Source organism: Cnephaeus nilssonii (assembly GCF_951640355.1).
Source record: "Cnephaeus nilssonii genome assembly, chromosome: 20".
NCBI classification, from domain to species: domain Eukaryota; kingdom Metazoa; phylum Chordata; class Mammalia; order Chiroptera; family Vespertilionidae; genus Cnephaeus; species Cnephaeus nilssonii.
The window spans coordinates 31073141-31360672 of record NC_137091.1 but is presented as its reverse complement, the minus strand read 5'-3'; the positions used below and the strand labels follow the sequence as shown (position 1 = coordinate 31360672).

General features: G+C 46.6%; 5 protein-coding genes and 1 pseudogene across 8 annotated transcripts; 3 read left to right on the top strand and 3 right to left on the bottom strand.

Moving 5' to 3' along the window:
• The first annotated feature begins 48352 nt into the window (after positions 1 to 48352).
• Positions 48353 to 118863, top strand: ZCCHC14 (zinc finger CCHC-type containing 14). Its single transcript, XM_079800275.1, has 13 exons — positions 48353 to 49605; positions 80991 to 81114; positions 91090 to 91163; positions 100935 to 101006; positions 103996 to 104105; positions 105430 to 105524; positions 105607 to 105661; positions 106944 to 107223; positions 108646 to 108737; positions 109082 to 109209; positions 110839 to 110979; positions 111062 to 112531; positions 113909 to 118863. Exons 1-13 carry the CDS (start codon positions 49033 to 49035, stop codon positions 113962 to 113964), a joined length of 3270 nt encoding a protein of 1089 aa, XP_079656401.1. The 5' UTR covers positions 48353 to 49032; the 3' UTR covers positions 113965 to 118863.
• LOC307092411 (transcription initiation factor TFIID subunit 9-like) lies at positions 75028 to 79777 on the bottom strand (annotated as a pseudogene). Its single transcript has 2 exons — positions 79691 to 79777; positions 75028 to 79505 (listed from the first exon to the last, which is right to left on the bottom strand). The product of its transcript is annotated as a transcription initiation factor TFIID subunit 9-like (transcript).
• A 143-nt stretch (positions 118864 to 119006) lies between the features above and the next one.
• MAP1LC3B (microtubule associated protein 1 light chain 3 beta) lies at positions 119007 to 131702 on the bottom strand. The gene is made up of 4 exons (XM_079800276.1): positions 131543 to 131702; positions 124709 to 124764; positions 122270 to 122376; positions 119007 to 120715 (listed from the first exon to the last, which is right to left on the bottom strand). Exons 1-4 carry the CDS (start codon positions 131580 to 131582, stop codon positions 120541 to 120543), a joined length of 378 nt encoding a protein of 125 aa, XP_079656402.1. The 5' UTR covers positions 131583 to 131702; the 3' UTR covers positions 119007 to 120540.
• Positions 131703 to 145226: 13524 nt separating this feature from the next.
• On the top strand, positions 145227 to 188125 carry FBXO31 (F-box protein 31). Of its 3 annotated transcripts, XM_079759930.1 has the most exons (10): positions 145227 to 145654; positions 162404 to 162475; positions 167018 to 167104; positions 172965 to 173041; positions 175082 to 175249; positions 175815 to 175889; positions 181230 to 181339; positions 181974 to 182127; positions 183541 to 183860; positions 186357 to 188125. In XM_079759930.1, the coding sequence occupies exons 1-10, from the start codon at positions 145306 to 145308 to the stop codon at positions 186577 to 186579; spliced, it is 1635 nt and encodes a 544-aa protein (XP_079616056.1). In that variant the 5' UTR covers positions 145227 to 145305; the 3' UTR covers positions 186580 to 188125. The 3 variants fall into 3 exon arrangements, with proteins under 3 accessions (XP_079616056.1, XP_079616058.1, XP_079616057.1); XM_079759931.1 differs by lacking the exon at positions 167018 to 167104 and having other exon boundaries at positions 145228 to 145654; XM_079759932.1 differs by lacking the exons at positions 162404 to 162475; positions 167018 to 167104.
• Positions 188126 to 195617: 7492 nt separating this feature from the next.
• Positions 195618 to 208736, top strand: LOC307092612 (uncharacterized protein C16orf95 homolog). The gene is made up of 7 exons (XM_079759935.1): positions 195618 to 195727; positions 196939 to 196990; positions 200677 to 200823; positions 201375 to 201512; positions 202363 to 202399; positions 206488 to 206698; positions 208666 to 208736. Exons 3-7 carry the CDS (start codon positions 200686 to 200688, stop codon positions 208682 to 208684), a joined length of 543 nt encoding a protein of 180 aa, XP_079616061.1. The 5' UTR covers positions 195618 to 195727; positions 196939 to 196990; positions 200677 to 200685; the 3' UTR covers positions 208685 to 208736.
• A 9905-nt stretch (positions 208737 to 218641) lies between these two features.
• On the bottom strand, positions 218642 to 235367 carry LOC307092482 (speedy protein E4-like; the record flags this gene model as incomplete). The annotated part of the gene is made up of 7 exons (XM_079759762.1): positions 218642 to 218779; positions 225946 to 226020; positions 226190 to 226361; positions 228024 to 228109; positions 228301 to 228359; positions 228991 to 229203; positions 235280 to 235367. The coding sequence occupies 7 exons, from the start codon at positions 235365 to 235367 to the stop codon at positions 218642 to 218644; spliced, it is 831 nt and encodes a 276-aa protein (XP_079615888.1).
• Positions 235368 to 287532: the final 52165 nt, after the last annotated feature.

The following is a 287532-nucleotide window of genomic DNA, read 5'->3' as shown; positions in this document are numbered from 1 at the left end:
GCCTGAAGCAGCGCAGGCTCCTCCACTCTGGGGTGCTTCTGCCGGGCTTGGGAACATCGTTCCGGATGATTTCATCAGAGGTTTGAACAATACCCAGTAGCCAGCCAGCAGCTAAACACCCAGGTGCTGCTGTTTTCTGCGACAGGAGCCAGCGCCCTGGAAGCACCCCTGAAAGCTGGGTGACTCCTGACTGCACTGAGTGTGAGCCGGGGCTCCCAGGGTGGAAATCCACTGTCTTCCAGGCCTCCCTGGCCCTTGCAAGCCCAATGCTCGCTCCACATCCCTGTTGCCACAGCAACAGCAGACACAATGGTTTCTGTGGAATTCGAGTCTATAAATAACTTCTAGATCAGTCTTTCCGGTGTGAACGGGGTGGGCTCGGCAGGGCGGTTTGTGGTGGCCGGTGCGCCAGGCCATTGTCCACAGGAAATAGCCGTGCTCGTGAAGCAAGGTCGGTCCGTGAGGCTGCCGAAGGCCTGCTCCGTCCAGCTGGGCAGGGGGCCCTGCCCCATCCCACCGCAGCTTCTGCTCCAGAGGACACATCTGGCACTGCTCCTTCTCTCTGTGCATCTCAGAGACCCAGGGGGAACGCGTTAAAAACCCCTCCTGGTGACGTGGGCACTGAAGAGCTCAGAGGAGCGGACTCGGAGCTGTTGCTGTGCTGGCAAGGGTGGTGTCTATTGCATGTCTCAGTCGGGCCGGGCGAGCTCTGGCAGCACAGGGGGACCAGGCTCCGAGGATCTGGATCTAGTCTCGCTGGCTCCCTCGGTGCAGGCAGCAGTTCTGACGATGCGCTAAAGATGCCCTTTCTAACCGGTCCTCTTATTTACTTGTTTGTTTTAATAACAGTGTTTCTAGCAAAAACTCACATGCCCAAACCAAGAGCTGAGGAGGTGGGTTTTGTCATTTGAAAATCAAGCCAATTGAACACCTTTGTTCTCTAATGAGTGAGTTCCCTGGGACTCCGGAAGGGCTCCTGGCCCATGGCAGGTGCATGGCGTTAGGAGCAGGGGGTTGCTCTGATGCATGGTGGGCAGGACTGTGAGTGGGGCAGCCCCTTTGGAATGGCAACAGTCAGCACTGAGACGCAAGTCCCTCTGTGCAGCAGTTCCACTTCTTAGGGTCCCCTCTGACCAGTACCTGGGCATGTGTGTGCCAATGCACTTTTCACAGGCGTGCAAAGAGCGATGCTCCACGCAGCTCTGTTTGCTAGAGCAAAGACCGAGAACAGCCTGATGGCCCTAGCTGGTTTGGCTCAGAAGGGTCCCAGGTTCGATTCTGGTCAAGGGCATGTACCTTGGTTGCGGGCACATCCCCCGTAGGGGGTGTGCAGGAGGCAACTGATCGATGTTTCTCTCCCATCGATGTTTCTAACTCTCTATCCCTCTCCCTTCCTCTCTATAAGAAATCAATAAAATAGCCCTAGCCAGTTTGGCTCAATGGATAGAGCATCGGCCTGTGGACTGAAGGGTCCTGGGTTCGATTCCGGTCAAGGGCACATGCCCAGGTTGTGGGCTCAAGGCAGCCAATCAATGATTCTCTCTCATCATTGATGTTTCAATCTCTCTCTCTCTCTCTCTCTCTCTCTCTCTCTCTCTCTCTCTCCCCCTTCCTCTCCCTGAAATCAATAAAAATATATATTTTAAAAAATCAATAAAATATATTAAAAAAGAAGAACAGCCTGATGTCTATGGGAGGGAGGAGTGGATAAACACAGCCGGGCACGCAGAGACCAACAACCAGCACATAGTCAGACAGACGAGGTGGATCGGTGTGAGATGATGCAGGGCTCTCCCTGAGATAAATTAAGGAAAAGGAGCAATGTGCATGAATGCTCCCACTTATGTAAGAAGAAATGTGTAATATATGACGAACACACATATATATGCATACATGTATGGGGATATATGTACATACACACATACGTATGTGGATAGGGGAGTATTTCTGAAAATACACATAGAAAACTGATGACTTTGCTTAGCTTTGAAAAAGACAGTCTGGCACCCCAAGATTTGGGGACTTACTTTTCATTGCATACTTTTCTGTAGCATTTGGGTTTCATTATTTGCATAAATTAATTTTTCAGTTAAAAATAGATTAATGGAAGCATGGAGAAAAGGAAGGGAGAAAGCGGAAAGGAGGCAAGAGGAAGGGAGGAAGCTGGGAAGGGAAGCAAAAATTTCATTTTTTCTAATTCTCACACCTCTAGAGCTTGCTTTCCAGCTATGTGGCTGGAAGGTCAGAGGTCACTGGCCCTGGTGTATTTTCCATCAGAGACCCAGCAAATGCAAACCAGGTATGGGAATGGTTTCCTCTGATACTGCACCAGCTCCAGGGCTGCTGGGAAATGTTTCCTGAGAGGCAAAGGGCAACATGTGAATCTGTTCCCCCAACTGAGAGGACGGCCGGGGCTTTGGGTTCTCCAAGAAGATGGACAAACCAAAGCAGCTCTCAGGGGGCAGCCGCATTTGCCCTCAGCCCAAATGCAGTCCGCCTCGCTGGCCAGTTGAGAAAAGGGAGGGGGAAATGAATGAAAAGGACTTGGAAAGTGTGTTTTTCCCATTTCTGAAATGAACACAGATCTCTCGTGCAACTGGGCCTCAGGAAGCCGTGTACGTGCCGACTGTGGCGGTGCTCATAGTGAAGAGGGGAGCCCTGGCCCCCGTGCTGAAGGTCAAAGGGCTTCGCTGGAGACCGAGAACGCAGAAACATCCCTCTTTAAACAAAAGTGTTGGCCCGTCTGTGACTTGAATCTCAAACTTTCAAAATGGTTTCACATCTCAAGGAAAGAAGATGGGACTGTTGTGGGGTGCCTGGTTCGTTTGGATGTTGGTGTGGTGACTGCAACCTCGAGAATATAAGACCTCGCTGTTCGTCAGCTATGGTTTCACTCAGATGGGTGGGAATGACCTTGCCGTGGCGGCTGTGTGGTCCGGGGGGTATAAGTGGGTAGTTTCTCACACGCCAGCACATCTTGAAAACGCAGATATTAGGCTTCTCCACCAGGGAGGCTGACTCAGTAACGCTGGGATGGGATTCAGGAAGCTGCATGAGTGACCGACCCCCAGGCCAGGACAGGAAGGCACGTGCACCCTGAGGCGTACACAAGACGATCCATTGGAACTGCAGGAAGAAACTATTATAATTTCAACTTCAATTAATCTCCTCCTCTTAAAGTTTCTCTTTTATGTTTGACAACGTGCAGAAAATGGTAGTAACAGACTAGGGATATATGCTTTATAATGAGATTAGTAACAATAGCTAGTCCTTATGCTGCTACACGGCACAGCCCTGCTCCACACATTTTACAGCTCTTCATTCATTTGCTCCTCACAGCTCTCTGAGATGTTATTATCCCTGTGATGGACTGAAGGGTGTTCGCCCACCAAATGCGTATGTTGAAGCCCTAACCCCCAATATGGCTGAATTTGCAGTAATGAAATAATAAAGAAAGAAATGAGGTCCTAGAGGATTATTGTCCCTACAGAGGAAACAAAAGACAGCTTGCTCTCTCTGCCCTCCACGTGAAGACAGAGAAGGAAATAAACTACAAGCCAGAAAGAGGGCTTTCCCCAGACACCCATCAGCCAGAAACTTGATCTTGGATTTAGGGCCTCCAGAACGGAGACAATCAATGTCGGTTGTTTAAACCACCCGGACTGTGCCAGTTTGTTATGGCAGCCATAGGAAACTAACACCCACATCCTGCAGGTGAGGAAACGGAGGTGTGGAGAGGTTAAGAAGTCTGGCCATGGCAGTGCAGCCAGGAGGTGGGGGCTGGTCATTTGGCCTGGAGCCCAGGCTTTAATTACATATACTGGGGCAGTTTTTTTTAAAAAAAGCTCATATTGGAACATGTTCAAAAAAGTTTGGAAACTATAGATTAAAAAGAAAGTATGAGAGTCTGTGGTAGACAGAATAACACCCCCAGAGATGTCCAGGGCCTGGTCCCTGGAACCTGTGACTACTTACCTTACCAAGTAATTTACCTCCCTGGGCAAAAGACACTTTGCAGACATGATCAGTTAAGGGTGTTGGGATTGAGGAAATTATCCTGGATTACCCAGCCATGCCCTAATGCAGCGATGGGCAACCTTTTGAGCTTGGTGTGTCAAACTTCGCCAAAAAAATGAGCATAACTCGGGTAGTGTGTCACTTGAGGAAAAAACATTATTTCGCAAATGTTTTATCCTCGGCATGCGGCCGCCTCAGCGGCCGCGTGTCATCAGAAATGGCTACGCGTCAGTGCTGACACGCGTGTCATAGGTTCGCCGTCACTGCCCTAATGCAATCCTAAATGTCCTGATAAGAGGGAGGCAGGCAGCCAGAGGAGTGGTGCTACACAGCTGGCTTTACAGTTGGATGAAGGGGCCACAAACCAAGGAATGTGGCGTCTCTAGAAACTGGAAAAGCTAGAGAATGAACTCACCTCTAGAACCTCCAGAAGAAACACAGTCCTGCAGGCTAATTTGGACTTCTGGCCTCCAGAACTTTAAGATAATACATGTAGGTTGTTTTAAGTACCTAAGTTGGTGGTAATGTGTTAAAACAGTAGGAAACTATCCAGAGGGGAAAAAACCTGAAGATTTGGGGGAATCGCCAAGGGGATGATAGGGTTGGGGAGAAAGTGATTCCCAATTTAGTGCTGAAATAAGCTGCCAGTGTACCTGCTCCTCTGCAATGTGACTTGGCAAATCTGCAGAGGGCTTTGGCCAATAGAACGAGGGGGAAGTGAAGATGTGTGACTTGTGACCTCAGTCTCAAGAGACATTGGGGTCCCACTCTCACTTCTCAGACCACTGTGAAGATGCCCAATGTGTCTATGGAGAATGAAGCCACTTGGAGCAGAGGAGAGCCATGGACGCTGTCCAACAGCCAGCACCGCCCACCAGGTATGTGGGAGGGCCGTCTTTAACCACAAGATGCCCAATGAACCACAAGATGACTACAGCCACGTGAGTGGCCCTGGGTGTGACAGCGGAAGTACGGCCAGCAGACCCGCCCAAACTGCCCTGCCTGAAGTAGCTCGAGGATGGTAGAACCAGGTCCCACCCCATCAGGAGTGAAGGTGGGGTGACACCTCACAGGTTATCCTCCGCCTCTTCTCCTCTCATTACTGTCCTCACCTCCTACCAGTTTCAATAAGAACAGTAGCAGTAAACTTTCATTCAACCTGTTAATCCTCATGACAGTCCTTTGAGGTAGTCATATAATCCCCATTTTACAGATGAGGAAATGGAGGCTGAGAAATTAATGGACCAAGATCACTCAGGAGATGAGTGAACTCGGACTCAGATTTATCCAACACTGGAGCCATTCTCATCATGGCTTTTGCTAACCTGCTCCCTTCACTCATTCACACAAGATAAGTTTACTGAGGTTTTTACTCCCAATGCTTGGAAGGGACCAGCTTGGAAAGATGAACAAAAGTGAGTCCCTTTGTGAGTAGCTATTCAAATACAGAATCACCACCATGATGGTTCCTGGGCTTTATGATCGTGTCAGTGATGAATTTGGGGTGAATGTGAGAGTGGCCATTTGTCCCAAGTATAAATTAGGATTGTGTTCAGCTGTAACAGAAGACCTACCCCCATGGCTTATCCAGCTAAGGGTTTAATTTCACATAAGAAGTCTGAAGAGTCCAGGGTTGTTCAGCAACTGCATGGCATTGTCTGTGCAGCTCTGCTGTGTGTCCTTCATGTGCGGCTCCCCCCTGCTGTGGGGTTTCTGACCACAGGGCAAGAAGGGCGTGGCTGCAGTTGAGCTGGTTTGGATCCAATGCTCACCCCTGGCCCAAGCCCTGCGGCTAGACTGATGGTGGTTACGGTTGGCCAAACCCAGGTCATGGCCTTCCCCTATGGGAAGGGGATTGGTTTGCTATCAAGCAAATGGGGAGGCTAGGAGTGGGGATAGAAAGAGTGGACCAGATTACCCAAAGTGGCTGCAACAATATCTCCCACCCCGCATGTTCCTCTTACAGTGGGACTTTACCACTTCTCCCAAAAGAAGTGAGATCTAGATTTCCTTCCCTTGAGTGGGAGTGGGCTTGTGACAAAGCTCAGAGTGACTCTATGTGATAACCGAGGCCAGGTCATAAAAGGTGATGTATCTTCCACCTCGTTCTGTTAGTATATTCACACTTGGCAGCCAGCCACCACGGAGAAGTAACATGTGGGTGTCTGAACTGAGGTCCGCCAGTCCTGAGAGTGAGAGAAACTTCAGCTGCGCCCAGCTCCCAGCACGAGTCACCCTTAGGCTCTGAGATGCCCCAGCTGAATCCACATAGACCAGAGATGAGCAGCCTGCCAACCCCTGCTCCAATCAGATTTGTCGCCATAATACTTTTTTTTCTTCTTGTAGCCACTAGGTTTGGGGTAGTTTGTTAGGTAGCAACAGATAGAACAAGAGGTGATGAGTGCAGGAGACAAGACAGGCATGATTCAATCCTATCCTTTCTTCTAGAAAGACGAGAGGGAGTCGGGCAAGAGAAACCTGGAAAAAGAAAGGTACAGAAATTCCTGACTTGCCAGCATCAGAGCAAGATCATTGGATCTGTGTGTCTATTTCTTTCAAACGTGAAAGCATCTAAGCTAGCTGGATTAAAAGAGACCCAGAGACAGTATTGCCAGGACAGAAAGAGAATGAAGCGATAAATTTATAAGGCTAATGCCGGAATAGCCTCGCTCCCCACCCTCCATGCCTCCTGTCCAACCAGGTGGAACTGCAGTTATGTCTAGCCTTAGACCCACCCACATTCTTGAACCAGTCCTAGCCTTGGGCAGAACCCCAGGATCAAGTGGCTCTGTGATAAGTTCTATCAGCAATTTTCAACCTTTTTCATCTCATGGCACACATAAACTAATTGCTGAAATTCTGTGGCACTCCAAAAAATATATTTTATTTTTTGCTAATCTGACAAAAAAAAAATAGGTATAATTTTGATTCATTCACACTGGATGGCTATCGTTGTGTTGGCTGTTGTCATTTTTTTTTTTAATTTAACAATCTAAGGGACAAGAGGTCAGTCCCACTTACTAGACAGACAGGTATTGCATGTTTTAAAAATTGTGGAACACTGGTTGAAAACTGCTGGGTTCTGTTCTTGCTGACAGTACCCTGTGCCTCTTGTCTAAGTCACGATCCTTGCTGCTTTGTTCATTCTCCTGGCTCTTAGATTTGCATTGTTAATTATGGACATGACCTTGTTAAAAACTTTTTTACCATGTCTGATTTTTTTCTATAGATGCAAGTTTTTAATGTAGTCACATCATCTGAGAATAATGATAATTTTGTTTCTTCCTTTCCAAACCTAACAACTTTTATTACTTTTCTTATTTCCCTAGTCTGGTAGCTCCCCCAGTACAATGTTGAACAGAAGCAAAGATAGAATTAACCTTGTCTTGTTCCTGATTTTAAAGACTGCTTTGAATATGCATCATTAAGAATGACGTTAACTGTAGCATTTTGACAGATATGCTTTATCATATTAAGAAAGTTTAATTTTGTTCTTAAGTTGTCAAGAAATTTTATTTAAAAGGAAGTTAATTTTAGCATTGTTCTTTTCTATATATAAAAAAGTTGAGTTTGCTACTATTGTGTGTAAAATGTTTGTGTCTATTTTCATGGGTGACTTTGACCTATAATTTTCCATTCTTATACTATTCTCTTCAGGTTTGATATCATGATAATACTGGCCGCATAAAACAAGTTTGGAAATATTTCTTCTTTTTGTATTCCTTGGAAGAGTTTATATAAGACTAGAATGATAGACTTTACATGTTTGGTAAAACTCATCTGGGTCTGGAATGCTCGTTGTAGGAAGATTTTAAACTACTGTTTAATGTCTTAATTGGTTATAGGACTATTCAGACTTTCTATTTCTTTTTGAGTCAGTTTTGTCAATTATGTTTTTTCTAATAATTTTTCCATTTTTCTGCCACTCTCTGAATTGGAAGAATCCTTGCCTTGCCACCCGTAGGGTGTATTCTTGCCTTCTAAATTTAAGCTGATCTCTCAGAATTTACCTTCTAATCTCTTTGGAACCCCAGTGTCCTCCCCTCTTTTTGTGTTGGCATCTGTCTCAAAATTATTTGGGCTGCAAGTAGTAGAACAGTTAACTAAAAATGGCTCAAACAACAAAGTAGTTTTACTAATGCAAGTGGGAAGTCCAGAGGCAGGCAGTTCCAGGGCTGATTCAGGGCACAGTGATACCACTGAGGACTCAAACTCTTTCGATGCCCCATCCTCAGCATGTTTCTCTGATTTGTAGGTCTATCGCCACATGGTTATATGATAGCTGTTGTATTTCCAGCAGACTTCCCCCAGGTCCTATTGCCAACAATCGGGCATTGAGAGACTGGAACAGTGAGGATGTGGAACTTCCAGGCTCTAGAGTGGGTGTCAGGCCCTGTAGCCAGGAGTGAGAGAGGCTGGTGGGCAGAAAACCACCTCTGCTCTAGCACATTTGGACTTAATCCTGGCCTTGTCTCATCAGACTCTCTCCTGATGTCTGTGTGCTGTTGCCACTCAGGCCAGCTTGATAGAAAGTACTAGAACCTGTGGTGTGCTGGTTAGTGTTTAACAACTGGCTGTCAGGGTAGGGAAGCCCTCATTGGAAGGTTTGCTGATTTTCAGGGTGCAAATGCTCCTACTGTGTTGATTTCAAGCTGCCAATGTGACACCACTGAATGCAGAGTTGGGAAGAGATGTGCACAGCTGGTCCTCAGGTGCACAGCCAGCTCCAGGGCGCCCCTCACTACAGCCCAGCTAGATCCTGTAAATTTGAGCAGAGTGGAGGGGGACGCCCTACTCTGGCCAGAGGGTAATAAATAAGGCATTAAAGGGGTTGGCTTGAGACAAATGTTGAATACCTACTGTGTGATAACCACATATGAGTACAGTCTTGATTCCTCATAATCGTCCATTTCCCTGATGAGGAAACTGAGATTCAGAGAGGTTAAGGCACACAGTGACGGATATGGAATCAGATCCAAACCCAGGCCCATCTTATTCATGTCCTTTCACCCAAGCAAGGGAGCAGATTCAGAACAGAGTCAGCTAGCTCTCAACCAACACCCACAACGTGCCCAGGGCTAGTGCCCTGAAAGTGGGGTATTATTCATAACAGCAAAAAGTGAGAAAAACAAATATCCATCAGTCGATGAATGGATAGACAAATGTGGTATCTCAAACAATAAAATATTATTCAGCCATAAAAGGGGATGAAGTCCTGACACATGCTACAATGTGGATGAAACTAAAAACAAAACAAAAACTACGCTGAGTAAAAGTAGTTAGTCACAAAGACCAGGCATTGTGTGTTTCCATTTACATGGAATGCCCAGAATGGGCAAACGTACAGGAACAGAAAGTGGTTGCCAGGAGCTGAAGGGAGGAGGGAATGAGGAGTGACCACTAACGGATATGGGGCTTCTTTCTGGGGTGATGAAAACTTTTTGGAATTAGATAGCAATGTTGGTTGCCCAACTGTGTGAATACCCTAAAAACCACGAATTGTAAAACAAATTAAAAATGTGGAAGATTAATTGAAAATGGATTTTCTTTGCCCCACCCTCCCCCAGGCTGTGGCTTTCTATAAACTTACTAGAGGCCCAGTGCATGAAAATCGTGCACGTTGAGGGGGGGGGGGTCCCTCAGCCCGGCCTGCACCCTCTCACAGTCCAGGAGCCCTTGGGGGATGTCCGACTGATGGCTTAGGGGTGCTCCCTGGAGGGAGCGGCCCTAAGCCATCAGTCGGACATCCTTAGCTCTGCTGGAGGTGGGAGAGGCTCCCGCCAACGCCACTGCGCTTGCCAGCCATGAGCCCAGCCTGCATTGAGCTCCTGTGCTGAGTGTCTGCCCTCTGGTGGTCAGTGCTCATTATAGCGACTGGTTGTTCTGCCTTTTGGTCGATTTGCATATTAGCCTTTTATTATATAGGATGATCACTGAGCAGGACTTTCCATGTCTCGCAGGTAGCTGTGCTAAGTTAGCATGTTATATGCATCTTTCTCACTAATTATTCTCAACCACCCTATAATTGGGTAATATTATTAACCTTGTTTACAGATGCGAAAACTGAGACTGAGAGAAATTCATCAGTTGGCTCAAAAGCACCCAGCCAGTTGGCGGCAGAGCCAGGACTTGGACCCAGGCCCATCTGACTGCAAAGCATGTGTTCTGAACACTCCGCTGTCAAAGTGAGGTCCCGATCATTGGCAGAGTCCTCTTTCCTCCTCCCAGGACTCCAGAGCTCAGGTGACTCAGCAGCTCACAAGGTTACTCAGCTTAGAAGCTTCTGTTTTCCAACCCCCACTGTTCCTCAGCAAGAAAGACTGAGTGCCGTCAGGGTCTCTATTGCCAAAAAGAAGCCCTATGCTAAGTTAACAGGGTCCCGTGGGTGTGTGTGCATCCTCCATCCCTACCCCAATGGTGGGTGTGTGACACAGGGTAGGGATGTAAGCACTTCCCATCTCTCAGCCTCATTTTGTTTAAAAAAATCAGTAGTCTTCGGCACGGGTGATGCTGCCTCTTAAAGGGTATTCTGGAAGTTTGCAGGGGTTCAATGACTGCAGCAGTTTCCCAAATGAAGAATTCCCTGAAGCCTTCCACTTTCCAATGTCCCACCAGACCTTCATGTGAATGAAAATCCTCCTATAATTTATGGGTCTAGACTCTAGCTCTGCCTTCTGTCTTTGCACAGCTGTACTATACATCAGATATTCTAGAAGTACAACTCCCACATGATCAAGGAGAGATCATCACGTCTTCTGTTTGGAACTTCATTAAGAATTATTGGCCCGGTGCACAAAATTTGTGCACATTAAAAAGGGAATTAATTAGAGGAAATATTTTAATATTGCTATTTGCCCTTTCTTTATAATAGAAGTGTTAGAGATGAAAGAAAATTAGTAAAATGTATATGAAAATCATCCCCCTGTCAGAGTCCAGGGCACGCCACGGGAACCAGAGTCAAGTCCCCGCCCACCCATGTGCGCCTGGAAATCACGTGAGACCCAGACCCAGCTGGCCCCAGCCCCATTGGGCTAGATCCAGACCCAGCCGGCCCCACCCCCATCAAGAATCACTGGGTGGGGGGCGCAGTCTCAGGATGCCTGGCCCGGCGCCAGGGTGGAGAGGCGTGGCCTGAGGTCCCCCGGCCTAGGCCAGGGGGCATGGCCTGAGGCTCCCCATCAAGCCCCACCAGGCAGGGGGCGCAGTCTCAAGTCCCCCGGCCTGGCGCCAGGGCGGGGTGCACAGCCTGAGGTCCCCCGGCCTCGGCCAGGGCAGGGGGTGTGCCTTGAGGTCCCCTGTCAAGCTTTGCGGGCAGGGGGTGTGGCCTAAGGTCCCCCATCAAGCCCTGTTGGGCAGGAGGCACGGCCTGAGGTCCCCTGTCAAGCCCTGCTGGGCGGGGGGGCGCAGCCTCAGGTCCCCCGGCCCGGCACTGGGGCGGGAGGTGTGGCCTGAGGTTCCCCATCAAGCCTTGCTGAGTTGGGAGGTGGGGGCTCAGCCTCAGGTCCCCTGGCCCAGCGCTGGGGTGGGATGTGCAGCCTGAGGTCCCCCATCAAGCACCGCGGGCAGGGGGCGCACCTTGAGGTCCCCCGTCAAGCCTCATGGGCAGGGGGTGCGGCCTGAGGTCCCCCGGCCTGGCGCCAGGGCAGGGGACATGGCCTGAGGTCCCCTGTCAAGCCTCACCAGGTGGGGGGGGGCCACAGCCTCAGGTCCCCTGCCCTGGCCCAGTGCCCCGCAGCCTTAGCTCCCTGCTGATTGCTTGTTAAGGCTCCTTATGGGAGCTCAGCCTCTGCTGTGGGAGCAGCCATCTTGTGTTACGGAATCCCTGCCCCTGCTGTGGGTGCAGCCATCTTGTTACGGTGTGATGGTCAATTTGCATATTCCCTCTTTATTAGATAGGATTGTTCACCATTTTGGGAAATCTCATCACCAGCAGTGGTGCCTTCGTGGTATTCAAGCCTCCATGTGCTATACATGTGTACCGTGATGCTCCCTCTGGGTACAAGCGTCTGACCACTTCATCATGTTATCTTGTTTGGTCAGACTCAAACATTTACTTTTTGAAATCCATATTGTTTTACTGTAAGTGATTTTTATTTTTTATGGTATAGTTAGGGCATTGTGATTGCTTTTTGCCATTGGTGTGTAGGTAGGATATGTTTGTTCTAAGTTTCATTTCAGAATATATAAAAAAAAAAAAGCATTACAGCCGAAACCGGTTTGGCTCAGTGGATAGAGCGTCGGCCTTCGGACTGAAAGGTCCCAGGTTTGATTCCGGTCAAGGGCATGTACATTGGTTGCGGGCACATCCCCGGTGGGGGGTGTGCAGGAGGCAGCTGGTCAATGTTTCTCTCTCATCGATGTTTCTAGCTCTCTATCCCTCTCCTTTCCTCTCTGTAAAAAATCAATAAAATATATTTTAAAAAAAAAGCATTACAAAATATTTCTCAATAGAAAAAAGAAGGTGTTAGGGCTAAAGGCTATGGAACCACTGAGCTACATGATTTCTTCAGATCCCTGACAGCTTTAAAATAATTAAACCTGACCTCAGAAAACTTTTTCCATAATTCTAATAAAATCAAGTGCACAACGCCTTTTAAATAATTCCCAAAGCAATGCTGCACCACTGGCCCATGTGCCGACTTCAAAGAAGTGACCCTATGGACTCTTAAGAAGCTTCCTTCTGTCCCTGGTAGAAAAACTACCTCGTGAAGTATTCCTGTAGGTGAAATCTCTATATTGCCTTTGAAAAAAACTTCTCCGTGTCTTTTGTCCATTTTCTAATTAAAAGATTTAAAAAATGGCCTGTTAAAAAAGAAAAACTACCTCTTTTGTAACACAACACACTTGACTTGTTTACTTCCTTTTCACCTCAAAAAAAGAGAACAGCCAATACCTCAAACTCAAAATCTTTTTTTATGCCATCTTTGTGCTTTGACAAGTTCGGTGCTTAACTAGAATGTCTTATTAAAGGAAAAAAACTGAAACACGAATAAATAGAGTCCCGGGGGTCTTTGGTAACAGATTTTGATGTGCTTCAGTGAGTCCATCCATGTGGCATTCCTTTCGATTAATTATTTCTCGCAGCTTATCTTCCCCTCATCTCCTCTCTGGTTTGTTATACTTTAACGCAGCCGCAGAAACTTTGGGTGCCGCCTTTCCCATCGCGTGGAATAGAACATGCACAGAGGTTGGTGTCAGGGATGCCAGTGAAGAACAGGCAGATGTGCCACAGAGTGAAAACAAACAAGAACGAGGAGGTGAGGAGCAGAATCAATCAAGGCCGGACAGGAAACAGACTGCAGTAAAGGATGCTTTGAATTGAATAGTGCCCTTCCCCCATGAATATTCACATCCAGCCAAACCTCAGTGTGACCTTACTAGGAAGCAGGGTCTTTGCAGGTGTATAGTGAGGCTATGTGGAGGTCACACAGGATTAGGGTGGGCCCTCTGCTTATGCACAGAGGACAAGACACGGGAGACACAGAGGGGAAGGCCAGGTGACAACAGAGGCAGACGTTGGAGTGATGGGTCTATGAACTTAAGACCACCAAAGACTGCCAAGAGCCAGCAGGAGCTGGAAGAGGCAAAAGGAATCCTCCCCTAGAGCCTTTGGAGCTGGGGTGGGGAACCTTCTTTCTGCCAAGGGACATTTGGATATTTATAACATCATTTGCAGGCCATACAAAATTATCAACTTAAAAACTAGCCTGCTACATTTGGTCAAACATTTAATTAACTCAGCCCTAATGCCTTGGGAGGGCCAGACCAAGTGATTTCTCGGGCCTTAAAGGGCCCTCGTGCCAGATGTTCCCCCATCCCTGCTTTAGAGGGAGCCTGCCCTTGCCAACACCTTGATTTCAGACTCATGGCCTCCGGGACTGGGAGAGAATAGATTTCTATTGTTTTAAGCTCCATAGTTTGTAGACATTGTTATGGCAGCCATAGGACATTCACACAGGGCTTAGGATGGAACACTGAGAAGGTAAATGTTATGTGCTGAATGCTTGTGTCCCCTCTTCCCCCTCACCCCCCCAAATTCACATGTTGAAACCCTGTGCTGATATCAGGAGGTGGAGCCTTGGGAGGTGATTAGAATTAGGTGAGGGCATAAGGTGGAGTCCCCATTAATGAGATCAGTGCCCTCTGAGGGTCAGGAGGGAGTTTTCTGCCTCACTCTGCTCTCCGCCAGGTGAGTCCACAACCCAGAAGTGGGTTCCCACCAGAATCTGACCATGCTGCACCCTGATTTTGGGCTTCCAGTTGCCAGAACTGTGAGAACTAAATTCCTGCTGTTTATAACCACCGCCCCCCGCCCCCCCCCCCCAATGGTATTTTGTTATAGTAGCTCAAGCCAACTAAGACAGTAAGTGAGCTGGTCCCCTTCCCTTCCCACCTAATCCCCATCCCCTCCATCCAGCCATCAATTGCCAAATTGATTTTACAAACCTGAGGGGTGTGTGGGAAGGAGGAAGCACCTGCCTGCCTCTTGCTGCTGACAGGCAGGGGGTTTATAAAGTCACTGAGCCTCAGGTATTGTCTTAGCCCCAGCTGAATGAACTACTTCCTTCTTGGGACTCTTGGTGGTAGCAGTAAATAATTACTGGTATTTATTGAGTTCTTACCGATATCCTAGAACTATTCAGGTGAATAGGATATAATCGTTCTATATTCTATTGGTAATTCTACTAACAGAATATGTATATTCCATATTTTATCTTCAAAACAATTGTATTTCATTGAATATTGGATACCATTGTAAGATATAAGATACACCATTATGTTATGTACTATTAAGAATGAAAAAAAAAAAACACCTGTCAATTCAACTTGTCAGTACTTGTAAACACATCTCAGTTTTAGAGATGTTAACATGTGAATCTTAGAATCAATGAAATACGGTATTATCATCACCCCTGTACTAGAGATAAGAAAATTGAGGCTAAGGTCACACAGCTATTAAATGGTAGAGCCAAGATTAAACCCCATGGAAGTTTGATTCTGGGGCTTGAACCCTTCTCTCTCTTTTTAAAAATTTTTATTGTTGAAATTATTACAGATGTCCTCTTTGTTTTTTTTTCCCCACTGACCCCCTCCACCTCCCACCCGCCCTCCCAGGCCTTCACCACATTATTGTCTGTGTCCATGGGATACGCATATATGCTTCCAAGTTCCCCAGTTAATCTCTCCACCCGCGCCCCCCCCCCCCCCCATCTCTGCCTTCCCTCTGAAATATGTCAGTCTGTACCATACTTCTATGTTGGGCCTGAGCTCTTCTTAATCAGTGTACGCACTGCCTCTCTCATTAGGGGATACTGCCACTCTAAAGCTTTGAGTGTTTTAGGCCAAGTCTGCTGGTTATCACCCAATATCCATTCACTCCTTCTCCCTTTAACATTACAACCCTTGTGTTTCTCAGCCTCCCTTGCAGCTAGATGTGGTCATGTGACTAAGTTCTGGCCAATGGAAAGTAAGCAGAAGAGATAAGTGAAAATTGTGGGCCTTGTAGAGAGGATGTCCTACATTTCCTATTTCCTATTTGTCCTGGCTGGAATGTAGACATTCTGGCAGAAACTGGAACAGCCATCTTAAGGTGGAGACCACATATTGGGATTGGCAGGACAACAAGAGAAATATAAGAGAACCTAGAGTTGCTGTGTTGGCCTGCATTGCTTAATATTGAGCAATTGGGAAAGAAAACAATAAAGCTCTCTCTTGTGTAAGCCACTGTTGTTTTGGTCTTTGTTATTGCAGCCAAAATATAATCTTAATTAATACACAGCATTCTGTGCCCTGAGGGCTCAGTCTCTCCCTCCAAGAGCTGCAAGCTCATTAAATGAAAATGCATATGAAATACCCAATGCAATGCTAAGCACAGTGCCGGCCCTAGGTAAATGTTAGCTCCTCATACAAATTCGAGTAACTCAGGCATTAGTTGCTTGCATATCTTTTTTTTTATAAAATATGTTTTTATTGATTTGAGAGAGGGGTGGGGGAGAAAGAGAGAGAGAGAGAGAGAAAGAAAGAAAGAGAGAGAAACATCAATGAAAGAGAGAAACATGGATCCCTGTCTCCCACACAATCCCCACGGGGATCAAGCCCACAACCCAAGCATGTGCTCCAACCAGGAATCAAACCAGTGACCTGTCTGTGCACAGGATGACACAAACCACCGAGCCACACTGGCCAGGGCAAACAGCCCATTTTTAAGGGCAAAAGATTTGAACAGACACTTCACAAAAGAAGATAAACAAATGGCCAATAAAGCACATGAAAAGATGCTCAACACTATTCATCATTGGGAAATGCAAATTAAAACCACAATGAGTCACCCCTTAACACCCATGGAAATGGCTGAACTTTAAAAGGATGCCAGCACCGACCTAAAGAGAAGATGAAACAAATGGGAACGTAAAATGAACGTGAAGCCATTTTGGAAATAGTTCGGCACTTTCTTATAAAGTTAACCACACACGGAAATCCATCCTTTCTATCATTTTAGACCAAGAGAAATAAAGCCTATGTCCACACAAAGACTTGTGTGCATGAGTGCTCAGAGCAGCTTTGTTCACAACAGCAGGTGTGTGTACGGAAATGGCTGTACACCTACACAATGGAATACCACCACTCAGCAAGACAGAGAATGAATACCCATACAGACAACCACCTGGCTTTCCCAACATTACGGCAGGGGAAAGGAGTCAGACACCAGGGCTCGCGGTATGATTTCATTTATGTGAAACTCTACAAAGGAGACACGGAAGCTAACAGGAGAAAGCAGGGCAGTGGCTGCCGAGGCCAGGTGGAGGGCTGGCCACAGGGAACCTCAGGGGTGACAGAAGGCTCTACACCTGGATTGTGGTGGTGTTTACCAGGATGGACACACCTGTCAAAACCCACCAAGCACACACTCCTCCTCCATGGGACCCGCCCCCGGGATCTGTGGAAACAGACTTCCTGCACCTCTCTGCCCCCTTTCTCAGCCTGCTGTGCTGGTGAGGTCCTGCCCCAGGCCACCCAGCTGGAGGGGGTGGGGGAGGTTTGCTCTCTCCCTTCCACCTCCATGCAGGGGTTCAGTGCGGTGGAACGGTGATGGGGTGGGGCCAGGGGCAGAGGAGGGAGGATTTCAGGGCGGGTACAAGAATCAGGTCACTCCGCTAAGGTGCAAAGGATGAAGGCAAGGGGCCGAGACACAGCCAAGGTCGCCAGGGCCGCTGCTGCAGCCCGGCTACTTGGAGGAAGGAATGGACAGGAAGTGCCACGATCAGGGCTCTGTAGGAGGAAGCTTTGAGAGAGCCGGGAGGCGAGGGAAGAGCCTGGAACTCCACTCCGATGCCCTGCTTCGCTAACGGGTAGAAAGGCTCATGGGTGGGGCACTCGAGCAGATATGATATGCTGGGTCACCGAAGGGTCACCTGAGACTCAGGTTCCAAAACTGCACACAGGGAATGGGCTGCTGATAGACACCAGAGATTCAGAAATCCCTAGAATACACACCCCAATGTTGAGCCCACAGATACAAGAACCCCTTACCTAGGCACCCACCAGCCCAGGCAACCTTCTGGGGACAGCGGAGTCCAGATACATCCCAACAGGTGAGGCATGAGGCCAGGATGGGCCAATGGAGAGCTAGGGGAGGAGTGTCCAGCCACCACGGAGGAACCCCAGCCCAGGTATCAGGAGGGCTCCCCGTCCTGGCTCTGAGGCCCACACATCCACCACAAGGAGAAGCACAGAGCTGGCCTCAGCCCGGGCTCCTTCAGGCAGCTTGCATCCCTACAGAAGCTCAGCCCCAAGCTGGGGCTCCCCTCGGTGTCCCTGAAGTGGGCAAGGTGGCAGAGCCAGGGGGGCCTCCGCACACTGCTCTCAGGGAAACCCTGAGCCTGCCAGGGGAGCACCTGGGCACAGAGAGAGAGAGACTAAGAGAGTATGGTCCCCACTGCCACTGCCACCCCCAAGTTAAAGGTCCAGGGGGAGGAGGCCGGCAGAGTTTCCCTAAACCTGGACCGACTCCACGCACACCTCCCTCTGCAGCATGGACATTAATCCTCGGTCACCTCCACCTCTGCTCCAGCACAGCAAGGGATGTACCACCCATGGGTACCCGGCCCAGGCCTGGAGCACCTCCTGCACAGCACGGGGCCAGGCACTTTCAACACACTAGTTAGTACTTCCCACCGTGACCCCATTCTATGCGGTGGAGCCCAGGATCCCCACACCAGAAGTGAGGTCACTCGGACCCCGGAAAGTTTAAGGAACTGCCCCAGAGGGGCTCCAGTTTCTCCTCTGGCCTAACTCCAAAGCCCACACGAAGCCTGGGCAAGTCACTTCCCTGTAGGCCTGATTTCCTGGGCGGAAAATGGAGATAATTCTAGTGCTGACCAGCAGGCTGCAAGAATGAAAACAACTCCACGTGTAGGTAAAACAGGAAAAGCCCTTCCGGTGGTCTTCGCGGGCTGTCACTTCTAGAAGCCATCCTTTACCCTTAGCAGCCTTACGCGGGCCTCATCGACCAGCACCCAAGTGGGACCTGGAGAGACCTCTGCCCTGGCCTCTGTGTGCTGCCCAGGTATGGGATTCCCTGAGGACATCCCCACCTGGGCCATGACTCTCCCTCTCAACTTGGTCTTTTCTTCCTCTTTTCCTCTTTCTCAGCTCAGCGGAGCCTCCCCTCAGGCGTCCTCTCTCCCGGGGTCTGGCCACCTCTCTCCCTAAGGCTGACCTCCTCTCTCCCAAGGGCCCAGCCTCTTCGCTCCTCGGGACCTGGCCTCCTCTCTCTGCTTGCATATCTTGACATTCTTCTTTCTCCAAATCCTACCCAGGTATGATAGGAAAAACATCATGAATCTCATTGTTTCTGGGTTCCTTTTCCCAACTCCCCATAGCCTATACCTTAACAAAGAAAACATTTTCTTGATAAGCAGAGCAATTCACAAATAAACTGTGGACTTGCCTTTTTATCCTAGAATGGTTCCTCCTTCGTGTAATAGACACATCCCCCTTTTCCTTACTGAGCCAACTCTGGACCTGCTCTGGCAAACGCCCTAGGTCCTGGCCAGGTTGACTGTCTTTGCTCCCACCCTTCACCAGGCCAGAGCATGACTCGGGATCCAGCCTAACCAGCCAGAATTCTCCATCCCTCTAGCCAAAAAGATTGGTTTAGAAATGAGACCTTGCCTAAGCTGAATCGATCTGCATCTTTCCTAAGAATCAATATACTGTTTCCAAGGACTTGTGTCCCAAAAGAGAACAAGCCCGGCAGAAGCTCTATGCCTTTTAAGACACTTGAAGGTTAAAACAATGTCATCACTTCCACCATTTCTATTGGTTGAGACAGTTACAAAGAACATTCAAGGTCAAAAGAAGCCTAGAGCCACCATCATTCTTATTTAGATGATTGAGGATATACAAAATAAGCCCAGATGGGTGTCTCAGTGGTTGAGCATTGGCCTATGAACCGGGAGGTCACGGTTCGATTCCCAGTCAGGGCACATACCAAGTTGCAGGCTCGATCCCCAGTGTGGGGTGTGCAGGAGGCTGTTGATCAATGATGCTCTCTCATCATTGATGTTTCTAACTCTCTCTCCCTCTCCCTTCCCCTCTGAAATCAATAAAAATATATATTTTTAAATAAGCCAACACAATGAGGAGAACAGAGCAAAGAGGAGAGACATTATTTGAGCGCCTAGGTCCAGTTGTACCTGATGCTAGATTCACCTACAGATTTTCCTTTTTAGTTAGTGAACCAATAAATATTATTTTAAATTGAGAGATTTGAGTTAAATTTCTGTCATTTGCAGCAAAAAGAGTCCTGAACAACAGACCACAAGCTCTCCAAGATGCTTGGCTGAGCCAGGACTCCAGCGGTTAGCAGCACAAAGCACTAGGTGTTGCTTTGAAATGACATGTTTTCCTCTGCTCCCGGCTAACCAGAATCCCTTGGCCAAAATCCTCAATGCGAATGTCACCCTCTCTAGAAGGCAAGAATTGATGACAGTCAGTGCTTTGTTTAGCTTGCTTTTAAGCAGCCAAAATGTTCACTTGTGCCATGAGTGCAATACAGGGTAGCATCTGGAAGCGCTATAAAAATTATGCCGATCAAGGTGATAGGCAGCTCAAGAGAGAGCAACCCTGAGGCCTGGAACATTCCTCCGGCTGGGTACTGGAGGGAGATGCCAGGCCTGGAGGGAGAATACCAGCCATCATAGCTGGTGTCTACTGTGTGCCAAACATCGGTGTTCGCACGCCTTACCCCTTCAAGGGAGGTCTTCTCTCCAGGTCACAAAGGAGGAAACAGAGACAGAGAGAAGCTGTGCAACGTGCTCAAGTCCACAACCAGGAAGTTGTGAAGCCAGACACGTGGCTTTCCGACTGCAGAGCCCAAATTCCTTCATGCCAAGCTGGTGGGGCTGGGAGGGACACAGGGAAGGGCGTTCCCAGTGCAGTGCGTGAGGGAGGGAGGGACAGGAGAGTTGTCTGGTGTGGCCAGAGCAAGGAGGGGAGGGACTTGTCACGGGAGCAGGCTCTGGAGCGGTGGGCTTGCTGGTGGTCAGGGAGGCAGAGCCTGGCATCCCCACCAGGGCCATTCTTCAGTGGCGTTGGTGTAAGTGGAGGCCCGGCTGCTCTGAGCACGGTTTCGGTTGCCGGTTAGTGGCTGCGGAACGGCTCTGCTTGCCAGCCTCTCTGGCTCTTGGCTGGGTAGACAGAAATGAGTCACACCCCGGTCCTGCCTGAGCCCCATTCTTCTGCCTGGGGCATAGGCTGAGCCAATCCTGTGTAAGCAATGTGTGGCCAGAGGGTTCAGGATCTGGGAGGGGAAAGGGCAGCACTTGAGATGATCCTCCTGGAAGGACCTCCTCTCCTGGCGGAGGACCCTGGAGGCTTTGGGTTTCTTTGAGGACCTGGGCCCGGCCCACAGCACCACGTCAGAGGTCTGAGATCCGGGGGCTGGCAGTGGCTCCAGTGAACACATGACCCTGGGCAAGTGCCCTCCCCCTCTGGCTTCCAGTTGCTCAATGTGTAAAATGGAGCAGATTAATCCCAGCCACATCCACCCTCCCCTGCACCCACTCCACAACCCCTCACCCCTGCCCCCACCCTCCACTGCTTGCTAATCCTCCCTCCCAGATCCTAGGAGGCTGTGATGCTCCGGTCTGTCCTGTAATCTGTTACCCATCTTTTTTTTTTTTTTTTTTTTTCCTATTCTGCAAACTAACACATCTCTTTCCAGTAGTCCCTCTCCTCCGGCTCCAAGATGGTCAGCAAAAGTCAATTTCCATTGTTTTCAACCCCAAAACCCTAGCGGCTGGGCTGGGCACCACACCCTGCCCATTCTAGCCCACCCTACACAGCTGCCAACCTTCCAAAGGGCACCTGTGTCCTGCCTCACAGAGCTGCCCAGTCTCCAGAGCCAGGCAGGAGAGGTCCAAGGATGGGGAGGAACTCAACCTGGAAAGTACGGCAGAGAAGCAACTTCATAGTCTGGGTGGGAGCTTTCCAGAAGCGGGGTGCGGCCTCAAATGTCAGAGCTGCTGGTTTAGGCGAGGCAGGATGTGATTAATGTCAGCTGTGGGTGTGACAGCCCACCAGCCTGAGGTCTCATTGTTACAGCAGCACAAACGCAGCTCCGCCACCCCCTGCCCACCCAGCCCGGCTCTGTGTTGAGTCTCCTCTCTTCCCTTCAAGTATACAAATCCACAGTGCCAGGCACTTAAAAATAGCATCCTGCCCAAAATGTAGGCATGAGACGCAACTCCGGAAAAGGAGAAAGCTCTCTTGCCTCGGAGCGCGTGTGCTCAGGAGTGGTCTGGGCCTGGTGCTGACAAGGGCCCTTCTCCAGCACCTTCTGTCTTGCCTGGGGAGGGGGAAGCCCTCATAGTAAGCACCCAGCCTAAACCTGGATTCCCCATTCCAAATGGCAGGTGCGCTGGGCATTTTCCTCTGCCCAGCCAAGGCTGCTCTGCACGACATCCGCTTCCTCGCCAATGGGAGCCCTGGCATGGGATGGCAGGGAGGAAGGAGAGAGTGGCCAAAGTACTTATCTCCTACCTTCCTCCCTACAAGGTCAGCACAGGCTAGCTGTGACCTTGACCTCTCCACCCAGCCTCCATCCTGCTTTGCCAGTGACTCACCTGATTATTCTTCCTGCCATATGTTTTCTTTTAAAACATTGTTGTTAATAATAGTGAAAAACCGGTAGGAGCTAAAATGTGCAAAAATAGTGGTCAGTGAAGGGACTTATAGAGAAGGCACCTAAGAATACTACACGTTCTTTTTAAGAAGCATCTTTCAGAATGAGATGCCACGTTTCTTTCAATCTGAGACATCATCATTCACTACGTGTATCGTGCATTTCATAACTCCCCTTTCCAGGGGAAAGAGAGAGAAGAAACGGCTGGCACGTTTCTTTTGACACTGATCCCGAAACACATGCTAATTTCAGAAACATCCAAGTGTGGGAAAATATGCAATATGGTAAAATGTAAGGATCTGGAGAAAATGTTCTCGATATGTTTTTAAGTTTTAAAAAACTGGGTTAAGAAACATCCTGCCTGGTATTCAGGAGAACTATTGTATATACATATGTGAGCTGTACTCATTCAGCCACGAGCCGAGTATGAAATCCACACACGTAGAAACACAGCGGGAAGGAAACCTAACCAGAGTCTGGCAGGATGGATCTCCAGGGCATGGGGTTATAAGTGCTTTTGGTTTCCTGTGTATTTTTCTGTAGTTTCTAATTTTCTGATTTCATAATCAGATGACTAAAATGACAATAGCTTCCACTCAGGCTCTTTCCACGGGTCAGCACTGACCGGTGCTGGATGCTGTATAATGATGACCCCATTTGGGTCGCAACTACCCTTGCTGTTTGTGGTACAAATGCTTATTATTGCCATTTTGCAGATTAAAAAACTGAGGCTCAGAAAGACTGCATAATTTTCCCAAGGTCACACAACTGTGAAGTGGCGGGGCCGAGATTCAAACCCTGGTCAATCTGATTCCAGAACAGAGGCCCTTCACATCATGTTATAGACCCATACTCACCCAGGGCTGCTTTATGCGCAAGGGCATCTGAGGACAATGCCACCTCTTCGCTGGCCAGGAAGGAGGCCGAGATGCTGATCACAGAGGGCCCCTCGCGTTGCTGCCTAAAGGCTGAGATCTGGAGTTGAGGATCCCAATCCCTTGGGTCCTGTGCCACCACTGTGTTTTGTGACATAAAATAACCACGATAGGGCTGAGAAAGCTGATCCTGCCAGGCCGGTTGACTCAGCCTTTCTCGAAGGCGTTGTGGGCTGAGGCAGGACAAAAAAAAAAAAAAAAGACTATTCCCGCAGCGCCATGCTTTGGCAAGACCTTGCACCCACTTTTGTGGTTTCTTCTTGTTCTGCTGAAAGGAGCTGTGCCACTTGCTCAAGAGAGAAACATTCCTAACATCATTTCTTCTCAGCGGGGCAACCGAGGGAGCCGTTGGGAGCCCTCCAAACAGGAGGGGGAGAGTGTGGTCATTTTCTGGAACTCAGCTGGGAATCTTTCCTCTAGGAGACCCCAAGAAACCGTTCCGACAAACAAAACGGCTGCTGGGGAAACTGGTAACCAGGAACCCAGAGAGGCCTGTGCAGTCCCCGGGAGGAGGATGGAGTCAGCAAATGCTGACATGGACTCTGTGTGTTCATGACAACCACCCAAGGTGAGGCAGGACTGGCCCACGGACTAGGAACCCTGAGGCTCAGAGAGATGAAGTGACAATCTCACAGCCGGAACAAAGACTGAGCTCAGAAGGATGCTTTCCCAATACTTTTCAATATAGAAAGACTCCTTTAAGAATATGGGGAAAGGGCGCTGGGTGGTGTTGCTCAATAGTTAGAGTTCGGGCCATGCACGGAAGGCTCCCAGGTTTGATTCCAGTCAAGGGCATGTACCTGGGTTGCTGGTTTCATCCCCAGCCAGGTTGGGGTGAGTGCAGGAGGCAACCAATCAATATCTCTTTTTCACATCAATGTTCCTCTCTCTCTCTCTCTCTCTCTCTCTCTCTCTCTCTCTCTCTCGCGCGCGCGCGCGCGCTCTCGCTCTCACTCTCGCTCTCTCTCTGGCTCCTTCCCCCTTTCTTCCTGCCTTTCACTCTCTCTAAAAAGCAATGGGGGGGGGAGGGGGAGGGATATCCCCCGGTGAGCATTGAAGAAAGAAAAAAAAAATATGGTGAAATGTACAAACCCTGTTGTGGTTTTGTTGTTGTTGTTGTTATTTTTTTTTTAAATGGGCATAGGCATTTACATGCAAATGTTGTGCATAAACTCAGTCAAGCTCTCCTTGAAGCCTTTGAGAAGAATCCCCATCAACTGTCCAAACACATTCACCTCCACCCTCCATCTCTGCAGCCAGGTACAGTTTCCAGGTGAAGGGGAAGGAGGGAAGTTGGTCTCCACTTCCTACCCTAGCCTTGAGGAGAGAATGACTCAGAACTGTTTCTTCTCAGTAGATGAATTGTGCACTTAGGACCAGAAATCTATGTGTGGCTGGGGAGCCAGAGCTGTCCCCACAACATTCTGGCTGTTAGAACCTCTTTCCCTTCCACCCAATCCTCACTCTGTTGAGAAGTTGGGATGATATGGAGAGGGGAAGGGACTCCTCTGTCCAATCGTAAAAAATTAAAACTCTCCCAAACACCTTTGCTATAGAATAGCTTCTCTGCACCAACAAAAAATGTCTAGAACTTTATGATTTGCTTATAGTCATCTCCCTAGGTAGTTCTTGATTACATAAAACAAAGCTAAAATGTTTTTATAAATCGTTTAATTTGGTTTTTGTTTTGACAGCTAGTAGACATTAATGATTTAGGGCAGCAGTCTCCCAAGGTTGTGTGTGTGTGTGTGTGTGTGTGTGTGTGTGTGTGTGTGTGTGTGTTTTATCATGAATCCTACCAGACAAAAACTTTCCAGCATCTACCCACAATGTATATTTTATTTTACTGTTTAATTTTTTATCCTTACCCAAGGATATATTTATTGATTTTAGAGAGAGAGAGAGAAACATCGATGTGAGAGAGAAACATGGATCAGTTGCTTCCTGTATGCACCCCGACTAGGGATTGAAACCGCAACATTTTTGGTGTATGGGAAGACACTCCCACCAACTGAGCCACCCAGCCAGGGCTATATGTGCATTTTAAAATTTATGAATTGTACACATGCATTACTCTTCTCATATTTTATGCACAATAAAAGCCCATATCAAAATAAAAATTTTAGAGTGCTGAGTAAAAGATTAAACAATGTTTTTTTTTAATCTCTTACTAATTGTGACAGCTTCCATCATTACTGATACCTCAAGGCAGAAAGAAGCTTTTGGGATGAGGATTTTTGTGAATGTTCATAGGTTGTTGAATACATGTTTTCAATAGACTTCTTGATCATTTGGAATTTGGGGCTGTGTTCCTTTGATGTCTGATTGGATGACTGCTTTTGTTTTCACCTTGAAATAAATCTGATATAGAGTCTGTGCCACAAATAAGGCAGTTGTCTCTGCAATTTTCTTGCTCTTTGCTTGTGCTTGATTTATTAGGATAGTATCTCCTTCAGTCCACAGTTTCTTTGCAGGAATCCTGTTAAGGCACATGTCTAATTTAGTTAGGACTCCATGAGATAGGCATATAACCTGCAAATCCATTTTCCTAAGCCAGTACTTCACAACCCTATGTACAATATCCTAAGAGCTAACAAACTGGCCAATGGGACTTTGTTATGAAAGTCTCCCTCTTCCCACAGGAGGTATGTTGGGAGATAGGTGAGGAGTGACCACATGCAGCATGACCAAGCCCAAGGGGCCATAGCTACTCCCCCTCAGTGTTACTTCAGTTTCCTTTTTGCCTTTCAGTCCTACAACATATGGTCAACCAACGCCCTGTAGGGAAGCCCTCCCTTATCCATAGGGGATATGTTCCAAAACACCCAATGGATGCCTGAAATTGCAGATACTCTGAACCCTATATGTACTATGTTTTTTTTCCTGCACATTGTATACCTTTTCACTAAAAGGAAGCACTTTATGGCTTCTCTCTGGCATATCTGAATTACTACCGTCACATCTCCTGCACTTTGGCGCCATTATTAAGGAAAATGAGGGTTACCTGAACACAAGCACTGCAATACCACAGCAGTCATTCTGATCATCGAGATGCCTACAAAGTGACTATAAGGCAGGGAGTGTCTACAGCATGGCAGCGCTGGACAAAGTAATGGGTTATGACCTGGGTTGGACAGCACAAGATTTCATCACGCTACTCAAAATGGCGCACAATTTAATTATTTATTTCTGGAATTTTCCATTTAGTATGTTTGGCCTGCAGCTGACTGTGGGCCACTGAAACTGCAAAAAGCAAAACCTCAGAAAAGGTTGATTACTGCATTAACTACTGTCTGCCAAACTAGCCAGTGGTCTATCCACCTGTCTGGGCTCTCAAGGACACAGAGAGCCAGTGTCAATCCAGAGCCAGTATTAGTAAAGCCACATCTCTCTCTCAGTCTTCAGAAATAATTTAGAATCCATCCTGGTCCTCCGCAGATTGTCCCACTCCCCAGGAGTATGATCGCTGACTGGAGCATCAAGCACATGGGACATTTGATGCACACTTCATCCCCTCCACCACAGGTTTGCTTTATACGTACTGTAGCAGGCCGAATACTAGCCCCGAAGTTACACATGTCCTAATCTCAGGACCCATGAATATGTCACCTTATAGGGCAAAGGGGCTTCGCAGCTATGATTAAGTTAAGGGTTTTGAGACGAGAGATTGTTTGGAAAGCCCAATGTCATCACAGGGTAGTTCTTCTTTTTTTTAAAAAAAAATATATATATTTTATTGATTTTTTACGGAGAAGAAGGGAGAGGGATAGAGAGTTAGAAACATCGATGAGAGAGAAACATCAATCAGCTGCCTCCCGCACACCCCCTACTGGGGATGTGCCTGCAACCAAAGTATGTGCCCTTGACTGGAATGGAACCTGGGACCCTTGAGTCTGCAGGCCGATGCTCTATCCACTGAGCCAAACCAGTCAGGGCCATCACAGGGTTCTTAATAAGAGGGAGGTAAAAAGGTCAGCAGAGAACGAGGGGACAGCATGATGGAGCAGAGGTTGGAGAGATGCGCTCTGAAAACGAAGGAAGAGGCCACCAGCCAAGGAATGCCAGCGGCTTCTAAAAGCATTCAGAGGCAAGGAAATGGATTCTCCTCTGGGGCCTCTCAAATAAATGCAGCCCTGCTGACACCTTGATTTCTCAACTTGAAAGATTCCTTTTGGACTTCCAACTTCCAGAACCATAAGATATTAAGTTTGTATTGTCTTAAGCTACTCAATTTGGGGTAATTGTTAGAGCAGCCATAGGAAGCTAATATACCCACCCATACAGAAATATAAGTCCATTCAATGTTTCTTTTCTAGTTTCCCTGGACAAAGCAAGGAAGCTCACAAGCCTTTGAAGCCTGCACTCACAGGAAAATTGAAGCTCTTGTTTCAGAGTATGCCAAGATATCCTGTGGCTATTAGGAGATCAATTCACTCCATTTGAATCTGCCTTGGCCCTATTCCAAGTGCTGTAACAAGTTGGCACCAGAGTTTATAAACTCAGCAGTTTCACTCGGGAGCCTTGACTGCTCATCCCAATGTTACTGGCCCAAGCCCAACCATATGACGTTCATGGCCACTGCTCTTGGGGGCCCAGCCACACATCAGACATTGGTGTTCATGGTCAGCAGCCTGTAAGGCACCACCTGTTACACAGATAAGAAAATCAAAGCTCAGAAAGAATAAGTGGCATACCCAAGGCCACACAGCCAGGAACTATACACTGAGTGGCCAGATTATTATGATCTCTGAACGCATAATAATCTGGCCACTCAGTGTGTGTGTGTGTGTGTGTGTGTGTGTGTGTGTGTGTGTATTAGAGGCCCAGTGTATGAATTCATGCATGGGTGGGGTCTGGCCAGCCTGGCCGGGGGGGGGGGCACATGGGTGGTTGGCCGGCCTGCCTGCTGGTCGAACTCCTGGTCGAGGGGACAATTTGCATATTAGCCTTTTATTATATAGGATATACACTGAGTGGCCAGATTATTATGCGTTCAGAGATCATAATAATCTGGCCACTCAGTATAGAATCCAGGTTTCCAAAGCTCTGGGTTTTCCCAGCTCTCGCTTGCTTCCAATGTCACTGACCATGAATGACCCAGACAGAACGAAGAGGGTGCCACACAATCAACTGGAGATGGGGTTATGACACGGCCTGTGTTGGTGCTAGTGATGTGCAGTGCTGTGTGAGTTCCAAATGAATGATGAGGATGAGGTTGCTGCTGGTTGGCCTAATCCACAGTTATCCATGACAATGGGTTAGTACTGAGTCCAGGGACGTTCCTTCCCTCATCCTAGTGTGGCAGCTCACTCTCAGAGAACTAGCCACGGAGCAAACGAGAAGGAAAAAAGTGTACCAGGAGGCTGCGAGTCTGCTCCCACATGTGGAGGTGATTAACCTGGCCAACTTGGCCTTCATACAATGTTGGAATGAGCCTGTGTGGTTATCTGAGGCTACATTATACCTGCCTCGCTGTAAAATTAATGATTACAGAGCACCTACATGATGATCAAAAGTTGATTCTAATGGAGTATGCTGGCCACAATGATCATGATAATTAAAGCGTAAAAACAACCTATAATGATGTAATTTAAGTCGCTTCTCATCCCATCTTACCACCTCATGTAAAGCAGCAGGGTGGTCTAGTGGAGAGACATTTGGGGTCAGACAAATCTGGGCTGGAAGCCTGGCACAACAGCATACCAGATATGACTTCCTGCAAGTTACATAACCTCTCAGAGCCTCAGTGTCCTCATTTGGAAACAGAACCCTAAATTTATTATGGTTTCCGCACTCTGCACAGCCATGGGCTTCAGAAGAGCTGGCTCCAGCCCCAGAAGGCATATCCAAGGGCCATCATGATGACTCTATTCCTCGTCTGTGGTTAGTTTAAGTATGAGCATGTGACACAATCTGGTCAATGAGCTGAGGGGTTTCGGGGAAAGATTTTGTTTTGTTTTGGTTTGGTTTTTCCCTTAAAATCGATACAGAAAGAGAGATAATATTTCTTCTTTTGTTGGGTGCTATATGTGATGCCTGGAACAGTGCAGGCACTTGTGAACATGAGAAGAGCCTGACTAAGGTCAAGGTTGACACACAAAGGAGGGAAGAAGGTATAGACAGAAAGCTTGGGTCCTCAACAGTGTCCTTAAGCCAATGCATTAAGTATCTCTGGGGCCTTAATACCTGAGGACTTCTTGACTATGAACTTCCTTTTTGTTTAATCCCCTTTGGGTTAGATTCTCTGGTGCACAGAGCCAAAAGCATCCTGCCTGATGCAAGGCTGTGTAAAGGATTAACTATACAAAGCACCTGTTGTCATGCTTGGCACCCAGTGGCTTTCTTTGCCGTTCAAGGTGATAACATGAGAAACAGAAATAGCAAATCATCGTGAGTCTAAGGGCTTTCTTCTCCTCAGCTAGAGATATAAACTCCCTGAGGGAGACAACGTCTTGGACCTCTTTGCCATACCCCAGTGCCTGCTTAATACATGCTCTGCTACTCACCCAGGGGTAAACAATGAGTTTTGCCAATTATATCAGGTAGTCATGGCCATAGTAACAGGTGAGAAAACATCGCAAAGCAGCAATCATTAATGTTGGTCAAAGGGTACAAACTTTCAACTGTAAGATGAACAAATTCAGGGGATCTAATTCCAGTATGGTGACTAGAGTTAGCAATACTGTATTGTAGACCTGACATGTGCTAAAGGAATATGAAAAAGAGTAACTGTGTGAGGTAATGAGAGTGTTAATTAGCTTGACTGTGATAATCACTTCACAATGTACCCACATATCAAATCCTGAGGTTATATGCCTTAAGTATATATACTTTTGTCAATTATACATCAATAAACTGGTGGGGGGCGGGGAGCAAAAATAAATAAATAAAATACTGACATATGCTACAACATGGATGAACCTTGAAAACATTATACTAAGTTAAAGAAGTCAGTGACAAAAGACCACACACTGTATGATTCAATTTATATGAAATGTCCAGAATAGGCAAATCCATAAAGATGAAAATAGGTAAGTGGTTGCCTAGGGCTGTGGTTGTTGGGGAGAAATGGGGAGTGATGGTGATGGGTATAGGGCTTCTTTTTTGGATGATGAAATGTTCTAAAATTTACTAAACACTATTGAATTGTATACTTTAAATGGGTAAACTATATGATATGTGAGTTATATATCAATAAAGCTGTTGTAAAAATGTGTATTTTAAAAAATGACAATAGTTTTCTTTTTTGTATTAGTGCAGTTTTGTTTTTGTTTTATTGTTAATTTTTCTGAGTCAAGTTGTGATCTTTCAATATGCAGATTCAAGAGGTTTTTTTCTCTTTTTTATTTTTCAATTAGTCAACATACAATATTATATTAGTTTCAGGAATACAATACAGTGATTAGACATTTATCTAATTTAAACTGTGACCACCCTGATAAGTCCAGTACCCACCTGGCACCATCCATAATTATTACAATACTAGAGGCCCAATGCATGAAATTCGTACAAGAGTAGTTTGTACAAGAGTAGGCCTTCCTTCCCTGGCTGCCGGCACCGGCTTCCCTCTGGCACCCGGGACCCATGCTTCCCCCTGGCCGCCAGCAGGCACCCAGGACCCGGGCTTCCCTCACAGCCCCAGCTTCGGCTGGAAGGACATCCGGTCTAATTAGCATATTACGATTTTATTTATTATACATTGTTGACTGTGTTTCCCATGCTGTATTTACATCCTTGTGACTATTTTGACCACCAATTTATACTTCTTAATCCCCTCACCTCTTTCACCTACCCCCAACCCTCCTCCCATCTAGCAACCCTCAGTTAATTTCCTGTATCTATGAGTCTGTATGTTTTGTTTGTTCATTTATTTTGTTCATTTATTTCACTTAGCATAATAGCCTCTGGGTCCATCCATGTTGTCCCAAATGGTTAGATTTCACTCTTTTTTATGGCTGAGTACTATTCTATTTTATACCTATGTCTTTTTCCAAGCATCTACTGATGGGCACTTAGGTTGCTTCCATATCTTGGCTATTGTAATACTGCACTGAACATAGGGATGCATCCATCTTTTTGAATTAGAGTTTTGGGTTTCTTTGGATAAATACCCAGAAGTGGATTTGCTAGGTCATAAGTTAGTTCCATTTCTAATTTTTTGAGAAAACTCCATACTCTTTTGCACAGTGGCTGCACCAATCTGCATTCCCAGCAACAGTGCACCAGGGTTCCCTTTTCTCCATATCCTCGCCAGCACTTGTTGTTTGTTAATTTATTGATGATAGCCATTCTCACAGGTGTGAGGTGATATCTTGTTGTGGTTGTTTTGTTTTGTTTTTAATCCTTACCAGAGGATATGTTTTTATTGATTTTTTCAGAGAGAGAGGAAGGGAGAGATAGATAGAAACATCTATGTGAGAGAGAAACATCGATCAGTTGCCTCCTGTATGCACTCTGACTGGGGATCAAACCCACAACTTAGATATATGTCCTGACTGGGAATCGAACCTGCAACCTTTTGGTGTACAGGACAACACTCCAACCAACTTAACCCCCCGTCCAGGGCTCGTTGTGGTTTTAGTGTGCATTTATCTGATGATAGTGACAGTGAGCATCTTTTCATCTATTGGCCATGTATACATCCTCTTGGAAGAAATGTCTGTTCAGGTCCTCTGACCATTTTTAATTGGTTTGTCTGGGTGTTAAATTATATGAGTTTTTGTAGAAACATTAGTTCTCAAACATTTGCAGGTAGGTTGAGGGTCAGCTGGACTCACCCATCTGGGGGTCTGATGGAGGCTGGCTGATCCAGGCTGGGCTCAACTGGGATGGCTCTTCTTCACTTGTCTCTCATTCTCATCTCAGGACCAGCGGGCTAGTCTGGGCATGCTTCTCAAAGGGCGATGGCAGAGGTGCAAGTGAGGAAGCCCAATCACCAAGCTTTTGGTCAGGTCCTGGCCACTTTCTTTCCTCATCTCCTTTGCCGCATGGGTGGCCAATGAGATTTAAGTAGAAATCAATGGAAGGGTGTTTGCTTTTTGTCTTATAAGAAATATCTACAGGTCATATAAGAAACATCTACAGGTTTCATCCCTTCCTCCCTTTTTCTTGTATTGAATACAGTATGTGATGCCTAGAGCTGTAGCAATATGGCAGCCATATTGCTACCATAAGGAAAGTCAAAAGAACCAAGGATGCTGTCCCTGACATCACTGAGCTTCACTAAGGGAGCAGCATGGGCACTGCTCATCTTTGGATTTCTTGTCATGTGAGAAAAATAAACCCCTATATGTTTAATGCCATTGTTTAGTGCAGCCAAAGATATTTCTCACTAAAATCCCATCGCAACTAAACAGAATAACCTAGTGTCAAATGACAAAGCTAAAACAATTAAGTAATAAGTTTGATGTCACTGATTCAAGGAAAAATAATCCATGAGTTGGGGGCAAACAGTGCCTCACCAGCAGTGGAACCCTCTTCCCACAGGCTTTTGAGAAAGAGCATGTTTTATAGAATGTTAGACGAGGCAACGCGGAAACAGGGCACGATTGGCCAGGAAGTCGAGGATTTGTTAAGAAGGCCAGCAGGTCCTACTTTCTAAGCTAAGCCAGCTAAAGCTGAGTTGGGGGACTGTGATTGGTATATACAGTATTAGGTTTCCTTGACATCTGTGTCCATAAGTGCAGGCTGACTTAGGTTTAGATTTGTGACATGCCCATGCCACGGTGGTGGACAGCCTCCAGTTTGTAGGTCCCAATACATGAATTCATTTTATCACTAGTATATATGCAAGTGGAACACAGGAGTGATGAGAAAGTCATATACTGTGTTTCAGTCCAACTTTCATTCATTCAACAAATCTATATTGATCACCTTACACATCCTAGTCGCCATGAGCAAACCTGGTCCGTGCCCTCTGAGAGCTGCTAGTTAGCAGGCCACATGGATAAAGTCATGTCTAATGATACAAGCATGCATGGATTGACAGTGAATAGAATGTGCTATTGCAAAAATGTTTTCATATTTATAATACAGAAAAAATAAGGTCAAACATAGAGATGATAAAAGAACCTGAAGATGTGTGAATCATCAATTTTCTGCCCCAGAAATCAGCTCCCAATGGCAGACTGACAAGTAGATTGACTGGGTGGTCCCTGACAGCCCTTTACCTCTGTGAACTTCAGTTCCTTCATCTGCTGAGTAAGAAATTAACTCATCTGACTGCTAAATTCTCTTCCAGCTCAAGTCTTTCTTATTCTGGCGTTAATGCTATGTTACAAGGAAATATTAACAAGATTTTGAAAAAAATTCTACTTTCCAAGCATTTGGGTAGAACCATAATTATACATAACACATAATAATTGATAGGAAAGATTTCCCACTAACTGGAGAAATTGACACAGTACCATAATCTTTACAGAAGGAAATATTTGTTTGGGAGATGCATTGCAAAAAACTTTGCTGAAGGAACAACCATAAGCAAACATTTGATAAGTGCCTACTGTGTATAAGGCACCCATATAGAGCTAAAAACTCAAAGTGACAAAAAAAAGTATCAAACCTGGTCCCTTCTTTTCAAGGAGCTTAGAATTTAGTTAAGTCAGCCCTGGCTGGTATGGCTCAGTTGATTGGAGCGCTGTCCTGTGCACCAGAGTGGTGGGTCCAATTCTGGGTCAGGACACATACCCAGGTTGCGGGTTCAATCCCTGCTGGGGTGCGTACAAGGAGGCAACAAATAGATGCTTCTCTCTCTCTCTCTCTCTCTTCCTCTCTCTCTAAAATCAATAAACATGTCCTTGGGTGAGGATTAAAATAAAAATAATTTAGTTAAGTCATTGGTATATGTGTATCAACAGGACTGACCTTCCACTGAGACATGCATCAAGGTCTTAAAGTGTTCAGCCAGGGATGATTCTGATCGTTCCGTACAGATGTCCTCGTGGAATGCTATTCCTGCGTAAAAGAAAGTAAGTCTCAGTGCCAAGCATCAGATATATGAAAGAATCACGTGCGACACATGAATCAGTGATTAAAAAATTGTCAGCCACAGAAACCACACTTCAAACAAAATCATAAGCCAAATACATATAAAAGCATACAAACATACATACTGGTATGTATATGTTAAAGCTTCTGTGGTTAACATGTGAGGGCAAAGGCCTCTATGAGGTCAGGAAACCCCCCAATGTGACAGGGTCGCATAGTGGAGAGGACACGGGTCTGTCCTTGCTGGCTTTCCACACAAGACAAGTGGCCTCTCTGAGCCTCAGTCTCGTCATCTGTAAAAGGAGAACTGAGTGAGACGCCACTGCCAAGTACCCAGACTTCAGTAGGTCTCAACAGGTGTTTTGAGCGCTTAACATCAGGGTCACCTGCACTGTGTTGAAGAAACTCGCTCTACAGTGACCCTTCTCACCCCTGAGTTGCAATCCCGACCCAGCCTCAATCTTCAGCCATTCTAGAGGGAGCAGGATTTTGGATCAGGAAATCGTTGTTCTAGTCCAAGCTCTGCAGTGTCTGCTCTCCTCTCCCCAGGCCTGACCACCGTTTTTGCCAGGTGAAGATAATGATCCATTGATTTCAAGGCATGCCACAAGGGTTAAATGAGACATGAAAGTGCTTTGTCCCTTGGCATTTCTGCCCTTCCTGCTGTCAGTGCCAAAACCCTTAGCTCAGACTTGGCAGGAGGCATGGTGAGCTGCCAGCCTCAAGGCCTAGCTCTGTCACTTACTAGCTGTCTGTTCTTTGGCAAGGGATTTACTGCTCTGTGCCCCATGCACAGAACCCACTTGATAAATGGCAGCAACTGTGATGACCTATTGCCATGATTGTTCTCTGATTCAGGAATGGCTTGAGCCGAGCTGGGGGTCAGGTGCGGAGGAGGATGGTGTCTGTGATATAGACACAAGCACACACACTAAGGAAAGGGGTACCCATTTGGTGTCAAGAGCTTGTCCAAAGTCCAGGCAAGATGAGACAGTTCAGACCCTGACCCTGACTGTTTTTAGTACTGAGCTTTTTGTAGGACCCCTACCTACTCTCCTGCCATCTTGTAAAGTAGATAGCTTGGGGGCACTGAGGGAAGGGGTGAGAGTCGGAATTAGAATCTGTTTATTCCTCCCTCCAGAGCTCCCACCTCACCCTCTCTGGTCCACCAGAGGGAAGAGGGGTCTGAATAGGCTCCTATGAGCAGAGCATGATATCAGCTAGGAAAGCGTTCAGCAGCAGGTAGAGAAAACCCACTAATTTGAACAAACATGAGTTTATTTTTCTCACGCCATAGTTTGGCTGAGCAGCTGAATGATGCCAGGCACAGAGTCTGGGCAAGTCTCCGTGCTCGCCACTGCAAGGTAATAAGACGGCAGCCACGGACCCCTAATGCTGGGGCCATGCCGTGTTCAAAGAGGCTCTGATGTGGAGGGAGCAGGTATGCCTGACACATTTCCCTCTGTTAGAGAAGCAGACATTTTCAGACACCCCTGGGCGTGTCAGACTTACTTGGGTCTTATTGACCAGAACTGGATTGCACGGTCACTCCTGAATGCAAGGGAAGTGGGCATGTAAAAATTTTGTTTTCCAACCTTTGTAGTCTGAGACAGTGAGAGAAAGTTGGGAATGGCTTTCGGGTAGTTCATCAGCAGTGTTGCACATTCCAGGCACTTGCCTCAAAGACTGGATCGGTGTCCTAAGTCTGCCCTATCAAAGCACTACAAACAGGGAATTAGAACAACAAAGATTTCTCACAGCTTTAGTGGCCAGAAGGCTGAAGTCAGGTGCTGGCAGGCTGCCTCTCTGAAGGCTCTAGGGGAGGATCCTTCCTGCCTTTCCAGCTTCCGGTGGCCCCAGGTGTCACTTGGCTTGTGGCTGCATCCCTCCAGTCTCTGTCTCCGTCCTCATAAGGCCTCCTTCCTGTGTCTCTTTTTAGGACACCAAGTCCTATGGGATTAGGCCCACCCTAATGACATTACATCAACCTGATTTTATCTGCAGAGATCCTCTTTCCAAATAAGGCCACATTCACAGGGAGCAGGAGTTAGGACTTCAACACATTTTTGGGGGGACACAACTCAGCCCACAACAGAGACATGGAAGGTAAAGGGCCATGTCTGTCCATGATCTTCCTCCATGATCAAACACCACCCCCCCCCCAGGCACCCACCCATTCTTGTGACCCTGGGTCACCCTTGCCTGAGTGGGGACTTTCCCATTCCCCTCCTTCCTCACACCCCCTCCTCGACACAAGAGTCCCAAATCATGCAAGTAATAAAATGGTTTTCAAACCCTACACTGACCTGCTCAGCACCAAACCCTCCTCCCACCTGAAACCTGGCCTGCGCCGTCCACGTGCTCCCTCGAGGCTCAGGGTTCCATGGGTTATCTTTCTAGGCAGTGGCTCAGCTCCTCACTGGGCCAGCACGGCGGTGGTTAGCCATCCCCTGATGATGCTTATACACAGCCAAAGCTGCAAGTCCCTTCCCTAGTCCTCAGCTTTGTGATGGTATGAGGACACTGCTCAGGATCCCTGCTCTGGGTCACGCTGCTTAACAACATGATATCAGGGAGGGGTGTGCAATAAGTGTTACACCTGAGGATCATAAGCCCAACTTCTAACATTTATTGAGTACCTGCCACAAGCCGGTTTTTCACACCGATCATCTTCGACATTATGAGGTAGAGCTACTGGGAGGTGGACAGTAACTTACTAGGTGTATCCAGGTCTGTGATGTATAAAAGCCGCTGTTTGCTTCTTTTTGGGGGGTGAGGGAATGCAATTTTCTGGGACATTACCCCAAATGGGGAATTGTGTTAAAAGACTTTACCAAATTACTTCTAGCCCTAGGAACTTATAAGACGCCAGGATAAAATGTGGTTAGATACAACTGGCTCCCTGGTCTCTATTACTAGTTAACCAGAAGAAGAAGGCACGTGTGTCTGATTCCCATCAACCTCTGAAGCCACTGATAACACCCCACACTGGTTAATTTTAATATCTTATGTCTTGCACAGGGAAGAGAAGTTCTTATAAACTGAATGGATGAATATATGGATGGAGGTGCAACAGAAGAAAGAAATTTCCTAATGCCAAATCTCCATTTCTTCCCCATCTAGTTTCTCCACCCCTAGAAATTCACCAAGAGCAGAGGTGTGTTAATTTCTCTGCCACATAACAAGCTAGCACAAACCTAGTGGCTTAAAACAACCCCCATGTATCATCTGACAATCTACAGGCCAGAAATCTGAACAGGCTTAGCTGGGTTCGCTGCTCAGGTCTCACAGGTGAAAACAACGGTGTCGCCCAGCTGGACTCTAGTCTCTCAGAGAATCTGCCTCCAGGCTCATTCAGGTTGTGGCAGAATCTACTTTTTTGAGGCTGTAGGTTTAAGGTTCATGCTGGCTGTAGGCCGGGGCCGCTCTCTGCTCCCACATTCCTTCTCACATGGCCCCGTCTGTCTTCAAAGCAGCAACGGCATGTCATGTCCTTCTGACCCTTACAGCGTCTCTGAGTTCCCTTCTGCCACTAGCCAGGGAAGGCATCACCTTCCGCCTTCCCGGTAGGAAATGGGCCCTCTTTTGGCACAGAGGAATTTGAAGGAACTCACGCCTTACAGTCACAGAAAATACATAACAGAGTCTGGCTTCCAACGGGAAACCCAAATATTCATACTGAACAAGCCTGTCTTCTGCAAGGCTGTGGGACAGGCCATCTATTAGTTCAGACTTAGAAGAGTCGACCACTGGATTTCCTCTTCCTTTTTTGTGGACATCTTAAGGTGACAAGCTGTCAATGCTTTTCAGAACCAATTCGCAGAATGAAGTTTCAGTTTCCCAACACAGCAGATTCTTCATCATTAAGCAGAGATGATTGTGACAGTAACATAAGATATCTACAAAGGGTCCCCAAACTCTCAGAGTGCAGGCCACAGGGGCTCCAGACAATTCTGCTTTCCCCTCACTCTACTGGGTCCATAGTGTCCCCCTGGAACCTATGAACGTGACCTGACTTGGAAACGGGATCTTTGCCGATGTAATCTGCAAAGTTAAATGAAAGCAAACCGAATTAGGGTGGGCTCTAAATCTAATGACTGATGTCCTTATGTGAAGAGGAAGTTTTGGGTACAGACACGCACAAAGAAGGCCACATGATGATGAAGGCACAGGTGGGAGTGACGGGGCTACGAAGCCATCACCACGAACTGGGAGAGAGGCTTGGGGCAGATTCTCCATCAGAGCTCTGAGACACCTTGATTTCAAATGTCTAGCCTCCAGAACTGAAAAAAATAAATTTCTGTTGTTTTAAGCCACCAAGTTTGCAGTACTTTGTTACAGCAGCCCTAGGAAACTAATATACCTACTAAATTTAACCTATGGTTGGCCACAGACCTCAATACTCCCTATTTTATTCTACCATCTAGTTTCACACATTTACTCTTTGCCTGGCTCTTTAAAGCATTTTATTTTGCAATCCCTGGTTTAATTAATACATTTGATAAAACGGTTTCAAAAGCAAATACCTCATACTCTACCTAAGAGTAAACTTCAAATGGATCAGGGGTCTAAATATGAAGAAATGAACCAATATACATAATAGACAAAAACATGGGTTAATGTATTTATAATATGGGTATAAGGAAAGGTTTCTAACCACAAACCAAAATCCAGATGCAATAAAATAAAATAAAAAGACATCAATACATTTAACTTTACATAGAAATAAAAACAACTTTTTCAAGGTTAAAAAAAAAACAAAACACCAAAAATGAAGTCAAAGGCAATGACAAACTGGGAGAGAACATTTTAAAATAAATCACAGATAAAGGGCTAATATCCCTAATATCTAAAGAACTCTAAAAAATTGACAGAAACTAAAAAAAAAAAAAAAGAGAGCTCTTACCCTTGCGACAGCATGGATGGACCTGGAGACTATTATGCTAAGTGAAATAAGCCAGTTAGAGAAAGACAAATATCACATGATCTCATATATGTGTGGAATTTAATGAACAAAATAAAATGACAAACAGAATAGGTCCAGGGGCATGGATGCATGGAACAGAATAACAGATTTCAGTGGGGACAATCTGTTACTGTCAACAAATAAAAAATTGACAGAAACAAAGATCTAAAACCTGATAGAAAAACGGGCAAGGAACATGGACATTTTTAAAAAGATATAAGAATGATATCCACACCTGGCTTTCAGACCCTGCTAGAGACTCTGGATTCCCTGTTATAATTTAATACATGTTTCTGCTCAAACTAGGCGAAGTGGATTATCCTGTTTGTAATTTATCAGCACAGGCCTTCTCCAGATATCCCACCTTGAAGCATGGAGGCTCTCCAGCATACAGTACATTAAAAAATGATTTACACCAGTCTCTGGAGACAGTTTTAAAGGAGGAGTTCACTAACGTATTTTCCAGCAATCACAGTTTAATTGCAATGAGAGTGCTGCCTTGTGGGGTGACTACTTTGAAGGAGAGTTACTATGTTAGGTGAGCTCCAGTATGTTTAAAAAGAAACCTTCCATATTTTGATATAGTCCCATTTGTTTATTTTTCTTTTGTTTCTCTTGCCCTAGAACAGTGATGGTGAACCTATGACACCCGTGTCAGCACTAACACTCGTAGCCATTTCTGATGACACGTGGCCGCATGCCGAGGATGAAACATTTGCTGCTCCTGAGGATGAAACATTTGCGACTAGAGTCTTGGAGTTAGTTTTTTCCTCAAAGTGACACACTACCCGAGTTATGTTCAGTTTTTTGGCGAAGTTTGACACACCAAGTTCAAAAGGTTGCCCATCACTGCCCTAGAAGATGTATAAGTGAAAATGCTCCTACATGAGATGTTTGAAATTTTACTGCCTATGTTTTCTAGGATATTTATGGTTTCATGACTTACATTTAAGTCTTTTATCCCTTTTGAGTTTATTCTTGTGTAAGGTGTAAGTTCATGGTCTAGTTTCATTTTTTGCATGTATCTGTCCAATTTTCCCAATACCATTTATTGAAGAGACTATCTTTACTCCATTGTATGCTCATGTCTCCTTTGTCAAATATTGAGTGTAATGGCTTGAGTTGATTCCTGGGTTCTCTGTTCTGTTCCATTGATCTATATGTCTGTTCTTGTGCCAGTACTAGGCTGTTTTGATTATAATGGCTTTGTAGTATAGTTTGATATCTGGTATTGTGATCCCTCTAATTTTGTTCTTCTTTCTCAAGATTGCTGAGGCTATATGGGCTCATTTTTTGGTTCCATATAAACTTTTGGAATATTTATTTGTTCTAGATCTGTGAAATATGCCATTAGTATTTTAATAAGCTAAAAAACTTCTGCACAGCAAAAGAAACCATCATCAAAATGGAAAGGGAACACACTGTATGGGAGAATATATTTGCCAATGATACATCTAATAAGGGGTTAATTTCTAAAAAAAAAATATATATATATATATATATATATATATATATATATATATATATATATATAACTTATATGCCTGGCAAGTGTGGTTCAGTAGTTAAGCATTGACCAATGAATCAAGAGATCACAGTTTGATTCCTGGTCAGGGCACATGCCTAGGTTACGGGCTTGATCCCCAGTGTGGGGCATGCAGGAGGCAGCCAATCAATGATTCTCTCTCATCATTGATGTTTTTATCTCTCTCTCCCTCTCTGAAATCAATAAAAATATATTTAAAAAAGAAAGAACTTATATAACTCAACAAAAGGAAGACAAACAATCCAATTTAAAAATGGGCAAAGGACCTGAATAGACACTTCTCGAAGGAGAACATATAGATGGCAAATAGACATATGAAAAAATGCTCCATGTCACTAATCAACAAAGAGATGCAAATTAAAACAACAATGAGGTGTCACTTCACACCTGCCAGCATGACTACCATCAATAAATCTACAAACAAGGGCTTGTGAGGGAATCCTGCTGGTGGGATGCAGACTGGTGCAGCCACTATGGGAAACAGTATGGAGCTTCCTCAAAAAATTAAAAATGGAACTGCCATTTGACCCAGTAATCCCACTTCTAGGAATATAGCCTAAGAATCCTGAAACACCAATCAGAAAGAATATGTGCACCCCTATGTTCATAGTAGCATTCTTTACAATAGCTAAGGTCTGGAAACATCCCAAGTGCCCATCAGCAGATGAGTAGATAAAAAAGCTGTGTTACATTTACACAATGGAACACCATATATATATATATATATATATATATATATATATATATATATGGCTAATATGCTAAGTGTCTGTCTGACCAGTCGCTATGATGCACACTGACCACCAGGGGACAAACACCCAACGCAGGAGCTGCTGTAACATGCACTGGCCATTTACAGAGAAATAGCACCATGGACCTGGAGCCTACAGAGCAATACTCAGCTTCCCCCAAGTGGGACACATGCCCCACCACCACCCCAGAGAAACACCCCAGCAAATCACAGCCAATGCTGCCGAGACCCCATGGAGCAAAATGCAGCCCACTGCCCAGCCCAGCCTGGAAACGGTCGCTGTGGGTGCCGGGTAATGATGTCACGTAGCAATGCCTGGCTTTCTCTCCCTAGCAACTAGCTTCCTTGCAGTTTCTTCAGCCCAGGAACACAACTTGCTTTATAGCCAGGTGGACACATTTTACACTGACAACAAATGTCTGTGAAGTGTTTTCCCGTGCCTCATCTCATTAGATCCTCACAGAAGTCCTGGAGTAGCCGGAAAATGGAGATTTAGAAAGCTTAGAAACTTGACCCAACTGAAAAGAAGTAAGAAATGGTGGACCTTGAAAATGACTTCAGGTTTTCTCACTGCGCAGAATATAGTCAAATGTTGCTGCAGTTAAATATTTTACCCTTTGTTCTCCCTGTGTGATCTACAATAATAATCTGCTTTGTGTTGATATTTACTGCTGAGTTGCTGACAATTACCTGAAAGAGAAGTTGGGGTGTTTCACTGGGCTGGAAAAAGTTTAGCTAAATCAGAAAGCAGGTCTAATTAAGCAAGTTTATTCTATATATATATATAAAAGGCTAAGTTGACTCGCACATGCACGATACATAAAAAGCTCTCACACATGTGTGTTTCCATCTGTTATTGTCAATCGTGAATTTGGTTGACACTTCTATTATAGAGAAAAGGCGAATAGTGATATTAAAATATTTCTTCCAATTAAATTCCTTTCATTGTGCATGAATTTGTGCACTGGGCAACTAGTGCAACTATAAAAAAGAAGGATCTCTTACCTTTTGTAACAGTATGATCGACCTGAAGATTAGTATGCTAAGCGAAATAAGCCAGTCAGAGAAAGAAAATTTCACACGATCTCACTTATATGTAGAATCTAATGAATAAAATAAACTGACAAACAAAATAGGTCCAGAGGTATGGATGCATGGAACAGAATTACAGATCTCAGAGAGGAGATGGGTAGGAGGGATGACAAGAGAACATATATGCATATAAGCCTAGCCCATGGACACAGACAATAGTGTGGTGAAGACCTGGGGTGGAGTAGGGGCTGGCTGGAGGGGGCCAAGGGTGAGGAGAAATGGGGGACATCTGTAATATTGTCAACAATTTTTAAAAATTTTTAAAAAGAAACCTTCCATATTTTGAGTTAAACCTTGTCACCCAAACAATATGTTGCCTGCCTTTGGAGTATGTTTTTCACACACACTTGAATCTGGGTGTGTCTTTTGTCTTGAGACTTCAAACCAAGCAGTGACAACTTGATTAGGCACTGGGAAGAGTCTAGTCCCTCCATCTCTGCTTGATGGTTCTCAGAAAGTCAGGCAGGATTCTACAGAAGTTGCATCTGGTTGAGCCTGGTACCAAGACTAGGTAAGCAGGACTGCCTTGTTGTTGAAACTCAATCAACAGAGCAGAGAAACAACCTGAGTGCCCAACAACAGGGGATTAGTTGAATAAATCATCATACATCCAAACAACAAGATTCTGGGCTGTCCTTGAAAACCGTGACCTATAAGAGTCCACAACATGAACAGACATCTGCGATAGGTAAAGTGGAAAAAAGCAGATCACAAAATGTAGAGTACAATACTATTTTTATGAAGTATACTATTTTTGTAAAACTAGGCGTGCATAAATATATATGAATACAAGAGTGTCTAGAAAGATGTAGTTCAAAATGTTAACATTGGTTATGACTGAGAAGTGAGATTATTTGTAACTGTTACGTTGTTTTTTAGTGAGATATAATCTCTTTACAAGGAGCATGTATTAGCTCATAATCAGAAAAACAACACATTAATACATATATGCTCCAATTTACTTGCTTTAAAATACTCCAGAAAGAAAATGTTATGCTAGCGTGGAGTGGGGAAGTAGATAAAATAGGAATGGCAAAATGTCATTTCTACTGAAGCTGGGCAATAGGGATATGGGGAATCACTACACTATTCCTTGACATTGGGTCTTTTTTAAAACTTCCAGAGTAAAAAAAAGTAAACAAATAAAACCCACAAAACTGAGAGTTAATTGTTGGCTTTCAGAGTGTTTCATTACTGTGATATAGGAAACACAGAAATGTGGAAAACAAATATCCAACAGAAATAGGCTGCAGAGCAATGAGAATCCACAGTGTGACTTCTTTTTTCCCCTTTTTTATTTTTCCCCATCACCATTTATCCCCCCATAACCTCTTCCACCTCCCCTCACCCCACTTCCCCTCACTATCACACACTGTTGTGTCTATGATTTTGTTGTTGTTGTTTTTTCTTGGAGCTCTTTAAGCTTCAGCTTCCCAATGTATCAATAAAATAGGGAGTATCCTGGCTGGCTGGTAGGCATGTAACACAAACTTGACTCTGATTATTACTGTGGTTGCTATTGGTTGACTAGAAGCCTGAAAGCATGACCTCTACTCCAATGGCAGTTTTCAAACTAGGGTCTGGGGATCACCAGGGTACTGACAAATGCAGAGCCCAAGGTCCCTCTCCCCAGTGTCTGACTCAGTCAGTATCTGGCGTCAGGCTTAGAAATCAACATGTTAAATAAGAGCCCAGCTAATTCCCACGGGGAAAGCATGGTATCTAGCCCAAGGCCAAAGGCACCCTGGGAAGCAGGTCTGCTTGGAGGAAAGTGTGTGGCTGTGCAGAAACAGGGCTGGGTGCAGTTTGAGACAACTGCCCATTTATGATTCCGGGTGGACTTTGTTAGCAGTCACAGCTAGGAAAACTGGCATATGACAGACACCTTTGGAGTCTTTGGTTTGCAGAACTAGTGAATAAATGACAGGTCAACTTGGTGCTTTCCTCTTGGAGGGCCAGAGTCTGGGCAATTGACTTGATAATATGAACTGTATGGCCCTGGGTCCATGACTGACTATTGAGCATCTGTGAAATGGGAACAATGATAGCATTTTCAGGACCAGTCACATGGGGTTATGACAGTCACAGGAGGCTCTCATAGTTGAGGCACTGGGCAAGGATCATGTCAGTATGTTGCTTTTTAAAAAAATCCTCACTCGAAGACATGTTTATTGATTTTTAGAAAAAGAGGAAGAGAGGGAGGGAGAGAGGGAGGGAGATAGATAGATGATAGATAGATAGATAGATAGATAGATGATAGATAGATAGATAGATAGATAGATGATAGATAGATAGATAGATAGATAGATAGATAGATAGATAGATAGATAGATATCAGTTACCTTCTGTTCACACCCATATCAGGGATCAAACCTGCAACCTAGGTATATGCCATGACTGGGAATGGAACCCCCAACCGTTTGGTGTGCAGGATGATGTTCAATCAACCGAGCCACCCGGCCAGGGCAGGACCCACTTCTTAAGGCTTTCACATTAGCGGTTTGGAGTCCCTTTGCTCTCTTAGTCACAGGAAAGCAGGGTCTAGGACAAAGGAAAAAGGAAACTCAGTAAATCCATCCCACTTGAGACCACACACATCCTGATGACCTACTCCCATGACAAAATCAGCAGCAGATCCAGGCAGGGAGCCTGGGCGTGCACCTCCAGCCCCAACTCTTTAATCTGTGTCTCCGTCATGTTTTCATGTTCCTGACCCCAGCCTGGCCTCCAGGCTCCTCTCCCCACTATAAATGAGAAAGGAAAAGTAAAAAGTAAAACTATATGGTGTGTGTGTGGAGGGGGGGTGAAGGGGAGGAGGGGCTGTACTTGGAATCCAGATGGCCAATCTGGTCTCAGCCCTGTCATCGCCTACTGTGGTAATTTAGTCAGTATCACTAACTCGGACTTAGGCGCGTCCTATCTCCACTGCAAAATCATTTGTTTGGGGAATGTGTGGTGAGCTCCAAGTCTCTTTCTCATAAATAATATTAATTTATACTCCATTCCAGTCCTATGGAAAATGCAAAAAGACAATACTGTCCCAACCTCAACTATGAGCTCCCCAACAGCAGGGCCCACTGCTCTATCAACCCCTGGCCCCGAGTTAAGCTCGAGGTAAGGCAAGTATGGCCTGAAGGGGGTGAACCTGCTGTCCACTCTGTATTGTGTGAGGACTCTTTCCTTTTCTGAACGCACAGCCCAGCTTTTAACTGTAGCTTCAGTTTCGCTCACAGGGAGGAATGGCCCACCCTCTGACCTGTCCTTTGCCCCTCCCCGCAACCTCCTCCCACAGCCCCACGGCCCCTCCACTATGTCAATGCAGAGGTGGAGAAATGTGGAAGCCAGGGGTCACCTTTTGCAGAAAATGGGAAAATGAGCAGCTCTAAATAGGCCAGAGATGGAGTCTGTTTTAGAGTAGGAATGCTTGCTCGGAGGGAGAGCAGGTACAGCATCAGGGCCGGGCCTGAGGGATTATGTTCCGAAGGACTGCCAGGTGGGTGTCCACCCCTTTCCCCTGGGAGACCCCTGGCTGCTTCCGGCGGGTAGGGAATAGTGTGCAGAAGAGACAGCTCCTGCACTCAGGGAGCCCAGTATGTCCACTTTGGGGTAGAGAGTTCAGGCTGCCAGTTCCTTAAAGTTGCGGGGGCTGGATCCCATTCCCCTTAGAGGCTCCCACACCCTTACTGGGGTCTCATCCTGTAGGCTAACAATTTATTATCCGTTGAGTTGCACTGAATTGAGCTGAACTGAAGTTGAGGGGGACATGATACAATGTGTCCCAAAACTGCCCTAACAAATAAGCACAAACTTGGTGGCTTAATGCAACCGAAATTTATCCCCTCTCAGTTCTGGAGTCCAGAAGTCCAAAGTCAAGGTGTGGACAGGGCCAGGTTCCTTCTGAAGGCTCTATAGAAGGATCCTTCCTGCCTCTTTTAGCTTCTGGTGGCTCCAGGCATCCCTGGTTCTAATCTCTGCTCCCATCGTCACCTGGCCTTTTCTCTGAGTCCCTGCTCGTTCTTTCCTGTCTCTTAGAAGGACACTCTCATTGGGTTTAGGGCCTACTCTAACCATGATCTCATCTTGATTCTTACCTGAATTAAAGACCGTATTTCCAAATAAGGTCACGTTCTGAGGTTCTGGGTGGATATGATCTTTTGGAAGGCACTATCCAACCCAGTACAGACATTAAGTAGCAAATAGCACAGCAAGAAGTGGTAAAAAAAGCTGTCAGGGGCTGGGGGACCTTGATCTAGTGACTTCTGTGGCTTAGTTGTCCTAGCTAGGGATGGCTTCCATTAGCATCTCTGAGCTCCACTCTCAGCTGGGAGGGTGGGGCTGGGCGGTACCTGACTCCCTTTGACATATGAGGAAACTGAGGCTCAGAGGGGTTGAGGGAACAGCCAAGGTCCCAGAGTGGGCTAGGGCTGGGACTGAAATCCAGGTTGGCTTGGCACCAGAGCTTGAGGATTTCACAGCCAAATTGGACTGCATTTGAGGAACCCCCAATGCTGATAAGATCCCATTCTGAGGAACTTCATTTACCAACAGAAGGCAAAGGTGTTAATGGTCTTGATTTTCATGTTCCCTCACTCCCTCATATCGTGGCTTTTGGAATGTGACTACTTCCATGGAATCACTCGAAAAGGTGAGGTAAAAGAGAACAAGGATTAATTCAATTATTTGTAGAAATTAGTTTGGACTGGGGAAATAAGGCCGGGAGACCCAGCTTGCCCCTGCTACCTACATGGATTTAATACCCTTGGGAAGCTATCCTGAATTCCTGCTCCTTCCTACACTGGCCAAGAACACCAGGGTGCCTCTGGGGAAATTTGTCCGAGGTGTGGAAAACAAATTTTCTTTTCCCCTCAACTATGGATCTGTAATGTCTGTTTTAAGCTCTCTAGGGCGGTGAGGGCACCACTTGGCTCATGGCTGCCCTGCTCAGGGCTTAGAACCTGGCATACACCAGGCCTCCATGAAGTTGCTTAGGGAAAAGACGCATCCTTGATCACAAGACATCAAAATAAGGGCTCTAGAGGTAGAGCACGGGAGGAATGAATTTCTTGTTCCTGGGTCTCAGTTATCTTGTTTGTAGCTGCTTGCAGTGGCAGAATTTAAAGGTGGTTGGGTGCCCCACCTTTCCCCAGCCTGTAATCAGGTGCCAATGCAAATGCAAATGCCAGGTGAGGGGGCGGTTCACCTGTTCCTCGACCCCTGGTGGGTGTATCTGCATCCTCCACGTTCCTGAGCGGAGGTAGTAACCCCCTGAAAGGAGGCTTCCTTAATGGAGAAAGCGGTTCCCATCACATCCCCAAGGTAGGCCAACAGCCTCAGAAATGAGGGCACCTGCCCTCTGTGAGCTCACAACCTGCTCACAAGCCGCCGGGGCGGTTATTATTACCCTCGTTTTCTGTGAAGGCGCCCAGGGCTCAGAGACCAAGCCACTGGCCCAAGGTCACACAGCTTAGCGGGCAGAGCAGGGACGGGGACTCGGGTCTCCGGAGCCCCGCTCCAGCAGCTTTTCGAAGACTCCCGCTATCTCCCTATTGTGACGCTCAGGAATAAAACAGGCCGGACGCCTGCCTAGCTTTTACCTAAAACAATGCTCCACGCAAATCTGTGGGAACAAAAGCAACCATAAATCCGCCCCGGATTTTCCACCGCTCCGGCCCGACGGGCCAATCGATTCCGCCGGCCGAGGAGGGGCGGAACGGGGCGGCTCTAACGAGATCGACAGCACCGGGGGGCGTGGTCGCGGGGGTGTGTGAATCTGGATTGGGGATCCGAAACAATCACGGGCTTAGAAGGGGCAGTTCGAGCCAATCAGCGGGGGGGAGGCGGGCCCTGCCGGCTTGGCTGTCGCGAGAGGCAACTACCCCGCCCACTTGAGCTCCGTCCCGGCGCCCGTCAGCTGCGAACACGGCCGCGCTCGTCTGGATCCGTCCGCGGCGCTCGGAGCCTGGGCGCGAGGCCGCACGAGTGCCGGCGCAGATCCCTCCGCCGTCCGCCTGCGCGCCGCGCCCCGCGTGTCCGTCCATCACCGCTTCCGAGGCGCCCGCCCGCCCTCCCGCGGCCTCCGTCCTAGTAACGGCCAGCCAGCACCAGCCCGGCGGCGGCGGCGGCGGAATGGCCTGGGCGGCTCCGTCGGGGGGCGGCCCGCAGTGACAGACCCTGCGGCGCGGGGAGAGATGGGGGCGGCCGCCTCCCGGGCGACGACGACGACGACGAGGAGCAGCCGCCGCCGCCGCCGCGCACCGGCCGCCGCTGGGGACGGGCGCGGGCCAAGAGCCCGCCCGTGAGCGGGGGGCCCGAGGCCGCTCGCCGCCCCCGGCCGCCCCGGCCGCCCCGGGCCCCCCAAGCGCCCCGCGCGTGCCCGCCCGCCGGCCCCTGGCGGGGGTCTCACCCGCGCCGCGCGCCCCCGGTCCGGCCTGCGGCGTCCACCCTCCTTCTCCCGGCCCCGCCGCGCCTCCCGCTCGCTCCCGCCGCGCCCCGCGCCCCCGGCCCCGGGCTTCGGCCTCCGGCCCCGGGCGGCGGCGCGGCACGGGCGGCAGCATGGTGGAGAAGCGCTGCCCGCTGCAGAGGGACGGCGTGTACCGTTGGTTCTCGGAGCTGCCGTCGCCGCAGCGCGTGGAGTTCCTGTGCGGCCTGCTGGACCTGTGCATCCCGCTCGAGTTGCGCTTCCTCGGCTCCTGCCTCGAGGACCTGGCGCGCAAGGACTACCACTCGCTGCGCGACTCCGAGATCAAGGCCAACAACCCTGCCGACCTGGGCAGCCTCACCAACCTGACAGACGAGGTGGTGCGCAGCAAGCTGCTGGTGTCGCTGGCGCTACTGGGCTCGGAGCAGCGCGAGGCGGCTGGCGTGCTCTACCGCACGCTCACGCACATCGACTCCATCATCCACAACTACGGGCTGCAGCTCAACGAGGGCCGTACGGGCGATGAGTTCCTGCTGCTCTTCACCATGGCCTCCAACCACCCGGCCTTCAGCTTTCACCAGAAGCAGGTGCTGCGCCAGGAGCTCACGCAGATTCAGAGCAGCCTGAGCAGCGGCGGCGGCGGCGGCGGCGGCAGCGGGGGCCACGGGGGCAAGAGCGCGCTGCCCACCTGCCCGTCCTGCCACAAGGTGCGTGCCCACGCGGGAGGCGGGCTCGGCGCCCTCACCCGCACCGCAAGCCTCCAACCCGCTCCCCAAAACGCCCACCACAAAGCCTCCACCCTGAACGGAAAACACTCGCTCCCGAAGCTTTCACTTGAGATCCCAAACCCCCACCTGAACCCTAAACTCATACCTGCACCCCCAAGCTTCCATCCTGGTTCCGCAGCCGCAAACCAAGCTTTCACTCCGCATTTGTATCCCAAGCCTCCACCCTGTACCCTATGCCCTCACTCCAAGCCCCTGCCGCCACTTCCGCCCGCAAATCCTGCACCCCAAGACCGGTCCAGCACCTCGCGCCCTTGAGGCTGTTGCATCCGTCTATCTCGCCCGGATTAGTCGGGGAAGTATGGGAGGATGCACTCAGGGCTCCCTTAGAGGAACAGATAGTCCCAGTCGAGTCGCCTTGGTTCTCCAAATCTGATGTTTATTCCTAGAAAAGGAAGCCTTATAAGATGGAGAAGGCTCTAGACCAGTGGTCGGCAAACTGCGGCTCGCCAGCCACATGCGGCTCTTTGGCCCCTTGAGTTTTTAGCAAAGGCCAGCTTAGGAGTACCCTAATTAAGTTAATAACATTATACTTACCTATATAGTTTAAGTTTAAAAAATTTGGCTCTCAACAGAAATTTCAATCGTTGTACTGTTGATATTTGGCTCTGTTGACTAATGAGTTTGCCGACCACTGCTCTAGACCCTTGCAGACATTCGCGGGTGTCAAGTGGCGCCCCAGGCCTGGTTGTGGGTTTCCCCTAAGTGGGCAGGTGTTGCCGCTGGAGCGGTCAGATGGGCGGGTGGGACCGCGGAGTGGGCACGCGTTTGTGAGCACATGTATACATGTATTAGTGTGCTTGTGGGTGTATGTATAGCACTGATGAATGTGTATGCTTATGAATATGTGTCGATATGTGTGTATGTATTTATGAATGCACGTGCATATCTGTGTTTATGCTTGGGTTTAACAGACAGTAGCATGTGAAACAGTTATTTCTCAATGTGAAACAAATCCCAGGCTGACTTGGAGCCCGAGCATGTTGAGGGTATCAGGCTCCTAAGGAATGTTAGGTTAAGTTAAAGATCTCTAGTCTCCAAATTAAACAGGAAGGGTATCATGGTCAACCACTTAGAAATGTGAACTTTTGTCTAAATGTTTCAAAACTATGTAACCAAAGTGTTTGGGGCTCAAACTTGTTTTTAACGGCCCCTTGGGACTCAATGCCAAAATTGTGCTCCGAGGGGGGCAAAAAAGGATTTTCTTTGACCAAGTGTGTTGTATTTAGATTACACACTGACTTTGGGAAGCAGGAGATTGCAGTCAAAGACCAGTAGTGCTGAATATCTTTCTTTGACAGTGCCTAAGCTCTTTTAAGTTAAATGTTTGATACTCTCTGGTTTGCTGCTGGTGGTTTTAAGTTCTCTTTCAAACCTGGATTGTGGCTTTTCTTCTTTAATGTCTTCCTGTAAGAAGTGGTTGTGGTCCCTGCATTGGTTTTAGTCTATGTCCTATCTTTTCTTGGTGACATTGATCTCCGAGACTGTGGTTTTCTTTTTAAGTGTGTGTTCAGATCCCACCCATATTGTGCACTGGACAGAAAAATGTGATTCCCCTACGACAAAGGGAAAGCTGTGTCCCAGGGAATGTGGTGGTCTGTAGGGAGTTCAGTAAGCTTTGGGGTGCCAGTGGACTATCCCCTATTCATGGGGTTTCAGTCCCCTAAGGCCAGCTTCATGTGCTGTTAGTCTTCAGGTTAAATGCCACACACTGATAATGTCTATGGCTGTGATTTCCAGTCTTGTTCAACTCTTGAAGGGTGTCTTTTGTGTGTGCAGATGCATCATCACTTTATTAAAAGCAGAAGATGGTGATCATTATTTTGGTGGGGAGTAAGCTAAAAGCTAGAACAAAAATATCACTTATAATACAGCCTTTCTGCCAAGCCAGAAATCTGTCAAGCCAGATGTGATGAAGGGGCTAATCTATCCCCCCACCCTTCCTACCCAAATGAGCATTGAATTGACCAACTATGTGACCTTGGCCAGAGTCCCCCCTCTTCCCGTGTTTCCCTATTGCAAGGCAAGGTACCTGCCTCATGGACTTGTTTGGAGGGTCATATGATGTCACATGTGAAGTGCCCAGCAGATGTGCAGTGAGGGCTTCCTTCTGCCTTCTCTGGCTTTTTATAGAGGAATGCTAACTTGAGCAAAGCACATTGTTATAGAGTAAAATGTTTGTCTCCCAGTGTTTTCAAATTTGATTTTTGAATAGTTACTTGGAGCTGAGTTTTTTGTTCACCCTTGGGAAATTGGAGAATTCTGCCTGACCCTTATGAATGAGGTTATAAGCCCTGGCCTGGTAGCTCAGTTGGCTAGAGTGTTGTCCCAATAAGCCAAGGTTTCGGGTTCAATCTCAGTCAGGGCATATAAGAATTAACCAATGAGTGCATAAATGAGTGGAACAACAAATGGATGTTTCTCTCTCTCTCAAAAAATCAATAAATAGAAATTTAAAAATAATAATAATCCTACCTAATAATTCCTACCTAATAATAGACAAATATGCAAATTGACCGCACCTTTGCTACGCCCAAGCCACGCCCACCAGCCAAAACCACACCCACCAGCCAATCAGGGTGAGTATGCAAATTACACAACCAATATCCCTTTGCACTTGCTTGCTTTTTTCTCGATTCCTTTATTCTAATGCTAACCATGTTGAGTCACACTCGACATCCGAGTGCAAAAGGATATGGCGGTTAATTTGCATACGCTGAGGGAGGGAGGAGTGAAGACTGAAGACAACTTAGAAGGAAGAGGGAGGAAAAGCAGAAAGCAAGGTGGCTGCCAGAGGGAAAGCCCGGGCGGGGCGGGGTGGGGCGGAGTGTGGAGGGCGGCAGCGGCGCGTGAGTGCAGGCGTTTCGGCCGCAACGGTGGCAGCAGCGGCCGCTTGCAGGATTCTTCCTGCAAATGGGCTACTAGTGAGGTTATAATGAGTAACCTTGGTGCCATTGCTTCCATATTTCCAAACAAATGGTATTTAGTTTTCTCTATATCCCCTATGCCACTCCTAAATTAATTTCAGTCACGTTCATTGAACTTTCTGTTCCTTTGCTGCTTTAAATTTAATGCCTGACATTGATAAACCCTTCTGTTGCTTGGAGTAGGCAACTCGTGAAATCTAGCCTTTAAGTATTTTGCTGCCTTTGTTTTTCTAAATCTAACATTTAGTGTAATCCTGGAAAAGCAGCCCCATTAAAGCTGTTTGTATTTCCTTTGTAAGCTGTTGTATTTTGTTTTAAACTCTGAGCCTAGAAACTTTGTGTTTCTCTTTTAGAGATAAAGATTTTGACTGCTTCATTCTTTATCCTAAAGATATACTTCTTTTAACTATATTTTCTGATATGTATAGGCATTATTTACATTTGCTTCTTCAAACCCTTACTATGTTATTTCAAAATTCTTACTGCTCAGAGGACTTAGAGAAGTGTAAGGAATGTAAAATAGACATTTCTACTTTCAGAAAGAGAAGAATTCATGGCGGTATTGCTAGTGGTTGATTGTAGTAACTTTTTTTTTTTTTTTTGATTGTAGTAACTTTACTGTACTCAGTAGCTGACAGGTGCTCTAGGTGTGCTGTTCCTTAAGGCATGATGGAAAATGGTGATGATGATTGGTTTGGACTTAACACTACCTCTGTCTTTCCATTTTATGTAAATATAAAGCCATGGTTTTAGAAAAAGTTTAGCTATCCTTTGCAGTCTTTTCTCTATGTAAATGATAATGTGCTGTGGTATATACTTATTTTTTAAAAAATAACAGCTTTATTGAGATTTAACCCATGTAACATAAAATTTACCCCTTTAGAGTGTACAGTTCATTGGTTTTCAGTACCTTTAGAAAATTGTGCCCTCCCACCTTTGTGTTTCAGAATTCTTGTGGTAGAGATCATACTGAAACTAACTGAGATTGATTTTTTTTTTTAAAGGAAAAATTGAAACAAAGATTTAAAAGTGCTTAGTGCAGGAGTGTGGTGGGTAGTAGTCTTCCTTTGGATTTCTTACCCTTTTCCCAGCCATCTAGTTTCATTCCCCTCTTTGTTGCTTGTAGAACCTTCTAGAGAGACTCTGTATTAACAAATAGATAACTGGTGTCTTACTCCCCACATGGTCTATGTCCCTTTTTCTTGGTAGTCTTTCCTGATGAGCATTCCCTATCAGTTCATAGCGCTTCTTCGTTGTAGTTTATGGCTGCCCTGTACAAACGTGCTATTTAATCAGTCCCTATTGATGGCCATTTTGTTCCTTCTTTACCATTACAGACAACTCCGTGTCTTTGACATATTATATAATGTGTCATCTACATACAACAAACAGCATGCATGGCTTTTACATTTCAGTAAGTGTATCTATAGAACAGAAACCTGGAAGTAGGATTGTTGCTGGGTGAAGTGGTCTGTACTGTAATTACTTTAGATATTGCTGAGATCATCCACCTTTTGGAATTCCTACAGCAATGTGAGTGCCTGTTCCTATACCTTCAACTAGTATGGAGAGTCAGTTAGCACCCCCTGATCCCTTCCCCAGATTTTTGCCATTTGGTTGGGTGAGAAGCATATCTCAGTGTAGTGTAATTTTATTTTATTTTTGGCAAGCTCTTCATATCCTCTGGCCATCTCTGTTGGATTGTTGATCTTTTCTTTATTGTTTTTTAGGAGTTCTTTAAGTTTCAAGGAAATTGTGCTTTTGTCTTTAGAAGTTGCAAATATTTGTTTTCCAGGTTTTTTTCCTTTTCATTTGGACTTTACCATGCAGTTTTAAAAATATATACATATATATTTATCAGCCTGTAATGGCTTCTGGGTTTTGTGTCATGAGAAATGCATTATACATTATGTATTGCACATACTATTATACATATGCATTATACATTATACAGACATTCCCTGTGATTTCTTCTGGTACAGAACTTGTGTGGTTTCTCATTTTACATTTAACAGATCCGTCTTAGAATTTATTATGGTGTAAGGTACAAAGCTAGATTTGTATTTCCAGATGACAACCCATTTGCCCTAGTGTCATTTGTTGAATAATCCATCTTTCCCCTCCAGATTTGAAATACCTTATATCATTTGCTGCATTTCTCATATATGTTTGGGATTGCTTCATATTTGGTTTCATTGATGTTTTTATCTGGATGACTAATTTGTCAGTTTCATTGGATACTTTTTAGTTATCTTTTTATCTCTTGTTTGTTCTGTGGATTCCCCACACCTAGGTGAAATTCCTAGGAGACAGTGTATTTTTAAAAACATATATGACTGCAGAGGTGCCTCCCCCAGATTCTGGCTTAACAGAGTCTGGGCATGGCCTGGGCAGCCCACTGAGAGCCTTCATTAGTCCTCTGGCACCACTGATCTTTCTCCTACTTCCGAGTATTTCTTCTGCTTTCATACCCTTTTGATGATGGTATTCCTCAGACTCCTCTCCTTCTTTTCCCTTCTCTTTTTACTTTATAATTCATGACATTTTTAGCTGTGATTTTGCCACTGTCACTGATAATCCAAAACCTGTATTCCAGCTTAGCATTTACAGGTAACTCAGTCTGTCCAAAGGTAAGTTTCTCTATCCCCAATCTGGACCACTCTACCCTTTCCCCTAACCTCCCCCCCAGCAAGAAACCTACGCCTTTCATAGATAGTTTGCCTGCCTTCTTATCCCTCCAATCAGCTTGTTTCCAAGTCCTAAACATCCTTCTAGATTTGTTTTCCATCAACACAGCCACAGCCCAGGTCACTGTTCTCCCGGTCCCTCTATCTGCCTGTCCTTCTCTCTCCTTCTCCTTCAACCTGTCCCCACCACACTTAGCATGATGGTCGCACATATGGCACACTTCTGTGTAGGTGGACTTAGATATTGGGCTATTTGCCAGGAAGCCAGGGAATAGATAAAATTAGTCTTCAGGGAACAAGCACAACCCTAGCCTCATGTAACTCCACTCTCCCCTGAGTCAAGAACGCATGCTGGAATGCAAGTGAGTGATGATCTCCTTTTAGAATTAAGCTGATGTCATTGTTTAAAGTCGACAAGAGAAAATTTTGTAGCTGCTCTTTCATTTTTTAATTAAACTATTCAGAAACGTTGGTACCTTAGCAATTTTTAAAAAATAACTGCACAGTCCTGGCTGGTATTATTCAGTAGTTAGAGTGCCGGCCCACGGACTGAAGGTTGGTGAGTTCCATTCCCAGTCAAGGGCATGTACCTTGTCTCTGGCACTTCGCTGTTTCTCTTTTCACTCTTGCTCCCCTCCTCCCTCCCTTCTGCTGTCTCTAGAAATCAGTGGAAAAAATATCCTCAGGTGAGGATTAAAAAGAAAGAAAGAACTGTGACATACCTAACTTCTGACCTTGACCTGGGTCTAGTCTATAGCACCTCATAATCTCCCTGATCTAGATAGATCTAGTCTACTATAACAACTAGTCTCCCTGGCCCCACTCTTATCCTCTAACAACAGTCCCACATTCTTACTGGAATGGCCTTGGTAAGGTGCCTGTAGGATTCTTATTCTCTGGTGTGCAATGCTTAGCAAGGTATTTAGTAGCCTTTGTGATCTATTCATTGCCTGTCTATACTCACCTCTTTCTATACTTGTAGTTCCTCATATTCTTTTCTTTTCTTTCTATACTTGTAGTTCCTCATATTCTTTTCTTTACTTTTCTTCTGAGCCTTAACAGATGCTGTTCTCTTAGATGGAACACCAGATAGATAGCTACCTGAGGCACCCCAGCCCCGACTTCTTGGCTCATATATACCAAGCCTTCTGTTGCCGCCTTCTGTCCTAGAACTTAGCATACTGTATTGTAATAGTTTTCTTTAAATTTTCATCACCAAACTTTGACTTACCAGAGGGCAGAGCTTGTCTTCTCTTTCAATTCCAGGGCTAGTGGTCCCTGCCACCCAATAGGGCTGTGTTCCGAGCATCTGTGAACACCTAATGGGAAGGAAGTGTTAGTTGTTTATTGAGAGGCCATCCTAGTGAAAACAATTTTTCCCCTAGTGCTTTTTCTTTTTTTGTTTTGTTAATCCTCACCAGAGGGTATTTTTTCCATTGATTTTTAGACAGAGTGGAAGGGAGGGGGAGAGGCAGAGAGAGAAACTTCGGTGTGAAAGAGACACAGAGATTGGTTGCCTCCTGCATGGGGATCGAGCCTGCAACGAAAGTACATGCCCCTGACCGTAATCGAACCTGGGACCCTTCAGTCCATGAACCTATGCTCCAACCACTGAGCATAACCGGCTGGGCCTTAGTGCCTTTTTCTATGGCCCTGTAGTAATACATATTATCAACTTGGGATGCTCCTTAATTGCCTTTATCCAATGGCCATTTCTCTGATGCATTTCATAGCTGTAGATTCTAGTGAATTTTTTGTTGTTAAACCTGAGGATATTTTTCCATTGACTTTTAGAGAGAGTGGAAGGGAGGGGGAGAGACAGAGAGAGAGAATCATCGATATGAGAGAGACACTTTTGACTGGTTGCCTCCCGTGCACACCTCAACCATGGCTGGCCTGCAACTGAGGAACGTGCCACCTTGACCGGAATCAAACCAGGAACCCTTCAGTCCAAGGGCTGAGGCTCTATCCACTGAGCCAAATCAGCTGCTAGGGCATTGTGAATTTTAACATGGTATTCTACTTTCTTATTTTTCGAAAGCTGGCATGCAAAAGAAATTCTCTGAACATGATCGTTTGGCTTTATGTTATCCCATGACAAAACCAAGTTTTATGGACAAGTACACAGAGAGCTGGAGAAGGGCGTATGGTCTTCTGATGCTATAGTAGACTGTCTCCCTTACTATCAATGTGGGTTAGGAGTAGTGGTTGTAGTTCTAAAAGTAAGACTGTTTTTAATCTATTCCTTTAATGTGTAAAATATAAATTTTGGTAAACCTAGATATTTTGGTTTGCTATAGAATGGCAATACACTGAACAACTGTTAATCATCCCAATTAAAGTTTAGTTTGTATTTTACAAACTGTGACATCAGATTAACTCTAAGAAGGGAGCATTATAGAGTTATCTCCTAATTATTTGGGACTTATACATAAAAGCTTCAATAGATTTATTAGGAAGAAATTATTATATTCTTGGGTTTCTTACTGATTCACAGTCAATCTAGTTAAAACAGTATACGTAGGAACTGCTGGGAATACTAAATTCTTGACTAGAAAAAATAACTTTGAAAAAGGAAGAAAATTAATCTATGGGGAAGAGAAACAATCCCCTTCTCTCTATTGGGCATTTTAATAATATGTAAAAGTTTGGGAATAATGCTAACTACCTAGCTATAATAAAGTTAATAAAATTGATGAGTTACTTTGAATGTACCCAGTATTGAAGTTGTATGAAAAGCACTGTGTGATGTGTGTACTCTACCTGGACACAATCAAATATCAGAATACTACTCCAAACTTACGCATTACCTGTGGAAGAATGGATTCTTGTGACTCCAGCTTTCTGATTATTTTCTTTTATGGGGACTGTTGCAAGATGTGGTGTTTCTGAGAACATTTACTTGTGGGGGATTTTTTTCTTTAAAGACTGGGTTTGAAGCTCATGAACCAGTGTACTATTAATATTTGTATTGGGGAGGCTAATTGAGCAATCAAAATGATTTTTTCTTTTAGAATAAATAATAGAGATAAAGTACAAAACAGGTAGTCAAAAAGAGGGAATGATGCCAATGATAGATAACATTTCAAATATTTACTATGTGCAAGGCACTGCTCTAAGTGCTTTGAATTTATTTATTCAATCCTCATAACAACTCAGTGAGTGAGGTTCTATTTTTGTCCCTGTCTTAGCAGTGACAGAACAGACACAGAGAGGTTAAGTAAGTAATTTGCCAAAGGTGACATTTATAAGTGGCTATTTTTATTATGTGAAGCCAAATTTACATTTAAAAATATTTTTTCTACGTCATCAAAAGTGAGAGGAGAAACCTTAAGAATATGAAATGAGAAGAAAAAGGGGGGCCGAAATTGTGTGTAACTTGTAGAAGTAGGAAGTGTGACGTCATTCACAGCTTTTGTTTGCACTGCCAGTGCCCAACTACCAATGGGCCTGCTGCTTATATCTTGTTTGAAATCTACTCTTTACAACATAAATTAATCTCCCTACCCCCCACCACCAATTGTTCATTTTTATTCGTTCAGTAACCTTTACTTGATAATCCTCAGTACGAAGCTCTATTTTTTAAAAATATATTTTATTGATTTTTTACAGAGAGGAAGGGAGAGGGATAGAGAGTTAGAAACATCGATGAGAGAGAAACATCAATCAGCTGCCTTCTGCACACCTCCTACTGGGGATGTGCCCGCAACCAAGGTACATGACCCGAATCGAACCTGGGACCCTTCAGTCTGCAGGCCGACGCTCTAACCACTGAGCCAAACCAGTTAGGGCTCTCTCTATTTTGTGAAATACATTTATTTTAAATATATCATCTGAGTTTCGGTAAATGCATAAACCTGCGTAACCAACTGCCCTCCCCTGCTGGCCTGATTGCCCACAACTTCCCTCCCCTGCTGGCCATCTTGTGCGAGGGTGTGATGGTCAATTGGCATATTACCTCTTTATTATATAGGACTAGAGGCCTGGTGCACGAAATTTGTGCATGGGGGGATCCCCTCAGCCCGGCCCTACCCCCTCTCCAATCCGGGACCCCTCAGGGGATGTCTGACTGCCAGTTCGGACATCCCTCTTGCAATACAGGACCACTGGCTCCTAACCGCTCGCCTGCCTGCTGGCCTGATTACCCCTGACCACCTCTGCCTGCCAGCCTGATCGCCCCCTAACTGCTCCCCCCTGCCGATTTGATTGCCCCCTAACTTCTCCCCCCTGCTGGCCTGATCGCCCCCTAACTGCCCTCCCTGCCAACCTGATTGTCCCTAACTGCCCTCCCCTGCTGGCCTGATTGCCCCTAATTGCCCTCTGCTGCTGGACTGATCACCTCTAACTGCTCTCCCCTTCCGGCCTGATCGGCCCTAACCACCTCTGCCTCGGCCCCCGCCACCATGGCTTTGTCTGGAAGGACGTCTGGCCTAATTAGCATATTACCCTTTTATTAGTATAGACTAGAGGCCCAGTGCATGACATTCGTGCACTGGGCGGGGGGTCCCTCAGCCTGGTCTGTACTTTCTCGCAGTCTGGGTCCCCTCGGGTGATGTCTGCCTGCCGGCTTAGGGACCTCCCAGTGCACGAATGTCGGGGAGCAGGCCTAAGCTGGCAGGCAGACATCCCCCGAGGGGTCTTTAGCGCTGCCGTGGAGGTGGGAGAGGCTCCCGCCATAGCCACTGCGCTCGCCAGGTGTGAGCTGGCTTCTATTTGCTACTTAGCACTGCCTCGGAGGTGGGAGAGGCTCCTGCCACCACTGCTGCACTCACCAGCCGTGAGCCCAGCTTCTGGCTGAGTGGTGCTCCCCCTGCGTTGAGCATCTGCCCTGTGGTGGTCAGTGCACATCATAGAGACTGGACATTCCATTGTTCGGTCGATTTGCATATTAGGGTTTTATTATATAGGATAGAGTAGAGGCCTGATGCATGAAATTCATGCAAGAGTAGGCCTTCATTCCCCCTGCTGCCAGCACCAGCTTCCCTCTGGTACCCGGGACCTGGACTTCCCTCCAGTCGCTGGCACTGGCTTCCCTCTGGCACCTGGGAACCGGGCTTCCCTTTGGCTGCCGGCAGGCACCCGGGACCCAGGCTTCCCTCCAGCTGTCCACAGGTACCCGGGACCCAGGCTTCCCTCACAGCCCTGGCTTCGTCTAGAAGGTCATCTGGAGGGACATCAGTCTAATTAGCATATTATGCTTTTATTATTATAGACAAGAGGCCTGGTGCACAAAATTCGTGCACGGAGGGGTCCCCTCAGCCCAGCCTGCACCCCTCCAATCCGGGACCCCTTGGGGGATGTCTGACTGCCGTTTAGGCCCGGGACCACTGGCTCCTAACTGCTCACCTGCCTGCCTGCCAGATTGCACCTAACTGTCCCCCCCCTGCTGGCCTGGTCACCCCCAACTGCCCCCCTTTGCAGGCATAGTCACCCCCAACTACCCCCTCCCCCCCGCTGGCCTGGTTGCCCCTCACTGCCCCCCTCTGCCGGCCTGGTCACCCCTCAGCCCCCCCCCCCCCCCACCGGTCTGGTCGTCCCCAACTGCCACCCCCCTGCTGGCCTGGTCGCCCCACACAGCCTGTTCGGTTGTCCGTTTGGTTGTTTTGGATGCGATGGTTGCTTAGCCTTTTATATATATACTAGTAGCCCATTTGCAAGAAGAATCCTGCAAGCGGCCGCTGCGGCCGCGTGCGCTGCCACTGCCGCCGCCGCTGTTGCGGCTGCAGCGCCTGCACCCGCGAGCTGCTGCCACCCGCCCCGCCCCGCCCGGGCTTTCCCTCTGGGCAGCCACCTTGCTTTCTGCTTTTCCTCCCTCTTCCTTCTAAGTTGTCTTCAGTCTTCACTCCTCCCTCCCTCAGCATATGCAAGTTAACCACCATCTTTGTTGGATAATTTGCATATTCGCCCTGATTGGCTGGTGGGCGTGGCTTTTGGCTGGTGGGCGTGGCTTGGGCGTAGTGAAGGTGCGGTCAATTTGCATATTACTAGTTTATTAGGTAGGATATAGATAGATGTTTTGCTTTTACCTCGTTAAAGGGTCTTTAGGATTCTGTGTTTTCAGTTTTTTTCTTTCAGCTGGAGTCCCAGAAGGAAAGAGATATTGGGACAGGAGAAACCATGGAGAAATTACTTCTTAAATTAGTTAAAGAAATTGTGACACTGTCTTCTGGCCATCATTTGTTTTTGCAGTTACACTGTATCCAAAATGCTGTTTTTCTCTGGTTGGTTTCAAGATTGTCTCTGTGTCTTGGTATTGGAGCAGCTTGACTATGATGTGTTCAAGTGGTGTGTGTATTTCCTTTGAATTTATTGTTCAACAAAATCATATAGGTCTCAGGTACACAGTTCCACAACAGACTACCCTTATATTGCACTGTATGCTCCCCACACCAAGTTGAGTCTCTTTCCATCATCATTTATTCCCCCTTTACCAAATGGGTTTATTTTTATTTTTATTTTTTTAATTTATCTTGTTCAATGTTCTCTAAACTTATTGGATTTGTTAAATTTGTCACTTTCCAAATTTGGGGAAATTTCATTCATAATTTCTCCAGACTCCAGCTGCAGGTATATTAAACCTTTTGATATTCCACAGGTCCTGGAAGCTTTGTTCATTTTTCCCCCTCAAATCTTTCTTTGTTTTTCAGATTGGATACTTCCTGTTGATCTGTATTGAAATTCATTGTCTTTTGTTAATTGCAAACTGTTCATCGAGTGGATTTTTTTAGTTCAGAAATAAAATTTTTCATTTTAGAATTTCCATTTTAAAAAATTGTATTATTTTAAGACTTTTTTAAAAGCAATTTTAGGTTTACACAAAGGTTAAACATTAAAATCACCCGAAGTCCACAATTTACATTAGAGTTTACTTTTAGTGTTGTACATTCTATGGGTTTAAACAAATGTGTAAGGACGTGTAGCCACCATTATAGTATCCTTCAGTGTATTTTCACTGTCCTTAAAACCCTCTGCGCTCTGCTTATTTACGCCCCCCTTCCCTCACCCCCTGATTTTTTTAGTGTCTCCATAGTCACTGTTCTTTTTAGTGTCTCCATAGTGTTGTCTTTTCCAGAATGTCACATAGCTAGAGTCATATAGTGTGTGTAGACTTTCACATCAGCTTCTTTAACCTGGTAGTATGCATTTAAGGTTCCTCCATATCTTTTCAAGGCTTGACACCTCATTTCTTTTTATCACTGATAATATTACATATCACTGGATGATGTGTGCACTCTGGATGTGCATAGTTCATTATCCATTCACCTACCGAAGGGCATCTTGGTTCTTTCCTGAATTTCCTTTTTAAAATCATTTCTGTTTCCCTCCTGCTGAGTGTCTTTCTGGTTTGTACATCGTGAGCATATTTTCCCTTCTTGAGCTTCCTTATGACAGCCACTTAATATTTGAGCTTCCTTGTACTAGCCACTTAATACTTCCTGTGATTCCTGCATGTGACTCATTTTGTGCTTGGTCTCCCCTTTTTTTTTTTTTTTTTTGTATGGGTCATGTTTTAATTTGTTTACATGTCTAGTAATTACGAATTACTTCTTGGATTTTGTGAATGAGACATTGTAGAAACTCTGGATTTTGTTATGTCCTCCCGAAGAGTATTGACGATGTTTTGTTTGTTTAGCTGGCAGTAAATATGGCTGGACTGCAACTGGGGGACACTCTTCCCTGTGTTGATCAGCAGCTGCAATCTCTGTTCAGTTGTTTGGTCTTAACTTGGCTTCTTGGAGCCTGCCCCAGGCAAGCCTGTTTCAGGGCTCTCAAAGATGTGGGCAGAATTTGTATGCAGAATTTGGTGTTCCCCTTCCCAGGTGCTCTCCTTTCTTGGATTTCTCCCTCATTTTCCAGCCACAGTAATCTACCAGAATTCTGTCTGATCTCTGGTTTTTCAAGTCAGTAAGATTGAGGTTCTGTCTGAGCTAGCTGTTCCTTTTTCTCATGGGACTGGGCCTGCAGAATATGAAACTCACCCAGTGCAAATCTCTTTTTCCAAGTGTAGACCTCCCTCTCATTTCTGCCTGCTTTTGGTTGTGTTCACTTTATTATTTTTTATACTTTGTCCAGAGATAACTACATGAAGGTTGGTCTGACTATTCAACCATTATTGAAAGTAGAATCACCTGCATTTTATATCATCCATGTGTTATATAAATATTGAACACGTGTTCTAGGAAGGATTAATTCTCTCAGGAGGTGTAGCTGTGAAGGAGGGTTTTACATAGACTGTTACATTTGTCATTTTAAAGATTAAGGTTCTGTGTAGAGGAGAAGAAATGAGCTGGCCTGGTGTCTTGAAATTAGAGGGTCGTTTGGAGAATGTGCGACATGATTTTAATGATCTGGAACTTCGTATGTGCTAAATAACTGAACAGAGAATCGGGTGTGTGGATGAACTTGCAGAAGTGTGAAAGGACAGGTTTGGGCTCTCTTTTACTTGTAATTGTGGAATTCATTTGAGCAAATACCACTTATCTGTTGAATGAAGTCTGGTTATATATGCTAAAGGAGGTAAATCTTACATTTCTTGACCTCAAAGTCTTTTTTTTCTGTTCATTCCAGTTGAGCCTTTTCTGGCCTGATCTTTCCCTGCATAGCTGGCCATAAAAGAGATTTGGTTTCTGACTCTGAGCAGCTTTGCCTTGCTTATAATAGGCATCCAGTCAAGACTCATTGAATGGAATTTGTGGCTCCTATAGAAATAAAACCCAAGGGCCTATTTTACTGATACTTTCTGAACCTTTGATGCTTCCCACACATTTCTAGTTTATTTCAGTGCCTGATCTTCCCCTGGTGGATCCCTGAATGTTCTGCAACTGAATTTATATCATGGCTAGTACCCCACAGGGATTAGGAAGCAACCATTTTAAAGTGCTAACTGCTTTGAATGGTTCATCTCAGGCAATTGAATATTATATTGGGAACTGAAATAGTCATTATAGCGTAGTTTACTTATTATGATTAGACATTGAGCCAGCTTCTCAAAGAAAATTCCAATATTTAAACATATTTCTGGCAGAAAAAGTAACCTACACAAATGCCTCATCTGCCTTCCTTTTGGATGTGACCTTCACAGGATAAAATTCTACTTGAGATTGTGTGGTGGAGGAGCAGCTGTAGCCTCTGCATCTGAACTTGTTTTCACTGTTAACAAATTAAAATTTAAAAAAAAATATTTTTATTCATTTCAGAGAGAAAGGGGGGGGAGAGAGAGAGAGAGAGGGAGGGGGAGAGAGAGAGAGAGAGAGAGAGGGGGGGGGGGAGAGAGAGAGAGAGAGAGAGAGAGAGAGAGAGAGAGAGAGAGAGAGAATGAATGAATGAGAATCATTGATCGGCTGCATGCTTCACTCTGGGGATCGAGCCTGCAACCTGGGCATGTGCCCTGACTAGGAAATGAACCGTGACCTCCTGGTTTATAGATCGATATTCAGCCAGAGAGCACGTGACCAGGCACTGTTAGTCATTTTTGATATTACATGGTCACGTAATTTAAGGTTTTCTTGAATGGGGACGGATTATCTTCCTGAATGTATTTTATATTCAAACACAATGTTGCCTTCAGAGTTTATTTAGGTTGGGCTGTTTGTCCCCACATGGCTGTGCCTTTTAAACTTCTTTTAAAAATCCTTTTGTATGTTCGCTGTTGTCACTTGTGGCTTCTTATTGCTAACACTAGAGGCCCGATGCACGAAATTCGTGCAAGGGTAGGCCTTCCTTGCCCTGGCTGCTGGCACTGGCTTCCCTCTGGTACCTGGGACCTGGGCTTCCCTCGCAGCCCTGGCTTTGTCCAGAAGGTCGTCCGGAAGGACATCCAGTCTAATTAGCATATTATGCTTTTATTATTATAGATTACTAGGGGCCCGGTGCACGAAGATTTGTGCACAGGGGGTGGGTCCCTCAGCCTGATCTGCACCCTCTCCAGTCTGGGAGCCCTCTCCGATCCAGGAGTTTGTGTCTGTCTTTGCAATCATAAGAGCGAATTGTCTGAGACCCCCAACCCAGTTTGGTTTGTTGCTCACAGAATAATAGAGTCTTTTTTTTTCTTTGCTTCATTGGTGGAGATTTCTTGGAAATTTTAGGATATCTTCCATTTAATTTTTCCTAGACACTCTGATTTTACTTATGTCTCTCACCTTTGCTTTCCCTCCATCCCCCACTGCAACAGTAACTTGCTCAAGGATACTTTGCTCTAGTGTCAAGGAGATCCATCTGCCACCAGAACTATGATTCCCAGCATTCCTGGTGCTCCCTGCACTGTTGGTTTTCCCTTCCTGCTCTGTCTCCGTCCCATGGCCTCCCGCTCTGCCAATTCCTCCAAGCTGCCAGCTCTCCCTCTCTGTTCTTTGTCTGGCAGCTTGGGGAGCCAAGTTCCACAAGCCGCTCCACTCTCCGGTGGCTCTTCCGCTCTGCTCTCTGCCTGGCGCCTGTGTATGCAAATTAACCCGCCATCTTTGTTGGGTTAATTTGCATACTCACTCCTGATTGGCTGGTGAGTGTAGCAGAGGTACGGCCAATTTACATGTTTCTCTTTTATTATATAGGATTGTACCTTTTTCCAGCAACCTTTATTTTTTTTAATTTAATAAATCTTTATTGTTCAGATTATTACAATTGTTCCTCTTTTTTCCCCCCATAGCTCCCCTCCACCCGGTTCCCACCCCACCCTCTGCCCTTACCCCCCCACCCCCACTGTCTTCATCCATAGGTGTATGATTTTTATCCAGTCTCTTCCCGCACCCCCCACATCCCTTTCCCCCTGAGAATTGTCAGTCCACTCCCTTTCTATGCTCCTGATTCTATTATATTCATCAGTTTATTCTGTTCATCAGATTTTTTTATTCACTTGATTTTTAGATTCACTTGTTGATAGATATGTATTTGTTGTTCATAATTTTTATCTTTACTTTCTTCTTCTTCTTCTTCTTCTTCTTAAAGAATACCTTTCAGCATTTCATATAATACTGGTTTGGTGGTGATGAACTCCTTTAGCTTTTTCTTATCTGTGAAGCTCTTTATTTGCCCTTCAATTCTGAATGATAGCTTTGCTGGGTAGACTAATCTTGGTTGTAGGTTCTTGGTATTCATCACTTTGAATGTTTCTTGCCACTCCCGTCTGGCCTGCATAGTTTCTGTTGAGAAATCAGCTGACAGTCGTATGGGTGCTCCCTTGTAGGTAACTAACTGTTTTTCTCTTGCTGCTTTTAATATTCTCTCTTTGTCTTTTACTCTTGACATTTTAATTATGATGTGTCTTGGTGTGGTCCTCTTTGGATTCCTTTTGTTTGGGGTTCTGTGCGCTTCCTGGACTTGTAAGTCTATTTCTTTCACCAGGTGGGGGAAGTTTTCGGTCATTATTTCTTCAAATAGGTTTTCAATATCTTGCTCTCCTTCTGGCACCCCCATAATTCTTATATTGGTACACTTGAAGTTGTCCCAGAGGCTCCTTACACTATCTTCATATTTTTGGATTCGTTTTGCTTTTTGCTTTTCCGGTTGAGTGTTTTTTGCTTCTTTGTATTTCAAATCTTTGACTTGATTCTTGCGATCCTCTAGTCTGCTGGTTAGATCACTGTATAATATTTTTTATTTCAGTCAGTGTATGCTTAATTTCTAGTTGGTCCTTTTTCATATCCTTGAGGGTCTTGCTAAATTTATCTGCTTTTTCTAGAAAATTCTTGAAAAACTTCATAACCGTGGTTTTGAATTCTAGATCCAGTCGTTTGCTTTCCTCCATTTCTTTCATTTGTGATCTGTTTCTTTGTCTCCGCATTTTGGCTGCTTCCCTGAGTTCATAGAGTGGCTTTGTGTGCTAGGTGTTTTATATGGCCCAGTGGCTCAGCCTCCCCAGTTATCTGAGGTGGACACTCTTGGTGCACCCCTTTGTGGGCTGTGTGCACAGTCTTGTTGTAGTTAAGTCTTGGTTGTTGTTGACATCACTGAGAGGAATTGACCTCCAGGCCAATTGGCTGTGAGGATCAGCTGTGTATACGCTGGGAGAACTTCTGTGCTGGAGACACCCTATGAGAGAAGACTTGCAAAAGCCTCTGTGCTCAGCTTGGATGGGGCGGAGTCTCAGGGCAGAGCAGACAGCATTGGCTTCCCGTCAGCCCTGCCCTAAGAGGCCCCTGGGTCTCAGTGTCCCTTGGTAATCGCTGCAAGCACCTCTGAGAGAAAGCTGCACTCGAGTTTTGCCCGCTGCCAGACAGTCCAGTTTCTCCCCGAATGAGTCTGGGTCCCCAGAGTCTCGCCCGGAACTGGAGTTCAGAGCAGTCGGGAGCTTTTGTCTCCCTCCCACTTGAGAAAGCCAGCTGCGTACTCAAGTTGCTTGCCCTTTCTGCGCACGCCTTGGTACCTCTGCCTTCTGCAGTTCCTCTGAGTCTCTGTGCTTTTCTCTTTCCTGACAGTCCAGTTTCACCCCGTATGAGTCTGGGTACCCAGAGTCTCGCATGGAACTGGAGGTCAGTGCAGTTGGGATCTTTGGTCTCCTTCCCACTTAAGAAAGCCAGCCACGCACTCAGTTGCCAGTCCTCTCCGCGCACGCATCTCAGTACCTCTGCCTCCTGCAGCTCCTCTGAGTCTCAGTGTGCTTTTCTCTTTCCTTCTAGTTGTAGAATTTCCACTCAGCCAGCCTTCTTGTGGTTCTGGATGATGTCCGTTTTGTCTTTTAGTTGTAGTTTTGAAATTGTTGTGCGAGGCAGCAGTTTAGGTGTTTACCTATGCTGCCATCTTGGTTTCTCCCTTTAATTTCTTTAGGTCCCTCTCCCCACACCTTAAATTTACTGCCTACTATTTGCTCTGCTCTAGGAGACTACACCTAAGCCTATTGGAATTATTTAAATAAAGCTCTGAATGAGGGGCTGGCTAGTGTGGCTGTTCAGACAAAAGCCTTTCTTGCTACATCCTGCTCCTCAGTTGTGTCATCAACCCAGATAACTGTGACTGATTATTGAGCACCTGCTATGTGACAGGCTCTGTAAACTTTCCAGGGACTAGACACTTGAATCCTGCAACAAATGTAGGAATTTGACTAAGATTCTGTTTTAACTCCATTTTATAGGTTTGCATGGCCTAGGAAGAATTGTCTTTAGTCAGCCCAGAGCTTTTGCCTCAAATCTATGTTGTTCTGTACTGCAGTTTCCTGAGCAGTAATTCTGGACCCTTCCAGAGCTGTTTGTACCAGGACACAATGCCCCTCCCCAGGTTTTGGTTTAATTGGCCTGCTTTGGGTTGTCCTGGAATATGAATTTCTAAAAGCTTCTCAGATGTGTATAATTAGGGTTGGGAATTTCTGGTAGAAGCTACGCTATTCTGCAGGCTGCTTGTGGAAGAACTTTGCTTTATAGTCACATTGCTGGAGCTCAGCTAATTAAGTCTTTCTTACCTTTTGCTGAGATTTCTGAGCAGTAATCTTTTTTCTATTTTCTTTTTTTGATGTGTAGAGTTCTAGGGTAAGAAATTTTAAAAGGAATGTTTTCACATGGAAAACGGATTTTGGTTAGCATTGGCTTTCACTTGGCCTAAGTCAGCAAATAGCTTTCACTATTAAACTATCTATTTTCTTGTTCTGCTTTTGAGAGACACATAATTACTATTTTAATAAAATGCTTACAAATCACTATTCTTTTTCATTTTATGTATTTTTTTCCCACTGAGTTAAAAGTATTTAACAGATGTTATTCTTTCTTGTGTAGAGACGGGTTACTTGGAAAACAAATTGAAAATAAATGACTGTCTGTAGACACTTTGTAGTTCATATTCTTGCATAAGGGTACCTGGCCCTGTTGCCCCCTTGGTACTCATAAGCTTTAGCCAGGAAGGTCTTTCTGCTCAGCTCTTTCCCCTTTCTGTTCCTGTGCCTGAATGGCCTTTCCTGCAGGTTACTTGGCGTGGCTGGCTCCTTTTCCAGTTAGAGTTCAACTCTATTATTGTTTCTGGGCCTCCAGAAATCATTGTTCCCCCCACCCCTTATTTTCTTTGAAATTATTTGTTCTCCCATGAGGCCAGCATCTTTCACGTCTTGTGGATGCTCCCCAACAGCTTCTTAACAGCACCCAGCTTGGTAGGGAGATGGTGGACAATTGTTGACATGGTGAGCAGTTTTTCTAAATTCTAATAGTGATGTTCCTACAGAAAAATTGGAAAACAAAGATTTTTAAATCCCCAATCATAATAAATACTATTAATATTATGGTGCATTTTCTTTTTTTTCCCAGTGCCTGTTTGTGTATATACACAATTGACATATTATAAATTCTACCTTGTTTCAAAACAGAGTCATAGAAACAGAGACCAAAGGGATGATTACCAGAGGGAACATGGTGGGCAGATGGGTGAAAAAAGTGAAAAGGAATATAGTCAATAATATTGTGTAAGTGATATGATTTGCATCTTTGACAGATGATTACTAGAATTAGTGAAGTGATCATATTGTAAAGTATAAAAATGTCAAACCATTATATTGTATACCTGAAATTAATATAATATTGTATACCAGCTGTGCTTAATTTTTTTAAGTAAATAAAAATAAATGACCCAGAAAAAAATTCTACCTTGTTTCACTTATCTAAGTGTGAGCATTCCCCATGTCTTATGTTTTCTGAAATTATTTTAAAAAGGCTGCATAATATTTATTCACATGGATGTAAATTTATTTAAGTATTAATCTTGCTGGGTATTTATGTTCATATTTACTTTTGCTCTTCTAAAGCTAAGAAGATTCTCCTTGCACACAAACCTTTGTATCACTGATTATATTCTTAGCATAATTGCCTCCCAGCAGAATTAGTGGATCCAAAGGTACAGATGTAATGAAAGTTTGTTACATGTGCTTACTTGCTGTCAAGACAGTTGCACTTGCTAGTTGAGAATGACATTGCTCCCCTCTTTAACATTTTATGAGCACTGACTTTTAAGACATTTTGTTTAACTGTAGTTCAAATAATCAAATCTTTAAGCTGTTGTATGCTAGTTTTAGAATAGGTGATTACTTGTCATGGTAATGTTTGTTTTGTTTTGTTTGTAGGTGTATGTTTTTTATTAGAGCAGAAGGGAGAGGGGAGGAGAGAGAGAAATATCGAGGTGGGAGCAAAACATCCATCTGTTGCCTTCTGCACACTCCATACCAGTGATGGAGCCCACAACTCAGGCATGTGCCCTGACTGGAAATCAAACTGGCAACCTTTCCATGCACAAGACAACACCTAACCAACTGAGCCACACCAGCCAGGGCATGATAGAGTCCATTTTTAAGTGGAGTGTCTATTTAGAAGAAAAGATACCCTCTTCCTCCAACCCAGATTACAGGGAAGGTGACATCCAAACAGATGTTTGTAGCACTCCTTGGATTGAATCTGCACCAACTCATAAACCTCTGTAGCTATATGGCTGCTCTTTACTGACCAGATAACCTTGGAGAAATTCTGGATGAGCGTCAGTCCTTATTGTTAAAGTGGAGGTAATGATTACTGTAGCCATCACATATATACACGTATGTGTAAGCATATTGGATAAATGGTATAAGAATGATACAAGTGTGTTTATAATCCTAGTATTTGTCATTATTTTATTCTCCATGGCCTCTTATAAAGTAAAGTGTTCACATCTTAGGCATTCAGTGTGTACCCTGCTTTTTAAATTTAACTCATATCTTAGCCTTTTCTTGTCACTGTCCCTTTTGTGTACAGCTGCCTAGTATTCCAAGCTGAGATGTGTAATTTTCTTTAACCAGTCTCATATTAATGGCACTTAATTGTTTCCAGTATTTTGCTAGTACATACATCTCTATAGTGGAAACCTTGTATAGATGTCTTTTGACTTATGTATGGGTGTATCTGAGGGTAGATTTTGGAACTTTTAACTTCCTGTGTGAGGGGAAGGCACACCATTGCCTTTTTGTAGGCATTCCCAAGAACCATTATCTTGTCAACAGATGAGCTGTCCTACTGCCTGCCTGTTGCATCCCCTTCGGTTTCTTTTATTATTACTGATCAATCATTTAATTTCAGTGCAGCTAAGACATTGAAACTTTGGGTTCTCAAGTGATTAAGCATTGCTCTACCAGGTTTTCCTTAAAACCTCTTCTACATCATTTATATGTTGAACATTTGAGTGCACACTGCATGCCTTGCCCTCTGCTGGGCATTGTGAGGGCACATATGTAAAGGGTAAATTTTGCAGTCCATCTTCAAGAACCTAATGGGTAAGGAAAACAAATCTGCATATACTTCCATTTAGAGTTACACATTGCATTTGTTTTAGAGGGATTGTATTGGGATGAGAAGGCAGCCTCCTTTTGACCTCCGATTTGGGCTGGCTTTAAGGTAGTTCTGGTTAGAAAGGAGGCTGCTTTTGCCTTAAAAATCCTAAAGTTTATAATAGAGAGAAGGAATTGGGTGAGGGTAGAGTTTTTCAACTTCAGCACTGTCGAGGTTTTGGTCAAGTAATTCTTTGTTTGGGGCCTGCCCAGTGTACTGTAGGATGTTTAGCAGCACCCATGACCTCCACCCACTAGATGCCAGTAGAGTCCTGCCCCTAGTTACAACAACCAAAAATGTCTCCAGACATGGCCATATCCACCATTAAGACTGAAGTCACAAGCACTGTTAATTTCTGCCTATTTCATAACAGCAGCAAATGCTGCATTTCCAGTTAGAAGCTAGCAGAATTACAACTGATCTTTACTGTGGCTTCTAGGAGTATTAGGATTAGTGGAAAACAAGACTATAAGTAAAATAAGGATAGAAATCTAGAGGAGTTCTAAAAATTAGATAAAGGGGTTCAAACTTGCAGTAGATGGTAGAAAACTACTTTTAGGCATAAAAAGGACACCGTTTCTCCCCCTCCCCCTTCCTCCCTCCCTGCCCCCAAACTCGAAAGTGACTGAGGATTTTCCTATCAGGGCTCTTTTTTTTTTTTTTTTTTTTAATCCTCACCCAAGGATATTTTTTTTTAATTGATTTTGTTTAGAGAGCGTGGAAGAGGGGAGAGTGAGAGAGAGAAACATTGATGTAAGAGACACATCAATTGTTTGCCTCCCGCATGTGCCCCAACCAGGCTCAGGGATTGGACCTGCAACCCAGGTATGTGCCTTTGACTGGGAATCAAACCCAAGACCCTTTGGTGCGCAGGCTGACATTCTGTCCACTGAGCCATGCTGGCTAGGGCCAGGGCTTGTATTTATAAGACAGTGCTTATGTTAATACTATTCAGGTAAAAAAAAAAAAAGTGAGGAGAGGGCACTGATGGTTGGATTGCTTTTTTTTTTTAAAATATATTTTATTGATTTTCCACAGAGAGGAAGGGAGAGGGATAGAGAGCTAGAAACATCGATGAGAGAGAACCATCGATCAGCTGCCTCCTGCACACCTCCCACTGGGGATGTGCCCGCAACCAAGGTACATGCCCTTGACCGGAATCGAACCTGGGACCCTTCAGTCCACAGGCTGACGCTCTATCCACCGAGCCAAACCGGTTAGGGCTGGATTGCTTTTTAATATGGTGGTCTTTTGGCACTTTGGTCCAGAAGGGAACACCTGTCATCCATCAGTGCCCTGATCTGAGGGCACCCTGGGAGATTAGCTTGTCTGCTAGCGCAGTGTCCACACTCATCGACAGCTTGCTGGCCAACTTTGCCATTGCCCTCACTCCCTCAGAGGCCCTGGGGAAGATCACAGCTTTACTTCCACTAGACTCTAACTGGAAATGTAGCATATGCTGCCATTAGGAAAACGGGAAGAAACCCACAGTGGTGTTAACAGTGCTTGTGACTTGCTACCAGGAGAAAGCAGATGTTTTCATATTGTAGTGGATGAGGCATCTTAAGATAGCCTCTATGTTCATCATACTTCAGATTACATGACATCTGCTTGCTAAGTGTGTTAAAGAAGTTTGTCTTTTTGCCCGGCCAGTGTGGCTCATTGGTTGAGTATCAACCTAGGAATCAGGAAGTCATAGTTCGATTCCAGGTCAGGGCACACGCTCGGTTGCAGGCTCGATCTCCAATAGGGGGCGTGCAGGAGGCAGCTGATCAATGATTCTCTCTCATTGATATTTCTATCTCTCCCTCTCCCTTCTTCTCTGAAATTAAAAAAATAAATTTTTAAAATTGTCTTTTAAGATCTTAACTGTTTTTAGTATAATTGGCTTTATTTGCAATCCTGTGTATTTTATGCACTTAATACATATTTCTGGGAAGGGTTAGTAGGCTTCATCAGACAGCTATAGGTTTTTTGTTTTGTTTTTCACAAGGTAAGTTAAAAACTCTTGCTCTGGTGCTTACTGCATTTTCAGAGCCATTTCAAATGCCTGTTAGTAGTGTGAAGTAAGACTTTTGGAGACACATGGTTCCAATCAGCTTATCTGTATTTTGGGTTCTTCAGTTCCACTACATGTTAGCATGTCCCATTTGGATGACTTTGAATGATCGTTAATAAAATAGATTTTTAATAATTAAAACTCTTCTAAAAATTGTGGTTCTGTTCCATAAATATATTTTTTAATATTTTTATTGATTTCAGGAAGGGAGAGGGAGAGAGAGATAGAAACATCAATGATGAGAGAGAATCATTGATCAGCTGCCTCCTGCATGCCCCCCACTGGGGAGCAAGCCCGCAACCTGGGCATGTGCCCTGACCAGAAATTGAACCATGACCTCCTGGATCCTAGTTTGATGCCCAACCACTGAGCCCCGGTTGGTCCATGAATATTAAAGTGAGTTTTAAACACAAAGCTTTAAAGTAGTGGTGTAGTGTTAGGTCTCTTTCATCAGATTCATGGACTGAGGAAAAACCCTTTAAAGAAAAGTATAAATATCTGAGGGAGAGAAGTAGCAAGAGTCATGCTGTTCAACATGTGTCCCTTCTCTAGGCTAATGGTTTATACAGTTTGTCATCTTTGTACCTTTCCCTTGGAAGGAGTCTTTGAGTTCCTCTGATCTAATTCTCTATACATCATTGGATTCCATTTTACATTCTGACTAAAAAGAGGTTGTGAAGCCCTGGCCAGGTAGCCCAGTTGGTTAGTTAGAGCATCGTCCCAATATGCCAAGGTTTCAGGTTCAGTCTGTGGTCAGGGTACATATAAGAATCAACCAATGAATGCATATGTAAGTAGAACAACAAATCAGTGTATGTATGTGTGTATGTATGCATCTATCTGCCTCCCTCTCAAGTCAAATTTAAAAAAAAAAAAAGTGGATGTTCTGATTATGGCAAGCTCCTTTATCTTGAAATACTCTTGCAACACTGACACCCCTTGGGAGCTGGTTAGAAGTACAGAATCTCATGCCCCACCCTAGACCTTCTGAATCAGAACCTGCATTTTAATAAGATCTGGAGGCATTTTGCACATTAAAGTTTGGAACCAGAGGCCTAGTCTCTATTTAAAGAGTTGTAACAATTAGAGCGGTGGTTCTCAACCTTTCTAATGCAGCAACCCTTTAATACAGTTCCTCATGTTGTGGTGACCCCCAACCATAAAATTATTTTCGTTGCTACTTCATAACTGTAATTTTGCTACTGTTATGAATTGTAAATATCTGTGTTTTCCGATGGTCGCGACCCACAGGTTGAGAACCGCTAGCAGGGTCGCCTAAGACCATCGGAAAACACAGATATTATCGTAATATTTTATTACGATTCATAACAGTAGCAAAATTACAGTTATGAAGTAGCAACGAAAATAATTTTATGGTTGGGGGTTGAGAACCACTGAATTCGAGGGTTAGCTGTCTCAGAACCAGGTGTGAGCTGTAAGTCCAGGTGGAGGGACTCTATAGCTCATTACTGTCTACCTAGGTATGTGGGGATGTCAGACCAAAATCACCTCCCTGGCAGAACTACATAATAGAGTGTGTACCTCGTGACTACTAGCACACTTCAGCGTCAGACTTCATTCATGGCCTAAGCTTTGTCAGTCCTTCATTACAGCGACTGCCTACCTTTCGGACCTCGTGGACCACCAGTGGTCCGAGGACCACCGGTTGGCAACTGCTGCTTTATTAGACCTGATGAGATACTCTGATGATTGTGTATTACTTTGAAATAGAGGTTTTGTGTTTTTTTATTAGGTTAACCCTGAATTTCATTAAAATTTAGTAGATATAGTCATATATTTTACAGGTGTGTATTAAGTGCCTATTTTGTGCCAGGGACTGTTTGAAGTACAGAGGATGCAGCAGTGAACAAGACAAGACAAAAAGTATCTGCCTTACTGAGCTTCAAGAAGTCCTGGCTAAGGTGACATTCAAGTATAGATGTGATGGCAATGAGGAGCCATTCCAGGCAGAGGGCACAGCCAGGGCGAAGGCCTCTAGGCAGAACCTGGCTGCTGAGTTTCCCCTTGGTGGCTACAGTGGATTGAGCAGAGGAGAGAAGTGGGAGATGTCAGACGACAGTAGCCCTCATAGCTCATAGGCTGGCTGTAAAGATGCAAAGAATGATTAGCTAGTGCAGGCATGCATACTGAGTGTTCATTTAGATATAAAGCAAGGGGCTTACATAAAAAAGGACTTTGAACTTACTGGAAAACATTCATCAAGGTTGAGTTGGGGCTCTGTCTTTGGAGAGCATTTTCTCATTACCTTCCTTGCAGTAGCAGAAAGCAACATTTGGAACTGATCTTCATTCTTATGCACATCAAGCTGATGACTGGAGCTCTGCTGTGAGGGTGAGTCAGAGAGCATCTGAGTTGAGCGTAGGTCACATGGGCAAATTAACTTAACCAAAAATAAACCCTAAAACAGCATTTCTGGGAAATGCAAGGGAAGACAGCTTTCAATGTAAACAAAGGAGCAAAGTAAAGATAAAGGCTGTGCGAAAAAGTGAACATTTGGAAAACTAAGAAGAAATGCTTTGGGGGGCGGGGAATACCAAGGAAAACAAATTTCCCTTTCCAGTAGTTATAATTTTAAAGAGTTTTCTTTCATGTATTTATATCATGAAATGCACACATTTTAAAATCTTAACTTTCCCTTTCTCTTTGTAGCATGGCAGTTGGACCTACACCCTTTAGCTTTTCCTATTAATCCACAGAAGGAGCTTCCTGTTCTCTCTGGGTTTCCCCTTGATGGTGCTGAGAATTGTCCAGATGATGGGTACAGTAAAAACTTGGACATGGGGCTATCAGTGATTCACACCTTGGCTGCAATTAGAATCACATGGGGAGTTTAATGCATAAAACAAAAGAAAACCACAACCAGTGTCCCGGCCCCACTTCAGAAATTCTGATTTAATTGGGGTGTGTGGGACTTGGTGTTGGTGTATGTTTTTCTAATGCCTCGGGGGTTCCTCAGGCAGCCAAAGTTGAAAACCAGCCTTTCAGTCCAGCTCTCCGTATTTCACAAGCTGTGTTCTGGCCACAACATTGAATGTAGAGCATCTCCCGCACTCACCTTTGCCTCCCTCACCCCTCCTCCCTGCAGGCTGAGAGTTGGGAGGCTGGTTTTCTCTTTGTGGCTATTGGGGATGTTTCAGGTTAGGCAAGGGGTGTGTGTATAGAATGTGGTTTGCAAGCTCAAGGCAGTAGAGGTTTGTCACTAATCCAGACAACTCAGCCTCTTCTTAGGAGTTAGAATTACTTACCAGGTTAGCTAAGAGAACAATGGGGTTCATATGAGTCAGGCCAAATAGGAAGGAATCTGCTGTGGTTATGTTTATTTTATACTAGAGGCCCGGTGCATGAAAATTCATGCACTAGAGCAGGGCGGGGAGGGGTCCCTCAGCCCGGCCTGCCCCCTCTCACAGTCCGGGAGCCCTCAGGTGGGAGGCGACCCGGCAATCAGGGGAAGGCGACGCCCCATCACATCTCTGCTACTGCCACTGCCAGCAGCGCAAGCCTTGGCCAGCCCTGGTTACCTGAGCCTCAGGAGGCCCTGGGCAGCTGAGCAGCTGCCATTCGAGGTTTCCCTGTGCCTCTGGCTGGCCCTGGGTGGCTGGGGAGCTGAGGGGACTGGGGACTCCAGAGGCAGACGCGCAGAGCGGCCTTGCCGCGCAACTGCTGCCCTGGCGGGTCTGAGGGGACTGGGCGCCGCCATCTTTGAGGGCGTGGAAGTCAATTAGCATATTCCCTCCTTATTGGCTGTGGGCGCCGCCCATCTTTGAGGGCAGGGCAGTCAGTTAGCATATTCCCTCCTTATTGGCTGGGGTGCCTCCATCTTTGTGATGGTGCGAGGGTCAATTAGCATATTCCCTCTTTATTAGATAGGACTAGTAGATATGAATGTCAGCCTCCTGAGTTGTTTCCCATAGTAATATTTACTATTGGAACTAAAAATCTTGCTTTTTGAGTAATTACTTGTACCTAATAGTACTATTAGCCTTTTGCACTCGGATGTCGAGTGTGACTCGACACGGTTAGCATCGGTAGCAGCTCTTTTTATACTCTTTGAATGTATCAATAATTTGAAATATAAAAAAATCCAAATAAGTTTGTATGAAAAGAAACTCCAGTTTTTTATTCTACTGCCGCACTTTGTAAAATCTGGGGTATTTAAAAAATTAAATCCCAAGTAGAATAAAGGAATCGAGAAAAAAGCAAGCGAGTGCAAAGGGTTAATAGGAAAGAAATTCATTTCTGGAGTATTCTGACCATTGGATGATAAAAGAAACTTTTCCAAACCTAAGGGAAACAGTTCAATTTAGTTAAGTTATCTAAGTGATTTAAAATTTTAACTGTCTTGATAACTAATATTATGGTAATATTATTTAAAAAATTGACTTTTGGTGGGACATATTGGACTGGTAGTGTCGTTTCCTTGAGTTATATTAATTTCCAGGTTACCAGACTTAGGATGAGTTCCTTTTTTTGTGCCATATCTCCTGTGAGGTCCAGGACCTGTCAGTCCTGTGCTGTGCGTGCACAGTGAGACTTGTCAGCACAAAGCAGGGACACCTTCCTGCTCCAGTGGCTTTGACAAAGGTGGGAATAGAGAGAGCTTGCTGTGGATATGGCATATGGTCTCATTGCAGTTCTATGAGTGATTGGCTGTTGCTCTGTATTTCATGTGGTGAATACTGGCTCAGCCCTGCAGGAGTTGTGGCCAAATCCGACCTCTCCTCCTAACTCTGCCTCTGCCTCAGTGCCCCCACTGCCAGAGCTTTATTGAGGTGATGAAGTTTATGCTTGCAATGCACTTACAGGTGCTTTTGATCAGTTCCCACCTATTAACCAAGTAATTAAGTAAACTAATGAGAACCAAGGCCCGGGAGCTCAAGGGATGGGGTAAGATGGGGTACATGTCTCATGTCAAACCTGTAGCAAAAGCAGGATCAAAAGTTATGCTCCTTTTCCCTTTATTATGTACGTAGTATAGTGTGTCTTAACTATACTACTGTGAGAAAAGTCATGCCTCTTTTGATAAACTTTAAAATCTTAACTTTCCTCTATAGTTTGACATATTTTTCAAATGAAAAACCATTATGATTTCTATTAAAGAAAATACATCTCAATTAAGAACCATCGTAACTATATTTATTCATTAAATACTAAGTCTTCTGAAACACAACTTGAAAACATCTGGCATGGCATGTTTAATCTCAGTACAGTGGATTCAAGATCAAGTATACATGTTACATGCATCAAGGCTATTAATTACAAATTATAGTCATTGTCATCATCATCTTCACGTGTGTTTTTTTCAATGCATTTGTTGATTCATTAGCAGTATTTTGTGATGACACCATGTTAGTGGTAATAATAATGTTTTGACCCAATTAATGATGGATTAATCAGAACATTCTGAACTGCTGATGTTACAGGAATTGATGCTTTTACAGCTGGGGACTGTGAAGTGGACATCTGTACTGTAAACCTTTGCCCTGTGAGGGACATTGGAGTCCCTACTTTAGTTGAAACTGACATGGTTTGTGTGGTTGGTGTGCCAAGTGTGGGAGTACTTGGTCTGCTAGTAACTGAACCAACACTTAATCGTGGAACTTATTCTTCCCACAGAAGTAGATGCCTTTTTTTGTAAAGATTTAAGTCTATAGTTTGGAGCAGTCAAGTAATATCTACCAGGTGGCAATCTAGGACCTGAATATGGCTTGATTAATGGAAGTGGTGTTATTTCTTTGCCTTGCAATCTATAATAATATATATAATAATAAAAGCGTAATATGCTAATTAGACCCGACAGCCGGATGACCTTCTGGGCGAAGCTGGGGCGGCGTGGGCCAAGGCCCTTGCACCAATTGTGTGCATCGGGCCTCTAGTATATAATAAAAAATCTCCTGGGGAAGGAGAGGTAAAAGACTGGTCAGCACAACACTGGATTGCCAATCGCACATCATCTGCATCAATAGTAGCTTTCTTAGCATGGCCTGAATAAATGTTTGCATCATCTAGAATTGTGGTCACATATCAGAAGGCAAACTACAACATCTGACTTAGAACTCTTGGCTCGTATTCTGTAATCCCCATATCCTTTAGGATTTGTGCCATCATCTGTGCATCTCCTGGCATGCTCTTGGGAGAAGCCATCTTGCCAGACTCCATGATATCTGGTGATCAGACTTCTCGAGCCAAATCACCCACATTAACATATTTCAGTCCCGATCTTGGTGCAAGCTCTTTGCCTAGTGTGGTTTTTCCAACCCCTGGTGTACCTTTGAGCAGGATGTTTGGAAGCAACGAGATGACCCTGGAAACCTCGGCTCGAGGGCCCTAAGCACAACCTATTGTTTGAAATTTTGATATACATTCAGTTGTGACTCTGAAGAAGTTAAAGCATCGGTCATTATTTTATTTCTAAATCCTACACATAAATATATTTTGGCTATAAAATTTTCAAATACAAAGTTGTTACTAAGGGGGGGAAAATAAAAGTTCCTGCATCATCCCCACCCCACCCAAGAAAGTCTCCTCTCCCTCCTCCCTCCTGCCTATCCTCAGGTCTCTACAGTTAAGGGTTTGCCATCTCCTTCCAGGACCCTTTCCATTCATTTACATACAAACACATTCCCTTTAAACCAAAGAAAAGGAGGAGGGTATGGAATGGTACTGTATGGCTTGTTTTTTAATCTTTCTGTTTGTTGACAAGCTTTCATGGTGGTTTTATGACTTATACCTAGTTCATCTGTAGATGCACTATCCTTGATTTAGTCAAGTCTCTTGGTAGCTATTTAAGATGTTTTCAGTTTTTCACTATTGCAAACGCTGCTGCATCAAGCATCTTACCCCCACACACATCTTTTTCACATGTAAGTACTTAGTTTGATGAATTCCTAAAAATGGACTTGTAATATAATTTCAGAATATGCTTTTGTAAAATGTACCCTCAACTAGATCCAGTTCTATTCCGCCTTAATTGCTGTTTTTAGAGCATTTTGTGATTTATTCAAGATGTGTAGGACAGTGTAAGTCTTGCTGTGTAATTATTTTTGAAGGCTCTGTCTCACATATAGACTTTAATTCATGACAGCTTGGCTGACATAGTTTTATCCAGTCCAGTGAACCATGGACACAAGACACAAATTCCCAGGTTTGCTTAAAGTTCTCTGGGCTGTATTTAAATTTCAGTGGTGATTGGGTGAATTTTTGACTTTCATAGGAAGCACTTATTGTTATACTTGTAATACCTGTTTTATAGAAAAATTTGAAACTACAATAAACATAAATGACTTTTAAATAACAATGAAAATCATTCCTATGAAAAATGGAAGAAAATAAGATAATTATATTTTTGTCCCTTTAGGTCACTCCAAGAACCGAAACCCCTGTCACCAGTGTCAGTAATAGTTTGGAGAATGCACTACGTACGTCAGCACATTCCACTGAGGAGTCGCTGCCCAAGAGGACTGTGGGAAAACACTCCAAAGGTGAGTCTGTCCATCTGCAGGGCTGAAGGGAAGGAGTTGTACTAGAGTGGAGAGGGGAATCTTGCGCTGATATTTGTAAATGCTTTTAGATCTTTTGTATACGCTAGTTGTAGTAAGTTGTATTCTTTTTCTACATTCTATAAGTAATATATGAATGTATCTTGGCTGTAAAAACCTCAAATGTTGATGTTTATTAAGGAGGGAAAAGTGAAAGTTGTTAATCCTCCTCCCACCAAAATAAGTAAATTCTAGAGCAGCAGTATCCTGAAGAACTTTCTACAATCATGGCACCTGCACTATTTCATTTGCCACCAGCCACGTGTGCCTTTTGAGCACTTTTGAAATGTGACTTATGCAACTGAGGACCTGAAATTTCATTTATTTTTCATTGCAATTGCAATTGCAGCAGCTCATTGTGGACCATAGCTACCATATTGGGCAGTGCAGCTCTGGACTAGATGGAGGGCACATTTTAGACGAAGCTGTGAGTTCCTTGGTTCTGGTGTGCCTGACTTTTGCAGCCAGCTTGGACAGTCAGAGTCAGTTGCTGTATAGTTAGTTGGTAAGCTGTGTGGAGGTGTGGGGGACTCCAGGAGTGTGAAGGTGATGTGTAGCACTAGATGGCTCTACAATGAACCCCAAGTCTGCAGAGTAGTCAGATGGGCCAGGATGACCCTGACTTGGATGGTCGTCATGAGGCCCCAAGCCATTTGCTCCCTCACTCAGCTGGCCTTTGTTCCTTCCCCCTTTTGTTTGTGTCTCTTCTAGAACTGAGCTGCACTAAGGTGGGAGCCATACCCTGCTTGTTTTGTGTTTTCCATTCTCTGTCTCCCTCCTGTCTCAGGCACAGTGCTTTGCACCTCACAGATGCTTAGTAAGCACTTCGTTTTTTTTAAATAAAGCTCCATTTTGATAAAATCATAGCAAACCACCCGTCTGTGACTTGGGTCATATGCTGGATATATCTGTGTTGTAATGTCTGCACCCATGTTTGTTTATATGTGACCATGACATGGTATTAAAACAGTTAATCCTTATAGCAGCCATGGGGCACAGTCAGCTTGTTTTATGTACTCCATTCCAGGGACCATCATTCTCAGGACGCAGCAGGGCCTCATCTGCAAGGATGGTGTCACTCAGTCATAGGCACTTTCTCCCCTAAAACTGCTCCTGTCCTTTTTCCTTCTGAGTGTCATCCAGGGAACAGTGCCTGGTGGGGTGTTGCTCCCTTTGTCTCCAGACAGTCCAGCACAGTAGAACTTGTGCCCTGTACCCTCCTAATCTGAAGGGCTGGCCTTTTCCTCACCACAGTGGTTTTTCCTCAAGACATAATTATCAAGAACCCCCTCACTCCTTTTTAAAAATATAATTGCAGAATATGTGGCTGTTAACTCTGTCACTCCTTTTGTCTGTGTTGGTGCCCAGAGAGCCAGCTTTAGCATCACTTGTGCCAGACATCAATTATCTACAGTATTCTCCATTCAGTGGTCATAGTTGGTAATAGTTTCTTCCATCCAGAAATTGTTAGGCAAGCTAACTTGGTTTTTTGTCACACTTTTTGTAATATTCTGTTCAGCCTAGGTTATTGCTCTTTTGGACGTCTAAAGTCACTCTGAGTATTATTATAATAAACTTTTCTCATTGTCTTTTCTGTAACCCACATGTGTTTTGGTTTTTCTCTGCTTATTTGGAAGTTTATCCTGATACAATTTCACTTATAAAATAAAGAATTCAGACTTTTCCATTTCTTTTGTATAAGAGTCAGGGAATAGCAGTAAGGACAGTCTGAAACCCTGACTGCTCTGGTCAGGTTGTGTTCCAAGCTTGTTACATAGACGAACCCACGTAATTTTCTGAAGAACTCTGTGGGGCTCAGTTATACCTATTTAATTCTAATATCAATCCCATGAAGAGATTATTGCCCCATTTTACAGATGGAAGAACTGAGTCACAGATAAGTAACATTCCCTGGGATTCCAACCCAGAGCTAATGCTCTTACCACTAATGTTAGACTGAAGAAAACAGAAAATGAAAATCAAGATGGCAGTGCTTAAAAAGGACACATTAAAAAATGAGTGTCAACCTTTTTCCTATACTGTTTAATGTGAACATTTTCAAGTGCTGGCATAGAGAAAATAGTATAGTGGTTGCCCACATCTGGCTTCAGCAACAGGTAATCAACTGTGTATTCCTTTGGGGCCTTGAGTTACTCAGGAATGTGCAGGACTGTTGTATACACTCTGGGAAAGCAAGTCTTCCCAAATCCAGTCACTTGTATTTGTTATTATTAAAATTTAGGGAGAGAGTTATAATGTACAAGGTGAGGTGGAAATTACTTTTAATAATATTCTAAGTGAAAGTTCTATAACGTTTTACTTTACTTGCCTGTCCCTTATCTGCCCATCTCTCTATCCATAAAAACATTACATTTTTTGATGCATTTCCAAGTAATGATTGGGGTAGTTCTCCTGATCTGCCATAGTTGTCATGTCTGATCATGTGTGCTGTACACTCACAGCCCACAGCTTAGTTCCTGGAAGTACAGTGGGTTCTTCATAATTCCTGAGCCCTGCATTCTAACTTTGAGCATCCTCCTCTCTGAAGTTGCTCTCATGGAAGGTCACAAATGACTCCTTGGGTGATAAGTCAGCTTCTATTTCACCTGGCATTTGTGACTACCCCACGCCAGACTTTATCCTCCCTTGTTTTCATTTTTTAAATGGTGGAACATCAGACATACACAAGCCTTGGTGTGGAACATTCCACTGGTCTCCGGACAATACGCTGGCTTGGTTTTTCCTTCCTTTCTTTTCACTTCTGTTTGCTTTACAATTCCTTCTTCTTCTGCCCCTTAAACATCAGTGCTCTCCTGGCTCTTTATTGGTCCCCCACTTAACACTGAGCAGTCTTCTCTGAGCCACTGTCAATCTGTTGATGACTTCAGATCTGGGAGTCCAGCTCTGACCATTCTCCTGGACCCCAAACCCCTGTGAACCCTCCAGTCATTGACTATTCCCACCTAGATGGTTCACTAGTACCTCAGTCAGTATGCCTAGAATGTAATCATGACTTCCATGCCACCCCCTAAAATGGGTTTCCAATATTTGTGATTGATAACCAATGTTCAGGTACTTGGGACAAAACCTAGAAGTCCATGACAGTCCTCTGTCCCTCTTAAGGGGTCTAGACCTTGCAGTCCTGGCATGTCTATCCCTGTAAGGCTGTTGTGGTTTCTTCTTACCATCACTGGGCCACCATCCTGGTTCAGGCCTCCGTCGGCTCTGCTGCATGTGGGTTCATCTCTCCAGCCCATTTTCTGAGCAGGGACCTGTCCAGCATGTTGGATCATGGTCCCCTGCTTAGGAAGCCTGGCAGCAGCACTGATGGCAGGCAGCAGCTAATGTCATACAACACTAACCCACCCTGTAGCTTGCGTGTGTTCACCTACTTGATACCACAGACCCTTGTAGTGGGAACCATTATTACTTTTGTTCACGATTAAATAACTGCCCACGGTCACTGAGCTGGAAAGTGTCATATTTCAGACTGAGCCTGTCTCACTGCAGAGCCCGTGGGTTTACCTTAATCTGCAGAGAGGCGTGAGTTTCTTTATGTGCCCCTTGTGGGGTTGGTGGGCTGGCCCTGTCTGTGCCCTTGCCTCCTTGTGACTGTCCTCCCCTCTCTGCTCTGGTCTCCTGTCATTCCTTTCTTTGTGTCCTGGCTCCCACTGTGACTAAACTTAATAAAACACAGTGCGCTGTCATACCTGGGCCTGGGCCACCGTGTTGCTCTGCCCAGATGGGCCCTTCTCTTTGAGGTCTCGCCCAGGTATTACCACTTTGAACTCTGTAGTTTTTCCATCACTGTGGCTGGTACTGTGCTGAATATATAGTAATGCTGAAGAAAGTGTTTGCCCTGAAACATAAATAAGTGAAATTCCTTGGACTCCAAAATGCAAGTGTCTTATCACTAACCACTCAAATGGAAAATGTGTGTTCATTTCCTGTTTTTGCTACTTTAGAAATATCTTTTATCAGCTTTGTGTTTTCTCAATTATGTGCTACTTTTGTTTCTATCTCAATTTCTGAAGAACTAACAAATCAAAGAAAAATATATGATAGAGTCCTTAAATATAGCATGATATGTGTCCTAAAAGGATGTAGAAAAAAAAGATCAGCTTAATCAGTGTAGTAGTGAATGTGTAACAACAGCTGAAAGAAGCAGTGCTTTTAAAATGTATTCCCATTAACACAGGCAAGTAAATGAAAGTGAGAAAGCAAGTTGATATTTTAGGAACATTATTCAGCTGGACCTTTAAGAATACAGTTTTTCAATTTTTAAATAAAAACTAGATTTCAGTAATAAATTTTAAAGCAGGAAGCATCCTAAATGTTACTCTGACTTAGTGTCTTTATTTCAAGTATGAAGACTTGAGTTTGCTTACATAGATCTTAGGAGAAGGAGTTGTTTGTGCTACAAAATTATTATTTTTTCATCTTTTCTCTCAGTCATAAATATTATCCTTTTTACTATGATTTATTTTAGTGTATTTTTGGTAATTTTTGAAGTGTTTTCTTGTTACTTGGCATATAGAATTAAACTGATAAAGACACCTTGAAATCAAATAAAAGACATATTTGGCAGAAAACTACCAACCACCCAATTTTTTCCAGAAGACTTTAGAAAGGGAAAACGTTTCAAAAGAGTAGCTTATTCTTAGAACATATTAAAGTCATTATCTATAGGTGTCTTATAAATACTGATGTAACAGTTGGCTCTTATAAATCATTTGAAGATGCTTGTTAGCGAATGTGGTCCTTAGGCCAGTGATGGGCAACCTTTTGAGCTTGGTGTGTCAAACTTCGCCAAAAAACTGAGCATAACTCGGGTAGTGTGTCACTTTGAGGAAAAAACATTATTTCACAAATGTTTCATCCTCAGGAGCAGCAAATGTTTCATCCTCGGCATGCGGCCCGCCTCAGCGGCCGCGTGTCATCAGAAATGGCTACACGTGTCAGTACTGACACGCGTGTCATAGGTTTGCCATCACTGCCTTAGGCTGTGGCAGTTTTATCCAGGGGGTCCCTGGGCTGAAATGAAGAGAACGTGTTACTGGTCCTGGGATTTGCTGGCTGTGTGGCCTCTCCATCAGTCATTGTCCTAAATCCGTGGTCGGCAAACTGCGGCTCGCGAGCCACATGCGGCTCTTTGGCCCCTTGAGTGTGGCTCTTCCACAAAATACCACGGCCTGGGTGAGTCTATTTTGAAGAAGTGGCGTTAGAAGAAGTGTAAGTTTAAAAAATTTGGCTCCCAAAAGAAATTTCAATCATTGTACTGTTGATATTTGGCTCTGTTGACTAATGAGTTTGCCGACCACTGTCCTAAATCATCTGTGACTCTTTGCCAGCCCCAGTGACTGCTCCTGCTTCAGGCCTTTCAGCTGCTTGCCTGGGCTTTTATTACATCACATTTGTATTTTCTACACAAAATTTCCTCCCTCTTGTTTCAGTTACATTAGTGTATTATTTTTTATTTTATTTAATTTTTAAAATACATTTTTATTGACTTCAGAGAGGAAGGGAGATGGAGAGAGAGAGAGAAACATCAGTGATGAGAGAGAATCATGGATCGGCTGCCTCTTGCACTGGGATGCCCCACACTGGGAATCAAGTCCACAACCCAGGCATGTGCACTGACCCGGAATTAACTATGACTACTGGTTCATAGGTCGACACTCAACCACTGAGCCACATCATCTGGGTTTAATTGATTTTAGAGATGGAGGAAAGGAGAGAGAGAGAAACATATCTGTCAGAGAGAAACATTAATCAGTTGCCTCCCATTACCTACCTGGACTGGGGACCAAATCTGAAACCTGCCCTGACCAGGAATCCAGCCAGTGACCTTTCAGTGCACAGGACGGTGCTCAACCAGCTGAGCCACACCATCCAGGGCTAGTGTATTGATTTTTAAAATTAGGTATTGAGCCCTGGCCAGGTAGCTTAGTTGTTGGTTCGAGTGTTGTCGTCCCTATGTGAGAAAGTTTCGGGTTCAGCCCTCCCTCAGGGCACATAGAAGAAACAACCAATGAATGCACAAATAGGTGGATCAACAAATTGATGTTTCTCTCTCTCAAATCAACTTAAAATTTTTTTAAGGAATTAAAATTAGGTATTGATTCAATTCTAAAAGTAGTTTAATGCATTTTACTAATACATTTTATTAGTAGTTATGTGATCTAATTTGTAAGTTTTGAGAATTTCTAGTGTGTATCTTGAATGAATAAAAGAAGAAAAGTTTGAACAAACAATTTTAAAAGGAAAAAGCACATTTTCTGTCTCATCTCAACATGGTCTAGCCCCGTGGTCGGCAAACTGCGGCTCGCGAGCCACATGCAGCTCTTTGGCCCCTTGAGTGTGGCTCTTCCACAAAATACCACGGCCTGGGCAAGTCTGTTTTGAAGAAGTGGCATTAGAATAAGTTTAAGTTTAAAAAATTTGGCTCTCCAAAGAAATTTCAATTGTTGTACTGTTGATATTTGGCTCCTTTGACTAATGAGTTTGCCGACCACTGGTCTAGCCTCATATCTCTTTGTCCCATTTCCATCTGTCCTACATAGACATACCTATACACAGTCTGGATCCCGGCCCCTTTTCTCCTGTCCCCAAGTGTTTCCCCAGATGGACGCTCCTATCCTTCCTAGTCTGCCTTTAGAGCACTGTTCCTGGCCATGACTGGCTCATCTCCGACCAAATAGAAGTGCGCCCTTTATGTCTTCGAGTCCTTCCAGTTTATGCAAATCCCGTCTTCACAGTCACCTTTCACTGTCTGTCCCTTCAGGTGATGGATTGATATCTAGCCCCTAAAATTTACATGTTTGCTTGTACTCTTCAGAAGGTAGTGGGACTTCTGTGACTGTTAGATGATTCAGTCTGCAGGACTGACCAGGAAGGTGAGAGAGAAAGGGGGAGGGGGGCCACTTCATCTTCCAGTAGACTTTAAGTGGATTGTAAATAGATATTTGTGTGCATATAGATATACTTTAAAATTATGAAACCACATTACAGAAATTTTGAGGAAAGGCTACTCATAATTTTACCAGCAAGTATAATTATTCCTGTTATCTTTTATATTACTTTTGATAATTTATTTTTAGTCGGTTTTACTTTTATATTATAAATAACTATAATCATGTTTTGCATATAATTTATATTTTTCGTTGTATTGTAAGCGTTTTGTCATGGTTTTGTTTTTGTAATCGTGGTCTTTAATATAGCTCCAAAATTGAAAGTGTACTTAAACATCTTTGAATCCTAATTAGGCATCCCATAACGCTGCCCTCCGCATTAACCATTGTCGCTGATGTCTGCTACCGAAAGTCATCCCACAGGTGCCCTCCTGCCTTTCCGTTCCACCAGGCTCCCCTTCTCCCGTTTGTAGAGCCTGTGTAATGGCAGGTGTTGTGTTCTGGGAGGGCAGTATGGAGAGAATGTCACTGTGAGTAAAGTGGCAGAACTTTTAAGCCATTTATTTGATCCAGAGCTTTCCCGGTGGCAAAAGCTGCTGCATATATGTAGGACTGGTGGCACTGACTTATAGAACTAAAACAAAGCACCATGTCGATTGGTCTGATGGTTTTGAAGAGTCTTCACAAACATTTCAGTCCTGGAGTTTCAAATGCTTTTTTTATTTGAAAACAGCTGAATAATACTCATCTGCTTTTCACATTTTCCTGTCCAGATATGAGTCACTTCCTGCTTTCAGACCAGATGAGGTTTTGTGTTTTTGTTTTTTGCTTCTTTCCATAAATTCTAATATTATTCAGTTCTGGGACACTTAGGTACACATAGATGTTCTGTGGCCAAGGAAAATGCTGACTAAATTTTTCTGTATTCATTGATTTTATATATCCTATTGTTTAAAAAAGTTGAAGATCTGGATTAGAATGATGTCATTGTGGGTAAGTTTTTTTTTAAAATAGTGGTTCTGAAAACATAACAGCTGTTTATTTGCTGACTATCTGACTGAGGAAGTTGTACAGGAACAGTGAGTAGTTTGAGTGCAAATAAGGAGCTGTACAACCTCTGAATGTAGTATTTTCTTTGTTTTGCCAGAATGGGAACACATACTCTTATTTTTTGGAGTAATTCCTTCCTATAAGGTGCTTATTTTAAATTTAAAACACTCTAAACCAAATGGGTTCTATTATCTTCCAAGATGGATATCAATCCTGATGCAGCTTTACAAAATTAGGGAGGCTTACAAGAGAATAACTTAGCAAGTGAAGGTCGTAATGTGCCAGTGAACAAGATAGGTGGGTTCTTGTAATCTGTGAGTACAAGAACCTATCTGTCTTGTTCACTGGTATATTACCAGCCCCTAGAATAGGACCTGGTCCACAGCAGGAACTTCATAACACGTGGGTAGAGCAGGGCTTGGCACATTTTTTTCTGCAAAGATACAGATAATAGTTTTGGCTTTCAGAGGCAACAGTAGTTCTGCTGTTGAGGGGTGGAAAGCAGCCATTGATGAGATGTAAGCAAACAGTGTGGCTCTGTGCCAATAGAACCATTTACACAAACCAGCAGAGGGCAGCCTGCGGTTTTCCAGCCCTTGGCTCAGGACGGTGCTGTCCAGTAGAATCTGTGATGACTGAATGTTCTCTGTCTGTGCTGTACGCTATGGTAGCCACCTAGCCACAGGTGGCTGTTGACACAATGTGGTCAGTGCAACTGAGGAATTAGACTTTAATTTTATTCTTGTGATTAATACAAATTTAAAAGGGTCATATGTGGTTAGTGGCTAAAGTATTGGGTGGTTCGGGGTTAGAACCTCCCCCAAAGCATATTGAACAAAGCAATTCGTTTTCTCTAGGATGTTAGGGGAAGAAAGAGTTCTGTGAGCAAAAAAACTGGGGAATTGTTAATAAAAAGATTTATTTGTTGTGGGACTTCTCAGAGCCTTTAATTTGCTAATGTACATGGACAATCTACAAGGAGTTTTGCAGATTTTTTTCTCCAAATTTTTTTACCATGAAGGTTTTCAGGGGTGGCTCTGAACATCTCTCAGGACTGGTGTTCCTTGGAGAAGACTTTGGGAAACATTGGTGTGGCAGACCAGGAGCGTGGGCATCTGTAGGAATTATAACAATTATGTTGTTGAGTATTGGACCGTTGGGTTGAAAGGTCTGTAGAAATCCTCATAGAGCCCTGCCATATGTCCTCCAGAAAGAGTAAAAGTAATGGAAGAAGGTGTTCTAATGTATCATTTTACTCTTGAGGATAAAAAAATGCACCCATGTGTGTGAAAAGGGTGGTATGAAGATGCTGGTGTCTTTAGAACTCTTTCTCTAATGGTAGTTTGTCTTTTTTTTTTTTTTTTGTCATTGTCTGTGCAGCCAGTCTATGACAATCCTCAATATTCTTTAGAGGCAGCATTAGGAATCTTCAATGTTTCTCCTATAACTGCTGCCCTTTTCACCTCCAGCCTTGCCCTGTCAGAAAAGGATGAGACAAGAAAATCCAATGAGAGGCTCTGGGGAGCTGTGTCTAAAACAGTAATAGTGGAAAACATTGAGCATTAGTTTTTCAGAAATTGGAACAGATCATAACTAATCTTCAGTTATAATTAGTTCATACTTATGTGCATTCAAATAAACTTATGTTCTCTTTTCAAGCACTGTTCTCTTCCTTTTCTATGATTTGTATTTATTTCTTTACCTGTTTTTCTTGCTTTACTTTTAAATTCACCTTCCATTCCTGAGTGTGACAGCTTTTTTGCTTCCTCTTAAGTTTCTCATTCCAGGTGAACACACCGCAGAAGAGACTGAGCAGCGTTGGGCATTGAAAGCCTTATTTTGAAAATTGCTAAAATATGAAATGCTAAAGTAATATGTACTTCAGGATTTTATTTCATTTTTATAATTTTGTTTGTTGTTTGTTGTTTTTGTGTGTGTTTTTTTTTTACTTTTACAGTGAGTGTTGAAAAGATAGACCTGAAGGGATTATCACACAAAAAAAATGAAAGAAATGTTGAATGTTCCTTTGAGGTAAGATGCTAAGTTTTTTTCCCCTTTTCTCCTCTAAGGGATAGGAGGGAACATTTACCATGAATTGATACTTTTATTTATCTAAATAAAAAATAGGCCATTTTGCAAAACACTGCTAGTGCTATGGGAGATAGGAAGCTGGGACTCGGCCTATGGGTGGGCCATCTCCAGGACTGGGCTTGGTGGGCTTCAGCCTAGGGGGCACTCACTCCCTGACCTCAGAGGCCTCCATGAGGGGGAGGGGCCAGGGCTCTAGAACAGCCTGGAGTTAACAGTTCAGTTCTATCCCTGTCAGCCACGTGACTGAGGACAATGCTGAACTTCTGTGCCCTAACACCTCCACTTGGTAAAGGAGGAGGAGTTTGAGGGAGAATGAAATGAGACAGCCCCTTCAAAGCACTCAGCACAAGATCTGGCTATAGTAAAAGTCTGCAAACAAAAGCTATTCTTCTCTACCCACTAGATAACAAGAGCTTCTTGGTCTATATGGTGAATGCTCTCTAGACTGACATGCTCAGCTGCTAGTAGTTGGTTACCTAAGTTGGCTTACGTGGAGAATTGTGAAAATTGAGACATACTATGTATTACGATTAGAGACCCTCCAAGGCAGTGCTAGACACTTCTTATGTTTTGTTGACCCAAACTGTTTTTTGGTCCCACTTAGCTATTGAAGAGGCTGGGTAATGAATTTGGGTGGCCATGTCCCTGAGGTTCTGTTACTTGCCCAGTATGTTGTATGAGGTTCTCCTTTGACCATGTGCCTGAATACTGAATGATAAGGAAAATCTGCTTCCTGTATTGTTGGAGAATGTTCTGAGGAATAAAAGCTTCTGTGTAGTATTTAGTATGTATATATTGTGTAGTTTACTAGTTTTTCAAAGAGTGTAGCTGCATGAAAATACTTTTTCCACTAAAAGGATAAAATTTCATTTGATTTGAGAGGTACTGCATTTGAGAGTCAGTTGTTAAGCTACTGATGTCTTTTCAAAATGTATGGAAAAAACGTGAGGTTTTGGAGATTGCTAAAGCTTGCGACTAGCACCCAAACTCAGGAGCCAGTAAACCTCGGAATCCCAGCGTCATTCAGGCCAGTAGGCATCAGGAGCCCAGCAAGTCCCCAGACCCTGGACACGCTGTCTCCTCCCTCTACTTGCTGCCTTTTGCCATCTAGTGTTTCCTGAGGGGCTGTTGGCAATCATTATTTGCCTCCACAGGGCCTACCCTTTTGGGAAGCTGCTGAGCATAGGGCAGATCTGGGATGGTTGGCCGCACTCACAGGCCATCTGATCATCTGGGCTTTGATTTGCCCCTGTCTTCAGTCCTGTTACTTGTGGCAGGGAATTGGGCTTGTGCAGTGTGAGATGCAGAAATCCTACACAACACAACTGCCTGCTGCTACTCACTGAAGAAATGAGCTTTGGCAGAATAGACACTTGGCCTCTCACGACTTCTCGGAGGAGGAGGGGATTATAAGCAGGAGAAGGAGGCAGTAGCAGACTGGCGGGGATGGGGACCCTTGTCTGAATCCTCCGAAAGCAAACTGCACAACTCCAAAAGGAGCCTGGAGCCATTGGCCTTCAGGCCAGTCACAGCTCCGAGCTTGCGGCACTAGACTAGGAACTATTGCTTGGAGTTGACACTGATGCTGTCACACAGCGTTAGATGTTTTCATCCCAACGGGTAAGCTGAAGTGTCTGAAAAGCTGACTTTTCCTCATGTGATAACTGGTAAAAGTATTCTTGTGTTTAGGAAAGTGAAAATCCTTCCAATAGTCCAACTAGCTATTCTTTTGAGGTAGGGACTTGTGCCCAAAAGAATTTACAGTCCAGAGTGCATTTGTTGGATGGTATTCAAGGTACAAAGGGAAGATATAATCAACATTTTTTAAAAAATTACTATCTTATTTACAAAACACGCCATTAATTTGTGCAGCTTAAATTGTGTGCCGGTGAGTTGTCCTCTACTCTTAAATAAGTGACTGCTTGTAGGATACAGATATGTATTATTCATGTGTAAGAAAAGTGCAGCCACTTTACGGTTTTGTTTCACTGTGGTCACTCTAGCTAGCTGTCATCAGATCCTATAGCTCTAGAGAGAGAGAGAACTGGTGGGCTGCAGGACGAGAAGACAACATATCTTTAAACTTTTTCCCATTTTAATGACCCCCACCAAAAAAAAAATTTAAGTCCCAATAGAATTTTTTCTGTTTTACAAATCAACAAGTTGATTCTAAAATTTATATGGGAAGAACTATAGAGTACTCAAAATGATTTGGAAAAGAAGAAAAAAGTTAGGAAACTCACAGTACCTTGTTTTAAGAGTTACTGTTACACCACAGGAATCCTGACACTGTGGCATTGCTGCAAGGGTAGAGGCATTGATCAGAACAGAACAGAGTTCAGAATTAGACTCAGATGGAAGTGGTCCATTGATTTTTGACAAAGATTCAAAGGGTGTTCAATGAAGAAAGGATTTTTTTCAACAAATGGTTCTGAAACAGATATTGAATACACACAAAATGAACCTTGATCAAATCTCACCTCTTATACATAAATTAACTTAAATTTTATTACAGGCCTAAATGTAGAACCTAAAATTACAAAAATCTGAGAAGAAAGCATAGGAGAAAGCTTTGTGACTTATATGAGGCAAAGGTTTTTTTTGGATACAATGTCAAAAATATCCATAAAAGACAAAATAAATATGTTAGACTTCATCAAAATTTAAAACTTGCTCTTCAAAAGGCACTGTTAAAAAAAATGAAAAGAGAAGGAAGGCACAGACTAGGAGAAAATAGATGCAAATTACATATCTGATAAATAATTTGTATTCAAAATACATAAAGAACTCTCAAGCTCAATAATAAGAAACCAGTCCAATAAAACATGAGCCAAAGATGTATGGATGGCAAAGAGCATACATGAACAGAAGTTCAGCATCATTAGTAGTTAGGAAAATACCAACTAAAACCACAGCAAGGTAGCCCGGGCAATGTGGCTCAGCAGTTGAATGATTGGGCGTGGACCCAGGAACCAAGAGGTTATCGGTTTGATTTCCAGTCAGGGCACTTGCCCTGGTTGTGGGCCGATCCCCAGTAGGGGGCGTGCAGGAAGCAGCTGATCAATGATGTTTCTCTCTCATGGATGTTTCTATCTCTCTATCCCTCTCCTTTCTTCTTTCTCTAAAAATCAATAAAAACATATTTTTTAAAAAAACACAGCAAGATACTAGTTGAGCATTAGAATGACTAAAAGTAAAAAGACTGACCATACCAAGTGCTGGCAGGTATGTGGAAGAACTGGAAGTCTGCTACACTGCAGATGGAAACGTAAAATGGTGTACTTTGGAAAATAATCTGGCCATTTTTTTAAAAGTTAAACATATTCCTAAAGTATGACCCATCGGTTCCACTCCTAAGTACCTATCCAAAGGAAATGAAAGCATATGTTCATGCAAAGATTTATATATGAATATTCATAGCAGCCTTATTTATAACACCCCACATATCCCTTCACAAGAGAATGGATAAACAAACTATTGTATCATATTCATACAGTGGAGCACTACTCAAAGTAAAAAGAGTAAACTTGATACACTTAGCAATATGGATGAAACTCAGTTATGCTGTGTGAAAGAAACCAGACCTCCCCCCAACCAAAATAAGAGTCCATTTACATAGCATTCTAGATAATGCAAACTACAGTGACAGAAAGCAGATCTGTGGCTTCCTAGGAAGGGACAGTAGGAAACTTTTGGGGGCGAAGGATATGTACATTATATTGATTGGAGCTTCAGATTGTGCCCTTTAAGTATGTGAAGTTCTGCTGTAGTCGGTTTGCTCATTATTTAGAGCATCAGCCCGAGAACTGAAGGGTTGTGAGTTTGATTCCAGTCAAGGGCACGTACCTCATTTGCAGGTTCTATCCCCAGCCCCTGTTGGGGCACGTGCAAGAGGCAACCAATCGATGTCTCTCTTTCACATCCATGTTTCTCTCTGTCTCTTCCCCTCCTGTCAACTCTCTTTGAAAAATCAATGGAACAAATATCCTCAGGTGAGGATTAACAAAAATAAAATATGATTATTAAAAAAATAAGAAAAATATGTGCAGTTCATTGTCTGTTTTATGTTAATAAAACTTAAAAAAAAATTCTAAAATTAAACCTTTTGTCCACAGAACCCTAACTAATGAAGATTAAATAGTCCTTTACATAGGTTATCCTTTGTATATGGAAATAAATAGCTATTATACTGTGACCAGAACAATTTTAAAAAATCTTATTAAGAGTGTCTGCCATACCTCGATGAGATTCGACAGTCTGTTGCTAACAGTATAGAAAGGCTCAATGAAATACTTTTTCCTGGAAGCCTTTAGTTATTCAGAAAGAAGTCCGTGATTCTCTGCCCCACCAATTTTCTCGGCCTTGTTTATCTCTAGTTTTGATTTTTATGTATCATTGTTTTCCAGGATACAAATTAAAGATTACTCTTTTATAGGAAAACATAACCCCAGATCAAGATGGTTTCAAGATACACAAATGTACTACAAACAGGAGTTTGAATTTCTTCTTTTCCATGTAGATGGATGGTTTTGTTTTTGCTGAAGTTGTAATTGCTGGTTACTGAGGAAACCAAATCAGTATACAGGAAGCAAGTGAGAATAAAATTAGTATTTATCTTTGTACATGTGAAATGTCCAAATTTTACCAGCTTTTTCAAATTCATTTTGAGAAATTAGAATAACTAAAACTAAAAAAATTTTTCTTTAGTTATTACACATGAAGGAAAGGGAGGAAAAAAACATCAAAAGACTACACAAACCCTTGAAACACCTATTAGATTGTAGAGCTTTATTAACTTAAAAAGAACTATAGAGCCCTGGCCCGTGTGGCTCAGTTGGTTGGGTGTCATCCTGTGCACCAGGAGGTTACCAGTTTGATTCTGGTCAAGGGCACGTGCCCAGGTTTCTGGTTCAATTCCCCGATAGAGGGCATGCAGGAGTCAGCAGATTGATGTTACGCCCTCACATAGATTATTCTCTCTTTCCCTCTCCCTTCCTCTCTAAAATCAATACACTATTCTTTTTTTTTTTAAGAACTAAAGAACTCTATGAATAAAAAATAAAACATGCCATTTTTCCTTAAGAGCCTAGACATTATATTTATTTTAGTACTGTATCTTTTCTTTAAAATTTAATTGTTTAAAAATAATCCTCACTCAAGAATTTTTTTTCCATTGATTTTTAGAGGGAGTGGAAGGGAAGAGGGAGAAACATCCATGTGAGAGTGACATATCGATTGGTTGCCTCCTGAACCCCAACTGGGGCTAGGGATCCAACCTGCAATAAGGAATCGAACCCACAACCCTCCAGTGTATAAGCCCATGCTCTAACCACTGAAACACCGGTCAGAGTAAAAATTTAATTTGTCATCTCAAAACAGTCTTAACTGCTCTGAATATTTTATCACTGTTAGCAAAGGATGAATCTTGTCAACTATTTTTTTTTTAATTTAGTTTTTGTTTTCATGATATATACACACACACATATATGCAGAGTTTAGAGACCAGTAATCCTTCATACATTGCCAGAAGTCGCAGGGAACGGTCTCTTCGTATGTCTCAGTGGTTGAATGGTAATTGGTGTGACTATGTGAAGGTTGTTGACTGGAGCCATATGGTAGTACTTTTCCATTCCTACATTGTGTTTTCCCTGGAGTTAAGTGTCTCCTTTTGCTTGTTATTTTGCTCAGGGACAAGTACTTACAAAAAGACTTCACCCCTAAGGTTTTCCCTGAGTGTCTAAAATTCCCCTTGTTGAGAAGTGTCCAGTGTCCCAGTTTCATCTTTGGAGCTGTGGTTATGCTCCGCCTGGACTCCAGGTCTTCAGCCCTGTACACAGCTCTCATCATGATCCCCCTTTCATCATTACCTAGGGGCTCTTCCTCCTCCCTGCTCCCCCTCCCCCGCCCCAGCTCTGGTTCCCTGCTCTTGAGTCTTAGGTCATCTTTTGTCTTAAGTTAGTGTTCCTTTAGTAGTTACTCTGCTTGCTTCTTAGAAAGGGTACCTGGGAGGTGCAGTTTATGAGACTTTTCATGTCTCTTTGGAAGTGCCTCTGAACAGTCACTCTGACATTGAGAATACCATTTTAAGTTGTATCTTTTTCCTCAGGACTTTGAAAGCACTGCTTATTGACTATCTTACGGGGTTGCTGTTGGGAATCAGGACTGTTTTGGTTCCTTGATCCTGCACTAGGACCTGTTTTACAGTCTCCAGCAGTTTTCAGGATTTTCTTAGTCCAAGTGTTTGTACATTTCTCAGATACTTGCTTGGGTGTAGGTCCATGGTCGTCATATGCTGAGGTTCAGTGTTCCTTTCGGTCTAAAAACATCCATCCATTTGGGGACCTGTTCTTGAATCATTCCTTTTGATTTCCTGTTGCATTTTTCTCTGTGTTCTTGTTTGGAATTCCTGTTATCTGTATGATGGGCCTCAAGACTGGTCCTTTGGTTCCACCCCCCTCTATTTTCTTTCCCATTTATTGTTTGTTTGTTTGTTTGTTTGTTTTATCTACTTTATGGAAGATTATCTCATCTTCCATCATTTCAGTTGAATTTTTCACTTTTGCTACTCTGTTTTTAATTTCAAAGAACACTTTTTCTGTGACTTTTTTTCATAGCATCTTGTCCTTGGCTATGCTTTCTTCTCTTAGTTCACTGAGAATATTAGTGATAGTTTTAACTTTTTATAAGTTTTCTTCTCCATGCATGGTCTGTGCTTTCTCCAAGCTGCCTCTTTCCATGTGACTGCTTTGCTCATCTTTGTGGTTGCTTTGGGACTTCTCAGAGAGCTGGGAATAGGTGTGGTGGCACTGAGTCTCCCGCTTACCTTACGGATGTGGATGAGCAGTGGGCAGGGGCCTCTGGCTTGGTGAGTTCCTGTGTGGGCAAAGAAAATGGAGTGTGATGCCATGTGGAAAAACACTACTATTGCGAACTGAGGTGAAAAGTGACTAAGCATTAGACTCTTGAGTGTGAAGAAATCCTAAGTACGTATCTATTTTGTGCATATTTTCCTTTTTGTGTATGCTTAAGATGTGTTAAATCTGTCTCAGTAAGGCTAAGTAGCTCTCTGAGTAAGTGGTAGGAAAATGTGCCATGATTTGATTGGTAACATGTTTTCTTGGTATGTAAAATAATGGGGCAGCTTACAATTGATGCCACCTTGTGTTTGACGGGGCATGCATCTCTCTAGCATGTGGCGTGATGTGAGGCTTTTCTCATATCCATGCCCCTCTGTGGCCTGTCCCTTCACCTTGTTCAGGGGAATGGGTAAGCGAGGGAGGCAGAGATAGAGGGTATGGGGGTGAAATAATTCTGCATCTGTGGCACACAGTGGTGCTGGGCTCAGCATGGAATTGAGTGCTTGTTTCTAGTCCTTCCTTCCTGTCTGCCCACAGTCGAAATTATCAGCTCCATTTGGAAGCAAAAGGAAAACATCAGGAATGGAGAACCTAGGATGGTTGTACCCAGTTAAAGTACATCCCATTGTTGAGGATACAAATTGTCTATTTGAACAGAAAATGGTCTGTCCATGCTACCCTTACTTTTTGGGTATTGAATTTCATGTTTTAGTTGGTAAGGACGTGTTCATGTGACATGAATGTGGAAGGAGAGAGAGAAAATATTCAAACTAGAAACAGATTGTTATCATAGTGTAAGAGTTATAAGGAAAAAAATTTCCACATCTTTTACTTTGAAAAACACAACATGTCAACAGTGCTTTGAGTAAAACATCTGATGACTAGACAGTTTTCACCTTTAATCATAGATGTTACTTGTGTTTTATGTGGGTAGCAGCTTCCTCCAACACCACTACCAAATTTCATTTTAATATTGTCATAAGATTTTTTTTTTAAATATATATTTTTATTGATTTTAGAGGGAGAGGAAGGGAGAGAGAAATAGAAACATCGATGAGAGAGAGACATCGACTGGCTGCCTTCCACACACCCGTTACTGGGGATTGAGCCCGAAACCCAGACATGTGCTCTGACTGGGAATCTAACCAGTGAACTCTTGATTCATGGGTCGACATTCAACCATTGAGAAACACTGGCCAGGCAAATTTGATTATTTTAGACACAAAAGGTTTAGATATTTTCATTTTAGTGTAGGCAGGTTTTAGATGGCAAGGCTGGTTTGTTCAAACCTTGCTGGTGAATTTCTGAAGATGTTGGAAATTCAAAGATAAAGAAGATGGTCCTTTTCCTCAGTTAGCTTGTATTTAATGGGAGCTTGATGAAACAGACGCCTTGGTAATTTTTGTGTGGTGTGGCAACTGCTGGAATGAAATGTGAATTTCAGCAGGCAAGAAGGGAGATGACAGTCCTTCCAGGCCAAAGGAGCCCCTCAGCATACATGATGAGAGCCGGGGGGGGGGGGGGGGGGAGAGAGAAGCAGAAGTGTTTGGTATTTCTGAGCTCTGTTTGCTCTAAATCAGTATAAATATAATACTTTATTTTGGGTAATAAAATACATTTGGGGCCCTGGCTTGTGTGGCTCAATTGATTGGGTGTCATTCCGTGCACTGAAAGGTCGCCAGTTCAATCCTCAGGCACATGACCGGGTTGTGGGCTTGATATCCCCGGCAGGGGGCAACCCATTGATGTTTTGCTCTTACATCTATGTGTCTCTCTTCGTTCCTCTCTCTCTAAAAATCAATAAAAATATTTTTTTAAGTAAGAAAAAATATATATTTGATCATTTTATTTCCTGACTTGAAATCCTCCAGTGGCTTCTGGGTTTTAGGGTAAAGTTTCCATTTCGTGGTTTAACCCTTCTTGCTCTGGCCCCTTCCTCCCTCTCATCTCACTCTGTCCCTTTGTCTGTCCCATTCCTTTAGCAGACTTCTTACTTTCCCATTCCAGTTCAGCTCATGCTTTTCTCATGCAGAGAAGCCTCTGGTGATGTCTGTAGGTGCCATTCCCCTCCCCTCCAGTTCACTTAGCACTGTGGGAGGAAACATTGTGGGACATGCTGAGAGAAAACAAACAGGAAAGACCCAGCCCTCTCCTCCAGGAGCTTCCAGCCCGTTTGGGGAGACTGACACTTGTGAAGTAATGAAATAAAACTGCCCATTGTCATACCTGCAGGCAAGGAAAAACACATGTATAGTCAGGTCTTTGGCATAACCGGCATTGTAGAACTTCCAGAAAGCCTTTCTCAGTTCTTCTACACTCCCCCACCATGGAAGATTTTTCTCTGCTGTTTAGTACTGATGCCCTGGCCTGCTGTCATGGATTTACTCCCATGGGGCCCTCAGTTCTGTGAGATTCCTGAGGGCAGGGGTGCATACAAGCACTTACTGTGTGGACGCCTGGGTTGATTTCTGGTAACTTTGTTGACCTGCCTCCAGAGTCATGTGCACTGACCTGAGAAGAGGAGGTCCACTTGAAGCTGATGTTTACTGGCATCAAGTCGTGATTATCTGTGACTTCCTAGAACTTTAAGGAGCAAACCTTAGACTCCATGCTTGAGTAATTTGGTGATATTTGAGCAATTGCACAAAACACAAAGTTAAGCTTTGGGCCTGGGTGAATGCTCTTTCTCCAACAAGTCAAGGGATGTGTAAATGCTCCGGCTCACACGGTGCACAATACACTAGGGCCTGTTGTGTTCCCCGCACCTGCGCCAGCAAAGATGTCTGGACAAACCTGCTGTGAATTGCGTATGTGGTGTCTGTTTTTAAGGTTTGTTCGTTTGTTTGTTTTTAAGGTCTTGTGGTCTGACTCTTCAGTAACATCAGTAACCAAATCTTCCTCTGAAGTGACTGAATTTATTTCAAAGGTAAGGTGATGAAGGGCTCTTCTACCAATGAGAAGGCTCCCGGCCCTGTGGTTGGTTGTACTGCAGAGTGATTTCCGTGGACGGCTTCCTTCAGCTAGCATAGTGAGTGCAGTGCCTGGAAGTCGTGCCTGTCCAGAGGCAGGCCAAGGGCTCTGTCTCACAGGTGACGGCAATAAGCATGTGGTCCTCGGTGCCGCAGTCTCTGCTCCTTCTAGTTGTTGAGAGTGAGTTGAGGCAGACGATGAAACTGCACAGATGACCAAGGGTGTTGGTTTGGTTGCTCTTCGTGGAGGCTGCGGGAGAGGCCTGCACAGGTCGCTCAGTGGTCAGGGGCTTCATCTAGTCCCACCTTTACCTGTTCTACACATTGGATGTTGCTATTTATTTTTAAATTGTTGCAATAAATATCATTTGAACAAAAGGTTCCACTACTAAATAAACACCTCTTTACATGTGTACATGCGTACCTACCTACCTACATACGCTACTCGTATCTGAAGTGTCTCCAAAGTCTGATATTTTCATTATAAAATCAAGGATATAATCCTATAGGAAAAAACACCGTTGGTGGATCCTACTTTAAAAGCTTGGACAGGAGGCTGTTTGATTCTTGCCTGTCCTTTTGGCCAGTCAAGCACAGAAGAACACCACAGTGCCATGCTCTCTAGCATTACTGCTCCTCCTGGAGTTCACTTTCCCTCTATAACATTCAGAACACTGCATTTCCTCTCCTTTGTGCCTAGCTCTCATTTGTTAAAAAAAAAAAGGGGGGGGGGGGCGCAAAACAAAACAGTTTCTCTGGGTTCCCTGATGCTGACTCTTCTTGCATTGGTCTTTTGTCTGGGTGTTTACAGTGGCTCATATTCTTGGATATATAGTTCGCTGTCTTTCATTAATTTTGGAAAAATCTTGTCCATTTCTCTTCTGCCCGCACACTTGTACTTCTCCTGGACTTCGTTACATTTACTTGGACCTTTGATGTTCAATGCAGCTCTGGGTTGCTTTTGTTTTTCTGAGTCTCTGCACTTTTTCAGTTTGGGTAATTTCTATTGCCCTCAGTCTTCCAGTTTATTGACGTTACTCCTCAGCTCTGCCCAGGCTGCTAACGAACCTGTTGGATTCTTCATCTCTGATATCATAGTTTACTTGTTTTTGTTTTATTTATTTCTATTTTGTTTTTTGCTTTTTGTCCCTAGCCTTTCCATTTGACATGTCTTTTAATCAACTTTCCATATCTCTGCTGAAATTTCCTAGTTATTCATGTTTTTAAAAATGTATATTTTATTGATTTCAGAGAGGAAAGAGAGGGAGAGAGGGAGAGAGAGAGACAGAAACATCAATGATGAGAGAGAACCATTGATTGGCTGCCACCTGCATGCCCCACAACGGGGATCGAGCCTGCAACCCGGTCATGTGCCCTTGACTGGGAATTGGACCGTGACCTCCTGATTCATAGTGAGCCATGCCAGCCGGGCTTTGCATGCACGTTTTTTCTAACTAAATGTTTTATTATGTTAATATAGTTATTTTAAACTCTCTGTCTGATAGTTCCAGCATTTGAGTTGGTTTTGAGTCTGGTTCTAATAATTATCTTGATAAGTTTTTATTCTCTCTTTTGGGAGGTGTGCCTTACAATTTTTGATTATTAGAAATCATATTTAGAAAATATAGAGACTGAGGGAAATAGTGTTATGCCTGGAAATGGGAGTGCTGCTGCTCTGTCAGGCCCTCAGTGGGGTCCTCGAGTTGATCCAGTCAGGTGTGGGTTTGGGTTTTGTTGTTACTGTGGTTATCTTCAGTGTACCACAGGCTTCAGGTTTCTCCAGCAAATGGCTGCTGGTAGGGAGCCCCAAGTGGGGCCTGGAGTGTGGAAGGTTCTTCTCTGTGGTCTTGCTTTCAGGAGTCTCATGTGGCTGTGGCACAGAGAGATCTCCCTACTGTTGACCCCTCAACCCCACCGCCACTCGTGAGACAGCTGTTACTTGCTGCCTGGTGATGGACTTGGGGGAGGTGGAGGAGGGTTCTCCCTCCTCCTGGCCCAGCCTTAGGCCCAGGCACAAGGCCTTTGGCAGGGGCTTTCTCAGCATCCCTGCCCCTTCATTCCCCAGCAGCAGCTTGACTTCCACTTGGTGGTGTTGCAGGATCCTTGACCCAGGTAGGCCCCTTCCTCCGGGCCAGAGGTGTTTTGCTTTGACCTTCCTCCAAGGCAGGGTATCTTTGCCAGTGGCCTGTGCCAGGAGGACTTCCTACCCTGCGCCCAGAGGCAGGAAAGTATTGCTTTTCATGAACCTGTTGAATTTGTTGCATTCTTCATCTTTTCATCATCCTCCCCAGAAACTTGGGGTCTTTGCTTGGACTCTGGGATCAGGAGCAGTCTTGTTCCTCCCCTAGCAGCTTAAGGGCTTTTGTCTTGGGTTGAAGGCTCCAGGGAAAGGCACAGGGTTTCCTCCCTGTTCTCCAGGGGGAGCCAACCCACATCTGTGTCACCTTATGGAGGCTCTCCAGTCTCCTGCCTATAGAAGAGAGCTTGGGAGTGAGGGCACACTCCCCTGTGTCTGGGCTCCTGGCTGATGGATGTCACACTCAGCCTGTAGGAATGTGTCCGTCTTGGCCAGTCTCTTCTACCTGCTTATATGGCAGCCACCTCCTCCTACTGCTCTGCCACAGCTGACAGTTCACGTGTCCCATCTCTCCTCGGAGGAATGGTTCCTCTTGAAAAGCAGTTCAGGTAGTGACCTTGCAATTCAGCTCTCTGCTGGGCTCAAGGGAAGGTACAATGTGCAGAATACCAAGCTTTTTCTTGATGTTATGGTGGGAGTGTGATGTTCTTTTGTGGTTTTCTACATCCCAAGTAGCTAACAGAAGAGTACTTTGTATCATACCAGCAGATATCACCATCTAATACCTACCCAAGTGTTTTCTTATATGGAAGAATTTTGGTTTTAAAATGAACTTTGACATACTTCCTAAGCTTTTTCATTTCTTTCAGTTATCTCAGCTATACCCTGAAGAAAATTTGGAGAAATTCATTCCTTGCTTAGCTGGCTCAGATTCGTTTTATGTAGAGCGAAACCACATGGATCTGGAAGCGGACCTGAGGTATGCTCTTCACCCCACCCCGGGGCCATAGGGAGCAGCCCTTCTGGTGGTGACTGCTCGCCCTCTGCAGTGTGGGCAGGCTGGGCAGTTCCAGACATGAGCTGCCTGTTCATCTGAGGAGCTCTTGAGGTTATACTAGTACATTACTCTGGATAGTTTTCTGGATAGTTTTATTTTATTTTATTTATATTTTATTGATTTTTACAGAGAGGAAGGGAGAGGGATAGAGAGTTAGAAACATCGATGGGATGAGAGAGAAACATTGATCAGCTGCCTCCTGCACACCCCCTACTGGGGATGTGCCCACAACCAAGGTACATGCCCTTGACTGGAATTGAATCTGGGACCTTCCAGTCAGCAGGCGGACACTCTATCCACTGAGCCAAACCAGTTAGGGCTACTCTGGATGGTTTTAATCTCTACTTTGTTTCTAGGGATATTCATCAGTTATGGGCAGTTCGAAGACTCTTAATAACTTAGTTGTGATTTTGAGAATATGAGCAAAGGAATTTCAAGTATATGCTACTTGCCTTGGCTGGGTGGCTCAGTTGGCTGGGTGGCATTGTCCTGACATGTCAAGGTTGCAGGTTCAATCCCCTAGTCAGGGCACATACCAGAAGCAACCAATGAATGCATAAATAAGTGAAACAAATTGATGTTCCTCTCCTTCCCTCCTTTCCTCTCCCTCCCTCCTCTCCTCTCTCTCTATAAAATCAATCAATAAATAAAAAATCAATGTACTAGTATATGCTCCCATTGGACTCTGGGATCAGGAGCAGTCTTGTTCCTCCCCTAGCAGCTTAAGGGCTTTTTAATGTAATTTTGACAGTCTGATAAAACTATATCTGATTACTGTTTCTGCTCTATAGTGGAAAGTTCAGACGGTTCCAGGGGCTAACAAAAGGTGTCTGGACCCTGGATCCTGGCCTAGCATTCTGGTTTTGGAACTGTGCAGGGAGGGGCAGGCCTGCTGCCTGGTCTCCAGAATGGGACCTGACATCTTAGCGCCTGAGACCTAGTTGCAGCTCAGTGGCTGTAAGTTCCCGGTGATTGTGATGCCACTGACTGCGGTCACGTTATAGCTCATCAGGCCCTGAAAGACTTGATCATACAGTGTAATAACATACAAGTAAAAAAAGGGGCATGGGGAAACTATGAATCATAATAAGGATTAAATTGAATTAAATCTAGATGATATAGATTAAGGCACTTCTGCTTCTTTTTTTCTCTAATATGTATTTCTCTTAATTGGGAATTGAAATTTCTCTCCCAGTCTGTGGTAATACCATTTTAATACTGATAAGCTCCTTGGTTTAATTTTTAGGTATTTGGCTTCATTACCTTCTCACGTACTGAAAAATGACCATGTTAAGAAATTTTTCAGCACTTCATCTCCCACGCAACAGCTTCAAAGTCCAAGTGAGTTTGTAAAATGTGATTAAATAAGAATAAGAATATTTTTATTGTCTGTAAATTTTATGATATTTATTTTAACTCACAGGTCCTGGCAACCTTTCCCTTTCTAAAGTTGGTACCATAATGGGCGTGTCTGGAAGGTGAGACTTCTACCATGTAACCAACACCTTTTTTTTTTTTATTGTTTTTATTGATTTTTAGAGAGAGGGAAGAAAGAAGGATAGAGATAGAAGCATCAATTAGAGAGAAACATCATTGATCCGCTGCCTCCTGCATGCCCCCTACTGGGGATCAAGCCCGGAACCTGGTCATGTTCCCTGACTGAGAATCAAACAGGTGACCTCTTGGTTCCTGGGTCAATGCTCAAATGCTGAGCCACTGGCTGGGCTAACCAACACCTTTTAAATCAGTGTTGTTACTTTTGGCTGTGTGTAAATAAGTCATTCTTAATCTTACTTTTAAATGTTGAGAGAAGAATTGTATAGAGATAATCCAATTTAAGATTTCTAAAAAAAAAGAGAGAGAGAGAGAGAGAGAGAGAGAGAGAGAGAGAGAGAGAGAGAGAGAAGTGTTCTCTAAGCAACTGGAATTGGAATTCCCAAGGACCCTGCTACAAGTGCCAGTTTCCAGGCCCTGCTCGTTCTAGGAAGCCAGAATTTCTGAGAACCCTCATTTATACAAGCTCCCAGCAGGTGGGTGGGCCTGATGCCAGAGTGCTGCTGTAGGGGTCCTCTGTTCTTGTGAGCCGGACAGCGATGGTAGGAGTGCTCAGGTGACAGAAAGGCCGTCTGCCTGTCTGACAGCTGATATTTTTAATGGGCTGATATCACAGAGCATGCGCGCACGCACACAGTTGTGTGAAGAACTAGGCAGTTAATGAGGTCTTGGAAAGCGCTGACTTTCTTATTTACTGCGTAGCACTCAGCCTGGTATGCAGTGAGCACATAGTCAATCCATGTGGGGGCAAGGACAGAAAGTTCCTTCCAGCTTCTAGGATTTATTATTTTTTTTTAAGGTTAATTTGAGTATTCAAGATTTAGGAGTCAGTTTTAATTTATGATTGTCAGTATCATCCTGTGATAAAAGTAACAAACTAGTCAAGTTGTGACACACGTATGAACATACACATACATATATGTGCACACATAGATACATACTCTTAAACATGTGCATACAAATGCATATGTACACATGCTCTTAAACATCATACAAATAGATACATATACATGCATGTAAACATACATGCCTACAGATGTCAGACTTCAGTGGGATGGAGTGATGGTGTGGAGAAGTGGCAGAAAGGGCTCTGAGGTGAGCAGTGGATGGGACTGCACATGCATCCAGGATGGAGAAGCTGGCTTGTGCATGCCTCTAACGGTAAGGCTGCGGTCTTCTGAAACCACGTGACCTCTGTCCTCACAGGCCTGTGTGTGGAGTAGCCGGCATCCCATCCTCTCAGAGTGGCGCCCAGCACCACATGCAGCACTCAGCTGGCGCGGCCGCCTTGCCCCACTGCTCCCACACAGGGGGCGGGGGCTCGGCGCTGGCCTACCGGACCCAGATGGACACCTCGCCTGCCATCTTAATGCCTTCCAGTCTGCAGACCCCTCAGACCCAGGAGCAAAATGGGATTTTAGATTGGCTGAGGAAACTGCGTTTGCACAAATACTATCCCGTCTTTAAACAGCTTACAATGGAGAAGGTATGTTGGCTACTAAGCAGGCGACGTAGAATTTGCTTGTTTTCCCAGGTAACCTTTCTTCTGACCTCATTCCTAGAGGAAGTCAGTTGGGTTTCTAAACTGTATGAGTTGTGGAAATCACAGTGCCTGGAATTTAATACCTACAGATGCATGCCCTAAGTCCTGCATGCTCCCAGGAGGGTAGCAGTGGATTAGAACTTGAAGGTTGCCTGCCGCTGAAGCAAAAGCTGGAACAGGATTGGTTGCAAACAACCAGTTTTTTTAGATAGTTTGGGGTCTTTACAAATTTGGTACTCTATGTGATGAGCAGGACATTGTGTCTCCATCAGTCCTGCAATCAGTAGAAATAGTGAATTTTGGTGCCCACATCCCCCAACTCCCATCTTGGATGTCGTTCCATATAGGCCTGTGCATGTGCTGATGCTCAGCTCAGGAAGGCCAGTTGTACAAGGGGCCCAAACACTTTGGTCCCAGTAAGTGGCTCTATGATGATCTGGCTTGATTTAGGGTCAAATAGCTAAAGGAATAGATGAATTTTAGGGCTTTCAAGCAGTGCTACATAGGAATTATTTTTTACAATAGAAAGTTCAGATGAGCATTATTTCACTCTTAAATTCTGAAATTTCTTAAGTCTTGGTATCAATGATAAAACTAAATTGGACCTATACGCGGTGTCTAAACTCTGAGCTCCCCCTGTTGGATAAAATGACTTGGTGGCTTTTATCTAGGTAAAATTTCATTTGTCCAAAAATCTGCACTTGAACTTAGAAATTCAACTTTTACTGCACAATAAAAAACAGATTTTAAGTATATTTGTAATAGTTTCAGTTTAGGATTCATAGATCTTAGGAACAATAGATTTTACTAACACTGGTCATGATCAGCTTTAGAAGTTTTAATGTATCAGTTAAAATGGCTACACTCACAAATCATGTCACGGACTGTCTTGAGAGCCAGAACATCATTTGCTTGGTGTAAGGCCGGGTTAGTTCTGATGGCCTCTGCTCTTCTGGATCACTTGCTGCCCAACAAAGTTGCTGTTGTCCCAGATATCAAGAAAAAGGAGCTGTTAAAAGAAACTGTCCTCCTGTCTGCAGGAGGATAAATGCTTGCGTTTGAGGAGTGTGTCCCAGCGAGGAAGGGGGCACTTACACAGATTGCATCTCTGTCATCACCTTCCTGCACAGCATGGGTCTTCACCAAGCCCTTGTGAGGTGCCTGGTGCCCTTATAGACGCAAAATGAGTGTCTTGTATTTTGAACTATGGATACCAAAACATTCAGCAAGTAAATGTTTTAGTTTTCCCAAGTCTTTTATTATCTACTCTTTGGTCTGTTTGCATGTCCTAGAAATGGAATTAAAGTTCTTTGTTTTCAGAATCCTAAGTCTCAGTAATTTTGTAATTTATTTCTTCTATGGAAGTTTCTGAGCCTTACCGAAGAAGATCTAAATAAATTTGAATCCCTTACCATGGGAGCAAAGAAAAAACTCAAGACTCAACTGGAGCTGGAGAAGTAAGTGTGACGTTGTGAAATGTCTGTTATTTTAGCTTCTGACCTGCTGAACAGATGCTAGGACTTAGAGCTTTGTTGCATATTAGTGATTGGATCACTTTTGACTGCTTAGCACATTTTAATGCTTTTAAAATTCTATGAATGTGGCCCTAGGAAAGGTTTGCTAGGAAAGGTCCTTCTAGTGAATCTGACTAGTTAGAATGTGATATTTTCCACCCTGGAGATTATTTTAATGAAAGTCACCTTTGTGTAGAATATATGCACTTATGCAGTTTGTGAAATATGAGAAGGTTTTTTAGCAGAATTTAAAACTTGCTTGTTTGTATGCTTTCTTATTATAACAGGGAGAAGTCAGAGAAACGGTGCCTGAACCCCTCAGCCCCAACCCCGGTCACCAGCAGTGGAGTGGCCCGTGTGCCCCCCACAAGCCACGTAGGGCCCGTGCAGAATGTCCGAAGCCCCCACGCTGCAGGTGGGTGAGAGCCGGATCAGCCTTGACACATGGAGTGCAGTCTGTTCCTTTTGATAATCGTTAGACCTCATAATACACCCTTCTGCCATGTATCTTTTAGTATTTACAATTACTACTCATTATTTTAGCTTTTGTAGTCTCTACCATAGGAAATTAGATGGGTCATTTTGCTTAGAAGCTGGATACTGGTGAGTTGCCTAAAGTTGTTTGGGCTAAAGAATTAGATCCAGAAACTACTACAGTGAGAAGGAAAGAGTAGGAATTATACAAAATAAATGAAAACCTCTCTCTTCCCCTAGGTCAGTGGTTGGCAAACTCATTAGTCAACAGAGCCAAATATCAATAGTACAACGATTGAAATTTCTTTTGAGGGCCAAATATTTTAAACTTAAACTTCTTCTAACGCCACTTCTTCAAAATAGACTCGCCCAGGCCGTGGTATTATGTGGAAGATCCACACTCAAGGGGCCAAAGAGCCGCATGTGGCTCGTGAGCTGCAGTTTGCCGACCACAGCCCTAGGTGGAGCACAGAGGTCATGTTTAAGTCATTGCCTCAGAGGTTCCCTTTGAAAGTCTCCTCCATGCGTAACCACCCCCTTTCTGCTCTGGGGACTTGACGTTTCAGTGATCTGGTTTTTTAGCCACTATTCCCCTCCTCCTCCTGCCTCTCCCTCTCCTCAGAAAAATGTTGAGGACCCCTGTATAAGTTGCTCTGTTGTTTTCTTTCTTTTTTCTTTTAATCCTCACCCGAGGACATGCTTTCATCAATTTTCACAGAGGGGGAGGGAGAGAGAGAGAAATATCAATTGCTTGCCTCCCAAATGTGCCTCGACTAGGAATTAAACCCAAAACCTGAGTATGTGCCCTGACTGGGAATCGAACCCGCAACCTTTCAGTGTACGGAACAACGCTCCAACCAACCAAGCCACACCAGCAGAAATATCAAGAGTTGTCTAATTGGCCGAAACCGGTTTGGCTCAGTGGATAGAGCATCAGCCTGTGGACTGAAGGGTCCCAGGTTCGATTCCGGTCAAGGGCATGTACCTTGGTTGCGGGCACATCCCCAGTAGGGGGTGTGCAAGAGGCGGCTGATTGATGTTTCTCTCTCATCGATGTTTCTAACTCTCTATCCCTCTCTCTTCCTCTCTGTAAAAAATCAATAAAATATATTTAAAAAAAAAAAGAAATATCAAGAGTAATAGTAAATGAGGAAGGGAAAAATGCAGTGTATCTTCTGAGTGGTTATTTAACTAAAACGGTCTGTCTCTCAACCTCATGAAACGGGGTGTTTGTGGATGACTCCTTTTGCAGCACCATGCTGGTTTGGGAACCCTTTGTTCTCATTCTCTGGTGTTTGAGTAGAGGGGGGCATTAGAGCATCTGGCTGAGAGCATCGCTGTGTTTGCATCTGCCACGTAACTCGCCGTGACCTTGGGCAGTTTGTTCTCTAAGAATGTCAGAGCCCTGTTGAATATGGAAATACCCGTACCTACCTTCTTGGGATTGATGTAAAGGAATCGGTGTGCGATAGGTTTGCACGGAGGTGGGTGAAGGCGGACCCCTGTTGGAGTTCTGAAATGCATGGATTTGGGTGCCACCTCTGGACTCTCACCTGTCCCTTCTCCACAGTGCTGCGGGTGGAAGTGGAGCAGCCCCCTCACCAGACGGCCCGGGAAGGCAGCTCCTCAGAGTGCTCCAGCTCCTCCCCCAGCCCGATGGGGGTGCAGGCCCGGGAAGAGAGCTCAGACAGCGCTGAGGAGAATGACAGGCGTAAGGATGCCCAGCATGGCTGGCGCGGTGCTGCCTCTGCCCTAGGCTGTGGGGCTGTGCTGACCTCTCTGTTTCCATCTAGGTGTGGAGATGCACATGGAGGGTTCTGATAAGGAGAAGCCTGTCATGCTACTGAATCATTTCACTTCGAGTTCTGCCAGACCCACGGCCCAGGTTCTCCCTGTGCAGAATGAGGCAGGCTCCAACCCTTCAGGCCACCACCCCCTGCCTCCACAGATGATGACTGCAGCCTCGCACATTGCACCCATCAGAATGCTGAATTCTGTGCACAAATCAGAGAGGGGAGGCACGGACATGAAGCTCCTCTCGTCTTCTATGCACTCACTGCTGTCTCTAGAAGAAAGGAATAAAGTCTCTGGACCAAGAAGTGGAATCAAAGTGGACAAGAGTTTTGGCAATGCCATGATGGATGTGTTGCCCACGTCTGCCCCCCATCAGCCCATGCAGGTCCTCTCTGGACTTGCCGAGAGCAGCTCCGGGTCACCCACTATCTCCTTTGGTCCCCGCACCAAAGTCGTCCATGCGTCTGCGCTGGACAGGGTGATGAAGCCGGCCCCGCAGCCGGCCCTGGTGGTGGAGACTAGCACTGCTGCCGTGGGAACATCCAGCACGGTCTTCCACGTGGCTCGGCCACCAATCAAACTGCTGGTGTCTTCATCTGTCCCTGCGGAGTCTGTCATTTCTGGGCAGACTTCCTGTTCTAATAACGTGCAGATCAGTGTGCCCCCTGCAATAATAAACCCCCGGACTGCTCTGTACACAGCCAACACCAAAGCTGCCTTCTCTGCAATGAGCAGTGTGCCTGTGGGCCCCCTGCAGGGCAGCTTCTGTGCGAACAGCAACACTGCCTCCTCCAGTAGCCACCCTTCCCCATCCTTCCCAAACATGGCCACTGTGCCCAGCTGCCCGGCCCCCAGCTCCAGCCCTGCGCTCTCCTCAGTCCCTGAAAGCAGTTTCTACAGCAGCAGCAGCAGCAGCAGTGGCAGCGGCTCCCCCGGGAACATTCCTGCCTCCGCTCAGAACCATCACCACCACCACCACCATCAGCAGCCGTCGGCGCCCCCGCAACCCTCACCTGGCCCGCCACCAGGCTGCGTCGTGTGCACATCCTGTGGATGCAGCGGGAGCTGCGGCTCTGGTGGCCTGACCGTCAGCTACGCCAACTATTTCCAGCACCCGTTCTCGGGGCCGTCTGTCTTCCCCTTCCCCTTCCTGCCCTTCAGCCCTGTGTGTGGCAGCGGCTACGTGGGCACCCAGCAGTACGGCAACAGCGCCTTCCCGGTTGTGCACTCACCATATGGCAGCAGTGTGCCTGCCGAGCCCGTGCTGGGCGGCCAGTCCACATTCACCGTCCCTCCCATGCAGAGCTTCATGGCAGGGGCAGCTGGTGTGTACCAGGCCCAGGGCTTGGTGGGCAGTAGCAATGGTTCCAGTCACAAAAAGAGCGGCAATCTCTCATGTTACAACTGTGGGGCCACCGGTCACCGCGCTCAGGACTGCAAGCAGCCGTCCATGGACTTCAATCGGCAAGGTAAAGGCGGGCCACGGCCGGTGAAGCTCCAGAGGCAGACCGGCTACACTGGCTAGCAGTGCAGCGCTGCCCAGAGAGGTGCAGGCGAAGGCTTACTGTTTATGAAAATAATAGTAAACTTGCTTCTTTTTAAAGCAAAAAGTAATTTTTAAATGCTCTTTGCAAAAGCATGAAATTCTTGGTAGGTTCTAAAGCCCCCAAAAGGTGGGTTATTTTGGTTCTAAGAGTGTCTTCATGATTTCATCATACTTCTTATTCTAGAGCATGTTGAGCTGGCAGTGGAGAGGGGCTCTGGCCTGATGGCTCCTTGGTTTCTTATTTCTTGCCATGTGACTGGGAAGCAAGTATCAGCAATTTAATGCCACTCCCAAGCTTTCGCTGAAAGCCTAGGGCATATAGCACAAGTTCAAACGCTGCGGGTGGACGTTGGTATCCCCACTTCTGCTCTCCCCACAGGGTGCCATGGCTATTGGTGTGTGTGTGTGTGTGTGTGTGTGTGTGTGTGTGTGTGTGATGTCATTCTCACTGCTCTACCATCTTCTGCCTTCCCCCCTTTCTCCCACTCACTCTCTTTTGTCTCCTTTAGTCAAATTCACACGTATGGTTGATGTATTTATTACAGTGGATTTGTTCTTGCTGTTGGTTTTGGAAAGATGATTAAACCGGGCATTGGGAAAATTGGTCCCAGCTCTGTGGCTATTCACTGTGCAGTCTTATAAAGTCACTTGATCTCTGTAGATGTGAAGGTTGCTCTAAACCTGTGATTTCCAGACCTGCCTGTGTATCTTAGTCACCTAGAGCAGCAGTCACCAACCTTTCGGACCTCACAGACCACCGGTTGGCGACTGCTGCTGCAAAGGTTTCCTTAAACCAGTGGTCACCAGCCTTTCGGTCCAGTGGGCGACTGCTGACCTAGAGAACTGTAAGACTAACAGCTCAGACTCAGTAGGTCTGGTGGCAGGTGGGGCAACTGGGCTATGGCAACCCCTGTTGATAGAGATTGTGCTGCATGTCCTGATGCCGCGAGCCCAGAGCACGGGGCCCTGTCCCCAGAGGACGCATGTCCCGAGAGGATGCATCCTGGATGGCCAACCAGCTATGTGCTGTTGGGAGTCCCAGAAAAAGCACTCCTAAAAAGAATCAAGGAATGGATTGGTAACTTCAGTCATTTCACCCCTTGTCTGATTTTTAGAAAACTAGTAAATTTGCATCAATTGTGGGGTGGGAGAGGGGGGTTGGCAGTGGTTAGAACAGGTGGTCTAGATTCCCAGCACCTGAATTTTGACCAGTGACTCTGGAAATAACTTTGGACAGATCAGCTGTTTGTAGTAATTCTACAGTGATTCAAATTTGATCTCTTTTTTTCCCTCTCTCTAGGTACTTTTAGGTTGAAATATGCCCCTCCAGCAGAAAGTCTGGACTCCACAGATTGATATTTTTCTCTGGCAACAGAACACTATTAAGCCATGGAGACATAAGGAAAATTAAATACAAAACTGAGAAGTCTAGTTGCTGTTGAGCTTAATATTTTTAATCCAAAGGTGCTTTACTTTATTAGACTGGATAGAAAACCTAGCATAGGAGTGCATCAAACTCAGTTTTATTGCCAAAATCCTAGATTGGAGCTTGATGTCAGGACTTGCCTAGTGGGTATCTCCACAGCAGGTGAAATTGGCCACCTCCACCCTTGATGGCAGTGCAGAGGCCTCCCGTCTCTGGAAGAGCATTGCTGTCATTGGTCCTTCTAGGCTCACACGTAATTCCAGGGCAGCTACGCGAGATCGGAATCGAGAACTGAAGGTTGGAGTTCTCCAAGTGGAGTTCCACCAGTCGGACTCTTGACACCCCTGGGTGAGGGAAAATGTCACCTTCGTTTTGTTTTGTTCCTAAAGTGGTTAGGCACTAATTTCTGGGCTTTTTAGGGATTGCACTACAGAAGAATGTAAACTGATGTCAATCTCTGCAGTTCTGGAGACAAACTCCCTGAGAGCAGTCAGTGCAAGATATTCAGAGAATCTGTCTTTAAAGAGTTGGCACCAGCAGGCTAGTCACTTTGTACACAACAGAGATCTTAGTATTTACTTCCCTCCGTAAAACACTTTGTAGCAGTTTCAGGTTTTTAATTTTTTCTGCAAATAAATTTAAACTACATTATTAAGTAGAAGTAGTTACTTGCAACAACTTAATTTCTAAGGGTCCAAGTCCCAGAAAATCCCTAGTTGTCAAAGCTTTGAGGCCTGTCATCTTCCACCACAAAGGAGCTCTTGCAGACACACGGTAACAGCACGGCCTTTGTGAGTTGGCTCTCACAGATGCTATCTATCCTTAGCAAAGTTTTCAAGTTTTTTAAAATCTTACCTAGCCTTCCCAAGGCTTACTGTTACAGATTCACACTTGAGATACACATTTCAACAATAATACAGTCCTGTAATTTATGAGCGAAAGAGTTGCAATTTTCTCCTGTTGACTTATTTTGTATTAGTTCTGTTGAAAACCTGGAAGGCTACAATAGAAAATGATAAGACTCTAAAAGAGACCACACCAACAGGACAGAGCTACAGGATCTGCAGAAGTCTAGTTTTTTTGAGGTGGGAAATAAAGTCCTCACCACACAGTTCTCAATTTCACCCTATTGCAATGAGAGCTTTCTGATCTGAAATTTAGGAACTTAAATCTTCAAGTCTAAAGGGAATTTTCTGCTCAAATATTATTTTAAATGCTAACGCCTTCGGTATTAAAATATTAATCGGGAAGGCTTTACCCAGGGATTTTTGCAGTTGAATATTTATTTAAAAAGAGAAAACATGATATTCAGAACATTCTTAAAATGGGACAATCAGCCTCAAACAAAATTGATGTAAATAAAAAGAATACTCTAGAATTTGAGGCATTGTGATGTGAGGTTTCAAATTTTGAGATCAGTTTCCTGGCTTCCTGGAAACTAAAGCAGAAAGTTGTTACTTTTTTTTTTTTTTAATGGAAGGCTTTTAGTAGAGTTTTTTAGAGTTTTATTTTAGTAGAGTTTTATTTCTATGCAATGCAGAATTGACAGACCTCTGTATTCTTATATCTCTTCCTGGTACACAGTATTATTACATACAGTTTTTAAGCAAAGCTGATGCTTACAACAGTTTTTTGGGGGAATGTTACATTGATCTCTTAAATTATAAACACTACAAAAATGTCAAAATAATGAGAACTGACACAACTTTGCCTTAAAGAATATTAGACTGGAACTTGTCATGTTATGTTAAAGGAAGACTTAGAGTGTTCATTGATGTTTACGATTTTAATATTTCTGAAGGCCATTACAGTGGCCTGGATATGTGCTGAAAGCCAAACTTTTAAATTTTTTGGTTTTTTAAACAAAGAAATATTTTAAATAAATCCTATTTCAACACAGTGAAATTGTGGAAAACTGACTCATAACAAAAGAAAAAAGTCATATTTAGGTTTCTTTGTTTTAATGGTCAGTATTGGAAATGAAAGTGTCTTTTGTCACCCTTATAACTATTTTGATAAATATTAGAGATTAGCATTAAATACAACAGAAAATTAAAACAAACTTTGAAGTATGACCTTCAAATTGAGCTAAATAAGTTCAGACATTGTGTGGCTGTGTTCCAGTCATCAAAGGTCTTAGAAAAATTCCCAGTTTCTTTGAAAGTATGTGTGTGGTGTGACATTTCCAATGAGGTCATTCCAAGTTGAGAATTGTAAAATGTAAATATGAGATACACAGGCCACAAAGCTGCTGATCCATCAGATCTCTTCCCAAGTGAATTGCATATTTGGCTTTGGGAATATTTGCTAGCAGCATTATCTCTGATGAGTTTCTCTCCGAAAGCAACCACAGTCAGTAGGCCTAAAAGAGCATTTTGCATTTCCTCAGAAGATGTCCTCACGTTAGAAACACAGATCAGACTGATCCTTTCAACTACTTAGTCGTTTTCCTGAAATCGTGGCTGTTTCCAAGTGCTGTGGCAACCAGGTAGGTGTGGCACCAGCCACTTTGCTTTATGTAGTCTGTCATATATTAAAGTTTCTAACCCCATTTTTATCTCCAAGAATGGGGAAAGTAGAATGTACAGATCAAAGTAGAATACAATGTTGGGATGAAACAACTATTTCATCTTTTTTTAAAAGCAAGACTGTCAATTTTCTACCTTATTTTCTAATTTTTGTTCCATGGTCATACTGAAAATAGGAAAATGTTTAAACATTAAAACTCCTAATTGTTAAAGAGCACTGAGGAAATGGGAGCTAGCACTTCTAATAAAAAACAAAGTTATTTTTTGAAAGCCGGTATATGATTGGATATTTAAAATAACCAGCATCATCTATATAATCTCCAAAAGATTACAGGAGTCAGCTTGTTGATATAGTAGTTCGTAGGTTGAGTATTTTAATTCACTATATTTAGAATTCTATAAGTCCTTTATCACAAGAAGTCAACATAGTTAGTTTACACTACACATTATGTATGGAGGCGCAGTAGCAGTGGTAGTAACTTTGCCTGACGTCACACAGCTGTAATGTGTTCCCTATCTGAGCACAGGCTGACTGAGGCTTGCACTCATTCACTCACTCCAGTGTCTCTAGTGAGCACTTGACAAGTGGGAATTGGGTTGCACCCTCCCCTCTTCACTCCCTATCATTTTGTCACTCCTACTTTCACGGTGGTTTATTTGATGCCTTGCTAGTTTGACTGATGGTGTTACCCATTGAAGAGTCTTAAAGGTTATAAGGGAAACCATGTCTCTGCTCAGCTTGACCCCCCCATCTCAGAGGATGGGCCTGTGGAACCTGATCCCATTGGCCATCCTTTCCAAAGTACAGATGACTCCCAAAGAATGAGTCAGGTGACATTTAAAGCCCTGGGTTCTGAAGAGGCTCAATTATTGACAAGTCCCAAGGTTATGAAAGAAAGTATCTCTAATCAACATTCACAAAACTAAATACTGTGCTGGTTGAGGCCAAAGGTCAATGTTACTACACTGTTAGTGGAGGGAGGGGCGTGCCGGTCGGGTATTGTAACAAGCCCCTCACATGGGTAAGTTTTTACATGCACAAAGACAAAGGCTTTGGTACTGAAACTGAAGACCTCGTATACTTAAGAATCTTCACAGCTTCTATTGAACATATTTTCTTTTTAGGAATGAAGGAAAAGTCTCCCATTTTTGAGCCATTCTTTTGTCAGTTCTACAAAATTGCATGTAACTTTATAAATATTTTTTAAAAATATAGTTTTGTAAATATTTAATATTCTGCTAATTTGATTTTGAATTGTAAATGTCAAGTATTGTTTTTGGGGTTTTTATGTTTTATTATACTTTGTTAAAAAGGAAAAATTGTACATTTTTAGAATGTTTTTATGAGTAAATTTAATGTACTGAAAATAAAAAAAAATGAAAATAAAAACTTTCATTTTATTGGGTCTTTGCCTCAAATATGAAGCACATATCTTTTCATATAATTCACAATTCTTGATCTCTAAACTAGGGAGTCAATCCTTTCTGCCTTCCCAGCTTTACAAAAGGAATACTGTCTTAAACCTGGTTTCTGTCAAGGTTCCCAGGTTTTTAACAAATGTCCTTGGTATGGACAGAAATGTGAATTCTTGATTGGGGTATAAGATGGTTTCATAACAATCAAGGTAAGTGTTAATAAACCTAAGCTTCTTTAAACATTCCCAAATGCATGGTGAATGTGCCCTTACCATCTTAAGCTCTGTCCTCTGGATTTGAGAGGTTGGCAGTGTGAGTATGCCTAGGACTGCATTTTTGTCATGAGCAGTGCCAAGCACTAGCGGGAGAATTCTGGTGCTTTTTCCCCATAAAGGTCCGTAAGGCCTCTTGGTTTTTCAGGCTACTGTTAGGTAAGTAAATGAGACACAGCTGGCAGCCCGATGCGGAGCACGTGCACATCTGCTGAACAAGAGACTCAGGGAAGCAGGGTGTTTCCTCAACCCGCTCCTGTTCCCTTCCACAGACACTGCAGTGCCTATTTGAACTTGAGTTGGGTCCAGGTCTAGTTTTCCAAATGAGTAACACTGGCCACTACTTGGCTGGCGTTTGCATTATATCTTTACCTGATGCAGCTCCCCAGTAAACTAAGGTACCATGAGTCATGCCATCTTGACTGCACATACATATACTCTATACCTTTGTGTTTTACTTTGTTCCTTCAGAGCAATGTTTTCAAGTGTGTATTCCCACAAAACACCTACGTCCCACATCCATCCTCCTCCTCCTTTGTGGCATACAAGTTCTCAGGATAGTTTTGTAAGGACAAGACCAAGTGGCAGAACCTTGACCACAGTGAAGATGCCCCTGACAGGAGACCTTCAGAGGTGTCACTCCACCCAACTGCTCCCCAGCCCAGCAAAACCAGCCTGATGCTTCTTGTTAGGAGGGATACTGTTCGGCTTTGGCTAGTACAGACAGTATACAGGACTGCAAGTCTCAAACACTGGTCCATTAAATTGAGCTTTAATGACAGTTTTTAGTTGTGCCTTTATTCACCTTAGTTCATTTTAAAATGTATTTGTTTTAAAGATCCTATAAATATAGAGTGACTCCCCATTAACGTGGGATAAGTCGTCCCTCTCAGCATGGTATTGTTTTTTAAAAAGCAGAATTTCTTATAGGAATCTTATTGATCACACAGTAGTTACAAGAATGTCAGATATAGTGACAAGCTAAACAAGACAGGCCAATTAAGAATGTACATAATGTAAAAATATACATATTAAAAGTTAGCCATGTAGACAGACGCATGCAGCGGTAGGAGTAAGTGATAGGAGTTTGGGGAGTGAGGGCCCATACACAGTAATATTGTCTAATCCCAACATTATAGTAAATTTCCACTAACTGATACAAGTATTCCATACATATCTAAATACACAAAGGCAAATCATGACCTGCTACATATAGTCTAAGTGGTCTGTGATCTTTTTGTGATATTTCCATGAAAATAGTAAATAATCATGCAGGTAGGAAGTATTGTTATTCTGGTTGGACGTGGGAAATGTTTAACTTTTGACATTAATATCTGTGAAGAGTATCTCCTTTTACTGCTTTCTTCACAACTGACATGCGCTTAGAGTGGGGGAATTTCAATGGTTGCTTGACCTAACTGATAACTGAAATACTCTTTTAAAATGTGGTAACTTTTTAACAACATATTTTAGTCACACACTTAACATAAAACATGAATCCTCTGCAGGATTCTGTAATTTCTACCACTATCCTAAAGAATGAAACTGATACAAGTGCTTGTTTATTTACCAAAGTAGGCACTATTTTGAGCTGTTTGATCAGAGAATATCCAAAACAGAAGAAAAGTCACTTTTTTCCTCTGCGCCTTTTGAGAAACTTGACCAAAATAAATTATTGAAGGTTTCCACTGAGCAGTGGTGTTATCATGTATGTTACTGTCTAGAGAACACACAAGAACTTCCTAACACTGCAAGAGCATTCGTTGCCTTGGGTATACTTGATAGGAATCAGGAATCTTTAACACCAGTTCACAGTTTTCTTATACACCTCCATTTAGCCTGCTTTTTGCAGACTATTATGGCAAATGTGTTTTGGGGGCTATGCTTGAGATTTCTCTAGTTGGATAGAAACCCTTCAATAAAAAGTTGGCAGGTTCTGACTTACTGTCTCTGAATGCTCAAAATGCAAGTTCCTATTGGGGAAAGAACATTAAAATAACTTGAAGATCTATTTTATTGGTAACTTAGAATGCAAAGTATTTTATTTTTAAACTTTAAAACAAGACAGCCTAGGTTAAATAATATAGTTTTCCAAAGCTGAATTTGCTCGCTTGGAGCTCAGTTTTTCTGCTTAAAGTACAAAAACAACTTTCTAAAACTCCTAGGCAAGACACTACTGTTTTGATGATCTGTGATTTAGATGAACTGATCCAATCTCAGTTGGTAACATCCCTTTTTCCCTCGTTGGTAAGGGTTTAAAAAATTCTAGAACAGATGTATTTTTCTAGTCTTACACTGACAGTTCCATTCCAAATGTCTCCTGAGAGGCGTATACCATATACAGGAATCCATCTTCATCCTTCTCACTTTCGTACACTTCCGATATCGGTGTGGACACACTCACCATGCTGTGCCCATTCACTAACAGGAAGAAGGCTTGATTAGCGTTGAGCTGTAAGCGCCTTCTATTGAAAGAAAATGTGAAAAAATATTGATATATCAATAAGTAGGGAACATATGTAAAAATATCACCCACTAATTGATTTTGAAAGTATAAAGATTTTGTAAATGCTGCTTCTGGCAAAATTAAGTGTATACCTTACCAATGATGACTAGTATTTCTTCTCACAAAGCACAAGACATTTTCTATGATTATATTCATGATCAATATTAGTGATAATCCTTAAGTTATTCTTACTACCTTGAGTTTTATTTTTATTTTTTTTATTTTTTAAATATATTTTATTGATTTTTTACAGAAAGGAAGGGAGAGGGATAGAGAGTTAGAAACATCGATGAGAGAGAAACATCGATCAGCTGCCTCCTGCACACCCCCTACTGGGGATGTGCCCGCAACCAAGGTACATGCCCTTGACCGGTATCGAACCTGGGACCCTTCAGTCCGCAGGCCGATGCCTATCCACTGAGCCAAACCGGTCAGGGCCTACCTTGAGTTTTAAACTATTATGCTGTCTGAAGAGTGTCATTAGTGTCTAAAATGTGAGAAAAATAGTTCAAAATATTTACAAACAAAGACCTAAGCTGGTACAATTTATTACCACTATACCAAATCTGAATTCTTTTACTAATTTTGCTACACAAAACTTGTAACTTTTCTGATTAAAGGACATCTACACTAGATGTTATGAAAGGATCAGAAGGGACATGAGATCTAGCAGATAAGAAATATAAAAAACTAAGAAATGAAACATCTTATTAAGCTTGCATAATTTTAATCAGAACTAAAGATTTATCTGTAAGTGTGATAAAGAATAAGAACTTAAGCCCAGCTGGTGTGGCTCAGTGTTTGAGCATCAACTCATGAACCAGGAGGTCAGAGTTCTATTCCCATCAGAACATGCCTAAGTTGTGCGCTCAGTCCCCAGCAGGGGATATGCAGGAGGAAGCCGGTCAATGATTCTCTCTCATCACTGATGTTTCTCTCTTCCCCTTTCCCTCTTTCAAATCAATAAAAACATATTTTTTAAAAAAAGAAGAAGAAGTTAAGCCCCGGCTGGTGTGGCTTGGTTGGAGTATCAGGATGGGACCTACACCAACAGGTGGTGGGTTCACCCTAGCTGGTTTGGCTCAGTGGATAGAGCGTCAGCCTGCAAACCAAAGGGTCCCGGTTCAATTCCAGTCAAGGGCATGTACCTTGGTTGCAGGCTCCTCCCTGGCCAGGGCCATGGTCAAGGCTTGTGCAGGAGGCAACCAATCGATGTGTTTCTCTCACATCGATGCTTCTCTGTCTTTCTCTCTTCCACTCTCCCTAAAAATCAATGGAAAAATATCCTCAGGTGAGGATTAACAACAACAAAAGAGGTGGTAGGTTTGATTCCCAATCGGGGCACATACCCAGATTTTGGGTTCAGTCCTAGTGGGGCACACTCGGGAGGCAACCAATCAATGTTTCTCTCACATTAATGTTTCTCTTTCTCTCTCTCCTTCCTTTCCCCCTCCTCTCTAAAATAAAAAATGAGAAGTTACCTAAAGAAATAAAAAACCAAAAAGGTGATTACCTAATTATCTTGATGAGTTCACTCATGTTGACATGATCAGGTACAAGAAACTTGGTTTTATCCAGGACAGGAAGCTGCTTCTCCCCCTTGTATCGTTCTATTATCACCTAGAAATGAAGCCAGAAATGTGATTTTAAAATAGTCACTAAGAGAGAAAAATAAAATACTTCCTATGTTGTAACTAGCACATTTGTTAGTTTCCTCATAGCTCTATATCTCTTACAAAATGGTACACAAGAGACAAAGTAGCTGCCTCCAGCGGGGTGAGCAGGGTGAAGGAAGAAACTGCTAAGTATTCTGTTATTTGGAACCATGAAAATATACTACCTAATCAGAAAAAGACCCTAAGTTTCAGAACAGAGAGACTGGTAGCAGCTTAAGTGTAAAGATATGAATCTGTACCAATTCTAATACCACCATTTCCTGTGGCATGGCAGGAACCTTAATAAAAGTATTAAGGTGGATTTTTTAAAAATTTACTTTTATTGATTTCAGAGAGGAAGGGAGAGGGAGAGAGAGAGAGAGAAACATCAGTGATGAAAGAATCACTGATTGGCTCCCTCCTGCATGCACCACACTGGGGCTCAAGCCTGCAATCTGGGCATGTGCCCTGACCAGGAATCGAACTGTAACTTCCTGGTTCACAGGTCAATGCTCAACCACAGAGTCACACCAGCTGGGCTAGACTAAGTTTTTCTTTATACTAGAGACATGTTTCTCTATTTGACATGAAAATAATCCTAAGTAAATATTTGATAAGTAGAGGTCAAATCTTCAATTTGTTACTTGAAGATTTCTTTAATTTTGATAAAATATCCTTGCTATTTCTTTAAGTATTAAAGTCAAGGATCTTGAAATACGCAGGAAACAAAAATGGTTTCACATTATAAACTGAAATAAATCCATTAGCTCCTTGCCATACTTCCTTTCTGTAGAGAAAAAAAAGTGAAGCTATCATCACCTTCCTCGTTAAAATGACGAGTTTATCTATGGCTATGTGTTCAGAGCATGATATCCACAAGGAAGAATCAGTGGATAGACTATACCTGCCTAGGTTTAAGTGGTAGCAGAAATCAGAGCCAATACAGAAATCATAGATTCTTGGCCCAGAAAGAAGCAGAAGTAAGGAATGAGAAGAAAAAATTCAAGATCTTAGAATCCTTTGTTAAAGGAACACACCGCAGTCTGGAAAATGCTAGATAACATGACTTTGGGTACCTTCTGCTTTCAGCTGCTGAGTCTGGTCTGCTTGGGGAGAAGCTGTTCTAGCTGCTTCTATTCACTACTTGGTGGTGATATCCATGAAAATTCAATCACCTAAAATGATTGTTTTACTTTTCAGTTCTTATTTCTTTAAACTTTTCCTTTAACTCTTCTAATTGGGGAGACCAGATGCATAACTCAGAATAAGGCATTTTACTAGATCTGAAAGTACCTTCTCAAAATTTCACTTAATGGTAAGGGCTATGGACAGGAGCACAGAAAAAAAGTCACCACTGGGGAATGAAGCCTGGAGGGCCAGGAAACTGCCTGTGCCGTGTCCATCCATCCACCATCATATTCTCAACGTGCGAGTGGCTGTGAGCCTGCTTCTCAAACTTGTGCAGTGTGTCACAAACACATACATGGAAGTACAAATATGTGATTTCTACAAAAAAACCTGAAACTATTAACAAAAAAGATGACTTTTAATGTACACAGATATTCACATTTCAAAAGGATTCTGTAGAACTAATTCTGGCAGACATTTGGGCTGGCTATTTGTTTCCAAGGGGTAGCACCTGTTAGTAAATAAACATAGCAGGTACTTAAAAGTAAAAAAACAAAACAACAACAAAAAAATAACACTTAAAATTAAGGTAATTCTCCAGAAGGCTCACCGCTAAGCCATATGTTAACCCCAAGTACAAGCACACATTATTGTGAAAGTTCCAGCCAGACCAACCAGAACATGTCTTTTACTATAGAATCCTACAGGTGTGAAACTGCTGAGCAGATCCATCTTATTATCTTTTCTTTACACTTTACAGCCCTCCACCCCCCCACCCCCCATGGATCTTTCATCTTCTTTTCCCTACTTTGGTATCAGATGACCAGCCAGAAAGCCAAACATGAAAGCTTCTATAGAATTTAGCAATGGAGTTTCTTTTTTTTTCTTTTTTAATCCTCACCCAAGGACATATTTTTTTTTTCCCCACTGAAGAGAAGAGGGAGGGAGAGGGAGAGGGGAAAAGAGAGATAGACAGACAGACATGGATTGGTTGCCTCCTGCACACGCCCCAAACAGGACCAGGGATTGAACTTGCAACTCAGGTACATGCCCTTAACTGGGAATCGAACCCGTGACCCTTTGGTGTGCGGGCTGACACTCTTAACACTGGCCAGGGCTGCATACATTATTAACCACTGAAACATACACAGGTATCTGAAACTACCTACCGGGATTTTGGTCGGATGCTGCTCTCTGATAAGCCGGACATCTTCTACTCTTTGTTCTGCAATGAAAAGAAATATAGGCATTATGAAGGACCCTAATGCAGCTTGTTTCCTGCATTTTTGCTGGTTGAGTTCTATATCTTAATTCAGCTATCTTTATCTGTGGCAGAGCAAAACAGTAGACGCATCTTTCTAGAATTGAAAGAAACCAAGCACTAACACTTCATATCTGGCAAAGGTTGGTATGTGAGGCCAAGGGCAATTATATGGAAACCAACATGCAATTAATTACATGATTCTATCAGGAGTTATAAGACCAGAGAGAGAAAAGAATGCCCTATTTGAGTTTAAATAGTTCTGTACAGTGCCCCAAATAAACACAAAGTCTACTGTTGAATACTTTTTTGAGAATATCTCTGTATTCTCCCCCTTAATATAAGCCCTTATTTATATTTTCAACTATTGTATTAGGCTGTCTGTGGAATATAGGGGGAAAAAACAAGCCAAGTCCAGTTCTCAATAAGGTGACAATATAATTGGAGGGACATGTCATGTATAAAGCAATACATGAACATATGATTAAGATGGCATTAATTAAAACCTAACAAAAATTAATAAAATCACCTTGATTTACTATGGTAGGATTCATTCTCATGGTATGTATTTGCAAATAAAAGATCAATGTAATGAACTTCCTGAGAAAGTGCTGATACTAGTAGCTCCAGAAAAAAAGATGCCATGACCTATATAAATACGAATTTATTTTAACATCACTGCCATTTTGGTTTGGATTTTTTTTAAAAATTAGTATTCTCCATAAAAACTATTGAATTCCCATATTCAAATATGAACGTAAGTTCTATTTCTATTTTCCCATCCAACATGTTTAAACCAGCTCTAAAGATAAACTACTAAATAAAAACATATTTGCCCCCAGCTGTGTGGCTCAGTGGTTGAGCATCGACCTATGAACCAGAAGGTCATGGTTCGATTCCCAGTCAGAGTTGCAGGCTCGATCCCCAGTGTGGGGCATGCAGGAGACAGCCGATCAATGATTCTCTCTCATTGTTGATGTTTCTATTTCTCTCTCCCTCTCCCTTCCTCTCTGAAATCAATAAAAACATATTTAAAAAAATAAAAACATATTTTCTATAGACAAAGACGACTGCAAACTCATTGATTCTTCCCAGTGCATATTCTTATTCAATACATGAGGTAAACATAAATTTAGCTATTATTAATAGTAAATTTAACCTATTGGTTTTCACCTGTGACACTGTGACTTATAACAAGAAATACCTATTTGGTCCTGGCACAGAGCTCCCAAAACCCTTACATTTTCCTATATGAGTGATAAAGATCTTTCCTTATTCATAATAAGCCCCTTTCAACCACACCTGATTTATGTTAATGAGGTGATTTTGAGAAAGCCTTTAAGGATGGGGGCTGGTTGCCAGGGGACCAACAAAGATTAGAGGGTTCAAACATTCAGCCTCACTCCCTGACCACCTGGAAAAGAGAGGAGGTCAGCTGGTCAGAAGCACAGGTAACAACCTGCACTTGCAATTAGTCGCTGAAGTGTTAGTGAGGGAGGGGCAGTCTTGCGGGACTGAGTCCTTAACTTGCTGGATCTGAGGCTATCACCAGGGAGATAGTGTTAGAATTGAGGTAAATTGTAGGACACCCAGCTGAACTGCTTGATGTGTGGGAAACCCACATGTCTGGTGTCAGAAGTGAAGTATTTAGTAGAATACCGAGAATAGAGGAGACATACAAGAGGAGGAGTTTTTTCTTTACATTATCCTTCTCATTGCTCTAAGACCTGTCCCTATGACTCTCCCATCCAAGAAAAGGTACTCTACCATCCAGACTTAGTATCAGCTCTCTTCACAACAAAAATCTCCATATTGTCAGGGTAAATTATTTCAGAGGCTAGAGGAAATCAGAATTTAATTCACTCTAGCAAGTGGATGATAACTAATATACACGGGAATGTGTTCCTTACTTAAAAACTTGTCCTAATGAATCTAAAAAGTAAATGAAAACACTTAGGCATAGCCCAGCTGGCGTGCTTGAGCATTGACCTATGAACCAGAAGGTCATGGTTCGATTCCCGCTCAGGGCATATGCCCAGGTCGTGGGCTTGATCCCCAGTGGGGAGGAGGAGGAGCATGCAGAAGACAGCCAGTCAACGATTCTCATAATTGATGTTTCTATCTCTCCTTCTCCCTCCCTCTCTGAAATCAATTAAAAAACAAACAAACATATTTGCCCTAGCTGGTTTGGCTCAGTGGATACAGCGTCAGCCTGTGGACTGAAAGGTCCCGGGTTCGATTCCAGTCAAGGGCACATGCCTGGGTTTCTGGCTCGATCCCCAGTAGGGGGCATGCAGGAGGCAGCCGATCAATGATTTTCTCTCGTCATTGATATTTCTATCTCTCTCTCCCTCCCTCTCTGAAATCAATAAAAATATATATTAAAAAACACACACATATTTAAGCAAGCAAACAAAAAACATTTAGGCATAAGGGAAAGATTTTTTTACACAAGGAAACTGATTTATTTTGGTAAATGAAGAAAGAAAATCAAAATAGGTTCTAAATGAGAGGCTTCTAAATCAGAAACTATAGTGTCAAAAGTTCTCGTTATTTTGATTTATCCCCAAAATATGGCCATAAAAGGAAGAGAAAAAGTGATTATTTTTATTAAAGACAAGTGGCTTCTTTCAGGTGAAAAGAGTAGCATAGGAATGTCTTTAGTGTCTTGGCCAGGTGCCTGAAGCAACTGAGTAAATATGGTATATGCTGATACCTCACTCTTACTGATTTTAGAAAGAGGAAGAGAGAGAAACATCGATGTGAAACACCCATCGGTGGCTTCCTGTACTCGGAATGAAGCCCACAACCTGGGCAAATGCCCTGACCAAGATTCAAACTAACGACCTTTTTAAACAGTTATCTTCAGAGGTGAATAGTACATTTGACAGGAGCATACCAACAACACAGATAAAAAATTCTTTTAACTCAATTATTTTCTCAGTGCTATAATCTGTTTATTTGTCAGACTGCCCCTGGCAGTCAGGGACCCAGCTCTCGTCATCTCTGTATTCTCCCAGGGCTCAAGCTTGTACACAGAAGATAGCTAACGAACAAATAAAAACTGTAAAATGGAAATACTGCTCCAAATGCACATCAAGATGCACTTCCCCAACCCTAAATGGCTTGGCTCAGTGGATAGAGCGTCGGCCTGTGGACTCAAGGGTCCCAGGTTCGATTCTGGTCAAGGGCATGTACCTTGGTTGCGGGCACACACACAGTAGGGAGTGTGCAGGAGGCAGCTGATCAATGTTTCTCTCTCATCGATGTTTCTAACTCTCTATCCCTCTCTCTTCCTCTCTATAAAAAAATCAATAAAATATATTAAAAATAAATATATGCACTTCCCCAGATTCCTTTCCCTCCTGTCTCTAAGAATCCTCACAAGCCTTACAAACAGATAAAAATGGAGGACAGGAGTCTAAGGCACCTTATTTTACCAACGTATCACTTGCAAAGTTGCTTTAAAATCCCCCAGAGCATTTAAAGTAAAACTTCAAAGTAAAACTTCACTTATATTTTCCAGGATTAATTTCACTGAGCAAAATGGAAGCATAATAAGTATTTTCCCAATCTGTTTATAAATCATAAACATAATATCCAATCCATCGTGGAGTGCTACCCAGGTTTTGGCATAAATCTCTCTCATCTACCTATTAAGAGTTGTTGAAGCTATTTTAGACCAACACACACTTCCCCTGAGACATGCAAACTGTTTCATTATTTTTTAATATTTATTTCTTTAAAAGAGTTTTTGCTCACTTTTAGAGAGAGAAGGGGGAGGGAGAGAGAAACATGGATGTCAAAGCAAAACATCCATTGGCTGCCTCTTGCACACCCCTTACCAGGGATTGAGCCACAACCTAGGCATGCGCCCTGACCTGGAATCCAAGTGGCAACCTTTCAGTGCACAAGACGACCCCCAACTGAGACAGACCAGCCAGGGCCAAACCCTTTGATTTTAATGGAGAAGCTTAAGACCTATGTTTATCATTGAATCTCAGCAGAACAGTGTCTGGGAAACAGTTCTGATATTAAATAAACTGGCCAACTCCAGAAGAAAATGGAGTGAAATGATTACAACATTTGAGAAGACTGAATCCAAAATTGTTTGGTCAAATAAAACTTTTCAAATTTATTATATTTTTCAAAACATCTGCAAGGATTCACTATGCATTTCGACTCAGAGTGTTGATCCACTTCACGTATTGGAAATGATGGCTACCTACCCAGAGGATGGAAGAAAATCATCTCGCAAGTTTACAAGGACAAGTCCAGACTCTGCCACTAGGTGGACCATGTTCTTCACCTCTCTGGGCCCCACCCAGTTTCTTTAGCTACAAAAGGGGTTGTTTGGGGTGGGCCCTAAGATCCATTCCAACCCTGCCAATCATAGTATAAGACATCAACAGAGCTATATTCAATTTTAAACTAACCTAAACTCACTCACTTGGAAAGAGATAAAACTGCTCAAGCTAACTAGGGTTGTTCTTAGATTCTACAGTATAGAGGTTCTCACCAAAGAATTAATTCCCCTCATTTACTGTGCTACAAATCTCTGAAAACTCAATTATCAGTGCTGTTATGAAAGTCAGGAGCAAAGAAAGGTAGTAGTCATTAAGAGATATTTGATACTTTTCTGCAAAATGACTATTAAAGAGATCTTAGAAAAGGGGGTGGGAAGGAAAGGTGAGGAAAGGAGAAAGCAGATACAATATACAGAGTGGGCAAAAGTAGGTTTACAGTTGTTCATATGAAAAATGGCATGCAGATTATGATTATTACAATAACTTTATTAATACAAAATAATGTAATGGCACAGTAAACCTACTTTTGCCCACCTTGTATGTAAGATACACTAATGGGGAGGGGGTGAGGGAAGCGGCATTCCTGCTTGTTTACTTCCGGAGTCACAGGTTCCAGGTGAAATCCTTCCAATAAATTAGAACTTAATTCTCCAGAATAACCTAAAAATCCTTTAAGCCGAGGAAAGTATAGTTTCAGTCATGAGAAAATGGGCATCTTTCCCACACAAATGTCCCCAGTTAACTTTCAAATGCCAGAGTCAGTGAGGATTGAAGCCAGATACTGCAAATCTGCTTTAAATGCCATTCTCAGGGTTGCAAAAAAGCTAAATAATAATGAGTTCACCAAGGTCTCTAAAGGGAAAATTTTTAATTAAAAAGGCACGTCTAAGTCTTCTGAACCAACAAACTACCTAAGGAATTGTTTGAAAAGATATGCTCAGCAGGCCAACATGCATTTCATTTACTGAAACTTCTCAGGCACAAGAAATCAAATACTTATCAATCCTGAGATCTAGAAAACCCTATCCAAGCTCAAATGAACGCTCACCTCTTTCTAGACTCCAGAAATCTAGATAAAGGTATCACTGCTTAAGACCGTCAAGATTACCGCGGGGGAGGGAAAAAAAAAAAAAAAAAAGATTACCGCGGGAAGGGACCTTCCCGGTGCAGTGGAAGGAGCCTGGTGCTCCCCTCCTCTACCTGTCCTCCCCGAGCTGCCATAAACAAGTCCTACAGACAGACATCCACGGAGGCCACGTTGTTACTGCAGAATTTTCTTGCTTACGAGCACTCATCACTTCCTTCTCATCATTGTTGTGCAGCAGTGATTATGATGGTGTTACTTTCAATTTCAACCAAACGCCAGAAAGCCTAAGTTGGGTTTCTAGTCGAAAGTGGGAGAGAACTGCTTTGATTTACTACCGGCATAAAAGCAAGAATGCACTGGCAAGCCAAGAGGCAAAGCCACCCACCCTAGCTCTACTGCCACCAGCAGATCGAGATGTCCCGCCCGGCACGTCCGGTCCACACTGGCCAGAGCGGGGGGGGGGGGGGGGGGTGCAGAAACCGCAGGTTCAGGGGCTCCCCAGCGTTCACCCCTTCTCTCCATTAAAGCACTGACGTTTCCAGTGCCCACCTGGGATCAGGACAACTTACCTGGAGATGATTCACTTGCATCCTAGAGCCACCACTTCAAAGGGCCTGTCGCAGCCCAGCGTCCGGGGGGCCTCCCCGCGAGTCCAACACGTCTCACAAGGGGATTTCGCTTTTTGGAGGGACAGTCACCCCGCACCCCCCCACCCCCCCTAGACCAGAGGGCTGACCAGGAGCCAAAGGTGATTCAGCACCTCCGCAAAAGGGCGCCCTCGCGGGGCCAGGTGTGAATGCCCCAGGCCCGGCTCGCACCCCACCCCCGCACCACCCCCTTTCCCGCAGCCCTCTCAGCCCTCCTCGCGGGCCCTTCCCGGAAACCTTCGGCCCGTCGGTCACCCGACTCCATCCTCAACCCCGCGGCCTCTCAGGCCCCGAGCCCTCAGCCCTCCCGGCCCGGCCCTTCGGCTCCTCAGCTCCCACCCTTCCCCTACTTCCGCGGCCCGACCCCCCGACTCCTCAGCCCCCGGGCCACCCGTACCTTAGCCCCGCGCGGCCCCTGAGCCTTCCACCCGGCCTGGCGTCTGGTCCCCGCCGCCTCGGCCCTCAGCCCTTCGGTACCAGGCCCTCCGTCAGCGCCCAGCCCCCCAGCCCGGCCCACCGCCTCGGCCTCTCAGCCCTCTCCGGTCCCCGTCCACCTCCGGGCCCCTAGCCGGGCCCGCCGCCTCGGCCCCTCAAGCCCTCTCCAGCCTCCGTCCACCTCCGGGCCCCCAGCCCGGCCCGCCGCCTCGGACCCTCTTTCTTCCCGGGCCGGGCCGCCCTCACCAGCCGGCCGGGGTACCCACCGAAGGTGCGGCGCTGCTTGAAGGTCTTCTCCGACGGCATGGCGCGCGAGGCTGGAGCAGGCGGCGAGGCAGAGGGTCCCGCGGCTTCAGGTGGCGGAGGTCCCGACAACGTCGACCGCGACTTCCCTTGTGTTTCTTCAGCCCGCAGCCGCGTCAAGTGACCGGCGCACCGCCCCAGGAGGCGGGGCCAAGGGTGGACTCCGCCGCCGCCATAGCGTGCGTGGCGGAAGCAGGGCCGCGCGTAGAGCCGGAGGCGGGGCGTGGGGTGCGCCCTGCGCATGCGCGCGGGAAGGACAGGCGCCCTAGTTGTCTGTACCGAGTGAGAGGATGCTTCCCTGGGTCGGGTGAGCGGGAGCCCGCGCTCCCCCTCGCCCCACGGAGACGCGTGGGTGTGCCTCTCGGGATCCCTGTCCTGTCGTGCTGCCCCGCGTGGCTCGCTGCTCCGAGTTCGCGTCCTAGTGTTGCCAGCGCTCCGTGCTGGTGGCTCTTCACGGCCCTGCCTGCTAATATAGTATTTTTGTGCTTCTGTCTCAGGGTACCACTGATCTAGGAACTGCTGGGTTTTGTGTGTATTCTTTGGCTTACCAGATAAAGCACATTCAGTTGTGTGTGTGTGTTTGAATTTTAAGAATCTCCACTAGTGACTTCTGTCACCTGTTGTCCGGGTTATTTCAGTATTTGTTTACTAGAAGCTAACTTTGGAATCTCTTATCTAGGCCAGCTTTTAAAATGCAAGTTATTGGAGGGTAACCCTTATTGAAAGGAAAAAACCCTTAGCTATGTTAGCAGATTAAATTAACTAATTTCAGCTGTTAAACCACTGACTGCTGGACAAGTCTTAAGTTTACCAACTTTGGGCCTTTTCATACAAAAAAAAGCTAGAAAATAGATTTAGAGCTGTTGGTGTAATGTCTTGTGCTTTGCTGAAGGTGTGTTTATTGAAAGTAAGAGTGTTGTGGTAGTGAAAGGTCTGTAGAAAAGTAAGGGAAAATCAAACCCCTTTCTACACAATAAAAAACAAGTGAGAGTGTTTAAAACGTGTTCATAAACGTCCAGCTAAGGCAGTGGTTCTCAACCTTTCTAATGCCGAGGGGTGATGGGGGTGGTGCCTTCCCCTGATCGGCCAGTTGCCCCCCCCCCCCCCCGCAAGAGGAGCGGGCCTAAGCCATCAGTAGGACATCCCCCTGAGGGCTCCTGGACTGTGAGAGGGGGGCAGGCTGGGCTGAGGGACCCCCCACCCCAGTGCATGAATTTTCATGCACCGGGCCTCTAGTAGGTTTATAAAGAGAAATGTTAAAAGAGAGTTATATAGATTACAGAGGCCAGTAAGCCTGGACAAGTGGAATAGGGAAACAGCAGTTAGCAACCACTGAGAAAATCTAGATGCCAAGTGGTCTACAGCCATCTAGTAAGTCCTATGAAGAGTAAATGGTTTGCACTGGAGGGTAAATAGCTTATATCACCCTACTTACAGAGACAGCAGAAATCCAATTAGTGCCATTTGCCGACCACACCCAAGGACAAATGAAGTTAAGAGAATAAATGTCATTTTGGTATATCAGCATAAAGCTGATGAATTCTACTAAGATACTCCTTTAATGCTCAGTCTATAAAACTCCTCAAAATGAAGGCCCAGCATGTGCTCTTCTGAATAATAAATTTAATTAAGTAAATAAATTTAAATGTCAAAAGTAAGCTAATACTGAGTTAGAATTTGGTTCTTTTCTACTTTGTTATAAATACAAGGACGTACTCATCTTCCAAATATGAGACATTTTAAAAACAATTTGGGCCCTAGCTGGTTTGGCTCAGTGGATAGAGCGTTGGCTTGCAGACTGAAAGGTCCAGGGATCAATCCCTGTCAAGGGCACATGCCCCGGTTTCAGACTCAATCCCTAGTAGGGGGCATGTAGAAGGCAGCCGATCAATGATTCTCATCATTGATGTTTCTATCTCTCCCTCTCCCTTCCTCTCTGAAATCAATAAAAATATATAATAAAGTAAAAATAATTTGGTAAATTATATATTTTCTCTCTACCTTATCCCTCATTATAATTTTATCAACCCAGACTTTGACTGGAATGCCATGTCTGAGAGAGACATGCCTGGACTCAATATTAGCAGAAAGCCTTACGGAAGGAAAATGACTTTGAAGCCAATAAGAGCCCCTTGGAGAAAAGCCTAGTACCTTGCTTGATCACATAGTTCATGGCAGTCTTTCCAGGTAAGGAATAAAGATAGAGATGGTAAGAAAGGAACCTCAAGACATCATTGGGGACCTCAAGAACTTGAGGAATTTACCCAAGTCTACAGGTACTGCAGGAAAACCTGGTGGCAACTAGGTGGCTCAACTTCTTTGACCTGAGGAGCTCATTAAAGTTCAATCATGAGATTCCAGCAAAGCAGATTTTAAAAGAGCCTATACAGTTAGTTGCTATTCTTATTGTGTTTATGTAAACAACCATGCCAAATTGAAACTAAACTTTAAAAAAAATATCTTTTCTTGATTTCAGAGAGGAAGGGAGAGTTAGAGAGAGATACAAAAATCAACAATAAGAGAGAATCATTGATCAGCTAACTCTTGCATGCCCCACATGGGATCAAGCCCGAAACCCAGGCATGTGCCCTGACCTGGAATCGAACTGTGACCTCCTGGTTCATAGATCAAGGCTCAACCACTGAGCCACACTGGCTGGGCCAAATTGAAACTAAACTTAATGCAGTAAATGAATTGGTCTTAATATGGCTCTTTAATGACAATGAGGGTGGTTTTAGGGGGAAATTTTTTGTTTCAATAGACTCTAATACACAGTTGTTAATATTAAAGTAATTCAGTTAATTGTCTTCAAATTTTTATTTTTCACCTATGAATTGAACTGGATCCTAAATTTATTTCGTTTTCTAAAATATTTACCTACAACTGTCCAAACTAATGTTTCATTTTATCCCATCCTTTGACTTGGAATCAGTGAGTACTAAAATGCTTTTCCTTCCACTGGACCATTTGTCATAATTCTTGTTGTTCTAGCGTTGCCCCAGTAAGACTAAGATTTATAACCCAGTTTGTCTCCACCAAGTTACAAACCCTACTCATATTCAGGGAATCAATCCCACCTCTAGACACCGTTGCCACCTCCTTCCATGTCCAGGCCTCATTGTCTCTCTGACAGAGAGCAAGGTTCTCTTGGCTCTGAAGAAAAATGTCACCCCCTTTCAGCAGCTACAGAAGAGACCCTGCACCCCTTTTCTCTGAGAGATTTCTGAAACAAGATCCTTGAATGGGGGAGGAGGGTGTTGTTGTAGGCAGTTAGACAGGCCTGAGTAGAGCAAGGACGATGGGCCAGGTACAGAAGGTCACTAGAATGGAAAGCCCGCGGTGCCTAGTAATGGACAATCCATTATAGGGTGACTTTTCATCCCCTAGCATATCATTGGTCATGCCATTTGGAGGCCCTGACCTTTCCTCCCTAGAGATAACATCTAGGCCTCAATTGTATTTCACCTCTAAGTCCAGATCAGCAATAAAACCAGCCATAGCTGATGTCTGGACCAGCTGCATTGAATACTGATGCCCTGGTGCCAGCCAATCAATCACTGGAGGCTACAACCCTAAAAGGACACTCTTGGAAAATTGCTGAATATTCTATTAAGATCCTTCCCTGGGACCTCCCCTAAATTCTCAACAGTAGAAGATTCTGAGAATCAAATCAATAATTTGGAATAGGAGGGAGCAAAAAAACACCTAATCAGAAAAAACAAAAAGAAAAAAGAATCCAAAAAATATGAAGATCGTGTAAGGAGCCTCTGGGACAACTTCAAGCATCCCAATATTTGCATTATGGGGGAGCCAGAAAGAAAAGAGAGAAAGATACTGAAAACCAATTTGAAAACAATAATGACAGAAACTTCCCCCACCTGGTGAAAGAAATAGACTTACAAGTCCAGGAAGTGCAGAGAGTTCTAAACAAGAGGAACCAAAAGAGGCCCACACCAAAACACACCATAATTAAAAATGCCCAGGGCTAAAGACAAAGAGAGAATCTTAAAAGGAGCAAGAGAAAAGCAGTTAGTTATCTACAAGGGAGTGACCATACAACTGTAAACTGATTTCTCAACAAACATTGCAGGCCAGAGGGAGTGGCAAGAAATATTCAAGGTGATGAATAGCAAGGTCCTACAACCAAGATTACTCTACCCAGCAAAGGTATCATTTAGAATTGAAGGTCAGATAAAGAGCTTCACAGACAATAAAAAGCTAAAGGAGTTGACCACCACCAAAACAGTATTACATGAAATGTTGAAGGGCATTCTTTAAGATGAGAAAGAAGGAACAGGAGGAGGAGGAGGAGAAAAAATATGAATATAAAATGGCAATAAATACATAAATCTATCAACAATTGAATCTAAAAATAAAAATAAATGAATAAGGAATCTAATGAACAAAATAAACTGATGAATAAAATAGAACCAGAGGCAATGGAAATATGGAACAATGACGAATCTCAGAGGGAAGGGAGTTGGAGGGGGTGCAGAAAGAGATTAACCAAAGGTCTGATATGCATTGCCTATGGACACAGACAATAGGGTGGTGAAGGCTGGAACTGGGTGGAGGGGGGCAGTAGGGGATAAAAGGGAGACATCTGCAATACTCTCAACAATAAAGGTTTTTAAAAATAAGAAATAAAATAAAATCCTTAGGATGGAGGAACCAGTGCACTCTCCCTCCCATGCCTTTCCCCTCTCTCTCCACCCAGGCACATTACCATTAGCTTCCTCACTCCCAAGCTCCAAGAACTCTTCATTTGCCTAACTTGTTTCCTAAGCTCATTTCTTCTAGGAATTACTTTTTCTAACTCTGTAATTTCCTCAATAAATGTTCTCTTACAGTTTTGCATCTTGCTCTGAATTCTTTCCTAGCCAGAACCCAATCACTGAGGATGCTGAACCTAGTTTTGGTCTGACCCCCTGGGTCAGACACCTGGTGCCATTCCTGCTGCCTACAACACATCTAGATGAGCAGCAATTGATTCTTTGGCTGTTTTTGCTCTTTAATATCTAATACTTTGAAAGATTACCATATTTCCTGGATTTTGGCCCTTTTATGTTTGTAGAAGCCTTCTTTTTAAAAATATATATATTTTATTGATTTTTTTATAGAGTGGAAGGGAGAGGGATAGAGAACTAGAAATATCAATGAGAGAGAAACATTGATCAGCTGCCTCCTGCACACCCCGCACTGGGGATGTGCACGCAACCAAGGTACATGCCCTTGACCAGAATCGAACCTGGGACCCTTGAGTCCACAGGCCAACCCTCTATCCACTGAGCCAAACCGGTTAGGGCTTTCTTTCTTTCTTTTTTTTAAAATTTTATTGTTTAAGGTATTACAAATAGTAGTACATCTCTCTCTCTCTCTCTTTTTTTTTTTCTCCACTGACCTCCCCCACCCTCCCCTACCTGCCGGCACTTGCCCTTGTCCCCCCACCCCCAGTGTCTTGAGTCTGTTGGTTGTGCTTATATGCATGCATACAAGTCCTTCGGTTGATCTCTTACCCCCGCCCCCCCACAACCTGCCCCTACCTTCCCACTATAGTTTGACAGTCGGTTAAATGCTTCTTTGCCTCTATTTTTGTTCAACACTTTGTAATATTCTTTATTATCCATAAATGAGTGAGATCATGTGGTATTTATCTTTCACTGACTGGCTTATTTCACTTAGCATAATGCTCTCCAGATCCTTCCATGCTGTTGCAAATGGTAAGAATTCCATCTTTTTTACAGCAGCATAGTATTCCATTGTATAGATGTACCACAGTTTTCTAATCCATTCATCTGCTGATGGGCATTTAGGCTGTTTCCAAATCTTAGCTATTGTAAATTGCACTGCTATGAACATAGGGGTGCATATATCCTTTCTGATTGGTGTTTCTGTTTTCTTGGGATATATTCCTAGAAGTGGTATTGCTGGGTCAAATGGCAGTTCCATTTTTAATTTTTTGAGGAAACGCCATACTATTTTCCACAGTGGCTGCACCAGTCTGCATTCCCACCAGCAGTGAAGAAGGGTTCCTTTTTCTCCACATCCTCTCCAGCACTTGTCATTTGTTGATTTGTTGATGATAGCCGTTCTGACAGGTGTGAGATGGTACCTCATTGTTGGTTTGATTTGCATCTCTCGGATGATTAGTGACTTTGAGCATGTCTTCATGTGTCTCTTGGCTTTCTGAATGTCCTCTTTCAAAAAGTGTCTATTTAGGTCTTTTGCCCATTTTTTGATTGGATTGTTTATCTTCCTTTAGTTAAGTTGTATGAGTTCCTTGTAAATGTTGGAGATTAAACCCTTATCGGTGATAACATTGGCAAATATGTTCTCCCATGCAGTGGGCTTTCTTGTTTTGTTGATGATTTCTTTTGCTCTGCAAAAGCTTTTTATTTTGATGTAGTCCCATTTGTTTATTTTCTCTTTACTTTCCATTGCCCTAGGAGCTGTATCGGTAAAGATATTGCTATGACAAATGTCTGCTATTTTGTTGCGTATGGCTTCTTCTAAGATTTTTATGGTTTCCCATCTTACGTTTAAGTCCTTTATCCATTTTGAGTTTATTTTTGTGTATGGTGTAAGTTGGTGGTCTAGTTTCATTTTTTTGCAAGTATCTGTCCAGTTTTCCCAACACCATTTATTGAAGAGACTGTCTTGTCTCCATTGTATGCTCTTGCCTCCTTTGTCAAATATTAATTGAGCATAAAGGCTTCTGTCGATTTCTGGGTTCTCTGTTCTGTTCCACTGGTCTATATGTCTGTTTTTGTGCCAGTACCAAGCAGTTTTGAGAATCGTGGTGTAAAAGCCTTTCTTATATGCCTGTTTGATAAAGTAATTGGAGTGTGCTAATATGCATTACTATACAATGTATAAAACATTCTAAGATATATTTCTCAAAGTGGTTTTAATACAGTTGGGATTTTTTTCTTAATAGAGAAGCAAGTATGTTAGAGTGCCCATGTAATTATTCCACACGACCAAAACAATGATGTTAGTTGTAGCTCTTTATTTTGCGAGTGTCTACAAAAGAACAGTGCATTTGTGCATGTGCCGCTTGCTGTCTCACGTTTTCTTTTTTCCTCTGTCTGTCACAGTTCTTTACCTTTAAAATCTGATAATATCTTACCTTATAATAGACAAATATGCAAATTGACCGTACCTTCGCTACGCCCAAGCCACGCCCATCAACCACGCCCACCAGGAAACCGTTGCAGGGACGTTGGGGTGTGGCGGAGCCCAAGGCCGGGAAAGCCTCGGGGCGGAGGCTTTCCCGGCCTTGAGCACCAGCGGGGAGCCTGCAAGGATCGCAGGAAACCACTGGGGGTCGGCTCCTGCGATCCTTAGCAGGGATGTTGGGTGCGGCCGAGCCCAAGGCCACTGCCCGCTTGGCCCCGACCCTGAAAAAGGCAGAAGGCGGTGGCCACAGCCAAGGCCTGGGTCCCCGGTGCCGGCAGAAAACTGGTGCAGGCAGCCAGGTGAATGAAGGTCTATTGCACGAATCTTCGTGCAAACGGGCTACTAGTACAGTTAATAAAGAACACTTGGACATTTTATCTGGTTTCCAAAATTCCAAAGATTTAAGCTCCCAGTGTATTATCTTGATTGTTTTTATTCTATGAAGATTGAAAAAAAAAATCCAGTAAGTGCTCATTATGTACCTACCTTCTGCCAAACACAAAATGATCAGTTTTGAAGTACGAAGGGATTTTTATGATACTTAGTATTGACTGGTGAGTGCTTTCTTGGCTTAGTGCGACTCTGTAAGAAATGGACTTCTCATTCTCTTGCTGGATAACTGTTCCAAATGCAAGAGGGGGAAATAAATTATCTGGCATATGGGAATGGGGGGAAGGGAAGGAGAGTTTCATATTTTCCTAGTCCCTTAAGCACCCATAAAGCATTACCAAATTACCGGGAGGCCTTGGTTCATTGTAATAGCCTCAAGGGCTGTGCTAGTGTTGGGACCGGATTACTCTTTGAGATTTTCAAGTACTGAAGTCCACATTTACAGTGGCTGTTAGAGTCCTATCCCTAACCTTGAGCTCCCACTTGAATCTAAAATCACATATCCTGCCTGGCCGGTGTGGCTCAGTAGTTGACTCTTGACTTATGAACTAGGAGGTCATGGTTGGATTCCGGTCAGGTCACATATCTGGGTTATGGGTTCAATCTGCAGGAGGGAGCATGCAGGATGCAGCCAATAGATGTTTCTCTCATCAATGATGTATCTTTCCTTCTCCCTTCCTTTCTGAAATTAACAAACATATATTAAAAAATAAAATAGAAAAAAAAACAAAATTTTAAAAAATAAATAATTAAAATAAAATAAAACCACATATCCCTACATATTTCTCAGGAAATCATCCAATACAGTTGGTGTGTAAAGGTTTCTCATAAGCATAATTTCCATTTTATTTTTATTTTTTAAAATATATTTTATTGATTTATTTTTTAACAGAGAGGAAGGGAGAGGCATAGAGAGTTAGAAACATCAATGAGAGAGAAACATCGATTCAGCTGCCTCCTGCACACCCCCTACTGGGTATGTGCCCACAACCAAGGTACATGCCCTTGACCGGAATCGAACCTGGGACCCTTCAGTCTGCAGGCTGACACTCTATCCACTGAGCCAAAAAACGGTTAGGGTATAATTTCCATTTTAGAGTTAGCATATTTGAATAAATAATTAATTAAACTTAAACTTACTTTAGGCCTAGCTGGTTTGGCTCAGTGGATAGAGCGTCAGCCTGAAGACTGAAGTTTCTTGGGTTCAATTCTGGTCAAGAGCACGTGTCAGGTTGCAGGCTCGATCCCCAGTAGGGGGCATGCAGGAGGCAGCTGATCAATGATTCTCTCTCATCATTGATGTTTCTATCTCTCCCTCTCTCTTCCCCTCTGAAATCAATTAAAAAAATATTTTTAAAAAGTATTACTTTAGGCCCTGGCCAGGTTAACTCAGTTGGTTAGAGCATCATCCCGATATGCCAAGGTTGCAGGTTCAATCTCTCATCAGGGCACATACAAGAAGCAATCAATTAGGGGTTGAGGTATGGTGGAGGGCATGGAGGGGATAAATGGTGATAGAAAAATTAAACTTAAAAAGGTGCAACAAATGAATGCATAAATAAGTGGAACAACAAATAAATGTTTCTTTCCCTCTATCTAAATTTTTAAAAAAGGTAACTTTGGAAAACAAGTGTGCTTGAGTGTATGTGAAAAATTTCATGTGCCTCAGATTACAGTTTAATAGAAGTTTGATGTAGTGAAAAATATTCAGATTATAGATATTGTTCATGAATTATTTTAAGGTAGCTAATATACACATAGTATGATTTATTTTTAGTTGAATAACATAAATATTACAGTTCCTTGAAACAATCCATATAAAGAGAAAAGCAAAAACAAATCTTAAATTTATTTAGTGTTTTCTCCAAGAATCTCCCGGTGCTTTTAAACTATCACATAATTATTGTAGAAAGCCAAGCAGTGTTAGTTTTAAATAACTCTCACCCTATTCCTTTTTCCATAACATTAAATGACCATAATCATGGGGGAAATAAGTTAACTGATAAACACTGAATGCCATCACAGCATTATTGATGTAACGCAGCTGTAAATCATGCTAGCTATTTCTAAGAATCTGTCCAATGGGGCGCGAAACATTAACCTGCTCTAGAACACTTTAGAGTTATTGTTGCCACACTCAATATGGAGGGCAAGTCACACTGCGAAGTAGTTCACCTCCTCAGGCCTGTCCCGCCTCTCCTCTTTCTGATTGGAAGACATATTCCACCCTGGAAGTCCTCTGGGACACTATTGGCCAGTTGTCCAATCTGTCCTGTGTCATCGCTTTGCTCTTTAGAACAAGTAAACAAACAAGTATTGCTCAAGAGGAGTGCTTGAGCTATTCTCAGAAAGAATTCAGGCAGGAAGATCTTGCAGTTGACACCCAATAGGTGCAGTCTGTGGGAGTGTCTTCGCTGGTTCCTGGGAGGTTTTGCGAAAGAGGCTCTGTATTAGAATGCTTCCTCTCCCTGCCAAGCTCTGCCTCCGGGGTTCAACTTTAGAAATCAACAAACTAGTGCATACAGGAAAGCCATGGCAAATCATTCAGAGAACCTAACATTATTTCTTAAATGAGTGGATAACAACGGATGGCACTGGGGAACATCCCAAAGGTTTGGCTGTGGTTGTTGTTGTTGTTTGCTTGTTTAATTCTAAATACATTTCAATGGATTGTTTTTCCGGCTTTTGCCCATACAGTATATGCGACTGTTAAGGGATGCAACTGTTCAGACTCTTGTTTTAAACCGTGGACCTCTTGTTTAGCCTATGAATGTTTTCCCGTCACCCTGACTGTGCTGGGCAATGGGTAAGATGACATTTTTCACATCTAACAGCATGCATCAAGTAAACATGGTTTACTACTTTCAGGGACTTTCAGGCAACCAACTGAAAAATGCCCTGCCCTGTATTCTACTTATTTCCTTAGATGTTATCAGTTCTCACTAACAAAGAGTTCATTGTTGTCATATTAAAACAAATGATCTCTTCTATCTAGGTTTTCCTTATTTTAGCATGCATGAACCCCCCCCCCCCCCTTAGTGTTCTTTGTAAAGGATACAAGTTCTGTATGGGGGATTGTAAAATTGTTCAAAGACATATAATGCTTTCAGCATTCAACATGTAAAAATTCTCTGCTATATTCAAAGTCTTTCCCTTCTGACTCCTTTACCCCAACATGGATTACCCAAGCTCTCACAGCTGTCTTTTTCTTTCTGTTCTGATGGTCTGCACCAGTTCAATCCTTCAACATCTTTGTGAATTATTATACACAGCCTTCCTGCTGTAAAGGATATATAGGCGTATCTTTTACTTGCATAATTCAAATTATGAACACAGAATAGTTTAACCATTCTATTAAAGATGAAAATTTGAGCAAATTAATTTGTACATTTTAATATACTCTTAGCTCCCCTAGAATAAAAATATATTTTATTAATAGGGCCTAGTAGGGGATAGATATATTCCTTTAAAACTGACTGAGATGTAACAGTGCCAAGGATCATGCTTTAGAATCTATGGATCCACACAGAACATAGCACATAGGCTAGTCAGGCATTCTGTAAATTTTTATTATATTATTTGGTACATTGCTGAGATATTTCCTAGCTTGGATGGTGATGGTGATGATGATAGCCCAACAGTCTTTTCTATGTCTGTTTGGTTCACATTCTACCCTGTTTAACCGTTTAGCCAGTTTGTTTGTTCTTTTTTTTTCATTCAACAAACATTTAGTCAGTAAACATTCATTGATTGCATGAAGGGTTAGTACATCTGTCATGTTGCGAGGGTTACATCTAGTAAAGCCAAAGTAAGCAAGTGTTTACAATAAAAACAATATGATGGTGCTGTAATAAAGGGATCATCCTTCCTAGAAGGGGGTACCATTAGAAGACAAGAAGGAAGGGGGTTGGATTTAATGGCACAGACTGGAGAGATTGGACTTCCTGGCAGAGGAGACAGCTTGAGCAAAGTGACAGAGATGTGACAAGACATGGTGAGTTTTGGCCAAGGAATCTGGTGGCACTGATTGAAAGATGTGTGTGGGGAATGAGGAGGCTAGGCTGGTAGGATAGGACCAGATAGTGAGCTATTTTGTGTGATGTAATAGGAGTCAATGGGCCCACTAAGTACTTTTAAATAGGTGAGTGATGGGATGAGTCTGCTTTTACTTATGTTACTGTTTGAAGGAAGCCAGTTCTGGCAACTACAGAGGATGGATGGAAAAACCTTCTAGATACAGGTAGGTAAATTTGGTGTTATTTTTCATATATATATATATATATATATATATATATATATATATATTGGATAATGTATATATTTTTTATTGATTTAGAAGGGAGAGAAAGAAACATCAATGATTAGAGAGAATCATCATTCGGCTGTCTCCTACTGGGGATTGAGCCCGAAACCCGGGCATATGCTCTGACTGGGAACTGAACCATGACCTCCTGGTTCATAGGTTGACACTCAACCACTGAGCCACACTGGCCGGCCAGGCATCAGTGGCATTCTTAAGACAGGGCTCAGGAGTGGAGCCTCAGGCCCACACCCAAGGCCACGTGTCTGGCCTGCGGAGTGAGGGGAGAGGACACAGGTCTCTGTGCAAAACTCTCTCCTCTATCACAGCTCGTGGGATCAAAACTAAGGTCACCGTCGTGGGGAATGGGACATCCTGTGCTGCTGATGAAAGGACGTAGCAGCTTATCAGTGTTATTTCTGACCAAGGTGTTGTTTTTCAGTTGTGTAGACCTGAGATGGTAAAAATTTGAACTAAGGCACTGCTATTTTTTGTCAAAAGATGCACTTCCCCATTTATGGGATTCTGTGGACGAGGGTAGACTGCCCTCTTTTCTGCTTAGAGATTTCCTTATGGAGGTGGTGGTGGATAGCCTGGAATTTGTGGAGGTTGGGCCCAGGGAAACTGGCAGATTAGTCTTTTCTATTAGATAAGCAAGACCCCACACCAGACCAGAAACACTGCGTTTGCCAGTGGATTCTTAGCTTCCATTTAGATTCTGGGCAACTCCTCCAGCACTTCAGGGCATTGAAGTAAGTCTTGATCAGAAAGGAGTTGTAGAGCTGCTATGATAGCATCCGTGCCCCTGGCTTTCCTCTCTGACGACAATAACAGTTTCTTGTTATGAGTTATTTAAGGTGAAGCTACTGTCAAGAGCTAGCTTTACAGAGTCTCTAGAACACACGTGCCCTGGAGCACAGTAAACAAGGTAACAAGATCACTGACAGATGACAAAGGATTTATCACCTAGCATGATTTCTCCCTTTCATTGTAATAAGGGCAGAAACGAGTGAATGTTAGTTTTTAGATAAAAGAGCTGGCAGGCACAATTTAGGGTTCTATTTGGCTTCTAGAGCTTTAACAGTTGGCATTGATTCCATCTGTCACTTAATCACGCCTTCTGTGAGCAGCAGTCCTGGGGGTCATTTGGAGCTTTCCTTGCGGTGGGAGGGGGTCCTGGGGGGGAAGGATTGTCCTTGGGGAATCCTGGGGGCCACTCCTTGGGGCTCTCCTCAGGGGGAGGTCCTAGCGGTTCTAGTGGGGGGTGCGTGGGGCCCTCAGAGAGGGTCCTGGAGGGATTCATGAGAGAGGGGGGGGGGTTCTTTGGGGGTTCTCTGGACCGTCCTGGGGAGGGTTTCCCGGAGGATCATCCGAGTCGTGGGCGGAGGGGGGGGGGATGTCCTCCGGGGGATCCTTAGGGTTCAGCCCTCAAACGCGGCAACACGCCCTTTTGCTGCCCACACTCACGTCTTTAGTCGGGAAGGGGCGGCCGTCGTGCGTTTGTGGGTGACCTTCTTTTCCCGTGCAAGCTCCGCGAGGGGAACAGGAGGCCCTCAGACCTCAGTTGAGTCGAGGCCAGAGCCGCCAAGGAAGGGGTCGCCGGCCTTCTCGGAGGGGGCCCGGCGGATCACCCACCCCAGCAGGCGGGGCTTCCCGGGGCGGGGCCTCTGCAGGTCCCCCGTGGGGGCGGGGCCGAGACGAGGCGGGGGCGTGGCTAGGTTTTCCGACTGGGGCGGGGGCTGGGCTCTGATGGGCGGGACTAGGCCTGGGGTCCTGGCTGCGCTCAGCCGCGGGGCGGGGCCGGCTGACAGCGGCGCAGGCGCAGGCCCGGCGGCGGCGGCCGTTACTCCGACAGGCATGGCGGTGTGTGCTCGGCTGTGTGGCGTGGGCCCTTCGCGGGGGTGCCGGCGTCGCCAGCAGCGCCGGGACCCGGCCGAGACGGCGGCGGCCGACAGCGAGCCGGACACGGACCTGGAAGAGGAGCGCATCGAGGCGGGCGCGGCGGAGCTGGGCAGTGAGTGGAGCGGCCGGAGCTCGAGCCCTTCGCCACCCCCGCGCTGCTCGCTGCTGGAGCTGCCTCCCGAGCTGCTGGTGGAGATCTTCGCCTCGCTACCCGGCACGGACCTGCCCAGCCTGGCCCAGGTCTGCACCAAGTTCTGTCGCATCCTGCACAACGACACCATCTGGAGACGGCGCTGCCGGGAGGGTGAGTGCACGCGGGGGTCCGGGCCTGGCGGGGGCTCGGGGCGGAGGTCAGGGCGTGGGGAAGGGTTCGGGGATTGGGAGGGTGCTCGGAGATCCGGGTGGCAGGTGTACAGGCCTGGAAGGGATCTGAGGTCCCCAAGGGCCCTGGATAGGGACCTGCCATAGTCGGGGGCCTCATGAGCAGGGTGGACTCGGGGGTCTCGGCTTCGCACGGGCCCTAGATGGAGACCTGCCACAGATCGGGGAGCACCAAGGGGCGGTTCTGGTTGTGTGTGTGTGTGTGGGGGGGGGGGGGGAGGGTGACGGGGGAAGGGTCCTGCCACAGATCCGGGGCGCGGGGGCGGGCGAGAAGCGTTCTCCGTGGGCACTGGGGTGCTCGGAGAGGGATGAGGGATCTCCCAGCTGCGGGAACTGGACGCCCCGGAGCCAAGGGAAGTGACGCGAGCTGGGGGTGAGCTGGGGGTCCCTGTAGGGGTCCCTGGAGGTTTAGGCCAGGTAGTAATGTGACATCTGCAGGCGCAACTCCTTGTCCCCAGCCCTTTGGGCGCGGGGTGGGGGTGAGAAGCAGAGGAGAGCGATCAAGGTGGGCTTGAGGAGGTGCGGAACAGAGCGGGTGTTTGGAGGTTCTTCTGAGAAAAGGACTGGTCTGTGGACAGGTGGGTGGAGCTGGATAGTGCTGGAGTGGTTGCTGTCTCCCTCAGGGATGCTGGTGGCTTCAGTGAGGGTAGCGAGTAGTTTTGTAACATATCCCAGGAGGAAGGTTTACTTAATCCAGAGTGCAAGGCCCTCTGCGTTTAAACCTTAACAAATCTTTGATGTTCAATAAGCTCTCATATATTGGTAAACAGGATAGGTAAGAAAAGATCTGAACAACGCAGAACAGCAAAAGAATGAAAGTAAGAATCATCAGGGAGCATTTGAGATCTTACTGCCTGGCATATGTCATCAGCTTGGCTCAAATAAACTTTTTTTTTTTTTTAAGGTAAGAATCATCAGAGCCCCTACAATAAAAAATAAACCCTTAAAATTTTGGAAAACATCTCTCCATATACACATGTAGAGTCATGTACATGTTTTTACTTAAATGAGATCATACTCTGTAAATTACCTTAGAGACAGTTTAGCATAAAAGAGCTTCATACTATTCCCCTGCATACATGTGCCACAGACTAACTAGTTCCTTACTGATAGACTTAAATTTGCAATGTTCCCTGGTCATAAACAGTGCTACCAGGATTGCCTGTGTGCATTTCTTGGATTTTATGAGACATACAAGCACCTTTTAGAACTTCGGAGGTTATCTTCTTAGTGTGTACTTCCCAAAGTGGGATTACAGGTAGTAGGTTAGCACATTGATAACACCTTAGCTACCCATTGCCCAGCTGTTGGAATTTGCACCCCCAAGAAGGCTACATGAGAAGGCTTCCTTTCTCACATCCTCCCCAGCAAGGGGACCAGCTAGTCGATGACTCTCTCCTGTAAACCTCAATGGCTAAGACTCCGGATTTGTAGTGATCAGGGCAGGCTCTGTGTATCTGCTGAGCGATCCTGGGCATGCTGCTTCACCTGCCCAAGTATTAGTGGGAAGTACTGTCCCGGAGGGTCATTTTGGGGGTTAAATAAGATGATACATATGAAGCCCTCACCCTCTAAATGGTGGGTGTTTAATTATGCTTCATGGCTATTTAAAAAAATATTTTTTTTTATTGATTTGGAGAGAGAGACAGAGAGAGAGAGAGAGAAATGAATCAGTGGCTTCCTATATGCACCCCGACTGGGATCATACCTGTAACCTGGATATGTGTCCAGATCGGAAATTGAACCCGAAACCTTTTGGTGTACAGGACTACGCTCCAACCAACTGAGCCACACTGGCGCTTTGTGCTGGTTCATTCTTTGAAGAGGCCATACTTAAAAAAAAAAAAATTTATTGATTTTTTTCAGCGAGGAAGGGAGGGGGATAAAGAATTAGAAACGTTGATGAGAGAGAAAAATCGGTCAGCTGCCTCCTGCACACCCCCTACTGGGGATGTGCCCACAACCAAGGTACATGCCCCTTGACCGGAATCAAACCTGGGACCCTTCAGTCTGCAGGCTGATGCTCTATCCACTGAGCCAAACTGGTTAAGGCAAGGCCACACTTTGGTTCCTTCACTTATTTTTTTTCATTATACCCAGTATGACAGTAAACAATCTCATATATGTTTCTTTGGACACAGATAAGTTTGAAAATTTTTCTAAAGAATATTAGTATATCCAGAAGCAATGTTGCCGGGCAGTGGGCTTTGAGATTTGCAGGTTTTGTTTTTTTAGATTCGAAGTTTTACTAGATACTGTCCAGTTATTTCCTGGAATGATTTTACCTATTTACACACTAGGAAAGTCACAAAATATAAAATACAAATGCCCAATATGCATTATCACAAAATAGCTGCCTTTTGCGGATCAGGTTATCTCATTTAACCCAATATCTGCTGGATTTTCTCTAATGTGAATGATTTGTCTTTAAAATGTGTGCCACGCTGGGTGAGAAGTAGCATCTCAGCTTAATTTGCATATGCCTGATAACTAGTAAGGATGCACATTTCAGAAATAAAGTTATTGGAAATTTGGATTTTTTTTACTTGCTTATCCTTAATCCTTGCCCTCTTTTTCTGTTGTTATTTTTCTTATTGACTTGTGGGTTTTATTAATTTAGTCTGGGTAGAGTTCTGTTTAATATATTACAGAACATTTTCTATGAAAATGGTTGATAGTTAGGTCTTTGGTTTCACTATTTCATTCTCATAGCTTTAATTTCCAGCTTATTTAGGTCAATAAATGGACAATCCTATAGGTGTCTCCAAGAGTTAGTATAATTGTGATTGGATTTATATGTAAGACTAGAGGCCTGGTGCATGAAATTCGTGCAGTGTGTGTGTGTGTGTGTGTGTGTGTGTGTGTGTGTAATCCCCTCAGCCCAGCCTGCACCCTCTCCAATCCAGGACCCCTTGGGGGATGTCCAACTGCTGGTTTAGGCCTGATCCCGGGGATTGGGCCTAAATCGACAGTCGGACATCCCTCTCACAATCCTGGACCGCTGGCTCCTAATCACTCACCTGCCTGCCTGCCTGCCTGGTTGCCCCTAACTGTCCCCACCCCCCCTGCCAGCCTGGTCACCCCCAACTGCCCCCCTCTGCTGGCCTGGTCACCACCAACTACCCCGGACTGCCAGCCTGGTCACCCCTAACTGCCCCCCCTTCCGGCCTGGTTGCCTCCAACTGCCCCCCCTGCTAGCCTGGTTGCCCCAACTGCCCAACCCTGCTGGCCTGGTCACCCCATGCAGGCTTCTGTTCAGTCGTTTGGTTGTCCCTCACTAACCCCCCTGCCGGCCTGGTCATAGGCAGCCATCTTGTGAGGGTGTGAGGGTCAGTTTGCATATTACCTCTTTAATAGTTGTGTACAAGACAAGTGTGGTCTTAACTCTCTGATCCCCACAACTTTATCTTTCCTGAACTAGACATTAGGTTATGGTGGGTGCTAAATAAGGCCAAAGTCCAGTCTATATGGGTAAAAACCAAAGCTGTCCCAGCATTGGTAAATAGAAGTCGGGATCTTAGACTGGTTGAGGAGGTGAATGGTCCTAGCCCATCAGGTTTCCTGATGGGATAATAATGGATCCAGTTTTTAGTGTCTTGGGAGAGTGAGTGAGACTAACTAATGAATTTGAATGTTTATGTGTTTGCTTTCTGTGTTTTGATAATTGGATTTTCCAGAACAGAAAACAAGCCACAAGAAAAACAGGATGCCATACTCCTGTGTTATTGCTTCAAAGATTTTTGGGCCATGATTAACTTTAAGGATGCCAACAAGGCATGTCTGTTTAATAGCTCTTTCTAAAATGATAGGATAATTTTGGGGCAGGAGAGAGCTACAGTAGAAACTTAAAATGAAGTAGCTTTTTATATTGTTTGGTAAGAAGTTCACAATTTCCAGTGCCCTGGTAGTAATATATTAGCAATAATAAATCAGTTATTTTTATAGAACTTTGGCCATTGTAGCCCCCTGCATGTCGGGCCGAGCTGTGGGAGTAAATATTTTCTAATGGTATTTCTCTGTGCAGATAAAAAGATTGCTATTGAGAAGCCAAATTGGTGCTCCTGATTTGGGGCAAGTATTTGACAAAACAGGTGCTATTTCCCTCCTTACAAGAAACCAAATCAAACTAGTCTTCCAGGCAGGGGCGGGTAGATGGAGGGTAAACACTTTTTGATGCATCATTTCTTTGGCTACAGGCCTACTGCATGTGGGGCTATAAATAAGTCATCATTTCTCAGAGTACCAGGGGTGCAAGCCAAGTACATTATTTTGCCTTTGACCCTGACGATGCTTTTTTTGGTTAATACTTCACCACCTAGTTGGTAGATTTTTAAATGCTCGCCAGTTTTAACACTGTTAATTTATGCAATATTTCATGAAGTCTACCTAATACTAATGAGTTTACAAAATTCAGACCATAGTTCTAAATCAAAATATTCAAGTAATAACAGAATATAAATAAAAAAAGAGAAATGCTCATACATGTATTTTTCCATTCAACACTGAACTCTAAATATTGAGTCATAATAATTTCATATTTTTCAGCTCAGTGCCTGCTGCCACTATCAGGTTTTGAATTAATAATATATAATCTCCCCATTTCTTTCCTTGATGATAAGTAGTTTTAATGACACAGGGAATAATATTTGTATAATAGTTTGATCAGTTGTAGGTGTAATGTGGGTTTACATTCCATCAGAATTAGAAATATCTTTTTCTCATTATGTGTGATCTTTATGACAGAAATGGGAAATTAAAAACCAATACTTAATTTTGTTTTTGCATCTAGAAGAAAATGCTATTTTCTGTTTGATATACTGATGCAAAATATGAGAAATGTGGCTTTTATTCAATATGGCTGAAATTGGAAGGGCCATCGCTTGAAGAGGTGAAATGGGCAAGTTATTGGTCTTAAGATGGGCTTAATCTTAAGATTGGCTTAAGAAATATCTGTTGCCTGACCAGCATGGCTCTGAGAGGGTCAACCTATGAATCAGGAGGTCACGGTTGGATTCCTGGTCAGGGCATGTGTCTAGGTTACAGCTCGATACCCAGTGTAGGGCGTGCAGGAGGCAGCTGAGTCAATGATCCTCTCTCATCTTTGATGTTTCTACCTCTCCCTCCTTCCTCTTTCCTCTCTGTAATCAATAACAAATATTTAAAAAATAAGAATCTTTAAAAAATAAATAGTTTTTGATTCCTGTTAACCAGATATTTCTTGAGCCCACCAAGGAAGGTGGGTTGGCAGTTGGATAAACAAACTGTCCAGGTCATAAAAACACATGTCTCTCAACCATGAGAAGAGAAAGCCAGTCTACCTACTGGACTTACAGTAGGATCGCGAAACTACAGGGAAAACCTTTATCCTTTTCTTCTGCTTTGCTAGTTGAAAGGACTATAGTTCTCTGTATTTTTACAGGTTGAATCTCATGTGCTGCTTCATAGAGAAACCTAGTCCTTTCAATTAGCAAAGGAAAAAAGGATAAAGAAAAATGGTGCCTCTGAAGACTTCCTGTTTTTTAACCTTATCAAAGTGGGCTGGAAAGTGAATCTGGTACCCAGAGCATTGTGTAAAGATTTCCCCTTGGCCCTATTTAATTTGACAGACACTGGTGACTTGCCAAAAACAGTTGGTTGGTTGTTAGAGATCCAGGCGCTGCCGTTTTTACTGTGTTTATTAAGTGGTTATGTAATGCATGTGAAGATCTGAGTTTGTCTTTCTGGCTGTAAAGGGCATGCAAATAAACACAAGGGCAACTTTGGGCCTTTGGGGAGGAACAAGTGTCCTCCCCAAATCAGGCCCTTTCAGGAGGTGGCCTGGGTTCCAAACTTATGAGTCAGCATCCTTTGCCAGTGATGATGGAGAGTAAACCTGGAATCGCCAGGCCTGCTTGTCTAGTATTGGTGGAGGAGTAGGGATGTGTCTGGAATATTATGCCCTAGCTGGTGTGGCTCAGTGGATAGAGCGTCAGCCTGCGGATGGAAGGGTCCCAGGTTCAATTCCGGTCAAGAGCACATGCCTGGGCTGTGGGCTTGATCCCCGGTAGGGGACATGCAGGAGGCAGCCAATCAATGATTCTCTCTCATCATTGATGTTTCTAACTCTCTTTCCCTCTCCCTTCCTCTCTGAAATCAATAAAGATGTAGCAAAAAAAAAAAAAAAAAAAAAAAAAGAGCCAGTGTGAGATGATGGCAGTCAGACTCACGGGCTCATCTCCTGGTCTCAAAATGGGTACTGAGGCAGAGCAGGTGTGCGTGCACTCAGGAAGAACGAGTGTGTGGGATAACAGATGGGCCTTAGTCTGAGTGGATCTCCCTTGGCCCCGGGGTGCGGGGGTACCCGTCATGGGAGCCGGTTTGGGGTCAAAGTCATCTAACTGGAAGAGCAAAGTTTCTCAAGGTCCCTATTGGCATCTTTGCAGGGGTGGAACTTGTTGGGAATAAGTCACATTGATATATGTAGGTGGTTTTAGCTGTCCTCGGGAACTATTTGTTTAGCATCCCGAATGTTCTAGGAGTTTAAGAGGAGACACCTATGGGCCATGTCCAGGTTTTGTTTTTTACATTTTTTTCCCATCCTAAGATGAGCTGGCTGCGGAGTGTTTTCTAGATTGGCTACATTATTATATTTTTTAAGAGCATTACATGCATTTACAATAATAGCTGAGTAAAGCAGCTACTAGAGAACACACAGGGGGCTTGAAATTAGAGCTCTGTTGTTGAGGAGTGTTCTTGAATATTCACTCAAGAGGAGCTGTGTCAGGAAACCTAGGAGCCTCCGTACCCCACTCCTCCTTCCCACCAGCTCCCACCCTCCTTCCTGCCTTTGACTTATTTTTTAGTCTTGGACGTAAAAGTTTTAACCATATTTCATTAAGGGTTATAATTATCTCCTAATTTAGTACAAACAAAAATGCAGTCTTTCCGATCAATACCGCCTTTTAGTTTTATTTAAAGACTGAGTTTACAGCAGGTAGGAAGCAAGCCAGCAGCATTCCTCCAGTCCACTCCGCCCTTCTCCTTGGCTCCCTCCTGCTTGCCAGGAGCCAAATCTGGGTCGCACCTTCCTTTCCTCCTGTCTCTGCCTTACCTGGTGGTACAGTGGCCTCCTCAATGGACACCCCCCCCCCCACCTGTGTTTCCAGGTGCATCTCTGCTGGCTCCACCCACAGGTTAATAGTCCACTTTGCAGGCCCTGCCCATGCTGCTTTTCTCCCTAAGACTTCAGTGCTTCTGTGTTGCCTGTGGACCTCGTCTCTGACATTTGAGCCCCTCCAGGACCAAGACTTATCTGGTGTGCCCACAAGCTTGCTTCAGATGTTGTCTTAGCACTGTGCCTTTCCAAGGTGGCAGAGTTCCCTTATAAGTGGTGTTTTTTGGGACAAGGAGGCTAAGTCCTCTCTAATTATAGTCTCCCAATACCGAGGCAGTACACAGAGTAATGACGTCAACTTTCTTTGTCCCCTTCTTTTCCAGTGCAAGTGTATACAGACCTCAGTCACACTGGCATGGGTACCATCTTCTCTTTTAGGAAAGGAGCCTAAAGAAGCAGATGTGTGTCCATTGGGCTCTCCTGTGGGGACTAGAGAGTAGAAAAGAGAGAGAAAACTCTTGTATGCCATTCCCACCCATAGAGACTGACTAGATTCAGTGCATATTCAGAAATGTGCTGCCTGGCTAGGTAGATCAGTTAGCTGGAGCATCGTCCTATACACCAAAAGATTGCAGGTTCGATTCCTAGTCAGCACATACCTAGGTTGTGGGTTTTATCCCCGGTCGGGGCACATATAGGAGGCAACTGATTGGTGTCTTTCTCTCCCCCCTCTCCTCCCCTCCCTCTACCTCATCCCCTTCTCTCTAAAATAAAAATAAAAATATATCCTTGGGCGAAGATTAAAAAAAGAAGAAGAAATGTGCTGTGGGACAGAGTTTTTTATTTTGTTTTTGTTTTCTTAAATATATTTTTATTGATTTCAGAAAGGAAGGGAGAGGGAAAGAGAAGGAAATATCAGTGAGATGAGAATCATTAATTGGCTGCCTCCTGCACGCCCCCTATTGGGGATCGAGTCTGCAACCCAGGGATGTGTCCTGACCAGGAATCAAACTGTGACCTCCTGGTTCATAGGTTGACGCTCAAATGCTGAGCCACACTGGCTGGGCTGGGACAGTTTTTGGTTAGCCCCATCATACGGCACTGGCTTCATTGGACAGGAAAAGCAAGATGGGAAGTGGGCAGCCCCCTGGCAGATAGGTGCAGCTTCAGTGTTAACTTGATTTAGGCCAAACTACAGGCTGTTTTTTAACTCTTGGCAAAACATCTTTCAAATAGCTTTTTGAAAAATTTCTGGTTGGAATATTTGAAGTGGCAATTTAGTTTTTTATTGTGGTAACATATACCTAAAGTAAAATTTTCCATTTTAACCATTTCTTAAGTGTGCATTTGAGTGCCATCAAGTATGTTCACATTGTTGTGCAACCATTACCTTCCATCTGGTCTCCATAGCTCTTTTCATCTTCCCAAACTGAAACTCTGTTCCCATTAAAAACTAACTCCCCAACATTAAAGCATGCAAGAGACTGACATTTTTCAGAGGGAAGTGGGGGGCAGGGGCAGGAAGACATTAACCAAAGAACTTATATCCATACTTGAGGTCCGGTGCATGAAATTCGTGCACTGGGCTGGGGGGGGGGGGTGTCCCTCAGCCCAGCCTGCACCCTCTCCAATCTGGGATCCCTCGGGGGATGTCCGACTGCCGGCAGTTGGACATTTCTCTCACAATCGGGGACTGCTGACTCCCAACCACTCGCCTGCCTGCCTGCCTGATCACCCCCTAACCACTCCCATGCCAGCCTGATCTATGCCTAACTGCCCTCTGCTGCAGGCCTGGTTGCCCCTAACTGCCCTCCCCTGCAGGCCTGGTTGCCCCTAACTGCCCTCCCCTGCAGGCCTGATCACCCACAACTACCCTCCCCTGCCGGCCATCTTGTGGTGGCCATCTTTGACCACATGGGGGCAGCCATCTTTGAACACATGGGGGTGGCCACCTTGTGTGAGGGCGTGAGGGTCAATTTGCATATTACAGCTTCATTATATGGGATATGTATAACCCATGGACATAGACAATAGTGTGGTGAAGGTTTGGGGTGGGGGCAGGAACAGGGTGCAAGAGGGTCAATGGGGGGACAGGGGTAGGGGTCATCTGTCATACTTTCAACAATTAAGATAAATTAAACAAAAAAAGAACTCCCCATTTTCCATTCCCCACTCCCTGGCCACCACCATTCTCCTTTTTGTCTCTATGAATTCAACTCCTCTAGGGACCTTATGTAAATGAAATCATATAGTATTTGTCCTTTTGTGATTAGCTTATCTCACTCAGCATAATGTCTTCAAGGCTCATCCACATTGTAGCATGTGTCAGGATTTCTTTTCTTTTTTTTTTTTTAGAGGGAGAGAGAATTATTTATTTATTTATTTATTTTTAATATATTTTATTGATTTTTTACAGAGAGGAAGAGAGAGGGATAGAGAGTTAGAAACATCGATGAGAGAGAAACATACATCAGCTGCCTCTTGCACACCCCCTACTGGGGATGTGCCTGCAACCAAGGTACATGCCCTTGACCGGAATCGAACCTGGGACCCTTGAGTCCACAGGCTGACGCTCTATCCACTGAGCCAAACCGGTTTCGGCAGGATTTCTTTTCTTTTAAAGACAGTATAGTATTCCAATTTATGGATGGATCACATTTTGTTTATCCATTCATCTGTATATGGACACTTGGGTTACTTCCACCTTTTGGCTATTGTGAGTAATGCTGCTGTGAACATGGATATTTGAGTCCCTGCTTTCAATTTATTTTGTTTGTATACCCAGAAGTAGAATAATAAATGGATCATGTGGCAATTCTATGTTTTATTGTTTGAGAAAATGCACCAGACTGTTTACCAGAGTATGACCAGCTGATTTTATAAATTTTCTCAAGCCCAGCTCACCCATTTTTCTCCCCCTTCCCAACTTTAAAAAATATATATTTTTATTGATTTCAGAGAGGAAGAGAGAGGGACACACACACACACACACACACACACACACACACACACATCAATGATGAGAATCACTGATGGGCTGCCTCCTGCACAACCCCCACCTGGAATTGAGCCTGCAACCCAGATATGTGCCTTGACAGGGAACTGAACTGTGACCTCCCCTTCCCAACTTTTTAATACTTTGTTGCCATCTTTGGGGTAGGTGCTTTCAAAAAATAATTTCATAAATTATCTTATGTGCTAGATTAGTAAGGAAACTTTTTGAATTGACAGCCTGCAACACCAAATCCCATACTTAACACCTTGCTGACCAGCTATTTCAAGCCAGAACTCACCCATGTGGCTGGCTACTTTCAGTAGTTTTGGCAACCCATGATTCTCCCTTACTGATCTACAGACCAGTGTTTTGTTCTTCAATAAGAGTTCAGCTGTAGACACGCTGTTGTAGTAATTATTTTGGTAAATATGATGCCAAGAACCAAGAAAAGGCCGTAAGACGGATAATATAGTCTGTTGTAACTTTTTGCCTTCACCCCTATATATCTCGAAGTTGCAGATATAGCCACTCTCACTTTCACAAAGCATCGTTACTGAAATTCCATATTTTGTTATTTTTGTCAGATTATATGTCTTAAATCTGATGTGTCCTCTCCATTGAGTGACAACTGCTGTTTTGCTATATGTAAAGATTTAAATTTCAAGATAAAGTGATCCAAAAGAGGTCTGACTTGTAAAGACGGTTGTGTTACATGTTGCTTTGTAACTCTTGTGTGTTGTGGTAACATACCTAAAGTAAAATTTATTGTGATAACATATACCTGTGAATTATTCAGATGAAAGAATGTAAGTATTTGCTCTAACCTCTTTCTAGTCATATTTTTTGAAAATATGGATGACTCAAGTAAAGGATCGGTTGACAATCTTTCCATTCTGGCTTCTTCGTTAGTCCCATCAATATAATTAAACCAAGAAACTTATTTATCTATACTAATAATTCTATCTAATAATAGACAAATATGCAAATTGACCATACCTCCGACACACCACAAGCCACACCCACCATCCAATCAGAGCGAGTATGCAAATTAACCCAAACCAAGATGGCTACAGCCACAGAGAGCAAGGTTTCCTAGGTAACAGAGGAAGCCAAGCTTTCCGCCTGCCCTTGCCAGGCCTAAGCCTCCACTCAAGCTACAAAGTTTCAATTATAGAAGGTAAACAAATTCAAACAAATGGCGGCAGAATGGAGCTTGAGAGAGCAGGCCAGGGTTGCCACCAGCAACAGGGGAAGCAAAGCTTTCCGCACACCCTGGCCGGGCCCACCCGCTTAAGGCAACAAAGTTTCAATTATAACCCCAACACAAATGGCTGCCGGCCTTGGAGGGAGCCCCAGGCTTGGCTCCACTCCAGGCTACAAAGTTTCAATTGTAGAAGGAAAATAAATTCCAGATACCAGGGCCTCTGCTTGGGTTGCCAGGGGGCGTGGCCAGCCTGCAAACCACCACAGGCCCCTCACTCAGGCCGCCCCACACCCCAAGGGAACCCCCACCTGATCCGGGACACCCTTCAGGGCAAACCAACTGGCCCCACCCCTGTACCAGGCCTCTATCCTATCTAATAAAAGAGTAATATGCAGATTGATCATCACTACAACACACAATATAGCTGCCCCCATGTGATCAAAGATCCTGCCCCCATGTGGACACAAGATGGCCAGCAGGAGAGGGGAGTTGGGAGGCACCAGGCCTGCAAGGGAGGGCAGTTGAGAGGGACCAGGCCTGCTAGGGAGGGCAGTTGGAGGTGATCAACCCTGCAGGGGAGGGCAGTTAGGGGTGACCAGGCCGGCAGAGGAGGGAAGTTGGGGGCAAACAAGCTGGCAGCGGAGTGGTTAGGGGGTGATCAGGCTGGCAGGCAGAAGCGGTTAGGGGCAATCAGGAAGGCAGGCAGGCAAGCAGTTGGGAGCCAGCAGTCCTGGATTGTGAGAGGGTTGTCTGACTGCCCTTTTAGGCCCGATCCCGGTGGGATTAATCCCGGTGGGATTGGGCCTAAATGGGCAGTCGGACATCCCTCGAGGCGTCCCAGATTGGAGAGGGTACAGGCTGGGCTGAGGGACAACCCCCCTCCGTGCACGAATTTCGTGCACCGGGCCTCTAGTCTATACTAATAATCTATACTAATAAAAGGGTAATAAGCAAATTGGTCACCATGCCCTCGCAGTAACAACCAAACAGCAGGCTGCGTGGGGTGACAAGGCCGGCAGGGGGGTTAGCGAGGGACGACCAAATGACTGACCAGCAGGCTGCGTGGGGTGACCAGGCCGGCAGGGGGGTTAGCGAGGGACGACCAAATGACTGACAGCAGGCTGAGTGGGTTGACCAGGCCGGCAGAGGGGGGGCAGTGAAGGGTGACCAGGCCAGTAGAGGGGGCAATTGGGGGCAACCAGGCCAGCAGGGGGGGCACTAAGGGGCAACCAGGCTGGCAGTGGGGGGCAGTTAGGGGTGACCAGACTGGCAGAGGAGGACAGTTGGGGGTGACCAGGCCGGCAGGGGGGGCAGTTGGGGGCAACCAGGCCAGCGGGGGGGTCACTAAGGAGCAACCAGGCCGGCAGGGGGGGCAGTTAGGGCGACCAGGCCGGCCGAGGGGGCAGTTGGGGGTGACCAGGCCGGCAGAGGGGGGCAGTTGGGGGTGACCAGGTCGGCAGGGGGGGGGCAGTTAGGGGCGATCAGGCTGACAGGCAGGGGAGCAGTTAGGAGCCAGCAGTCCCGGATTGTGAGAGGGATGTCCGACTACCAGTTTTGGCCTGATCTCTGGGATCTTGCCAAAACTGGCAGTCGGACATCCTCCGAGGGGTCCCGGATTGGAGAGGTCCAGGCTGGGCTGAGGGCCCCTCCATGCACGAATTTCGTGCACTGTTCCTCTAGTATCTATATAAGTAACATCCATCCATGTTGAAGTTTGAGCAGAGGTTTTGCACTATTTTTCTATGTGGTGATGGTATAAATTGGTTTAAGACATAATGAGATAGAAAAAAATCCTTATCAAAAAATAAATTGGTTGCTTCACATATACTTTAGGAGTCTTCAAATTGAACAGTTATGTCTGAAATATTTGCATAATCCTTCAAGGCTGGTAAAATATCTTTTTCTGCCCATTCTTCAGAATCACTTTTACTGTCAGAGATACTATCACATTTCTCTTTTGCCTTTATGATGGTCTAATGTCAGACTCATTACTATCTTCCAACAAAGTACTGTCTTCCAGCTGACTATCAAAGTCACTCGGCCAATCAGACAAAGTGTCTGCACATAATTCGCTCAAATGTTCTTCTCTGCCATGACATGTCTTTTTTAAAACTTTAGCCAGAATAAAAGATGGATGGAAAGAATTAGATGTATTGCTTGTCACGTCTCTGAAAATACTGACTGATGAGTTGAGAAAAAGACACGAGTTAAGTCATGACCAGTCAGCAACGTTTGGACACAGAAACATGAGTATACTGTGACCGGTAGCCATGTGTTAAGAGCAGCAGTAGGCAACATGGTTTGGTTTGCTTTTAATAATTTCAGATGGGATCTCTGCCAAAGGATAGAGTTAACACTTGTTAGGTTTTCTGGAAGGAAGGATATTTAGTACAGGCATTTACACTGGCCTTAAAGCTATTTTCAGGGCATTTTCCCTTAATGACTTATGGGAAGGTTTATAGAACCATTAGAGGATGTGGAATTGTTTTTGGCCACTCTTTTTTTTTTTTTTTTTAAATCTATCATGTGGAAAATACCGAACGTTTACAGGAACATTTGGTTCAGAATGACATGATTCCACTTTGGTGGATTTGTTATAATCTTTTGGGAACATTAAGAAAAGTCCCCCTAAGGATTGCTGTATTCGTTAGCACTACATCATAGCTTTGCTTTCCTTCTGATTGTTAATGGCATTTTTGTGGATGCTTTATCTGGTTGTGCCTTCACCCCTATATATCTCGAAGTTGCAAATATAGCCACTCTCACTATGTGTTATTAGCAATACTATTTGTTGACAAAGTACAGAGATTTATGATGATATGATCATCCTTGATAAAAACCTTAGAATCACTCAGAAGTCCAAGTGATTAATGAGGGGCAATGGTAGTTTCTATCAGGTTGGAGTAACTGGATTCGTAGACATCATAAACCAAGTCACTAGCCTTCCACCGTCTGAGCACAGAGGAATGCCCAAGGGACAGTGTCAGTGCCTCACAAAAGGCCATCAGCAAGAGCACAGATGGATGCATTTCAGGGCTCGCCCTGTATATAACCATTGGCCTTCAGTACTAACACATATTACAAAAGTATGCAGTTCAAAGGAGGACACCTTCCCACACCCGCTGCCCCACAATCAAACCGCTTTGTTGGTGAGGCAGAAAGAGGCTGATCCTTGGCTGCTTCATGCACTGTAGCATGCTGGAACTGAGAAAAAGAGCTGGCCTTCGAAAGCCACACAGAAAGCAAACCAAAGCAACAATATTACTATGCAGTAACAATTTTAAAAATATATATATATTTATTGATTTCAGAGAGGAAGGGAGAGGGAGAGAGAGGTAGAAACATCAGTGATCAAAGAGAATCATTGATTGGCTGCCTCCTGCATACCCCACACTGGGGACTGAGCCCTGACCAGGAATTGAACCATGACCTGGTTCATAGGCCAGTACTCAACTGCTGAGCCACACCGGCTGGGCTGCAGTAACAATTTTGAAGTGCATCGTTTTTACAAGAGAAGGATAAAGTGTGTTTATGGAGAACTGGACGAAGTAGTGACAATGACTGGGGGTGTTCAGCGAGAGCCACTTGGCATCACAGAGCCACAGGAAAGTGTTAAGGTAATTCAATATAGAGCAGAGCTCTTCTCGGGGTAGACCAGTTGTTCTCGTTTGTTTCACCAATCAGGAGTGGTCTGCAAGGATTTTCACAAACTAGTCTCTCAGATTGCTGAAAACTCATGTTACAAGCCTACATTATTTTACCCCTGCCCCAGAGTCTCAGCATATTTCATGATTTGTGTTTCCTCAACTTATAATCTGTATAATCTTCTAGAACAGCGGTCGCCAACTGGTGGTCCGTGACATCTGAAAGGTTGGCGATCTCTGTTCTAGAATGGAGTCCACATTCCTCTTGGCAAGAGGATAAAAAGGTGTATTTTGCCTGATGATGAGCAAGGCCATGGTTTTAGGTCTTGAACTTCATGTCTGTTTGATAGTGGCGGTAGGGAAAAGCAGGCCTGATCAAAGGGGTTTGCAGAGTAGTAACTGCCTCACCCCAGATAGCTTCTCCAGCCTATGTGCATTTTGAGCTCTACCTTGTGTACTGTCAAAATCCCAACTGTTATGGAAGCATTTGGGTTAATAGCGTCCATTCCATTGGAAAGACCAGACCTCGGGCGGGTTCAGGCATGGTCGAAAGTGATGAGATGAGAGACAGTGCTCTGCGGCTACTGTCCAGACTGTATCAACCCATACTTCCGATGACTGCTGAGTCACCAGCCTCACCAAGCCTCAGTTTCCCTCCCTGCGATGGGGCATAGTACTGGGCTTAGCAGTGATTGTCAGCATTTTATTACCAGGCTGTTTTATGAAGCCCCAGTTGGATGCCTGCTGAGCACAGTGAGTGAGAGTCCTGGTGGTTATTACTGTGAGGCTCTAGGGGACCCTTATTCTCCTCATCAGATGCTTACAGAGCACACACCTGTGCTAGGGCTGTGCTCACAACTATGAGGCTTTCTCATCCAGCCTCATAAGCCCATGCTCCTTTCTGCAAATCAATCACCTCTCTGCCCCTGTCTTTCATCATTAAAATGGAGATGACAATGGCACCTCTCTCCGGGGCTGTTGGCAGGGTAGAGTGTAGTGGTGCCCGGCAGGAGCTTGGCATGGTGCCCAGCATGCACAAAGGTTGGTCTGAGGCTGTTGTTGTCACTATTAGCTCTTGGCCAACAGGCAGTTCTGTATTGGTGTCGATTAGTTCAATTACAGTGCTTTCCTTTTGAAACCTCACTGAGATCTGAACAGAAGGACCCAAAGTTTTGGTTGGGAAGTGTTGGGGGGAGGGTGTGGTTTTGAATAGTGGAGCCGTGGTGGGATGAGAGTAGGGACAGGGAGGATGCACTATGGGCCAGGCGAGAGGAGAGGACAGGGAGGTGGAGAGAGTGTAAGGGTCCCCTGACTGGCTGTTGCTCTAAGGTAGCCCAATGCAAAAGGGCAGAAGTGTCCAGCTCCTCCTTCCTGTGTCTTGCCTAGGTCTTCAATTGTAGGACCCATGTTTTTGTTCAGTAGAATTAGTAGTGTGGTGGGCCAATTGGGGTTAAAAGGGCCTTCCTTCGTGGAACCCTGACACCAATGACAATCAGATTGTCATGGGAACATGCGTTGTTTCCAGAACGCTGAATTTCTGCCACACCATATTCATAAGCTGGGGATTGTGTGGTTTGGAATCGTGTGATCAGAGTAGCGAGACATGGCTAAGGCTTAGGCATGCACCCTGCTTCCCTTCCTCTCTCCCTCCCTTTTCTCCTCTCCCTCCTGACAGTCTATTTCTATTACTTTGTGATTTCTTGACTGTAACGTCTAGTCAATGTTTCTTGTTACAGAGTATGGTGTTTGTGAAAACTTGCGGAAGCTGGAGATCACGGGTGTGTCTTGTCGAGATGTCTATGCGAAGCGTAAGTTAATCTAATATCACCCATCATTAATTTTGTTCCAAGAGCAGACACCTTGGGCATCAATGATGGATAGTAAATTATTTTGATCGAAAACCTAGTTCCATTCTTAGACCTTAATTTTAATGTCATAATTGACATTTTATTTAATTTTTTAAAGATTTTTTTAAAATTAATTTTTAGAGAGAGAAGAAAGGAGAGAAAGAGGGAAGAAAGGAGAGGGAGAAAGAGAAACATCTGTGTGAGAGGGAAACATTGATCAGTTGCCTCCTGTATGCCCTCTACAGGGAATTAAGCCCACAATCCATGCATGTGCCCTGACTGGGAATTGCAAACTTTCAGTGCACGGGACAATGACCAACCAACTGAGCCACATTGGCCAGGGTATCATTGACATTTTAGTGACAGCACTGGTAGTAATAGCACTAAAACGGGATGGGGCTTCTCTTCTTCCCCTTTCTGGGCATGTCAGTACTCTTATTTTTCAGCCCATAACAGGATATTAGGTGTCAAGGACCTATAAATCTGAGAAACATAGCTACACTGGGAACAAATTCGGGTGCTTCCAGAGGGGTCCCTTTTTCTGGATTGTGGGTCCATGGCCTGATTAGATGTGCTATGGCTGATAGTAACTGGGAAATAGAGCCGTGAGCCTCCCGCTGACACCCTCAGCTAACAGGGCTGTCTGTGGGCCAGTTCTTCCCTCCAGCCTGGCAGTGGGCTCCAGCCCCTCAGTTCAGTCTTCCCTTCAGTTTCCTTTACTTTCCAGAGTCGTCAGCAACACTCCCTGAGTGCTCCAAGCTTCCCCAGCCCCAAGTATCCTCCCAGCAGGCCTTTTCCCTGGGCCCCGTTATAGGAGGCTGTGAAGGCTCCTGTTAACACCGAGGTGGCCCAGGAGCAGCGGAGGCACAGGAAGCAGCATGCTCACGCATCACCCAGTTGGGGTGTGGCATGGATTATTTTAGCACCCAGAGCTGGGGATTAAAGAACAGAGTAAGAAAGGTAATGGTGACCCAGTTCTCTTTGGCCTAAAGTTGACCTGTTGACCATTCTGAAAAGGGTCTTAAGTGTTCATCTTAAAACCATCTTAGAAAACTTTGGGTTTCACATTCTCCTGAACTACCATTGAAAGCAGACCAGGTGATGTCTGCTTACCAAGTACCTTACCCAGGAACTTCGGGCCACGCTTCTCCAAGGAAACATCTGGGTGCTCCAAGCTATCTTGCAAGGTCTGGGGGCTAGTTGGGGCCACGCTCTGAATCCCATCTTTTCCGTGGATTTGTTCCTCTCAGAGTCCCCTTCCGAGATACCCCTCCTTCACGTGGCTGCACGCCCAGCACAGGTAGAGCTGGCACTTGTGCAGAGCGGCTGACTGGGAAGACCCAGGCGGTGTTCAGTCTCTATATCTGGGCTGATTTCAACGTCTCATCGCTTCCTCATCCCATCAGACTCTCCACACTGTGATCCCATGGCCATTTGGGAGTGTTGGATTGGTTAGTCTTTCTGTGTTAGAATTTGCTCACACTTCAGGTGATTTCCTATCAAAAGGCTCTAAGTTCTTCATGAGGCTTCCTCTTCCAGGCACAATTCTTGGTGGTTCAGCCTTGACCTCCAAGTTCTGGTCCCCTCTCACCTGCCTCAGAGAGACTTGGGAACTTGGGAAGGCTGTTGTCCGCCTTGCCACACATCAGCTCCAGTTCTGCCAACTCCTAGCACCGACCCCTCCTCCCTCCTGTGGACCTCGGGCTTCACCCTGGCCCCCAGCCACCATTTTCATGCCAGCTACTGCCTCCTGAGTTGCTGTCCCAGCCCCGGGCCCCACTGCAAGGCTGATCTGCTCAAGACCTTTCTCCCTGCTCCTCTATCCCCGTGCACTTTCACACTTTGGTTTTTCCTCTTGCCTCTGCTTCACATCCCACCAACCCCAGAAGTAGTGCGTCTCTCCAGAGGAAGTGAGTCTCGTGGAAGTATAAACCTTCCTGTCCTCTCACCTCATCAGCAAGAACAATGTCTGTGATTCCTCCAAAGCCCAGAGTTTCAGAGGCAGGAAGCTGGTTGCTCCCCTGCTCCCCTCCCACCCTTTATTCTATGGGAGCCCACATAGTCCTGGCTCCACCCTCGATTTCTCAGTGTTTTATCCAGAGCTCAGTGTCTTAAATCTAGCCAGACCGTAGAGTTGGAGGAATTCACTCTTGCTGTTGGCATTGGTGTTAGAGTCAAAACCAAGTACTCCCTGCACAGTCTTTACATACACACAAGAAAGCTTTCCTGGCTCTTGTGGATGCCCACTGGCTTTTATGAGTTTCTAACAGGACACGTGCTTGTCCTTGGGAACTGCTTTGTGAGTTTCCTGGGCCATGTGATGATAGCGTCTTAAAGCAGCATGAAGACTGTTGCCTCTTGAAGAGTTGTGAGTCTCAAGTAGTGTCCTGGAGGGGCCAGGTGCTCACGTCTGCCGGGCATTAGGGCTGTGACACCCAGAGGACAGCACACCTGGTGAATAAGGCCCCCCACCGAGCTCGTCTCAGGGTGGGGGAGGGGTTGGCTGGGCCCTGCTGGTGGCTGTCCTATAAGGAGGGGGCTCCTGGGCACCGGGGGCAGGCTGGTGGTGTTTGCACATGAAGACCCAGGGAAAAGCTCCGAGATGGAAAAATCTACCTCCGTAAGCGAGAGCAGGGAAAGGAAGGAAGAAGGAGTCTGGCCCCTCCAGTCTGGTAATTAATGGGGTTCATTAGGGGAAACTCACAGACAAGGCCCGTCATGGGCAGCTGCAAGATGAAAGGGAGCCTCACACCGCTTGACAGGCACCGAAGAAATACATGGGGTCGAGGAGAGATGGTCACATACTAGTACGTGAATGCTACCAGGTGCGGGAAATTACTTCCGTGCCCTTCCAGGTCAGGACCACAACCTGTTCCAGGAACCAGCTCATAGCAAGAGGCAAGGGAGGGTGCTTATTTATATCTGAATGAACATCGTTATTTTTTAAAAATGTTTTTGTTGATTCAGAGAGGAAGGCAGAGGGAGAATGACTTAGAAACAACAATGATAAGAGAGAATCATTGATTGGCTGCCTCCTGCACACCCCCTACTGGGGATTGAGTCCGGTATTCGAGATGTGCCCTGACCAGGAATCAAACCATGACCTCCTGGTTCCTGGGTTGATGCTCAACCACTGAGCCACACCGGCTGGACTGAATGAACATCATTTATGATCAAACAGTCTCTAAGGGGGTTTGCAGAAAGCAACCTTCATTCTGGCTCAGGTTCAGCTTGCAGGACAGACAATGGTCATGTTAAGGAACAGTCTTCTCTATAGGTGGGTAGTGACTGCTGGGGAGCAGGAGATGGTGTGGCCAGGGGTAAGTCAGGAGTGGGCAACAGAGAGCGGACAAGTGCCATGGTGAGGTCAACAAGCACACATGCATGTGGGGCCTGGGTGGACAGAGAGGGACATCTGGAGGTTTCTTTTGCCTGCTGATTCTTTCATTTTTTTAAATCCTCACCGGAGGATATTTTCTCATTGATTTTTTAGAGTGGAAGAGAGGGAAAGACAGAGAGAAATATCGATGTGAGAGAAGCACATTGATTGGTTGCCTCTTGCACGTGCCCTGACCAAGGCCTGGGCTGGGGAGAAACCTGCAACCAAGGTACCTGTCCTTAACTGGAAGCCATCCTGGGACCCTTTGATCCACAGGCCAACGCTCTATCCACTGAGCCAAACCGGCTAGGACTGATTCTTTTAAAAAAAAATTTATTGTTGAAAGTGTTACAGATATCTCCTTTCTCCCCCATTAACCCCCCTGCACCTTGCTCCCACCCCCTTGACTGCTGCTTCTTGACTCTTTGAAAATGGTCGGGAAATCCAGAGAATGATTCATATTATCTTCATTTAGTATCCCAAAGTGTTTAATTTGCCACCAGCCAAAGCAGGTTTCACAGTGCAGGAGTATGTTTTTGTGAGTTTGCTTTGAAGGCCTTATCCAGGAGAAAATTACTTAGCTTCTGGAACAGGTGGTGGAAGAAAGTCAACCTTAGCCCCTGGCATAGGTGGAAGAGTGAGCCAGCCTTGACTCCGAAGCGAAGGCTCTGAGTTGGGAGCTGGCAGATGTCATCCACAGTCCAAAACCAAACAGACACAAGCAAAGGAAAGCGCTGGGCATACACTCTACAAGCTGAATATCTTAGTTGCGGCACAAGGGTTCCCTAAACAGGCACTCCAAATGTCCACAAGCTGCGTCCTCTGCTTTCCCACCGCAGTGAGCTCCATGGACCCATGACAGGAGAGGGAGGAGCCTGAGCATGAAGAGTGTCCCAAGCCTGTCACCATCATGAGTTTCTGGTGTGAATCCGTAGATTAAAAGGAACATATCACAACGTTTTCTTTGTAGCCAGACCTCTCATTTTTGTCAAGTGCTGGCCTCCTAAGGTACCGGGGGTTGAGTAGGATGGTGGTGAGGGAGCAGGTGTTGAGTCATATGAAAACTGTTAATAACATCATGGAAGTGGAACCATCCTTAGCCCTTTCCCTGCTGTGTCGTTCAGGTATAAACCCTCGTGTGAAGTCGGGCCGTTTCATGAAAATTCTTCCCGATTACGAGCACATGGAGTACAGAGATGTGTACACCTGCCGTATGTACCTCCTGCTACTTTGGCTGTGGCGGGGGAGCACGGCCAGAGCTGCATGGACAGGGACCTCGAACTCAGCACGCAGATGCTTTGGTCCTAACAGCGAGCTGACCTCCTTGGCTTTTGCTGTCTTTTCACCTTTCCGCAGCGTTCTCTGTGGCTCAGCCTTGACCAGGAGCACACCAGCCTGGGGCTGCTGTACATATGGGCCAGGTTTCTGTGGCATCTTTTGTTTTTGAGGTAGTATCAGTGTGATCACTCTGTTGATGCACATTTATTGAGACTGAGAGGACAGCTAGAGTAGAAATGAAATGTAAGTGGTTTACTTCTAGGCTTCTTTAGTTGATCACATTTGGACAGCATACGTGAATTTGAAAAAATTACATAAACATGTACCTATATATATCTATCTGGAACTTATATCTGAGACTGAAAATGGACAAAAGTATGTAGAAACAGTTCATTATTTAGAATCCGATTCCTCTTTTGTTGTTATTGTTAATTCTCACCTGAGGATATTTTTCCATTGATTTTTAGAGAGAGTGGAATGCAGGGGGAGAGACAGAGAGAGAAACATCGATGAGAGAGACACACATTGATTGGTTACCTCCCACACATGCCTGGACTGGGGATCAAGCCTGTAACTGAGGTATGTGCCCTTGACTGGAATCGAACCTGGGCCCCTCTTCAGTCCACAGGTCGACGCTCTATCCACTGAGCCAAACCAGCTAGGGCAGAACCTGATTCATCTTGATTGGCATTACTTGGGCTCTGGAAATTCTCCTAAGCCATAGTCCATAGCGACTAAGGCTATCTCCACTTGTTATTAGGTTGAGTTGAGACGGAGAGCATGAACTTTAGTGTCAAGAAAAACACTAAAACTATCTGCATGTGCTGAAAGCAGTGTTTACGTTCGTAGAAGTACAGAGTCACCCTGCTGCTTACTCCCTCAGCCCTGCGAGTGTGCCCTGTGTCAGTATCGCCTGTGTGGACTAAACCCATTTCTAAATCTTTTAAGTGTACAATGTCTAACAAAACCTACTCAGACCACAAGGAATAGCGTCATGTATGGAATTTCTCCTAACCACTGCCAGGCTCTGGACATGTAGCTAAAGTGCTTGCTGGTCCTATTTTACTTACTCCAGGGGAGGTGAAGATGCCAGGACTGATCAGCAAGCTTTGGGGTGGTGTCTGAGCACTGCACATTACTGTGAACACTATCCACAGTGTAGGTGTAATCAGACCCAGAGCTGAACTGCTTGAGTAATGACCAGTGGCAAGGGGACATGTAGGAGTGTGTGTGAGCAGTCAGGGTGTGTGTGAGCACTCAGGAGTGTGTGTGAGCAGACAAGGATATGTGTGAGCAGACAAGGATATGTGTGAGCAGTCAGGATTATGTGTGAGCAGTCAGGGTGTGTGTGAGCATTCAGAAGTGTGTGTGAGCATTCAGGAGTGTGTGTGAGCAGTCAGGGTGTGTGTGAGCAGTTAGGAGTGTGTGTGAGCAGTCAGGAGTGTGTGTGAGCAGTCAGGAGTGTGTGTGAGCCATTAGGGGTGTGTGTGAGCAGTCAGGTATGTAAGCAGCCAGGAATGTGTGTGAGCAGTCAGGAGTGTGTATGAACAGTCAGTAGGAGTGTGTGTGAGCAGTCAGGGTATGTGTGAGCAGACAAGGATATGTGTGAACAGTCAGGAGTGTGTGTGAGCAGTCAGGTGTGTGTGAGAAGTCAGTGGTGTGTGTGAGCAGTCAGGAGTGTGTGTGAGAAGTCAGGGTATGTGAGCAGTCAGTGTGTGTGAGCAGTCAGGAGTGTGTGTGAACAGTCGGGGGGGGTGTGAGCAGTCAGGAGTGTGTGTGAGCCGTTAGGGGTGTGTGTGAGCTGTCAGGTATGGAAGCAGCCAGGAGTGTGTGTGAACAGACAAGGATATGTGTGAGCAGTCAGGAGTGTGTGAGCAGTCGGGTGTGTGTGAGCAGTCAGGAGTGTGTGTGAGCAGTCAGGAGTGTGTGTGAGCAGTCGGGTGTGTGTGAGCAGTCAGGAGTGTGTGTGAGCAGTCAGGGTATGTGTGAGCAGACAAGGATATGTGTGAACAGTCAGGAGTGTGTGTGAGCAGTCAGGTGTGTGTGAGAAGTCAGTGGTGTGTGTGAGCAGTCAGGAGTGTGTGTGAGAAGTCAGGGTATGTGAGCAGTCAGTGTGTGTGAGCAGTCAGGAGTGTGTGTGAACAGTCAGGGGTGTGTGTGAGCAGTCAGGAGTGTGTGTGAGCCGTTAGGGGTGTGTGTGAGCTGTCAGGTATGGAAGCAGCCAGGAGTGTGTGTGAACAGACAAGGATATGTGTGAGCAGTCAGGAGTGTGTGAGCAGTCGGGTGTGTGTGAGCAGTCAGGAGTGTGTGTGAGCAGTCAGGAGTGTGTGTGAGCAGTCGGGTGTGTGTGAGCAGTCAGGAGTGTGTGTGAGCAGTCAGGAGTGTGTGTGAGCAGTCAGGTGTATAAGCAGTCAGGAGTATGTATGAGCAGTCAGCAGGAGTGTGTGTGAGCAGTCAGGGTGTGTGTGTGTATGAGCAGACAAGGATATGTGTGAGCATTCAGGAGTGTGTGTGAGCAGTCAGGGTACGTGTGAGCAGACGGATATGTGTGACCAGTCAGGAGTGTGTGTAAGCAGTCGGGTGTGTGAACAGTCAGGAGGAGCTGGGGGCGTGACTGGGGCTGGATAGCAAAGGGGTAGGGCGGGCCAAGTCTGAAGGCATGAATTCTGTTCTTTTCCAAACCCTCTTAGAAGTAGCCTCTCTAGAACATTTTGTCCTAGACTAACCCGCCCTCCCTGCATAGCAGTGGGTGAGCCAAGGTGCCTTCTCTAGGCCTGGGGAGAGAATGCCACATAGCGCTTATTGATGAGAGCAATCCATCAGTTGCCACAGCTGTGCTGACGGGAATGGCCTGGCATGGGCTTTTAAATACAAATGGACAAGCACTTACTGGCTCATTATGTTATACATTTGCCACTGGATTCTCTTAGAACAACCATCTGTCTGGAGCTTATATCTGAGACCAAAAATGGAATTCTGACCCACCTCAGGGAGGGAGGCTTAGTGGCCGAGACCTAGGAAGTGCCTGGAGTTGTGTGGGGGTGTTCTCTTTGTTCCCAAGGGGTGGTCAGAAGTTTCCTGTAGCTTGTAAGGGTGTGTCACCACCCTTCAGGGAGAGGACTTCCAGAGCCTCTGGACTGTAGCGACTAAAGTGATGCCCGCCAGCTGCCGGTGGCTGACAGCTTAGAAGAGGCTGGTCTACCTGGAGACTGCTGTCTTCTCTAAGGTCTGAGTTATAAAAATACAGCAGTCATTATAGAAAACTTGCATTAGTTCCATTTCTCTGTGGACATATTTGACCTGTGTGTGGTCTGTTACCTCCAGGAGGAAGTTAACGTCTGAAAGAAGAAAGGTCATTTCAAGCCCCACCTTCAAACTTTACAGTGCCCAGGTGGTCGGTGTTCCAGTGCTCCTCGCATGTTCGAACGGAGTGCAGCTCAGGATTTCTTTCTACCGTTAGCCAGACTTTCCAGAGAAGTCTGCTGTGATGATTGGCTTATGAGGTCCTTGGGACCCTGCTCTGTTCCTGGACCTTTTGAGTTCTCCTGGTCTCTTAAAACCATCCGGGCCTTGGTTCTGTTGGACCAGAGAGGATCAGCAGTCTTGGGTACAAGACGTTGTCCTGGAGAGAAGCAAGTCAGCAGCATCTGAGGCTGCAAATTCTGTTGGAGCTTTGTGGCCTCAGATTAGCTGCTTTTGCTGTGTCACTTATTTTCCTCAGTATCAGGCCATATGTCGTTGCCTGATATTCTTGATAATTCCTGTCTGTAAGAAGTTGGAAGCATCATGGGGGGGATGTGTTGTCCCTATGACTGACATATTTAACACGTTCTTGTGTGCAAATTGATGATGACTGTCGAAGCGCATTTTGAACTTAAAAATAACTTTAACCGTAGGGTTCTGAGTTTTGAGGTTCTGACCTAGAATTCTGGCAGTGCTCCAGATTGCTTTAGTAGGTACAGGGAATATCACTCACCACAGGGTGGAGATGGACAGGTCACTTTTTAAAAATATATATTTTATTGATTTTTTTACAGAGAGGAAGGGAGAGGGATAGAGAGTCAGAAACATCGATGAGAGAGAAACATCGATCAGCTGCCTCCTGCACACCTTCTACTGGGGATGTGCCCGCAACCAAGGTACATGCCCTTGACCGGAATAGAACCTGGGACCCTTGAGTCCGCAGGCCGACACTCTATCCACTGAGCCAAACCGGTTAGGGCGGACAGGTCACTTTTAACCAATATCCAGCTCAAGGCGGTCAGACAGGAGGAAATTCTCTTTATTCACAGGAGGGTTCACCTCTTATTCTAGTCAGGAAGAGCCCATATTTAGAATTCGAAATTAGAAAAAGCATGTCTCTGCTCTTGCAGCAAGGCAGGAGGAGTTTCCTTTTACTGGTGGGAGAGTCAGCCTTCTGTATTGAGGCCTTCACCTGATTGGATGAGGCCCACCACATTGGGGAGAGCAGTCTGCTTTATTCCATCCACCGATTTAAATGTTAATCTCATCCAAAACAACCTCACAGACACATCCAGAATAACGTGGCCCAGTCAAGTGACACATGAAGTTAGTCACCACACACTGTCTGCACAGAGACCCCAGACCCTACGTCTGGCAGTCGGGGACTTGTGTAAGTTGGTTGCCCATTCATTCATTCATTCATTCACCCCACAAAGTACATGTGCAAAGGAAATTGAAGTGAAGGACATTTTCCTAAATGTTTACTGCAGCTGGTCATCTCTGTGTAGTGGGATTTCAGGTTGGCACTGGGATTCCTTCTCTCCAGTTGTCTTCAGTCAATATCTATGCATTGTTGTTGTTTTTAAAATATATATATTTTTATTTTATTGATTTTTTTACAGAGAGGAAGGGAGAGGGATAGAGAGTTAGAAACATCGATGAGAGGGAAACATTGATCAGCTGCCTCTTGCACACCCCCTACCAGGGATGTGCCCGCAACCAAGGTACATGCCCTTGACCGGAATCGAACCTGGGACCCTTCAGTCCGCAGGCCAACGCTCTATCCACTGTGCCAAACCGGCTAGGGCTATGCATTTTTTAAAAAATAAGGTGGGGAGGTGCCATTTTTTTAAAAAGTGAGGTGACCCAACTTAATTCTTAATATACAGTCCCATGACATGTTGAATTCTGTCCCCACCTTTTAAAGAATCCTGTGCTTCCTCAGTTGTGTAAACTGATGGGATGCTCATAACTTCAGAAAGGCGCCCAGTCTGTGTCTTACAAGACAGCAGTTCTCGGTCCCTGGAGCTGCTCGCATAGAGGCTGGATTTCAAAAGGACCCAATTGTCTGTTTTATTATGCTTGTTTTTTAAAAGCTCACCCCTTTAAATATGTGGGGTTTTTTTTATTGATTTCGGAGAGAGGAAGGGAGAGGTATATATATAGAGAGAAACATCAATTATGAGAGAGAATCATCTATCAGCTGCCTCCTGCATGCCTCCTACTAGGGATGAAGCCTACATCCTGGACATGTGCCCTGACCGGGAATCAAACCGTGACCTCCTGGTTCATAGGTCAATGCTTAACCACTGAACCACCCCAGCAGGCTGTTTTATTATGCTTTTTAAAGACAGTTTTATTTTTAGAATTCTTTAGAAACTTTGGTAGGTAAGATTTGCTTCTATTCACATGTTTACAAGGCTCTGTTACAAGCCTTCATAATTTCTTCATAATTCTCTCTTCCTCCTCCTGCCCTTTCCTCTGATTTACTATAAAGTGAAGACTGGCTGCCTCTGAAGTGAGACCTGCTCTCTCTCTCTCTTCCTATAGTGCTCCACCGATACAGACACATCTTGGGATTGTGGCAGCCAGATATCGGGCCCTATGGAGGACTGCTGAATGTGGTGGTAAGTCCGAGAGCCTCGAGTGTGGGTTCTTGTGAAGTCAGGACTGCTGTCCCACATGGTTGGAATGTGGTGCCTTTTCTACTGGAGGGCAAGACAGCCGCTTTCTGTGTGACATTAGAGTAATCACAGGGGCTTCTCATCAGGTTATGTTTTGTGGCCCTAGCTGGTTTCATGCAGAAAGCGGTCTCCTCCCAGTGAAGGTTGCATGTGCTCTGAATGGTGCCTTTTGAATAGCCCTGGGCCCGGGTGTCGCTGTAGCAGATGTCGAAGTAAAACAAAGTCAGGTGCCCCCTGGGGAGTGCTGGTGTTTTGCTCCTGCTTTCCCTCTTGGCACGTGCCAGAAGCCCAGTCCAGGAGACTGCCTGCACATCATGTAGTGGTAGTGGGTCTGCCTCGCAGTGGCCTCTGGGGCCTTGGGTAGTCTCGGTGTAGCTCTGCTGAGTCCAGTCCAGGTGGGCTGCCTGGTGATGCTAGTTACTCTGTCACTGTATATTTTGCTCACCAGGTGGGGTTTTGGACAGGGATAAATACTGCTTTATATTTTTCATATTTGGTGGAAACATTCACTAAGAAACACATTTACATGTGTTATGTTTAATATCACTGGGGAAAAGTGTTGCTTTTAAAACATTCTCTCAGAGACAAGCCAGATAGCTCCCAGCGTGGGCATAGTTTTTTCCTTTTAGTCAGGCCGGTGATAAGTGTTTTTCATACTGGCAGTGAGTAATAGAGTAAAAAAAAGGGGGGTTTCTGAAAGCAGGGGATAATTACGGGAAAATGGAACCCGTGACTGAACAACTGCAACTGGCTCTTGTCTCAGACCAATTAGCACTGAAGTGATTAATTTCTCCCCTCTGTCGATAGAGCTAAAAGCCGTGGATCAGGCTGTTCTGGGAAAGCAGGAGTGTCTGCTGGGTCATCCCAACCTGGGCTGTCCCTGTCCCCTCCTCTGAGAACACGGTGCCTCTGTGCTGAGCACAGTGTGTGGGGACTGTGCCGTCTGATCTGAGCTCTGTCGCTTTCTATCACTCACTGTCTCAGACACACGAATAGGGGGAACGGTAGCATGCATTACCAATGCCCACCACGTGGATTCAGCAATTATCTATCGTGTGCCAAGTTTGTGGCCTCTGTCTCTGCCCTTTGGTGGTTTGTTTTCAGGCATTTTCAAGCAAATCCCAGGCCTGTGTCGCTTCATCTGTTTGTACTTCAGTGTGGATCTCTAAATCTGGGTATTTTCGTACATATCCACCACATTCTCATCACACCCTACAAAAGTAGTAATAATCCCTTGATATTTATTACTTGAGACACAGCCAATATGGAAGGTTCCCTGATTGTCTCAACACTGCCTTTGACAGCTGGTTCATTGAAATCGGGACCTAAACGATTTCACATTCCATTAGTTTGTTTTGCCTCATGGGTCTCCTGTTGAAAGCAGCACTCCTATTCCGCCTGCCTTTTTCTCATGTCATTTAAGCCTCCCGCCCCCCCCCCCCCCACTTCCTACCTCTCCCTCCCTCCCCCCATTTTAGATCTGGAAGTTCTCTCTAAAAGGCTTTTTTGGATTCAGATCCAACTGCTTTTTTTCTATTTAAAAATTAATTTTGTCCAGCCTTATTGAGGTATAATTGACAAAATTATAAGATTTATAAAGCACACATTATGGTGATTTGATATACATATACATTGTAAAAGGTTTCCCACCACCTAGTTAATTAACATATCTATCACCTAACATTTATGTTCTACTCTTGCCAATTCCAGTGATACAATACAGTGTTATCAACTATAGCACATTGCTTTACATTAGAGAATTACTAGTACTTTCTAGTTAACAAGCACTTGGTTGCGGGGCTGTGCGTGTCCCATTGCCATAGGTCAGGCGCATCTTGATGTCTCTTGGTCCTGAGGTTCTCCATGGGACTAGAGTGTGGAGGTGTGGGATGGTCATCATGGACAGCTGTGGGGTGAGAAACCTCTGCCTCAGTGCCTCGCCGTAACCCTCACAGGGACTTGCGCCCTTTCTCCTCACCACAGGTGGATGGCTTATTTATTATTGGCTGGATGTACCTGCCTCCCCATGACCCTCATGTGGATGACCCCATGCGATTCAAGCCCTTGTTTAGAATTCACCTGATGGAGAGGAAGTCAGCCACAGTGGAGTGCATGTACGGCCACAGAGGGCCCCACAACGGCCACATTCAGGTGAGGGTATGCTTGGGCTCTCTCAGACATGGCAGCCACGCGCAGTCGAGGGGTGAGGTCTCCCCTGCTCTTCCAAGTTCTGGTGCCAGCTGAGTTTGCAGTGGTGTTTCTAGCTACAAGCCTGTGTCCATATAGATCAGGGGAAATTGGAGAAAATGGCTCTACCTCCATCCCTTCTGTGTATTTATGCTGTGGTGCTGTGATGTAACTCCCCAAAGAATCACTAGTTGGAACCCACTACTGGTTCTGCATCCAGTTAAAACCATTTGTTCTTTCCAAACACAGTTCCTCACTGTTCTGTTTTCAGAACGATAGCCCCCTTTTCCTGCTCTAAGAATCTCCTTGGAAAAGCACAAACACCTCTCTCTTCGGTGCACCGCTCCTCTGAGAAGGAAGTGCGTGCTCAGGTAGTCCTGAGCTCCCTTTTCTGGACTGGTCACGATTTGTAGGCATATGGGGCTTCTGTAGATGAGTGGGGTGCAGCATTGAGGAGGGGTTCATTGTCTGATGGAGATGCCACGGCTGATTTATTGTTCCCCTCTCTCCTTTGTCATGAATGCTCAAGATTGTGAAGAAGGACGAGTTCTCCACCAAGTGCAACCAGACGGAGCACCACAGGATGTCTGGTGGGAGACAAGAGGTGAGCCTGCGCTCCTTCTGTGCACAAGGAGCAGACGTGAGGTTGAATGGTTTGGCATCGTCAGCATGCCACCAAGAGCGCCCTCTCCCATGGTTCATCCTCACATTGTTGCTGCAGCAAGTGTGCTTGACCCTTTGTCAGAAACGGCCTCATATGGACTTGTGTGCACAAGCATACGTTTTTCTTCCCCCGCTGCTATGCAAAGAGCCGAGGTCCAAGGAAATCTCAGTGTATTGCTTGCCAGTTCCCCCAAAATAACCTGGAGGACTGGCTGTGAAAGACATAAGCTTATTAGGACTTACGTGCAGGCCAGTGAAATTACTGCAACACAGGCTTTCACAGGACAGGATTATATAGAGCACAGAAAACAAAGCAAATGGGCCATGCTTACACACACGCACAAGCTGTGCGAGATAAAAGTGCCAGCTATTCGATCCAGGTTCACATCCGAAAACAGTTTCTTTTTGGCGGCTTCCTTGGCTGAGAAGCTGGCCAGGCTCCCAAGGTCCCACAGCACCCTTACAGATGGCCTTCATCATATTCCCGCAGGGTGGGAGGAGGAATTGGAGCTTGGGTAGGGGCCCATGTTTTCACAGACCACACACCCACCAACCCTCAGAATGAATGACCAAGAGGAAATTGTTTTCAGTAGGCAATTCTCTTTCATCCCGAGAGCTTCTGTGTGCTGTACAGGTTTCTTCTTGGAGGTGAGTTACAGGCAGATGTGAGGACTGTTCTCAGAGCCGCACTGTTCTCCCCACAGGAGGACCTGGTGATTGAGATTTTCAGACCAGGCAGAACAGTGGATAAACCTGCATGTCAGCTACACCCAAGAGTCTCTTTGTGCTTCCTTTTGTTTGCACAAGTAATTTTACTTGTCTTTGAGTTGTAGTTTTCTGAGGCTCTAAGTCACAACACCACTTCAAAATACTATCTCTTCTTTAAAATTTTATTTATTTTTTAAAATATGGAACACTTCACAAATTTGCATGACATTTTTGTGCAGGGGTCATGCTAATCTTCTCTGTATCGTTCCAATTTTAGTATATGTGCTGCTGAAGCGAGCACAATATTGCCGTTTTTTAAGAAAAACTTGGACTTTTAAAATATAAAACACTCATTACAGCATCTTTATATTTGTTGGGTGTGCATTTCTCAGCCAGTTTTTAAAAAAATAATTCTTTATTGTTGAAAGTATTACATATGTTCCCTTTTTTCCTCCATTGACCCCCTCCCACCACTCGCACCCCAGGGCTTCACCACCCTATTGTCTGTGTACATGACTTATGCATATATGCATACAAGGTCTTTAGTTGATTACCTCCCACCCACACTCCCTTCCCCGCCTTCCCTCTGAGATTCCACACTCTGTTGCATGCTTTCATGTCTCTGAATACACTCTGTTCATCAGTTTACTTTGTTAATTAAATTCCACATATGAGTGAGATCATGTGATACTTGTCTTTCTCTGACTGACTTATTTCACTTAGCATGATACTCTGCAGGTCCCTCCATGCTGTCTCAAAGGGTAAGAGATTCTTCTTTTTTACTGCTGCAGAGTATTCCATGGTGTAAATGTACCACAGCTTTTTTATCCACTCATCTGCTGATGGGCACTTGGTCTCAGTTTTTGAGTCTCTGATGGCTTGTGCTAGCTTGTGATCCCTTTATCATCCTGCTTATGAAGGAACCAGTGAGTTGTCCTTCTCAGCCCTTTACGTGGGCTCCACCCTTCATCAATACCAAAAGCCAGCCCTGTGGGATCATAAACTGCATCCACAGGGCTCGCCAATTCTCCCACTTGCTTGCATGAACACTCCAGTTCCAGAATTTCCGCCAATTTTGCGCACCTTTGAAGGCCAAGTCCAGGTTGTCTTGAGGCTCATTCTGCCTGAGTCTTACAGGTGCATTCTGTGTGACCCTCTTATGTGCTTTGCAAACTGTAGGTACAGCTACTGGATCCCTGTGAGCAGTAGTATAGCCTTCAGGCCATCCCAAACTCTGCCTCCCCAGTGCAGACGCCGCCTGGCTTGTCTTTATGGATGATGGCCAAGGCCCAGCCACCACTTGACTTCCCTGCCCCTGCCTATCCAGGCCCCCTTACCCAAGGGTTCTGAAAACTTGGGGGTTGCAGAGCAGAGATAGACAAGTAATTACCCGGGTACTAAAATGATGTCTTAGCTTCATCAAATAGGAAATCAGCAGAATCTGTCCGGAATAGGAGCCGTCTCCAAACCCACTCTCCGCCTCCCTTGATGTTTTTTGGCATTTCTGATATAATGACAATCTCACTCTCTCAGTTGGATATATTTTTTAGGCTTAATTATTACTCCAGAGATATTTTCCAGTCTCATTAGAACCCTTCACAAGTTTTATTTTTAGTTCAGCATAGCATTCCATCATCTTGCTCTGATGTAATCGGATATAACCATTCTTCTGTAGGTAGACATGGGGTTTGTGCTCAAATATTCGCATTTCTCCTATTACTCTCTTGATCACGTGCTTGAGTGACTTACCCTCTGGGAGCCTCAGTTCTTATGTATAAGATGGGGCCATATAATTATCTGTGGGCCCCAAGTGATCTAGGAGGGTTGAATAGGATACCACATGTGAATAACTTAGCACCAGGCGTGGCTGGAGCCATCCAGGAGGATGCCAGGTGTTATTACCCTCACTCCACTGTCTGAACTCCATGGAAACCTTATGGATCATGCAGAAATGGAATTGCTGTGTGGAAGGCCCTGAAGATGCTCCAAATTCCTCTTACATATTGTCAGTTGGTTGGTCCTTGTGTACAGCCTGCCAGGGCAGGTGAGCCCTGCCCCCCATGCTCCTGTTGGCCCTGATATTGGCCTTGGTGAAGGCAAGACCAGTTAGCACATGGACTTTGGGTTAGCTTCTGTCACTTACTAGCTGGGCGACTTTGGAAAGGTTTCTCTACTTTTATAAGTCCCAAACCTCTGAAGAACAAGGAAAATGTTAACACCCGTCTCCTAGGCCAGTGATGGTGAACCTATGACACGCGTGTCAGCACTGACACGCGTAGCCATTTCTGATGACACGCAGCTGCATGCCGAGGATGAAACATTTGCTGCTCCTGAGGATGAAACATTTGCGACTAGAGTCTTGGAGTTAGTTTTTTCCTCAAAGTGACACACTCCCCGAGTTATGCTCAGTTTTTTGGCGAAGTTTGACACACCAAGCTCAAAAGGTTGCCCATCACTGTCCTAGGCTGTTGTGCAGATTAAGCAATGATTATACAGTGCTAACACATAGTAAGCCAGCCCTGGGAAATATTAAACTGATTCTTATATGTTCTAGGCCCCTGAGTTTTTCCTTATGTATATATACGCTGTAAGATTATTTTATAGTAAACATGTATTTAAAAGTAAACATGTATTTAAAAGTTCTTTATAGTAAACATGTATTTAAAAGTTCTTTGTTCTAAATAATTGGGTCTGGTTGGTATTTCTAATGACTTTGGCCTTTTCATGCAAAGTAAATAAGATTAGGACTATTCACAAGCCATCTTCTCTATGGCACTTAGCTCAAGTCTGATTATTCACCATGGCAACATTGAAATCCTTGTTCATTACATTCACTTGCTTCCATTTTTATTTGTTATTTATCTCTTTTATTTTTTAAGGGCCTTTATTCCACGAGTGGAGCCATTTAAGTGGAAGGTTTTGACTTTGGTGAAGTATAATTTGTCAAATTATTTTTTTATGGTTATTTTTTCTGTGTCCTAAAAAACTTTACCTATCCTCAAGTGACGACCCCACCCCACACCGCCCCCTCTCCCTCTTCCCCTCTCCCTCTCACTCCCTTCCACTCTAAAAATCAATGGAAAAAATATCCTCAGGTAAGGATTAACAAAACAAAACGAAACAAAACAAAACAAATCAGCTGACCAGATAAATGTGGGTCTGATTCCAGGCTCTCTGTTTAGTTCTATTAATATATTTGTCAGTCCTCATGCTCATACCACCATCTCAATTACTGTAGCTTTATAGGAAGTCGTAACATGGGCTAGTGTGGGTCCTTCAGCTTTATTCTTTTGCAAAATTGCTTTGGACATTTAGGTTTTTTAAATTTCCATATGAATTTCAGAATCAGCTTGCTTGTTTCTACAGAAAGGCTATCCTGGTAGGATTATGACTGACATTGAATGTGTAGGTCAGTTTGTAAATTGCTGATTTAATGGGGAGTCTCCAGTCTGTAGAGACTTCTCACTATTATTAGGCCTCTTTATTTTCTTTCAGCAGTGTTGGCATTTTCAGAGTGGAGGTCTGCACATATTTTGTAATATTTATTCCCAAGTCCTGTGGTTTTGTTTTGTTTTAGGTTATTGTAAATAGGATTAAAATTTTTTATTTTACAATTTTGCGCTGCTAGTATATAAAATTTCAGTTGATTTTTATATATTGACTTTGTAGTTCTAATAGTTGTTTTGTTTACTCACTAGTAATTTTTGTGCTTTGCCAGATTTGTGCAGTAGCATACTAAAGCACTTGACAGATTGTAGCTCTTTTGTTGTTTTGGTAAATTGCTTTCACTTCCATTTATAGAGCTAATTCTAGATAATCATTAGAAACACTATATTGAATTAGAAACTCAGTTCTGTGGATTAAGTTAAATGTACAGAATGAAGCAATTAAGCACTAAATATCCTTCCCAGTGTTTGATTCCGTAATGAATTTTTGAGCTTTGGGGACTTTTTGCACATGCACTTACCGAACATACAACATTATTATGAAGGCACATTTGAGAAAGGAAAATCCACCCTCGACCCAGGCTGTCCCATGTTCCTCAGCAGCAGCTGCAGAAAGCACCTCTGGCCAAGTCACTAGCACGGGACTTGGCGGCCGAGCTCTGCTGTGCTGCTGCTCTCCCAGAACCCTGAGAACTAGGCTCAGAGGCTGTGCAGTGTCAAGCCAGCTCAGCATAGACACTTCCTGGTTCATGGGCACGAAGTGAAGCTCATGTGGCTGTCCCTGGGAGCTCTGGGCCTGGACTATGGTCCCAGCTTCACCTGAAGGGACCCCTGTTCCTTTGCCTGAAGTCTGGGCTCATTGTGCTTTGGGAAAGCAGGGACCAGAGCCCATTTTTCACTGGTGGCACGCCTAGCAGGAAGGCAGGCCAGGTGCTGGGAGACCAAACACAGGGCAGCTCCCCATTCTCCTGCCCAGCCCTGTGTCCATCTGTCCACCCAGGTGGGTTCCTTTGTCATAGGTGTGCCCACAGCTATAAAAATGCTGCTTTGTCCAACGAGGATCACAGGTGAGCAGACTCCATGCCCCTGTGTCATGGTGGTTTTCACGACCTGTGTTCTCTTGGAAGGAATTCCGAACATGGCTGAGGGAAGAATGGGGGCGGACACTGGAGGACATTTTCCACGAGCACATGCAAGAGCTCATCCTGATGAAGTTCATCTACACCAGTCAGTATGAGTAAGTGCAGCCGCCGTCTGTGGGTGCTGAGCACAGTCCCTCTCTGTGGGTCCTGTGAGTGCAGTCTCTGTGGGAGAATTGTTAACTCAGTACCTCCCTCTCTCGGTACTCCTGAGCAGTCCCCATCCCCACCTCCCTGCCTGTACCCCGTATGTTTTCCATCTTATGGGCCTGCTGTATGTGCCTAATCCTCAGGGTTGTTTTCCCTCATCCACCCTGGGAGGCCTGCCTTCTCAGCCTCTCTGTCCCTGAGCCCTGTCCCTGCAGCCCCTGTTTAGTCCCTTTGCCATGTCCCTTGCGCAGTCTTGGGTTCCTGTCCCAGGATGACAGAATAGGAGTGGCATTCCCTTCCCTCCTCTGAGAGCTCCACTCCAGCTGCCTTGGAGGGCCCAGCAGAGACATATGAGGCCCTGTTAAGCCTTGTTGGAATCAGAGGAGGTGTGAGGGTGCCATACACCTGTGGGTACGGTGAGCATGGCTCAGGAGCATGGGTGCCCCTGCTCCCCACTTACCTGGCCATGCCCATCTGCCTTCCTTGCCCACTCCCTGGGGTGGGACAAGGAGGTATGGGCTCTGCACTGCTGCAGCTCCATGGGACTCTGCCATGTTGTCACACTACCCACTCCCCCCACAGCAACTGCCTGACCTACCGCCGAATCTACCTCCCGCCCAGCCACCCGGATGATCTCATCAGGCCAGGCCTCTTTAAAGGCACCTACGGCAGCCACGGCTTAGAGATTGTCATGCTCAGCTTCCATGGAAAGCATGCCAGGGTCACGAAGATCACAGTAAGTCCTGGGGCTACCCTCCGGGTCCAGCCCTGTGTGGACTTGTCAGGTTGGCTGTGGCAGGGCGCTCGGGCTGCACCTTGGCTACTTGATATGGCTGGGGCCTGCGGCACCGCTTCACCAGGGAGCTGGTTGGGAGTGCAGATCCTCAGGCCCTACCCGGGCCCACCCAACCAGAATCCCAGGGGATTTTGAGCACTTCCACTTTCCTGCAGGGCTCTTTTCCTGGCTGCACACTGACATACCTTGAGAAAGGGAAGTTGAAAAAAACACTAATGCCCTTGCCCTACCCTATAAATTCTAATTTAATGGGGAGCGGGCTGGGTTATGGCTTCACAGCCTCCCCAGGTGACCCCAAGGGCCAGCACATAGGAGACCCCTGCAGTAGCACATAGGCCCCACCGCCTGTCCTGTGCTCAGCAGCTTGTGAAAGCAGTTGGAGGGTTGTTGAGCCACATAGGCCCTGTGTTGCCCGCTCCAAGGGCCGCCAATCATTCTGGGCTCACCTGTCATTTGCATAGTTGGTGGGTGAGTTTCTGGCAGATGCACTAGAGCCGAGGTCAGCAAACTGCGGCTCGCGAGCCACATGCGGCTCTTTGGCCCCTTGAGTGTGGCTCTTCCACAAAATACCACGGCCTGGGCGAGTCTATTTTGAAGAAGTGGCGTTAGAAGAAGTTTAAGTTTAAAAAATTTGGCTCTCAACAGAAATTTCAATCGTTGTCCTGTTGGTATTTGGCTCTGTTGACTAATGAGTTTGCCGACCACTGCCCTGGAGCATCCTGAAGAAGCAGCACCACTTCCTAGTCCTCACAAAGCATTGCTCTGAACCTCTGTCTGCCGGGATGCCTCTGCTTGGGGAAAGCTCATGTGAACAAGAGCCTGGAACCAGGGCTGCGTCCCTGGCACAGGGGGGCTCTCCAGCAGGGATTTCGGCATGCTCCTGGGGCTCGTGGAAAGCTGCAGGGCCTGGGGGATCTCCTGGGGGACAGGCTTAGGAGCTTCTGCGTTCCAGGCAGACCTATCTGGGCTGGCCTCTCAGGCCTGCTGCCCTCTGCCTGACCCTGGGAGAGGATGAAGTTCTCTAAGCCCTGGCCTCTTCAGCTGTCACACAGGCTAGTTTCCACCTGTGGTCTTTGAATGCAGATGAGCCACTGTGCTGGGTGCCTGCAGACACTCAGCAGATCACTAGTCGGTGTTGTCATTTTCTGTCCTCAAAGATCCTTTCACTGATGGGGCTGCCTCCTCTAGGCACTAATGTTTTAAGGGCTTCTAAAATGGTCCTACTTCTCAAATGGTTGCTGCTAAGTCAGTAGGAACGCTGAGTGAGCTCATCTGGCCAGAGGTGGGATCTAGGCTGGAGCGTGTTTCTGCTACTCTCTGAGCCCTGCTGACCACCATCCACTTGATCCACAGGGTGACCCCAACATCCCTGCCGGGCAGCAGACAGTAGAGATCGACCTCATGCACCGCATCCAGCTGCCCAATGTCGAGAACCTCTGCAACTTCAACGAGCTCTCGCGCATCGTCCTGGAGGCTCAGGAGCAGGTGCGCCAGGAGCAGCAGCAGCAGCAAGAAGGCAGGACTGAGGACAGCGAGGGTTCCGGGCCGCCCACTGAGGTCAGAGAGCCCGGGAATGAAGGGGCCGCAGCTTTGAAGGAGGAGCCTGTCCAGTTTGTTCTGCCTGTGGGTGTGAGCTCAAGGAACGAGAACTACCCCCGAACCTGCAGGATGTGGTAAGGACAGGAGGGTGGGCGAAGACCCAGTTTTGGGGTGGGACCTGGCTCTGACAGGCCGGCGGCAGGGCTTGCTGCACCAGAATGGGAGCCTCTGATGGTTGGACCAAGCCCCAGCTCATACCTGAACAGATGGCACTGTTTCCTGGGCTGTACAGTCAGCTGTCACATCCCTTGGGGAGCCTCAGACTGGGGGTATTAGAACTGCCAGGTGTGAAGACTCCTCCCAGAATGGCTTACATCACATAGTTGCTAAGGTAAAAGGGAGACGAGGCAGGATGTCAGGCAGCATTGAAGCAGACTGTGAGGAAGAGGACTCTCCCCCTGCCCACACCTCTCCATGTAGAAAGCCTGCTTGGAGTTCGCCCGGATGTCCTTGCAGGTAAGGCCTGTCGTGAGTTCTCCATCCATCTCCTAATGAAGGTAGTTCTGAAGTCAATTCATTATTTCTTCCTGTGATTTCCCTCCCTCCTTCCCTCCTTCCTCCTTCCTGTTATTTTCCTGCCCTTCTCTGCTACTTTGGGCCAGCTCTGCAATGGCCACCAAAGTGAACCTCAGCCCAGACAGCACTTGGAAAGGGGCTGGCATTGCTGCTTCCCTCCCTGCAGAGGTCCCGATCCCTGATCTTGGGACAAAGGCCTCCCCCAGGCTGCCAGCTCTTCACCTGACTTGCTGTTCTTAGGGTTTTGTCTCAGGTCCCTGCTTTCAGCCACTCAGGCCCACCCCTGCCATTCAGGCCATTCCCTGGTAGATGAGTTATGAGACCCTTGACCTTAGTCCCCTACACTCCAGGGCTATTTAAGTTTTGCTAAAATGAATAAAATTAAAAATTCAGGCCCTCAGTTGCACTGGCCACATTTCAAGTGCTCAGTAGCTGCACGTGGCTTCCGGCTACCACATTAGATCTAGAATATTTCATCATCACAGGAAGTTCTCCTGTACGGTTGCCTTAGTGGGCATTTTGAGGGAATAATCTGTCAGTCTCCTGGCATTACAGCTGACCCTCTCCACCTTTTTCAGGTTACGTATAAAGGTTTGTTTCCCTTTACTTCTGGGCCAGCTGCTGTGTTGTGTGTCTGCAGTGGCTATTTACTAGCACTTATAGACTAACAGTGTGGGGAGCTGGCTGAGCTCCCTGAAAAGGATTTAGGTATCTACATGGGCTTAGCAGAAAAAAATTATTACATTTTCTTGTTATACAGTTGATGATAAAAGTGACTGAATTTGGTTTTTCCAGAGGAAGACATACAAATAGCATTCCGAAATAATTTCACCTGATGTAAATATTTTTGTAAAGTTTTAAAATTTTTTATTAAAGTATAGTTGACATTCAATATTATATTAGTTTCAGGTGTATAGATCACATCTATATACCTTATGATGTGATCATCACAATAAGTCTAGTAACCATCTGTCACCATACCAAGTTATTAGGATAATGTTGACTATTTTTATGGCCGTTTGGAAGGCCATAAAAGAAAAAGGCTCTGTTATTCCTGTAAAGCTTGACAGGTCCTAGTAGCTCATGGCCAGCTAAGAGCCCATTAGTAGCTCACCTGGATGTTGGGTCCAGCCAGTCCGGAAGCTCCGGTCCAGACCCCTGGCCAAGCTGTAGGATGGTCCTCCACCCCCATCCTGAATATCAGGGGCTCCATGGCTTGGGAGGGCCTGCTGCGATCCTTCCCTGAATGGTTTGCGAGGCGTTGCCACAGCACCCGAACAGGAAACATTTGCTGTGTGTTCTCTAAGCCTTTGCCTCCCTGTAGGTTCTGGTCCTTTTTCCCCACCAGGTAACTCTCTGAACCACAGGCTGCTCTCCCTTCTCCAGCCCAGCAGTGTCTTAGCGTGGCCGGGAGTTTTGGGGGTCTCTGGCACCATTGCGCATGCTGGGAGATTCAGGCCAGCCCCTGACTTATTGTCATCCACCAGAAGCAAGAAAGATAAATGTATTTCAGCCTCATATATAAAGATCTCAATACTTGGCCATATGATATTTGAAAGTTTGACCTTCTGAGTTCATGTCAGTTGCACGACAATAAGTCTTTATTGATTATATTTAAATTGTTCAAATGTTGACATAGCTACCCCAGGAATTAAGATTTTTGTTACCTGGGCCTGCATCATGAAGATATATGCTTTGGGACAGAGTTGTGAGGTGGAGCTGCTTGAGATCCTCCTCCTTTAGTTGGGTGAAGTGGTAGAAATCAACGTTTGGTGGGGTGATCCCGACCATCTGTCTCCTCACACGCCCAGAGCCCTGCATCTCTGCTAGATGGCTTGGTGCCTGCACATGGAGAGTTGTGCAGGGCCCTATGAAGACAGGCTCTCTTGATGCCTGCTGATGCCTTGCTTCTTGCTGGTGAATAGCAAATAGTGGTTTGAATGGAATGAAGGGTGTTTAGAACACCCCAGGATGACACAGGGCTTGACTGGGGCCAGTGCAGTGCCTCGAAGCTCCTCACTCTTCTTTCCCTTGTGCTTGCCCTCTTTGTTCAGTTTCTACGGCACAGGCCTCATCGCCGGCCACGGCTTCACTAGCCCCGAGCGCACGCCCGGGGTCTTCATCCTGTTTGACGAAGACCGCTTCGGGTTCATCTGGCTGGAGCTGAAATCCTTCAGCCTGTACAGCAGAGTCCAGGCCACCTTCCGGAATGCGGACGCACCATCCCCACAGGCCTTCGAGGAGATGCTCAAGAACATTCAGTCCCTGACCTCCTGACGGCCCCTTCCCCCCGGGGGCGCGCTCCAGACCCTGTGATCTGGGAAGAGCAGCAGCATGCACTTTGGAGATTTGACCTTCTGACCAGAGCACCCACCTTCTTGTAGGCGTCTTGGCCTGAGATGCTTTCTATAGAGTGTGCAACATATGTCTGCATATTTATCAGTAGCTGATGGGAAGGCTGAGCTGAGCATGTCTTATAAAAAAAAAAGAATTGGAGAAATTGAGTTTGTCTTTGGCTCACTGACAGTTTTCTAGGGAAAACAAAATCCTCCTTCAGGGAAGCTCATGACATAACTGAGTGAGGGCTCTGAGTAAGGGTCCAGATGTAAGGGTCCCTGATGTGAGGGTCCCTGATGTGAGGGTCCAGTGTGTGGGGTGCCAGCTCCACTGTCCTCTCTGCAGGAAGCAAATGAAAGTGGCCATGGACCTGTGAGGGCCTGGCGAGGTGAACTTCTATGCAGCCTGGGCAGGTAGTGAGGGTAGTGTTTGTGGAAAGAGAGCCCCAGGGAGTTGGGGTGTCAGTCTCAGGACCCAGAACTAAATTTCCATTTTTCTTGTTTTTCTTTTGTTTTCTTTTTTGTGAATTCCCATTTCTATACTGACTCAGACTTTGGACAGAAGCACTTCACCCCCATCTCAGTTTCTGAATCAGGGAAATGGGGCTGGCAATACGGGTCACTAGAGAACGTCACTGCAGGCCTTTGAGCAACTTGGAGGCCCTGTGAATACCACCCCTGGTACTGGTCTCTGGGCAGCACCCACGTGCCTGCCCTGGCCTCTCTCTAGCATTAGAACTTGCCCTTCAGCCAGTTCCTGTCAGTGCCCCCCCCCCCCCCGGCCACACAAACACACACACACACACACACACACACACACACACACACACACACACATGCTCTGATGTTAGAATCTCAAACGGCAGCCACATGTCCCAGGACTGGACAGGGCTATGTCTTTTTGCGACCCTGCGTTTATTCCATCTGCACGATGTACACAGGCGCTGTTCTGGGAAGTGTTACAGCACATGAGGACTGCAGCCCCTTTGTGGGCAAGAGGGCAGCTTTCTAGAATAGTCACACTGTATGAATCAGGGTGCCCCTTGGAGACTAGGACCTCTCCGGGACCCTCCCGTATGGAGACCCTGAGCACTGACTCTTCTACTGGTGGTGTGCCCGTGTTGGGTTGACACCTGCATTTGGAGAACCCCCTCTGAGGTCCTCGCTGATCTCAGTGTCTATTGAAGAACAGAGCCCTAAATGCATGCTGGTCTCCAAGGACATTTCTGTTCTCCCTCCAGCCTGCACAGAGCCATCTCCACCCCATCTACCTAGGTGTGCGCTTCACGGGGGGCAGGGAAGAGTTTGTTCCCCTCTCTGTTACTTTTCCTTGTTCGGTGGATTGCACTGAGCCCTCACACTAGGGAGGAGGGACCCCAGGAAAGGGGGCAGCTTTGTGGTACTTCATGTAGAGACCAACCTGAGCTGTCTTGTGAAATGTGTCCTCTGTTTTCCTGATTAATTTCTCTCTGGCTTTTTTTTTTTTTTTTTTAAATAAAAACATCCCCACTGCCCTAGCTTCAGTTTGTTTGGCAACTTTGACCTTTTGCTTCCCAGTATCATAGAATTGACAAGCTCTGGGACACAACCCCTAAATGGCAAACTGGTCCTCCTAAGAGGTTCTGTGGAGACCCGAGAGAGACAAATGGAGAAGGTGAGGTCCCTCCTGGGCAGCTGCGGGGTCACCTGCCTGGCGCTGTCAGCTGAATCTCATTAGAGATGCATGCCCATTGCTCACCTTCCAGATCCTTCTAGCAGGCCCTGCAGTCAAGTTGAGGCATGGTCCCAGTTTCCACGTCTTTGGCAGGACTGAGCCTAAATGTGTTGCCACTGCTCCTGTCTTGCAGAATGACTTTTACTCTCATGCCACGTGTGGCCAGCCCGGAACCCTCGTGATAATTATGGCCGTGAAGCTTTGAGGAAAATGAAAACGAAGGACAACTGGGCGTGCAAGCCCTTGTTCTCTATGGTTCACCATTGCTTAAATGAATTCAAGAAAATGCCTATTTTACCTAGAGTCTGAGGCTCACTCTAAGGCAGCGGTCACCAACCGGTGGTCCGTGAGGTCTGAGAGGTTGGCGACCGCTGCTCTAAGGAACTCCCATCTCCATCTGAGGCCTCCCCTAAGCATTGTAAAGCTCACACAGATCGAAGATGAGTTTTCTGATTCAAAACCAATCTCAAATCCGAATGATGTAACCTGCCTCCAGTGTTCGGGTCTATACACGGCTTCTACAAATACTGACGAAAATAACCCTGGGCTGTGTGGGCTGTTGACTGCATTCACGTCGGGCCTGCCTCTGGTGTGAGGTGAGGGCCCAGGGCCTGTGGTGGCTGTCCTGGCAGTGCCCGCAGTGATGCCAGGCCAGGCCAGCCGCCAGTACAGAGCATGTGTTGTTTCCCACTCTGATATGTCTTCAGCCAGCTAGCTCTTGGTTTCCAGTTCAGCAGTGAGTGTGCAGGGACTCAGCACCAGCTGGCTTCCTGGGTCAAGGGAATGGTCAGGCAGCTCATCAGAACTTCCTGCATGAATTAACTTCGGAAGAATTAACTAGACCTGAATGACCCATTTTAGGGACCAGCAGTGCCCATGTGGTGCTTGATTTAGGAAAGGTGGCAGGTGGGCCTAGGAGTATCCTTAGACATTTTTCCATCGTTGGCGCCACCTTTGCTTGCCACCTTGCTGCTGGGAGGTTGGGTGAGGCAAGTCTGTCGTGTACTGCGTCTGTATACTCGGACATGCTCTGTTCTCTGCTATTCAAATGAAGAGGATGTGATTGGAGATTTCAGGCACAAGTCATTGGAGAGTCTTCTATATTAGGGCTGGATGTTCATTGCAATTGAACTTTTTTCCCCCAGCTATGTGACACAGGCCTGGTGTATATCCAGTTCTATCTGCTCATCCAGTTCAGACCTTTAGTGTCTACTTCTGACTGTAAACAGGTTTGGAGCCACCTAGCCGTGGGAGAATTCCTGACTCCGCAGTCCAGACTGGGACCTCCCTTTCTGAAAACATGCCCAAGTCTGGGCATCTGGCTCACTGTGGCTGGTGCTTGCTGCTCTGCTCCTTTCCTCCCGTGCCCTTCTGTCCTGACCCCAGCTCAGGCCCAGGCATCCTCCTGGCCAGCGTGGAGAGCAGGGAGTGCACATAGTGGTCTGACTAGCTAGATGCAGGTGGGCCTCCATTCCTGCTTCATGCAGATCTAGCCCAGGGGCCAAGTTGACATGACAGGCTTTCTTTCCGCCCCTCTTCTCTCCCCCTGCCTCCCCCACTGACTTTTAGAGAAAGAGGAAGGGAAGGAAGAGGGGGAAAGAGAGAACCATGGACATGAGAGAGACACATCAATTGCCTCCCGCAAACACCCAGAACAGGGCTGGGATCAAAGCTACAACCAGGGCACGTCCCCTTGACCGGGAATTGAACCCCAATCATTCAGAGCACCAGCCAACACTCCAACCACTGAGCCAACCCAGCCAGAGCTTCAGGCTTTCACTTTCCCTGAGAACTTGGAGCAGAGTGCTGCAGCCAAGACTGATTCTCTCCACCCTGACGACACTTCAGGGCTGGTACTCAGTTTATGGGTTGCCCAGGTGTCCTCGCACTGCCAGTGAGTCATTTTAGTGCTCGTGAGCAGTGTCAAAGGAACAGGAACCTGCCCAGTCCCTTTGTCACTTAGTGAACTTGGTGACAGGAATAGAAATTTCCTAAGTTCCTATGACCACGGTGTCTGGTGTATAGACTCCGAGCAGCCAGATGTATGACTCGGAGTTTGGAGAAAGCAGTCGTGTGCTTTTGGAGCCTTTTATTCTGTTCACTACTTTTGTGTTCCCGCTGTTAAGAGTGCTTTGGGAATGTCCTTATTTTTTCCTGAACTTGAGGAAAAAATACCCAATGTATGGGCCTTCCCAGTGTTAATGTAGGCTAACCTCTCTGTCTTTACTTTTGGGAGAAGATCTGGAATGTAATCTGACTAAACACTCTCAGAAGTATTTAGAGAGTAGAAGAAAGCCACTGTTAGATAAGACAAAGGTCCCAAAGTCTGGGCAGTTCTTCATATTACTAAATGCTATTGTTGGAAATGTTAAAATGCACAGCATTTTGCAGAGGCAACTTTAAAGGATGAGCTTGAGTAGAACCCAACCTGATAAGTTAGGCAACTGCCAGGAAGAAATGAATGTGTAATTAACCAAATAGTTTATACGAGTAATGGCTAAGCCTTCCCCCGGGAGACAGCTTTGGGTGTCAATCTCCTTTACTTGATACAAGTAAATAAAACTAACAACAACCACATCTTGAATAGGACACCCTAGGCAGCAAACCCTTTGAGTTGGGTAAACACCACAATGCCATCAGTTTGTCTGAAACTGTCATTGGAAATGGGATGTGCACATGTGTGTTTGTATTCACACAGGCACAGATCACACAGCATCCTTCGGGCCTTCCCACACAGTGAGGAACAGGGCTCTACCTGGGAGCCCCTGGAGACCTCTGATCAGGCTCAGAAGATGGCTCTGGCTGTCATGCTGAGAAGGGACTGCAGGTGGAAAAGGTGGTGGGAGATGTCCCCAGGAGGCTGCTGTGGGGATTCTGGTAAGGGCTGACATGGCCTGAACCCTGGAAAATGACAGGACTCTGGGTAAGGAGTTGTGGACTTCTGGACTGGGTTGGAGGGGTGAGAGAGAAGAGCTGATGCCGCCCTTGTCCCTCTGTGCCACTTGCCCCAACGCTGTCTCGGGACCCACCTGCTAGTGGCTCAGTGCTGGAGCCCACCTCGCAGAGACACTGTGATCACTCATTGGACCGCAGGTGCCTGGACACAGCTCAGGGCAGCTGCCATACCAACATGGGAGCCCAGGCAACAGGAGGAATTCACAGGTCGCCCTTGTTCACACAGTCATTCAGAGCGTGTCTGCTGAGCACCTTGTGGACCAGGCCAGGAGGCAGGCGAGGACCTAGACCCAATTCCTGTCCTCTTCTCAGGCCCCTCCAGGATGCGGGATGGAGCTAGGGGCTGGCTGAGCCTGGTGAATGCCCCACATCACCATGGTGCTTCTCTCTGTTCCCAGTGTTCCATGGTTGGATTGGCAAGCTTCCATTGGGCACCACAGGCAAGTGAGACACTTCTCAGAACCCCTCTTCTCCTGATGACGCTTTGGTGATCTCAGCAAAGCACTAGGATGTGGGTGCTTGGTGTGGAGGGGTGTGTGTGGGGGGGGGCAGGGGGTGCAATGGTGACAGAGGCATTTGAAAATGAACAAACTCTTCGAGCCTGGCTGGCTGGCTTGGGCTGTGCCCCTTCACAGCGCTCTGATGACAGTCAGGAGGAGGGTGAGAGTGGGCTCCGTGTCCTACAGCAGGAGGATACAGTGAAGAAGAGAAGGGAGACCGAGATGCTGAAGTTACACAGCTCACTGAAGAGAGAACGCTAGAACGTCACAGACTGAGAGGCGAGGAGATAAGGGTGACCATGAAACCCGTGATCCCAGGAGGAAAGGGTAAGAGTTTGGCAGCAGAATTGCACATGGTGTCCACCAGTGGGCACCAGGCACATAACCCAGGCCCCAGTATGGGTGAGAAAGTGAGCATCCTGTATACAGGAGCCATTATCACAGAACACACCAACGCAAATCAGTGGCGCCTGGCGTTATCTTAACCCAGACCCACTACATGACCTGACTGGAAAGGGATACTTAAACTTCTGAGACTCAGAAGGCCCCTGATAAGGAACATGAAATCTTAAAAATTACAGTTTTTAGATTTTATTTAAAAATCATGTTTTAACTTAATCCAGGATTTAGATTTGTAGGACTCTTCTATGCCTGTGGCGGGCCAATTAGGCTGAGTGCAGGCTAAATGCAGGCCCCCCCTCGTGCTCTCAGGCAGGGACCTTTGGTTGGTGAACATACTGCACAGTAACTGCACCATGATTCAGGGACTCGGAGCCCTCACTCTGCTCCCCCTTCCTTTTCCTGGGAACTTTGGAAACAAAAGCCTGGCACAGAAATGTTTGGCCAGCACAGGCTTCTCTAGTCCCGCTTCCCTCCTGTGACAGTGGCAATGAGCCAACCCTTGCTTGAAGTGGGAAAGGAGAGGGAAATACGGGGGGAAATACACTCAGGTACTGACGGTTCATGTGCCTGGCTCTCCAGCACCTTTCTTTTTCTTTTTTTTTTTCTTTCCAATTTTTTTATTAAGGTATTATATGTGTACATATCTTACCATTGCCCCCCCACCTCCCTCCCATATATGCCCTCACCCCCCAGAGTTTTGCGTCCATTGGTTATGCTTATATGCATGCATACAAGTCCTTTGATTGATCTCTTATCTCCCCCATCTCTCCCTAACCTTCCCCCTATAATTTGACAGTCTGTTCGATGCTTTACTGTCTCTGTACCTATCTTTTTGTTCAATTTTATAATGTTCTTTATTATCCATAAATGAGTGAGATCATGTGGTATTTTTCCTTCACTGACTGACTTATTTCACTTAACATAATGCTCCCCAATTCCATCCAGGCTGCTGCAAATGATGAGAACTCCCTCTTTTTTATGGCAGCATAGTATTCCATTGTGTAGATGTACCACAGTTTTCTGATCCAGTCATCTGCTGACGGGCACCTAGGCTGTTTCCAAATCTTAGCTATGGTGAATTGTGCTGCTATGAACATAGGGGTGCATATATCCTTTCTGATTGGTGTTTCTAGTTTCTTCGGATATATTCCCAGGAGTGGGATTACTGGGTCAAATGGGAGTTCCATTTTCAGTTTTTTGAGGAAACTCCATACTGTTCTCCACAGTGGCTGCACCAATCTGCATTCCCACCAGCAGTGCATGCTCTGTCTCACCTCATCTTCTCAAACTTCCTGTGTGATCAGTTCTATGGTTATTACTAGTTCATCTTTGAAGCCGAGTCTTGGAAAAGTTGGGAGACTTGCCTGATATACACAGGATTTCACAGGTCGCCCTTGCTCAGTCATTCAGAGTGTGTCTGCTGAGCACCTTGTGGACCAGGCCAGGAGGCAGGGGAGGACCTAGACCCAACAGGCAGGGCGAGGATTGGGATCAGGCCCTTGTTATTCTGAACACTTGGGGTAGGGTGGGTGGGGTGTCCCTTGGATCACCAGCTGGCACGGTAGTTTTGCTTTCCTGGCTTTGGACATCGTACAGGTGGAATCACATGCACATTTTGGGGTCTGGCTTCTGTGTGTGCTTCATTCATCTACTTTGTTGGCGGCTGCGATTGAGTGTTTGTGTTTCATGTGAATATGCCATAAATATTTTTTAAAATGTTTCTCCTATGGATGTTTGGTTCATTTCCAGTTTGGAGCTGTTAACAGAAGATTGCTGTGGATGTTTTTGCCCATGTCTTCTGGTGGACATATGCTCTCATTTCTCTTGGGTGTATACCTGGGCAAGGAACTGCTTGTTATTCAATATTCATGTTTAGGTTTTATAATACTGCCACACAGTTTGCCAACACAGTTGTATCTATTTCATGAGCAATGTATGTGGGTTCCACCTGCCACATCCTCAAAAACTTGGTATCTTCAGTCCTTTTAATTTTAGCCATTCTTGGTGGGGATAGGGACAGTGATGAGCTGTTCTTAACATGAAAGGACAAGACAGTGTCTCAGTGGTAAGGACCAGAGCTTGGGAGGGTCATGAGCCTGTCATCCATGCCATAGCCATGTTCCAGTGGGCTTAGAAGGGAAATATCAGGAAAGCCAAGAGCACTCCAAGGTGGACAGAAACAAGACAGCTAGCTGTAAATGAAATGTTCGGCTAATGATGAGTCCTGGATAGTTAGCTATTAAGAGGCCAGTGATGACACAATCACAGACACAGGGGGTAATGTTTGAGATATTAGCAGCTAATACGGTAAGGGCACTGCCCAATCAGCATGGGTGCTGGCCAGGAGAGCATTCATGTGTGTACAGCTCAGTCCTGCTCACAGTCTCGACCTTAATGGTTAAATAGCAGAGCCAAGAAAGCTGAGTAGTGCCTGGGAGCACCCTTGTTTGCTCCATGGTTAGAGTGCAACACAGCGGAGCACTGCCCATCAGGGCTACAGTTCCTTTTATGATGGTTTGGACAAATATTGATATTGAGAGTATTGTAGTCAGCATGAAAATAGTGAAAAGTGGGTAAAAACTCATTTCCAAAAAATACAAATTGAAGTTTGTGATAAACATATAGAGGCAGAAAGTATTTGGTTTTACGAAAATGTGAAGACATCATCCTGTTTTCATTTTAGCAACTGCCCAGCGCCCCCCCCCCCCCCCCCCCCCCCCCCCCCCCCCGGGCACGGAGTGAAGGTGGAGGAAGGGGAGACTAAGGGGCAGAGGAAAAGAGGCTAAAGGGTCAAAACAGCAGCTGGACCCTCAGGTGGCAGCCGTTTTGAATTCCAAGGCCTTTTAAACCTCAGGTTTCTCAAGAAACACACATTTCTCTAAAAGCCACAATTTGAGCCCATCGGTAGGGCTGTCAGATTCAGCGAGTGAAATGCGGGGTGCACAGTTAAGTCTAAATTTCAGAAAAACAATGAACAACTTTAAATACGAGTATATGCCAAGTCCTGCGTGTGATAAACTCAGGCCGAGATGTGTCGTAGCTCCTGAAACCAGCCCTTGGCCCGCATCCGCGCGGCCCTGCAAGGGTCGCACCTACTTCTCTCCTTCCGGCGGACAGACCCCTCTCCCGCCCCGCCTCCCTCCCCCCGCCCCCCGCCGCTGGGTCGCCCCGCGGGCTATCCGTCGGAAATGGTGAGTGGGCAGCCCCGTGGGGGTTACTGGGCTTTGCACTCCAGGACCACCCAGCCCACCGGTGACCCGCCAACCCCGAGGTCAGTTCCACTAGGAACCAATCAGCCGCCAGCTAAGTGCACGTGCCTAGAAGGTAGCGCTTTATTGGCTGGAGATGCGCCAATCAGCGGGGCGCGCAGAGGGGCGGTCGTGTTGGAGGGCGGACCCAGAACAACGGCTGGCGGAAGGGGCTTGGTCCGCGGTCGGAGGAGGAGTATGTGTGAGGGAGAGCCAACCCGCCTACGAAGTGCCTCGCGTGTTAGTGTCCGCCTTCATCACCACGTCCCAGTGAGCATCACCACGCCTCCACGGCCGCCTCTCAGCCGGCCGGCCCTGCCGGAGCCCTCGGCGTCCGTTGGGTCTGTTAGGGCGCATTCTCACCGAGCGCCGGCGGCCTGGCCTGGGCGTCCGGGGTCCCTGCGCCCCTGCCCTCGCAGTAGCTTGTATCACGTAGGCAGGGCCGAGCACAGAATGTAAGCACAAAAAGGCAAGTTTGCTGTTTCGCTGAGGATGTCAGTGGAGGTCTTCAGGCGTGGATGTATCCAGGTGCTCAGGAACTGCGGCCAAGGATGTTTGTCTTGCCTCCCAGCTTTGCTTTACTTTTCTGTGAGAAATCAGAGGAGCTGGGCCGAGCTTCCTGGCCTGGGAGGCGGGGGTTTCAGCCCATATGCACCACATGGACTGAGATGGTGGTGGCCCCCCAAGGAAGCAGGGTGCTTGGATGCTATGCAGGGCTCTGCCCACATCCTCTGTGTTTTCAAATGTTAGCCGGATGACCTGAAGCTGTTGTAATAAAATAGCAATAATAATTACGGTAATAATGAAACACAAAAACACTTGTATCACTCTTCTGGTTTTCAGGTTATTGCTCTGATAAGGTAGCGATAATGAGGATAATAATGAAACTCAGAAACATTTGTATCATTTACAGTTTCCATATTACCAAACACTTTTGACACATCCCATTCATGCCACTGGAGATTCCAGATGGCCGGCATTCTACAATTTTTGGGGGGAGAATGAGGAAGAGGAACAGAGTCACCCCAGAGACCAAGTACACCCAGGTTTCTATGCTGAAGGAATTTAATTAAATGTGGTTTTGACAATGTTTTCCTTCAGTGTTCTAAGGAAGCTAGGGGGTGACAGAAAGCATCACAGATGTGTCTGGCAGCTCCATGTCTTGGAAAGTGCTCACCAGGTTGGAATGTTCCTGTCTTCCCCAAAGGGCCTAGCTGGAGTGTGCCTGAGCAACAGGTTCAGCAGTGCAGGATTCCATAATAACCCAACATCCAGGAGCCCCAGACAGCACAGGAGCCCACGCACACCTTTTGTTATCACCCCAGACGCCCTCTTAGGCTTCGAAGGATGACCCCTAACCCCTGGGGCTTAATGATATGAGCCAGTTCTAAGAAGGCGGCCCAGGCCCTCACCCTAGCACTCCTGTGTCCAATTTACACAAAGCCCAGAGCTTTCTAAACCTCATGCTCTTTTTTTTCTAGGAAGAGCTCATTTCAAACCCTCGGGAAAGAAGTGTGCCTCACAGATCTTTTGGTAAGGAAAGCAAACCCTCGGCTGCTTTACCCCAACCCCCAACACACCCCTGTGGGGTGGGGAGAGCAGAGAAGGTGTAGCATTCATGAAGTAGCATTCATGAGAGGATATGGCATACACAGGAGTTCATGGTGTAGGGGCCTTCTCCAAGCCGCCCAAATCTCTATGTAGCGTCACCCACTGCCTATCCCTAGCCCCCAGTTCCTCATGACACTGAGACAGGGATTCAGGAGGCCTGGGGGAACCAGCACTGCCCTCTAATGTACCTGCTCTGGGCATCCGCCCCTTCATCTGCCCTGAAGAGGATGCCTTCCCTCCTTCCTGCTCGTGGGTGGGCAGGATCACATGGGATGGGTGCGGAAGCCTTTACAAGTGGAAAGCACTGTATGCAGACTGACATGGAATCAGAAAGAGCAGTCATCTCCCCGCTATGGAGCTGGTTGTATTTCTCATGGCAGTGCGGCAGTAAGTGGTCACTGGCCCCAGCACACCTGTTCTGCAGGCTCTGGCTGTCCCCACTAAATGACTTTGGAGGGCCTCTTTCTGAGCTGCAATAGGAGCTGAGGCCTTGTCCCTGCCCTTGGACACCTTGCCTCAACCCTGGCTCTCTCTGAACTCTTCCAGAGAGTTCCTTGGCCTACGTTACAAATGCAGCATCACACTCAATTGTCTTTTCTGGCTCTTGCTCAGATGTGTCCTGTCCCCAGCGCTGTTCACCGAGAGCCCCTCTGCTGTGAGTACCAGTCCAGATTTGGGGGCCGCCTACCGGTGCCCAGGGCTGAGGCAGCACTACCTTACTAGGTCCCTCTGTCCCTGAGACCCCAAAAGCAGGTAGGTGACTTGAACCAGGGGTTCTTTATCTGAGTCCAGGGTAAAAACTTCAGGGGACCAGTCACTCCTCAGAGTCATAAGTTCTGATTCATATAATCAGAATTATATGAATGGGTGTTTTTTTTGTTTTGTTATATCCTCACCTGAGGATATTTTCCCATTGATTTTTAGAGGGGGGAGGGGAAGAGAAACATCGATGTGAGAGAGACACATTGATTGGTTGCCTTCTGCATGCACGCTGACCGGGGTGGGGATCAAGCTTGTAACCAAGGTACGTGCCCTTGACCGGAATTGAACCTGGGACCCTTTATTCCGCAGGCCGATGTTCTATCCACTGAGCCAAACCGACTAGGGCATTGGGTTCTTTTGATAAGAGGGAGGAAGTGATTGCTGCATGGACAAACTGTAAGGTCTGCCCATGAAGTTAGTGCTGTTATCCACGTCCTTGAGGGCTGTCACATAGGCTCGTGCTCTTCTGCTGCTTTCTCCACCAGCCAGCCCCCTGGGACGTGGTTCAGTGACACTTGCTTGGAAAGCCTCCTCTGGTTTGGAATGCTTTCCTAGCTCCTGGTCCCCGTCATCCTGGCATTATTTCCCATGGATGGTGTGGTGTAGTGACCCCCAGTGGACAGGATGGGGTTCCATGTGCTTTTAGTGCAGCACCTGCCAGGGAGCATGCACTCAGCAGGTGGTTAGTAGACTGGGTAGAACTGGCCAGAGTGTCCTCACCCTGCCAAGCAAAGGGGTTACAGGCAAGGGGGGTGGGGGTGTCCATGCCATGGTGGCAAGAAGTGCAGAGGATGGGGAGGGTCCTGAGTGCCCCAGGCCTTGTTAGGTCTTCTCCTTTGCCTAAGCCCTCAGATCCCCTCAGCCCTTCCTCTGCAGAGTCATCTGTGCTTTGCAGCACATCTCACACAGGTTGTCTGGTGAAGTCAACAGGGTCACTCAAAAGTAGTTTTTATTGTTTTCTATAATGTGTGACATGTGCACGTGGTTGGAAATTCCAGCGGTACAAAGGAGCGTGCCTCCGCCCGCTTTCCTGTTGCCCAGTCCCTATCCCAAGGCTTGCTGTGTGTCCTGGAGATTTTCTGTGTGTATCTGCTATCGGTGGAAATCGTGCTCTTGGACGGGATCTCTAGGAAGACATTCAAGAGACCCACCTATGGGAGGGTGTGACGTAATTTGTGGCACCAGATGCAAAACCAAAAGAGTGCCCCTGGGTCCCCAATGTCCCATTTCCGACCCTCCCGCCATGGAAAAAGCCCAGCCTCTTCTTCTTCAAGGCCAAAACGAAGGCAAGTGTCCAAACGTTCTGTGCCATTGGTCTGGTGTCAGCAGTCTCAGTCCCATCCAGGTAGCTTAGCGCCATTCCCAGCTGCTTCCGTTGCTGTGCTGCTGTACCAGGCTCCCACTTGAGAGCCTGCCTTTGGAGTCCCCAGGGCTTCTAGGGCCACATAGTTACTATGGAGAGAGAATGCACAAACGAATGGGGCCAGGGCACATTACTGGGCTCAATGGGTCCAACTCTTAACCAATGTATTCTTTTCCCAGGCTACACTGACAGGTTATGCTCACCATCTTGGCTCCTACTGCACATGTGCTTACCTCCCCTTTATTGTTCTAGCCTGTTCCCTGGGGAGTGTATGAAGCTGCAGTTTCCTGGGGAAGCAAGCCTATACTCCCCAGTTCATTATGCATAATACCGTCTGATTCCCTCGCCCCTTTCCTTTACTAATATCTCGCTACCTAAGCTTGCAGATTCTTTCACTCGTGATGTGTAATAAGTCACCCAACTCCTGGCTTGAAAGAGCAGTCACTGTTGTTATTTGTGTGTCTGGGGGCAGCCCAGCCCCATGTGTATCTGATCTTGAGGCTGGTGGGCTTGCTCAGGCATGGTCTTCCCGTGGCAATGACAAATGAGTAAGAGCAGCTGGGAACCTCTGAGGATCCTTTGGCCCAGGTCCAGATCTGGCTCTCCCTTCCTCCTCATTCTGCTGGCAACCCTGGTCTAACCAAAGTTGAGGGGTGGGGTCTACCCTGTCCCTGCTGGAAGGAACTGCGGAGTCACATGGTAAAGGGGGAGGCTGCAGGGAAAGGGTGAAGAATTGGATGTGGCCCATCACAACTCATATACAAGCAGTATTACACATATATTCTTTTTAAAACTGTAAATGGTACAGTGATGTGCTTATAGTGCTATATTTCCCACTTAGCATCATGTCTGACAGACTGAATTACCTTATTGTTGCCAAAGCCCATCCCATTTCCTCTGTGCCCTCCTCTCATCATTTATTGTTCTGTATAGATGGGCATTCAGGCTCTTCGGTCACAACAGCCAATGCTGCAATGCGTGTTCTGTGCACACATTTTGTAAATGTACACAAGTCCTGGGATGCAGTCTCAGGAGTCTTTGCTGGATCGAAGACTGTCATTTTAGATTCTGATGGATGTTACCAAATGCTGGCAAAGTCCTCTTTATGCCTGAGAATGCTGACACTTAAGGGGGCTAAATGTTGTGCCCAAGGGCTGTTCCTAGAGGCCACCAGGCTCAGGACAGAGCCAGGTCTCTCTGCTCCAGCCTGTGTGTCCTGCCCCTGCACCACTCGCCATTCAGAGTCCCACTGCATTCAGAGGTGCAAGTGGTGGGTAGTGAGGGCAGGGGGAGCATGGAGATGCTGGTGCCTCCCACCTCAGAATGTCTTGAAGGGGAGACCTGCTCCCTCAGCTGGGGCATTGGCGTGTGCTCGTGGGAGGGATGGAGAGAGGAGCTCACCGGGCTCTGTCCCTGAGGCTAAGTTTGTCTGGGGCACAGCTCCATCCACCTTTGGATCTTCTCTTCCCTTCCTCTCTGTTAGATTCAAAAGATGGTCCAGACTGACATCCCCAAAGCCACCAAAGTGTGCCCCTGCCCAGATCACCACTTTGGGGGCTATCTTCCGGTGCCTAGGGATCAAGCTGTGATGCCCTACTGGGTGCCCCGGGTCCTGAGGTCTTACAAGAAGGTAAGAGGGAGGCTCTCCCAGTAGGGAGCCTGAGAGTGAGGGCGGGCCTTCAGAGGGACCCAGAGATGAGGGGGAAGGTGCTGGGTTCTTTCCACACAGAGGCTCCATTGACGTCCTGTGGGGAGGGGTCCTCTGAAAGCCGTGGCAGGGGAGCACAGAGGTGGTGTGAGGATGGGGCCAGGTCTCATGTCCTGGTGGAGGTTGGGAAGGGGGTACACTGCTCCCCGAGGAGGGTGCCTGTCTCTGCTGCCCTCCTTACCACCATTTCTCCTACCATCTTAGCACTAGCCAAGTTTAGACTAGGTATTATGGTCAAACATTAGGATCCAGGGTTAGGATTAGGGATCAGTCATCCAGGTGGGTAGTGAGGGCAGGGGGACCATGCTTGTGCCTCCCACCCCAGAATGTCATGAAGGGGAGACCTGCTCCCTCAGCTGGGGCGTTGGCGTGTGCTTGTGGGAGGGATGTAGAGAGGAGCTGACCAGGCTGTCCCTGAGGCTAAGTTTGTCTGGGGCACAGCTCCATCCACCTCTTCCCTTCCTCTCTTTTAGATCCAAAATACGGTCCAGACTGATATCCCCAAAGCAACCAAGCCATGTCACCACCGCTTTGGGGGCTATCTCCCGGTGCCTAGGGATCAGGCTGTGATGCCCTACTGGGTGCCCCGGGTCCTGAGGTCTTACAAGAAGGTAAGAGGGAGGCACTCACAGTAGGGAGCCTGAGAGTGAGGGCGGGCCTTTAGGGGGACCCAGAGATGAGGGGGAAGGTGCTGGGTTCTTTCCACACAGAGGCTCCATTGACGTCCTGTGGGGAGGGGTCCTCTGAAAGCCGCGGCAGGGGAGCACAGAGGTGGTGTGAGGATGGGGCCAGGTCTCATGTCCTGGTGGAGGTTGGGAAGGGGGTACACTGCTCCCCGAGGAGGGCACCTGTCTCTGCTGCCCTCCTTACCACCATTTCTTCTGCCACCTTCTCTTCTTCCTCTTCTCCTTCCCACTCTTCCACCACCTTGCTTGCTTCCTCACCATCTTGTCTCCTTTCCACCACCTCCTCCCTCACCCTCTTCCAGCTCTCTCAGCCTGTCTGAGTTCCTGTTCTTATAGCCCCATTCCTGGCAGACATGGAGGGTGGTGGCGGGAGGGAGGGGATCGGGGAAGGACCATTGCTCTGAGTTTCTGTCCTGGCTCTTTGCTTTGTTTGGCTCCTCCAGGGCTTTGGGTTACAAAACAGTGACTGCAGGTTGGCCAGGTCCAGCCCTCCTTAGCCCCTGGCACCCTTATCCCATGGGTGTCCTGGGAGGTATTAGAGGCTTCCTTCTGCCTTCACCCACATTCCAGTTGCTGGTTTTCCACCATCAAGCTTTAAACTGTCCCCAGATTTAAGACCCAGAATCCTTTTAAAAGGAGACCAGGGCACTGATGTTTTATGCTGGCTATGGCCTCTCTGGTGGATTCCAGACCAAATCCTTCTTCCTGCCCACGGATCTCCAGGGTGGACACGTTTGTCCACATACTTTTCTTTTTATGATACTTTTCTTTTTAGGTGGTGAAAAGACAGCAGAGTTTTAAAAGCATCAAAGGTAAATCTCCCCCGGGAAGGCAGGGCAGTCTCATGACCATCGTGATGGGGATGGGGAGACTTCTCTTATCCCAGATGCCTGTAACACAAAGACATCCACAGACTGGCACACATAGCACTTCTACCCCTGCACTATTGCCAGGCATCATTAATCACCCACCGTCTTTTCCCAGTGAACCCAGGGAAGCCTCAGACTTAACCCAAATATCAGCATTTTTAAAAATTCATTTTTATTGATTTCAGAGAGGAAGGGACGGGGAGAGAGCGATAGAAACATCAAGGATGAGAGAGTATCAGTGATCAGCTGACTCCCAGCTGACTCCTGCATGCCCTACACTGGGAATTGAGCCCACAATCCGGGCATGTGCCCTGACCAGGAATTGAACTATGTATGACCTTTTGGCTGATCACTCAGGTCAATGCTCAACCACTGAGCCACGCCAGCTAGGCCAGCATTGGTTTTTAAGATTAAACCAGTTTGCAATCTGGAGTTAGATGGTATTTAAAGTGTTTTTTTTTTAAAGCTCTAGTTGTCTATAATTTATGACATACTGTATGTGTTGTATATACATGTATTTATGATAGTTATTTATATATTCATAACACAAGGTAGTACACATTTCTACATTGTATATTCATAACATCATCTGTTCATGATACCATATTTATGCATATATTCATTATACAGTATCTTCATACATTCATGTTTGTAACCTAGAATATACACATTCATATATTCATGACAGAGTACATACATATTCATATGTTCATGAAGTAGTACATATTCATGACAAAATATATATCCATTTGTGACCCGGTATCTATATTCAGTTATGCACTCCTGTCATACTATACAAGGGCGGCACCTGCACCCTGACCATTACATCCATTGTCTCTAAAATGAGTGGGTTGGATTTGATCTTGAAGACCCTTTCTGGTGCTGATGTCCAGCATGTCTGTTTTCTCCGCATTGTGTGTGAGCAAAGGAGTGGACATGTTTTGTGAGCTTGTACCACATCCTCCCTTGGCATGCTGTAGCCAGGCTCTGAGAAGTGAGTACACCTTGATGGAATCTATAAACATAGGAGGAAATGGATGGATAGCGCAATAGGAGATTGGATGCCCGATGCCAGGGCTCCTGTGACGGGCGAGTAGTTTGAGCGGCCCTCTCAGAGCCCAAGAGAAGCTAGGTGGGAGCATGCTTGGGAAGTGAAGGGCCACTACTCTACATGCCCATCTTTTCATGTTGCAAAAGATTCATATTTTTTCCTGATTATAAAAGTAACACAATTAGGAGAAGTGTAAATTATCACAGCCTTTGCCAGGGGGGCAATTTGGAGGTGTCTGTCAAATTTCATAATATGCATAACCCTTAACCCAGCAAGCCCACGTTCGGTCATGTCTGTAGACACTCCCACATGCACCCCTGTGATTTTTAGGGAAAAATATTGGAAGCAATATTTTGGGAGGATGGACATCCGCGGGGGTGTATTTGAAACATGGCACTTGCCACTTAAAGAATGCAGCTGTTAGGGACAATGAAATGGATCCCCCCCGAGAAAAAACATTGTGGCATGGAAAAACAAAAGCAAGCCCATACAAATTTAAAAGCAAAAGCCCTGGCCCTGGCCAGCGTTGCTCAGTGGTAAGAGTGTTGACCTGCATACCTAAAGGTCGCAGGTTCGATTCCCATTCAAGGGCACCTACCTGGGTTGCACATGCAGCAGGCAACCAGTTGCTGTCTCACATTGATACTTCTCCCCATCCCTTCCACTCTCTAAAAATCAACGGGAAAATATCCCCGGGTGAGGACTAACAACAGAAAAAGAGTAGCAGTTTGTCCTACTCTTCTACTAGTATAGAGTTTTTTAAATAAAGTGATTTTTAGCTTTTGTATCTGAAACTAGAGCCAATGTTTTGCTTTGTTCATTATGCACCCCCACCCCAATTTCTCTTTGCAGGGCCCTTAGCTACCCTCCTCCCTGCCCTCATAGGTTACCAGTGACTGTCAACTCAGACATACATCACCCAGCCCTTACCTATATCCTAACAGGGCTTTTGCTTCTTTGTTGTTAATCCTCACCTGAGGATTTTTTTCCCCCATTGATTTTTAGAGAGAGTGGAAGGAAGGGGAAAAAAATCGATGTGAGAGAATATACTAATTGGTTGCCTCCCGCACTCACCCCAACTAGGGCTAGGGATTGAGCCTGCAACCTGAGGTACGTGCCTTTGCCCAGAATCAAACCCGGACCCTTCAGTTTGCGGGCCGACGCTCTGTCCACTGAGCCAAATCAGCTAGGGCCGAACTGCTATTCTAACTGTATAGTCACACACATTTATGGGTTTATTTTTATTGATTGTTTTTGGCTTTGAATAATACTCCACATATTTAAGAAAAGCTAGCCTGGCCGGTGTGGCTCAGTGATTGAGTGTCGACCTATGAACCAGGAGGTCACGGTTCGATTCCCGGTCAGGACATATGCCTGGGTTGCGGGCTTGATCCCCATTGTGGGGCATGCAGGAGGCAGCCGATCAATGATTCTCTCATTGATGTTACTATCTCTTCCTCTCCCTTCCTCTCTGAAATCAATAAAAATACATTAAAAAAAAGAAGAAAAGCTAAACATGCAGTTAGTTTATTGTTGAATCATATATGTATGTCAACCGATACATTGATAAAAAACAGTATTAGCCCTGGCCAGTTTTTCTCAGTAGTTAGAGTGTCAGCTGCAGACCAAAGGGTCATGGGTTTGATCCCGGTCAAGGGCATGTATCTTGGTTGCAGGTTCCCCAGCCCAGGTAGGGAGGCAACCAATCGATGTATCTGTCTTATATCAATGTTTCTTTCTCTCTCTTTCCCCCCTTCCTCTTCCTCCCCAGTCTTTAGAAATCGATGGGGAAAATATCCTTGGGTGAAGATTAAAAAGCAACAGCAAAAACAGTATTATTTTTTTTTACTACAGCCATTGTTTTATAGTTCGGGCAGTTAATATTAATAAATTTTCAAGCCCTCAAACCCATTCAAGCTAGAGGTATTCACTGGAGAGGACGGAGAGGGCAGTCTCACTGTACAAGAATTAGCATGTATCTCTTTGAGAGCTTCATACAGAGGAACTTGATTTTTTAGAGAATGGAAGGGAGGGAGGAATGGCGGGGGGGTCGGGGGAGAGATATCAATGTGAGAGAGACACATCGATTGGTTGCCTCCCACACTGCCACATGCAACCCAGGTACGTACTCTTGACCGGGAATCGAATCCAAGACCCTTTGGTGTGTGGGCCGATGCTCTAACAACTTGGAAACACTGGCCAGGACTGATTTCTATTTAAAGAGAAAATGCATATCTCTCATCTTGTATTTTCCTTGTAAAGAGGGGGCTCATGTGCTTTTCTTCTCTTTGCTTTTGCTTAGAATTTTTTAAAAGGAAAATATGTTTGTTATATTTTATATTAGTAGTGCACCTTCATATCAGTATACTTAGAATGTACGTTTTATAGTAGTAATGCATTAGTAGTATAGTAAATACAGGAGTTGTATTATCAGGAGGGCGTGTATTTACAAAGTAGGTGTCTAGAAACCTGAGAGGGTCAAGGAGATGGGAGCACAGGAATCCCACTGGTGGTTGTGATTACTGTTAACTTTGTATTATGGGAAATTTCAAGTACCCAGATAAGCCCCATGTTTCATCACTCATCTCCAACTATCCGCTCCTCGCCAACCTGGTTTCATCTGAGCTTCACCCACCCTGCTCCCCTCTCAAAAATAAAATAAATAAATAAATAAGAAACAGATCCCAACTAAATTCTATATCCTTTCGTCCATAAATGTTTCTGTACGCAGCTCTAAAAGATAAAGACTCAAAAAACAGCCAGGATCCAAATCCCATAATCACCATGGAAATAAGTAAACAGCCCTCTTCATCTTGATGAATGTTGGCTCAGTGTCCACACCCTGGGGCTGTGACCTGCCTTGCTGGGGCACTTGGCTTCCTGCCCCGGGTTCTGGAGGGTTGTCTAGTGTGCAGTGTGCAAACTTAGGATGGGCCTGTCCCCACACCCAGGCTGGGCCTGACTCGCTTTCTCTGCCTAGAATCCCCCCTGGACTTGCACTCCTGGCACAATCGCTGGCGGATCTGCTGCAGCAGACACCTCCTTCTCAAGTGGCTGCAGCTCCAGGCCCTTTACCAGGAAGGGCAGCTGGCCCTGGAGAGGAGAGTGATCCCCCAGCCATCCTTCCTGCCTGTCTGCCTCAGCCTCCTGGCCTTCCTCCAGGCTGTCTTGAGGGCCATCTCGTTCATTCGGTAAGAAGGCTTGGGTGGGGACAGAGGTGCCCTAGGCCCATCTCACTCCCTGGGGTATAGTTGAGTCAAAGATGTGGGAGAACTTGGTTATAGTTCAACAAAAAAGTGAGAAATGTGTATGGCCATGGTTAGTGTTATGCGTTATCAAGTCCAGAGTCTTGGTCATACCCAGAGCAGGTGTCTTCTCTCTCATTCCATTGCTTAATGGAAAAGCAATGAGATATGGTAGAGCTGATGGTGGGGACTGGGACACTCCGGGCCTCCTACCTTTCTTCACCTCTTTTCTGTCCCAAGTTCTAAACTCCTCCTGCCCCCAAAAGATCACCAGTTTTAGTTCCTATAAATTTTCATCATGTCAGGGTTGAAAGTGGATCTGAGAGCTTGCCCAGCTAGCCCTCTGGGGTTTGAGCACACTTTTGGGGTGGGACCTGCTGCCTCTCCCTGAGCCCCGCCCCAGTCATTGAGGCTGCATGTTGGAAAGCTCTTAACCAATCTGGACCCCACCAGCCTCCACCACGCCCCACATTTCTCACCTGGAATCCTGCTTAGTCCCTCCTCCAGGAAGTCTTCAGGGTGACTCTGGGGTTCAAGGGACGCCTCCGCTTACCCAGCTTCTTCCTTTAGTCTCCTCTGAAAAAACCTTCCTCCTCCAAATCCCACCCCCCAACCTCCACCCCAGTTCACCCATTGTTTCCTAACCATTACCCCTATCCAGTCCAATTCCATTTCATCACACATCTATGTACATAGAGACATGCACATACTTATTAATATGTAAATGTATATAATTCTAATTTACATGTATTGACTTGTTTGCTTTGTAATTTTCTGTCTCGTCCATGTAATGTAAGAGGAATATTCTAGAAAATGTCCAGCACCCCAAAACAGTTGTAGGCGTCATTTCCCCATTTTTCTAGTTGTTTGTGGCAGGTTAGCTTTGTCTTTGTCATTCTTCCATGGCCAGAAGTGGGAGTCCCTTTCCCCTGTGTCCCGCTTGTCTGTCCTAGTGTTGGACTCCCTGGGATGATAAACAACCCTGTGATGCACATTCACTTACAGGTGACCTGGGGCTCAGCCTCTCAGGGCATGTGCTCCGAGGAAGGGGCCCGGGCAGGGCTTCGTCAGCTTGGAATGGCCTGTCAACATGAGTAGGTCAGCGTTGTGAGATTTTCCTTTGCTTTTCACGAAGATTCATCTTTCTTTTTATGCTTGCCAACTCGATGTCAAATTTAGTTGGACTCCTCTGTACCCACTCTGGGAAGAGCAAAGAAAGAAGTTTGACTGTTAAGTAGATGGTCAGGGTAGGCCCAAAGGAAAATTGCTGATGCCTTTGCAGGTGTTTGCATTTGAGGCAGGCTCTTAGGGCAGAGGTGCAGGCATCAAGCAGCTGTTTAGGAGAGATATCCTACCTGGCTGGGGTGTATGTGGGATGCCCTGTGAGATACCCCAAACTACACAACTAGCTTATCTGAGGAGAAGCCACTGGCCGCCCATCAGTTGGCCTGGCAGAGACTTGCTAGAATTGGAGAGGCCTCGGGAGGGCGGGCGCGCCCAGAACCTTCCTAACAGGGAGCCCCAAGGAACAGTGACTAAGTCAGGTGCTTGTTTTCTTGATCAGACGTGCTGTAGCTTTCATTCCATTCCATTCCTTTTCTAGTTCTGCAAGGCTGGGACTCTTTCCTTGTTCCAGGAGGAGAGAGTGGGCTCTGAGGGGTTGCGTGACTTGCCTGAGGTCCCATGGCTAAAAATGAGCCAGCTAAGGTTGCACCCTGGTGTCGCCTCACTGCACCCCTCTCCTGCCTGGACTCCTCAGGACTAAGTGCACTGGGCAACTGGATGGCATTCCCCTCCACTGTGGGGGTACCTCCACTCTCCTCCCCATGGAGGCTTCCTGACAGGCCCTGCAAGTGCAGTGTGGGCTCAGCTGGAGGACATTCCTAGTAACCGTCTTTCTCTTTGCTTTTCAGCCATTTTTGGTGGGTTTGAAGCTGGAATCTTCAGCTAGTATCAAGAACATCAACAAAAATTTCAATCATAATCATAATGAAAGTTACCAAATCAGGAGGAGTCTGTGATAGCCACTCTTTACTCAGATCACATAATTCACATCCAAGACTCAATCCAAGTTATTTCTCATGGGGGGATTCTTGGTCATACAGAGTTGCTGTGAATGCAGGTGAGATTCTGTTATAAATGTAATCAATAAAGGTTATTTGTGAAACTCTAAAGTGGCCACTTTCTTATTGATAATGATTTCCCCTCATGAAGGAGTGACTTATTTTCTACCTCTGTGTCCCTGTGGGATAGGGGCCATTTCCAAGTTTCCCTTCCCTTTGCCAAGGACAGCAGAACCTCTGGACGAGGGACCAGAAATGGTTTTAGCATCTGTTTCAGGTGGGTCTCACTTTAAATAGCATAAATTGTATGTGAATTAAATTTTTAAAACTGAGATACCATTCACATACCATAAAATATACCTTTGCTTGTTTATTGATTTTATTGATTTTAGAACAGAAGGAAGAGAGAGAGAGAGAGAGAGAGAGAGAGAAACAGCAATGTAAGAAACATTGATGGGTTGCCTCCCATACAATCGCCCTGACCAGCGATTGAATCTACAACCTGGGTATGTGCCCTGATCAGGAGTCGAACCCATGACCCTTCGGTGCATGAGACGATGCTCTAACCAACTGGGCCACACCAGCCAGGGCTAAAACATACCTTTTTAAAGTATATTATTCAGTGGTTTTCAATATATCTAATTCTAGACCTTTTTAGTCACCTCCAAAAGAAACGCTGTATCTACCAAGCAGTCATTCCTCCTCCCCATCTTCCCCATCCCCTGGAAACCACTGACCTACTTTCTGACTTTTCCTATTCTGCACATTTCATGTATGTGTAATAATATAATACGTGGGTCTTCTGTGTCTGGCTTCTTTCACTTAGCTGAGTGATTTTTTTTTTAATTTTTAAAATTGATTTCAGAGAGGAAGAGAGAGATAGAAACATCAATGATGAGAATCATTGATTGGTTCCTTCTGCACGCACCCTCCTGGGGATCGAGCCTGAAATGAAGGCATGTACCCTCACCGGGAATCGAACTGTTACCTCCTGGTTCATGGGTTGATGCTCAACCACCGAAACACACCAGCTGGGCATTAGCTTAATGTTTTTATTTTCATTTCTCTTGGGTATGTACCTAGGAATGCTGGGTCGTATGGCAACTTTCTCACTTACCACAGTGGAAAACTGCACCATTTTATTTTTTATATTCCTGTTGGCAAGACATGAGGGTTTGGATCTCTCCGTTCCTCTCCAACACTTAGTATCTGTCATTTTGTTACTAGCCATCCTTGTGGGTGTGAAGTAGTATCTCGTGGTTTTGATTTGCATTTCCCTGATGACTAAAGATGTTGGGCATCTTTTCATATGCTTACTGGCTATTTGTATATCTTCTTTGGAGAAATGTCTATTCAAACCCATTGTGTATATTTTAATTGGACTTTTTTGTTAATTTTGTGTTATGTATTCTGGATACTATATATTTATCAGAAAATATTTGAAAATATTTTATCCTATTCTGTAGATTGCCTTTTTGCTTTTAAAAAAAATCCTTTTCACTTTCATTTTAAAAAAAAATCCTTTTCACTTAATTAAAAAAAAAATCCTCACCTGAGGATATTTTTTCTACTAATTTTCAGAGACTGGAAAGGAGAAGGGGAGGGAGGGAGGGAGAGAGAGAGAGAGGGAGAGAGAAACATTGACGTTAAGAGAGACACATCGATTGGTTGCCTCTTGCACGAGCCCCAGTTTGGGCTCAGAGGATCGAACCTGCAACCAAGGTATATGCCCTTGACTGGGAATCAAACCTGTGACCCTTCAGTCCTTGGGCCAATGCTCTAACCATTTAGCAACTGTCCAGGGCTCACTTTATTATTTCTTACCTAGGAATGGAACCCACCACCTTCTGGTGCATGGGACAATGCTCCAACTAACTGAGCCACACTGGCCAGGGGCCTTTTCACTTCCTGATGTCCTTTGACAAAATTTTTTTATTTTCAGTGATCTTAATTTTCTAAGGTTACTTGTTTTCTAGGTCATATGGTCATTTCTAAGAAACCATTGCATAATCCAAGTTTACAAAGATTTACCTATGTTGTCTCTTAACAGATTCATAATTTATCTCTTACATTTATATTTTTTATCTATTATGAGTTAATTTTTGTAATTTTTTTATATGGTGTGAGGTAGGGTTCTGGACTCATTATTTTACATGTGGATATCCAGTTGTCCTACATAACATTCGTCAAATGATAAAATTATAGCTATGGAGAACAGATTAGTGGTTGCCAGGGGTTCAGGAGCAGTGAGTTAGGAGGGAAATGGGTGTGAATATGCAAGGGCAACATGAGGCATCCTTGTGATGGAAATATTTTATATCTTGACTTTTATCAGTGTTCTGGTGGTGATATTGCACCATAGTTTTTTTTTTAAATATATATATTTTATTGATTTTTTTTTTTTTTTTTTTTTTATAGAGAGGAAGGGAGAGGGATAGAGAGTTAGAAACATCAATGAGAGAGAAGCATCGATCAGCTGCCTCCTGCAAATCCCCTACTGGGGATGTGCCTGCAACCAAGGTACATTGATGTGAAGGAGAAACACTGCACATTTGTTCTCCAGCCCCAGTTGGGGCATCTGTGGAAGGTAATGGATCTCTCCCTCTCTCTCTCTCTCTCTCTTGATCTGCCCCCTCCCTCCCTTCCACTCTAAAAAAAAATCAATGGAAAATCCTTGGGTGAGGATTAACAACAACAACAAAAGTCAGGCTTTTAAAAATGCAAATGAAGGGCCCCAAACTACTGATCATAATTGTATTCCTAGGACAGGAAAGGATCCTGCGAGAGCCAGAGAATCTCTTTCAACCTCTTGTCAGGGAGAGTCCCTAAATTCACCTTCCAGAAAAAGTCCTTTACAGCCAGTTGAGAGCTGGCCCCTTTGCCGCAAACCCATTTCCCTCGGCTTCCAGAACAACGTCGGCCTCCTCCTGCCAGAGGGATTCCTGTATTTGACAAGCCTCTCTCACTCTGGGATGAAGCAGACCCCACTGTTTCCGGAGCAGGGTGGCTGCCTTTCCTATCGAATGGATGCTTGGCTCATCCTCAGTCATGAGAACCCGGCCACACTGTCAGCTCGGCCCGTCAGCTGCTGCACGGAGCAGCTGCGAGCTTTCTGCCCATGCGATGAGCCCGGAGATCACAGAGGGTACTTGACAGCAACCAACTCTCCCCAGTCCGAAATGCCACAGTCTGAATGGAAAACCGTCTTGGAGGCTCAAAAGCCACTGAATCTACCGAGATTCCAGGCTAAAACAGGCTCCCGTGCTTCTGCTCCACATTGGCAAGGAAGCAGACAGTGCCCAGACTTGGGAAACACACAGACTGGAGAACTAGCATCCAAACTCTGAAGGGCTATGACCATCAGGTGCCTTTAGTGACAGGTGTTTCTGGTTGAGAGTTTTCCCCACCACAGAACTCAATGATTTATCTACTTTGTTATCATTACTTGTTCAATAGCCCTCTCCCTGCCGCAGGTATCAGAGGTGAGACTTGGCCATCTTCCGGGGAGACATCTTTCTGCTGACCACAGCTCCCTTCAAGTAGCCTCCCCTAAGTCTCGAATGGCACATTCACTGGCACCAATCTTCTGAAAGGTTCTTACGCTCTAAGCCAGAGCCCTGTCACCTTCTGCTACCCCCCCAGCTCTTCTGCCTGCTCCAACTTGATGATCACATGGGGTGCCCTGTGGGGAGCCTGGGAGTGCAGATGTTATGTTGGGCCCTGATGCCCCTGCTTTACACTGGGCTCCACACTAAGGACAATGGAAGAGTGGACGCTGGGAAGACGATTAGCAGTCTCCGCCAAGTTTAATCTTGGCAACAGCCCAACAAGACAGCCATTTCATCATGCCCCTTTCAAAGATGGGGAAACGGAGCCTCGGAGAAGTTAAGTAACTTGTCATACTTTTGAATGCCTGAAAACGAAGGGATTCTGTGGGCATGCGAAGTAGGTAAATTACTGAGAATGCAAGGGCCACAGGAGGGACTAGAAAGCACAGAACGTCCCACACATGGAAATCACCTGTAAAACCACAACGGATCCCGCGTACAGGTGCTGGAGGGAGAGTGCGGTCTGGGTCCTGGATGGTGTGATTTGGGGTGTCTGAGGCATAGAGAAACTGTCAGTCACTCCTAAAGGTCTGGGAGGACCATTTATATAAATGTAGTATTTTACTGACTTACCTGGACAACTGTGACATGGGGAGCCACTTTCTGCTACTCATGGATCTTCTGCCTGCTCCAAATTGATGACCAACATTGGGTTCAGTGCTGTCGTGCCCTGTGCGTGAGAAATGGAGCTGGGCTTGGGCCAGCTGCTGGGTTTCCACATCTCTGGGTAGAAGGTGTGGCCTCAGAGGCTGTTTCATAAGGTGGCCTGTTTTGCACCTTATCAAATTAGAACCCTGTGATGGAGAAGCTGATATACAAATATTTTCCCTGGTGCCCAAAAGGAGTTAAATGTCTTATCACTTATTTCTTCACACTCAAGGACAAAATCATTGACTCGAAGCCCCCACATAGCAGCCCAGAGAGCAAGCTCTCCTCACCCAGGAGACGCCATGGCTGTAGTTCTCCAGCGTCACCTCCCTGCAGGCTGTCTTCTCAACACGGTCCAGCTGCTGCCTCTCCTCCTGGGTGAAGTCCACGGCCACGGCCTTGAAGGACACTGGCCCCTGTGACAGCACCGTGGTCAGAACTGGGTGACGCAGAGAAGGCGTCTGGGCAAGAGCTTACCAAGCTCACTGGTAAAGTCAACTATGAACACTACATAGTTTTATGTCACAGGTTGTGGAAGGAAACAAACCATATTGGAAATGCATGGCCTTTGCGTTCCTTCTCAGGTCAAAGACAAAAAAAAACCAAAAACCCTCAAACCAAAAAACAACAACACACACACACCCCTGAGTTCTGATTTTGCAACTGAAATGTCTGAGTTTGGGGGCTATGAGTAAAATATCATTTCGGCTCTCAGAAAGCTGATGTCCTGACAAGGAGATGCTGTGTAAATGAACATGCCCATTTTACCTCTTGTCAGTGTCTTCAGTCCCCTTTGCTGGTGGCTCCTCCTCTTCCATGTCCCTTCGTGCTGGTGCACAGACTCTCCCTGGTCGGCTCCTTCCCACACTGGCTGCGGGTGGTCCCCTCCTCTGTCAGATCTTTGAGCCTCTGACTCCTATTCTCCCAGACAGCTATCTGCATGACTCAGTTTTCTACTTCCTTCCAGTTTTAGCTCAAGTATCTCATTCTTGCAGCAGTAAATACTTGTTGCTTGAATGAATGCCCGAGGTGTTATTAGAGTGATACATACAAGGTGGAGGGGGTTTAACAAGAGTTGCCAGATTAGGCTTCCTGAGCTCCCTCCGGGTATTCTACAGGATGAAGGCAGAGGAAGAGGATGAGGTGTGAGAAGTGCCAATGGCACAAGGAAGCCCCGTCAATGTTAGGAGGTTGGCATGGGGCAGAGAGACCAGGAGGGCACTTGGTTAAGGACAGCTTTGTCACGGTAAGAACTGATTCTAATTCAAGAGAGTTGAGCATACACAATTACTTTCCCGCCTAAGGCAAACCCTCAAAAGTCCAATTCAAAGAAATAAAACAATTAAGTCCATTCTCACGGGAGAACTGGTATCCTCTGAGGTTACCAACAGCAGGGATTTCTTTGAGGACATTCTTGAAATATAGAGTAGATGAGAAATCAGAGCCGAGGAACACACTTTGTACAGGGCAGGGGCTGGGCCGAAGCATAAGTGAACAGCAGACTCTCCTTGAAAATCTCCAGATCCTGGACGGTGGAGGCGCCATGGTGCGCGGGCGCGCGGGGTGCGCAGAGCCTTCTTGGCTGGGAAAGGCGGTGGGGAGCCCAGCCGGAGCCCGGGGAAATGCCTGGGGGCTGGGGAGCTGGGATGGGCTGAGAACAGTCATGGAGCCACAGGCAGGGCCAGGGCCGAGCCTGTGAGGGCGGCCTGGGTTCCGAGGAGCCAGGCCCGCCTGGAGTGCGGGGGCCGCGGAGGTAGGTGCGTCTGTGCCGCCCCCCCCCCCCGCCTTGCCCTCCTGGGCGGTAGTGACACGTGCGGCAGCGGTGGCAGGACTGGAGGTGGCCGGCTCCGCGTGCTTCATGCTCATCCTGTACCAGCACGCTGGCTCGGGCTGACCTCTCCCCACGCCCCACCCGCCCTGCGAGAAGTACTCCTGTCCTACTGTCCGGTTGTGAGCTGGTGCGCTCGCTGTGCTTCCAGAGCTGCCGCCACTGAGGTCCATGAAGGGCGAGGGTCTTCTGCAAGACCAGAAGACGGGCGGCCCCACCTTCGGCTGCCGCCTCCTGCAGAACGCGCCTCCAGGTGCCCTGTGCCTGCCGGCTGGGCCCACCGCCCCAACCGCCCCAACCACGGCGAGACCTGGCTCTTCTCCCGCTTCTCTACGCTGGAGCTGGGGCTGCACTGGACTGAATCCAGCTCCCTAACTGCGTGCCCCGCCTGCTGGGCCGCCCTGACCCCACCGCACTGCCCACGCCCAGGACGTTCTATTACCTCTCTGCTGCGGGGCCCTGTGCCCGCTACCTGAGTGAGTGGTGGCGGGCGCACAGCCACACCCGAGGAGCTACTGCCCTGTTATGAGGGCCTGGCCTGGTCAGTCTGCGTGCAGCAGTTCATGGACCGCCCCTCCCACCTGGCCAACAGCCGCCAGGTGCGCAGGCCGGGCACCCGAGTCAGGTGGGCAGCGACAGCCTGTTCTTCATTCCCCAGGGCGCGGCCGCTGCTGCTGGAGGGGGCCAAGGAGAACCGGCCGGCTCGGCCTTCTTTGGCCTGGCAGCCTTCCAGCGCAAGACGCAGTACCTGTTTCAGGGCCGTTCAACCTCAAGGTGACCCGGCCCTTCATGCAGGACAGCAGCACTAGGGTGGGCGGCCCAGAGGTGGATGAGGACACTGTCCAGTGCATGGAGGAGCTCAACGACCTGGACATGCAGCACTCTGACTCCGCCAAGGCCCTGCTCCAGCAGCGCTACCAGCTCCCCGAGCGCAGGGAGCAGCACCCCAGAAGCCAGGAGGAATGCCCGCTGCACGGAGTCAGAGAGGCGCTGCCTTGGGAGGGCTCCGAGGAGTCAGGCCGTGTGCCCCCTGAGGACATGAGCCACATCATCGAGACATGGCAGTGGCGGCCCCTCAGGGGCCGTGGGGGCGAGGCAAGGTGAAATCAGATAGACGGCTCACAAGGGGCTGCCCAGGACTCGGATGAGAAGAGAGTCCCACATGTGCTCACAGAGGGTAGTGCATCCTGAGCAAAGACCAGGGGGCCCGCTGGCCCAGTGGGGCTGGTTCTCACGGTGTCTCCCAGGCCTGAGGTCGGAGGAACCAGCCTGTGCCACCCGAGTTTGAAGGATGCCCCAATCAGGCCTGCACAGACCAGGGCAGGTGGCATCCCTGCTCTCCAGGGTCCCACCTCACTGCCCAACAGCCGGAAGTTTGAAGACAAGAGACAGTGGGGCTGAGAGTGGGGCGTGGCCCTGCCAGACCAGGGGTGTGCTCCGCGCCCACTGTGCACACACCCGCTCTGCTTGCACAGGCCATAGGGGTTCTTCAGACCAGGGGTGTGCTCCACTCCCACTGTGCACACACCCGCTCTGCTTGCACAGGCCATGGGGGTTCTTCAGGCTCAAGCGATCCCAGCAGCCCCAGGGCCTCCAGTGGCCCCCCTGGCTCAGGCCCCAATGAGGCCCTCCTCCCCGAGACCCTGCGCAGCCCTTTGAGGTGTTGTCAGGAATGGAGCGCCACACTTGCCCATCTTCAATGTCAGGGCCACCCGTCTGAAGCCAGGAAGACTCTACTCTGGCCCCTGGGAAGCCCCTCCCTCTCTGGCTTCCTGCTTTGGGTCAGGAGATCAGGGCACACCTCCTGGCTCCCCCCACCCCCCACCCCTTTCCGAAGTCATCAGATGGAGGAGGCTGTGAGGAATGCACCCAGGAGTGGGAAGCTGCACCCGAACTGGCCTTTGGGGTGACCACCCAGTCAGCCCGGCTCAGATAGTAAGGGGGATCGTTATTGAGGGCCCCTACCCTGTTCTCCTTTCTGACCCCTGGTACTTGTTAGTGGACTGCCCTGGCCCGAAGCCCATCACTTGCACATTTATCCAGAGCCCCTGCCTACCGCTCCCACCACCCCAGGTATAAGCGTCATTAAGCCTCTGTTGACGGGAACAGGGCAGACCGCAGCCGCTGCCCACGAGCCATTCGTCGTCGGGGCATGGTGGTTCTGGGTGGCCTGGAAAGGAAAGCCGGGCTTTCAGGTTCTCAGCTGGTTCGGAGACATGGCTCATCGACTCCCTGATACCCACGTTCACAGCCCTCCCCACCCTGAGCTCTCCCTGCGTTTCCCTGCACCCTGACCCCCCAAAAGCGGGCAGGCCCTGTTTCCAGCAGCCCTGCAGATTGGAAAAGCCACGTTCCAAGGCCGGATTAGTGTCTGATCTGAGCGTGCCGTCCGCAAATGAGGCCCCAAACTTGGGTCTGGGGAACTGAGTGGGAGCCCACACTGAGGTAGACAGGGCCCCTCTCTCCAGGAAAGGAAGCACACGTGCCCAGAGGCCGCAGGCCTGCCTCCAGGAGGGCGGTGGGGCCATGGCCACCCGGCCAGGGGCCAGCAAGGGCAGCAGCCTCGCAGGCAGATCCGCCAGTGGTCCCCTGCCCCAGGCTCCCTCTGCCACCCCAACTGTCCCACCAGGGAGTGAGGGGTGGGGGGAGCCGGGAGCCTTCCACGGCACAGGAAGAGCTGAGTTGGTGTCAAATAAGGTGGCTGGCTGCCCGGGAGGAAGTGGCTTTAGTCTTTGCTTGTCTGGCTTTGGCCCGTTCAGCTTTCTGCACCGGCCACTTCATCCGGTGTCCAAAGGCAGAGCAGCCGGCAGGCCGGGTGGGCATTGTGCCAGCCCAACCCAGGACCATGCCCAGGAGTGGGTGGTCAGGCTGAGGAGGCGAGCACCCCGGTGATTTAACGGCTCCTTCAAAGGGAAGTGAAGGGCAGTGTGGCAGGAGGGGGTGGTGTCTGCTCTGATGCTCAGCACTTGGGGCCGGCGTGCTCCGGGCAAGGGGACGGCCGTGCTCCTGAGAGCTGGGGAGGCGGCCGACGCCGGGGGTGAGTGGGGAGCTCAGGCCCGCTCTGCCCCAGCCTTGCAGCGGTTTCCTGGCGTGCGAGCCTGCGCGTAGGCCCTGTTCTGCATGTACTGGAATGTTTTAACGTATGGCTTGTTGTCCCACGTCACACGGAAACACGGGTCTCTCCTCAGTTTATTTGCTGCGTCTGGAAGGCGGTCCTGTCTCAGGCCAGCACCCAGGCTGAGGTGCCCCGAGAGGTGCCAGCTGGCAGCGCCCCTCAGCCCCTTTGGTCTCCAGTCTGGCACTTCCCACGAAGGCCACCTGCTTTTGGGGGAAGGTTCCTTGTGCCTACAGCGTCTCCTCTCCTCCGCTGCCAAGGGCTGGGCTCCACAGATGGCTGGGGGGACCCCACCCAGGGACTTCCCAGGCCTGAGAGGACAGAAGCAAACACGCAGCGCGTGAACCACTCCCTCCCGACTCGGCCTGCAATGCCCTCTCCTGGGGGAGGGAACCGGGACTTCCTGGGAACCGGAAGTGTTTAATTTGAACCCAGGAGCATTTAAAGCTTTATTTATTTATAGTTTTTTGTTTTTTTTAAAGTGTTGAGACGAAAAAGAAACAAAATTAAAAGCAAGAAAAGAAAGAAAGTCGCCAGGCCCGTCAAGAGGCTCCCGTGGCGGTACAGCGATTGGCTGACCGGCATCAACCACAGGATGACCTGAGCGGCCTGAGCGGTTTCCTGTTTTCAGTACACGGAGCAGCAGCCAGATGAATGCTGGCGCCGGTAACAAGCCTGTGGCCAGGACACAGCAGAGTGCAGCACCCTCCAGACCCCCATGATTAGGGCGATGGCATAGTCACTGTCCAAATGGAAAACTTCTGTCTGGGAAAAACGGCAAGCCAGATGGAATACCAGGAATGCAGGTGTAATTCAACACGATCTCAGGCAAACCAGCACACATAGTCAACCCAATCCATGCTGGACCTGGGGTTTCCCCTAAACTCTCAGAAATCTACACTCCTCAGAAAGCCACTGGAGCAACGTCACCATGGTTACCTAACTAGTGTTGGAGAAATCGGACCCTTGTGCACTGTGGGTGTTCAAAGTTCCTGTTTTCTAAATGTTTGGTTTGGTCTTTTCAGTCAGGACACGAATAGAGTCAGGTTTCAGGTGGCAGATCGGTGTTTTAAATCTTTTAATAGTAGCTCTCCTTTATGTCTCTTGTGTTGTTTCCTTGCAATCTGTTTTTTGAAGAAATTGAGTTGTTTATCCTCGGTTTCCCACAGTCTGGATTGTGTAGATTGCCATCTGTTTAAACTTTACTTTTTAAGAAATTCCCTGTACGCCTTGTAGGATTGGTAGTTAGGTGGGAAATGACTCCGACCAGGCTCAGGCTCTGTCCATGACACGTGTCCTCTTTCTTCTGGAAGCCCGTTTTATCCTCCTGTCTTCGTCTTGTGAGGTTAGCTTCTGTTGATTGATACCCCTTACCGTGACCAAATGATTCCTTAGGCGAGACAAAGTGGCAATGTGCTTCTTTACCCTTTCTTCTCCTTCTTTTTTGAAAATATATTTCTATTGATTTCAGAGAGGAAGGGAGAAGGAGAGAAACATCAACCATGAGAGAGAATCATTGATCAGATGCCTCCTGCACGCCCCCTACTGGGGATCAAGGCCACAACCCGGGCAGGTGCCCTTAACTGGAATTGAACCCAGGACCCTTCAATTCACAAGCCGACGCTCTATCCACTGAGCCAAACCAGCAAGGGCTATGCTTTCTTCGTCATTTACTTGCTGGACTACTTTTCTAAAGAAAACATCTCCTCTCTACTTGGTTCTGTGCTTCATACAAGAAAGACAATTTCCAAAATATTGAACAGGATTTTAAGTTTGTTTCATTTTGTTATTGTTATGAGCTCATGGGTTTAAAGGGCGTCTAAGTCCATTGGTTTTAGATTGAAGTTGTTATTCCTTTGGATGTGTAAGTGGGTTTGTCAGTGAATTGCTTCTTCTGAGTCCCTTTGAATCATTTCCTATGTATTTGATAGCATTCTTTTTTTTTTTTTTTTAAAGATTTTTATTGATTTCAGAGAGGGAGGGAGAGGGTGAGAGAGAAACATCAATGATGAGAGAATCATTGATCAGCTACCTGCTGCTTGCCCCCATTGGGGATTGAGCCCGCAACCTGGGTATGTGTCCTTGACTAGAATCGAACCCGGGACCTTTCAGTCCATCAGCCCACACTCTATCCACTGAGCCAAACCAGCCAGTGCTGATAAGCATTCTTTTTCATTCAACATTTTATTTTGAAAAAAACGTTCATTTTACAGAGCAGTTACACGCATTGTACACAGAACTCCCATATTCCTTTTGCCCAGACACCGTGTGGAGAAGACTCGCCACCCGGACACGGGACTCCAGTTTCTCCTTAATTTAAAGGAATGTCTGTACCTCCGCCGCTGCACGAGGTGCGCCCTCGCCCTGACCCTTTCCTTACCTTGGGAGCTTACGGCTTAGAATCAGCGACCACGGGAAATTGACAAATGAGGGAAAGAACGAGGTGTGTCCTGCTCACTTACATGTGAAACATTTAACTAAAATAATTAGTGTAGAGAGTTCCGCCATAACCTCATGGACTGTTCGCCCGGGATGCCTCCCGTCCCCCTTGTTGGGAAAGAGAAACCCACCCCCAACACACAGACACGCTTCCTCCTTGGCTTCTCCTCACTCAGTGGCTCCCACGTCATTAGCTGCCCCGTGTCCCGAATTGATGCATCTCCCGAGCTCCTCCAGAGGCCTGTGAGCACCCCCTTGTTTCACGCCTCACGTCATCAGCGTCCCCCCTCTCCGCTGCCACAGCGCTGGCCTGAACTGTTCCCGCAGCCACACCTGTTTCCCTGCCCTGACCACCGGCTGTGCTCAGGGTGTCGTGTCATGAACACTTTGGCTGGTCCTTGTCCCTAGTTCCCTGGAGGAAGCCCTTCAGTCCTCGGAGTGTCCTGAGTGACAGGGGTGTGTGCGCACCCCGCTGGGCCCCGTGGAGCACACCTGGGCTTATGCTGAGGAGGGGCCTCAGGGCGTGGGCCATTCAGGCCAGAAAGACCAACCCTGTGCTTGCAGGTCAGGGATTAGGCCCGATCTCTGGGGAGGAGAGGGCGCTGGAGACCGAGTTCAAACTCCGGGCCAGTGATTGACAGGATCGAGTCTACATATTGAAACCCCAAGGAGAACCCAGGTCCCGAAAGCTCAGGTGAGCTTCTCTGATGGGTGAAGCACAGCTCAGTGCTGTGAGGGAGGCCACAGGCTGAGGACCCGGAAGCTTGGGGTGTGGGACCGCCCAGCATTCTCTGACCATCCCATCTCCCAGGAAGCGTTCCTCCACAATCCACTGTTCATGGCAGTAGTTCCTCCTTCTCCAGGCCCATCTCCCTTAACAGCGTGAACTTGCCCCAGAAATTTCCCCAGTACCCTCTTTTCTTTTTCTTTTTCTTGATTCAGAGAGGAAGGGAGAGGGAGAGATAGAAATATCAATGATAAGATAATCATTGATTGGCTACCTCCTGCACGCCCCCTATGGTGATGGAACCTGCAACCAGGCACATGCCCCCGACCAGAATCGAACCTGGGACCCTTCAGTCCACAGGCCGATGCTTTATCCACTGAGCTAAACCAGCTAGGGCTGCCCTCATTTCTTCTTCTTCTTCTTCTTCTTCTTCTTCTTCTTCTTCTTCTTCTTCTTCTTCTTCTTCTTCTTCTTTTTAAAAAATACATATTTTATTGAATTTTTACAGCGAGGAAGGGAGAGGGATAGAGAGTTAGAAACATCGATGAGAGAGAAACATCAATCAGCTGCCTCCTGCATACCCCCACTGGGGATATGCCCGCAACCAAGGTACATGCCCTTGACCGGAATCGAACGTGGGACCCTTCAGTCCACAGGCTGACGCTCTATCCACTGAGCCAAACCAGATTAGGGCAATGCCCTCATTTCTTTTCCAGGGTTCCTGCTTCACCACAGGCTCTACGTGTTCCTTCTACCACCTGATACTGTTATTGGAGGTTGTGAAAAGGACTCCCATTAGGGGTAAAAGAGTGAACACTGTGTGTTCTCTTGTGCTCAGGGGTCCCTTGTCACAGCCCATTTCCAGGAAAGCTTGTCTGGTGGAGTCACCTGTCCTTGACTTTGAATTTCTGGTCATTGTCTGGGTACCCGGGATGCTTTCTTCCTTCTCTCTGCTCTTCCCCATTCTTCTACCTCAACATTGTCCCCTTCTTTCCGCTCTCAGACTCTAGCTTAGGATCTGCCTCAACTTCTATTATTTTTTTTCTAATATGTGGAAAACAATTCAGGATTATTTTTCAGAGTTAAGAAAGTTGTTTGAATAATCACAACCCCATTTAGCTACATTATCATTTGACAGTGAAGAGGAGAATCAAATTGACACTACCACACATATCACAGAGGTGAGAATTCATCTTTATTGTATTTTTTCAAGAGATGCATAGCCCTGTGCTCTTTAATGATCTAAAATAACATACACACATGTCACCCAGGCAAGGTAAAAAATTATACTTGAATTCTCACAATTCAATAATATAGACCAAAAAATAAATAAATAAAAATTACATTTACAAGAATACAGAGGAACTGCTCAACTAGCTATAATTAATATTATATAAATATAATAGATAAAACCACAAAAACCTCTCTGAGTATGGAAACAAAATTAGACAGTATTTACATATGTATTCCAGCTATAACATTAGAAAACTATTCAAAACTACCTAACATAAATACATAAATATGAAATACTAGAGGCCCGTTGTTCTATATCTCTGTCTTCAAAACTCGTCCTTGTTAGAGACAATTCCTCCACTGTTTCCTCCCTTCCCTTCTCTCACCCTTGGATCTCATCTCCTCGCCTCCTTCCTAGATTCCCAGGCTGTCCTTTTGTGGACATCCTGCTGTTCATTACCCTCTCTAATAAAATGGTAATATGCAAATTAACCATCACCCCGCTACATAAGCCACACCCACCAGCCAAGCCACGCCCACCACCCAATCAGGGCGAGTATGCAAATTAACCCCCATCCAAGATTGCTACAGCCACAGAGAGCAAGGTTTCCCAGGTAACACAGCAAGCCAAGCTTTCCCATAGCCGTTGCAGGCCTAAGCCTCCACTCAAGCTACAAAGTTTCAATTATAGAAGGTAAACAAATTCAAACAAATGGCGGCAGAATGGAGCTTGAGAGAGCAGGCCAGGGTTGCCGGCGGCAACAGGGGAAGCAAAGCTTTCCTCACACCCTGGCCAGGCTCACCCACTTAAGGCTACAAAGTTTCAATTGTAGAAGGTGAATTAACTGCCACAGAAATGGCTGCCGCCCCAGAGGGAGCAGCAGGAGGCTTGGCTCCGCTCCAGGCTACAAAGTTTCAATTGTAGAAGGAAAATAAATTCCAGATATGAGGCCTCCGCTTGGGTTGCCAGGGGGCGTGGCCAGCCTGCAAACCACCACAGACCCCTCGCTCAGGCCGCCCCACGCCCCAAGGGAACCCCACCCTGATCCGGGACACCCTTCAGGGCAAACCAGCTGGCCCCCACCCATGCACCAGGCCTCTATCCTATCTAATAAAAGAGTAATATACAGATTGATCATCACTGCAACACACAATATAGCTGCCCCCATGTGGTCAAAGATCCTGCCCCCATGTGGACACAAGATGGCCACTACAAGATGGCCAGCAGGGGAGGGCAGTTGGGAGGGACCAGGTCTGCAAGGGAGGGCAGTTGGAGGTGATCAACCCTGCAGGAGAGGGCAGTTAGGGGTGACCAGGCTGGTAGAGGAGGGAAGTTGGGGGCAAACAGGCTGGCAGGGGAGCAGTTAAGCATCAACCAGGCTGGCAGCGGAGTGGTTAGGGGGTGATCAGGCTGGCAGGCAGAAGCGGTTAAGGGCAATCAGGAAGGCAGGCAGGCAAGCAGTTGGGAGCCAGCAGTCCTGGATTATGAGAGGGATGTCCTGGTGGGATCGGGCCTAAACGGGCAGTCGGACATCCCTCCAGGAGTCCCAGATTGGAGAGGGTACAGGCTGGGCTGAGGGACAACCCCCCACCGTGCACGAATTTCGTGCACCGGGCTTCTAGTATAGTATGAGAATAAATATAACAATCCTATGGGCAACATTTTCAAAATAAACCAATATAATGTATGGCATACATTCAGCTATCACACACTTAGGGCTCTAATTTTATACTTTCCAAGTATTTCCCACCTTCAGATGGCTCTGCACTGTTGCACCCAGGTGTAGAAAAAACAGGACCTCCAGCTTCTGCCTCAGGGGAGATCTGAGTTAAGCAATGTGACATGTGGGATGGAGCCTCAGGAAGGGATGGAATCTGAAAAAACCCTACTTCCTTATTGCCCTCCTACAGACTCCTCGAAGTGCTCCTAGGAACAGACAGACATAGCTATTGAGCTTGCCGGTGATCGTTGTGGGCTCAGCGATCTGGAGGTAAGAGGAAGAGACAGGATGTCACATTCCAAGCAGGCAGCTCTCCACATGTAAAGATGATTAAGTCCTCAGGCGAGTCTAACGGAGTTTAGACTGACCTATAGGCCCCATTTTATCTCCAGTGCCCCTTCTCAACCCCACTCCGGAACCACTGTTTCGACTTTGAAGACCCTGAGTCCAAACATTCCTTAATATGCCCAGCGACCTGCTGTATAGCCAGGACTCTAGGTGACCCTGTTCGAGGGCAGCACACTTAGGGAGAGAGCTGCTCTCGCTCACTCACGCCTTGGTCCTTTTGTGCTCCTTCACATCTGAACTCGCAGCCACACTGCAAACATCACTGACATGTCAGCAGCACAGACCATGAGCCCAGGTGCCCCATCCCTGCTCCGAACCCTGGATCCTGATGCTTAACCACCATACCGAGTCTGAACGAGGCTAGTGCTACGGTGTGAGTGTTTGTGTCCCCCAAATTCATAACCCCTGAGGTGATGGTAATAGGAGGTGGGGGCCTTTGGGAGGTGGTTAGGTCATTGTGTGGGGCCCCTAAGAATGAGCTTATTGTCTGCCCTTAGCAGAGACCCCAGAGAGATGCCTCGCCCCTTCCCCTGTGGAAGGACATGGCGACATGTTGGCGTCTGCAGCACAGAAGACGGTCCTCTCCAGAACCCCACCGTGCCAGCACCTGACCTCAGCCTTCCAGCCTCTAGAGCTGTGAGAAGTAAATGTCTAAATGTCTGTTGTTGATCAGCCACCCCGGCTGTGGTATTTTGCTATCGCGGCCAGAATGGACTAAGCTAGGTCACAAGATTTTAACCAAAACTTAATCCTCTGCCCAAATCTGTCACTCCCATGTGTTGATCAGAGTAAGCCATGCCGGAGCCAGTGTTTCTCAACCTTAGTTCATTCTGACAAACTTCCTTGGCCATAAACTTGAGGGGAGACGTGTAATGGTGCAAGGGGAGAGACTGGTGAGCCAGGGGAAAATGAAGAACACACGGTGACCTGGCCATAGGCGATTTGTTTGCATGTAAACTTGGATGAAAACATAGCTAGTCAGGATTTATGTATTGATCTTTGGATATAGAGACTGTTCCACCTGATATCCTGTTGTTAGACATTGACTTTGTTGCAGAAAGTCCCCATAGTTGGCATTCCTGAGGGATGAAAGGCCCAATTGAGTGAACAACAGAAAGCCACAATATATGGAAAAAATTGGAAACTTACTCACTTTTCACAAAACACAACATTTCAATAAAGCTCTTATTTGGACCCAATTGCTCTGTTTAAAATGATTCCACCGAATCTGGAGGTCTGGCCCCCACACATCCCACTGAGGAGCCTGTGTGTCAGCTCTGGCTGGGAGCTGAGTCAGTGCCTGGCTGTGTGCCTGGCGGGTCCACTTCAGTGTGTGGAGAGGTGATGGGGAGGGGGACGATGAGCGTGGGTCCAGCCATTGGATTCCTGGGATTTCTTAAAGAGGCAACAAACCCTTCCCTCTGTACCTGTGAGGACACAGACTGGCCTTCCTTCAGACCTACCTTAGGCTCGGTGGCCTCGGAAAGGAGGGCGCGATCTCGCCCCCACACCCAGAGCTCTGGATCAAAAGCCTGGATCTGGAAGGACAAACAGCCTCCTGAGAAGATGACGACTCTCCAGGTGGACCCCATCCCGTCCCTGGTCCAGCCTCCAATTCTTTGTCATCCCCAAATCCCCAAACCGGTCCCCCACGGTCCCCTGTCTCTCCAATCTGGCCCCCTCTCCCTAATCCCACAGCCCACCTACCTCTTCGCACTCTTCTCGCGTGACCCTCGCCCTCCAGCCCAGGGCACAGAAGAACTGGAATCGCAGTTTGTGGAACAAGGGGCGCAGGGGGCAGTTGTTCTTCCCAAAGAGGAAGGACAAGATGGCCTCTTTAGGGTCCTCGTAATCCTCTTCCATGTCCAGGGCCAGGTAGCTGAGGACGGACATTAGGTTGCCCGTCAGGAGCAGGGCAGGAAGGACCCTGCCTGTGGTCAGCCTCCCGGAAAGCACACAGGCTGGGTCCTCCTCACACAGGCCCTAGGGGGCCCTGTCCGTGTCTCTGAGGGCCTCCCAGGCTCCAGGAAGCTGAGCGGGCCCTGAGGGCACCTCTCAGACCTTGATGATGAAGATAAAATTCAGCGGGAAGCCGGCCCTTCCCTTCACCCGTAGTGTGTGCACACACCTGCCTCCTATGGTGTCAGTGCCCACACAGCTCCTGCGGGCAGGGGCCGACCCGTCCATGTCCGTCTTCATCATTTTCCTACCAAGTGACTAACAGGCCCATTAACTCAACAGCACTTTTAAATTCTCTTCCCATCCTCACGTTCCCTGGCACATGAGATGGACTGTACAAGGTTGCACAGAATGAATGAATGAATGAATGAACACTTTTTCTCACAGTCAAGTGGAAAACTGATTACCTTAGAGACTCAATATAATTTGAACATTTGCAAAATAAAATTGTGCAGAGTGTTTTAAGATGTTTTGACGAGCGCCCTCCTCAACAGGTGCCTAGTTTAATGGGATTAGGGAAGGAGAAGGGGAGAGATGAGAAATAATTGTAATCCAAAATATCACATTGTAGCAGGATTTTAATTAAAGTGCTATTGGCGTGTAGAAATCGGTCAGAGACAGTAACTGAAGATTCTGATGTTTGAATCAATTTTAGGGATATGTCTTTTTTCCAGATACATACATGTAAAAAAATACCTAGTCAGAAAATACAACATAAGAACACAGGGAAGGGTCATAAGAACACAGGGAAGGGTGTTGGGGAGAGCAGTAAGCAAAGAACGGGATATAGGGTGGTAAGCAAGTTTGATGGAGATCATAAAGAGCTGAATTCAAGCTCAGAACCCAGACCTTGAATCAGAAGGTAATTAGCAAATGAAATTGTGGGGTGGTTGGTGAAGTGGTTAGACCTGTGTTTTGGAAGGATATTCAGGGAGACTTGTAAGAAACATCCCTGGGGTGCATTTTACAAGAGACCTGTTTTATTGATTGATTGATTGATTGTTAATTCTCACCTGAGGATTTGATGTTTAGGAAGAGTGGAAGGAAGGAGAGAGAGAGATACCCATGTGAGAGACACATCGACTGGATGCCTTCCTCACTTGCCCGACCAGAGCCTGGGATGGACCTGCAACCTGTGTATGTGCCCCGACGGGGAATCGAACCCAGTACCTTTCGGTGTAGGGGACAGCACCTGTAACAACTGAGCCACCCCAGCTGGATCTGTGTTACTGAGTGAGAGCTGGAGTGAGGAGGAAGACCATGACGTTTGGATTGTTATAGGGGTGAGAGAGAAGGAGACAGAGGGAATTAATAATGACGAGTCCCAAGTATATTTACTTGGGAGCAAAGTGGTGTCCATCCTTTATGACCTTTTGTGTTTTCTTTGGCTTTGCTCAGTCTTTTCACTGTTGGCTTTAACAACGAATAGCATTAAAAAACATTATACTACAATCTGTCCGTTTACACACAAAGGAAACTACAAATAGGTTAAAAAAATAGGTGAAAGGTCAGAGACCCACTCCTCTCCCTCCGTCTCCCCAGGGTATGAATACTGACTGATGGGAATAAGCAAGATACTCACAGGGCCAGGAAGAAATGCATTCGCTGGTACTGCCAGGAGAAGAGGCCCACGCGGCTGAAGTAAGCTACCACCATAGACAGGAGGTACTGACGGAAAAAGAACAAACATGAAAGATCCCGGAGGAGCCAGGGCTGAGGCAGGGCTGCCCGTCCACACTGCAGGAGACCCCTCGGTCCCCGAAGGGAAGGGTGACAAGGCATCAGGTTGGAGAGACAACTGTGGGCTCAGAAGGCTCTCCCCTGCCCAGGATAGAAGGCAGAGCAGGAATACCTCTTACCTTGTCCGAGAGCCTCAGATTTGTGTCCCAGGCCAGGAATCTTTTAATGACAGGATCCTCTGTGAAAGAGGGTGTATGTTAGCTTGAGGACAGCAACAGGGTTGCCATGGGAGCGTTGCAGGGCCAAGAGTAGAACCATGGTGAAGTTTCAGGATAGTGGCCAAGGCTGAGGCCAGTAGGAGGAGGGATAGAGGAGATTGTTCCTGGGGCAAGGAAGCAGTGGTGACCCCTGAACCTTACCCACCCAGTCTGGGGCGACTGAGTGACAGGTGGGGTGTCAGTCACATATCTGCAAGATTCAGAGCTTAAATAATCCATCAACATGCATGAATGTACCCCTGCCAGTGCCATGGCCATCGTCAATGGACAGTCCATCAGGGTGGGAAGGAGGCCTCATTGTGCCCTCTTACACAGATGAAGGTGTTTAGACTCAGAAGGCCAGTCAGAGCTGAGAAGTCGCAGAGGGTGCAGTTGAGACCGAGCTGCCTGATCCCAAGTGCAGACCCCTTTCAGGTGTAGCCTAGTCCTCCATTATCTCTAAGTGCCCCAATGAGTGATTGATACAGAGCCCTCCTAGGAGAGGGAGCTCACTCACCGGCAGGGAATGCTTTTCTGTTGGGAAAGAGTAGTTATAGGAAGGTCCTTTTTAAAGAGTAGGATTGGAGGGTGCTCTCCAGGGTCCCTTCCTACCCAGCAGCCTGGTGAAGGCCTGATGGTGCTCAGGTCGCACTGAAGACACCCCCTGCCTCTTCAACTTCATCTTGAGCCCGCACAGAGTCTCCACGGCCCAGACGTCCTGAGCCCCAGGGGCAGGCTCCTCCTCTGTCCCCTCCTCTGTGGGCCACTCCCTCTTCCTATTCCGGCCAGCGGATTGAGGCAGGGCTCTGCCCTCTGCACAGGGGCCTGCGTAAAGGAACCAGGCTACAATACACAGCATTTGCCTCTGGAATTCAGCTACTGGTCACATAAACCCCTCCCCTACTCCACCCTATTTACCCCCCCACCCCCAAACACAAACCCCTCCATTCTCTCCAGTCTCATAGACTATGGGCCTTCTCCTCAGCCATCTTTCCATCTTTCTATTCATCTTGCCGTTGTTCTATATCTCTGTCCTCAAAACTCGTCCTTGTTAGAGATAATTCCTCCACTGTTTCCTCCCTTCCCTTCTCTCACCCTTGGATCTCATCTCCTCGCCTCCTTCCTAGCTTCCCAGGCTGTCCTTTCGTAGGGATTTCCTTGTCCCCAGCCCCTGTGCTCTCCTCCAATCCCGGGCTTTCTGAATCTCTCTTTCACACACACCCCACTCAGGTCCCCCTTCCTTAATGGTCAGCCCTCTCAAATCCCTCTGCCCCCAGTCTCCTCACCTGATGGTCCTGGGATGACTTCTACTACTCTCACCTCCTGGGGGCACCCTGAGCAGCTAGGCTGTGGTCTCTGCTTCTCACGCTGGAAACTTGGGCCACCACTGGCCATGATTTCTCCCGAATCGTCCCTTTCAGGACACCTAGACGCTGATCTGTTCAAATTCTTGGAGAAGATGCTGTTGCCCACCTCCGTTGCCAAGCACCACGGAATTGGGTCCTTCCAATCAGGAAGGTCGGAAGCCTCTGATGTCATCGGTCATTCCAACAGCTGGAAGGATCCAAACCCATGTAACTGCCATGTGTGCCCTGCTCCTGGGAATCAGGGCCAACCACACCTCCGGCCACTGACCCAACAGCCTCTGTCCAGCCTCCAACACCATCCTCTATGGCAGCGTCACTCGTTACTCCTCCCTAGGAGATGCTGTGTTCTCTCCATTCTGAACTTGGAATAGGCCGCACCCTCTTCTTTCCCATTCCTATTTCAGAGCTTGGTCTGATGAGAGCGAGAGGTCACAAGGACAGTTAGGGGAAGGAGAAATGCTCAGACCTTACTAGAATGAGATACGTGTGTAAAAAAGAGCCCAGGCACACTGACTCCTCGTGTTAAATAGTTACTTAAAACACTCCGTTTGCCAAAGCTCGATGGTCACAGACACGATGTTCAGGATTCTGTCCTGGAGGACATGCATCTCCCGGCCTCAGCATCTTTTAGTCCAAGAGACTGTGAGAACCTAACACCCTAGACAACTGCACATGTGCTCACACACTCAGGTGGTGTCTACAATTTCAGGGAGTCTCTGGATTGCCCAAAGCCTGCTCCTCAATTCCAATTAAACTCTAGTCTACATATTTTCAGCCTGTGCTTCATTCTTGACCCAGACATTTCACTACCTCTCATGTATCCTGTGAATGAAATGTCCCATGCACAGAAATACTACGTGGATTCCAGTTCACGGCAGGACGTGACTTTCTCTGTGTAGGAGGGGAGTAGAGATGCAGAGAAGAGACTAACTACCTCAGTGTCCCACAGGACCAGGGCCGGTTCCCCTGAAGCACCTGCCTACCTCATGTGTCTGCTGTTCACCTGGGCACTGGACCTTTTCCTTCCTTCCTTCCTTCCTTCCTTCCTTCCTTCCTTCCTTCCTTCCTTCCTTCCTTCCTTCCTGCCTTCCTTCGCTCCCTTCTTTCCTTCCTTCCTTCCTTCCTTCCTTCCTTCCTTCCTTCCTTCCTTCCTTCCTTCCTTCCTTCCTTCTCCCCTTCCTTCCTTTTTGTGGTAAAATAACGTAACACAATTTAACATTTTAACCACATTTAGGGTTGAATTCAGTGGCATTGAGCACCTTCACATGGCTGTGCTACAATCACCATCCATCTCCACAACTTTTCCATCTGGCCAAACTGAGACTCTGCAGCCATTAAGTGCTGACTCTCCCGTCTCTCCCCAGTCCCCGACAGCCACCATTCACCTTTCTGTCCTTATGAGGATGACCACTCCCGGCCCCTCATACAAGTGGGATCAGACAGTATGGGCCCTTTTATTTCTGGCTCATTCAGTCAGCATAATGCCTGCAGGGTTCATCCATGTTGTAGCCTGTGTCAGGATGTCCTTCCTTTTTAAGGATGAATAATATCCATTATAAGGGTCATGTTTTGCTTATCCATCCATCGGCTGATGGACAGGTGCTTGTTCCCATCTCTTGGCTCTGAGACTTGCTTTTGACCCATTGTTTGAACTTTGATGAGAAATTCTAGATGTACTCAAACTTTTATTTTTTTATTTTGATCACTTAATCGGCCCATACCAAACAGGAGTGAAGTCAAATCAGCTCACCCAGAAAACAGTATGGAGGTTCCTCAAAAAATTAAAAATAGAACCACTGCATGATGCAGCAGTACCAGTTCTGGGTACTTATCTAAAGGAGTAGCCAAGATATGGAAACGACCTGTGTCCACCGACAGATGAATGGGCACAGAAGATGTGATCTATGCGTACAAAATGGAATGTGATTCACCTACGAGAAAGAAGGAAATGCTGCCATTTGTGATGGATGGACTTTGAGGGTATTATGCTAAGTGATATAAACCAGACAGAGAAACACAAATCCCGTGTGGTGTCACTAATGTGTGTAATTTAAACCTGGAAACAAAAGTCACTCATAGAAACAGACAGAAAAGAGAGGTTGCCAGTGGCTGGGGTTGGGGGATTAGGGGGAGGGTGGTAAAGGGCACAAACTTTCAATTAAAGATGAATAAGGTCTGAGGATTTTATGTGCAAGTAAAACTGTTGTATAATTGACATTTGCTAAGAGTACAACTTAAGGGTTTTCACCGAGAAATAAATAGCCCTAGCTACTTTGGCTCAGTGGGATAGAGCGTTGGCCTGCAGACTGAAGAGTCCAGGGTTTGATCCCAGTCAAGGGCACATGCCCAAATTATGGGCTCGATCCTCAGTGGGGGGTGTGCAGGAGGCAGCCAATCAATGATTCTCTCTCATCATTAATGCTTCTATCTCTCTCTCCCTCTTCCTTCCTCTCTGAAATCAATAAAAATATATTTAATAAAAATAAATAAATAAATAAATAAATAAATAAATAAATAAATAGGAAAATAGATGAGGTGATGGATTTGTTGCCTGGATGGAGAGAATCCTTTCTTTTCTTTTCCTCTTTTAAAAAAAATATATTTTATTGATTTTTTACAGAGAGGAAGAGAGAGGGATAGAGAGCTAGAAACATCAATGAGAGAGAAACATCGACCAGCTGCCTCCTGCACACCCCCCACTGGGGATGTGCCCGCAACCAGTGTACATGCCCCTGACCGGAATCGAACCTGGGACCTTTTAGTCTGCAGGCCGACGCTCTATCCACTGAGCCAAACCAGTTTCGGCGAGAATCCTTTCTTAATACATACATACTAGAGGCCTGATGCACGGATTCATGCATGGGTGGGGTCCATCAGCCTGGCTGGCACCCTCTCGCAATCCAGGACTTCTTGGGGGATGTAGCAGTGCCAAAATGGCAGGTGGCGGGGAGGAGCCCCAGCCGGGCCAGGTGAAGCTTTGCTGTTGCTCATCCTTGCCCCGCTGTGCCTGCTGCCACTGCTGCTTGGTAGCACTGCCGTGGAGGTGGGAGAGGCTCCCTCCGCTGAAGCTGCTCTCACCAGCCATGAGCCCAACTTCTGGCTGAGCTGTGCTCCTGCTGTGGGAACACACTGACCACCAGGGGGCAGCTGCTGCGTTGAGTGTCTGCCCCCTGGTGGTCAGTGCGCGTCATAGCGACCAGTCGTTCGGTCCTTTGGTCATAACAGTCGCTTAGGCTTTTATATATATAGATATCAAATCACCATGATGCTCACTTTAAAAATATCATGATTATATATGTTAATTATACCTTGCTAAAGTTGAAATTTAAAAAAATTTGTCCATGTGAGGTTCAGGGACTAACCGTCCCCTTCTTCGCAGTCAAGGGCTTTCCCAGTTGGACCAGGTCTCAGGGACCAGGCACCCAGCCCCGGAGCTCCTCCCCAGCTTCCAGGCCAGGCTGTCCTCGCACGCCCCGCCGATGGGAAGGGCACTGCCACATGATGACCTGTGTCCCATCGCTGTGCAAGGTCCACCCTTGGGAAGCAGTGAGTCAGAGGAGACTGACTGCAAATCGTGAAGACGGGTGCCAGTTATCTGAACAGAACGGACGCGTTACCCAGAACACACAACCAGGAGGAAACACAGGCAACTAAGGAGACAGTCAAGGGCGGGAAAGCCTTCTTCGGGGACAACGTCAAAACAGCGGGGAAGCGTGAGGAGAAGGTGGAAGATCTGAACACAAAAAATAAAAATGACCGAAAAGAAAAGAGAAATTAAGTCATGAAGATGGATGACAAATTGGGGGAGATACTTGCATTTCCTACTAATAGGAAAAGGGAAAGCTGTATATTCTCAGGCCGCAGCGAAGCCTCAGGAAGAGGTGGGCCTCTCCTGCCTCTGGCCACGACGGAATCCCGGGGTCCAGGTCACCCTCCCAGCTGGAACGCGTTTTTTAAAAGGGAGACACGCCTGCACTGGCAGTTGTCAGCCCTTTGGAGAGAGAGGTGAGCCCGGAGAGTGGCCAGCTCACTGCGCACAGTCCAGGCCGCGGTAGAGGGAGGAGGGTCAGGCGAGCCCAGTGGGCCTCTGAGCTGAAGGGCCAGAGTGGGCTGTGGAGGGGGCATGGCAGCTGGGGTTCTCAGGGCAGAGACCCCGAGAGGAGCAAGGGGCGGAGGGCACCCGGTCTTCCCGTGCCCGCAGGTCAGTGCTCGTTGCTGTTGTGGATGCCCACTGGCTTTTATGAGTTTCTAACAGGACACGTGCTTGTCCTTGGGAACTGCTTTGTGAGTTTCCTGGGCCATGTGATGATAGCGTCTTAAAGCAGCATGAAGACTGTTGCCTCTTGAAGAGTTGTGAGTCTCAAGTAGTATCCTGAAGCGGCCAGGTGCTCACGTCTGCCGGGCATTAGGGCTGTGACACCCAGAGGACAGCACACCTGGTGAATAAGGCCCCCACGGAGCTCGTCTCAGGGTGGGGGAGGGGTTGGCTGGGCCCTGCTGGTGGCTGTCCTATATAGAGGGGGCACCTGGGCACCGGGGGGCAGGCTGGCGGTGTTTGCACACGAAGACCCAGGGAAAAGCTCCGAGATGGAAAAATCTACCTTCGTAAGCAAGAGCAGGGAAAGGAAGGGAGAAGGAGTCTGGCCACTCCAGTCTGGTAATTAATGGGGTTCATTAGGGGAAACTCACAGACAAGGCCCGTCATGGGCAGCTGCAAGATGAAAGGGAGCCTCACACCGCTTGACAGGCACCGAAGAAATACATGGGGTCGAGGAGAGATGGTCACATACTAGTACGTGAATGCTGCCAGGTGCGGGAAATTACTTCCGTGCCCTTCGAGGTAAAGGATTGCCTCCGGGACAGAGGGAGCAGAGAGAGGCTGGCCTGGAAGGGCGGTGACTTGCGCGAGGTCTCCACTTTGCAGGTGGGCCTGCTGACAGGACTGATGCCCAGGCCACGTGTTGTGCCCACTGTATCACAGTGAAGTCAAGTGGGTTTCTTAGTAAGAAATCCTTTGAGCAGCACACTCAAATCTGTACAAAATAATTTCAATTCTTAGCCATGGTTGAGCGTGGACTTTCTGATCTTAAGTTGTTGAAGAGTAAGGAAGTAGATGACTATAATAACATGTATTTTTTTATCTTATGTTTAACAATGGAGGGTTGTTTCAAAGGCTGTGCTATCCATTCACGAATGAGAAGGGTATCCACCGAGTCACCACACAATCACGTGGGAGTTACAGGCGCGCCGTTGGGTGCTCCCTCCTTAGCATTCTCCTAGTCACTTCCGAAGGTTTAAACCAGGGGTGGGGAACCTTCTTTCTGCCAAGGGCCATTTGGATATCTATAACATCATTTGCAGGCCATACAAAAATTATCCACTTTGAAATTAGCCTGCTGTATTCGGCCAAACATTTAATTAACTCAGCCCTAATGCCTTGGCAGGGCCAGAGCAAGTGATTTTGAGGGCCTTCTCTGGGTTAAAGGGACAGTCTCCCATAGGGGTCTCTCACGGAGTTCTGGGTGAGAACTTACTCGGGAAGAGTACTCCCTTGGCAGGCCGGTCACTCGTGCCTTCATTTTCCTTCTCCAGGTCTCCCTCCCCTTCCACAGTCTTCCGCATTTCCCCAAGAGCAGCAGGAAATGGAGAACCCTCCGGTGAGTTTTTATGGTTTTGCCATCATTCCCTAGTTTGTTTTATAATTCACCTGAGGAAGTGAATAGTTCAAACTTCAAAATGGGAAGGTAGAGTCAGACAAAACGGGCAACAGTCCGCGCCAGGCCTGTCTGCCCCGTGCGCGTGTGTAGGTAGCACCATCCTTTCGGGCTCTTGAAGCCAAAGTTCACATGTGCCTCGTGCTCTTGGCATTCGTCGCAAAAAAAATAACAAGTACCACCCATCACTTGATTTACATTGACCAGGCGACACACTTGTTTTCTTGTGGGTTTTAAAGATTCTGTTGCCTGACCCACTGTCCCTGTGACTCCTCACAAGAAAACAAGTGTTTCGCCTGGTCAATGTAGGTCAAGTGATGGATGGTACTTGTCAATTTTTTGCAATGAATGCCAAGAGCCCGAAGTGCCCTGGGTGCCCCCGTTCACCCCCCTCCCCGCAGCCCCTGCCGCCGCTGCTGGCGTTACCCTCTGCGCTGTGCCCTTCCCCGCGCGTCCGGTAGAGGAGCCCTGCCCTGCGCAGCCTTTCCCATGGGCCGTTTCTGTCTTCGCGGCCCGTCTTGCTAGCATGACACTGGCTTGCTTTCTTTTGCTTTTCGCGCTGACTTATAACTTAGTCTTAAATGTTTATAAATGTTTCCAGTTTGGGTCATGTTAGTAAACATTTTCTTCCACGTTTATTTGTCACTTTAGTTTATTTTCCAGGATTATCATGTCATTCTGTAGCATTTGCGTTTTGAGAAATGGAGTACCAGTCCTTTCAATTTCTCAAAATGAGCACGCTTTTGTGGGTGGGATTCCTGGTTCAGGAGCACCCTCTTCAGGGAGTCCTGGGGTATCGCGTCTCTCGTGGTGGGGAGGTGGGGAGTTCCTTTCATTTCTCTGGGTTCTTAGTCTCCCCTTCCTGGCTCTGGCGGCCACGTTAGTCACTGTCTTTGGACAGGCCACGCGGGTGCTGTGCCGACTGCTGACTCTGAGGCTTTGCATGTGTGAGGGTGTCTTTCTCCACCTCCCCACTCCCCCCGATGGGCAGGAGGACTCTTGCTGGGCCGGGCATCCTCGGACTTGGCTGGGGCCCAGCAGGTTCCCGCTGTCTTTGTGGTCTGGTCCCCAGAGATGCCTGTGAGATCTCCGACACGGAGCCTGTGTGCTCAGGTCTTTGCCGTTTACAATCCTCTGCGGATACTCTCCCCTCTGTTTTCACGAATGGAACTCCAGCGCCTCTTTCCTCGCCAGTCAGGGAAGGCCTCTCCTCTGAAAGGCAGGAGCCCTGTGCTCCCTCCCCCACGGCAGGGGAGCGAGCGGCGCTGTCTGCAGGAAACCTCGCTCTGGGAGAGTGGGGACTGCGATGGCCCCAGAGCATTGTCACCCTGGGCCTGATGCTGGCGGGTGAAACGGGCAAGCAGTTCTGGTTCTGTGATCACAAAGCTGTCTGGGCAGTTCCTGCTCTGAAGAGTCTGTTAAGATTCACCCTGTGGCTTGTTCCCTTGTCCTTTGTAACGAACCTAAAATCCCTAAGTATCTGCAGTTCTGATTCGTTTCTTTTCTTTTAAAAAAAATCTTTATTGACTTCAGAGAGGAAGGGAGAGGGAGAGAGAGAGAGAGAGAAACATCAATGATGAGAGAGAATCATTGATCGGCCCCACACTGGAGATCGAGCCTGCATCCAGGGCCCTCTAACTCAGGATGGCGTGGAGGAGAGAGGAGGCGGCCACAGAGACTGAGCTGGACCGGCCGGGGAGCAGGCACAGAACCAACATTGCTCGTGTTCTGGAAGCAAAATGAAGGAGCAGAGTGCACCCTGTGTTTCTCGAGTGCCCGTCAGGCCTGCGCTCCTTGGGGCAGGGCCGTGTCTGCTGGATTGTGTCCCCGGCAGCCAGGATTGTTCCCCGCTCTCAGAGCAAGACAGCGCTTCCTTTTGGTGTGTACACGGAGTGGACTCTGTCAGTGTCTGTCTGATGCTTTGCTTTCCTTCCACAATCTGTAAAAGGTACAACAAAAAGGTATACAATGTTCATAGTTGACTTGGTTACCAGTGAGCTTGGTAAGCTCTTGCCCAGACGCCTTCTCTGCGTCACCCAGTTCCGACCACGGTGCTGTCACAGGGGCCAGTGTCCTTCAAGGCCGTGGCCGTGGACTTCACCCAGGAGGAGAGGCAGCAGCCGGTCCCGTTGGGAAGACAGCCTGCAGGGAGGTGACGCGGGAGAAACTACAGCCATCGCGTCTCCCTGGGCGAGGAGAACTTGCTCTCTGGGTTGCTAAGATTTATGGGATTTCCCTCAAATTCACTGACTAACTTTGAATTTGATGGGACAAATGTGAGCACTGTGCTTTGGGCACCAGGCAGGGCATGTTGGTCTTTACCTCCCCCATGAATGGTCCTCGTTTTGGCACAGCTCCGATGGGCACTTCGGTTGTGTGGCTTATACGGCCCTTTCCTCAGCCGAGATCCGGAAGCCTCAAGTTCCCTTTCATTTCTATTAACAGGGTGTCACGTGATCAAACCAGAAGGTATCATTTGGTTGGAGCAAAGAGAAGAGCAATGGATAGTAGAAGGAAAATTCCTACTTCAGACTTGTCCAGGTGTGATAGTGGATGCAGTAAGGAGCTTATTGGTAACTTGGCAGTATTTTTCCCCAGGAAAAAATTTTTTTTTTAATCCTCACCCGAGGATATTTTTCCATTGATTTTTAGAGAGAGTGAAAAAGAGAGGGAAAGACAGAGAGAAGTATCAGTGTGAGAGAAACACATCGATTGGTTGCCTCCTGCACGAGCCCCGACCAAGGCCTGGCTGGGAGGAGCCTGCAACCAAGGTACGTGTCCTTGGCCAGAATCAAACCCGGGACCCTTAGGTCCACCGGCTGACACTCTATCCACTGAGCCAAACCGGCTAGGGTCGTGGTCGGCAAACTGCGGCTCGTGAGCCACATGCGGCTCTTTGGCCCCTTGAGTGTGGCTCTTCCACAAAATACCACGGCCTGGGTGAGTCTATTTTGAAGAAGTGGCGTTAGAAGAAGTTTAAGTTTAAAAAATTTGGCTCTCAAAAGAAATTTCAATCGTTGTACTGTTGATATTTGGCTCTGTTGACTAATGAGTTTGCCGACCACTGGGCTGGGGCATTTCTCAGGAATTTTAAGGATCCCAAACCTGTAGAAATGACTAGGGATAGTTACTTGTATGCTTTAGCTCCCTGACCTCCAAAGACGTCTTCCTTCCCCACAAAAACTTATGTTTGTAGAGTTTTTCCACGCTTACCTCCCAGAACCAAATCCAGTAACTTCCTTCTTCCTCTCAAATCTTGGGTCTCACTCGCTCTTACCGCATTTTCAGTAACCCATCGTCATAGGTTTGTTTTTAGGCATTCATAAGTTATGTTCTTTTTGTTGTTGTTAATTCTCACCCGAGATATTTAAAAAATATATATTTTTATTGATTTTGAAGAGCAAGGGAGAAGGAGCAAGAGATAGAAACATCAGTGATGGGAGAGAATCATTAATTGAGCCCTCCTGCACGCCCTCCAGTAGAAATCGAGCCCGCAACCTGGGCATATGCCCTGAGCAGGAATCAAACCGTGACTTCCTGGTTCAAGGTCGATGCTCAGCCACTGAGCCACACCAGCCGGGCTGAGGATATTTTCCCCATTGACTTTTTTGAGAGAGTGGAAGGAAGGAGGAGAGACACAGAGAGAGAAACATTGGTGAGAGAGAGACACACACATTGCTTTGTTGCCTCCCGCACAACCCCCCCCCCCCCAACTGGGACCGGGGATCGAGCCTGCCACAGAGGTACATGCTCTTGACCGGAATCGAACTCGGACCCTTCAGTCTACAGTATAACTCTCTAACCACTGGGCAACACCAGCGAGGGCTCATAAGTTATGTTCTTATTACTTTCCTTTTTCCTGTACTGTGTAATGCCTCAGACATGTTTTTGTCCCCAGTTTCACTTTTCTTTTTTTTTTTTTTTAAAAATGTTTTTATTGATTTTAGAGAGAGAGGAAGGGAGGGGAGGGGGAAGAGAGAGAAACATGAATTGGCTGCCTCCTGCACGACCCCCCACTGGGGATCAAGCCTGCAACCCGGGCCCGTGCCTGGCCCAGGAACCGCACCGGCGACCTCTCTGTGCGTGGGATGGTGCCTAACTAAGCCACGCCGGCCAGGGCACCACTTCTCTTTCTCTGAAGTCGGATTCCAAGCCCCTGTCCATGCCTCAGCCAGGTGGTGCCGTGCCCCTGGGTTGAGGTGTGCACCTGCGCTGCTATTCCTGAGGTCCAGCCCTGCCGAGTTTGGTGACGGCAGGACAGGGCCTCCTCCCTCTTTTCCCAGGCGCCCGGGTCTCGTTGTCTCTCAGGTTTGCTGTTCTGTTCTGAGTTCCTTCAGCGATGCCCTGCCACAGCAGGTAAGTGTGATGCCCCGGGAGGAATCAGGACCCACGTAGCCCCCTGCCCCTCCCCACCACCATGTCTAACGGCTCTGCTTCTCCCGTCACGGTTTTTCTTGAGAGGGCTCCTCCCGTCTCAGGTCTCGGGTTTTCGGTCGTCTGTCAGCGGGGCACTGTCCGCCTGTCCTCTGGTCCAGTGCTCCCCGCGCCACAGGACAGCGCCCTTCGTCCCAGCTGGATTTGCACGAAGTGTCACCTGAGTCCAGTTGATGTCCCTGGTCTCACAGGGTGAGCCCACGGTGAGTCCCTGCTAGTTCTAAGGGAACGTGAATTCCTCGTGCTCTACGAGTCACAGAATTAGCCCCGCGTTGCCTGGATACATACAATTTTTTTTTTTTTTGTTTCCTGAAATGCTGCTAAACTCCACCTAGTCCTTATTCCTAAATGTGTTCTGTTCATGTGACTGTTGTCCCTACGGCTTTGCGTTTCACTGGGGTGTGCTTCGTTTGGCCAGATGGCACATTCTTCTTTTTCTTTTTTTTAATATACTTTTTATTGTTGATAGTATTACAGACATCTCCCACTTCCCTCTTTGCCCCTTCCTCCCAGCCCTTACCCCCCAGAGGACACCTCCTTTAAGTCTGAGCTCAGATTTTCAAACCCTTCCCTCCTTGAAGTGTTTCCTTCCAACTCTTACCATGACGCCAATCCCTTCCTTCTCTCAACGTTGACTCCGCCTCATGGTGATATTTAGAGAAGTTAGGCGTGTCTGACCAAGGAACCTGTTATGTGATAGTGTATATTTTTTTCCTTGAGGCTTGCTCCTCTCCTGGGTTAAAGCCCCACGGAGAAAGAGCATGTCTCCCTCACCGTGGCGTGTATCGGATAGGACACGCCTATTCTCTGATTCTCCGAGGAGCCGGGCAGGTGGCAGACTTTCTTGTCCATCCATTCAGGAAGAATTTGCAGGCAGTTATTTCTGAATATGCGCGTCTAGATCACATGCCCACACATTGCGCAGGCGCGTGGAAGGTGCCCGTACAGTTCAGATTCTGCAGGACCGTTTCCTAGGCGGGGCGATGTCCCCCCCCCCCCGGGGCATTGTGGCGGTGTGTGTGTGTGTGTGTGTGTGTGTGTGTGTGTGTGTGTCCCGATCCTCAAATACTATGACTGGCCAGTACGTCCAGGGGCGTCAGCCTGACCCCAGTGAAGCGTCACCTAGTGGCTGTAGCATCCCTGACAATCAGGCATTCATTCATTATTTCAAGCGGGACTGCGATGTACAGATGACACTGTATGAGATTAGGTACTTTCATCCTGCGACCTCATTTGATTCTTGCACCACCTTGGAAATGGAGATGGTTGGTTCCCTACTTTTGCAGACAAGGAAACTGATGCTCAGAAATGGCCTTCTGCAAAGGGTCACACAGGGTCACATGGGACCACACGGGACCACACAGAACCAGGATCGGTCCCAGTACTTTTCCTTTTTAAAAAAATCCTCACCCAAGGACATGCTTTTAAAAAAATTGATTTTAGAGAGAGAGGAAGAGAGAGGGGGAGAGAGAAACATCGATGGGAGAGGAAACATCGATTGGTTGACTCAAACCTGTAACCTGGGTATGTGCCCTGAACCGGAATTGAACCCGCCACCTTTCAGTGTGCAGGATGATGCTCCAACCAGATGAGCCACCCGGCCAGGGCGGGACTTCTCCTTTTCAAAGCCGACACTTCCCAGCCTGTACCTCAGCTTGCTCTTAGTGGGGGTCCCCGGGACACGCATGACCTGAGCTGCTCTGGAGGGCTCCGTCGTCGCACATGTTTGGGACTATGCATTGTATATGTGTGTCTGGGACTATGCATTGTATATGTGTGTCTGGGACTATGCATTGTATACGTGTGTCTGGGACTATGCATTGTATATGTGTGTCTGGGACTATGCATTGTATACGTGTGTCTGGGACTATGCATTGTATACGTGTGTCTGAATAGAGAACCCACACAAGGCATTTCTGCACCTGCTTGTGGATCACGTCTGCTCTGCCAGCGAAGGCATGTGTTCCCACTCTGTGCTGCATGTAACACTGCACAGACAGGCGTGACACGTTTCTCAGAGGCCACAGCCATGTGAGCCCAACAGCCGCAGCCATCTCCCGCACCTGCACCAACAGTGTTCTCTTCGGAATGGGAGCCAGCCGAGAGGTAAAAATGCTGCTGCGGTCATTTTTAAAAAAATATACTTTTTATTGATTTCAGAGAGGAAGAGGGAGATAGAAACACCAATGATGAGAGAGGATCACCGATTGGCTGCCTCCTGCACGCCCCCTACCAGGCGGATCGAGCCCGCAACCTAGGCATGTGCTCCCGACCGGAATCGAACCCGGGACCCTTCAGTCCGCAGGCCGACGCTCTATCCACTGACCAAACCCGCCAGGGCTGCCGCTGTCATTTTAGTTAGCTTTATCTAACTCAGACGCGAGCAGCTTCTCACACACTTGCTGGCGTTTGCGCTGCCTCTGCTGCAAATGGCCTGTCCATAGCCTTTGCCCACCCCTCCCACCGCCTTCCGTGGTCCCAGCGGAGGACGCTGACGAGGCCAGTCAACACACTGAAAAGCAAAACAAAAGGGACCACTCTTTAAAGGAATCCCCTTGGACCCCAGGTGCTATAAGAGGGTGTTTCTCTTTTAGGGGTGATCTGATGGGGGCTGAGGTCCTAGACCAGGGCATGTGCGAAGCATGGACAGTCACCACGGCATAAAACACACCCCACGGTGAGCCCCAGGGTCTGTGAGCGTTAGTGTGCGTGAGCTGGGGCGGGATGGACGAACCACCACGTGTGTACCTCTGAGTATCATCTGCCGGCAGAACTGGGGGCTGAGACGTGACGTGTCGCAGACATTGGTCTCTCCTGCAGGTCTTACTCCACAGGACAGCGAAAGCCGACACACACACATAGACACGTGCTGGCCCTGTGGTGCTGGCCCAGGAAGAAAGGTGGGTGATGGGGTGGGGTGGGCCTCTCTGAAGGGGGGACTCTGGGCAGAGGATTGACAGGGAGGGGTGGGATTCTGGGGGGACTGCCTGGCAGAGGGGTGGCAGGTGCAGAGGCCCCGAGGGCAGACTCACGATGAGTGTGGGAATGGCAGGAACCCCTTTTGGCTGGCGTGGAGAGAGTAGCTGATGGTGGTCAGGAATGGAGGCCTGGAGGCGTCCGCTCAGGCCTCCCTGTCATGGGAAGGACTTGGGGAAGCCCTTGAGGGCTCCAGGACTGAGGGACTGGCCAGGTTTGTATTCTAACATGCGCCCTCTGGTGGCCGTGCTGAGAATTGGCTGGGGAGGGCCTTGGAGAGGCTGCCTGGCTGCCTGGCAGCCTGGGAGGGTGGGAAGGAGCCCTCCATCCCTGTGTGTTTTGCAGCTGGAGAGGACAGGATTTGCTGATGGATTGGCAGGGTTGGGAGCAGGAGAGGAGCTACCTGGGAACCTGAAGTTCCATTTACTGAGCTGGGGAAGGCGGGGAAGGAGCAGGTCCTTGGTGGGCAGTGCTGAGGAGCCACTGGCTGTTGGCACGCTGAGGCTCAGTGGAAGGGAGAGGGCCGTGCTGCAGGTGTAGATCCCAGTCACCAGTGGCTTCCTTTGGAGCCAGGGGCCGGATGCGATCACCTGGGTGTATGTGTGTGGCCAGAAGACAGAGACTGGGGCGGGGGCGGCGGAGGGGGGGCGACTGCGGGTCCTGCTGCCTGCATGCGCCAGGGCATCCGGGCACCAGCAGATGGGACGTTCTCTCCACCAGTGGCTCTGGGTGACAGGGAGAGCACGTGCTCTGCACAGAGACCCACGCTGCTGGGACCGTGACCGTTACTAAACGACACTCTTCGTTCCTAGGCTGAGTATGTGCCGTAGCAACACAAATCGCTCTGCTGTCTCACAGGCCTGGTGACATTTACTTCCCTGTCCTGCTGGTGGTGTGCCCTTGTGTTGGTGATGTCACCTCCCCGAGCCTTGCTCTCCACATCTGAGAAATGGGCGTTGGGTTTCAGTGAGGATTCAATGAGATCATGTGAATCAAGCACTTGGCAAGGTCCTGGAGGGTGAAAGTGCCCAATAACTAGTGGCCTCTTCATCCTCCCTCACTTCTTCCCCCTCCTCCTCTCCCATTTCCAACCCTCCCTCTGCTTCTCTCCCTGCCTGTCTTGTAGAGGGCCGCCTGGGAGGCACCTGGGCATTTACTTATAATTATCATCAGCTGAACTCAGGGCGTAGGCCGAGTCACACCCTGGGAACATGCTTCCCCAATCATAGCAGCCCAGGTGTAGGCAGGGGTGGGACTAGATATGTAAATCTAGGCCTTTAAAATAAACGCGCTGCGTGGCTTGGGCGGGACATGCTGTCTCTCCATCAGAGAGGATGGCGGCCCACCCAGCTCCCAGCTTCCTGAATCTATTTCTGCCTCTTGGTCTCTTTCTTTCTTTAATTTCTTAGTCCCCAGCTCCTCCACTCAGCAACCGGACCAGAACCTTTTCCGCGATGGCGCGGAAAAGAGAGAAATACCACTACACTGTCTCCTGGTCATCTTTCCGTCATAGGTGATCATGTACTAGAGACGCTCTCTACAGCCCAGGAGGCCCGGCTTTGGGAGCCACCGTCTGAGTGCCCCGGGTGGGGCCAGGAGGACCCTCTGTGTGCTGAGTTGCTGGGGTGCTGGCCTTCCTGACCGTGGGAGCTGCCTCTCTGCCTGCCCTGGGCTCAGGGCACAGGCCTGGCATTTGCAGTTTACTTCCTGGGGCCTGCGAAGGGGTGTTATTTTATTAGAGCTTGAGAGCCCTGGGTGTGAGTGGAGGGGACACTGTCGTTGGCCCTCCCAGGCACCTCCTCCACTGGAGGGAGCCAGCGGCTCGCTCTTCTTGGTGTTGCCACCTGAAGCGCTAAGGAGTTAGACACCAGCCGTCGACCTTCTCCCAGGTACCTTTGCGGAAAGAAATGAAAGACAAAAGTAAATGGAAAGACACCTCATGCTTACGGATCGGAAGACTTAATGTTGTTAAGTTGTCAGCAATCTTACTACCCAAAGTAATCTACAGATTCAACATAATCCCTATCACAACCCCAATGATGTCTTTTGCAAAAAGAGAAAAAGCTACCCTGAAATTCACAGGGAGTTTTGAGGGGTGCCGAGTAGCTAAAACAATCTTGAAAAAGAATAAAGCTGAAGGTGACATACTTCCTGATTTCAAAACTGACAATAAAGCTACGTAATCAGAACAGTGTGGTACCGGCATAAAGACTGACATATAGACCAATGGACTAGAATAGAGAGCCCAGGAAAAAACCTTGCCTAGCTGGTTAAACCATTTTTCAAGATCACTCAATGGGAAAAGGGCAGTCTTTCCAACAAATGATGCTGGGGAAACTGGATATTCACATGCAAAAGAATGAAGTTGTACCCTTTGCTAACACCATAAACAAAAATTAATTCTAAATGTTTCTTGTATGTGTCCTGACCTGGGATCAAACCCACAACCTTGGCGTGTCGGGACAATGCACCAACCCACTGTGCTACCCAGCCCGTGCAAAATTAACTCAAAATGAATAAAAATTTAAATGTTATAGCGAAAACTATAAAGCTCTTATAAGAAAACATCAGGAAAAAGCTTCATGGCATTCAATTTGGCAACAATTTCTTAATAATGACAATAAAGACAGGCAACAAAAGAAAAAAATAGGTACATTGGACTTCATGAAAATGAAAAAAAATTGTTAATCAAAAGATACAGTCAACAGAGTAAAAAGGCAACCTACATGATGGGAGAAAATATTTGCAAATCATATATCTGGTAAGATTAATATTCATGTATACAGAGAACTCTTAAAACTCAACAACAATAAAAATGAACAACTAATTCAAAAATGGGCAAAGGACTTGAACAGGCGTTTCTCCAAAAAAGATAAACAAAGGGCCAATAAGCACATGAAAAGATGCTCAACATCACGAAGGATTAGGGAAATGCAAATCAAGTGTACAAGGAGATACCACGTTACACCCATTAGGGTCATATATTTACACAGAACAGGAAATAACATGTGTTGCCGAGGATGTGGAGACCTTGGAACACGTGTGTACTGTGGGTGGAAATGTAAAGTGGTGCAGCCACCGTGGAAAACAGTTTATCAGTTCCTCACAAAGTTAAAAAAATAGGATTACCACCTGATCCAGCAATTCCACCTCTGGATATCTATTCAAAAGAATTGGAAGCAGAGCCTCAAAGAGATACTTGTACAGCCAGGTTCGTAGCAGCATTATTTACAACAGCTAAAATGTTGAAGAAACCCGTTTCCACCGACAGATGAATGGATAGAGAAAATGTGGTCTAGACATGCAGTGGGATATTATTCAGCCTTAGAAAGAAAGGAACATGGATGAAGCTTGAGGACATTACATAAGTGGAATAAGCTGGACACAAAAAGGCAAGTATTGTATGATTCCCCTTATATGAGATTTCTAGGGTAGTCAGATTTATAGAGACGGAAAGCAGAACGGTGGTTGCCAGGGGCTGGGAGGGTGAGGAATGTGGAATTAGTGTTAAGGGGGACAGGGCTTCAGCTGGAGAAGATGAAAAAGTTCTGGGGACGGATGGGGTGACAGCAGCACATCATGCATGTATTCAATGTCTCTGAACTCTACACTGAACATGGTCCATGTGGTAAATTTTGTTTGTGTATTTTACCACAGTTAAAAACATGGAAACCAATGACAGAGCCGTTGGCAGTTATCATTGGTGTGGGTCACCTGCGCTGTGTGCTCACAGTCATCCTCAGCTCTGAGTATTGTACTTTCGTCTCATGAGGCCCAGGGGACCTGAGGAGTGGTATCCAAGATGGAGCGCATTGGGGGAGTTGGCTAATCTTGGACAGGGGGATTCTTTTGGCTTCTTCTACGTGTTTTATGAGGTGCCTACTATGTGCTAGGGGACATGCCAGTCCCCCAAGTGGTTCCAACACCCAGTGTGAGGCCCCTTAATTGGCTTCAAATGTAGCCACAGTCTTCCTGAGCCACTTAACGACCCTGGGTAACGAGCTGCCTCACTCTCAATATTTGTTTAATGCTTTAATCATGGGCACAAGTCTGTGGTAACATTAATTCCAGGGGAGCTTTAATGATGTAAGTGTTCGTCGAAGTCCCCAGCTCCTGACCCTTAGGTGCCAGATCTCTTTGGGGCCACGTGAAATGTTTTGCGTCACTTGCAAGAAAGAAAAAAGAGATGCTGTTTTTCCTCAGGAAAAGAGGAGGTATTTCACAGCCCAGCCTTGTGGGATATTTGTCAAGGACTGTGGAAAGCAAACACGTGGAAATTTCTAACACTTCTTTAAAGGAAGGAGTCAGGGTTGTCAAAACCAGAACAATTATCCTATTCCTCCATTTGCTAATCTTTTCATTCACCACCCACCCACCAACTCATCCATTCACCCTTCCATATACCTACCCTTCCTTTCATCCATCCATTAAGTTTCTATCCATTCACCTACTCATTAACCCATCCATTCATTCTTCCATTCATTTATACATCAAACCACTCATCATTCCATCCTTCCATCCATTCACTCGCCACCAACCCATCCATTCTCCTTCCATCCAGCTACCCACCCATTAACCCATCAATCATCCTTCCACTAATTTATACATCTTTTGCCCCATCCATCCATCCATCCATCCATCCATCCATCCATCCATCCATCCACTCACCCACCCAGCCAGCCATTCACGCCGCCAGCCATTCACCCAGCCCCCCATCTATCACAGGCTGAGGTCCACTCTATTCTGCCAACCCTGGGGTCAGTGTGTGTGTCCAACCAACTGGTAATGGCCGGTGACTCACCTTTCTGAACTTCTGTTCTTCACCTGTCAAATGAGAACATGTTGGTGATACACTAAGACCAAAGCCTGGCCCAGAGCAAGCAAGTGTTTAATACATGTCAGCCGAAGCTATTGTTAGGAGTAATGAGAACACAATCAGGAATAGGTACTGTTACCCTCATTTTACAGAGGCGGATCGGAGGCAGAGCACCCCGGCTCTGTTTCCTCTCAGAACACAGATGTGAAATGCACAGGAGCCTGGCTGGGCCCAGAACCTGTCCTTGTTACCTGAGTCGCTGTGACTTCTAGATCTTTGGGGCCTCTTAGGGCTCAGGTCCCAAGGGCTCGCTTGGGAGGAAGCCAGCTGTACTTTTCTACCTCTGGAAACAGTGAAAAGATTAAGAACAAAAAGATTTGCACTTCATTATTTATTTCCTATAAACAGCTACTTTCCTCCCTACTCCCCTTAAACCATTTTGAACAAAGTTTGCTTGGGGTTTCCAGGCTTCCCTCTTATTTCTGTCCTTCCAGGTGAGAGAGAAGCTGATTATGGCCCAGTCTGGCACAGATGGACCCTGTTTGTACAGTCCTGAATTCTTCCTTTTTAAATAAAATTGAAGGCCCTGTGCAAAGACCTGCAGGACTGACCTCCGGCTTTGATTCTTGGTTGAGTTTCTGAAATGCATATATGAGGCTGCTAATGCGCTGAAATAATTACCCTTGGCGAGAGGGAGGTGTTAATGCCTTAGGTGTTCGCCTGCCAGTTGTCTTGCCGTTAGTGAGGAATGTAGCGTCACTCTCTCTGTTCATTTGCTATCAAGTTGCCAGCCCTGTTGTTGGTCCTGCTTGATGGCAGCCACGTGATGATGGGCCAGAGGAGGACGAGAGTGCCTCCATCTGTGCTCCCAGGTGGTGTCCTCGGAAATAGACTTCAGACAGATCGTGGTGGCCAACCTCCATGATGGCCAAGGGCCCCAGCTTCTGGAATTCACACCCTGTGAGTCTCCTCCCTCATTGCACCACGGTTGGTCTGTGTGACCAATAGAATCTACAGACTGGCAAACTATCGTTTCCTAGACATGAACTTATAAGACATTTTTTTTTTAAATATTCAGATTGAATCCTATTTAAGCATGTGTTGAATGCATTTTCTGTTTTGGAAAGGAGAATATCATGAAGGGGAACAAAAAACTGTTCAGAAATGTTTACACCTGTTGATGTTAGTCAAAATCAAGTCTGAATATTGGCGTGGGATGATCCTGGAAAATTGGGCACATGTGACTGTCATGGTTATGTATCCCAGGTGAGCTCTGGGAATCAAAGCTTCGGTCGCCCCTTCCTTCAGGTGATGTAGCCAGCGAGGTTTCAGCTCCTGGCTCTTCCTGTGTCCATTACAGTTCACATTCAACATTGTTTGTATCAGTTTCAGGTGTACAGCATAGTGGTTAGAAAATCACATACTTTGCAAAGTGTTTCCTCCAACATTTCCAGTACCCACTTGGGCCCATATATAATTATTACAATACTAGCGTTCCCGTTGCAGGAAAAATCCTGCAATAGGGTTTCCTGCTGCACTCTACCCCGCCCTGCCTGCTCTCCTCCCTTGTCCCCCGGTCCGCCTTCTCCGCCAGCTCGCCTGCTTTTCCCTTCTCCCCCGGCCCCGCCTCCGCTCCTCCCTTCTCCTCCCCCCGGCTTGCTTGCTTCTCTGCAGCTTTGCTCCCTTCTGCAGCTCTTGGCTTCTTTCTACGCTGTCTTGATATGCAAATTAGACGCCATCTTTGTTGGAGAAATTTGCATACTCGTCCTGATTGGTTGATGGGCGTGGCTTGGCTGGTGGGCGTGGCGAAGGTGCGGTCAATTTGCATATTTGTCTATTATTAGGTAGGATTACACTATTATTGACTGAATTCCCTAGGCTGTACTTCACATCCCTGTGACTATTTGTACTTCTTAATCCCGTCACCTTCTCCACCCAGTCCCCCAACCCTCCTCCCCTCTGGCAACCATCAGTCTGTGTTCTCTATGAATCTGTTTCAACTTTGTTCTTTTGTTTTGTTCTTTAGAGTCCGTGCATAAGTGAAATCATACTGTATTTGTCTTTCTCTGTCTGACTTATTTCACCTAGCACAATACACTCTAGGTTCACCCATGCTGTTGCAAATGGTAAAGATTTTATTCTTTAAACAAATTTTTAAAAATTTATTGATGAGAGAGAGAGAGAGAGAAAAAGAGAGAGAGAGAGAGAGAGAGAGAGAGAGAGAGAGAGATATTTGTTGTTCCACCCATCCATGCATGCATTCATTGGTTGCTTCTGGAACTGAATCTGCAACCCTGGCATACCAGGATGACACTTTAACCAACTGAGCTATCTGACCAGGGAAAGATTTCATTCTTTTTTATGGGCAAGTAATATTCCATTGTATATATGCACCACAGTTATTTTATGCACTTGTCTGTTGATGGGCACTTGGGTTGTTGTATATCTTGGCTATTGTAAATAACACTGCAATGAATATAGGGATGCATAAATTCTTTCAAATTAGTATTTTAGGTTTCGTCAGATATATACCCAGAAGTGGGATCACTGGGCCATATTGTAGTTCCATTCTTAATTTTTTGAGGAACCTCCATACTGTTTTTCATAATGGCTGCACCAATCTGCATTCCCACCAGCAGTACACAAGGGTTCCCTTTTCTCCAAACTTTTGCCAACACTTGTTGTTTATTAGACTATTTTTAAAGTAAAATTTTATTATTTTTATTTATATTCACCTGAGGACATGCTTTTACTGATTTTAGAGAAAGAGGAAGGGGAAGAAAAAGAGTGAGAGAGAAACATCAATCGGTTGCCTCCCATATGTGCCCTGACCAGGGATCCAACCTGCAACCTAGGTTATGTGCCCTGACCAGGAATCAAACCGGAAACCTTTTGGTGAACAGGATGATACTCCACCCAACTGGGCCACCCAGCCAGGGCAGTAAAGTTTTATTATGTAATAACTTTGGATTTATTAAAAAGTTGCAGAGATGATACAGATTTTCCCAGGTACTAAGTTTCCCCTAGTGTATCTTATATAATCGTGGCATTTGCCAAAACTAAGAAACCAAACCATTGCTATTAATTAAATTCCAGCTGTCAGTGGATTTCACCACTTTTTTCACTAATGTCCCTTTTTTTTCTGTTATAGAATTCAATTGAGGATACCACAGTGTATTTCTCACTTTTTTTTTTTTTTTTTTTGAGTGAACCTGAATTTGCTTTTACAATCTTGGACTCCAGAGCTGAAGTTTTGCTGGCTAATCAGGAGCCCACTCAGCATGTCCCAATTACTTCTTGCGGTTTAAGCCTGTTCCCTCCCGTGGGTGGAGGTCTCCGTGGGTAGATACATTTCATCTTCTGGCCAATTCTGATCTATTCACGGGTCTGCATGGATCGGTGTGTCAGAGCAAGTGCAAGATCACATCTGAGCTCTGTGATCCACTAGCAATGCCTGTCCTGGGCGTGGGAGTAAAACAGTGTGATTGTGCTGAGCACCTGCCATCTGGCACCAGAATGTTTCACATTTGAGCACTCAGACCCCATGTCCAGGAGGGGAACCGGCATTGGAACGTGGACATTAAATGGGTGTTCCACCATCATAGCCACACTTAGTCATAAGGTGGTGGTGGTGGTGGTGGTGGTGGTGATATAAAAATAACCAGGTACCATTTATTGAGTGCTCATATGTTCCAGGCACTGTGCTAACTGCCACGTAAGTATTGCACTCACACCTTATAAGTGAGAGGTAGGGCACAGTTGTTCTTCCCATTTTACAGATGACAAAACTAAGACAGGTAAGTTAAGGGCCTTCATCTAGTCCCACAGCTTCCTTGCAGAGGAGCCTTGCTCCCCAGGCGAGGCAGGCTTTGCCACGCCCTGGCTGCTCAGAGGTTCTCCGCCTCAAGCCACGTGCCACACTCTGAGAACTCAGCGGTGTGGAGCTCCAGCAACCACAGCGCTCTGTGGGATTTTTCCCCACAGGCTTTGGAGCAAGAGCAGGGTCAAGTGCAACTTCACGGAGGTGACGGACAGGCAGGGCCACACAACTGCATGCCCCAGAGTTTCTGCTGGATTCCGTTCAGAAACTAGTTCCTTGAGTGGGTAATGCTGTCTGTGCCAGTGGTGCAAATTAAGTTTTGGTTTCAAAGGAAAAATGACCATCTCCGTAAAGGGACGCCTTCGTGATTGCAAGAATAGATATTTAGGTAAAGGGCACAGTAGTCTGGGTCCTCCTGATCTGTGAAACCCTTCTCCCCAAGTCCTCTTCTGGTCCCACACACGGCCAGACCGGTCCACTAGTTAAAAAGAAAAAGCCTGTCTATTAAAGAGGGAATATGCTAATTGACCCTCACACCATCACAAAAGATGGCAGCACCCACAGCCAATAAGGAGGGAATATGCTAATTGACTGACACGCCCTCAAAGATCGTGGCGCCCACAGCCACGAGATGGCGGTGCCCAGTCTCCTCAGCCGCGCCCGAGTGGCAGGCATGTGGCAAGGATAGGTCCCTACGTGCCTGCCTCCAGAGTTCCCCAGTCCCCTCAGCCCCCCAGCCTCCCAGGGCTGGCCCGAGGTGCAGGCAAGCCCTGGATGGCGGCTGCCCAGCTGCCCAGGGCCGCCTGAGGCTCAGGTAACCAGGGCTGGCTGAGGCTTGTGCTGCCAGCAGTGGCAGCAGCAGAGGTGTGATGGGGTGTCACCTTCCCTTGATTGCCTCCTGCCCCTGAGGGCTCCCGGACTGTGAGAGGGGGTAGGCTGGGCTGAGGAACCCCCCCTTCAGGCCTCTAATATATATATATATATATATATATATATATATATATATATATATATATATATATATATTGATTTCAGAGAGGAAGGGAGAGGGAGAGAGAGATAGAAACATCAATGATAAGAGAGAATCATTGATCTGCTGCCTCCTGCCTATCCCACACTGGGGATCAAGCCTGCAACCTGAGCATGTGCCCTGACTGGTCAAAACTCAACCACAGAGCCACACCGGCCGGGTACGGTCACTAGTTTTTATTTCCATCCTCCTTCCTTTGCTCTGCTCACTCTCCTGCCAGGAGAGCCCTCCCTACCTCCATTTCTCCTCTCAGAGTCCCTTTCCTTGTGGCTGCTGCTCTTCAGCCCCGTGCCATCCTTCCCTGTGCCTGCCTTCCACTGCCCCCAGCCTGGAAGTCTCTGGAAGGTGGCACGGTGTGTCCATGTTCTCAGTGCTCAGCCAGCGCTTGCGGTAGAGACGGGGCAGGAAGGTTCCTGAAGCATGAGCAGGTCTCCAGCTGAGAGGAGTCATGTCTTCCAGCTACTTCTTCAGAATCGCAGGAGCGTCTTATGCAACGTCTGTGGCCAGAGCAATGATTCAAAACATCCCACACGCACTGCACCCTTGCTGCACGGCGTGCTGAACGTATACCGTCTTATTGCACCTGCACTGTAACCCTCCGGGGGGATGTCTCATCCCTTCCTCTCGCGGTTATGGAAACTGAAATTACGTGCCAGGGCCACAAAGCCGCCAGGAATTGTTGCTGAGACTTAAACCCGGCAGTGCCCAGAACACAGGCTCCCAACCGGGAAGGATCACTAGCGCCAAAGAGATGGTGGGACAGGCCTGCAGGGTTTGGGCAAACTCCTGCCCACACACCTCACGTTGCCTCCCTGTTGCCCATCACCTGCAGCCCAGGCTGCTGTGAGCTGAGTTCCTATGCACCTTTCCCCCTTTACTGGGAGTGGCAGCTGCCCCCACGGAGCTAGCCTACTCCTTAACATGCTATTAGGAAGACAAAATAAAAATCAGTTACCTAAAGCTTTGCAGAAATCTTCAAATGCATCAACACGATCCCTCCCAATGTCAATAGCTATAAACAGTATAAAGAGATAAATATTTGTTAAATTCCACAGGTTAGTTGGTCACTGAACAAATCGATTCTGTGGGACAAGTGCCGTGGGACCAACTCACCCCAGTCAGGACTGCTGCTCAGCCGGCCGCGGGCGACGGGGGCTCGGTTCTGTTGGGGCTTCCTGAGGAAGTGTGCAGGGTGAACTGGGAACCTGTCTGCTGGGGGCCGAGGGGGAGTGTTGCTGCGTTGGTGAAGGGCGGTCCCACAGGGTGATGCCGTGGTGGCACCTTTATGATGGGCTGGGCTCCTGGAGGCTTCCCGGATGCAGTGGCAGAGAAGCTGGGCAGAAAGCAGGACCCGCGCCGTGCAGCAGGCAAGGTGCTGCCGGCTTGCATCTGTGCACAGCTGGCTGCTGCAGAAACTGCCGGAGGCCAGCACATGGGGCGTGAAATGTTCAACACGCCAGCCTCCAATTCCCACCAGCTCTTCCCCAGACAAGCCCGTGCTTTCCCACTGCCTCCTGCCCTCCGGTGGTTCCTCTTGCTAAGCCGGGGCACGTGTGTCCCAGGCAAAAATGGAAAACGGATAAGTCCTTGGACCAACATCCCATTTAAAGGCCTTTCCATGAATGTTATTTACTGCTCTTTGCCTGGGATTCCGGCACAAAGCCTAATGGAAGTCATTCCATTCATAATAATATCTAATAGTTGATTTATTAGGTTCACAGTATTATTTATGTGTCGTATTTGCTGGTGGTTTGCTATAGAATTTGTGTGTGGCTTATGCATTCATCTCAAACCAGCCAGACTTCTTGGGCTCTTCCCAAGGTCAAATACAGAAGTGCAAATGCTCATCGAAAGGTAAGTGTGCATTACAGATGTTGGGGGGATTAAAACAGTCCTTTTCTTCAACATGAGCTGTTTGTGGTTTTCTTTGTCCCTTTCTCTAGGTAAGTTTATTTTTCCTGACTGCCATGACTACCTAAACTCTGTGCCTCACTTACAAGCTCCAGAGAGGGGAGCTGAATTTCTGGAGGTGGAGTTGATTATATCACAGAGCAGGGTTTGAACACACAAAGCTAGTTGGCACTTAACCCACTTCCTTGTGAGCCTGGTATAGGGAATCTAAGTTCAGCTTTTCGGGTTCTCTGCTTTGGAAGGAATCCTAGCTGTCACATAGTGGATGGGACGTGTGCTGCTGAACACTCATTCACTCATTCAACAGTCATTTCCCAAGCACTTACTACTGTCAGGGGTTGGGCTCGATAGCGGATATATGTGATCTCATTTAGTGCTCTTCATAACCCTGTGATGCAGGCAGTCTCCACATTTTACAGATGTGGTTGGTTTGGTCAAAGAGACTGATTAAAATTCCCCCCAGCCCCTCTACCTTTGTGCTATTTTTCTCATGCAATTTACTTCTACATATGCTATAAATTCCACAGTACACTGTTTTTATATTTTTATTAGAGGCCCGGTGCACGAATTTGGGCATGAGTGGGGTCCAGCCAGCCCGGTCCCAATGGGGGCTGATCGGGGCCAGGCTGGCGGGGGGGAGGGGACATGGGAGGTTGGCTGGCCGGCCCTGCCCCCAATCAGGATGGGGGGCCAACTGGGCCCCCATAGGGCCAGTTGGCCACCACAGTGTGCGTCATAGTGACCAGTCATTCTGGTTGTTCTGGTTGTTCCACTGTTCTGGTCACTTGGGTTTTATATATATAGGTTAGAAGCTAATGATATTTTATTGGCTGTCCAATAGAATATGCATCTTTAATTTTTCCAAGTTTACCTTTAAATAATATTATCACTTCATGTGTAGTGTAAGGACTTTGTAACAGCCTACTCCTGAGATTTCTACCATCTTTTGGGCTACTGTTGTTATACATCACTTTTACCTAGGCTATAAATCCACAATCTTTTGCTTCCATTTTTGCTTTAGACACTCCATATTTTAGAGTGATTAAAAAAGTCTTTTATGCTTACCTGCATTTAAACAATTCCCGGAGTTCTGGATTTCTTTGTGTAGATCCAAGTTTCTGTCTTGTTTTGTATTTCTTCTGCCTAAAAAAACTTACTTTAATATCTTGCAGCACAGGTCTACTGGTAAGTAATCATCTCAGATTTTGTTTTCCTGAAAATTAAAATAAATTGCTTTCATTTATGAAAGGTATTTTTTCCTGGGGGTAGAAGTCTGTGCTGACAGTTATTTTTCCTCTCTTAGCACTTTAAAGATGACACTTCATTGTCCTCTGGATTATAGAGTTTCTGATGAGAATTCTGCTGTCATTTATATATTTGTTCCTTAATCTCTTTGGCTTTCTTTAAGATTTTCTCTTTTTCTTTGTCTTTCAGTATTTTGAATATGATTTTTTTTTAAACAATCCTGTGTGGGGTCCTCTGATCTTTTTGAATTTGTGACTTGATACCTTTCATTAATTTTGTAAAATTCTCAGCCATTATTTCTTCAAATATATTTTCTACATTGTTATCTCTGACTCTTTTTTTTTTCCCGGGGATTTCAATTACATGTATAGTAGATTATTTATATTGCCTCAGTGTTTTTAAAACTCCTCCTTGTTGTCATCATTGTCATTGTCCTCCTTCCCTCTCTCCTCCTCCTCAATTTTTTTCTCCTCTTTCTCTTTCTCCTTCTCCAAATTCTGAAAGCCTAATTCACTTCAAGGAGACAAATCCCATCTCCTTGGCACTGCCTGCAAAGGTAGCAGACCTTCCCAAGGCCTGGGCAGTGTGGGGAAGGGAGTGGCGGAGGAAAAGAGGACTTCCTACCCCATTACTTGATATGGGAAGTAGGTTTTCTGTTACCTGGTGACTCAAAGTGAGGTCCATGGACCAAAGCCACAATATCCCTGTGTGCTTCTTAGATACACAGACTTACCCTAGACCCGTGGTTGGCAAACTGCGGCTCGCGAGTCACATGTGGCTCTTTGGCCCCTTGAGTGTGGCTCTTCCACAAAATACCACGGCCTGGGCGAGTCTATTTTGAAGAAGTGGCATTAGAAGAAGTTTAAGTTTAAAAAATGTGGCGCTCAAAAGAAATTTCAATCGTCGTACTGTTGATATTTGGCTCTGTTGACTAATGAGTTTGCTGACCACTGCCCTAGACCCATTGTATCGGAATCTGCAAATCAACAGACTCCAGGTAATTTGTATGCACATTACAGTTTGAGAGGCACGGTCTACATGATCAAAGGGAAAAGTTGGGACAGCAAAAGCACCATATGTGTACAGTAAGCAGCACTTGGTACAGTCTGGAGCCATCAGGTGGAAGGCACGGCTCCAAGCCCAAAGGCCCTGTGATCAGGAAGAGGGCCACCTCCCATTTCTCCCCTAGGCATGAGTTTGTCTGTTCACTTTTCAAACCTTTAATTTTTGATCAAGTCCAATTTATCTGTTTTTTTCCCCCTTTATTTTGTTGCTTGTGCTTTTGGTATCATATCAAAGAATCCACCGGAAATTCCAATGTTGTGAAGATTTACTCCTGTTTTCTTTTATGAGCTTAAAGTTTTAGCTCTTACATTTAGCTGCTCGATCCAGTTTGAGTTAATTTTGTGTATGGTGTGAGGTAGGGGTTCAACTTCATTCATCTGACTGTGGGCAAACTTTGATTTCCTTGTTCAAAGGATCTTTAACTATTGTGTGGAGGACAGACTTGTAGGGGCAAGAAGGAAGCAGAGAAACAAACTTCCCATTCTTATGTGCTTATCTACGCCTAACAGAAGTATGCTGAAATGCCAACTAATACTGTTACAGGGGAGATGAAAGACACACCGCTCTGCAGCCATCATGGTAGTAACTGATTCAGAGACAAGAGTCAGTTAGTAGATGCTAAAGCCAGTGGGTGACGGTTTCTTTTCTTTTCAAATTTTATGAGTTTATTTGAGCCAAACTGACAACATATGCTGGGGAGCAAGATCTCAAATGCCCCTGAAGTTTCCTTTAGCAGGAGAATACTTACGAGGTCTCAAAGAACCTCCCCACGGGGCCCTAACTACGAAGGATAAAGGATAACTTTATAGTGAAGAAATGTGCCAGACACCACCTTAATCAACAGTAACATCGTCAGTAACAGACAGTGGACTTCATGGGCCTCCTGATCCGACAGAACGAGGACACAGCTTCACTTTGTGGAGTTCCTGCTCAGAGTGCACACCCTGAATCGAGTGACCTGATATCAGACAAACCCAACCTGAAGGACATTCTGCACAGGAACCGGCCCCAGAAAGACCAGAAAGACTGAGGGATGTTCCAGACGAGAGGAGCCCAGGAGACATCACAACGGAATGCAGTGCGTGGCCTGGGGTTTTCTTCGATGGACAGGGCGTTACTGGGACAGTTGTTGAAACCTGAGTAAGTCTGTAGATTAGATTGTGGCGTTGCAACAAGGCGAATTCCTGACTTTGAGGTACTGTGTACTAAGGACTGATGCTCAGAAAGAGAATGTCCCGGTGTTAAGGAAATACAAATGGAAGCACGTAGGGACCAAAGGCTCATCATGTCTGCATGACACCTTAACTCTTAAATGGCTCCAAGAACAACATACAGAGAGAAAATAAGGCAGACGTGGGGAAATGCTAACATTTGAGGCATCCAGGGTAAGGGTTTATGGGAATTTTTTTATACTATTCTGAACTTTACTGCAAGTCTGAAATTATGTCAAAATAAAAATTCTAATAAAAGAGAGCATTCCCCTTAAATATGACGGATTTGAGAACTGCAGTGAGCGTCACACAGGTTGTTTGAAGCATGGGTCGCCGCCTCGCTGCCTGGCTGCCGGGCCTTCTCTCTCGTCACCCCCAGCCCAGCACCCTGCACAGCCATCAGAGAAGTTTTAACACCACCCAAGCCCCTCCTCCGGTCCTGGCCCCCTGCCCGTGGGCCTCCTGTCTGCCCCGCTTGGGACTTGCTGCCTCTCCTTCTGAGCTACTGATAAAGCAGCCACTATGCTTAGCTATGTCCAGGTGTCAGGTAATTTTGACCTTCACAGCGACTCTCCCCTCATCTCTGTCTTATAGATGAGAAAACGGAGGCTCGGGGGGATGAACTGAGAGCCGCGTTTGAAGAGCAGGTCTGCCTCCCCCTCCCCTGCATCCCGATCTCTTGTTAGCTTGTGGTGGCCCGTCTTCCCCGCATCAGCTCTCTCAGGGCAGGGCCCTCGTTCCGTCCTGTGCACCGACGTGTCTGGAGAACCTGGCGCAGTGCCCGCCCTGTGACAGGAGCTCAGTAGATAGTACCCGGGGCGAAGGCCCATCACGGGGCTTAGCTCACTTAGCACGTGGGTGTTGGGGTTAAACCTTGGCTCCCATTCTTGGTCTGCCACTGAGAAGCGGTGTGACCCTGGATAAGTTAGCTAACCTCCCTGGAACACAATTTCCGAATCCATAAAGTGCATATCCTACCCCTTCCTCATAGGGGGTGTGGCAAACATCTAATGCACGTAAGTGCTTATCGCAGTAGCTGGCATCACGTAGATGCTCAGTCTATACTTACGGAATGGATGAGAGAATGGATGAGAGAATGGATGAATGAACGAGAAAGTTCCCGGTAGCCTCGATCTCTAGGGGATCCCAGCTCTGCTTATGGGAAGCGATCCGGAGGGACTTACCTGGAAATATGACTTACTGCAGCAAATCACGTGGGACTATTATCTGTGTATTTATTCGTGCGTGTTGTCTCCCACTCCCGGGTCAGTGCTGGGCACAGGCGGATCCTGCCTGCTCATGCAGGCTGCCCCCTGGCTCATGGCACGCAGGCTATTTGCTGATAGACTCATCTCATTTCGCTCCATGACATGTTTATTGGGGCTCAGCCCTGTGCCAGGTCCTGTGCTGGGCAGGATCTCCTGCCTGACCTGGCCTTGTCTGCCGCGTGCCTGGGGCTCACACCTGGCTCACCGTCTTAGTTGTGATCCTCCATTGGCCTACCAGGAGGCGCGGCATTCCCTGGCCCAGGACCCGTTTGGTACCTGACCTTTGAAACATGCTATTAGGCAGCCCTGGGAGCCCATGTCATTGCAGCTCCAGCCTCCTTTCCCCATGAACACCTGTGTCCGCATGTGTTTCCTCTCCCAGTTGGGACGGAAGAGGCTAAATTTCTCATAAGGGCTCAAGGGCAGCCTGCTCACTGGATACTTCCATGCGGGCCAGCTGTCCCGCGCCTGCTGGCCAGGAGGTGGCGCTGTCGCACATTTTATGGGAGCCGGAGGTAAAGGAGAGAGAGAGAAATCAGTATTTTAATACTGCTTTAAAATCAAGGCAAAATCATGGGCATTTGGACCAGTTATCGGGAAGAAAAAAATTCTGAAAATAAAACGAGTTAAAGCTTCCATTCAGTTGTGAGTTCTTCTCCCACGAGGACCCGCCCTGAAGGTTAGAAGAGATTTGTTAGCTCTGCCTGGAACTCTTGCAGGAAAGGCTGGTGGGGCTGAGAACCCAATACTGTTTTTTCTGACTCATTGGGAAGGTGGGCTGTGGGCTGTGCCCTTGGCTCTGTGTCCCTGGGAACGTTACAAGAACTCGGAGCCCTGGCTCCCTCATCTGAGAAGCAGAGATAAAAGTCCAGATGCCAGAGGGTGGCTGAGAGGCTATGAGATGATGAACACAGAGTGCTGAGCCCTGGGCCTGCTGGGAATTTCATGGAGGGGGCTTTGTGGGGAAGGCACACCCTCCTATTGTCCCAGGGAGGTCAAATTTAAGGCGCATTTACGGCGCATCTACTGCGCAGGGAGATGGGCATACAAAGATGAGCCCCCAGTGGCCTCTTGGACCTGGGGGGAAAGTGTGTGATAGTCTTTCTGGCGATTCTGGCCAAGGCCCCTGGAGGAAACTTGGGCAGGGAGGACCCTGTTCTGCTAGAGTGTTGGCATAGGCGCCAGGAGGGGGTGCAATGAGGGTTTCTTCAAGACAGGACTGTGGGAGGAGCGTTTTGAGCAGAGGGTGGAGACGGGAAGGCTCGCTCAGGCGTGGCAGCGGTGGGCCAGTTTGGGGGGAAGGATGGTGGTGCAAGGTGGGTCCATGTGAGTGTGGGGACTCACTCCGGGCCCGTTGGTTCTGGATGGGCCTACAGCAGGGATTTTTAAACCAGGGCTAAGGAATCCCTCAGAGCTGGGGACAGAACCAAACGGGTGTGTGTGCTTTCCTGAAGCATGATGAGACGGTACGGTGGAGGTTCCCAGCAGTTCTCCGAGCCCGAGGATTTCAGCCTTAAACGACATAAAAGGGAAAGAGTGATCCAAGTCAGAAAGCCCCAGGCTCCTTCCCGATGCCTCTTTTCCTTCTCAGGCTCAGGCCTCTCCCTTTCTCCCCTAAGGCGCACCCCAGCTCTTTACGCAGCAAATGCATCTCCGGACCCAGAGATGCGCAGGTCGTTTTGGGAGGTGGGCCCCCAAGGCTTTGCCCTCCAGCCTCCCGCCCCTTCTCCCTCCTCGGTCCCCACCCGGCCACGTGAAGCTTGTCTGAGCCCTTTTCGAATCTCCAGGGTTTTATCAGGATCATCTATATCAAGCATGTCAAACTCAAAGGCTAACACGGGCCAAATAAACAAGGTGTAAGTTTAAGTAGGCCGCAAAAAAACCCCACAAACGCTTCAATTTTCATAGAAACGTAGGTTTATTTTGATAGAGACATGCTGAATACAAAGGGCTGAAATAAATGAGTAATTGTCAACATAAAATAATAGAACATTTTAATAAAAATTAATATTTTTTCCTTGAACATCAACTTACCAGACACTGAATAACTGCACAAATTAATAAGCGCAACGCAAATAAACCTATTTTTCTTGTTCTCCGAAAGCAAAATACTTCCTGTTGCGCACAACAAACAAGTCAGTCTAAGACTAATGACATGGCCGTCGGCTGCTAAAATATCCGCGGCTGGTATTAGTGGAGAGAAATGGTGCGCCTGCGCGTAAGGTGCGTCAGGGAAATGAATGCAACACGATTCTAGTAATCAGTCATTAGCGAACGTTGTAGTTCGTTATTAATAATTATGTATAACAGGATATTGTAAAAATTAAGTTACGGAATTTTTTAAAAAAAACTTTTCTTACACACCGTTATATTGGCTGGGCTGCAAAAATATTCGTTGTGGGCCGCGTGTGGCCCGCAGGCCCCGAGTCTGACATGCTTGCTCTACATCATTTCTAAGACTGATGTCTGAACTCAAGGAACAGATGCGGGGGACTCTGGGATCCCCGTGACTTACGTTCATTCCCTCGTTTCTCCCCAGAGTGAGCCAGCCAGCAGTGGGCGCTGTTCTCTGGGGCTCTCACTCTGAACTCACACGCGGTCCAGACTCGGAGCCCCCCGAGTTGACTCTTGCACGCTGGCCTTTGGCTTTCTGTCCGGGGCCGGCGTCAGCGGTGGCCAGATTTGATGTACTGGGGACAGCACCAGGGGTGTTTGGGCTGCAGACCGGGGACGTCATGGCCGCCTTTCTATGTCCAGATGGGGGCAGGGAGGGACCCCTGGGTGGAAGCACCCTTGAGTGTAAATGTCTTGAGGTGAAGCAAGGGCTGGGCGACCCTGTCCCTCATCACGGAGCATCTCACCGGAGCCGGGGGGAGGAGCAGGGCCCGGCGCCGGCCCCACAGAACAACATTTTGGTTTTCACACTCGACATTGAGAAGCCATTAAATGGAAAGGAAACCTGCGCCCTTCCTCGCAGGCACGCCAGCCGCCGGCCGGCCCGCACAGAGCGGCTTTTGTTCGGGGCCGGAGTGTAACGTCGGAGTGGCAGGTTGTCGGTGCGTACGCTGCGAATTTCCTGGCTTTCATCAGCTGCGCCGCTCAAATGACAATATTTAATCCCAAATGTTTCCTTCCCTGCCCTGCCCCTCCCTTTCCACCGACGAGGGGGCTCCCCCAGTGATTTGCAAAGGAGCCTTCGTTTCTGTTTCTGCAACCATAATGAAAAGTGTATTTATGATTTTCCCCCTCGTCTATTTGCAATTACACAAAACCCTCCCGAACATGGTAAGGGGCCTTTCTGAGGAGGACTGGACTTCCTGGGTTTCAGTTTTATGTATGTTCTCGCTGGTTTCTCCATCTGCACTGACCATTTTGCTTCTAGGGGGTCAGATCTTGGCGTGACAATTCCATGTTGTTTTAATATGTATGTACACACACACACACACACACACACACACACACGTGCGCGCGCGCGCGCGTCTGTCTCCTGGGGGCTCTATTCCTCTGGGGAACCCTGGTACTGGCTGAGATGAGTAGGGCTTTCGGGCCTGAGCTGTGGAAGAGGACGGCAGCCCCAGGCCACCAAGCATCTGCAAACGTCAGCAATGTGCCCTGGCCGGTGCGACTCCGTGGGCTGGGCATTGTCCTGAGCACCAAGGGGTTTGAGCCCCAGTTGAGGTGCATGCGGGAGGCAACAGATGAATGTTTCTCTCTCACATAGATGTTTCTTTCTCTCCCTCTGACTCCCTCTCTCTCTAAATGTCAATAAAAATATTAAAAAAACAAAAACTCAGAAATGTGCTTCTCTGTGCCTCTGTAGGAACTTTTAGGAATCTTTCGGGTTTGGTTTTGTTAATGAGGATATTTTTCCCATTGCTTTTCAGAGACAGTGGAAGGGAGGGGAGGGAGGGTGGGGAAAAAGGAAGAGAGAAAGAGAGAGAGAGAGAGAGAGAGAGAGAGAGAGAGAGAGAGACATCGATGAAAAAAGTAAACATTGACTGGTAGCCTCCTGACCAGGGGAGGAGAGCAAACCCCAAACCCTTCGGTTTGTGGGCTGACACTCTAACCACTGAGCTACACCAGCCAGGGCCCTTTCAGGAATCTTGAGCTGTTTTCTAGCCAGCGTGTGTGTGTGTGTGGGGGGCAGTGAAGTGTGACATGAACACGCAGGACACTCATCCCTGCATGTGTGTTCTGATGGCAGGCATGCCCACCTTAGTTGAACCTAGCGACCACACTCATATTTATGGCCATGGGCAGAGGGTCCTGGGAGAGGGTGCTGTGGACAGCGGACTTCTGGGGTAGACCCCGGTTACTTCTTATGGACAAGGGCCAAGTAAGTATCGATGAGTTCAAGATATATATCGGAGTTGATGAAGGCGAGGCTCTCAGAAAATGCCCCCACTCTGGGACACCATGGAAGGACATCTGCTCTCATGATTAAGGTGGCAAGTTTCAGCTCCGTGGTCGTTTGCAGCTGGGCTCACGCCCCAGCTCTGCCACACACACGCTCTGGGGCTTTCGGGACGTCCCTTCACCTCTCAGCCTGGTGTGCCGAGGGGAGGGGCGGAGCCCGAGCCCCCGGGAGGCTGGCTGTGATGACTAAGGGAAAGGACATGGGAAGTGTCCGTGGTGGCCTGCCCGCCGGCAGGAAGCCCTCTGGTGTGTGTTGCCAGGACTGGGTTGAGGGGAGGGGGGTTTCCAGCGACACAATGTAGGGGCGTCCACCCTCAGGTGCCAACTCGGCACTTGCACAACTCTGACAGTGAGTGCCACCTCCAACAGTGCACCGGGGCCCCTGCTCCCTCACCCTGGTCCTGGCCCTCACTTTCCGCGGGTGAATGTCACGCCAGCTTTGTCCGGTAAGGGGGCCCCTCATCTCACAGGGATTACAAACCCACACAAGCCCTCCTGGTACTGTGAGCTCTTGCAAGACAGAGACTGCCCCCATTCCTGCCATGCAATTGCATGCTGCACCCTGAACACAGTAGGTGCTACATAAATGCTTACAAATGCGGACTGAATGAAGGGGAAGACGAAGGATTCACACTTGGACTCGGTTTCCCATGAGCGAGGCCATCTGCTCCAGCCGCCACCTCCCCCTGGGGCTGTGTGCTGCTTTAGGATCGCCCTGCAGCTAGCTTTGGACGAAAGGTTAGCATTGTATGATTCCATCTACACGAAATATCCAGGTAGATACATCTACAGAGCCAGAAAGCCAGGGTGCTGGGGGGAGGAGGAGGGGGTGGGAGAGGCTGCTAATGGGTATGGGGTTTCACTTTAGGGTGATGAAAATGTCTTGAAACTAGACAGAGGTAATGGTTGCACAATCCTGTGCATATACTAAATAGCACTAAATTGTACACTTTAAAAATGGTTAGAATGATACATTTTATGTTGTGTATTTTACCACACACACACACACACACACACACACACGCACACTGGATTTGTCAGGACTCTTGAGGTGTCTGTGGCAGAAACAAGATTCATGGTTTATGGATTGAAGGTGGGGTCGAACAACCGAACTACAGGAAGGTCACAGCCTGCCGTGACCCCATGTGCTTTCTGCTTCTGCTTCTCTGCCCTCTCCCGTTCTCCACGACCACCACCAGCGGCCTCCGCCGCCTGGGAAGTGCGGCCACCCACACCCTGCGAGTGGTGGGCTCCTCCCACAGCATGGCAGAGTCCAAGGGGCTATGTGGTTGGTTTTGGGGATGAGTGGGTCCGAGAAGAGACCCCGTGTCTCAGATCGTTAGTTGACAGGTGGCGGGGCGCCAGGCCTCCTGTCCTTAGGAACACGCGTTCTGCAGCATTGTCACAGCTTCCCATGGGACCTCTCCATCGGCGTCTTCTTCAGGCCCCTTCAGGGAACGATCGTTTCCTCCTCTCTAAAGCCCCCAGAGGCCTACAGAAAACCCTGCACCAGGTGGCAGAACCCATCAAAGAGACCGAGGCCCCCACAAGGGGATGTGTTGGGAGATAAGGGCCGCACACCTGGGAAAGCTGTCATGCCCGGTGGAGCTTGGGATGGGGCGCATGGAGAGATGCTTCGAAGATTAAGCGCGAGCGTTCATGTCAGGGCAAGACTATGGAGTAGGTCCCCACAGGACCCAGGAGAATTAGGCGATTAATAATGGCTATTTGGGGCCACGTAGGCTGGCAGTTCTGATCATCTGAGTGATGTGATCCTAAGCGTGTGGGGTGTGAACGTGGGCGGCGGGGGGGGGGGGGGGGGCGGTGAGCATTCTGTGGGTCTGCAAGTCCATAAGCCCCGACTACATAATGGGCTTGGTGGTTGGGTCTCTCGTTGCCGGAACATCTGTTCAGCTTTGGGCTGGAAGCCGGCGGGAGATCTCCTTGCTGATCCCCAAAGAGAGGTTTCACCTCCTGCTCAGGAGAGAGATTGGGAGGGCTCGAAAACAAACAAACAGGACCCCCACTTCAAACGTCATTGCTGTCCTAGGGGAGGTTTCTTTCTCACCCTTAATTTTGGGGATTCATTAGTTTCAGAAGTTCCTTGGCTGCGGCTGTGCATGTGTGTGCACGTGTGTACATGTGTACGAAAAGAAAGACCAGGAAGAAAGGGTGTCATGTTCTTCTGAAACCAATGACCTTCCTGCATTTCCTTTCTGTGTCTTGAGACTGGGCCCAGCTTGGGGCACCTCGGTTACCTCTGCAGTCTTCTTTGAAGAGGCTTTGAAAAAAATGAAAGGGCTTGGGCCACCCCCGAGCCTTGTTCCCGAGTGGCTCCGAGCCAGGACTGTCCTCACTTCTGCATTCTGTTTTATTATTAACCCACAGTGGTCTTGGTGGATACAAATATAGAAGCGAAAGCTGGGAGTTCTCTGATTTCCAGCTCCGGGGCCCGCACTGCTAGTGAGAGTCAGACACCATCACTCACTGTTCTGATGGTTCCACCGGTTGCCGCTCCTGCAGGTGGGGAGTCGGTGCTGTGCAGCTTTCTCCTCCGAACTTATTAATTTTAATTTCAAGTTACGAGTCACCGAAGACTCTTTCTAAAAATGATTCCTGAATGCTCATGATTCAATAGGTGTTAGTCATACACGAGTTTCTTTTTTTGCTCTCTTTTTTTTTTTTTGGGGGGGGGGGAGGAGGTACCTTTATTACATTATAGATGACTTTGAAGATCACACTCCTGCTTGAATCCAGTTTCCAAAACAGAGTCTTCAAGTTCAAGGTCTCATGGCATCTTCACTACCCACCTAGGAAGCAGGTGCTGGTAGTGCTACAGACAAGGAAACTGAGGCCCAGAGAGTTCCAGAGGCCGGCCCAGGGGCAGACACCTCGGGCAGCCGCAGGGCAGAGCCTCGGCGTCGGGCTTGTGATGCCGATGCAAGAACCTTTCGTTGCGGCTGCGTGTGGAGTTCGGCTTGTGAGCTCCAGGTTGGAGTCTCTGGGAGTCACATGACTCTGAAGAGCGAACACATTCATCTCTCCAGCCTTCGACCGGAAGCCGGGCCTTTCCACGCCCACTGGGCGACGTCATGCCTGGAACAAGGGCGTGTTCCTATTCCAGGGGGGCTCAGGCCATGGCTATCTTGGAACGATGCACTGTCACAGTGGGAACAGTTTCCAAACGTCCCTCGTCAGCATCTGCCGCAGCCCTGACACCTGGGGAAGGGAGACTGCCCCCGAGGAGGACAGATGCCCGTGGGAGCGAGCCAAGCACAGGCTGAACTATTTTTCTTGAAGGCGAACACTTTTCAATAGTCCAGAGCCAGGGGCCATCCCCTGCGAGAGCGCGCGACGTGCTGCTGTTTTAAAAATGAAGTACTCGGAGTTTGCAGAATGGACACGGCCTTTCAGTTCTTCAATTAAAGGTTCAAAAAGTGCTCTCGTGCTGTGATCCTGGGGGATGGGGAAGGCTGTTTGTTCTGTCCCCGGGCCTCCAGGAAATCTGGCCAGACCACCTACGGGAAATTAGCCTGAGACCTCAGCTTAGCTGGGAGGCGACAGCAGCCGACAGCAGCCTCTCCGGGTGCTGCTGTCCGGCCACGGTTCACACTACATAATCTAATCTTTCAAGGCTGTTTTCCTCTGGAGAGGCAGGGAGCTGAGTAACTCAACAGACACAATGCTGCTAATCCCTCTTTCCTGAGGCTGAAGGGTTTAACTCCTTGCCTTCTGTTTTAAGCTGTGAGCTCAGAGTGGGCGGTTGGGATCCACATCAGAATTTTACAAAAAGCATTTGGTTTTGGATTCAGTGCCAGTGGAATGATCACAGCGGACACGACGCAACGTCCCTGGTTCTTCTGTTTGCCTGGCGCTGCTCTAAGCACTTCAAATAAAGTAACTTGGTTACTCCTATCCTAGGAGGCAGATATTGCACACAGAGATGTTAAGTTACTTGCTCAAGGTTGCACAGCATGGAGGGAGTTGGGGGCTGGGATCCAAACCCAGGCTGGCTGGCTGCTTTAGAGTCCCCGGGCTTGACCCCCGTGTTCCTCATTAAAGAGGAAGGGCTCAGAATAACTCTGAACTCCCTGCCTAGTCAGTTTTATGTCATTCATTCATTCATTCGCCCATTTGCATTCAACACCTGCAATGTGCAAATGCCAAGGTGATCTAGATTGTGGCACTCATTGTGCCCCCAGGAACTGGCAGCCAGACATGGGAATGAATAAACCGAGAAATAATTATGATGCAGAGAGCTGAGGCCAACAATAGCTGTGCATGGGCCGGCGTGGGGGGGGGGGGGGCAGAGGAGAGACGGGGAGCACTGAATTCAGATGGAAGCAGGAGAAAGTCATAAAAGATTTCTCCAGGGGCCAGGAGGAGACGGCGGGGCATTTGCTGGGAAGGGGTGATGATGGAGTGCACCGGGGGTGGAGAGAATGGCACATGCAGTGCCTTCTGGGAAACTCTGGGGCGTGGTGGCCAATGTGGATGAACGTGAGAAGGAGCAGAGCAGAGGGAGAGAAGAGCCTGGACTTGGTTAGTTTGGCCTGGGCAGGGTCTTCCCCAAATCTCTTGATTTTGGGGGCGGGCCACGTGAGTAATTCCATTAGACCTGGTTGCTCAGCATCTTAGAAACCTGTATCTCCAGGTGGCCTGTGGGGCAGCGGGGCCTGCTGAAACCATGGGATGTCGGACTCTGTTTCTGCAGAACCAGCAGCTCTCACCTGCTCATCAAAACATCCAGAGTGCCCCTGACAAAGGCTTCTTGATGGCCCAAGAGCTGCTGCTGTGGGGCTCAGCCAACTTCACCCCCTCCCCCAGGGGACCAGGGGCTCTAAAGTAAAGCCCACCCCCAGGACACAGGTCAGGGGCAGGTTCTTGACCCTCATCCATCACAATATGACTACTGGCTGGTGCAGGATGTGAGTGGGTTCCAGTTGGTTCCATCCCAGTGACAGTAGACAAACCATCCTTGCATGTTCGCTCGGCAACCCCAGCCTGAGGCAGCACACAGAGGGACCCCTGTGGAACGGCCCTCTCTCCCAGCCCGGGCGGAGATGTTTCCTCTGGCTCGGGAGAGCCAGTGCCGAGAGCGCCGCTCGGCCAGCTGGGTTCAGAGGGGCCCCGCCCTGGGAGAACACCAAGATGTTTGGAGCTGGAAATTGCTGTCCACTGTTTTGAAAGGTGCAAAATGTTTAACATAATGACTTCCAAACGTGGGACCTCCTTCCTCTCCTTCACCTGAACGCCGAGTCGGCTTCCTCTTGTCAGGCTTCTGGTAGTCTCTATTGTCTCCTCCCCTCCATTTCCTGTGCCCTTTGCTACCCTCCTCTATTCACCCCTCCTATCTGGGGCCTGGCGCGAGTTCTAAGGGCACCTCATTAACGACTTAGATTTCTCCCGAATACTTCTTTCCTTGCTTGTTTGTTTTCAGGCATTTCTCTTAAGCAACCACATAGAGAGGGGGCCCTGTTTGTTTTCCTTGCTTAGTGTCTCCCTGTCAATCAGTTCTTCACCAAACAAAGGCTGTGTGATCCTTCGTCCTGCCAGGACTAGTGGGAAGCGAGAGCTACCCTGCCCCTCCCCCCGCCCCCCCTGCATTCCCACCAGAGGATTCAGCAGACACACCTGCTCTGGGGAAGATGGCTCATTTGGAAGGGCTGTCTGCCAGGTGATGGTGCAAACGGAAACAGTTCACCTTTGCGTGCCAGCATAACGCCCATTTCATAGATTAGGAACCTGAGGCACAATCCGTTGCTCAAGGTCACACTAGTACATTACACACGTGGATCCGAACCCATGGTCTAGCTAAACCAGCACTGTCTGTAGAAGTATGAGGCACACGTGTGATTTTAAATTTTCCATGGCCACATTATAAAGAGTGAAAGTAATTTGAACAATATACTTTATTTAACTTAATATACCCAAAGTATTATCCTTTCAACATGTAACCAATGTTAAAAATACTGAGCATGATGGACTGAATGTACCCCTGCTCCCCCAATACATATGTTGAAGTCATAACCCTAAAGCCGTCGTATTTGGAGGTGGGGCCTTTGGGAGTGATTAGGTTTAGACGAGGTGATAAGGGGGGTGGGGGCACGATGGAATTAGTGTTATTCCAGGAAGAGGAAGAGACCGGAGCTCTCTCTCTGCTGTGTGAGGCCACAACCAGCAGTCAGCAAACACCACTAACCAGCCTCCCTGCCCTGAAAGCCAGTTGTTAGTTCCCTTGCAGAGCAGGTGAGCCACGCCTTCTGATTTTGAGGAGAGAGAGCTGAGGCAGTGCGACAAGTTCAAGTTAAACCTAAAGCCTGCCTATGACTATGTCAATGTACTTTTATTATTTTATTAAAAAAATCCTCACCCAAGGATATGTTTTTATTGATTTTAGAGAGAGAGGAAGGGAGAGAGAGAAACATCAATGTGAGAAAGAAACATCCGTCAGTTGCCTCCCGTACTTGCCCTCACCAGGGATCGAACCTGCGACTTCTTGGTGCACAGGACAGCGCTCCAACCAACTGAGCCACACCAGCCAGGGCTCACTGTATTTTTATAATCGAGGAGGTAAAGTTAATTTCAGACTCTTCACTTGTCAAAGGCAAAGGAAAAAGCTGTCATGCAAGTCCTAATCTCTTGCTTCTCTTTGCTTAGACTGACCCTGTTTTCTTTCCTTCTAGAACTTTATTATGTTTTTTAATAGCAAACAATATTACATTGGAACAATGGGGAAATATTGAAAGCATATCGTAAAAATACTAAGTTGCCCTTAGAGGCAAATTTGCACATATGTGGATTAGTAGCATATATAAAATACATAATGGAGCTATATTGTTTTCAATGCTAATGAAATACATCAGCCACTGGAAAACTTAAAAAAAAAGAAGAGCTTAGTCCTTCCTTTAAAATGTGAACTCATTTGACTTCTGTTTATAAATTTGGAAAGCAAGAAAGTGGGAAAATAGAAGAGGAAACAGTGTTCAGACATTCTGAGTTTTAACATCATCGTTGGATCAGGAGATTCCACTCCGTTTCTGTTCATTTATTAATTTGTTCAACACATAAATTTGAGTCCGATCCTGAGCTAGAACTGGGGAAACCGGAAGACCAATGTGGTGCCCGCCCGCCTGGGCTCCCAGGCCAGCGAGGGAGACACGTAAATACTGTAGAACCACAGGGTGGTCAGAGTTACAAGGGGAAGTGCAGGTGGATGGGAGTTTGTTAAAAGCGGGGAGGGGGAGGGGGGATAGTTTACACCGTAATGGTAGGTGTCTGGCCAAGGGAGGTTGGCCTGGGAGTTGGTGCGTATGCTGAGGCCTGAGGGGGGAGTTGGCAGGTGAAGGACAGACAGGGACGAGGATGGTGCAGGCAGAGGGGACAGTACATGCAAAGGCCCCAGGGCAGGAAGGAGCTTGGGGAGTTTGACTCAGGCCTGTGCCCCAACAGAGGAGACTGTCTGTGGGAGAGCCCAGCTCTAGAAGGGGCCTCAAAGTGCCCCGTCCTCACCCCACTGCCCCGCAGGCAGGCTCAGCACCCACAGTTGCCCATGTTGCTAAAAGTCAAGGGTAAGTTTCATCCCGGAAAGCAGCCCGGGAACTGGTGTCGGGGACCTGGGAGCTCCTGGAGCGAGGCATTCTTCCCGCTCCTCTTTATGACCACGGTAGACTCCGGCAGCGCCCGTCCTCCGCTCGGCACCGCCACCCGCTTGCATTTCTGTTACCCTTCCCAGCTCAGTGCTTGTGGCACATTCTGCACCGTTTCTACCAGAACCCACCCTTCCTTTTCCTTTCTACCAGAACTCTGACTTAGTCCAGGGCACCCAGCCTCAGCCCCGTCTACACCACTGGGGCCAGCACACTGCAACCCGAGGGCCGCCACTTTTCTGTGTCAATAACGTTTTATTGCAACACAGCCACAGTCACACATTGATGGATTGTCTGTGACTGCTGTCACATCACAACAACAGGGTTGGGTAGCTGTGGCAGATACCGAAAGGCTTGCAAAGCTGAAGATAATTACTACTTGGTCCTCTACAGAAAAAGTTTGCCAACCCGGGTCAAGGGGAGTCCCTCCCTTCCCAGCTTCCATTACCGCTGGTGGGGGACCCAGGCTGTGAAATGTGGAGCAAGTCAGGCAGCCTCTCTGAGTCTCAGGTCCTGGTTTGCAAGCACTTTATGTACATTATTTCATTTAGTCTGCCCAGCAGCTGGTGAGGTAGGTGCTCTCCTTATCTTGGAACTGAAGGACAGGGGGAACAGAGAGGTCCAATGACCCACGCAAGATCACATAGCTGGAAAGTGGTGGTGCTGGAATTGGAATCCTGTCTGGCTTCCACATCTGGGTGTTCACATCAGCGCCCTGGAGCCGAGGGCTGGTGGGAGTGGGCAGAGGAGGAGAGCGGTGTGGATACCTGTGAACCTAATTAGCATTCACGACGGAGAATGAACTTGTTCACACCCTGCTCCAGTCCCCTTCACGTGTAGCTTAGAGGAGGGGTCACGCATGTCGGCTTGTAGCCCACCTGCCTGGGCTGAAATCTCAGCTGTGCTCTCACCGAGCTTCAGCCTTCCCATCTGCCTCATGGGAAACGGCACTAGTAACCCTGGGGCTCCGGGAGGGGTGTGTGGCTCCTATGGGCAAGTGCGTGGTACATAGTAAGTGCTCATTCCAACTGGCCATCACCATTCACTCAAAACCAGCCTTTGTCAAAGGGCAAGGCACAAGCTTCAACTTAACCGTTTGGTGAATCAATTACCAGAGAAGAACTGGGAGGAGAAGGTGAAAACCATTGCATGGGATCCAACCTGGGGACAGACCCTTGACACACGAGTCCAGTTGTATCGCCCTCAGTCTTGCTGAGAGAGGTGCTTTGTGATGCCTGTGTTTCGACGAGGAGAAGGAGGCTGGGAGAGGAGCGCTCCCCGGCTCACAGCCCTCACAGCCCTCCAGGGGGGCGGCCGCTGCCCGGCACTCTCTGCGGAGCCCTCAGCTCCTTCTCTGCGCCCGGACAGACGGGGTGCTGCCGGTGCCATGCGCAGTCCCTGTCCCACTAGCCAGTGACCAGCACCTCAGAATCCAGTGATTTTTAACTCTCCGATAAGAAGTGGAAATCCAAGCCCATGTAACTCCCCTGGGATCACAGGGGTTTAAGCTGGGCCTGGATTAGGCTCCAAGCAGCCGGCTTTCCTGTCTGAGGCAAGGTTACCAGCTCAGACCTCATTTTTTTGGCCCATGAATTTCTACTGAGTCAGTTAAAAAACAAATGGATCCATTTAAGTGAAAATGCTTAGAGGCAGGGAATTTAATTACTCAATGACTTTTTTTCTTTTTTTTTTAACTATTGAAATTAATTAAAAAATAATTTTGAACATGTATGGCTGACACCCTGCCAGGAACATGTCATGCAAAACATTATTCCTCTCTACATCATATGTTCATAAATCCTGACTGGTCATCTGTTTCCATAAGACCATTTGAGGCCCACCTTCAAGGGATTTTTTTTTTCCAAAGAAATTAAGACTTGAAACTTTTTCCTAAGGTAAGAAAATCCTGATGTATATATGTATATATATATATATATATATATATATATATATATATATATACACACATATCCATATATGTATGTTATTTGTGTGTATATATATGTGTAAGTGTGTGTATATATAGCATATATGTGTGAAAGTATGTTTATATATAAATATGTCTTGTAAAAATATATGCAAATTATCTTGGTATAGTTTTTAAGCTAGCTTGTAGTGAATGATCAGAAATAGCTAGATGTCAAAGCTGACTTTTAAGTCATAACCTCCAAATGACATTAGAACTGATTTGCGCTTTTGGGTCACTTCTTTGTCTCACACTTTTCCCACCTGCTGTATAAGACGTAGGTACTCGTTAAAGAAATACGCCTTCATCTCTTCAGCGCCAAATACAACTCTGTTAAGTGTGATGTATTTCTTTCCAGTGAATATATAGTTTATGTGCCCCAGTTAGTGTGTGTAAGTACAATGTTGTATTTTGCCTTTTTTTCACTTGAAATTATGTTGTAAGCATTTTCCAGGTGTTACATAATCTTTACATTATTTTTGCTGGCTGCATAGTATTTCATCCACCCGATACTGAGGTTAATTAACCACATTCCCATGTCTGAACCTTGAGGCTATTTATAACTTTTTGATCTTACTAATAAAACACAGCCATGAACAGCGCTGTGTAAAGATCTTACCCCCCAGCACCAGCCTCACCTGCGGGCCCGGTAGGGTCCTGGGGATGTCCTGTATCGCCCTCTTGAACAACGCTGCTCCTGCTTACCTGTCTGCACCCCCTCTAGACTGAAAGTGCTGGGGAGCAGGTCCTGTCGGCCAGGCCTGTTGGAATGTCCCTGTCCCCATGGCGGCCCCAGTCCCAGCCAGGCGCCTGCCTCATAAGGGGCATGAGCCGAGAGCCTGGACTCTGCACCCCACGGCCAGGGCGGGAGTCGCCTCAGGCACGGGGGAGCTCTGTGCTCAATTCTCTGTAACCTCACAGTGCTCTAAAAAAATAAAGTCTATTAATTAAAACAAAAAAAAAAAATCTTTCCTGGTCTGTTCAGGATCTTAACCAAACAAGAGCCAGTTCGGATCTCAAACAAAGGAGGCCTTATCAAGAGAAAAGCTTATCTGAGATATTTGCAACAGACTGGCCCAGGAGAGCCTGGACAAACGTGCAGAACGCTCCGCTCCCCTGAAATGCATGGCGGTGAGCCCTGTTCGCAGCTCCCTGCGAGGAGAGGGAACCCCCAGGGGCGTCCACAGCGGCCACGGTTCGCCTCATTGAACTCGACTATTGAAATGTGTGTCCTCTTCCCCTGTCCCTCGGTTTTCATGGATTCCTGTCTTTATGCAGCGCGGCTGGGCTTGTTTCTCTGTTTCCCCGCGTATATGAAATGCTTTTGCACCAAAGGAAAATTATACAGTATAAACATTTATTCAGAAAAATGGTTTGCAGTGTTACCTCCCTGGAGTGCTTGGCCGAGAATGAAAGCCTGGTACATGCGCCTGCTGGCCGAGGACAGGAAATGGAATCCTTTGCTCAATATATTTCCAGCTTTTATGAGGCAGCGTTAGTGGAGACGTGTCAACTTCTCGCCTGAAGTACAGGCTGCAAAGGGCCCTACCCGCAAAGCCAGACAAACACCCGGGGCGGAGAAGGGTCGAGGAAATCGGCCCAGGAGTCTTGGCGACTCAGGGGTGCTCTTGGCAACGTTCACTGGAGCTTTGAGTGGGCCCCAGAATTCCGAGGGTCCAAAAGAGATGGTGATCATGCTTGTCCTGGCCCGCTAAAACCCTAACCTGGTCACCTTTGCACACACAGCCACGTGCTGTCCCACCCCACAACCTCACCTCCACTCTGGCACTTCCTTTTTCTGCTTGATTTTCTCCAAACACAGCTGTGAGTTGAATTGTAACCCCAGGTACCTGTGAAGGCGACCTTATTTGGAAATAGAGTCTCTGCAGATGGCCAAGTGAAGTGAGGTCATTTGAGCGGACCCTAATCCAACGACTGGTGTCTTTAGAAGAAGAAGGGGACACAGAGGCACGAGGAGAAGGCCATGTGACAGTGGAGGCAGTGGTCGGAGAGATGAATCTACCAGCCGAGGACTGCCGGCAACCCAGAAGCTGAGAAGCCCGACCAACACCTTGAATTCGGGCTCCTGGCCTTCGGAACCACGAGAGCCCAAATTTCTGTATTTTAAGTCCCCAGTTTGTGTACCTTTGTTATAGCAGCCACAGGACACTCATACACACAGAATAGCTTATTACTGATGTTTAGGGCCTGCCTCCTTACCCCATCTCTGGGGGGACCGCGCCTGTGTGTCCACTACAATCACTGCTGGATCCTGCGTGTGGGCACCTAGTAGGTCCTCAGGAGCTGTTAGCTGAATGAGTAAATTCTCACGGGTGGTCAGCACCCTTTTCATGGCGCAATCTGGGGGGCCTCCTGAAGCTTGCTGTTTGGGCCTTGACGCCAAACTGAGAGGAGACTACCTGCTGCATACCCTCCCCGGCATGCGCCGCCCAGCCTCCCTCACACATTCTCTCCCAGCGCCTCTGCAGAAGGAAGAGCCGCGAGCACGCAGCGAGGGCCCGGCTCTTCCTTCTTTTTACATGTTTTCCCTGCCCCGGTCCACAGTTGTCATTCTGAACTATGCATTTTTGCCCTAGAGAGAGGAGAAGAAAGGGGGACACAGAGGAGAAAGGAGGTGACGGGAACATTCTGGTGATGCATTGGAGCAAAAAAAAAAAAAAAAAAAAAAAAACCAAAAAACTTTAAAACAAAGACACCAAGATCCAGGAGGCAGCACCTCCTCTTTCACACACAGAAGCGAAGACGCTCTGGTACTGACCAGGCTGCAGGCTGCCTGAGCTCAGGAGGGACCCGTCCCAGCTCACGGCGTCTCCGGCTGGACAGAGCCAGGACCTCAGAAACAGATGTCTAGGGTTTCCCCCAGGCCAGGCGTTCCTCCTGTGTCCCGTGGAAGACGGAGAAACATTTGCTCTGGGAGCGGGGGACGCCCCAGGACCAGGGGACAGCAGGCCATGCCTGGGCCTGGAGACTGAAGCCTTATAGCATGGTCAGCTCCTCAAAGCAGAGTCCTGTCCTTACCCGCCAGGCGTGGCAGCCTCTCACAGAAACTCCTGCCATGTGCAGGGTGTGGGACAGCCAGGGGCAGCCCCTGCTGACCCTCTCCTGTGGCCCGAATTGGAACAGGAAGGAGGCAGAGTGCGGCAGGTTCCAAGAGGCAAAAACACAGCATGCGATCCCTCGGGGCCCAGGGAGGTGACAACATTTCATGGAACTGGAACTGGGACCCAGGTGATCTGCTTTCTTTTTTTTTTTTTTTTAAATAATTCTTTATTGTTTAAAGTACTGTTTAAAGTATATGTCCCCTTTCCCCTCCCCCCCATTAGCTCCTCCAGCCCTCTTCCCGCCCCCTCCCCAGGCCCTCACCACCCTATTGTCTGTGTTCCTGGGGTATGCATACATGCACACAAGGTCATTGATTGATCACCTCCCACCCACCCGAGATTCTGCTCTGTTTCATGCCTCCATGTCTCTGGATCCACTCTGTTCATCAATGTATTTTGTTAGTTAGATTCCACATATGGGTGCCATCATGTGATACTTGCCTTTCTCTGACTGACTTATTTCACTTAGCATGATACTCTCCAGGTCCCTCCATGCTGTCTCAAAGGGTAAGAGATTCTTCTTTTTTACTGCTGCATAGTGTTCTAGGGTATGACTGTACCACAGCTTTTTATCCACTCGTCTATTGATGGACACATGGGTTGTTTTCCAGATCTTCGCTGTTGTAAATTGTGCTGCTATGAACATTGGGCTGCATATATCCTTTCTGACTGGTGTTTCAGGTTTCTTAGGATGTATTCCTAAAAGTGGGATCACTGGGTCAAATGGCAATTCCGTATTTAATTTTTTGAGGAAACTCCATACTGTTTTCCATAATGGCTGCACCAGTCTGCATTCCCACCAGCAGTGGACTAGGGTTCCCTTCTCTCCACACCCTCGCCAGCACTTGTCGTTTGTTGATTTGTTGGTGGTAGCCATTCTGACAGGTTGAGGTGATGCCTCATTGTGGTTTTAATTTGTATCACTCTGATGATCAGTGACCCTGAGCATTTTTTCATGTGTCTCTTGGCCATCTGTCTGTCCACTTTGGAGAAGTGTCTATTTAGGTTCTTTGCCCATATTATAATTGGATTGTCTGTCTTTCTTTTGCTAAGTTGTATGAGTTCAGATCATTTAACAAAGACTTTTTATTGAATCTCTTTGCATAATCCATTTGTCCAACATATATTTACGGAGCATGTACTAAGTGCCAGGCATCATCATTCGTACTGAGCATTGAAAGAACCCAGAACCCATCCCTGTGGGGTCCACGGCCCAGTGATTAATAAAGGCTCACACTGAGATGGCACTTGGGTCTGTATTCACTCTTTCGTCCTCACACCATTTGGTGAAAGCCAGATGGGGCTGGGAGAAGGACTGGCATTAGTCAGAGGGAAGGAAGGCACTTCCGGCTGAGCACAAGCTGAGGAGGATGTGGGCAAGCAGCTGGGGCCCCAGAACCTCCCGACCATCAGGGCAGCAGGGAGGGAGCTGTGCTTTGAACCGACACCCCCCACCTGCCCTGCCCTCCCCCCAAGGTGGAGCAAGCCGCAGCCGGACCATGCAATGTTTTGTGCTGATGGCTTTTAAAATTATAATTTCATGAAGAGGGGCCCATGGCTGAGTCCTGGGGATGAGGCCTGCTCAGCTCAGTCTCTGCCGGATTCTGTTCTGAGTTGATGGGGTCCAGCTGTGTTCTCAGCTACTCCAGACCTGTGTCCTCAGCCCGGGACTTCTCCTCCCCCTCTCCCATCGCCACCCTTTCCATCCTCCTTGCTAGCTTGCCGGGTTTCTCCAAATGTTTGGGTTCAAATCCCCTTTCCCCCTTGTGGCTAGAAGGGCACATTTGCTTAATTTTTATGCATCTCGGCTGGTGGATGCTGACTGCTGCCTGGCCCCTAGAGGGCGCTCAGCAGAGGCTCAGTGTCCTCCCGCAAGGAGCCCAGAAGGACCGAGGGCTGCGGGGGCGCTGTTCCCCCAAATCAGCAGGTGCCGCCCTCACTATGCGTTCCTCATGCTAATTCAGGGGGGCCTGAAGTCCCCCTTAGGCAAGTGTCGTGTGGAGACCGAGAGAAGAGACAAGGGAGATTAAATGGAGAAGACGAGACCATCCCAAAGTGAGGCTGCCTCTGCAGTGTGGCGGGGTGCACAGCTCAGGGCTGTGTCCCAGCCCAGACGAAGCTCCAAGGCCCGTCATGTGTGCCTTCTGTCAATGTGGCCGATTGTAGCAACAAATGCAGGCAATTAGCGGCGGGCGCGCATTTTTTTGCTCCAAGCCAGAGGGGCTGGTTTAACCATCTCCTACCCGCCCCCCTCCCCCCGCCACCCCCCTCCCCCCAACCTCTCCAGCGCTGACCAAAGAGGAGGCTCCGTTGCCTTATTTCTGAAAAACGTATAAGAAAGCAGTGGTTGGAGTTGCTTTTCCTCCTGGGATTTTCAAATAAAATCAGAGCCTAATCCCTCCTCTAATACTAATTTAGTAAGGGCTGGGTTAGAACGTAGTCAGCTCCATTTATGAACACCGGTTAATATTTCTTTATAGAAAGCTATACTATTTTCAGAAGCATTTCAGACAAACATCCTAAGAAGACTTAGCGGGCTCAAGATGTTTACCTTGGACCCGAATCTTATTTCTAATTAACCGAGTCTTCAACAGTCCATCAGAGAATGCAGTTACCTGCCAATTTTCACACCTAAGGGGAAAAATATTCCCAATAAAATTTTCCTTAAAAAAAAAAAAATCCACTCTCTTTTTACCACTAAGACGTTCTCAGCATATTTAAATCAATCCCTCTCCACGAACACATAGAGCGCTAATGTCCCAGACCCCAGGCCTGCCGCTGTGGGTCCCAGATTTCGGGGAAAGCATTTAACTCAGCATTAAGTTTTCAGCAGACACTAACGCAGGGATTCCGCGAAGACAGAGGGGCTGATGTGTGGGGCAGCGAGTCCCAGCTCTCCAGGCTGCAGACACGCATTCCTGCGATACCACACGCTCTGGGAGCGTTTAAATGACCGTGTTGTTTAGTTCACCTTACGAAAGCAACTGCTTATGCAAACCAAGGCTTTCCTGCTCTCTGTTCAGAACGACGCGAGGCTGTGGGGTTTTCTCTTGCTTCAATAGCCAGCAGTTGAGCGTTTATTTCACGGTACTGGGTTGGACATACAAGTTTCTTTTCCTCTCAGACATCAGCTTCCTGGGATAGGACTTTGAGCTCCACAGGGGTTGAAACGTTAACACTTTTTCTGTTTTTGTTTACTACTTCTCTCCCCTTCATGGTGTGGGTACCTAGGAGGCTCTTGTTGGATACCGACTGAATAAAAAAAAAAAAAGTGCATTGCATAGGTGTGACAGCTTGTTTTACCAATAATTCCCTAAATTTCAGCTATAAAGATTCTTGGGTTTTAGTTCATCTGTCTTACTTCAACGAAGATACCTGGACACACACACACACACACACACACACACACACACACACACACACACAGCTTGTCGATGATCATAGATCACTGAGTAGAAAGTAACCTCCTTTAAAAATTGTAGCTTTTAGGCTGGCCTGAAAAACCTAAACCAAAAAAACCCCCGCTCATGTTGGTAAATTAAATTCTCAAGTTTGTTTCATGTGGTTTGGTGGAACCAGGAGAGATATTTTTGAAAGAGCTCAGATCTTAACTTCACCACTCCCAAGCTGTGTGGCCTTGGGAGAGTCAGTCACCCTCTCTGGGCCTCACTCACTCTCCTTACCTGTGAAATGGTGGGACTGGAGTTGACGCGCTCAGCAGTCTCAGCAGTTCAGACATCCTGGAGGGAGAATGTTTTCTTTGTGTTTCTGAAAGGTTGACCAGTACCATATTGGCTTTCTTTTGCTGGCATTCTTGAGGAAAGCTCTTTTTATATTTACTTTGCGTTTTCCTTGCAATCGGCGATCTGTCATCAAGTAATTTTGTTACTCATTTTGGTTTGAAGTTTGAGAGAGCCTGTATTTATTTACTTTAGTATTTATTCTTTACCTGCTTTCAGAAGGAATTTGAAATGATTTACTTAAACATAAAATACAAAGCATAAAAACCATTAATCCAGGAAAAAAAAGGGCAAGAGTGAAGAGAGTAAAGGTGCAGAGATACAGAGAAATTACATAAACAAATCCAGGTGCAGGGGAACTATGGAAGCAAAACTCACAATTTAGCTCTGAGCTCCCTAGCAGCCAAGGCAAGGAGCAAAACTCAGAGGATGTTGTTATGGCTGTGAATGCTGGGAAGCAGAAACCCAGGAGGGGTAACAGTCTTCGATTGCTTCGCCCAGATGACCCCGTAAATGTTCCTGAAATGTCCTTGATCCCAGTCAGAAAGCAAGACTTGTGCGAGTGTTTGAAATCTTTTGCTGAAGTTCAAATCCAAGAGGCTGAAAGTTAGTGACCTTCAGTTCCAGGTGGTTAAAAAACTTACAGTTTGCTGACAAAAGTGTAGATGATATTGGCTCCAGGAATTAAGAACAGATAAAACTAAGTAAACGTTACTACCAGGGAATATGAGATATGAAAAAACAATAACCCACAAAACCCCCAAACTACGGGGTGGAGGTAAAGAGACCTGGATTTGCCCCTCAGCTCTGTGTCTTTGGGAAGGCCCCACCACCTCTCCGGGCCTCAGTTTCCTCATCTGTCAAGTGAAAGTGTACACTTGCATCCTTTTAGATACCAAATACAAAGGTTCCACTCATGGGACTATACTGGGTATCAGGTGGAACATTTTTTTCTGTCTTCTGAAATTAGACCTGTTTAAGCACAAGCCTTGTGTATCAGAACACCCCGAGACCTTCATGTTCAACTCCCTTGGAAGTAAAATGGCCCCCTTCTAAATTAACCTTTAGCAATAAAAAAAAAAAGAATTTTTCTTGTCATGCGGGATTTTTCCAACAGAAGCACATTTCTGGGATCCCGGCGTCCACATGTGGCTGCAGGTGGGGCGGCCAGCGTGGACGGTGGACGCGCGTGCCCGCGGCGCCCAGGTCCAGCAGAGCCGTCACAGGCTGAGACGCCGCCGAGATGTTTTTTTTTTTTTTTTCCAAGAAATGGCCCCTGGGCAACACGCTGCCCCTTTCAATGGGGGAAAATGGTTTCAAAGATTGGCTTTTGTTTTTATGGAAAATGGTGAAAAATTTGAGGGAAAAACCACAAAACCCTTTGCTTTTATTGAAACCGCAAAAATTGATTAAATTTTTCTAAAAAAAAAAAAAAAAACACCCCAGTTTTTGCTGAGGGCTGAACTTTCTTCCTTGAAAGGCTCTACTTTACTTCTCTCCTTTGGAAAGGTCTCCCGAGAGCGCCATGAAAGGTCTTTCTGTTAGCTGGGCCGCGCCGAGCCCCGCGCTCCGAGGCTCCACACACAAGCAGAGTTTTGAGCCCAAACCCTGCCTTTTGGGGATGTCTTCTTGCTCCGATCTGCAGACACTGGCTTAACTCTTCCCAGGTTCTCAGGGGGGCACGGTGCCCGTGAAGCCCGGGAGCCTCCCAGCAGCCCCTGGGGAAGGTCTCCCCACATCGCCTCTCCCTGCACGAATGGAAAACTGTGTGCGTAGATGCTGCCTTTGCCAGTGGGGCCTGGAGAACTGACTTCATGAATTAATTGGTCCCCCACCTGGTGGCTGGCGAGGTTCTGTCCCTGGGCCGGAGACGAGCTGTCTGTCCCAGCTGAAATCTGTCTTCCTCTTTGCCCACAGTGGACGCACCACCGCCAGCTGGGCCGGGGTCCCGCTACCTTCACATCGCATTTAGTTTCTCTTAATAAAAGCAGCCGAGGAATTCTCCTGTGCCACGAAGAGGCCGCTGGTTTCTGGCCACAGGAGAGATTTGTCTTAAAGCAAGTTGGAAGGTTTCAGGAAGCAGAGCCTCCGGGGGCATTTTTGGGGGCCCCCTCACTCAGCTCAGAGGTGGAAATTCTGACCTGGTGTGCTGAAGGGCCCACTGATGGCTGAGAGGCCCCCGCTGAGCAGGGGGCATACACCCGGCCCCTCTTTGCTGGCCTGCTCTCTCCACGGAAGGGACATTCCATTCCTGGAGCCGGCCTGTTGGGCTCCAATCCTACTTGTTTGTATCTCCTGGCAGGTTCTCTAGCCCTTTGGGCCTTGACATCTCCATCTGTCAAATGGAGACAATGACAGCACCAACCAGAGATTTGTGTTTTTTTAAAAAAAATATATTTTTATTGATTTCAGAGAGGAAGGCAGAGGGAGAGAGATAGAAACACCAGTGACAAGAGAGAATCATAGGTCAGCTGCCTCCTGCACACCCTCTACTGGAGATCGAGCCCAGCAACGAGGGCAGGTGACCTCCTGGTTCATAAGTCGATGCTCAACCACTGAGCCACACAGGCCAGGCCACGTAGATTTGTTTTGAGGGTTAAATAGAACAGTGCCTGGCATGCAGTGAGTGCTACAAACTACTATTTAAATATTATAAAAATTATATTCCTACCCTTTTTATTACTTCAAGACACGGTTCTCGGCAGCCTCCGCTATCCTATCGCAAGCCCGTGTCCAGCTTGCGTGCTTCACTTTGCTACGGCCGCTGGGTTCAGCGTCAGCCAGTGTAAGTCCGGCCCAGAGGGATGGAAACCCCTTGACGACAAGGGACCTCAGGGTTGGGAAGATGAGCCCACCCAAGTCAACAAACAGAAGCTGCAAGAATTTGAGCCCCGACTTCAAAATCTCTGAGCTCAACCCGCATCCTATATACTCCTCGGGGTCCCTGCATGTCAGTTTTATTTTTTTATTGATGTGCACAGTGCCTGTTAGTCTCAGATGTTCATCATAAGGAGTCAATATTTAAAGACATTGTGAAACGCTTCCCCATGATAAATCTAGTTACCATCTGCCACCATACAAAGTTATTATAATATTTTTCACTCTATTCCCTAGGCTGAACGTTACACATCCCTGTGACATTTCTTTTATCACTGGAAGTTTGTACCTCCTATCCCTTGGTTTTAGGCCAAGAGAGTTGTATTATTATGTAAAAAAACCCCACAAAAACCCAAAAAGCAGAGGTTCCGGCCTGAAGCGTGGTTCCGGTCCATCTCCATAGCAGGCGAGACCTACCATGGTGCGGTTGCCTGTGGAGGAAAACCTCCTCCCGCCTCACAGAGGCATCGAGGGGATGGAGTGAAGAGCGGATGCCCCCCCCCCTGGCCTGCCCAGCTCGTGACACGCGTGACAGCCTGGGGGGTCAGGACCCCAGAGCCCCAATTCCAAGTCATGCTGGTGCCCAGGGAGCGGCCCAGAATGTCTCCCTTCTCTCTCTCATGGAGGTCACTTTCACCCTGAAAAAGCCCCCCGAGCCTGGATCTGCTCCCAAAAGCTGACCCTGCCCCGCTCTATTCTGGATTATTATTCCTCCAAACACAGCCGGCCCGCTGGTCCCCGGGTAAGAAGCGTGTGAACAGGCAAACACCGCTCCCTGATCATTGACCTGTAATTTCATTAGCTTTTACATTTCACGTAAATAGTGTATGATCCTGGGCTTGGGCGCAGCTCAGAACAAGTCTTCCTTTTGCTTTCTTATCTGATTATCTTTTAAGAAAACACCTCATTGTTCAGATTCAAGAATAACAAGTTCCCCCACATCCAGTCCTCTCAAACTCTTCCCATTTTTCTTCATTCTTGCTGTCTTGTTAAGCATGGTTTAATTACAGAAACATGCCTGTAAGCGATTTGCACATCTGATAATCAGATTTTCTCTATCCGCTCCCCCACCCCCACCCCACTCTGCCACATCTGGAACAGTCCCCTGCCACTCCATGCCCAACTGGCTGCCGAACTATTTCCAAATCACATCTCTTTTCCGGTCCTGGTGGCCTGACATGCTTAGTCATAAAGCACTCAGATCCTCAGTTCTGTCATCGCTAATTCCTCCCAGGGCAGACACCGGGGAGCAGCGCCATGGTTTCCTTTCTTCCCTTCTGATTCGGTCACGTTAAAATATAGTTTTCAAAAGATTAAATTATGACTTTCAAAGTATAAAATGAACCCATAGAAGAGATTTCACTCTTTAGATCACCGATAAGTTGGTAGGACATGGGAGCCGGTTCAAAGGAGAATGTGAAGAACAGACTTGTCTATAGGCAATCAGAAACGGATTTCCTCAGAGGTACACCCCAGGTTCACTCGGTAGGGCAAATGAGGTGTGTTTGGAATCATCTTTGTCTGCAGACAGAATTTATTTGCACGTCTGTGGACCAGCGTCATGTGCATCCGTCAGGGCCCCACCGTACACAGGGGTTAAGTAGCCACTCCAAGCCCAAGGTGGCGCTGAGGGTTTGCTGGACAAGTCCCCGCATTCCAATGAAGTGTCCATCGATACTTCAATTCAATCCATCAATGTCATCGATTCCAATGAACTCCAGTAATCCTTTCCACCTATTCCAAAGTGTTCCACACTTTTTTCTAAACAGTCACTTTCTGTTTAAATCTATTCTGAATACTCACATGGAAAGACCACAATGTCCACACCTCGTTTTAGGAGAAGCTTAGAACCGTGGTTGGCAAACTGCAGCTCGCGAGCTACATGCGGCTCTTTGGCCCCTTGAGTGTGGCTCTTCCACAAAAGACCACGGCCTGGGCGAGTCTATTTTGAAGATGTGGCGTTTGAAGAAGTTTAAGTTTAAAAAATTTGGCTCTCAAAAGAAATTTCAATCGTTGTACTGTTGATATTTGGCTCTGTTGACTAAGGAGTTTGCCGACCACTGGCTTAGAAGAACACAGGCAAGGGAGGGCGGGTCACTAGTTCAAGGTAAATCTCCTAAAAATGACACTCCAGTCCAGGAAATGCTTGGCACAAAGGTCTCCCACGGCTCCCCATTGCTCACGTGATAATTTCCAGATACTACCACGGGGCATTTAAGCCTTTTCACAACCTGGCCATGATATATGGTTTAAGTCTCCAAAAACACTTGTTAAAAAAATACATGGCTATGGCAAAAAATTCAAAGATTACAGAACCATGTAAAGTGAAGACTAAAAGCTTCCTCATCTCTCAAATCTTTAGCATGGGCACAAGAAAAAAGACTAACTGGTGGACAATCATTGCTTCCTGACTGAGGGTCAACTTGAAGTTGGTTTGAAAAATCACTTAAACATTTTATCAGAAATGTCAATTTCCTCCCGCAAGGAGGTTGTGAATGACATCATGGCTTAATTTTGTTTAACTTTCTTTCTCCAAATAGATTTAACCATGGAAATCCTTTCATTCTTTCCCCTCCAGAATCTTGAAACTAAGGTTCTATAGAACACACTTTGGGGAACACCTTGTAAATTAATTTGTTCACAAAAAAGGCGGGAAAGGCAAGAGGAATGCCGTGTGTCCCCTCAGCGTGGTGCTGGGACTGTCCCCGGCCCATGGAGACTTTCTGGTTTTCCAGGGCCGAGTGCTTTTGTTTGACTCCCTGCTACTATTTATTTGGATATTTTACATATAAGAGCAGAGTCTAACATGAAAGAAACTGATAGAAGTGAACATAGAAATTCATTCAATGTCAACGAGTTTATTAGAAAAGATGACCCCAAAACTGGCTTAATTTTGTTTAACTTGTTTTCCCCAGATGTCTTTGCCAACAAATTCTTATAAAAAAATTATCTTTTTAAAAATATTTATTTTTATTGATTTGAGAGAGTAAGGAAGAGGGAGAGAGAGATAGAAACATCAATGATGAGAGAGAATCATTGATCGGCTGCCTTCTGTAAGCCCCCAACTGGTGATCGAGCCCACAACCCGGCCTGTGCCCTTGAACGGAATCAAACCTAGGACCATTCAGTTCGCAGGCTAATGCTCTATCCACTGAGCCAAACTGGCTAGGGCAAAAATTATTATCTTTTTATTGATTTCAGAAAGAGGAAGGAAGAGGGAGAGAGGTAGAAACGTCAATGATAAGAGAGAATCATTGATCGGCTGCCTCCTGCAGGCCCTCTACTAGGGATTGAGTCTGAAACCTCGGGCATGTGCCCTGACCAGGGAATGTAACCGTCACCTCCTGGTTCATGGGTCGATGCTCAACTGCTGAGCCACATGGCCTGCGCCCACAAATTCTTTATCGTATGATGAAGTAGTTAGTTTATTGAGTGAGTCCTTGAATGCCACTCTCTCTGCCCCCTACCGCTCCCCATTAAACCTGCTCTCTCAACAAGTTGTTTCCTCTCCCCCAGGTGAAATCTTGGGCCGGTCCTTCCAGGCATTAAAGTCCAGTCCAGGATAATGTCAAAACTCCAAACTGTAACCCAATCTGAGATTTCTCTCTTTCCCAGATCAGGCCCCCTCAGGCTTGGAAGCCTGCAAAGGGGCAGGTGGGTCCTGGTTGGCTTATTCATTTTCTCTCCCTTCCCTTCCTCCCCTTTCTATCCCCCGCAACCCCACCAGGGTCAGCATGTGGGAGGAAGGAGAGGGAAGGCTCCGGAAAGTTCTCACTTAACTGGCCTGCCGTTTGGATCTCCTGCTTTGGCGTTTGGAATAAGGTAGGTCCACATGCTGAGCTGTGAGGGTTCTTTGACCCCAATCACGGGGCGCGGGGGAGTGGGAGTCTTCACCCAGAGCTCCCTCATCACAGGCTGCTTTCTTTGACGAGGGAACATAACTAGCAAAACAACAACCTAGTCTATCTGGGCTGCATTTGTGGCATATCTTGTAAGAAGCAAGAGACAATAGTGGTGAAAAGTGCGATCTCAGGAGGCCTCTCATAGGTTTAAAACTGGCTGTATCACCCAAGCAGAATGGCTCAGTGGTTGAGCCTCGACCTATGAACCAGTTTGGTCAGGGTGTATGCTGGGTTGTGGGCTCGATCCCCAGTAGGGGGTGTGCAGGAGGCAGCTGGTCAATGATTCTCTCTTATCATTGATGTTTCTATCTCTCTTTCCCTCTTCCTGTCCCTTCCTCTCTGAAATCAATAAAAATATATTTAAAAAAACCTGGCCGTTTCTCCTCCTGGCTGTGTGGTCGTGGCTGAGGGGCTCCACCTCGCTGTGCCTTTGCTTCTTCATCAATAAAATGGGTAGGATACTAGTCCCTGGCGGGATGTGTGGCTGAGCTAACCCTTGCCAAGTGCCTGGAGCGGTTCCTGACCTATCAGAGACACTCTGTATGAATTGTTCTCAGACCATTTGTTATCACACAGTTTAGCTCTGAAGGCCTCAACGATGCACATTTGAAGGTGTCTTAACAGG

Coding starts and splice junctions, on each gene's coding strand:
- ZCCHC14 (XM_079800275.1), top strand. CDS start 49,033: ATGGTGGAGAAGCGCTGCCCGCTGCAGAGGGACGGCGTGTACCGTTGG. Junction 91,164..100,934: donor ATGTTGAATGTTCCTTTGAG/GTAAGATGCTAA, acceptor TTTGTTTTTAAG/GTCTTGTGGTCTGACTCTTC. Junction 105,662..106,943: donor ATAATGGGCGTGTCTGGAAG/GTGAGACTTCTA, acceptor CTGTCCTCACAG/GCCTGTGTGTGGAGTAGCCG.
- MAP1LC3B (XM_079800276.1), bottom strand. CDS start 131,582: ATGCCGTCGGAGAAGACCTTCAAGCAGCGCCGCACCTTCG. Junction 122,377..124,708: donor AGCATCCGACCAAAATCCCG/GTAGGTAGTTTC, acceptor CTTCATTTCTAG/GTGATAATAGAACGATACAA. Junction 120,716..122,269: donor GAACTCATCAAGATAATTAG/GTAATCACCTTT, acceptor TTCTTTCAATAG/AAGGCGCTTACAGCTCAACG.
- FBXO31 (XM_079759930.1), top strand. CDS start 145,306: ATGGCGGTGTGTGCTCGGCTGTGTGGCGTGGGCCCTTCGCGGGGGTGC. Junction 167,105..172,964: donor CAGAGATGTGTACACCTGCC/GTATGTACCTCC, acceptor CTCTTCCTATAG/TGCTCCACCGATACAGACAC. Junction 182,128..183,540: donor CCAGGGTCACGAAGATCACA/GTAAGTCCTGGG, acceptor CTTGATCCACAG/GGTGACCCCAACATCCCTGC.
- LOC307092612 (XM_079759935.1), top strand. CDS start 200,686: ATGGTCCAGACTGACATCCCCAAAGCCACCAAAGTGTGCCCCTGCCCA. Junction 200,824..201,374: donor TCCTGAGGTCTTACAAGAAG/GTAAGAGGGAGG, acceptor CCTCTCTTTTAG/ATCCAAAATACGGTCCAGAC. Junction 201,513..202,362: donor TCCTGAGGTCTTACAAGAAG/GTAAGAGGGAGG, acceptor TTTTCTTTTTAG/GTGGTGAAAAGACAGCAGAG.